Source organism: Lacerta agilis, chromosome 12, assembly GCF_009819535.1.
Source record: "Lacerta agilis isolate rLacAgi1 chromosome 12, rLacAgi1.pri, whole genome shotgun sequence".
Taxonomy (NCBI): Eukaryota; Metazoa; Chordata; class Lepidosauria; order Squamata; family Lacertidae; genus Lacerta; species Lacerta agilis.
Window position 1 is genome coordinate 36,699,563 of NC_046323.1, and position 211,236 is coordinate 36,910,798.

At 44.0% G+C, this 211,236-nt stretch overlaps 2 protein-coding genes and 1 long non-coding RNA gene across 4 annotated transcripts; 2 read left to right on the forward strand and 1 right to left on the reverse strand.

Annotated features, from left to right (window-relative positions):
- Positions 1–21,178: 21,178 nt before the first annotated feature.
- Positions 21,179–32,775, reverse strand: LOC117055809. The gene is made up of 3 exons (XR_004427676.1): positions 32,244–32,775; positions 24,304–24,398; positions 21,179–21,255 (listed from the first exon to the last, which is right to left on the reverse strand). It is a non-coding gene; the product is annotated as an uncharacterized LOC117055809 (long non-coding RNA).
- A 20,856-nt stretch (positions 32,776–53,631) lies between these two features.
- On the forward strand, positions 53,632–157,469 carry MYO3A (myosin IIIA). Its single transcript, XM_033165957.1, is given in 37 exon segments — positions 53,632–53,766; positions 58,373–58,555; positions 60,864–60,998; positions 72,731–72,835; positions 74,220–74,319; positions 86,463–86,539; positions 88,726–88,871; positions 90,334–90,399; positions 92,365–92,520; positions 97,692–97,791; positions 99,576–99,692; positions 100,123–100,227; positions 100,324–100,407; positions 100,783–100,985; positions 101,853–101,951; positions 102,093–102,207; positions 104,888–105,014; positions 106,569–106,779; positions 110,002–110,149; positions 114,779–114,935; positions 115,467–115,500; positions 115,502–115,553; positions 116,387–116,518; positions 123,792–123,866; positions 124,028–124,069; positions 124,703–124,780; positions 127,053–127,258; positions 129,105–129,216; positions 130,719–130,881; positions 132,580–132,666; positions 134,725–134,848; positions 136,021–137,362; positions 138,664–138,802; positions 150,737–150,846; positions 152,347–152,387; positions 155,345–155,488; positions 157,326–157,469. Coding segments are annotated over 36 exon segments (5,415 nt in total). The 5' UTR covers positions 53,632–53,766; positions 58,373–58,387; the 3' UTR covers positions 157,441–157,469.
- Positions 157,470–163,129: 5,660 nt separating this feature from the next.
- GAD2 (glutamate decarboxylase 2) lies at positions 163,130–206,812 on the forward strand. Of its 2 annotated transcripts, XM_033165362.1 has the most exons (16): positions 163,131–163,734; positions 164,682–164,741; positions 165,047–165,199; positions 166,455–166,688; positions 179,145–179,235; positions 182,893–183,005; positions 190,638–190,753; positions 191,463–191,542; positions 192,581–192,635; positions 194,688–194,804; positions 196,231–196,295; positions 198,191–198,269; positions 200,033–200,182; positions 202,914–203,021; positions 204,847–204,936; positions 205,723–206,812. In XM_033165362.1, the coding sequence occupies exons 1-16, from the start codon at positions 163,659–163,661 to the stop codon at positions 205,894–205,896; spliced, it is 1,761 nt and encodes a 586-aa protein (XP_033021253.1). In that variant the 5' UTR covers positions 163,131–163,658; the 3' UTR covers positions 205,897–206,812. The 2 variants fall into 2 exon arrangements, with proteins under 2 accessions (XP_033021254.1, XP_033021253.1); XM_033165363.1 differs by lacking the exon at positions 164,682–164,741 and having other exon boundaries at positions 163,130–163,734.
- The last annotated feature ends 4,424 nt before the right edge of the window (positions 206,813–211,236 follow it).

The window sequence follows — 211,236 nt, forward strand, 5'->3', positions numbered from 1 at the left end:
ATTGCACTGTTAATTGCTAACTTCACTTGGATTCAACCAGTTATTCAGAGGTTGGTTCAAAGGCTGAAATCCAACCTCAGCCCAGTCTCCTGACCTGTCAATGAAGGATGGCGATTCAAAAAGATGGAGCCTGCTTCCAGATAATTTGGGGGAAATGATATTCTTTGTGGGAACAGTCTTTTGTCCAAAGGTCTGCCAAAATTGATACAATTTCTGTGCTTGGAACTGAAGATAGGGAACCACTCTGAAACCACCAACTAACTTTAGATGCCTGAAAGAAGCTCAGCATATTGGCATTTAACCCCTTGAAATGAAATTGGGCAAGCTTTTCAGCGGTTTCAGCTTGGTCTAGCTACACTAAGATCAGTCTCGGCACGCTCATTCACAGTAGCCAAGGCTTAGGCCTTGACATGTGCATTTGTTTTCTGACACCTTGAATGTTCCTTGTGTCACTTTAAACAAAATGTTTCATAGGCTCACTCAAGCCGTGTACTGTACTGTAAGCCTGTTTAGAAACTGAGATTCGTTTGTAAATTGAAGTACTATTTCCCACGCTCATACGGTTATGAACATTTGTGATGCAACTGTTAGTACTTACAGTTTCTTCAGCACCTTAGAAAACAAAGGAAAAACCAAACGTTACTGGACTTATTAATATTGTACAACATTATGAACATGTTAGAAGCATTGCTATATCCTGACAAACCCGAGTTAGCCTAATTGATGTTCCATGTTCCATGCATTCTTCTCCACCAGCATCTATTAGCTCATCCTTATTCTGGAGTTCCATTGATGTCCCTCTGCCAAGAGAAATGCAACTCTAGAGTCACAGTGTTTTTAGTAGATCTGTGTAGAAGGCAGGTCATAATTTGCTTATGCTCACAAACGTTTGCTACGTTGTCTTTCTCAAAATGCATGAGCAGGCTGCATCTCTCCTTTGTTTTGAAGACATGGTTTATAAAAACGTAATAGATTTATACCAAACCATATTAGACCTGTATATTTTATGCAAGAAGTACATGCTTTAAAAAATATTTTTAAAAAGTTATTTACCCATTGTCAGCTTTGGTGGCATTATGGATCTGAAAAAAAAAGATAATGATTTTATATTTGCTGCACTCCTTAGGTTATTGCATGCATATATGATGACTGGTAGGCCTGAGAAAACACTGCCTTTTGATTTTGAACATTTTAGCTACTAACCAGAGTTGTAGAATAAATGAAGCTGTACGTCTGTTCACTTTAGTCTGTGGTTCTTTAAGGGGGGGAAAAAACATTATCTGGCAACCAACAGCATCCACCATGAACTATTTGATAGATTTATGTTGTCATGTATCGCAGCATGTAAATAATATAACTTCTCTGCAATAAAACACATTTATATGAAAAAATGTGATAGCCTTTTGTGTTGCCATTATGAAAGGAGTTGCTTTCTGTATGTGAACAAATGAACTTCTAAAAAAAACATCTCCCACCTCCCAGTGGCAGACCTACATTTTTGGGGCCCTGAAGCTTGAACTGTTATGGGGCTCTTGTCCTAGTTCTTTCTTTCCTGAGGGATTGTGGGCTGCATTTGTTATTTTTTGGTGGTGCATCGGTGTCCTCCCTAGATGAGCTGTTATGGTATGCTATACAATATTACACTACTGCACTTTAGAGATTGTACACACTGAGCTCCTAGATGACCTTTTTATTGAGCATTTGCCCTGTTTTGCATGAACAAAGCCTAAGCACGGGTTTGATTATATCTAGACCTTATTAAGCATTTATGTGAGAGCTGGACCATAAAGAAGGCTGATCACCGAAGAATTGATGCTTTTGAATTATGGTGCTGGAGGAGACTCTTGAGAGTCCCATGGACTGCAAGAAGATCAAACCTATCCATTCTTAAAGAAATCAGCCCTGAGTGCTCACTAGAAGGACAGATCCTGAAGTTGAGGCTCCAGTACTTTGGCCACCTCATGAGAAGGGAAGACTCCCTGGAAAAGACCCTGATGTTGGGAAAGATGGAGGGCACAAGGAGAAGGGGACGACAGAGGATGAGATGGTTGGACAGTGTTCTCGAAGTGACTGGCATGAGTTTGGCCAAACTGCGGGAGGCAGTGGAGGATAGGGGTGCCTGGCGTGCTCTGGTCCATGGGGTCACGAAGAGTCAGACACGACTGAACGACTGAACAACAACAAAGCATTTGTTCTGATTTGTTTGCAGGGAGGTTGTAAAACAACGTTTATCCAGTCTTGCTTGCGAGATGTTTATACATCTTCTCACCAGTTGTTTATTCATTCCATACTTTTCAGTGCACTTTCCCTGTCACTTTCCCAACAGCAAACACTCAATTTCTCTAGAGTGACAGAGAGTGCTTCCAGACTGTTGCTGTTTTCGGGTGGGATTCAGTCACATACTGGCAAATTCAGGTTGCCCAATTATAGTTGATTGAGAAGTCTTGTGCAACAAGGCCTCTTTCCCAAGGGATTGGACTTTTTGTGATACAGAAAGTGAGGGCACAAATGCAGGGGTTAACACTTGCATTGACACAAAGTCATCCGACCTCCTGTGAACAAATCTGAATGAACACTCGTTAAACAGTCAACATCTGATCTCCTTGCAAACAAATCAGAATGAATGCTCAAGAACAGGTAACCTAGAAGCACTCAATACAGTAGTACTTCCATTAAATTTAATTCAGCCAACCTAAATTTCCTGGTATGTTCTTGAATCCCTCCCACAACATACTGACAACAATATTTGCCAATAACAGCAATCTTTCAGACATCACCAAAGAATGGAGAGGTTTTCCCTTGTAAAATTTTCTTTGCTTGTCGAAATTGGACAAGGCACACACACACACAAAAACCTCTGCCTGTTGTAAAACATTTGTTTCCCAAAAAGAACACTGTGATTTCCTTTGTGTGCTTTTGTAGCTCACTGATTACATAATGCCCTTCCCTCATCCAGAATCCTTCAAATACCACGCAAATGTCATTGGGATATCTTTGGGTATTTGGCCCTGCAGGGTTTGTGAATGAAAGTGTTGCGACTGTTTAATTTTAGCATCTTTCATTCCTGCTGGAAATGAAAAGGAGCCGAATGCAAGCCAAACATTGCCAGATCCTGCTCCTCTTTCCCCCCTATTCTGTTATTTTAAAAAAAATGCCTTAAAGGGGGGGGGGAACAGTCACACACCCCAGCTGGGCAAATAGCAATTATATAAGAAACTATCTCCTAATGGTGGAAATCAGTGTTCTGTAATTGGAAAGAAAAGTGTGGTCACTTGTGAGTACAATTCTTTTCCATTTGCTGGAAGCTGGCCTGGTATGTACTGCTCTTCCCCTGTATTCCACTTGCTGCTGAACTGAAGCCCCATCTGGTTCTAATTTCTTATTTATTTACATATTTTTAGGCCATACTTTTCATAAAGAGACAGCAAGGTGCTATACAAAATAGAAAGTTTCAGTAGCTGGGATAAAAATACCAGTGAAAGCATCAGTAAAAACATAAAATCTGGGGGGGGGGGTTGAGGGGGGGAACCTCATGTTTCAAAAGCCCTTCTGAATATCAGAGTTTTCAAAAGATGTCTAAAAGTAGGCAGGGATGACTTCTGCCTAGCTTCCGGTAGAGGGAGTTCCACAGGGGCGGGGCAGGCTAGGCCCTGGGTCTCTAGTTAAGGCCAACCAAACCCCAGGGGCATTTTGAGGCATCAGAAGTGCCCCATCAGAGGATTTCAGTGATCAAAGTGGAGCATAAGGAATCAGGTGGTCCTTAAGGCATTTTGGGTCCAGGTTCTTCAGGGCTTTGTGAATGAACACAAGAAACTTGAACCTGGCATGGTAGCTAACTGGCAACCATTGCAGCTCTCTCAGTGGGTGTAATGTGTTACCAGAAGCCTGTTCCTGTGAGTAGGCTGTGAAGTGTAGGTGGGTTCCCACGAGGAAAGACACAGTGATAATAGCAAGAACCTAACAGAACTGGACAACAGGGGCAAAGCAACTGCTTAAATATATTTCTGAAGGCCTAGGCTACTCCCACTCCCAACATGATTGGCTGTCTAAACTTCCAAGCTGCGAATCGTGACTCAGAGTTTAAGGGCCAATGGCAGAGGCCCAAATCCTGAAATGTTTTGTGATTGGATATCATGTATCGAATCAGAACAGAGGAACTCAGAGTCCTTAGTCCAGGCTCAAACTCAGGCAAACACAGGTCACTGAATACTTAACAGTCTGGCCCCTGCATTCTGCGCTAGCTGCAGCTTCTGGAGCAGGATAAAGCACATCACAATGCATGGAGCACTTGAGGATGCTTTAGGCAACCATATATCTGGATTTGAATTGTGACTGGGTGAGTGAAAATGTGGGTGCTTCCAGGTGTTTGTTTTGCAACCAGTGCTCCTGTGCCTACAAGGTTGGTTTTTTGCAACATACACACAACATAGTTATCATCAAATAGCTCATATATCTTTTCCTCTCCCCAATTTAATCCTGCTTAACATTTTCTTGGGGAAATCCAATAAGGCAAACAACAACAAAAACTGTTGCCAACAAACTGTTTGTGATCTCTCAGTGACCTGTTTACAATCTTAAGCCCCCATCTGGCTGGCGACAGTTTGGAGGTAATGTTTCTGCCTTAATAAACTATGGCTTGTTAGCCAATAACTCTGGTTTATAAAGCTGGGGAATGACTGGCAGACAGACGCACCTCATTTCCTCCAATCACGCGCCATCTGCAGGAAGGAGAAATAATCTCCCCCGCTTTCTCCAGTGAGGTTGTGTTGTGGGCATCTGGTTGGCCATTATGAGATAGAAGAATGGTGGACTAGATTGGTCTTTCGTCTGATTCAACTGGTTCTTAAGCTCTTACATGGTTCTGGATTTCATGAGTGGAACTGGACTCACAGCATCTCTGGAGCCAAACAAGTATGGATGTTGCATTGAATAACTTTGCTCCTACTTGGAAAGCTGCGGTGGGAAATGATATTTGCTTGGGTTGTCATATTTCAAAAAGTAAAGGAAACCCCAAAAGTTGTTGGACAAAGTGTCTCCTTCCTTCTGGAAATTCCCCCAGATGTCAATTCTGCCTTTGACGTACGACAGCCCTAATATTTCCAGTGAAGTATCTCTTCATCGTATCTAATATTATCTAAAATTAAAGCTGCCAGTCCATTTTACTTTGTACCATATGATAGCAAAAAGGTCAAAGTCTGCTTGTCTCCGTTTCCAATTTGATGTTTATAAGTCAAACCCTCTATGCAAGACTGCAGATTCTGCCCCCTCCCCCTGAACAGAGTTAAGGAGGGCGAGAATCCACTGTAAATTCCCCAGAACATGAAAAGACTGGCCATTAATTATGCAGAAGACAGTTAAATTCATTCTCCTGGTGCTAAAAATAAAGCAAAAGTGTAAAAATGGGTTTGTGCGGCTTGCTAGCATGCCAAGCTTTCTGTGGGTCACTGTAAAATAATCAAAATGTAAGGAACTGCCATAGTATTCAGATTCCCAGCGGCTTTATAAGTGACAGCAACCCCACAAAGTATGCTGTGTTTGGTTAATACAATAAGGGTTTTCTCTCTGTTGGTTTGCATCTGTCAGTGTGTCCCGCTGCGTATTTATTTGTCGATGAAATCTGGAAATGTGTTAGCAGACCAATTGAAAGGAATTTGGGGTTCCAGGGAAGAGATATACATGCACACCTCCTCGATCACACATCAAACCCCAAAAATAGCTTCTGCCTGCAAGCTGGTGGATGGTGCGGAGAGAAAGAATTGTCTGGGGCCCCTAGATGTGACATTTTCAGTCCTCTTAAACAACCAGTCCCATAATCCTGAACCAAAACACCTTTCTAAATACGGTTTTGCATGAGAAGAGGGATAGCTCAGTTGGTAGAACATGAGATTCTTTCTCTCAGGGTTGTGGGGTAGAGGCCAGCGTTGGACCAAAGTTTCCTGCATTGCAAGGGTTCTGGACTAGGAAGGGTCAATGGCCAATGGCCCTTGGCCCTCCTAGCCCAGCATCCAGATACCAGTGGGAAGCCCACAAGTGGGTCTTGAGCACAACTGATCTCTCCTCTCCTTGTGACTGCCTTCCAGGGGTTTCCAGTGACTGCTATTCAGAAACATTGTGGCCTCTGGACTGTGGAGGCAGAGTATGGCTAGCGGTCCTTGAAAGCCTTCTCCTCCATGAATTTGTCTTATCCTCTTGCAAAGCCATCTAAGTTAGTGGCCATCACTGCCTCTGGTGGGAGTGAAAATCATAGTTTACTTCTTGTTGTTGTTAGAAATTATATACCACCCTATACCCGGGGGTTGCAGGGCACCTCACAGAATAAAAGCAAGATAAAAACCACAAAATACATTAAAAACAATAATAACAACCCAATGCCCCCCCCCCAAAAAAATACATTTTAAAAGGGCATATTATGTAAATCAGATCAACCAAAGGCCTGGTTAAAGAAGAACATTTTTGCCTGGCGCCTAAAGATGTATAATGAAGGCGTCAGGCGAACTTCCCTGGGGAGAGCATTCTACTTCCACAGGTAGGTTCCCACTTGTGCTCACAGACATGGTATTTGACTCCAAGGCACTGAAGATAAGAAGTGGTGCCTGGGGTGCTATGTTGGTTTAAAAAAAAAAAAAAATCCACACATGGTAGTCTACCGTACATCCATTGACTTTTTGCCTCTTCTGCCTCTGACCCCACCTCTCACTGGCATATTCCCCACCAGGGAAGATGACTCCTGGTCTGAAAAAGGCTCCATGCCCCTTTGTTATAGCATTGTGCTGCTATTCTAAGGCTGGTATGAGAAAACATGGGCCTTCTGGATGTTGCTGAACTACAGCTCCCATCAGCCTCAGCAAGCATAGCCAATCACCAGGGATGATGGGAGTTGAGTCCCTGTGTGGGGAAAAGGTGGAGTATGTATGTATGTATGTATGTATGTATGTATGTATGTATGTATGTATAGAACAGCAGCAGCAGCAGCAGTAAGTAAGTAAGTAAGTTTTATTTACGGCCATTGGCCCAACACATAAAAATACAATTCCAAAACATCCTATAATATTTAAAACCTTCGCCAGAGGCTGAAACCCTCTGCTCGTTACTAAATAAAAGCACAGACTGTCCGACTATCTATTTTTGCATTTTGGCTCCTGGATTAGTGGGGTTCTCCTGACCATATCAGAGCCCTTTTTTCTTCTTTAGAGCTAAGACTCTGTTCAAGTATTTGGCAACAGTGCGTGATCTAGATGGATCTTCGTCGTTCAGTAGAAATCTCAGTTTGGTTTCTTTGGCATCACCTGTGCATCCCACTAAATATGGAGCAAGAAACTTACTCCTGAGCGAGGAATAATGAGGACAGCTAAGGAGTATGTGGTGCAGCGATTCAGGTGATCCACAGTTACAATCACATAAAAGAGATATCTGTCCATTAGAGATTCTATTTTCCATTACATTGGAAGGGAAGACATTGAATCTTGCCTTTATAAAGGCATATCTGTGGGCTGCTACTGAAAGAGAATCCAAGTACTGGGGGAGAGCAGCAGCAGCAAGCAGCAGCTCAGCATCATCTGGAGGGCCAGAGCATCCCCACATCTGTTTTAAAGCTGGCCTTCATTCAGTGACAAACATTGTCTTATACTTTTCGTCTTATGCCTCTCTCTCTCTCTCTCTCTCTCTCTCTCTCTCTCTCTCTCTCTCTCCCTCCCCCCCTCTTTCTCTGTCTCTCCCTCTTTCTCCTTCCTGGCAGCACTAGTTTCAGAGTCCCTGAGCTGTGCTCTCAGCTGTCTCTCTCAATCTGAAATTTCGGGAAATGTCTCCACAACATTTCCGTCTAGCCTCTTTGGCCTCCTGCTCTGTCAGTGGCTCGCAGCTGTGCCCCCTTGGACAGCTCAGACCTGCTCACATTTAGCAGCACAACAAGAAAGGGTGTGTGTCAGAATATTGGCCACAGTCATTTTGAGTCTCTTGTCAATCCTTTCTCCAATTAAAGGTAAAGGTAAAGGGACCCCTGACCATTAGGTCCAGTCGCGGGCGACTCTGGGGTTGTGGCGCTCATCTCGCTTTATTGGCCGGGTCATGTGGCCAGCGTGACTAAGCCGTGTCCCTTTACTCCAATTAAGGAGACCCAAAAAAGCACCAGTGCCAATAGTGTATAAGTAACAACAACAACAACAACAACAACAACAACAACCCATATAAGTCTCTGCCCTCGATGCACTTACAATCAACAGCAGGGTTGGGAAAGGCAACAGAAGAAGGATAAAGAAGGTTAATGGAATATGAATAGAAGCACATGCTATTCCATTATGGAAAACTATTCTGATTATATGGTGTTTTGTGTGTGCCACCCTAGCACAGCGCTACAGGCCCTAGAACAGAGGACAATGTCCAACAGCATGAAAGATGTGGACACCAACTATATTTTATTAAGAATTTAAAACATTTAAAACCTGGGTGGAAGGAAAGGAGATCTATAAATGCAGGGGTGGGGGTTAAGAAGTGGGAGAGAGGGAGAGTGCCACCTAGTGTGTAATTGTAGGCATTGCGAGGTACAGTGCCAAAGCAGAACATACAAGAGTTGATTTGTTCTCTTCCCCACTTCTTGATGCCGTTCGGTTTCTGCAATCGGCACTTGTTAACTTAAAGCTGAGTCAAAGAATCATGGTGGCAATGGCTGCTTTAATTTCCCACAATGCATGTCCAGCGTTGATTGGAGCACCGACAGCCAGAAAGACAAAAAAAGAGAGCATCAAAGGCATCTCAGGGCAGGTGGCGGTGAACCCTCTCAAGGTAAAAAAGGTAAAGGTAAAGGACCCCTGGATGGTTAAGTCCTGTCAAAGGTGACTATGGGGTTGCAGCACTCATTTCACTTCAGGCCGAGGGAGCCGGCGTTTGTCCACAGACAGCTTTCTGGGTCATGTTGCCAGCATGATTTAACCACTTCTGGTGCAACGGGACACCGTGACAGAAACCAGAGCGCACAGAAACACTGTTTACCTTCCTGCTGCAGTGGTACCTATTTATCTACTTGCACTGGCATGCTTTCAAACTGCTAGGTTGGCAGAAGCTGGGACCGAGCAAGGGAGCTCACTCCGTCACGGGGATTCGAACCACCGACCTTCTGATCAGCAAGCCCAAGAGGCTCAGTGGTTTAGACCACAGCGCCACCCGCATCCCAGGCAACTGCCCAAGGATGCCGGAAGTATACCAAAGCCAGGATCCTAACAGATAAAAATGTCTCAGTCAGGAGGATAAAATTGTGCTGACCACACCATTCTTTGTATGAGCAACTGGCCTGATGGTTCTTACCAGAATCCTCACAGGAAGGAATTTAATCCAGTTGTCCTCCTTGGTCTGTGATGGTCTGGGCTGTCTTGGCTCTAGCTGGGGACAAAGAGAAGTCCCTCCCGAAAGCATCTCCCCCCAAATCTGGGAACCAAGATAATGACAACATCTGAGTTTTTCCTGTTTGTTTACAGCATCAATATCCTGCTTTGTAGCCCCCTAAACACTCAGAATGGCTTACAGAAGCCAGTTCTTAGATGGGCTCTGTGCTCCAGCTCAAAAGGCACATGAGGAAAAATGAATGGGAGGGAGGAGAAATGAATGGGAGGGAGGAGGGGAAAGCAAGAGCTCTTCCAGTTGCAGCCGTTGTCAGTCGTGGTTCTGGTTCTCTGGATTTTAATAAAGTGCACCCCCCTCCCCTGAAGTCCTCTTCCTCCCCAGATCAGATCCAGGAGCAGAGCTGGCAACAGTGTCCCTGCTAGGAGGGCAGGGCAGCTCCTGGCACACAAGCTGAATTCTTCTCCCCGCTTACTGGGAAGTGAGCCCCATTGAGCTCAATGGGTCTCGCTTCTGAGCTGACACAAACAGTTTGCACTGCTAGTATTCAAATGCAAAGAAAACGTTAAGAGGTTTTGGCAGGGCAGGAAATTAATGCAAACTGGGCGTGACAAAGATATAAATCCATTTCTAAGATGGGATCAGACAAAAAGGTTGCTGGTATATCTGGAAGAAAATTGGCTTCTACTCTGTATTTTTCGTTGTTGTCCACCACCCCATATTGTATTGTGCTTTTACTATGTTGAGAGCCACCCTGAATGGCTGGGCAACCTAGTCAGATGTGTGGAATAATAATAATAATAATAATAATAATAATAATAATAATAATAATAATAATAATAATAATTTATTTCACGTGGCTTGTTTCAGCAGGTAACCAGAATAGGTGTTTTTGCTGCTTAGAAACAAGACGGTTATAAATAGATATAACTGTTGTCTGCAAGGAAAAGCAAAACACTCCTTGTAATGGAAATACCGGTATATAGAGAGTGGAGAAAATTACATCATTGGTTTCTGACTCTGCTTTGACAAATGTTGGTTCAAATCTGGTACTACTGCGCCCCCCTGTGTTCAAAGGGGGGAACTGTGCACAAGAGGGAGGAAGTGCTTTTTTGTTTTTTACTTGATAGTTAGTGCGGGTGTTTTTTTTAACCTTGAATGAACAAGGAAGTTATGCAAAGTGGCACCTTGAGCTCTACCAGCTGAAATCCAGAAAAGAATGGGGTGGGCAATGGGACAGTTTGTATAGGAACCAAGAAAGCTGTGCCATACCAAGTTAGATAATTGTGCAACATTGGCAGCAGCACGCCCAAACAGAGGGGGGGGGGGTCATATGGGCCACTTGGACCGGGCCTCCGATTCCAAAGGGGGCCTCGGTCAGCATATTCACAATCGCTCACCATTATTTAAATGTAAATACTTAAAATAATCCTTTTCCCTGTGTATTTGTGAAAAGCACTATTGTATATCTATACAATAGTGATCAGAAGACTGATCGCCGAAGAATTGATGCTTTTGAATTATGGTGCTGGAGGAGACTCTTGAGAGTCCCATGGACTGCAAAAAGATCAAACCTATCCATTCTTAAAGAAATCAGCCCTGAGTGCTCACTGGAAGGGCAGATCCTGAAGTTGAGGCTCCAGTACTTTGGCCACCTCATGAGAAGAGAAGACTCCCTGGAACATAGCTGTCAAGTTTCGGATTTGAAAATAAGGGATCGGCAGTCTCACCTATCCTGGGGACAGTCACATGTCAGTGGTGGGCGGAGCCAGAAGCAAAAGTGGGCGGAGCAGCAATGTAAACTCCAAGCGGGCTCGGGCTCGGAGCGAAGCAAAGAGGAGGGCAGCCATGTGCTCCACGCGATGGAGCCCCATCGTCTTCTTGTCTGATCCCATCAAAACAGGACAGGAAGCAGCAGCTGCTCAAAGGCAGCCAGGCTCCGCCCGCCAGCTAACCCTATTGGCCGGCTGAGGGGCTCGGCGGCAACAGATAGGGGCTGATGCAGGGGGAGGAATACAACCCCCTGTAAGCACGGGAAACTGCTCCCACTTGCTTTGAGGGCTGAGGCTTTTCTCTCCAAGTAGGCGAGGTCTTCCCACCCAGTCCCTGGCCAGCAGGGGAGGAGCTGCTTCCATTAAAAATGGGAAATTTAAGGGAAATAAAAAATAAGGGAGAGCAGCAGGAAACTGCTTGAAATAAGGGAGAATCCTGGGGAAAACGGGATACTTGACAGCACTGCCCTGGAAAAGACCCCGATGTTGGGAAAGATGGAGGGCACAAGGAGAAGGGGACGACAGAGGATGAGATGGTTAGACAGTGTTCTCGAAGTGACCAGCATGAGTTTGGCCAAACTGCGGGAGGCAGTGGAGGATAGGGATGCCTGGCGTGTTCTGGTCCATGGGTTCACGAAGAGTCAGACACGACTGAACGACTGAACAACAACAACAACAATATCTATATTTTTCATTTTGTATTTATATGCAGATACGGTTCAAGCCTTGAAATCCCCAGGGTAAAAAAGGGGGGGGCACATTATCTACCTGGCCCTGGCCTCTGCCTGGCTCTGCAAGGGCCTGGGCAGCAGGTGTTCTGGTTTTCAAGTCTTTTACATGCCTCCCTGGAGATGGAAGTGGATAACACAGTCAGGTAAAGAAAGGAAGCCAGATCAAGTGCTGTGAAATCAACTGCTGATGTCCACACATGTGTCAACCAGAGCAACAGGCATTGAGGGGACGCCCATCCAATTTGCAGATGGCACCAAACTGGGAGGGATAGCCAATGCCACAGAAGACAGAATCGGGAGTCAAGATGACCTTAACAAACACAAAACTAACAAAATAAAAGTTCTGCATTTAGACAGGAAGAACCAGCTGCATAAATAGAAGATGGGGGGACACCTGGCTTGCCAGTAGCTCATGTGAAAAGGACCTTGGGGTCTTAGTAGACCACAAGCTTAACACGAGTCAACAGTGTGATGCAGCAACAAAAAAAGCTAATGCTATTCTAGGCTGCATCGACAGAAGTAGAATGTCTTGATCAAGAGAAGTCACGGTCAAACTTATTCTTCCTTGGTCAGAACACACCTGGAGTACTGTGTTCAGTTCAGGGTACCACAGTTTAAGAAGGGTGTTGACAAGCTATAATGTGTGCACAGGAGGGCAACCAAGATGATCAAGTGTCTGGAAACCAAGCCTTATGAGGAATGGTTGAAGGAGTCAGGTAGGTTTAGCCTGGGGGAAAAGGAGACAGAGGAGATACGGGAGCCATCTTTAAATATCTAAAGGGCTGTCACATGGAAGATGGAGCAAGCCTGTTTTCTCCTGCTATTTTTTCTCCAGAGGCTAGGACCCAAACCAATGGACACTTGAATATGCACTGAAGCACACAGGTCCTGCCTGCAGACTTACAATTTGAAACATGCTGTGACTTTTAGTTTAGAAGTTTAAAAGAGTGGCTAGGGCACCTGGTAGAGGCTTATAAAATTGTGTGCAGTGTGGAGATGGATAGGGATTCCTGTCCGACTCATCTCTCCTACTACTCAAACGTAAGATCACCCAGTGAGGTTTAAGGCAGAGAGGGTTTTTTTGTTTGTTTTTTGCACCATGCATTTCCACTGCTGAATTTCCTTACCTCAATATTTCATTCAATAGACCTGAAGCTAGCAGTTATCATGGGTTTCCTTATCAATTCCTTAAGCACTACTATGTTGCCAGCTGTGATCTGCCACATGCCATCCACAAGGTGGCAATCTCTTGTAAGTTTCCTGCTTATCCAGCTGCTCTGTGCCAATGATGGCACCTGCAGAGCGACGGGGAAATGCCCCCCCCTTAATGCTGCTATGCAAAAGCGCTGTCTGGCACTCTACTCCTGAGAGTGAACAAATGTAATGAACAGGGGCAGCCAATGCTGTGTCCTCCAGATGTTGCTGAACTCCAGCATGGCCAGCAACATCTGGAGAACCACAGGTTAGCTATTCCTGGCATAGAAGCTTGTTGAAGGCGGCGGTCCTGTTTTTGTAAGTCTGAGTTTCAGCCACTTTGCGCCATCCAACAGATATTGGCCTGCAAATGCCATCATCATCATCATCATCATCATCATCATCATCATCATCATCTTGAATTGCTTAAGAAAAGGAACTGCTTGAACTTTTGTTGTTGTTACTGCAATCCTCTTCTTCCCAAGTGGGAAAGATTAAAATAGGCACAGACAGCATGGGTGCCATTCCTTGTGCAATGAAAGCATAAAGATGTCTAAAACCATATGTGATTTGTACAGAGGGAGGGACCAGCAAAATCTTTTGCATGGGACAAAGGGAGAATTCAGACAACAGGTATGGTGCTGTGGTGGACATCCTCAGTTGAGGGCCAGCAGCTGCCCAATAGCCTTCAGTCAATGACTATGAGGCCTACCCCTTTTCCCTGTTGTCTAAGAAAACCCACCAGTGTCTACATGCAACTCCTTCCCCTCTAGAGTGTTAGATTTCGCTGGCAGAAATGGTGAATAAAGGACCCCTGTTCTATTTTTGTTTACTGCTCCAAAGACAATTTTACTTGGCTATGAAGAATTGCCAAAGAAGAAGAAGAAGACATCAGTGGAATTTCCTCCCTCTCCAATATCTTAAAATACTGTGCTGTGACTTCTGATAATCCCCATTCATTTGGGATGTGCTGAAAAGCAGCAGAAGTATTGAAGAAGTCTGTATAGCAAGTGCAAAGTAAATATGATTGACATGACTCATAATGCATATTTTACTCATTTTTTGTGTATATATTTCAGTCCCTCTGAGATGCAAATATTAGGCAATTATTGGCATACTTTGAACAAAATCTGAGAGGTAGCAGATGTCTCATTTGAATGTTAAACAGTCTTAATGCATTTCTTGATGAATATTGGGATCTTGGGATAACTTTAAAAATGATTAAATGGCTGCAGTTAATAAAGAAATTCACTCAAAGTGAGAATTTTACACACACACACACCCCTTGTAGACAGGAATAGCTGTTGGCCAGAAAAAATAAATTTTATTAAGATTCTCTTTTATTATAAGAACAGCCATTTGGCTGCTTTATAGCCATTTTATTGTGGAATAAGATTTCTTCTACTAGAACCTACCTTGTCATATGCATAGTATTATCCTCAATCCACAGAGATATGGGTAGACCAATGTAAAAAAAAAGGGGGTGGTGGTTAAGTAGGAAGCCATGAAATGCAAGAGCGATTTTTCCATGCAGAGCCCAAATGTATATAAGCCAAGAGCGTAATGACCAATTCACAACAGCAGTCACTATGACATTACTGTCTTTCGAGCTGTTCATTATCAAACTAATATGCATAGTGAGAAACAAACCTATAGTCCTGGTTAAGTCCAAACTACATAGAATTTATCAGCAATTTTGACTCTAACTCAGACGTTTCAGACTGGAGTCTCCCCATGAAATGTGAAGCAAATGTTGGTGGTGGCATCTTAAGAGGTTCTGAATCAGTGTAGTTTTGAAAGGTTCAGTCTGCCATCTTGATTCAAAATGGTACCCAAATATGGACAAAAACTTTCTCCTCAATCTCAGAAAGGAGAAAGAAGAAGAAAGAAGATGGGAATAGTAGTAGTAGTAGTAGTAGTAGTAATATTTTAATGCAAACTTACCCCTAATAAATACATTCCTGTACACATTGGTTGGGACGCAGGTGGAGCTGTGATCAGAAGGTCGGCGGTTCGAATCCCCGTGATGGGGTGAGCTCCCGTTGTTCGGTCCCAGCTCCTGCCAAACTAGCAGTTTGAAAGCACGTCAAAAGTTCAAGTAGATAAATAGGTACTGCTCTGGCGGGAAGGTAAACGGTGTTTCGGTGTGCTGCTCTGGTTCGCCAGAAGCAGTTTAGTCATGCTGGCCACATGACCCAGAAGCTGTCTGCGGACAAATGTTGACTCCCTCGGCCTATAGAGCAAGGTGAGAGCGCAACCCCAGAATCATCCGTGACTGGACCTAATGGTCAGGGGTACCTTTACCTTTACACATTGGTTGGTGAACGGCATTGCAAAATTCAGGAAAGTGCAAATTGGAAATGATGTGAATTCGATAATTTCTTAATGCAAATGAAATCAATTTTCTGCCCCATCCCTAGAAGAGAGGGTCATTAATTAATTTAGTGTCAAGTCCCCCCACCCCCTATTCCATTTTTTAAATCTTAAAAACAACAACCCGTCTCTCATGTTTATAAAGTTCAAATCTGCTTGAACTTTACAATTTCTACAATTTCTAACTGTTAAATCCATACCCTCTTCTTGTTTATTTATACGCCTTAACCTTAAATGCAGGTTGCCACAGAACGAAAAATAATAACAGCAAACGGGATTAAGTGTTTTATTCCTCCCTTCCAAAACCACAGCCTCCAATTATGGGCCCAGAAGGCACCTGCAAATTACAACAGGGAAAATTTAAGTATAGCTGTGTACCTCTTTTTATTGTCATTGACTTGAGGTCAGGAGGAAATCAATTTTGTTTCGGTGACATGGCGCTTGATTTACCAACTGAATGACTCACATCTAATAGACGATTTGTTGCTATGCTGAATGGTTAATTACAAAGATAAGGCACACACTTTGTTCAAAGATAGCACACGAGGACAAGGCAATGCCAAAATCGTGAGGACAATTAGTGAAGTTTAAATTAGCAAGTCTTGAGTTGAAAGTGGTTGTTAAACATGGCCGACTCTTTACAAGTAATCACCAAGGCCACATCTGCAACATGCAGTTAAAGTACTCTTAGACCACATTAAACAGTCCTGGCTTCCCCCAATGAATCCTGGGAACTGGAGTTTGCTAAGGATGCTGAGTGTTGTTACGTAGGAGATGGTCAAAGAAGGGTGAAATTCATGTTCAAGAGCCACTGCATATTGTGTAAAAATAAACAGAGTTTCATTTAAAAAACAAACAAAAACCACACTCCTTAGATGCATGTCGGGTTTTGTTTCTAAATTGCCATGCTACTTTCTCCATGAGGGCAGATTGCCAAACCTTTTCACTCCAGTTTTTTGTCAAGTCCACATCCAGGGATCTCCATCTTTCGGCAATAGTCCATTTTTGCAGCAGTCAGCAGAAATGAAATACGTTTTTTTCTGATGGACAAACATTATTTTATTCTGCGCTGTGGATTTTACTTCTGCTGTAGTTTAATATTTTGTAAGTCTCTTTGAGACGTTAGGCAAAAAGTGATGTTCAGATATAATGAATAAAATAATGAGATGCAGCTTTCATTGCACCTCTGCTCAGAGTCATCATTCGCCTTTTCCCCCAAAGAGCAAAGGAGATGAAGGGCTTGAGGAAATGCTGTTCTTAACAGCAGATTGATTTATTCATCTTTCCAGAAGATGGCGCTGTGCCTGAATGGAAAGCCAAAAAAACAGAGATGAGCAGCAAAAAAGGAAAACGAAACTTCTATTGGAAAGAAGGGGTTTGTTTTATTCACTGGGTTGAATGGCTGGCTGGAGCTTCAGCTTTTTGATGCATGTTTTGCTAGTGATTGTTCCTTCCTTCAAAATACCAAGCAAAATGCAAGTAATGTCTAATTTTTGAATTATAGAAATCAATAAATTCTTCTGTGAAACCCTTTCACATACCCCTATGGGTACGCTTATCACAGTTTCAGCCCGGACACTGAGGGTCCATCTCCGAGGGCCTTCTGGCGGTTCCCTCACTGCGAGAAGTGAGGTTACAGGGAAGCAGGCAGAGGGCCTTCTCGGTGGTGGCACCTGCCCTATGGAACACCCTCCCATCAGGTGTCAAGGAAATAAACAACTATCTGACTTTTAGAAGAAATCTGAAAGCAGCCCTGTTTAGGGAAGTTTTTAATGTTTGATGTTTTATCGTATTTTTAATATTCTGTTGGGAGCCACCCAGAGTGGCTGGGGAGCCCCAGCCAGATGGGCGGGGTATAAATAAATAAATAAATAAATAAATAAATAAATAAATAATTACTACTACTACTACTACTACTACTACTACTACTTTGGGAACACTGGCATAAACAAAGCAGCAAAATGGGCTGAGGACAAAACCAGAGCCACTCCTGTTAGTTATACAGAGGGAATCAGATCAGATCCATCATTCTAGTTATGTTCAGAGGTTTGGAACCTGATCCATCTGTTTGCAGTCCTGGGCTCCTTTGGGAGGAAAGCGGATTAAATAAAATAAATAAATACCTGTATTTTCACAGAATCATCAAGCTGAGGATCATCCAGCCCAACGTCCTGCCATGTGGGAATATGTAGCTGTCCCATACGGGGATTGAACCTGCAACCTTGGCATTATCAGCACCACACTCTAGCCAACTGAGCTATCCAGGCTGTGCTACCATGCTGAGGCATCTGTACATAGCACCCTACTATCAATGCTAGGATTTTCCTTTCTAGGGACAAGGAATTAAATTGCATACAACAGCCTTTGCCAACCTGGTGCCCTCCAGATGTTGAACTATATGGCTCTCATCAGTAGGCTGTATACCAGCCATCACCAGCCATGTCCAATGACATCTAGAGGGCACCAGGTTGGCAAAGGCTGGTAAAGAAAATATAGTGGCTGGGGGTTGGGGGAGCTGTCATTAGTCTACTGTATGCATTAAGATCATAGTCATGTTCATTGAATAGCTTCTTCTTCAATCCTCCTTTATTTTTCCAAGAAATAATAAAAAAGACTACATATTTAGTGACTCATCACTCAAAGAAGGTTTTCTAAAAGCTCCCCTGCTGTGCCTATACAAGCGTTGTCTCTGCCCCGCTGTTCAGCTTCTTCAAGACTTTCTTTTCTTTTCTTTCTTCCCTCCACCCCTTGCAAATAGATTAGGCCACTGCCTTTTAAGCATGCAGAGATATTACCCAGCATCCTCTAGGGCTGCGTTATCAGCTGCAACCAGATGGAGCCTATCAGAGGCGTGTCAGTCATTCTACACCTGTTGGTTTCGTACGGAAACCGAAGAATTAATTGCACAGCAATTTTTAAAAGAAAAAGTGAGATGCTAAAAAGAAAACCCTTGGGGGGATGATGACGACAAGAGAGGCGATGATGACTCATTGCGCAAAATATTCAAAGAAAATCAATAAAATAAGAGAGGAAAGGCAGCTGCAGGGGGCATCCCCCGCCGCCCCCGGTCTTATTTAGTTTGTAATGGAGCGGATTTTGCCTTCACAATGAGATCGGAAATGCAAAGAAGAGGGGGTTTAGAAGCGAAATAGTGCAGATTTGCTTTTGTTTTGTTTCATTTACAAATACTCATTATGCAGCATACTTTACATGGCAAGCGTTAATCTATGTGTTTGATATGTGAAATATATGCGGGATAGATATGTAAACTAATGTACAATATGGTTATAAAAAAATATAACGTGAATTTCTATACGGATATAAAGATGTGTATAAGTAAACAAAACAATGACTATTCTTCTTTCTAAAAAAAATTAATCTCAACCGATTCTCTATTCATAGTTAAGTTAGCCTTTAAAATGGGAACTGAATTAAAATTTGCCCCTATCCCTCGGCACTCTTTGTATGGGAGAAACCCCACCCGCTAATGAAGTGTTGTCAGTGCACAATCACAGCAGAATGGGGAGGTGGCAAGCCTGGAAATTAGGTCTTTAGCTAGAAAGCAGGTTGTGTGCTTGGCAGCCTGACACAGCAGGTTCCAAGGAATGGTACAACAGTGACATCCAGTGGAGATCAAAGTGCATCCTGTAGTGTGAAAGAAGCATCTCAGCAGATCTCTGCTTCTCCTAACCCCCAACTTCACACAGATTTCCCAATAAATTTGTCTGACTATTCCAGCAACTGGATCCTTCTTGGATCCAGGAATTAGAAGGGCCTTAGGCTTACAACCTCATAGCAATCTCTCTCTCTCTCTTTTTAAAAAATTTTTTTTATTAAATTTTATAGAAACAACAATCAACAAAAACAAACAAATACAAAACAATACAACCATACAAAGAACAAACCTACAATAAAAACAAAAAACCTTATTGCTATCACTAACTTCTATCCTTTACATTGTATATTGACTTCTTCTCACCTCCCCTTCCTGCGTTCCATGTCAATCATCTTTAGTAATTTCTATACATCTTGCAAAATCTTATACCTAATCATTAATCTTATCTAATATCTTAACTCATTCTCTCACGATTCCTAAACACTTAACCAAACACTAAATCTACAGTTTAACTTTTCTTCCAAATTATATCTAATTTTCAATCATACAATGATTTTTTAAATACAATTTAAATTTCTTCCATCTTCTTCCACCGCGTCGTCCCTCTGGTCACGAAGTTTCCCGGTCATCTCAGCGAGCTCCATATAGTCCATCATTTTCATCTGCCATTCTTCAATCGTTGGTATTTCTTCTGTCTTCCAGTTTTTAGCTATTAAAATTCTTGCTGCTGTTGTGGCATACATAAATAAAGTTCTATCACACTTTGGAATTTCTTGGCCTAGGATGCCCAGTAAAAAGGCTTCTGGTTTCTTTTTGAAAGTGTTTTTCAACACCTTTTTCATTTCATCCTCATAGCAATCTCATAGGCAGGAAACTCCAGTGCTCCCCTATAGCCTAATGGCTGAGTCTTGGAAACGTTTTATTTGGCATTGGATTTAAAATTTGATGAGAGAGAGAAACAACAACATCAGCAGCAGCAGCAGCAGCTGTAAGGGAACCGTCTGAATGATTAAGCCACATCTGCCATTCCAGTTTCCAAATTGACATGGTCTGCTTTCCTTACTGAGCGTGCCCAATGTGCACCTGAGTACAAATAAACATACTGCTGCTGCGTCGAACGGGTTTTTAGGATAGAAAACGGGTGTTTCAAAAATGACTCCAAATTCCCCTAATTGTTGCAATTAAACATTTATTTATTTTGAAGACTTGCACTCTACCTTTCAAATGGCCAGCTCTCAGGGCAGATTACAAGAGATAGCAATAGTACTGGCAGGCCGGGAGCGGGGGGGTGGGGTGGGGGGTGGGATACTCAAAACTCATGCTTATATGTACACACACAGGCCAACAGCCCTTAATCACTTGGCAGATAGATGGGGCCAGAGCATTGTGTTTCCTTTTGGTTCTGCAGTCGGAAGGATCTGACTTGGCAGAGAGTGCTTCTTCTGGTGGATGAGGGAGCAAGCTCCCCAGAATTCCTCCTCCTCTGGCCAATGAATGCTGATCATTCCCTCCTCCTTTTGATGATATTCATTATGGGAGGCCATAAATGTGACCTTCTAGTTACTCATGGTGCCCTGGCCTTGGGCAACTGGCAATGGAAGCCAAGCATACTGTTAAACATCAGGAATAACTTTCTGGTGGTAATAACTGTTTGGCAATGGAACAAGACTACTTGGGAAGGTGGTGAACCTTCCTTAAACAGAGGTTGGATGGCCATCTGTCAGGGATTCTTTAGCTGCCAAGGATTGAATCATATAATTGTAGAGTTGGATGGGACCCCAATGGTAATCCAGTGCAACCCCTTGCAATGCAGGGATTGTTTGCCCAACATGGGGCTCAAACCTCTGATCCTGAGATTAAGAGTCTCATGCTCTACTGATGGAGCTATCACTGATTTGGATTGACTATCATTATCATTATCATTATTTGTTTAAATCACCAATATCCCAAAAGGTACCACTGACAATTAGTATATACTGGCTGAGATCACAACGGCTCTGATGTCTCTCATAGTCCTTGAGAAATATAATAATTACCGGGACCCATATTTCAAGGGCGAATGCAATTAGTACGGTGAATTAGACAGCAAGACAAACTGTAACTTCATAGCTCAAAAAACAACAATATCTTCTTAGAAGAATCTTTGGGTCTATTGGTTTTTAAAATTGTCTTGGAACAGGGTTTCTTTCATCATCTGACAGTTGAGGTAATGATTCTGACATTGATTTTTTTTCCCCTGCTGTGGAAAAAAATATGCTGAAGCAGAAGATTGTGATGATAAGAAAGTACAGTAAATGAAAAATAAATGCAGAAGTACATAGATGACACAGCCAACGTCATTTATTTTAGGGAGAGGATTCTATTTATTGTGCTGGGTATATTTTGTGAAGGGAAGACATTTTTGCAACATTTTTGGTTTAAAAGGGAATGTTAACATTGATGGGTACTGGTAAGAGAATACATTAATTATACTTAATCCTCTACAGACACACTTGTGTGGGTTAGCAAACAAAAGAAAAATGGCTGATGCCTATTTTTGAAAACTCAGGGCCTGCACATAAACAGCCCCAGTAACAGAGTTTAAACCCCATCAGGCAGATTTAGTGAAGCATAGGAATAGACTTCTAAGCCTTCTTCTAATACATTCCAGCTGCTTGAGGCAGTTGGCCTCCATTACCCGTCCTTCAGAGAAACAGACTACACAGTGAGGTAAGTTTAAAATACAATTTACTTACAGTCATGCATTGTCCTTAGCAGTAATGATAAAATTCAGGTAGTTGTTAGGTTGATTCATAGCTGGTTGACTGACCAAACCCAAAGAGTGTTCACTAATGATTCCTCATCACTCTGGGATGCTGGGGGGAGACAAATGGGGTGCCACAGGGTTCTGTCCTGGGCCTGCTGCTGTCCAACATATTTATAAACCACTTGGATGAAGGAATTGAGGGAATGCTCATCAGACTTGCAGATGACACCAACCTGGGAGGGGTAGCCCATGCCACTGAAGACAGAATTGGGATTCAAGATTATCTTAGCAGATAGATGTCAGGAGCCGACGTCAAGAGTAGGTCAGCAATAAAAAGCACTGATGTCAGTGAAGTTTAGTCTTTATTTAAAGAAACAAAACAGTGCAGGCCTAGTGACCACAGAAATTCTTCCCAGTAGGTCTTTCCCTGCCTTCCAACTCCCTGCCTTCCAACCACACTCTAAGGCTCCTCCCCCAATTCCTTTACCAGCAGCCTAAGACTCCATTGCCTTATCTCTCGTTGCTCCAACCTCTTCATTTCTCTGAGTGTTCTGGGAGACCACAGGGGAGGAGAGCTGGCTGCAGCAGGAGGGGGAGACTCCCTGGATTATTCAGCAACCTGCCTCATCTCTGTCCCCTGGCCCCCCTCCTCTCCTGCCTCCAAACTGCTCTCTGTCACAGCCTCCTCCCGCTCACTAAACCCTGTTGCCTTTTCAGCTTCCAACATCTCCTTCTCTCAGTCTGCTCCCTCTTCTCCCTCTGACGACTCATCTATGTCTGAACACTAATCCCCTGGCTCTGAGCCAGATTGAGAGCAGACTGAGAGGAGATATGATAGCCATCTTCAAATATCTAAAGGGCTGCCACATGGAAGATGGAGCAAGTTTGTTTTCTCCTGCTCTGGAGGGTAGGACCCGAACCAATGGATTCCAGTTACAAGAAAGGAGATTCTGACTAAACATCAGGAATAACTTTCTGACAGTAAGAGCTGTTTGACAGTGAAATGGACTCCATTGGGAGGTGGTGGACTCTCCTTCCTTGGAGGTTTTTAAGCAGAGGTTGGATGGCCACATTTGTCATGGATGCTTTAGCTGAGATTCCTGCATTGCAGGGGGTTGGACTAGATGATCCCCAGAGTCCATTCCAACTCTACAATTCTATAGGTCTATGAGCATTTATTTCTGATTACATGTTCAAAATGGCTGTAAGCCAAGCCTAATGAAACAGAAGAGTTAGTGGAAAGCAAAACACCCCTAAGGAAATCAGCAGCCAATAGGTCAGCCCTCTCCCTCTTGAAGCACAAACTAGAATAACTCATCTCTCCACACTGGTATCTTCTCTTGTGCTCATAAACTGTAAATGGGGCCTCCCACTGCCGCCGCACCATTTCTTTTCTCATCCTGAAGCAAAGTTCTTAACCCGAGGTACTATTTCTGGGTTAGCGGAGTCTGTAACCTGAAGTGTCTGTAACCCAAGGTACCACTGTAGAAGCAAAGCAAAGTTTGTTATAGAAATGTGGTCTGAACTTGGGACAACCAACTCAGACCTCACAGGCTGAGCTTCTTCAGATAGACTGAGGTAGAACAATAGGCTTGATTACCTTCCACCCAAGGTGAAGGGGAGTGACCTGGCTAAGCCTGGCAGGACAGCTTACTCTATGACATTAACCCCTCTATGCTGGTTACTGCACAGGAAGTCCGTTAGAAATCCTTTGAGTAAGATCAGAACTTATTCTGAATGGGATTTTTATCCTGTGAAGTTACAGCAGAGAGTGACTCTGAACATGTGCAGAGTATTATTTTCTGTCACTGCTGGGTAGAATGAGCAGGCCCACACACATTTGTAATTAGAAGGCTCGGCTTCCATGTGACATTGGTGCTTTCATCCTGGAATTTTCTTTGCTTTATGAAACTGCCATGGCTGCTGACAGGAACAATGGGCCTTTGTGAGCATTGCCGCAGGTTATTCAAGGACTCCGTTTTCAGGCTGATTAGGCAACTGGAGCTGAAGGGAAGGTGGTGTGTTATTAACCTAGAAGCTCATGCAATCCCTACGACTGAACTGGTAGTCAGTCAATGCAAGTGGAAGTCTGAAATGCCCTCCTCCCACGCCCAAAAGACAGGAACAGATTTGTTTAGGATTTGCAAGTGAATGAGGGTTCGATTCTATGCTCATTTACCTTGGTGTAAGCCCCACTGGATTCAATAGGGCTTATTTCTGAGTACAGAACTGCACTGTAAGGTTACAGCCCTCAGGAGTAAACATTTGTAGAATTTTCCTTAAATCAAATCAAAACAAAACAAAACCAGACTGTATATGGCAGGCTGAATTTGTGATTAATTCTTGCAACGACACCGAAAGGAGCGCCCCCCCCCCCACCAATAGTGAGAAACTGTGATATGTTTACAGACATTAGCTGACACAGCCCAGGATGTAACATTGCATGTTATGCAAATACACCATCCTAAAAATGTCTGTCTCTGACTGATGGTCACATTATTTCTGTCAAGCACAGTCAAAGGCATTCTGTTTCTTTCTTACCATTCTTTGATGCTTACAGAGGGATTAAGATGCCTCTGTAAATCGTATGCCCTCTGAATTCAAATAGGCTTGGCTGTGGAATTCTGGACTGTTTCCTAAAATGCAGCACAAGAAAAATACTAATTAGTAATGACATTGTAGTTAAATTTTGCTAGCAATGCTTTGGATGGCAGCTGATGATATTTCTCAGGCTCAAGTTGGATGGCTTTAAAAGAAGATCGGGCAAATCTGTGGAGGATAGATGATGTTGTTGTTGTTGTTCAGTCGTTCAGTCGTGTCCGACTCTTCGTGACCCCATGGACCAGGGCACGCCAGGCACGCCTATCCCTCACTGCCTCTCGCAGTTTGGCCAAACTCATGTTAGTAGCTTCGAGAACACTGTCCAACCATCTCATCCTCTGTCGTCCCCTTCTCCTTGTGCCCTCCATCTTTCCCAACATCAGGGTCTTTTCTAGGGAGTCTTCTCTTCTCATGAGATGGCCAAAGTACTGGAGCCTCAACTTCAGGATCTGTCCTTCTAGAGAGCACTCAGGGCTGATTTCTTTGAGAATGGATAGGTTTGATCTTCTTGCAGTCCATGGGACTCTCAAGAGTCTCCTCCAGCACCATAATTCAAAAGCATCAATTCTACGGCGATCAGCCTTCTTTATGGTCCAGCTCTCACTTCCGTACATTACTACTGGGAAAACCATAGCTTTAACTATGCGGACCTTTGTCGGCAAGGTGATGTCTTTGCTTTTTAAGATGCTGTCTAGGTTTGTCATTGCTTTTCTCCCAAGAAGCAGGCGTCTTCTAATTTCGTGACTGCTGTCACCATCTGCAGTGATCATGGAACCCAAGAAAGTGAAATCTCTCACTGCCTCCAGTTCTTCCCCTTCTATTTGCCAGGAGGTGATGGGACCAGTGGCCATGATCTTAGTTTTTTTGATGTTGAGCTTCAGACCATATTTTGCGCTCTCTTCTTTCACCCTCATTAAAAGGTTCTTTAATTCTTCCTCACTTTCTGCCATCAAGGTAGTATCATCAGCATATCTGAGGTTGTTGATATTTTTTCCGGCAATCTTAATTCCGGCTTGGGATTCATCCAGTCCAGCCTTTCGCATGATGAATTCTGCATATAAGTTAAATAAGCAGGGAGACAATATACAGCCTTGTCGTACTCCTTTCGCAATTTTGAACCAATCAGTTGTTCCATATCCAGTTCTAACTGTAGCTTCTTGTCCCACATAGAGATTTCTCAGGAGACAAATGAGGTGATCCGGCACTCCCATTTCTTTAAGAACTTGCCATAGTTTGCTGTGGTCGACACAGTCAAATGCTTTTGCATAGTCAATGAAGCAGAAGTAGATGTTTTTCTGGAACTCTCTAGCTTTCTCCATAATCCAGCGCATGTTTGCAATTTGGTCTCTGGTTCCTCTGCCCCTTCGAAATCCAGCTTGCACTTCTGGGAGTTCTCGGTCCACATACTGCTTGAGCCTGCCTTGTAGAATTTTAAGCATAACCTTGCTAGCGTGTGAAATGAGTGCAATTGTGCGGTAGTTGGAGCATTCTTTGGCACTGCCCTTCTTTGGGATTGGGATGTAGACTGATCTTCTCCAATCCTCTGGCCACTGCTGAGTTTTCCAAACTTGCTGGCATATTGAGTGTAGCACCTTAACAGCATCCTCTTTTAAAATTTTAAATAGTTCAGCTGGAATATCATCACTTCCACTGGCCTTGTTGTTAGCAAGGTTTTCTAAGGCCCATTTGACTTCACTCTCCAGTATGTCTGGCTCCAGGTCAGCAACCACATTACCTGGGGTGTATGAGACCTCCATATCTTTTTGGTATAATTCCTCTGTGTATTCTTGCCACCTCTTCTTGATGTCTTCTGCTTCTGTTAGGTCCTTTCCACTTTTGTCCTTAATTGTGGTAATCTTTGTACGAAATGTTCCTTTCATATCTCCAATTTTCTTGAACAGATCTCTGGTTTTTCCCATTCTGTTATTTTCCTCTATTTCTTTGCATTGTTCGTTTAGAAAGGCCCTCTTGTCTCTCCTTGCTATTCTTTGGAAATCTGCATTCAATTTCCTGTATCTTTCACTATCTCCCTCGCATTTTGCTTGCCTTCTCTCCACCGCTATTTTTAAGGCCTCATTGGACAGCCACTTTGCTTTCTTGCATTTCTTTTTCATTGGGATGGTTTTCGTTGCTGCCTCCTGTATAATGTTACGGGCCTCCATCCACAGTTCTTCAGGCACTCTATCCACCAAATCTAAGTCCTTAAACCTGTTTTTCACTTCAACTGTGTATTCATAAGGAATTTGATTTAGATTGTATCTTACTGGCCCAGTGGTTTTTCCTACTTTCTTCAGTCTAAGCTGGAATTTTGCTATAAGAAGCTGATGATCAGAGCCACAGTCAGCTCCAGGTCTTGTTTTTGCTGAGTGTATAGAGCTTCTCCATCTTTGGCTGCAGAGAATATAATCAATCTGATTTCGATGTTGCCCATCTGGTGATGTCCATGTGTAGAGTCGTCTCTTGTGTTGTTGGAAAAGAGTGTTTGTGATGACCAGCTTGTACTCCTGACAGAACTCTATTAGCCTTTGCCCTGCTTCATTTTGAACTCCAAGGCCAAACTTGCCAGTTGTTCCTTTTATCTCTTGACTCCCTACTTTAGCATTCCAATCCCCTATAATGAGAAGAACATCCTTCTTTGGTGTCATTTCTATAAGGTGTTGTAAGTCTTCATAGAAATGGTCAATTTCAGTTTCTTCAGCACTGGTAGTTGGTGCATAAACTTGGATTACTGTGATGTTGAAAGGTCTGCCTTGGATTCGTATCGAGATCATTCTATCATTTTTGAAATTGCATCCCAGTACAGCTTTCGCCACTCTTTTGTTGACTATGAGGGCCACTCCATTTCTTTTACGGGATTCCTGCCCACAGTAGTAGATATGATAGTCATCCGAACTGAATTCGCCCATTCCCGTCCATTTTAGTTCACTGATGCCTAGGATGTCAATGTTTATTCTTGCCATCTCATTTTTGACCACATCCAGCTTACCAAGGTTCATGGTTCTTACATTCCAGGTTCCTATGCAATACTTTTCTTTACAGCATTGGACTTTCCTTTCGCTTCCAGGCATATCCACAACTGAGCGTCCTTTCGGCTTTGGCCCAGCCGCTTCATCAGCTCTGAATCTACTTGTACTTGTCCTCCGCTCTTCCCCAGTAGCATGTTGGACGCCTTCCGACCTGAGGGGCTCATCTTCCAGCGTCATATCTTTTATATGCCTGTTGTCTTTGTCCATGGAGTTTTCTTGGCAGGGATACTGGAGTGGGTTGCCAGTTCCTCCTCCAGGTGGATCACGTTTGGTCCAAACTCTCCACTATGACCTGTCCATCTTGGGTGGCCCTGCACGGCATAGCTCATAGCTTCCCTGAGTAATTCAAGCCCCTTTGCCACGACAAGGCAGTGATCCATGAAGGGGGGATAGATGATAGGTAGATGATAGATGATAGATAGATAGATGCCAACTCTTAGGGGCCAAGAGGTCTTCAACCCCCCCCCCCCAAAAAAACCACGTGAGTCCCTTCCCTCCCAAGTTGATGGGCATTGCCATTCAAATTGTCCATTTACCACCTCATATGATCAATTAGGCAGGACAGGGCATACTTGGGCCCCACAATCCAAGTTTGCACCCCTGGGTAGATAGATGGCTTTTCTGTGACAATACTCACCCATACAGAGTACCAACACACACACACACACACACACACACACACACATTGCTAGCGGTGACCAGAGGAGCAATGACTACTGGGAGGAGCGCAGAGAGAAGAAACACCATGGTGCATCTGCAGCATCACAACCAAACACCTTCATCTGCCCCAGCTGCAACAAAACATGTCTCTCCCATGTTGCTCTCTACAGCCACAGCACGTGCTGCAACCTGCCAACAGCTTGACTTCACCCCCAAGGAGCACTCCTCCATTGTCTCCTGAGACAGACGGATGCCAACAAAACAACATGGCAGCCGTTTTGTGCCGGCACCCACAGCACTTTTATCAATAGATTATTTATGAAATAGATTATTGATGAGTACTAGCACCCCATTTTTTACCCCCAAAAGCAGTGTCTGTCTGTCTGTCTGTCTATCTATCTATCTATCTATCTATCTATCTATCTATCTATCATCAGGTGCCAAGGGCCATGTTAGTCAATGGCTTCTTTGAGAAGTCCCATTCAATAGGACACTCTTGTCCCACCCCCCACCCCATGCAAAGCTCTGCAGAAACACAGTGAAGTGGAGCCATTTTGCCAGTCCATTCGCTGCATTCAACTGGGGTGCTCGTTCTCCATTTGACTGGCTGAAACCACATGGTGAGCAGCTTGCACAAAAGCAGCTCTATGGCCACCTACACAACATTTAATGCATGCTGTTAAATTTCCAGAAATTGGAGTCGCTGGCAGGGATTTCTGTGTTCCTCCTCTCTCTCCCAAACTCAGCTAGACATAGCTCTCGTTTTATCTCCACATGCACTGAAAAGGCCAAATGTCATATATTTGGGAGGGACATCGGGAAACCTTTATCAGCAATGGGGTCTTGTTGCTGGTTTTTAGCAGGGCCTGGCGACATATTTATTGCCCATTTGTGGCAATGTTTATGTTTTCCTCGGAAACGTTTGAACTCAGGTCAAGCAGCCTACAGCACTGACGAGATACTTATCTATGGCTCGGCTGTCGCTCTTTTGGCAGGCCGGTGTCATTTTAAAACTTGTTTTACTTGCAAATTAGGCCTTTTTTTTAAACAAAGGGGAGGGAGTAGGTACTTCCCCCCAAGACTTGGCAGCAGTAGCAGTTGCTCTCCCTTAATACAACACTCTCAGGAAGATGAATTAGTCCCAGATCATAGACAACAGGGAATGTGGCTACAATCCAGATGGCAATTGCTGTGAGGGGCTCCTTAAATAACTTCAGTGGCATGCAGTTCCGAGAACCAAAAAGCAAAAGAAAGTGAACACCCTGCTTGCCCCAGTTATTCATCATTAAATAACTGACCCTATAATCATGGCACTCGAGGAACTGGAGAAGCTGGTAGGCAGCTCACTGTTCAGAAGGGTCATAGCTCAGTTGCAGAACACCTGCCTTGCAGGCAGAAGGTCCCAGGTTATAGCATCTCCAGGAAGGCTGGGTGAGACTCTTGACTAAAACTCTAGAGAGTCTCCACCAGTCCCTGTAGTGGTCCATGTGGAGCGCTGCGGCACTTACTTGATGTCCTGTCACTCATGACATTGCACTTACCAGGAAGGAGAGGAGAGAGGTGAGGTCAGCATGGTGTAAGTGCACTGGCAGGCACACTGGATTGACTCTGCCAATGCAACTGCCCCACGCTGGCCTCCCTGCCAACGCTCCCCTCCCCCTCCCTGTAAACGTGGCAATGCCGGTGGCCGAAGGTCAGGTCAGCATTCTCGTCCTACCCCATATTATTAGTAATTAATAGCTATTTTTAATTTCTCCATAATAGAACTTGCTGAAAGTGCAAAACTTCATTTTTTTATGAATTAAGATTCAGATGTGAGCCATATCAGGCAGCTTCCACACTCTTCAGGCCAAAACAGGCTATTTTCCAGAGCAGCAAACTGTGGGGTCCAAGCTGAATGTTGTGGTGAGCAGAAGTGACAGGCAACAACCAGCCAGAACTTTTGCAGAACTATGCACACCATGACAAGATGAAAGCATCTATCTCTCTCTTTCTGAAAGACTGAGGCACACAAAACATGCATGGTATGAGAACTGGATCATTGCAGTATTAAACTCGAGGTCTATGGTGTCAGAGTGGGATTACTGGTAATCAAGAAGTTAAGTGTGCAATAGACTAGGACCCCTTCTGAATGGTTATTAGTAAGGGTGAATCTGTATGGAGAGTACACTTAATCCACTTCTTATCCAGAGTTCACTTCAAATTCCCTTGAAGCAGCGGCCTTTTGCTGGTTGAAGGATTGGTTTAAACTAGAGAACGTGGACGTGTTGGACTTGGAAGGACACGATAATATGTTTAGTTGGCACGCATACCTTTGGTACGATAAGGTTAAAATCCACAGAACTTTTAAGAGCCACATAGTTAGAAAATCCTTGTATCAGGTTTGGATAAGATATAAAGACTTATTGGAGAGAAAGACGCCTAGATGGATCTCACCAGTGGAGGCCAAGGCCTACAAGAGACCGAATATGTCGGCAAGTTGGCTACGATATATGGACATATTGCAGCAGGAAGGGGACTCATTTAAGCTGAAAAGCTATGATCAAGTTAAAAGTCAAGTCCCCGACTGGCTGCAATATCACCAGGTACACGAAACATTTAAATTAGATAAAAAAATTGGTTTTCAAGTGGAAAAATCAAAACTGGAAACAGAACTGATTGAATCGAACTCTAAAAACCTTTCCAAGATGTATAATTTATTGCTAGAGTGGCATACGAAAGATGAATTGGTTAAATCGACAATGATAGATTGGGCGAAAGATGTGGGACATAATATTATGATGGATGACTGGGAGAGATTGTGGCAGAAAGGTATCAATTTTACTGCTTGTAATAGTTTAAGAGAAAACATAATGAAAATGGTATATAGATGGTATCTGACACCAGTTAAGATAGCTAAGATGAATATTAAAATGTCAGATGTGTGTTGGAAATGTAAACATGCGAAAGGTACCTTTTTTCATATGTGGTGGTCGTGTCCAGGGGTAAATGCTTTCTGGGATAAGATATATAATGAGCTTAAAAAGGTAATGAAAATTACCTTTAGTAAGAAACCAGAGGCATTTCTCCTGAGCATGACCAATGAAGAGATACCCAGTCAGGACAGAGTATTTTTTATGTATGCCACAACAGCAGCTAGAATTCTATTGGCAAGAACCTGGAAAGGTGAAGAGATCCCAACAGTGGAAGAATGGCAGTTAAAGCTGATGGATTACATGGAACTCGCAGAACTGACCGCCAGAATCCGAGACCAGAGGGAGGAGAAGGTGTCGCAGGATTGGAAAAAAATTAAAGACTATTTAGTTAAATCTGTAAAATTGAATATTTGAGCAGAATTAAGCAAAGGATCGGCTTTAGTAGGGGAATGTTAGATAAAATTGTTTAGAAGAATTTTTTTTTTTGTGAATGATTCAATTGTTAAAGAATCTTTTAAGATATTGTGTTTAAGCTATGATTTATATTGATTTATATTGGAGTAAGTATACTCAAGAGTACTAAGAAATAATGTAAATGTTAATGGAAAAAGATATAAAGCTACCTATAACGTATATATGATTTTGAAGGCAGTGGAGGGAACAGGGGGAGTCCCCTAGTAGAAAAGTCGAAAACAGGAAAAGTACAAAGATAGGTGTTAGTTAAGGTTTGTAGGGTTTTCTTTATGTTTATTGATATTGTTATTGTTTTTATTGTGTTTATGTATTGTGTTTTTATTGTGTTTATGTTTATGTTTATGTTGTGTTTATTCTTTGTCTTATTGGAAAATAATAAAAAATCTTAAAAAAAAAAACAGAGTTCACTTCAAATTCCCCTACTCTGTCAGAATGGACTGTGTGTCAATTTCCATATTTGCAGATGAACAATGGTGTTTTAATGTTACTGTCAGCTCCGGATTATGAGGTGCAGCAGAAGAAATCAAACAATCCTTCAGGTGATTTGGGCCAAAGTTATTATTCAGAAATGAAATATAGTTGCACCTTTAAAAATCAACAAACTTGGGGGCACTTCCAAGTCTTGAAATCATAAAATGAGACCCAAATAGCTTTGTTGCTATTTTATTGCCACTGTTGACATATTGGAAACCACCCTGAGAGGATTTGAAAGCTGCAAAGATGGCCTATAAATATGTCAAATCAATCAATATAAATAAACCTTAGAAAATACGTGCCAGATCTGAAGATCTGGAAGATCACTAACCTTTTGAGAAGTTGGAGGCTGCCCACGTGCCAGCTTTCAGCTAAAGCTTTTTCAAACACTCAGCAGGGAAAATTAGATTCAGGCAGCCTTGTGTAATCAGCAATTCTCCACAGACGGCAAAAAGGGCAAATGGACTTAAACATCCAAACCAAAGAAAAGGAAAAAATTACAGCCATCTAGGCAGAGAAACCCCCAATAAATACCATCAACAGCCGCGGAGAGCGGAGCTACTGTGTATTATGTGTCAGCAGCAAAACAGAAGACAGCTGTGAAAAATAAATATTGCTTCTGATCTGTTTAAGAGTAAAATATCTCCTAAGCTCATCAGGCTCTGTAATGGAAGAGTATTATTTTTCATAAATGAAAATGGTGTGAGAGAGGAAAGGCCAGATATCTAGGTACAGCGGTTTGAATCGGAATAGTCTCGCTTGATATTCCAGTCACGATGTCTCAGAAGCTTATTCGGGAGTTCATTCAGAGGAGGTAATGACTAGGAAAATGACAAAGAAAACTGTTACTGGCCATTAGTGAGCAATCACTCTGTCATATTACCAAGATAATTTAGATAAATGGTTGAGCTGTCTCCCAGGGAAACAGGGTGCCAGTTCTGATAGGAGCAGCCTTTTAAGGATTTTGACATATATTATTTATTTCGTACAGACACACGTCACTCTACAGATGTTGACTCGTTCCTTCATATGTGTTTGAGGGAAATTGTAAAAATCCGTTTCAGCAACCTGAAAACAACAACACACAAAAAAGGCTGATTTTCATTTTACAAGGCTGCATCAACGTAGACTTGGCTTTGAAGTGCAAGGTTGCTTCAGCTTACAGATGGGGGCATTTCATTCTCCTCCTCCTTGTGACAGACTCTCTCCATGTCACAAGACATGGCCAGGGATTATGGAAGTTGCAGTTTGCAAATCTGGTCAGCACCAAGTGGGCGATTCCTGCTGTAGGCACTCTGCTGAAAAAGGCAGTAAAGGAGGAAGAGAGGATAACAGGTTGAGTTACCTTGATTCTTTAGGAATTTGTCTCCAGCTGTATAGTATGACAGGCATCTGTAGGATTACTACAGAAACACAGAATCATAGAGAATCACCTAAAGTAAAACGAAAAGTGAATTTAGGCTTTCCCTGCTTGGTGAGATATATGAGAAGTTAACTCAGGAAGGCAAAAGGGGTTCAATACAAATAGTAAAATTTCTCCGGTAGGTTGCATCTGTAAAGAAAGATACATTTAACACATATTGAAAAACCTCAAGAACATAAAAAAGCAACCAGAAACTTATGAGATTGGGAAAGTCTTGCATCTTGCATTCTCAAATTGTATAAAAAGGTCTGCACTTCCTTTCAAACAATGTTTTTTTTTATCACAAACACCCTGTTTTACTCATCACACACAGGTTGATTTGCTTAAGATTTGCTATATGCTGCAATTATACACCACTCCCTTAATTTTGTCACTTAAGAGTTCCTTCATTTAAAAAAAACACAACTATCTAGGGCAGCTTTCTCCAGTCTGGTGCCCTCCAGTAACTTTGATTCCATCAGCCCCCATCCTGCCTGGTCAATTGCAAAGGATGGTAGGAGTTGTAGTCTACAGCAACATCAGCTGGGCACTAGGTATGGGGGAGAGTGATTTAGGGGAGCAAGCCAAAGGCACCTTTGTATCCTTATTTATTGCCCATTCTTCTTTTTCTTCTTTAGAGATTCATCTATTGATACCTATTCAAAAATATACAATAGTCCACACCCAGTATCTTTATATATATATATATATATAATACACTAAAACAGCTACTTTGTAGTTGTGTGCGGAAGGGAGGTCAGTTGGTGGTATGGGGTTCCTTTGTTGTGCTGTTGTAGCGTGAGGGGAATAGTGTTTGTATGCGGTACGTTTTCTTTACATTGCAATGTAGTCGAAGCAAAATTCCAAGTATGATTGATACTTGGCCAATAAAATTATTCCTGTTAAAATTATTCCTACTTGATCTAAAAAAGAACAAAGAACAGAAAAAGATCGGCCGAATGATAGAGAAAGCAAAAGGCGAGATAAGAGATTAAATAAAGATAAAGGATAATAAAAAGACTTCTGATTCTCTGCTCTACAGCTATTCAGTCATTAAAATCCAACCAAATCCCAATGTTACAAGTTCGTTTTCTCTTTCATGCAAGAAGTGCATAAGAAGTTTCCAGTCCTGAATAAATGTTGACAATGATTTTTCTCTAATTAAGCATGCTTACTTTGCCATCTCACCCAAGCCCAATACTCATTTATTGGCCATTCTGGATAATATTGTGAATCCTCATCTTCCTGATTCACAATTAGTTGCCTCTTGACAACTGGCCAAAATTATACCGGTAATTCACTGTAAGGAATCCACCCCCCCTCTCTCTCCCTCACACCCATGTATGTATTAGAATTTCACAGTATAGCCTAACCTGGAGTGTGGAAAACAGCAACCAAATGCTGTTAATGTGGCTAAAAGCACTAATCTGTTTTACGAAGCACGAATTCCTTTGTAGTATTTTCCCATGGTTTTTCTTGTCGTTTTTCTTTCATGATCACTTATCATTCGAAAGCAAGGCATTTCTATTTCCCAGCCCATTTTCTCCATTTTTATTACCTGCAGAGGGTCTGTTCCACTAAAACTGTAATGACACAATGATTGCCATGGCAACAGACTGGTGTCCTAAATCATGGCTGCAATTTCTTGGCAGAAATGAGCCAAGTTCTAGCCTTGGAACAGCTCAGAATCAAACATGGAGGTTTCTAAATATTAGGGACAAAGCATTTCTAAAGTAAAGACATTCCTTTGCTTTATGGAACATAACTACAATAAAGAGATAATTCAGATATAATTGTAAGAATTTGGGAGGCAGACTGAATAGTCCCATTTTAGACATCGTTATTTCCTTTACAGTCGTACCTCGGGTTATGTACTTAATTGGTTCTGAGTCGCTGTACGTAACCCGAAAAATGCACTTTGCACATGCATGAAGCGCACAGAACGCTTCTGCGCAGACCGCTTCTGTGCATGCGTGGATCGCGCATAAGGCGGGTTACACTTCCAGGTTACAGGAGTCCGTAACCCGAAAAGTACGCAACCTGAAGCATACGTAACCCAAGGTACGACTGTATTTATTTCAACAATTTATACGGCGGGTGGTGCTGTGGTCTAAACCACAGTGCCTAGGGCTTGCCGACCAGAAGGTCAGCGGTTCGAATCCCCACGATGGGGTGAGCTCCCATTGTTTGGTCCCTGCTCCTGCCAACCTAGCAGTTCAAAAGCCCGTAAAAGTGCAAGTAGATAAATAGGTACCACTCCGGTGGGAAGGTAAATGGCGTTTGCCGTGTGCTGCTCTGGTTCGCCAGAAGCGGCTTAGTCATGCTGGCCACATGACCCAGAAGCTGTCTGTGGACAAACGCCAACTCCCTTGGCCTATAGAGCAAGATGAGCGCCACAACCCCAGAATCGTCTGTGACTGGACCTAACAGTCAAGGGCCCCTTTACCTTTGCATGCCATAGTCTCTGGGCAGCACAGTCCAATCCAGTTTGCAAGGCTGGGATTGCAAGGCTGGGATACGTCTGCAAGGCTAGGATCAAAGGGCGCATGGCTGTTGCATCTTTCTCGTGCCAGCTTCAAGCCACTTTGGGAGGCTGGGAGGATTGAGGGACTGTGCTGACCGGCCAGGTTCTTGCTTGCACAGGTGAGTGGGCAGGTGGCACAGTGTGGCCCCGCTTGCATCTGGTGGTGGTGGGTCACAGCAACAGAATCAGTGGAGAGGGCTGGGCTGGGCTGGTGGGCTCCGTTCACCCTCGGTACCCTGCCCCCACCCCGGGTGCCCACCCACCTTGGGCCATAGCAAACCATGCTACGCCACAGGGATGCAATCCTAAGCACACTTTCTAGGAACTAAACCCCATAAAATGCAGTGGACTGGGGCTTCCTTATGTGTAAACAGGCATAGGACAGGTGGTGTTACTGCTTAATATTCCATTTAATTTTAGAGGCTTGGATCGAAGAGGAGAGATGTCCATTGTAATAAAGCTATAGAGAACAATTATTCCAATTGTAATAAAGTGTAAGTGCAGTACAGATTAAATTGATTCTGCCAATAAACCATATAACACTGGTCCTGAAAGTCCCACATTGGCTCCCAGTACGTTTCCAAGCACAATTAAGTGTTGGTGCTGACCTTTAAAGCCCTCAATGGCCTCGGCCCAGTATACCTGAAGGAGTGTCTCCACCCCCGTCGTTCAGCCCGGACACTGAGATCCATAGCTGAGGGCCTTCTGGCGGTTCCCTCACTGCGAGAAGTGAAGCTACAGGGAACCAGGCAGAGGGCCTTCTCGGTAGTGGTACCTGATCTGTGGAATGCCCTCCCATCAGATGTCAAAGAAACAAACAACTATCTGACTTTTAGAAGACACCTGAAGGCAGCCCTGTTTAGGGAAGTTTTTAATGTTTGATGTTTGATCGTGTTTTTAATATTCTGTTGGGAGCCACCCAGACTGGCTGGGGAAAATTATTTTTTATTATAATTTATATATATATAAATTATTATAAAGTAGCAGAGTTTTGAAAAGATTAGCTGATGAACCTCAGGGAGCCTTCTGGCCTGCAACATGTTAAAATGAACAACCTGTCATATGGAGGGCCTATTATGTTTTTTTAAAAAAATATCCCGCATCACTGAAATATAAGGAAACCCCCCCTTTCCTTCAGATGCTGAATGATGTCAATTGGTTGAAGGGCACTCCACATTCTCCTAGATCATGCACCCTCACTTCCCTTCCAAGGGTACTGCCAGCCACGTCATGCTTAGCTGGTGCAACACAGTGGCATGCAGTTGGCAGAGAAGTAAATCTGGCAAAATGACTTGCATGTAGGAAGCCGTCTGCCAGTCAGTCTGGGAGCAGCCTTTGAAAGGGGAAGCTGTTGCGACTCCATTAAAGAAAACGCGTAGGATTATTGCCATGCTTAGTAACGAGCTACATTAAATTGCACAGAGGCTTGATTGCCGGTAAAATCAACAGGCATGAAAAGTCCAAAACCACAATTAAAACCTACAGTGCTAATTTTGTACAAAACCAATAGGCATGAAATGTTTGGCAGTTACAGTTGCATTAGCCATGCCCGGAGGGGTCGGGCGCGGGCGCACGGGGGTGGGGGGGATGGGGGAGAATGAGGAAAACCAACTGGCCAGTTTCGTTAATTGGGATACTTTCAATGCCATTCAACAAACGTGGGTTGCTTGTAATTTTCAGACTCGTTCATAAAAGGCTACAGGGCAGCAATGCCTTGGCATCAGTCTGGATGGAATTGATTACCATGAAAGGGCAATTGATTCTAATGATTCAGCACTAGAGATGTAATTTGATAGAGCGTGCCTGTTCGTTCAGCTTTCATGCGCTCTTGAGCCCCTCCTAGTTTGCTACAGATTTGGTTTCATAATTTCTTCATGGTCTACCCTCTCCTTGCCCCCCATCCTGCAGTGTGTCTGTGTGTGTGTGTGTGTGTGTGTGTGTGTGTGTGTGTGTAGCTAAATATTTATGTAATTTTCAGGAGATGGTGGTCTAGCGCACTGTAATCCCACAAACGCTCATAAAATCTCATTCAATGTAGGCTTGCTTCAAAGACAGAGCAAAACGGTGCATTATGTGGCATTTAGTTAGTAATCTTGAGAGCTGAGAACTACATGGACATTTCTACTGAACACTTCACCAATGTTTCTAGGTCTCTTGAAGCCACAGGCTATAACAGAGAGAGCACTAAAGTGCACTAGAAAGTGCAAGGGAACACTCTAGCGCTAGAGAGCTAGATTGGAGAAAGTTGTGTATATGACTCACTCCAAGGAGTTCAACAGCCTTGGGTTGAAATGCAGGCTAATGGAGCCTGTGTGTGAGAGAGAGCTCTGTTTGTCAGCTCTAATTATGTTATGCCTTGGAAGGCATCTGTCTTATGGAATTATTTGGATGTATCTTTGATTGTTTTCTACCTGTTTTTCAAGAAGTTCTGGTTAGTAAAGCTTTGATTAATACTTTTGGGTCTGGACAATGTTTTATTCCAAGAGTCCATGCATGCAGTTGATTCAAGCTGCGTTATATTAATATCTGCAATACACTTATCTAGGGATATCCCTGCTGCTTAAAACAGTCCCCACTTCATTTCTGGCACCAGGGCTACTCACACAGTCCACATTTCATGACACCCAAACTCAATTTTTATACTTGCGACATTTATTTTATTTTTTTTATGATATGCCCAGGGTGACATTGATAAAGACTAAATCATTATTGTGGTCTTTCAGATTTATCTTGCACTTTTTGGTCTCTTATCATTGATAAATGATTCACAGAGACTTGTGTTTGACTGTTTTATTTCCCCATTATTTTCATATTATATGTTGCACACAGTCTGGTGTGATAAAGCTTGTCAAAGTCGGGCATCTTCTGGGTTTATTTCATTGACATCAACATATTTTCCCAGCCTTATTTTGGCTTTGCTATTTGTTCATTCTTTGAGGTTCTGTCTTGTTGCTCTATTCCCATGAGCGTGAAGTTGCTTTCTGGTTATAATTATCAGGGTTAAGCGGAAGGGGTGGCGAGTTGCCATAAAGCAGCGTTTCCCAACCTGGTGCCCTTCACATATTATGGAATTGTGGATTATGGAAGCAGTAGGGTGATTAATGGATAGACAACAAAAGTGGATTTTGAGAGCCATTACAGTGGCTCAGGGACTTCTACTTTCAGCCTGGAAGGATAAATATTCCCTGTCTGTTACACACTGGTCTGAGGACCTCACTGACCTGGCTGCATTTGAACATATTTCATATGAGCATCCATTTTGTGTGGATACCAATTTGTATATCTGGGGCAGGGGCTTATATTAAGTTACGTGTTTAAATTAATATTTGTGCACTGATGGTCACTGTATCTGCAATGTGAATTGACGGTAGTCCACTGTTAGTATTATCAGATTGCTGCTGCTGTTGTTATTATTATTCTCTCTTCCTTAATTATTTTCCCCTGTTAACATTGCAAATAAAAATAACAATTTTCTAGAAATGGGATTATGAAAGTTGTAGTCAAAAACACCTGCAGACCAGGTAGAGAAAGTCTCGCCTTAATGAAATGGCACTCGCAACTAGCCAATGAATAGTAGTGAGTGTTGTTATTGTTTTACCTCCCTGAGGACATTTGCAAAGACTTGAGTTGTACTGTATGGTGCATTTATTAGCCAGTGAGTGGCAAGGTAAGGCTCAGCCAAGGGCAGCTTTGCTGTTAAGGCAAACAACCGAGACCACTGACATAGCAACATCCACTTTTGCAGAGAGGAAAGCCAGCTTAGGTCACCAATGCCTATCCATCTGACCACCACTACCAACTTTGGAAGTGCAGCTAGCAAATTAAAGGTAAAGGTAAAGGTAAAGGGACCCCTGACCATCAGGTCCAGTCGTGTCCGACTCTGGGGTTGCGGCGCTCATCTCGCTCTATAGGCCGAGGGAGCCGGCGTTTGTCTGCAGACAGCTTCCGGGTCATGTGGCCAGCATGACTAAGCTGCTTCTGGTGAACCAGAGCAGCGCACGGAAACGCCGTTTACCTTCCCACCGGAGCGGTCCCTATTTATCTACTTGCACTTTGACATGCTTTCGAACTGCTAGGTGGGCAGGAGCTGGGACCGAGCAACGGGAGCTCACCCCGTGGCAGGGATTCGAACCGCCAACCTTCTGATCAGCAAGCCCTAGGCTCTGTGGTTTAACCCACAGCGCCACCTGGTCCCCTAGCTAGCAAATTAGTTTGATCTAACTTGGAATGAGTATTCTGATCTTATAGCCCCAAGACCTACAGGAAGGTGGCCATTCATCCTCCTTTACAGAGGACATTCTTCTGTGCTGTCTGGGCCATTTGACATTTTGAGTCTAACTATTAAAGTTAGACTCCTTCATGCCACACCTAGTCAACGACATCTGGGGTCATAGCGTGACCAAGAAAGAGCAACCTGTTTCTTTTATTTCTGCCCGCTTTGACTTCAGAAATAAAGGCAAAAACAGCGTGTGGCAGGCTAAAAAAATCTCTCTCCACCGCCTTTTTCATTTGGCAAGAACTGTTTCAAAGCCCGTGGCTTAAATGAAAAACCAGTTTTGTATAAAATGTCCTTGTCTGTGTAAGCTATTAGTTTGCTGGTGTTTAACGATAGCCTCAAGGCTGACCCGACCGTGAGTGGGATTGTCCAAATGTGAGTCTGGGAATGACTCTTGGCTGCACTAACAGTTCACGATTCTGCACGTAGCGTCAAGAGGTTATATGACCTATTGCAGTGCAGTGCAGGAAGAAAATAATGTGTGTGTGTGTGTGTGTGTGCGCGCGCACGCACTAGGGAAAAATCTAATACATGTGTCAGGCTGTTAGAGGCAAATGGTACAGTCATTCAGAAATGGATGCAGAAGGTCAAAGATGGCTGCAGAAAAACATTGTGTCAAAGATCTCAGAAGAAGACAGGGAAGTTTGTTGGGGGTGGGAGGTGAGATGGTTTGTTTGGCTTTTAAGCAAACAAAAAATGAATGCAAAAGCTCAAAGATTTCAGCAAAATGCACTGTGTCAAAGCCCTCAGAAGAAGGGAGGGAGGTTTGTGGGAGTTGAGATTATTTCATGGGGCTTTTAAGCAGACAAAAAATTGCCCTACATTCCTGCCTAGTTCAGGAGAGTGTGTGAAGCTGCCTGCCTGTAATAACTGTTATATTCTTCTGTGAAGAAATCAGGAACTTTATTCACTGGAGGGAAATCTGAGATCATTGTAGTTCAGCAACCATGTACGTATTTATAAATACAGTTTTTTATGAGTCACCTTTCAGCCTCCAAACGCCCCCCCCAAGGCAATTTAAAGACTGTTAACTTGAAAACAATATCATAACAAACTGAGCAAGACTAAGAGTGACCAGTGTGTGTATGTGAGTGTTTGTGTGCTTGTTTTTGTTTGTTTGTGTGTGTGTAGCAGAATAAATTACATTTAAACTCCCTCAAAAGTTAGGCAGAACAAACAATATTTTAAAGGCCTGTCTGAAAACAAACAAAGATGAAGCCACTCTAACTTCCCTAACGAGATGGTGCAGCCACTGAAAAGGCCGTGTCCCATGCCCCTTAACCTCTTAGCATCTCTTGGTGGGAGGACATACAGCAGGGTCTTCAAAGTGGTCCTGGAACCATGGGAAGTGTCATTTGGGTTCATTCAACATTGTCAGTATGCTAATTTAAAATAATGGAGGCAAATAATAACAATCTGCCACATCAAACAGTTTGTTTGCCTTGCCTTCTGTCTACTTGCCCAGTAAGACCAGTTCATAGTTTTCACCCTACTGGTTTCATATTGGGCGGGGATATGGGGAAGTCATGACATCCAGGAAGATGTTAGTTAGTTACAAGGTTTTATATAGCGGCATGTGAGATACAGCCTAGCAGGATTTTGCAATACAAAATAACGATCGCATTTCAAGTTACAGTATTACAGTTATCCAGAAGCCCAAAACTTAAATCTTACTAGGTAGAAAAGCAAAATAGGATACAAACGTCTTGAAATAAATCAAAGAACCCTAGCTAGCTAGCTATTAAATGCAAAGAATCACACCATAAATCTTGAAATCCTGTGTTAAATCCTGTGTTTGGCTGGCCAAAAGAATGCAACCATTCTTAGCTAAAGTAGCTTGGCTGCCGTAATAGTATTCACTTTCGAATATTTCTGATCTGCTGTCGAGGAGACGTGTAAGCTTTCCCACAGGCGGTAGGTATAGCTAAACGCTTTTGCTGTTGCTGTTCATGCTGTACGGTGCTCTTTTAATTCCAAATTGAAACATTTTCAATAGAAACAATAGCTTGGCATCTATTCATAGATTTATGAGTGATTTGCAGTAGGTTAGCAAAGCTTCCTGTCTCTCAGTAGATTAATAACAGCAAATAATATTGCAAGGGGGGAAATATCTCTGCCATTCCTAGCTTTGCTCTCAACAGTTTTCTGGCACCCTCTGTGATCTTCACCTTTAAAATACAAGGGTGGCTGCTTTTTGACTAGGTTTCTGTGAAGCCCAGCTGACTAGTTTTAGAGGTTTGTTTTAGAACAGGGGAAGGGAACCTTTACAGATGGAAAGACTGCATCCTGACCTTCCCCAGCCCCCATGGGCTGCTTTGGCAGGTGGGTGGGGCCACACAGCTGTCATGTGACTTCAAAGGAGCTGGCCTGTCAGCTCTGATCAGCTCTGACACAGAGCCTTGCTTTGTCCATTTGCAAGCAGTTTGGACCTCTGAACGTTTTTTCCTCCATAGACCAGCAAACCTTGTCTGAGCAGAAATGTGCTTTAAATCAAAACCACACCTGCAAAGGGCTTGCTATCAGTGCCAATCAGCCAAGGAAAAACCAGGAATGTGCTTCACGCTTCCAATTGTTCCTTTGCGGCCATGTTTTTGCCTGCCCTACACATGATTTCACATGTTGGGTGTGTTTGCTTGTGTGTGTGTGTGTGTGTGTGTGTGAGAGAGAGAGAGAGAGAGAGAGAGAGAGAGAGAGAGAGAGAGAGAGAGAGAGAGAGAGAGAGAAAGAAAGAAAGAGAGAGAGGTGGGGTGGGGAAATGGCCTCAATAATCAGATTTGGACCTCTAATTATGCTGTTTTAGAATCTCTGGTTTTTGGCTGTTCAGACATAGATTTGCACTCATATATGTAGGTTATCTCGGTATATGGTTAATGGGATGCAACAGGTTATTAACTTCTCCTCCTGAGTCTCAATTTTGCATCTGGCACTACTATAGCTACTATAAACCCAATGATCCTTTGGCTCCTGGCTTCAGCTGGGGGACTTTGGGAAACTAGTAGATCTGACAGTCACAAATCTTAAGCCTGCCACTGCTATGGAATTACTTTAGCTCTTTTTGAAGTCTTTTGGTGCAGGCTGCTTGTGATTGCAAACAAAACAAATGATGTCTGCTTGTGCCTAGTTTAGTTACCCCAACTGGTCTGTATCCCCAACTGGTTATTGTTGTTAGCTGCCCCAGGGAGTCCTAAAAAGAAAAATAAATAAATCATTAGGGCTGGCCATCTGAAAGTGCAGAACAATTTGTGCAGTGGATACTTCAGAAGTGGGTCATTTCTTTCCATTGGAGTAAGCTGTTGTTTTTGTTTCCAGATATAACGTTTAGGGACTTTATACTGATTCAGATCACTGGTCCATCTAGCTTAGTAGTGTCTGCACTGACCGGCAGCAGCTCTCCAAGGTTTGAGGCACCTGGGACCAAAACAGGGGCTTTCCCTCTTAGCTACATCCCTTCCCCTGAGTGGCAAAAATGCTTGCGGCAGGAAAAGCTTGGTGAGATTTGCTGAGGTAAGCAAAAGACTTGGATACTCTTACCAGGCAGTTCTTCTTCCATCTTCTTAACTCGCAACTCTGTTCCCACTAGCTATTGTCACTGCTTCTCAGACTTAGCAGAGTCAGTGAGTTGTGAGCTCAAAGAAGTTAAAAAGTGTCCCCGAATTCATTGAAAAAAAAATCTGGTAACCTTAATTTACAACTAAGCCCTTTGGCAGGATTGCCCCCTACTGGGCCAAAATTATTATGGACAGTAAAACCGAACTCCTCTTACATTGAGATGGCGGTGATGATGATTGTTATTATTATTGTATTTGGGATTTTTAAGTTTATTTAAAACTTTCAAAAGTACCTAAGGATTTGCTAAGAACTGTACTTATAGGGACACAGTACAAAAGAAAAATGAACCAGGAGAGAAGAGGAAAGCAAGCACAGGAGCGGCTGCTCTTTCACTAGTCAATGGATGGGCCCAGGTCACCTGGCTGTGATTTTCTCCTTGGAAGGCAGGAGGAATCAGCCTCCCAGTGACACAAAGTCACCTGGCTGGTGGCAAAAGCCAGAATGTGGATCTTCAGCTCTGCGGTCCCAGGTAACTGGCAGTTTCAGCAGAGCGCTGATGATCTTTGGCTTTTGGTACCCTGGCCAGTGGTGCAGGCCAAAGTGTGCTTCCCTTTGGTTCTGAACTCCTGGGGCAACTGGTGGTTGAGGTTAGACACCCAAATTCATAATTCACATGAATCGCATCAGCTCCGGCATGGTCATCTTCATCACTAGATTTCTTTACATTTGATTACTGCACACTTGAAGACTCTGCAGGGAGCTTGCAAGGTTCAGTCTAGCAGGAACCAGCTGCAAATTATAGCATAGAAACTCAGGGCGTGGGGGGTGGAGCTACCCTCCTCCCAATGAACTTCCATCTCCAGGGCCTGCCCCATGACATCACCAGGGACTGCCTCTAGGTATCAGGTTTGGGCTCAACATCTCAGGGTCTGGGAGGTTCCTAACTCGGCAACCCTACTTAATATGTGGGTGTTTTTAAAGAACTGTGCAAGTGCAAATAGCTGGCTTGCTGTGTGGTTCTGCTCTGCTCTACTTCTCTGCAATCTTTTCAGGTGGCAGGTGCTACTTATTGTGATCTTTGCTTCGTGAGAGCAAGATACTACCATCGACTTCTTCCAGCAGTAATAGAGAGATAGTATATTACAGGGACTAACAAAACAGAGATATGGCATTCTTACCGTAAGATGTTTTGGCATCCTCCCTGACCTACTTCTTTGTGAAAAAGGTTTCCGTTACTTACTGTTAGGCTTCTTATTTATTCATTTAACAATGTTGGTTATGGCTGCCAATAAAGGCTTGACACGAGCCATAGACCAGAAAGGAATCCTTGTCACCCAAAGAAGGTTTCTTCAAAGACACAATCCTAACCATGCCTACTCGGAAGTAAGTCCTGTTGAATTCAATGGAGCTTACTCCCTGTTGCTGTTGGATCCCTCCAACTAGGACCCGGAGTTGTGCATAGCTTGATTTGTGTATGCATTATTCTCATCTGTTTAATATCTGAACCATTTTACTTGCAAGATTCATTGTGCCTCCTGTTCTGTGGGTTTGTTTGGGCTAGGAACCTTCCCCTGATCAAGATTTCAGGCTTCCTGTGTGATAATTTTCCCCAACTGCCCTAATCCAAATATAAAGCTTTCCCTCTGCAAAGAATGATGCGAATCATTTAAGCACCAATAACCTGCCGTTTTCCTCTAGCTTTCCAGATTTCCCATTATCGCCCATCATCTGTGTTTTCAATTGTCACTCTGCTGTTTCAGATAACAGTGCACTCTGGCCTTTTGCCTGCTAGCTGTTAAGAGATTAGGGTCTTTCTCTCAGCCTAGCACTGTGATGATCCCCTGCTACTTCTACCATTTGTAAATCAGTGGAGCAAGAAATTAAACAGACATAGCAAGAGCACAAGTGCTGGAATACCAATAACAAGAATGGCATAGACTTTGCTCGCGATTCTGCATGCTGAAAGCACAGACAGTCTGCATTTTTCCAAAAGAGAAAGTGACAATTATAGTTTCAATTAGCAGCACGTTCTGTATAAGCTTCCTGAAATACGAGGATTTGTTTACCTGTTTCCCCTCACTGAATATTCACAAAGGCATTTTACATCACAAAACAACAAAAACTCATTTTTATTATTTCCTGTTCAGGGTAAACAACACACACACACACACACACACACACACACACACACACACACACACAAGACTGCTCTGTATTCTTGTTATAAATGCCCCGAATCTTTACATTTGCAAATCACTAAATTGCTTTGAATTATTAAACTGAATTGTTGCAAGTATTAGTTGAAAAACGTAATAACGACTCCTGCCAGTCAGTCAATAGATAGGAAGGAGACAAGTGTTGATTTTACATCACACACATGGCATGATTTAGTTTTGCCAGTCATGGGCAGGTGCACTGATCATGTGATAAGTTCTTACCCTTGAATGTCTCCGAGATTTATGGAAACGCCCCCCCCCCCAGCCGCCACCTCTTAACAATCATGATCTGCCACACATGCAGAAATCCCTCGGGTATTAATGCAATAATAGCTCTTTAAATGGCTGGTATGCCATGGACCATTCATCAGCGATGTCATTCACCCTCATGTGACAAAGCGCAGTGATTCCATTGGGCCTGAGGGACAAGAACCAATCAGTACCAACCAACATTAGCTTCAGTTAGCTTTGGCTAAGAATGGGGTGGCCTGTGCTAAATTCAGCTTGATTTCTTCCCGTGTGGTACTGTCTCTATACGGGGAGGCACAACCCAAGTGTGCTTAAATGCACAGGCATAGAATCATCTAGCCCAATCTTGCTCAGTTCCCAGGTGCAGCTGTTTTTTGCTGGTGTGTATGTCTGCAAAATGGGCATTTTTAACTATTCCAGATGGGCATCACTCTGAATAGTTCCACACACCCGAAAAGGGCCAATATTTCATGTGTGACTTCACCCCAAAGTCATGTGGATCAGAGGTATAATAATAATAATAATAATAATAATAATAATAATAATAATAATAATATTTATTATTTGTACCCCGCCCATCTGGCTGGATTTCCCCAGCCACTCTGGGCGGCTTCCAACAAAAATCAGATGCAAAAATATTACACATTAAAAACTTCCCTGAAAAGGGCTGCCTTCAGGTATTTTCTGAATGTCAGGTAGTTGTTTATCTCCTTGACCTGTGATGGGAGGTAGCCAATGTGCTGCCTTCCAGTTGTTTTTGCACTGCACACACACACACACACACCGTGTTTTCCCAAAAATAAGACATACCCATAAAATAAGCCGTAGCAGGATTTCTATGCATTTGCGCAATATAAGCCATACCCCCCCAAAATAAGCCATACCCTGAAAATAAGACATAGTGACATGGCTCCTCCCTTAAGATGGCCTGGATAGGCGTGGCTATGCAGCGTACTGACGCGGAGCAGTTAAAATAAGACATCCCCCAAAATAAGCCAATAGTACTGTATTTCTATTTAAATTTTAGTACTTTTCTAAATTTGTATCTATACATATGAACAAATATATGCATTTTTAAATATATATATTTTTGAAAACCTGGACTTTCTTTTATCCTCTCTTGTGGGTTTTTTGTTGTTGTTTTTCTTGGCAATCTGTATTTGCCCACCCTACCTCTCTCTCCTTCAAACTGCTACTCGGTCTTGATCTCTGCCATCACTAACCCAGGGCATGTAAGAAGACCAGAGATGAGATTCTCACTAGATGGTGCACTGAGCTACTCAGGAGGTTGCCTGGATTTGGAAGTCCGGTGAGCTGCATTTGTTTTAGTTACACAGCAGGAATAGAAATGTGACCTTTCCATCTTCATGAATAAGGAATGTTTGGCTTATTTATTACTGTGAAACTGAGAAGTTCCCAAGTGTTAGCCATGGCATACAAAGACTTGCCAGTGTGTTACCTGTTCCTACACTTATTATTAATGATGCTACAATAGGCGCAGGAAGTTCAACATCAAGTTACAAAAGGCTTTTTGAAGTCATTCAGGTCAACGTCTTCCCATAAGTCAGGGGTGAGGAGGAATAAATACAAAGAATATAGAAATAGGAATGCTCTTATTGTGATGGTGTATCATGATATGGGAGACCTTCAACCCCTACAAGAGCACAGATCTGGTGTTCCTAAGGTTGCTTAGAGAAACAGCTACATGTTGCAGTGCAGTGCCAACGCACAAACTGAACCAATGCCTGCATTGGCACCACAAAGACCTCCCCGTTGCCTTGTCCCTCCCTCTCTTTCTAAGCAACAGTGACCCACCAGCTGGCAAGCTAGTCTAGTGGCTCTGTCCCACCCTGTGGTCCTTCCATATTATGTTTTCCCCGTGAAATAAATGTGCATTTATAAGAGAGGACCTTTTTGCCGTGAATAGAAGTTTTGTCCTGTATTCGCATGGATCAAGGCTCAGTGGTGGAGGAACGGGGGTGCAGTAGGGGCGGGCCACCCTGGGTTTCATCACTGAGGGGCAGCACTCACCGTGGGGCCTGCAGCATGCCCGAGTCACACGTCTCTCCTGGGAGAGACGCGGCGGCTTGGGTGCGTGCAGGATCCGCTCTGTCCAAACAGTCCGTCCGCTGCCCCCCCTAGCTGTAGGGCAGCTGAGTGGGAGGAGGCTGGCAGACTCCGGAGGCTCCGTGGAGTGTCCTGCCCTGGCTGGCCCCACCCTGCTTGCTCCGCCGCTGTCAAGGCTGGGCCCATGAAATGCAAAGCACTGTGGTTTCCTATCCACAAGCAATGCACAAGGTGGTACAAGTGTCATATGTCTCACTTCAGATAATTAAGCAGAAGTATTAGTACCGTAATTAAAGCTCATTACTCATGTCTGCAACCGAAGAGTTATTTCTGCTTGACATGATTTTAAGTAAGTGGGGTTTTGTTTGAAATATTAAATGGCTTATGCACAGGGATAGGGGACCTGTGGCCCTCCAGACACTTTTTGGACTACAATCCCCATCATTCTGGATCACTGGTCATGCTGCCTGGGGCTGATGGGAGTTGGAGTCCAACAATATCTGTTAGACCACTTACCTTCACCTCCATTTCATACTCTCCATCTATTGCCTTCCATGTGTTCAGTTTTGGGAGTGGGAAAGGCTTGGGTTTTATTAACGCTCTGTAAAGCTCCATGTTGATCCCTGTTGCTAGTCTGGCAAACAAACAAGCACGCATCACCCTTTAACAGAAAAATGTCAGAGAAATTACTAACACTAATGTATTGGGAAGCTGCTTTCCTTCTTTTCTTTTAAAAGGTTACCCTCTGAAACCAAAAGGGCACCATGATACAGTGTCCACTTTGCCATTACACTAATAAATGTTTTAAGAAACAGGCATGCATTAGTTTACTTCCAGTTTCCCAAGGTGCATTGACACAAACAGAACAAGATTTTGCATCAAGCCCATTGCTGCTAAGGTACTGCATTAAGGAAATCTTGAGGATTCCAATTTTCTAAACCATTATTTTGGTACCAGAGTACAGAAGATTCTTTCCTCTCCATTTAAATATGTTCCATTTAGGGTGAACAGATGCAAAAGAGAATTGGAGTCCTGCACCCTTAAAAGTCGGGTAGGAAATCATGTTTGTTGTTTAATTTATATACTAACTTTACTCCCCTAGGATCCCAGTGTGGTAAACAGATACACAAATTTTAAAAAGCAAAAACTGAAGCAAAAACATTCTAAAGCAGTTAAGGTGCTCTAAAAACAAATGTAATTAAAAGCAGTTAAAGATGTAAACGTTATTGTACCCAATGATATTTGGGTTGCCAGGAACAGCCACCAAATGTCTGCATTAAGAGGAGCCACCACAGAAAAGACCCTGTCAGGTGACCCCCTGTTCACCAATGACATGGGATTTCTGGAAGTTTGATGAGGACATTTGGTCCTTGGATTGAAAAAGATTCCTCATCTCTATCTTAAAGCTGCCCTCTTCGTGCCTGGATCTGGCAACTTTAGGAATGAGCTATGAAAGGACTGGTTAGTAAAACAAGCTGGCAGAGCTGACAAGACTTTTACTCTCTTGTCACAGTTATCCTTTTAGGCCTAGCATCCTCCAGAAAATATAAAGTTGTTTGTGCCACTGTTTGCTGCTCTGCCTAATTGGATAGAAAAGATGACAAATCCAAATCTCCAGATGGCTATCTTTGGAACATCCCCTAGAGATTAGTGAAAGACCTAGGAATATTTGTGGATGAACCTATAGACTGGCAGCTAAAAGCATCGGATTTGTGAGATGGATGGATGGCAACATGGAAACCTTGTTCATTGTGTAGTTAATCATAATTGAGTCCACTATAATTGTTAGAGTGAACAGATCTTATACGTTGCCAGCTTCTCCACTTGCATGCAGGAGCCCCTCTGCTTTTAAACACCTGCCATGACAAAAAGAAATTCAGCTGTCAAAATGGTCTGTCTGTTCTTCCACACAAAATCGCCCTAAGTAATGTTTCCAGACTTTCAGGGAACGTGAGACACCTGCACTGCAAAGTCAGCATAGTTTCCTGTTAGTTTCCAGTTGTAGCTTGTGTGACCCGTTAAGGCTTCTATGGTTTAGAGCCAAGTTTCCATAGGAACTACCTCTTAGTCTGCTGTCAGAGGGAAATCCATTTAGGTGCTCAGGGCAGCCTATTTTGGTATGTGGAGCACATCGAACAGCAATACTCAGGCGTCATACACACTCTCCCTCCTAATTCTGTTCCTCGGTTTGTTGATCTTCGAAGCAAGCTGTAACCCACATCCAGCGCTAAACACAAGAGTTCATGCTTGTTCTGGATTGGCAGCCATTTTTATTTCTCCTCTGGGCTGAATTCCTCTGTTTCTCACTGTCTAGAGTGGCCTGGTGAAAAAGGCAACAGGGGGCGACTGCACCTTTAATAGCTCTAGAGAAGAGGGAAATCCGCAGAAAAATATTTCACGAGATTCTGAAAGGTGCACGTGCTCCTTAAACAAAACAAAACAAAACAAAACAAAACAAAACAAAACAAAACAAAACAAAACAAAACAAAACAAAACAAAACCTGACCACCCCTAGGTGGTCTTACTAGTTGTCTGATCCATTTTAATTCAATGAATTTCTGCCCAGAAAGTAAGCCTGTCTTCTGTTGGGTGCTGAAGAACAGCTCCATTTTGGAAGGAGTTAAACGGCATGCCCTAGATACGAAAGGCTATGTGTCCTATTAACATGCTGCCTTCTAAAAGGGGCTTATACAGACCACACAAGCGTTTCTTCAGTCATCTGTGGTTAAGATTTTGGCAGATCCAGATCCATAAGTTGAATTCTACCCTTGCTTGATGTTTTTTCAAGAGTAGAGACTGCTATAGCCGGCCAAGTGCAAAAGAGGAGGGGGCTCCTGTATTTTTAACAACTTTACAGAAGACAGAATTTATTTATTAATTGCCTTCCATGTACATAATTTATTTGCCACTCAACTAAAACACCTATGACTAATCTGCAGGTAGAGTTAAAAATAGAGGAGGTGGCATCACCCTTTTATTTGCTAAAAATGTATACCATTTAGTACATGGGTGGGAAACCTGCAAACCACATTTGACTCATGATGGAAAACTCACTCACCTGCTGCACGCCTGACACCAGGTGTGAGGCAAGCAAAGATGTGGCTGCCTGGCTGAAAGCAGGATTAAACCTCTTGCACATCAGCTGGTGTGTGTGTGGGGGGGGGGAGGAGTTCAGTCCTGCTCGGTTGCTATCTCCCTACCCTTTTAGCTAATTTTGACGGGTGGGTGGAATAACCCACCTGTCAAAATTAGCTCCCTAGCTTATAATATTAACATTAATAACGATGATAGTTCCTCTCAGCAGTTTACATAAAATTCCCTTCCTTTTAAATATAACACAGGTGCCCCAAATATATTGCGTGTTATGTTCACTGAAAACATTTATTTCAGTAAGCCCACTTATTTAATTGGGTACACTTGCTTTTAATTTTTTGCAGATTTTACCTGTGTTTTTATTGAATACTGTTTTTGTACTACAGCTTAGGGTTTTTTTTTTATGAAGTGGTTTCCAAACATTTCTAAAACAGATAAAAGCAATAACAATGCAACAATATTTCAATAACATTTCCTAAAAACGAAAGTAAACTATGCATCAAATAAAACTGAAAGTGTACAGAACAGAATTTTTTTTAAAAATTAGGAGCCAGAATCTAGCAAAACCTGGGTAAACATGTAAGTTTTTAAGAGATGTCTGGAAATCCGCACTGTTTTCATCTCATGAATTATCTGAGAGAGAGCATTCCAGAGGGTGCACCCACAAATGAAGTGGCCACCCGCTGGTGGTGGAATGACCCCAGCAGAGTCCCATCAGAAGACATTAATCATCAGCTTGGTCTGTACCAGGGAAGATATACAGTGGTACCTCAGGTTAAGAATTTAATTCGTTCTGGAGGTCCGTTCTTAACCTGAAACTGTTCTTAACCTGAGGTACCACTTTAGCTAATGGGGCCTCCCACTGCCGTCACACAGCCGCCACACGATTTCTGTTCTCATCCTGAAGCAAAGTTCTTAACCCGAGGTACTATTTCTGGGTTAGCGGAGTCTGTAACCTGAAGCGTCTGTAACCTGAGGTACCACTGTACCAGCAGATATATCTTCTAGGTGTGCCGCTCCCAATTTGTTTAGGGCTTTAAATGTCAACAACAAAACCTTGAACTCGACTGAGTAGCTAATAGGCAGCGAGTGCAGATTTTTCAGCACTGGTGTAATGTCTGTAAAGTGAGTTAATGGTGACTTACTCTATGATATGGTTTGAGGGACCTATTGGCCTGCCAGAGAGTCCAATTTGGCTAAGAGGCCCTTTCCCCCAAACCACACTGACCTGTCAAACAGCGGACATCACTGGGTGACATCAGCTGATGGGCAGGGTTCAGTTCTCCTGGGTACGGCTTCGCCAGCCCTTTCCTTGTGCGAGTGAAGCAGACACCTTTCCCCACCTCTGTGGGTCAACTTTGACAGGTGGGCAGGATCACCCACCCATAGTGACATCAGGTGAGTGACCCCCCCTCCCACCTCTCAAGTTGGCCCAAGGATGTGGGGTGTGGCCGGGCCGGGCCAAGCCAGGCCAAAAATATTCCTCGCCCCTTCTCTGTTTCCTAGGCCAGTCAGTGTGTAGTGGTTAGAATATCTGACTAAGAAGATCAGAGTTCGAATCCCTGTATTGCCCTGAAGCACAGTGGGTGACCCTGGGGCAGTCGCTGTCTCTCAAACTAACCTTCCTCACAGGGTTGTTGGGAGGACAAACCTTGGCATGCAGGTGTGCGCCGTCTACAGCTTTCCAGAGTGAAGGTAGGATGTGAATAAGTAGTTTGCTTAGGGTTTCAGCCTTCAGAGCCCCTTCTCAGAGTCCTGGCTTTCTGCTCTGGGTTATCAGAATATATGGGCATCCTTCTTTCCTTAGCCTGGCTGCAGCAGCAGCACCTGCCTTTCACGTCCACGAGGAAGAAAAAGGAATATCCACACGGGGAGGGGCTGATCTGCTGCTACTAATACAAAGCTAATTGCTTGTCTCTCCTAACGCCAGGTGGCTGCTATCCAGGCCACCAGGAGGAGGAGGGCAGGCGGCGGATTTTGTTTTACTTTTATTTATTTATTTTTTAAGAAGAAGAAGAACAATCTGTTGCATATCTCATTGGAAAGAGTGCGAGGGGGGGCGCGGTGGTGGGGACTGAGATGGGTGTCTCCCTTATGGATGCCTGGAAAATAGGAGGAGGACAAGGAGGAGGGCGAGAGCCTGCTCGCATGGCCTTCTGTTGACCCCCGGGGTAAAGCATCCGCTGCAGCCGGGCAGGCGAAGGGTCAGGATCCGACGGGCGGAACCCCTGGACAGCTGCCTGCTCCGCCGGAGTAACCTGATCTGGCTACCTTGAGCGAGGAGAGCTGAGCGCCGGTGGCGCCGGCATCTCTGCTTTCCCGCCCTGGTTCCCTGTGGGCGCCGCTGGATGGGCCGAGCTACCCGCGGGCAGAGGGAGCTGGTGGCCGCGCAGGACTCGAACCCGCTCCCGAGCGCTCTCCAGGGGGGCAGGAAGAGTCGCGTGGGGCTCCTGTCTCCGCCCTGCACCACCAGGCAAGGTAAGCCTCCTCGCTCCCCAGGGTGGTGTCGAGAAGATGGGGAAGGTTGGGGCGGAGGAGCAGCTGAGCGCGCGCGATGGGGAGGAAGATCGCCCTTGCAGGGAGCGTGTAGGATTCCGCGCAAGGAGCGCGCGTTTACCAGAACGGCGAGCTGTGTGCCCTGCTGCTCGTTGAAGCAGCAAGGGATCTGCTGCGTGTTATCTCCCCACCATAGGTGCCTGAGTCCTGGGTGCCCGAGCACCCACATAATTCCCCACGAAGGGGCCGGGCATCCACAAATTTTGGCGCCAGAGCCATGCACGCTACATGGCACCCACGGCCCGGGGCACCCACCGTCGCGGGGCCAAGCTGGCACTCCTGCTCCCCACCACCGCCAATCCCTGGTTATCAGACTGAACAAAAACTCATGGCGCGTGCTTGCTGGGGAGGAAGCTGCATAGGATGGGGCTGCGCGCGTAGGCAGCAATCCTAAACCGATTGTCGTGGGAGTAAAGTAAGATAAATGGACTTCAGTTGGGTTTGCGCAACTGGGTCTTGCGGGTGTTTTACTCGGTCCCGTTTGTTCTATGGGGCTGCCTCCCTAGTAAACGAAAGAGTCTGCAGCTATACAGCTGCAAATAAAACGTTTTAATTGTGTTGTAAGATGAAAGTAAGTGAGTTTGTTCACTGGCTGCTAAAATGCCCATGGTCGGAAACTTGGCAGTAGCCTCGGTTTGGTATGGAGTGTGAAGTGCCATGAACCATAGTGACATCATAATAATAGCAAAATACTAATTTTAAAAGCATGAGTAGTTAATGCGTGTGTTGGTTTGTCACATGTACATGTGGACTACACATGACAAGAAGCAGGAGCCAATTGAAGATGCAATTTCTCCCTTGCCCCATGTACAAACACAGACCCCCGAACTCTTACAGGCTGTAATAAGATATGGTCAGCTGCTGCATAGAAGGAAACCTGTTGCATAGGATGTGGCCTTGAGCCCCATCGATTTCAATGAAATGTGCTTCCAAGTCAGTGTGCTGAGTGTCGCAGGTGTGGTGCCTTCAGCTTCTGCACTTTTCACACCTCTGCGCATCGCAACTTTGTCCAGTCTAGAGGTCCACAGGTGGTTTGACCGTGAGAACATGTAGTATACAGTAGGCAACATTTCAAATATATATTGACAACTGCCGTTATCCTAACTTTATATTGTTTACCTTTTTCTAGCTGGCTAAACTCACTGCCCGTATTGGTGTTGTCATAAAGAAGCAAAGCTCTCGTGTTAATCTAGCCTGTTCTAGGGGGTCTATAGATGCCTTGTTCTTAACTGGCTTTGGGGGAACTAATCATGTTATGCACAGGTGTTTTTTTTAATGCCAGGAGCCTTTCCCTTCCTTGACCAGGTTATCTGATACTCTTCCTTAATTTCTAACTTGGATATCAGTACTCAGATAAAGCAAGCAATTCTTGGGTTACGGGTGACCCAGTTCTTTGTTGTTGTCAGCTCTGACAAATGGACTTGAGCAAAGGTATTGATTTTTATGACACTTGTTGTAAATGTTCATTGGCTTCTTGTAATAGGAAAATTAAAAGGCGCTTAGACTTGGGGAATCTGGCTTGCTCTTCAGAAATGTTCATTGGGCATCCACTTGTTGAAAAATCACTTTGGGTTTTCGTTTTGTTTTGCTGTGTTTCTTAAATTGAGTGCTGCTAAGAGGAAAACAAACGTGAGTTTGTTCATGGGCTGCTACTGATGCCTAACCCCTGCTTAGCCATGCACAAAGCATGGGCACCATACAGAATGATAGCAGCTGCATATCCTATATCAGTGCTTCCCAACCTTTGGTCCCCAGCTGTTTTGGGACTACAGTTCCCATCATCCATGACCACTGGGCTTGCTAGGTAGGGATGATGGGAGCTGGAGTCCAAAAAACAGCTGGAGACCCAAGGCAGGGGAACACTGCCCAATACTATTTGACAAATCCTTAGTTCTTAGAGTAGGGAGAGGGGAATCTTTTTTTCTTACCATTGCCCTCATTCCGGGGGGGGGGGGACAGTTGAGAGCCACATGCCACTCAGCCCTGAGCCAAAAAAGGTGGGGCCACTCCCTCCCCTCACCCAATTTATTTATTGAATGTATGCAGGCCGCTCCCCATTTGTGTGGGGGGTTACGTTCTGGGTTATTGCGCATGCCAGCAGTTGTTTGTAAGGCTGTCCCACCCCTGTTCTGCCCCCTTCCAGGGCCAAAAACAAAGCATGCGTCAGCGGTTGTGCATCAATTGTCAGGTGTGTGCAAAATGGCCGCCGCCTGTATCCCAACCTTCCTCCAAAGGAGCCCAAGGCGGCAAACCTGTCACTACTAAAGCAATACAATTAAATCTTAAAAATGGTAACAAGACAAAACCTTTCTCAAAATTTTATTATTTTATTTTTATTTATTAAATTTGTATACTGCCCTTCATCCGAAGATCTCAGGGCAGTTTGCAGCCTAAAAATACAAGATAAGAACACAAAATATATAATAAAAACAAGGACAAAACAAAACTATAACCCCCCCCCCAAAAAAAACCACATCTAAAAGGATATAAGATGTTAAATAGCCAAAGGTCTGATTAAAGAGGAACATTTTTGCCTGGGGGAAAAGGAAGACCCAGGTAATTATAGACTGGCGAGCTTGAGATTGATACCAGGAAAGGTCATGGAACAGATAATTCAACAGTCGGTCTGTGAGCATTTAGAAAAGGATGCTGTGATTTCTAAGACCCAACATGGGTTTCTCTAAAATTATTCATCCCAGACCAATCTGATTTCTTTTTTTATGTGGAATTACAAACTTGGTGGATCGGGGAAATGCTGTGGACACAGTGTATCTTGATTTCAGTAAGGCTTTCGACAAAGGCCCCCATCATATTCTTGCGAGGAAGCTGGTAAAATGTGGGTTGAACGAGGTAACTGTTAGGTGGATTTGACTGACCGAACCCAAAGAGATTAATGGTCCCTTGTCATCCTGGGGGAAAATTGGCAAGTGGGGTGCCGCAAGGTTCTGCCCTGGGCCCGTTGTTGTTCAACATCTTTATAAATGACTTGGATGAAGGAACTGAGAGAATGCTCATCAAATTTGCAGATGACACCAAAATGGGAGAGGTAGCTAATGCTGCAGAAGACAGAATCAGAATTCAAAATGACCTTAACAGATTGGAGAACTGGGCACAAGCTAACAAAATGAATTTCAATAGGGACAAATGTAAGGTTCTGCACTTAGACAGGAAGAACCAAATGCACAAATATAGGATGGGCGACACCTGGCTTACTGGGTAAGTACATTTGAAAAGGATCTAGGGGTCTCGGTGGACCACAATACATGACTCAACAGTGTGATGCAGCAGGGGGGAAAAGCTAATGCTATTCCAGGCTGCATCAACAGAAGTATTGTGTCCAGGTCAAGGGAAGTAACAGTACCACTATATTCTGCCTTAGTCAGACCATAGTTTTGAATATTGTGTCCAGTTCTGGGCACCACAATTCAAGAAGGATGTTGACAAGCTGGAACGTGTGCATAGGAGGGCAACCAAGATGATCAAGGGTTTGGAAAGTAAGCCTTATGAGGAGCACTTGAAAGAGCTGGGTATGTTTAGTCTGAAAAAGAGGAGTCTGAGAGGAGATATGATAACCATTTTCAAATATCTTAAGGGCTGTCACATGAAAGAGCATGCTTGTTTTCTCCAACTAAAATTGCGGAAAAACTTTCTGACAGTAAGAGCTGTTTGGCAGTGGAACAGACTCCCAAGAGAGGTGGTGGACTCTCCTTCCTTGGAGGTTTTAAAGCAGAAGTTGGATGGCCATCTGTCGTGTCTGCTTTAGCTGAGATTCCTGCATTGCCGGGGGTAGGACTAGATGACCCTTGGGTCCCTTCCAACTCTAAGATTCTATGATTGCAGAAAAGGCCCATTCTTGTGTTGCCACCCTCTGTACCTCTCATGGAGGAGGCACATGATGGAGGCTTTAGAAACTCCTGGAATAAATAATCTACTCTCAAAACTAATCATTTCGGGGTTGCCAGGGACAGTTCCTTCAGCCATCACATGTCCGGGCAAACAGATGTTTTTAAATTCCTCTGAAAAGTTAATAGCGAGGGAGGCTGGCACACCTCACCAAGGGAGGGCATTTCAGAAACAGAGAATCTGCCAACCACTTTTGGCTTGTCAGAGGCCTCTATTGAAATCAGAGAAGAGGCGCGATTTGAACTGACTACCTGGCTGACCTCTAAGCCACTATACCAGAAGTGGCCATCGTGGTGCCCTCCAAGTTCCCATCGTTCCCATCCAGAATATGATTGTGAGAGTTGTAGTCCAACAATATCCAGAAGACAACACAATGGCTACCTCTGTACTATGCGGTCCTAGTGTTGTATTGGTACTATCTTGTGAATTTTGCCCCAAATAGCTGAGGTTTTAAAATTGCATCTCTTACTCCTTTTGAAACTTTTTTTTTTAACAAATACTTCTTGGTAAAAATTAATTTTGAAACATAGTGAAATGGATAAACACATTTCTGTTCAGCTTCCTCTGTAATTGGGACGACAGTTCTCATTGATGGTTTCAATGCAGATTATTTTTTTTCCTCCAGGAGTTGCTGTTTGAGATGCTGCCCTTAACTGGCAAAACGATCATATTTGACAGCTTTCCTGATCCTTCGGACACCTGGGAAATAGTTGAGACGATTGGCAAAGGAACATATGGCAAGGTTTTTAAGGTGTTCAACAAGAAAAATGGGAGCAAAGCCGCAGTCAAAATCTTGGATCCAGTTCATGTAAGTTTAGTTTTTTAATTGAGGCACACGCAGAGTCTGTCGTAGCTTTAAGAACTATGTTTTATTCACATATTTACACCTTCAATCTGCATGGAGGGAGTCCAGATCTTACAGCATGGTCATTTCAAGAGGGTATTGTTCCCCACAGCAGTGCAGCACTGGCATCAAAGTCGTCTCCCCCAGCCTAGCCTTCAGCCAGCCTGCCCAAGATGGAGCCCACTGTTGGTTCTCCCCCGTCATCTTCCCTTGCTAAAGATTATTTTCCTGTCACCCCACACCCAGTTACCCTAGCAACCTTCTATCTACCCAGGTCCAAGATTCCTCCTAAAAGGGCCACCAACACCTTTTGTCATGTTAATATGTCTCTGGAAGAAAGCTTAGCCTGTATTTTTCCACTGGCCTCCATTCTTCCCTTCAATACAGCAAATAATCAAAATCCTACCATTTATTAATTTCTAGTGTTTAGGTGGGTCCCCCCCCCGATCTATAAAAATATATTCATTGCCTTTATTGGCTAGCTTATCCTTCCTCTGTTGTTTCATAAATTGCCACAAAGCCCTTGAAATTCTTGAAATGCTGGCTGCTGTTTGAGAAAGGTGGGGGTGTCAGGTGCCAACTGGTCCATAGTTTCTGCTTCATGGACTGTGAATGTAATGCCCTCATTTGTGGAAGTTTGACCGCATAGATTACATCGCTTCCTTAAACTGAAGGAATCCTGAGTGTCTGAAGAGGGAGCCATTGCAATAAACAAGGTGCTTGAAAATTTCCATCTTTCTTTAAGAACACTGCACTGGATTGAACTGAAGAAATGAAATAACTAACTAACCCACCCACCCCCAAGCAACTACTATCAATTTACCTTTTTTTTTACTGACTTAACTCATTTGTAGGTTTGTTTTTTTCTTTTTCTAAATGCTTCTTGATTTTTACAGTGGTTTTAAGATATGTGAAATATAAAGAGAGGACGTTCTTAGCAAAACTAAGAATATGTGAGTCAGAACTCAAGGAGACCCATTTTTGTAGCCTGCAATGTGGAAAAACAGGAATAATGCTTTCAGTATCCAACTACTGATATCCAATTGTTTTATAGGCTGCAAATTCTATTAAAAAAACCTCCATCCTGGCTTCTAAAGGGACTTTGCAGCAAATGCACTAAGCCTTAATTCCTAGGATCAGAAACCTGGTGCCCTCCATATGTCATAGGACAACTCCCAGCCAGGGGCGTAGCAAGAGGGGGGCAGTTCGCCCCGGGTTCCATAATGGAGGGGGTGACAAATGATCAAGGAACATTTTTTTTGGAAAAAAAAATTGAAGATTTTTATTTTTTATTTTTTTAAATGCCTTGTCCTAAGGTCTTATCTTACTATACTAGGGATTATATAGCTATATATGAAATTTCATGCATATCGGTTAATATCTTGACCCTCCTCCGCCAAAATAGCTGTTCACTTGGCTGTTTTCCTCTGTCATGAAGGCTGAAATTTCAGTTCAGAGAACGCTTACTGTTCCCAACCCTAATCCTGTGGAAAGCCATCTAATTAGACTTTAATTTGATTTTGAGATGTTTTTAGGAGGTAATTTAATGATTGTTTGATTTTATACCAATGTTATGTATCTGATGTTAGCCACCCTGAGCCCGACTTTGGCCGGGGAGGGCGGGATATAAATCAAAATTTATTATTATTACTTGTTATTATTCCTTTGTAAGAAAATATGAAATAACGTAAAACCATTTTTGTGGGGGAGGGATCAATGGGGGGGTGACAAGAAATTTTCCGCACCGGGTACCACCTGACCTTCCCATGCCGGGGGGGGGGTGTGACAAATTTTTTTTTGCCCCCGTGTACCAATTTACCTTGCTACGCCCCTGCTCCCAGCATCCCTACCAATGGGTCATGCTGGCCTGAGGCTGATGGGAGTTGGGTACAGTATTCAGAGGGCCACAGGACTCCCATCCCAGCTATATAGACACTTACCAGGAAATAAGTCTCATTTAACTCAGTGGGGCTTACTAGACGTGTATAGGATTGCACTGGGGAAAAGCCTCTAGAAGTGTTCAGTTCAGGTTATACTTTTTCTCAGACTTCAGACACTTATGGCTAGAAACCTTTCCCCCAATTTCTCTTTTAATCTCTCAATATTTTCTCAAAAGACCAATTTGTTTTCAGATTCTATGCAGTGCAAAACCTTTTGACTGTACATCAGTAAGTATACCTAATAAGTATATTATTATATGTTGTCCGTAAAACATCTTCACAAGGTGTTCCATTAACTCACTGTTTCTTTTGCTTTCCATCCATGTTACTAGGACATTGATGAGGAAATTGAAGCAGAGTACAACATTTTGAAAGCTCTTTCTGACCACCCAAATGTAGTCAAATTCTATGGACTGTACTACAAGAAAGATGTGAAGGATGGAGACCAGCTGTGGCTGGTTCTGGAGGTAGGTGTGCTTTGGTTATTGGTTGGTTTCTGTTCTCCTTCTGGTTTTTAAGTGACCACCCCAAACAGGATCTTGAATGAGAAAGCTCAATGCCATTACGAAAGAGTTTTGAGTGTCACAGGATATCATTCTAATTGCACTTACTAGATACAACAAAGGTAGACAGTGTGGCACCTTTAAAATGTCATTTGACTACCACTCCCATCAGTCCTAGACAGTGTAGCCAATAGTCAGGGAGGATGGGAGTTGTAGTCCAAAACATCTGAGATACTACAGTACATCCAACTGACTTTCAGGACCCATCATACCCCAACAGCCTAATAAAGCATACCTTAGGAGTCTCTGTTACCACTCCATGTGATCATTTGTGTTTATGATGGCTTTTAGATGGTTTAATGTGCTGCTTATAGCCAGAGCCAGCTCACAGACGAGGTGGGGTGAAACACCCTACCACTTCTGTTGATGGAGAAACTCTGCTTTGCCACTGGTCTCCCCTGCGCCTCTAAGTGGCAAAGATCTCTAGAATGCCTCCCCTCTCTTGCCAAGTCAGTGAGAGGGGAGGCATTCTGCCACCCTGTTTTGCCACCTGGTGGGACGGGAGATTCAGCCACGGCTTCTCCTTAAGGAGAGGCCCTTGCTAAATCTTGCTTCCTACCACCTTATGGCAAGGCTTTGCAAGGGCTTTTCCTTGAAGGAAAGCCCTTGCAGAGCCTCACCTTTCTTTTTTAATAGCAGCAGAGAAGCCCAGTCCACAGTGAGAAGAACGCACAAGATCAGTGCAGCCTTGCAGCCCTGTAAGCTTAGGGCAAACCCAATGTCTTCTTGAGAAGCACTCTGGGGAGGGCCAACAGACTTGAGGAAAATATTCTGGCCTGTTCCAGGCATCAGCTGATCTCATTTGAGATAAAGATTAAGTGACTGGGCACCTCATATCTTGTGGGGAGAACCTAGAAATGCCAGAGTGTGCCGGCAGCTCTGCTTGTCATCTTCATGCCTCGCTATTGCAGTACAGCCAAGGAAAGACTGTTTCTGCTTTGTTTTGAGCACCTAAGCTGCTATTTAATGTGACAGTAGTAGTGTCTTGATTTGGCCCCGCAAGTCAGCTGTTAATCTGCAGAAGCACCTATAGACATTCCTGCAGAAAACCCCATTTCAAAGTAGCTCCATTGACTTGTGTGGGCGTGGATGGGGGGGCAGCTGCTCCCCCCATCAAGTACCTATAAATAACAAACAATCCTTAACTAACTGACCAATTGTGTCACAGATAACTCGGTTCTGACCCCCCCCCCCCACATAATGACTGCCACCCCTAAAATAAACCCTAGCTATGCCCATGTTGACTTTGGAAAACAATTGCTAGACATTTAGGTAAGTCTCTGAAGGGTGGGCATATTAACTCGCACAATTTTACTTACTGCATTATTGTTGGAGAGCATTATTGTTGTGCTTCAGTTTTAGATGCCGGCCATGCCCTTTACCCAGGTATTCCATTCCATTCTCCCTCCTCCCCCATTTTCTGTCTCACACACACACACACACACACACCTGCAAGAGTCAACCTTCCAGGGCCACTGAGCATGCTCAGTCTCCACTAGGATGTTTTGAGGAGAGTTTATGGGTTTATGGGAGCCAGTGTGGTGTAGTGGTTAAGAGCGGTAGTGTAGATCCATTGACTTGCCTGGGACTCGGACTCGGAACCAGAGGAGTCTCAGTTTGCACCGGATCCTCTGCCTCAGACATCATCTGAACCAAGTCTGGGGACTGATCCTGAAGAGCCGAAGTCTGCACAGGTTCCCCTGCAACAAGCACCAGCTGGGTTGAGTCAGGGGCCTGAGCCTGTCCTGGCTCCAGATGCAGAGAACACCTCGTTGCCGTCAGCAGGGCCATCACTGACAGCTGCTCCACTACTGGCTGGGTCAGGAGAGGCTGAGGTGGCCCCTGAGTCTAGTAACCCACCAACGTCTCCTGAACTGCAGAGACTCAGGTCTGAGAGAAGGAGAGACCTGGGTACTCGCAAGAGGAGTGCTCACCTTCAGGCAAGACAGGGTGGTGAGTCGTCGGGGGATCAGGACCGGCCATTACCTTGTCAGAGATAAAAGGCTGTCAGACCCCACCGCCGGTTGTGAGAGCAACAATGCTGCTTGCCAGATCCTGCCTGCGTTTCTGTACCTGACCTTGCCTGGTTTCCTGCCCCATTCCCTGCCTTGACTCTCTTGAACTGACTCCTCGCTGACTTTGCAAACTCCGGACCAGACCTGGACCTCACTTCTTGGATTACCCTCGGGCCCAGCGCAGGTAGACTCATAATCTGGGGAACCGGGTTCACGTCTCCGCTCCTCCACATGCAGCTGCTGGGTGACCTTGGGCTAGCCACACTTCTCTGAAGTCTCTCAGCCCCACTCACCTCACAGAGTGTTTGTTGTGGGGGAGGAAGGGAAAGGAGAATGTTAGCCGCTTTGAGACTCCTTCGGGTAGTGATAAAGCGGGATATCAAATCCAAACTCCCCCTCTTCTTCTTATTATTCCCCCTGATTTTTTATTCCCCCCCCCCAATGATTTCTACAAATCTTTGGCTTCCTGTAAGCTTTTTTGCTGCTTCCCTCTCGTTCATGGATGGTGCTGTTTTGGCTGCTCCAATACTCATAGCCTGAACCCTGAGAATGGAGAGCATGAAATACGATGACTCATCTTTGTAGTTCATTCAGCTGCAGGCCTGCCCTGATAAGTGTTGCGTTATGAATTCTTCCTTGCAGCAGGCCTTGAAGTTAATTAATAATGCTAACCACACACACTACTAATCCCAAGGAATAATTATCATGGAGGATTATTGTGATCCAGTTGGCAGCAGTGTTTGCTAATTTAAAGCCCTGCCTGAAGTGATACTAAGTTATATTATTCGGCTTTGATCTTTTTTCTTTTAAGAGTTAACGTCAAGCGTTTGCATTTTGTTCCCATTTAATTCCGCAGAAGAGATGTATAAATATTTAAATTTAACTGTAAATTCCTCAGTAGGCCTGTTCTTTATCAGTTGTGAGTTTGGTTTTTATCAAAATAAATGGATCAAATCTTCTGTGAGGAATTAACAATGGGCTACAGGGAGGTTTGAACACCATTTGGTATGCAGAGACATCTAAATATTTGCATAGCTGAAACTGTGCTTCACATCTCGCAAGCCAGTTTATAGAGGTCAGAGTGTTCCTTCCTTGCGATTTTTCAGAATATGTGTGTGTGGGGGGGGGAATGATAGAGATTAAGTGGAGAATCATGCACAACACCTTAAGTTCCTTGGAGAAAAAGATGGGATATAAATGTAAATAATATATAATGGTTCTTATTATGTGGCCAACATCACTGTGTAAACTGGTGTGCTTTATTTGGAGCAGTGAATAATCCCTGGTTATATAAGGGTGTTTTTCTACCAGGTTCTGTGACTCATTTCCTACCCATCCAGCAAGTTTTCTACTCCAGGCTTCCCCAACCTGATTGTGGATGATAGGAGTTGTGGTTCAAAATATCTGGAGCACACTTGGTTGGAGAATGCAGTTATAGTCTTTTCCCCTTTCCCCTTGAACTTGGTAACTACCGTATTTTTCACTCTATAAGACCCACTTTTTTCCTCCTAAAAATTAAGGGGAAATATCTGTGTGTCTTATGGAGCGAATGGTGGTCCCTGGAGCCAAATTGCCCAGGGGCCAAAAGCATATAGTGCTTTTTATTTTACAAAGAGAAAAAAGGGTGTTGAAAGGACCCCACTCAGCAGCTGATCAGCAAGAGATCGGGAGAGAGATAAGAGTCCCCGGCTCCTTTTCAGCCCCGCCCTCCTTTGTTGAATGTGCTGCAGAGGGAGGTTGTTTGTTTCCCCAACCACATGTGACTGGCTGATTAGATTATCTGTATGGAAATTGTAGAAATGGCTCCCTTTCCTTCAGAAGCTGCAGAAATGTGAGTTGAACCCCATTAAAAATGGGGCTTTTTCTCTTTGCTTTTCCCCCTTTGCAAAAGGAGCTTTGCTTTTTTTGCAAAAAAGCTGCAAAACTTTTAGCTGATCCTCAAAAAAACCAGGGCTTTTCCCTTTGCAAAAAAAGCTACAAAACTTTTAGCTGATCCTCAAAAAAACCAGGGCTTTTCCCTTTGCAAGAAAAGCTGCAAAACTTTTAGCTGATCCTCAAAAAAACAGGGCTTTTAGAGGAGGAAAACCAGATTTTTTTTTCTTGTTTCCCCCTCTAAAAACAAGGTGCGCCCTATGGTCAGGTGCGCCCTAGGGAGCAAAAAATACAGTAAAACCTTAGGCTGCCTATAAAACAGAACAGAGATAAGTGGTCCTTCTCAGAATAGAAACCCTCAATTCATAAGCTCCCATAGTTGTCTGTACGTAAAATAAATTGGTTAAGAAGGGATTCTCCGAAGCGTGTCCCAGTCGACTTATTGAATATTAATTGCAGAAGTGGTTTTGCTGCTTTTATAGTATGCATTCTACCTCATTATATGCTGCTTCGATAGCTTCTGGCTGTGAAGCAGTTTATACATCTGCAAAATAAAGAAATGGTGGCACTCACAGCCTGTGGCATGCCAGGCATGGAAGTATAGGAAGCTGCCATTAGCCCATCTAGCTCAGTATTTTCTGACTGGAGCTCTCCAGGATTTCATTCTCTGTTTTCTCCTAGCCCTGCCTGGAGATTGATCCTGAGACCTTCTGCCTGAAAAGCAGGTGCTTTGCCCCTGAGCTATTGCCCTTCCCCAAGAGTATATGTATATGTATATGTATATGAGAGCCATTACATGTTGCTTCTGTTCAATCTCAACCCTGTTTGGGATGGTGTGCAAAACAGTCCAGATCTATGCAGACCAAAGGTAGCAGCAGCCTGCTTCAACAATTATTGTATAAGTTTCCCAATTCATGAGGATTGCCAGGGAGCAGAAGCTGGTATTTGTCATACAGAAAGCAGCCTCAGTGTTTCCCAACTGCTTCATATTATCAAGTCCACCTAATGGAAACAGATGACTTTACTGTAAATAAGTAAGTAAGTAAGTAAGTAAGTAAGTAAGTAAGTAAATATCTGTACTTCTACTTAAAATCAAGAGTTTTGCCCCAGCCCCCTTTTGTATTTCCTATAAATGCTTGCTTGCATTTTGCATTGCATTTCCTTTTGTCCACCTTTATCTACTACATTTCCTTGTACATCTCCTTCCTTGCCTAATCAGTTGTGCTACCACCTGTGTGGAAACAATAGCCCAATAACAATGGGTACAAAAAGTAGGTTACTTGAACACGCTTTATCGATAATGACAAAATGGTTTACTAAGGAACCCTTATGCCTGCTCACTGCAATAGAACTGAAAATAGAGCTGCTTCGCTTTTGGCTGCGTGCTCTAATTATACTACATAATATATTGTCTTTCAAAAGAAGCCGCGTATGGGAAATAAATGTGCAAGAAGCCAATATAAGAAAGCCTTTTCCTACTCTTCAGACCTGGGTATTTTTCCATGCTGCCCTGTATAATTGCTCCTTTCAATCCAGCTCTGCCTTCTTTGATCCATTACGGCTCTAAACTAGCCTTGATTTAGCCATTTCTAATAATCAGCCGCGTAATGCCTCTTTTTTTACTTCCCAATTACAGTAATTTCGCTCTTTTAAAATTATGTCCCCCTTTCTCTGCAAGATCAAAGATTTGTGACTACAAGCAGGCTTTAGAATACTGAGGTCTGGTAAATACTCCTAATTTTCTGGGGGAAATTACATATTACAATCCCTTGTTTGAGCAGACTGAGGGCATAAATTGTTGCCTACCCTGGGGTACAGAATAAAGGCTGGCTTTCCTAACACTTTGTTTTCATCATCGTGTAGAAAAGCAAAAAGCCAGATTAAAGTTTAGATATGAGTTCTCAGGTATCTGCACTACTAGTGTCAAGATTAGATTTATGTCCAGAGTCAGCTCTTTGAGAATCAGTCTTCTTCGTCCCAAAGAACTCTGGGTTCAGCCAGGTTTGATCTTGTGTCTGGATCTGAATCCACTGAGGAAGCTCCATTCTCTCTTCCCCTCATCACTTATTATGGGAAGTCAACATGATAAATGTTATGTCTGGACAAGCATTTAAACTTGCCAGATGGAATGACCCCCCCAAGTGCTGATCTATGGGTTCTCCTGACCCCCTGAGCCAATTTTGGGGAGTTTGTGTGGAGGGGGTAAACCCCTTTGAGCAACATCTGGAGGAGGGCTACAGCTGTCCTACAGGTTACAAGCTGGAGAACTCTGGCAACTATAAAGCTTACCTTGGTTTTCAGATGGGCAGCTCCTGAAGTTTGTTTATAAGCCAAGCATGGGAGAACATCCCCACCACTTCTAGTGTGAGAAATTGTGACCTGGTAAGTGGCTGTCGGTTTTCTGCCATCTGCTTTGCACACAGAGGGTCACAGGTTCAATGTGCAACATCTGTAGAAAGGGCTAGGAGAGGCTTCTGCCTGAAATCCTATAGAGCGGCTCTCAGCATGGACAATATAAGATAGATGGGTGAATAGTCTGATTTGGCATAAGGCAGTTTCTGGTGTTCTTATGTCTGGTCCTCAGTACTTGTTCCTCTTCCCACGTCTCTCCAATATCAAGAAAAATTATTGCTTTATGGGTCTCATCTTCCTTGCCTGTCTAGCATATCTCAGTGATGGGCTAATTGAGAAGCAAGTGAACAAATGATTTTTTATTTTTTTATTTTTGGAAAAACCAAATTTATAATGGAGCATTTGCTTCCAATGCTTCCAAGTGTCATTTTAAATTGCAACCCCATCATCAAAATCATCCAGCTCATCTTGCAGTTTTAACTCATCATTCATCTGTAACACAGGGGGCACATTTCTATTAGCAGAGCACATGCCCTCTTCTCACCCCAGGTAACCAATGACTCAACACAGGCATTAGGAAGCTGCTGTGCCTGTAGATTCAAGGATCATTAGCCCCAGTGCTAAGGCATGCTGATTTTCACATGTGGCAGAGGGTGGAAGAGAAGCAGAACCAGGTACCCATACGTTAGGCAAAGGTGAAAAAGAGCCTAGACCCAGACCCCAGACAAAAACAGGAGACCAGCATCCCCCGTCACACCTAGGGTCCTTCCAGATTTCCTGTTGCCCTGCTGTCCCCCCCCCCCGAAAACCCAATGTTTACCACTGAATAGGAGCAAACATCCATTGGGTTTTCCTGGGGGAAATGGTGGGACAAACAGAAAACCACTTGGACACATACTTTCTAGACACGAGTCAAGAAGAAGTGTGGATGAGCCCATAGACCTTCAGTTAAACACAGGGGCTTGGGTCAGTGGACCCAGACTTGTACACTGTTCCTCCACATATCAAGAGAATATGAATATGGGTTCCCTTGTGCTCCTGCCAATGCGTCCGCCCAGTGCCAACCTCTCCCACTAAGTGGCAGTGGCACTGACCCTGGTACTGGGAGCAGCTAGGTGCGTGACAACACCCCTCTCTGCTGCTGTTACTGGGAATATGTGATTTAAAAATCATTGCAAGTGGTTGTGTTAACATCTGGTTCAGTGAGTGTCAGATTAGCATTGTGACATGTGTTCGGAGTTATATAAAAGTCTGCTGGCTCAGAGCGAGAGTTCCATTGTTCTCTTCCCCACTGCCATCCCCAAATGCAATTCAAAGGTGATTCATAAGCATAGCAGAATATTTTAGGCAAATGGGGGTGAATTCTGTTGTTTTCATTTCCTTGTGCTCCCCAATCATATTTTCACGGATATTGTTGCTAAATTGTTTATGTTCAGCTGCACCAATTTAGACAGTTGACTGTGTTGTGTTGTGTTGTGTTTGTGTGTTTTTAAAGACATAACCTTTGATCTGTGCCTGCAAAGACAGTCATGGCGAATGGTGCCTTGACACAATTAGTAAAAGTAGACATAGGAACAGAAAAATTAAATTGGAGGGGACACTTTGCCCATGAGGTTTTCCCTGGGCTGTAGAGAAAATAGAACAAGGCTTATATTAACCCAGGGAACGTGGAGTGCTGCTTGCCCAGTTCAAAAAAAGGACATGCTTCCAAATATCCCTTCTCCATTATGTATTGAAATTCATATACAAATAAATTGAACTTCACTACAAATAAATGTGCTGGATGCTGTGCAAAAAACCATTTTTGCATACATTTGTTCCTGCGTGGGCCGAAGAGTGCTTTGGCTTCCTCCTTTGAGGATCACAGTGATTTTAACTTCGCCTGACAACTGCTTTGCAACGCCTTCATTTTATGCACCTCCAAAAGTGCCAGTTTATAGGAAGATCAAATAATAATTTAAAAAGTATCAGATACTAAGAAAGGGAGTTATGTGAAAGGCGTGTTTATTTTGTATGGTTAACAAGTTTCTTGGCGTGCCAACCTTTAATTTATGCTCAGCGTTAAAAAGCGTGGGGCACAGCTCAGCGGTAGAGCACTTGCTTGGCATGCAGAAGGTGCCAGCTTCAATCTCCAGGCAGAGCTGGGAGAGACCCTTGCCTGAAATCCTGGAGAGCCACTGCCAGTCAGTGAAGGCAGTACTGAGCTAGATGGACCAAGATTTTGCCTTGGTGTAAGGCTGCTTCCTAGGTTTCTATGTAAACCCAAGATGGCTGGCATCCATCTGTCTTGGGAGACAATAGAGGACTGCACCTTTGAAGGTGGTCAAGCTGTTGGATGTTTGCAGCACCTGCTGTGGCTGTAGAAATCAATGTGGGAGAGACATGTTTTGTTGCAGCTGGGGCAGATGAAGGTGTCCAGTTATGTTCCTGCAGATGCACCATGGCATTTCTTCTCTCTGCGCTCCTCCCAGTGGTCATTTCTCCTCTGATCACAGCTATGGATACACGACTTGACCACCTGTTTCCAGGTACTGCGGTTGTCTGCGAGGGGTTCTCACATGACAGGGTTGATGCTGCCAGCCTTCATGTCATGTTTGCAGATTTTTTGGGTTCGTGATCTCGGGTGGCACACCAAAACACAGTTTCTTCGGGTCCACAATCTTGCGTGGTGCCCCAAAACACACATGCCTGAAAAATAACATTTTTTCCAGTGTTTGAGATCTTGCATGGGTCATGTTCAAATATAGCCATGTTCAAATATATAAAAGGATGTCATATAGAGGAGGGTGAAAGGTTGTTTTCTGCTGCTCCAGAGAAGTGGACACAGAGCAATGGATTCAAACTACAAGAAAGAAGATTCCACCTAAACATTAGGAAGAACTTCCTGACAGTGAGAACTGCTCGGCAGTGGAATTTGCTACCAAGGAGTGTGGTGGAGTCTCCTTCTTTGGAGGTCTTTAAGCAGATGCTTGACAGCCATCTGTCAGGAATGCTTTGATGGTGTTTCCTGCTTGGCAGGGGGTTGGACTGGATGGCCCTTGTGGTCTCTTCCAACTCTATGATTCTATGTGATTCGTGTGAGAATGCAGACCCAGAAGACGGCATCCCAGATTTGGACTGTGTTGTGTTAAGGGTATGTGTTTGAAGTGCTATCAGAAGAGAAAGAGACCCATCAGTGTGGATCAATTGTGTGGATGGGAGATGTGTGCTTGTTTTGGTAATGCTCCACTTCTGATCCCTCACCTGAATTGAGTGTTCATTGTGGCTCATGAAAGGGCCAGGCCTTCTGCAAATATTTAAATTGATGAGAAGCCCTGTCCTTGGATGGCTTACGCCCAACAGAGTCTCACTGAAGAGTACAGAGCTAACCTCAGCATATTATTTTGACAAATGGGCCGTCGATACGCCACAGATTCCCACAGGACTGCAAAACTTCCATTGAGTTTCAGTTTGTTTATTGGATTCACCATCGATTGTATGACAAGATAAACATGGACAATTAATGAAGCATTCAGCTGTCCTTAAAACAGACTGCCACATGAGAATCTAGGTAAATAAGTCTAGTATTTCTGTGGAAAGGGCAAACAGAGCCACTTTTTCTAATGATTGCCTATATCTCTTTGTGCACAAGGCCTCAACTTTCCTGCTAACTGCTACCAAAGGTCAAAACAAACGAGTGAGCTGGCTGAAAAACATAGCTCTTACTTCCTTCTAGATGGGCCATTGCAATAAATAAGCAGGAATACCTTACACAGTGGCCTAAACTACAACCACAATGTCTTAAATCATAAGGGATCTCCTCAGGTTCCCCTCCAAAACAGCATAGGGTATTTTGTTAAAATTACAGTATGTGAAAGCTCCCAGTTTTTGAGGCGTGATATATAGTTCATCTTGGAGAAGGAATGTAGCTCAGTGGTAGAGGACATGCTCTGTGTACAAAAGGTCCCAAGTTCAATTCCTGGCATCTCCATCTAAAGCTGGGGAAAGAATCCCATCTCTGATCCCATTAATCATGGAAAAGAGGTGGGCAGAAGGCTGGCCTTCTTTTTTGTGACAGTACTCTGGTATGGAGTATCAGCTTCTTTTCTTTCACAGCCTGTGGCAGCCATTTTTTACTGGCATCCGCAGCACACACACACACACCCCCAATATATGAGTACTGACACCTCATTTTCTACCCAAAAAGCACTGGAGAAAAATTTATAGGAATTTGTTAAAGGAGTTCTTTGTAATTTGCAGTAGATCAGCAAGAATTTTAGAATCCCGGTCAATTAATAATAGCAATAACGAACTATTCCCCCTCCAGGCTAAGATTGCTGATCTAACAAAATCTTGCTGTAACCAGGAACAATTTTTGTGCTTGTGTAGAACAGGCATGGCCAAAATTTGCCCTCCAGGTGTTTTGGGACTACAATTGCCATCATCCCTAACCACTGGTCCTGTTAGCTAGGGATGATGGGAGTTGTAGTCCCAAAACATCTGGAGGTCCAAGTTTGGCCATGCCTGGTGTATAGTGACTGTGGACTCTTCTACAGTGGTCAGTTAAAACATAAAAAGTGCGTTATAAAAATGTGGCACCAGAGGGCACTGTAGAGCAGTGATCTGTTATCAATGGAAAATTGCGTTGAGAGTTATATTACGTGGTTTTTTAAAAAGTGTTTTTACAGATCAGTGTCAATCCAGACTGCAACCTCTGTTGAGCTCTAGAACCAAAAGCAAAACCCTGTGCTCAGCAGTTGCTCTTAAGCCCTAGGTTCTTTAATGTTCTGAAGAGAGCCATTGTAGTGTAGTGGTTAGAGTGTTGGACTAGGACCTGGGAAACCAGGGTTCAACACCCCCACTCATGTGTGCCATTCACTTGGTTTCCTTGAGCCAGTTGTTGTCTTGCAGCTGAATCTATGTTGCAGAGTTGTTGTGGTGATAAAATGGAGAGAAGGGAGAACCTTGAGCTCATTGGAGGAAAGGTGGGATATAAACGTGGTAGTAATATTATGGCAATGTGTCTTGCACCTTGCTCCAGCTGGTAGATTTTGAGGTTCTAATAAAACACCAAGTAGCTCCTACGAGGCTGAAGTGTACTCACAAGAGCAGAAGTCTGCCTATTGTGTAGAGTAGACAGTGCTTAGGTAAGACAGACCAATTATCTTAGCTGGGAATAAATAAGAAAGCTCCCTATGGTCTTAAGGCGACCTATTTTGAGGGAGAGCTTTTAGTCCTACATTGTTTACTTTTTGATCCATCCCTAATCCATGGGAGAAAGTTAGGCTATAAATATACTTTTAAATGAATGAATAGCAACTGGGTTAACAAGCCTAATAAAAAACAAAACAAAAAAATGTAATCATTACGTTTTTCTTTTCTTTTTTCTTTTCTTTTCTTTTCTTTTCTACCAAATAGCTGTGTAATGGAGGATCTGTGACTGACCTTGTAAAAGGATTTCTGAAACGAGGAGAAAGAATGAGTGAAGTTATTATCGCTTTCATTTTACACGAAGCCCTGATGGTAAGTAAGGAAATGCATTAACAGTTCAAATATTGGTTCTTATTTTTGGTAGAGAATTAATTTTGGTACAGAGTTAAGTACTGGAAGGGAAATGGGACATGGCCCCACCGACCTCAGTCTGCCCTCAGCCAGTCCTCACCTAGTCCTCACCTGCTTTCCTTCGTCCTTACTACCAGTCCAGTGGGTAGCACTGCCTAGCAGGTTCTACCTGGTCTCAGTGTTGCCCCTTGTACTACTTATCAGATGGTGGAATAGAGAAAAAACTAGCATTTAGTGTCCCTGCCTGTCACTGGCTCTCTTTCCACCTACTGTTGGTCCCCCTCTCTATTCCACCCTACTGAGCACCCAGTGGGCACCAGCCAGGGGGGGAGGAAAGGAGATGCAGTAGGTGCGGACCGCCCAGGATGTCACCACTGAGGGGATGACAAAATGCTGGGTGGCACTCACTTTGGTGCCTGTAGTGCACCCGAGCCTCTTCTGAGAGAGACGCGGTGGCTTGGGCATGCACAGACTCTGCACTGCCCAAACAGTATGCCCACTGCCTTCCCCCCCCCCAGCTGTAGGGCAGCTGAGTGGGAGGAGGCAGGCAGACTCCAGAGGCCCCACGGTGTGCCCTGCCCCTTGGCACCCCGCCCCAGGCACCCAAGCGGCTTCCTCCACCTCTGGCACCAGTTATCACTAGAGTTCAGTGTACTGAAATCCTCTGGTCTCTATGGGATTAACCTCTTCCTTCTCCTTCTCCCGAGCAGCCTCTGAAGGAGGACTTCAACAGCATTTACTTTCAGTTTCCACAAAGCCTTGCTTGCTGTTATATATGAAATGAAGATCATGGTTTAATAGAAACTCTACATAGTTAAACAAGCCTGTTTCGTAAACCATGGTTTGAAGTTGACTTGTTTAGAAACTGCTCAGAGTTGTAAGGTTGCAAGTAAGAGCTGCCAAGTCTGTCTCATGGCTGCATGAAAGAAGGGGAAGGGAGTGCATGAGTCCAAGGCTTTTATGTGTAGCACTAAATCATGGTTTAGGGGTCCATACAAACACTGAATTTTGTTACATATTGCTGGGATAGCATTTCCTTCACCCACATCTTCCTAACTACAGACGCAGCAAATCTCAGGATAATAAGAGATTGTAAGATTCATTGGCTTGGGAAATGTATGAGTTTTATTCATTAAGGATTCCCCCAATGCAGATATTTACCATGAAAGATAATTTAAACTGTAATGGTTCACCATGTGAATTATGGTGGATTTGTACTATAGGTATATTCCTGAATTAAAAATACATTAAATGGAATACTTACTAAGTTTACAAATATTTTGACAATTTCGTATTTTCTTTATTGCAGATAAATTCATTTAAAAACCATAAACTCTCTTTTCAGGGGCTTCAGCATTTGCATGAAAACAGAACTATCCACCGTGATATCAAGGGAAATAACATCCTTCTAACCACTGAAGGAGGTGTTAAACTTGTGGATTTTGGTAAGTTGCAATGTCCTTATACCCTTGAGATGTCATGTTGCACTTGTCTGTCAAAAGCAGCCTACTTAGGGTCTGGACAAACATGACCCAGTGTGAGATGGAACAAGCCTTGGGCTTCAGTATACTTATGCCCTGCCTTCTCCTCAGGTAGAAGAAAGTTACACCTGCTCTGACCAAATACTGCACTGATTTTCACCTTGGGATCTGCCTAAAAGTAGTTCATGATACAGTATTCTGGATTTCAAAAAAGAAAGAGCAAAGTATATTTCCAGTTGGTGTACATGCACAACCTTGGCTTTAGCCATGGGTGGCTGGTATCTCCCGTAAAAAGTGGGATTCTATAAGTTATTGCTAAGTCATTTCCACCCATCCATGACACCAGCCATTGCTCCCACCCACCCCCCTCCCATCAGACATTATAGTTGAATTGTGTTTTGGAGATTCCTGTCGTGCAGATTAACACCATGTGGTGAAGTGGCTGGCTTGTCTCCTGTTCTGAGAGTTGATCTTGGCTGTTTATAAAGTTACTTTCTGTGTGCAGGCTGATTTTTATTACTCACCCCTTTGGAATTTTGCTTAACGTTTTAAACTTGGATATAAATATTTGAAATAAATAATGTAGGATCGCGATGTATAATATACACTGACATAAAGGCTAAATGTTTGGGAGTCTTGTGGCTAAGAGACCAGTGGCACAATTCTATACATGTCTATTCAGAAGTTAGCCCCATTGACTTCAGTGGGGCTTACCTCCAGGAAACTGGGCACAGGATTGTGGCCAACATGTCAAATCAGGAAGGCCTCAGTTCAAACCTCACCTCTGACATGAATGTATGTTTTGGCCTTAGGGAAGCCACTCTCAGCTCAAGATCTGTAAAATGGGAGTAATATTACTAACTTATCTTTCGTAGCTATTATAAGGATAACAAGTGTGTGTGTGTGTGTGTGTGTTTCTATCTAATATATGATCACTCTGAACATTCAAAAGTGCTGCGGAAATGCTAAATATGATTATTAAAAGCACTAATCATGGGTGTGCTGGGAAGTCCTGATTGCTGTAAGGTTTGGAAAAATCTTCTCTTGCCTCTCAAGATACTGTGCCTACTCATGCAGCCTTGATGTTAATGAGGTTGGCCATATCGCTCAGTACTAATTAGGTCAAGCCCTGTGTGATAGTGTCCCATTCACAACAGAAAGGGAACACCTCATTCAACTGTAAAATGAATTAAGAACAAAGACTAAAGCTGATTGGTCAGAAGTACCCATGTTGACCATGAATAGGAGGCTGTAAATTTTTGAGATAAATTTCCAGGAGTAAGAAGCTTGAAGTCTTAAAATCTTGCTTTTGGCATGGATATAGGCTTATCGTATATACCCGAATATAAGCCGACCCGAATATAAACCGAGGCACCTAATTTTCCCACACAAACCTGGGAAAGCTTATTGACTCGAGTATAAGCCGGTTCACCTTTGCCGCTGTGGAGGAGGAGGAGGAACGAGCAGCCCAAAAGCAGCCCTTTGGGCTGCTCCTTCCTCTTCCTCCTTTGCATTTATGCGAGCAGTTCAGGAATGGAACAAGCTGCCTGGGGAGAGTAAAGAACCGCTGTTCTTGTATGCTTCTCAAGGAATGGTTGACTGGGGAGAGCGGGTGGCAGCACAAGCGGAGAGAAAGGGCTTCTTTCTTGCCGCCCCCACCACCCGCCTCACTCAAGTATAAGCCGAGGGCAGCTTTTTCAGCACAAAAAATGTGCTGAAAAACTAGGCTTATACTCAAGTATATATGGTATCTTAAATTAAAATAAGATTTGTATTTCATGTAGTGTTTGGAATGAGTTTGGTTCTTTAGAATCTTAGTCAGTAACTGGATCTAGAGCTACTTTTCCATTCACTTCAGTATTCTAGCCAAACCTATGGAAATTTTCAATAAATACTTACGCATAGGCTATTGCAAAACATGGAGAGACACTATCTCACCAGTCCTACCAGTTGGGATGAATATGGATATTTTACAGTTAGGGAATTAATGTTGAATGAGAAGGACTTACCTTAGGACAGGGATAGCCAATGTGGTGCCCTCCAGGTGTTCTCTGGCTCCCAGTCAGCCCTAGCCAACTTGACCACCATTCAGGAGTAATGGGAGTTGGGTATGATGGATATTCCAATAACATTTTAAGGGCACCACGGCGGCTATCCCTGCCTTAGAAAATATCCAAAGTTAATTCTACATGACTTATACTTGCAAACATCTCCCTCAGGAGCCCTGACAGAGCTCAACACCTTTAGTAGCTGTTAAAAGGAGAGAGATATTCTTACCTATACAGATGTTTTAAGAAGAAAATGTGATTTTTCTGACCTTGTTGTCCATGCTAGGATTTATTTATTTTTTTGAAAAAAAACCTACTGTGACATGATTGGTTGTGGTTTTACTTGTTTCACATTACCGTAATTCTTTCATCGTTTGGTGGTTTGAGCTGATATAAGATCATTAGGGAATATATATCAATTAAATAAATACGAGCAAAGTTAAACGTTCGTAAATCTCACTGCATTTCAGTGGACAAGATCTAAGAACAGCCTTAATTCTGTTTAAATCTGTCAAACTCAAAATGTGCTTCCTTTTCGCTGGTTGTGCCTTTAAGAACTAGCCTCCTGGCATATCTGTGGCTAGTTTGGGATTATATCTTGGATCTCCCAGGTCAAAGTTCAGCTGTCTTTCCACTGGACTTTAGCTAGTTCTTTTTCTGTTGTTGCAGTGAGTGGATTTGTACTCTGCCAGCTTGACATCACATATGACAGCTGCTGTCAATAATAGGCAGGTTAATGGACCTTTGATAATGGAACTGGCTTTTTCTTCCCTTTGTGGCTTGTGGACTTCTGAATTGTGGGACATAATATTCTCCTGTTCTGCTAAGCCAATTTTTTTTTTTTTGCACAGCAGTCCTGATGCTAGCCTTTGTGAATGGCCTGCACCTTTCTTTCTTGGCTGTCATGTTATTTCCCCCACCCCACCCCCCAGCAGACATTCCAGATACTGTTGGATTAGTGCAGCCATTACAGACAATGTCTTGGGCACACATTTTCTGTAATGTGCGAGGGACAGAGGGGTACGCATACTCCTAAACATTTTGTGATTCCAACGTGAGAAGAAACTAAAATATATATATTATTTTTAGTTTCTTCTCTAGCACAGTGAATCATCAGTTCCGTTGCTACCTCCGATGGCAGCCTCATTTCCTGTCACGGTGTTTCCTGAGTCTCAGACAGAAGCGAGCGTTTAATGTGTGAAGTAGGAGTAGCACAGTGATTGGTCAGTTTCGTTGTTACCACCTCCAATGATGGCTTCCTTTCCTTGCCCGGTGCTTCCCGAGTCTCATACAGAAGTGAGCGTTTAATGTGTGAAGCAGTGTGGAATGTGGATGAGTGGTGTTTTACTGATGAAAGTTTGGCCTCATTGAGGGTCAGTATTTCAATATGAGTAGGAAAATTACTGTTTTTCATCCTCACAAAGTAATGCATGTTCTTTGTACTTTTGTCCATTTACTGTATTTATTTTCCCCGATTTGAACTGTAAAATGGTGATTTTCTTGAGTCAAAATGAGAGTAACCATAAAAGCTTTCTTTAAAAAAAGAAAAAGCACTGTGCAAGTCCCATATTTTGGAGCCTGCTGTAATCTTTCAGCCATTCTCATGCTTCTCTGTCATGGCCTGGTCAGGATATGCACTCACACTCCACCCTGAAGCATTCCTAGGCACATCCCTGTGGGATAACCCATGATATCACATATGTGTTATGGGGTTTACATGATGTGATGCCCGCTTCCCCACTCACAAACTGAGGCAAGCTTTGCATAATTTGACCTCATGTTGTGTTCATCCATTTAAACCTTGTTGATTAATTTACTATGATGTAGTTTACTTTGGTGTTATTTAAGGCATAGCATGTTGTGGTATGTAAACAGCACTAGTCACAAATAATTAGATTTGAGGTTTTTTTTAATTAGCTGCATTTGACTGGGTTGTTTCATTTAGTTTCATGTTGTGTCATATGTCATGTACTTTAGGTCTGCAATTTGCAGGAAAGAGTTAACGTATGTAGGGAATGCAAATAACTAATTAATTTCAAATAGTGAACTATAAATAGATAGGTAACTGTGGCGACCCTACTTGGAATAAGAAGTTGACAACCACAAAAAAAGAAAAGAATTTGAATGCTTATGCTAATTTTAGGCGATTTGAAATGCAAGAATTGTTTTATAGAGATTGTAACAACTGCTGGAGGTCTTTTCGGAATGAATAGTGAATATTTTTCATTGCAACACATTTTATTGAAATCAAAAGTTACCTCTGCATATTTAGGCACCTGATCTTTGAATGGGACAATAACCTAAAATTCTTTCTGTGTGTTGATATATTTTTCAGCTCATATTTAATCTGTTAGGTCTGTGGCTTGACAAGTTATCAGCAATTACCCACACTGGGGATGCTCAAGATAATGATTCTACAAATGTTATATTCCATATTGTTGCAGAGTGTCCCCCAAACCTCAGGTGTAGATAGCGTGTGAGGAGCTACAGTGGATGGCAGGAGGATCAGTGAAATGCAATGTGCCATTCTGTGTGAGTGAATGTAATTTACTGCAGTACTATATCTTGCAGTAATATCTAGGATGATTAAATCCACTGGAAGGCAAGGCTCCTGAGCCTTCTCTTTGTTGAGTTGAAAAAGAAATTCCAGCAGGTGTAACTTCCTCACCTCTGTATGAGAAGTTGAATCCTTCGTTTGAATAAACCTTATAGGAGTTTCATGAGACAAGCCGTGCTAATAACATCAGGTGCCAGCAATACTTGCTCTGTATCTCATTTAGTGCCAGATTGTAGCTAAAGTAGGTTTGAACCAGTAGCACATGTGGCTTTTGAAGAAACATTGCCTGCTCTTTCTTTAACAACAAGCTTAACTTGACCATTCATATCTTCCTCTTAAAACAACAAAATAAAATCCTGGTTGTATGTAGTTGATTGTATGTAAGTCATTCTGGGAGTCTTTTTGGACTGAAGAGCAGGGTATTTCATTCATTCATTCATTCATTTGTTACATTTATATGCCACTTTATAGTAAAAAAAAACTCTTACAAAACATGAAGCAGTAAAATCAAGGAAAAAATAAAACTTCGCTTTAAAATATACAAAAGTTAAAATACTAATACATGTTTAAATGCAGATGCTCTAAATAAATAATTAAATAAAACACTTGTCCATCCAAGCCAGGTAATGCAGAAGGAAATTTGAACATGCCTGGGAAGAGGAGAATATGAGCTTGAGACACCATCATGGTGGTGGCTAAACCGTGGTTTGCCTGTTATTCAGTTGAGTTGTCACTGAAATGAAAGGATCCAGATAAGACCCAGGTAAACCAAACAGGAAAGAATTACAGTAATCCAATGAGGTAAAGTTAAGGGTATGAATTAAGAATGAACCAAATCCAAAGAACAGAAATGGACAGCTTTGCTTGGAGCATCAAACAGCATGACTAAACCAGAGGCTCAGACTCCACTATGAATCATCTCTGAGAAGCTGAGGGAAGATAATTGGCTTTTTTATTTAGAATGTTTGACATTGGCGTGTTGCAAGTACCAGGGGAATGCTGAACTGAAACAATTTGTTTAAGCTGCTTGTGGAACTTGGAGCCAGTCTAGATGTTATGGCAGCAAAGCTGTGTATAAGAGTCAGGTCCTACCTGGTCCTACTAATGGGCAGAATGAAGCAGCAGCCTCAGGCAGCAGATGTCTAAGCTAGTCTGCTGCTGTCAGGTATGGCGGAAGACGCTGTCCTTGTCACCAGTGCTGAAATAAGATTCAGTTACCAGACCAGTTGACTTCATTACATAGAACAGGCAAGGGAACATCTCAGGTAGCAAAATATCTAGGCCAGCCCTGTGGGTTACTGACAAATTCATATAAAGCTGGAGACAATGGGAGGGTGGGGCTCAACCCGAACATGCCCATCTTCTTTCCTCTCTCTCACCTCTTGGGGGCCCAGATGTAAGGAAGGACAGAGGACAATGGTTGCTAGTCAAAGGACAATGCCTTAAATACACCTAAAATTCCAGGCCCTCCCATTTCTACCTAACATCCCCAGAGTGAGATGGAAAGTATCCCAGCTCTGGGACCAATGGGAGGTGAAATCCAGCCCTCCCTCCAAAAGCAATAGGCTGACAGAAGAAGAAAATAATGGAGAAAATATCCTCTCCACCAACATGAGTCCAGCAGAGCTTTGGATTGGGTGGTTCCTTCAGCTTGGAATCTCTCTCCCCTGCCTCCTGGTGGGATTCCTCTGCTCAAAGGCATGGGAAAACATTCAGGTAGACTGGTGTCCTCTCTGGAAGCATGGCTCAGGAAAGGAGTTGCTTTTACACTTTCTTCCCTATTTGAACCATCACCTCCTAAGGCTTACTGTGACTATTCTTTCAACTCCAGATGATTAGTGAGCATGTGGTTTGTTCATCTTCTCATATGCCATAAGTCACTTGCTTCACCTATCCAGATTTGTTTTATTGCCCCAATGCCTCACTCTGTCCTCTGCGTATATCTGGGGCATTGCTGGCACAACTCCATGGAAAACTATCATGCAGATAATGCAGATATATTCAAATGTTGTGCTGGTGCAGACCTGCAGATTGGTTTTTTAAGTCAGACGCTTACCTGGGTATAATTCTGGCATCTGCAGCATGCTGCAGGCCAGTGTATGTCAGATGCATGCCAATGTGCACCCTGCCCAGCAAATGGGCCAGAGTCACTTGTATGATTACTGTGTTGGTCATCTCAGAAGTGGTCTTGCTGCTAGGTCTTTCCCACATTGCTGTATTGGATTTGTGGTTTTTTGACAGGGGTGTGGATGTGCGTAAGGTGGCAGTGGGGGGAACTTAAATAAATTGAGATGCCCTTCTGTCAGGAGCCCAGGTTCCTGGCTTGATAACACAGTAAGTGTAGGTAATTAAAAAGGAGGGTTTATTGCAAAAAACAGATAGCTCCGGATGGCTCTAGCCAAGTCGCCAGCATTATCACTCAAGATGACCCTTCTGAAGACTCCTTCCAGTGTCGACAGAAGATATTGAACTTCCAACCCTTTCATCTCTGTTTTGCTTCCTGTCTAGCAGCCCCTCTGTTTGCCACCGCCTCAAAATTATTGTGTCAGCTACAGCCTCTTCCTGTTCTGTAAAACTGTCTCTGTGGCTGTTCACGGCCTTTTTGAGCTTCCTGAGAGTTTTGGGCTGTGTTCCAGCCTACTCTTAGTTGTTCCTTTGGCAACCGGCCATCCAAGATCAGGAGGAGTTGACGCTGGCAGCCGTGTGCTCTGCCCAGCTGGCGTCGACTCCAAACTTTTTCTGTTTCCTGACTGTATTCAGCAGCTGGATGCAAAAGTTCACTTGGAGCTGGCTCATTCCTGACACCTTCTATACCACATTATGGTTTTGGGAAATCCTTTCGATTTCTTCTTCCTTTAATATTAGATGTGCACATTCCATGCCTCTAATGTCTTGCAAACCTAATCCCCCCCAAACGAGTCTGACTGCCCAGCAAAGGAGAGTTTAGCAGAGCCAGTATAGACTGGGCTGTCTGCATGACCAGAGTGAGGTATGCCAGCCAAGTCCTACCATGAAACCCCCATCAGGCCTACTTCTTTAAACAACTGCTTCAATCATGTATTGGCGGAGAGGGGTTCCAATGCAAATGTGATCTCCATGACAGGGGCCAGGGAACCTTTATTTGAGTCAAGGGTCACGTTTCCCATTATGGGGCACCTTCTGGCAGCCGTGTGGCAGTCACTGGTGGGCCCAGTGGCAAAAGAGGGCAAACGCAGTGGATATGACTCTTCCTTTGTGCAGTAGGCTACAGTGCAGCCATGCACAAATGAGGACACATCACACATCTCCACCCTGCTCCAGGCAAGCAGAGGCATTATCAGAGTCTAAGGAACACACTCCAGCCAAGCAAAAACACACAAGGGTGTGGAACAGGACCACCAAGAGGCATGGTCTGTGGAGAGGGACAGGCTAGGGAGACTCCCCAGGGCACCCCCTGCTCTATAATTCTGATTTCCTGTAATCTCTGCTGTGAATCTTCCATCCAGTGTCATGTTATTCTTGCCTATAGTGACATTCAGAAAGCTTTCCAAAGGCTTGACAGAGCCTCTGTTGTCTTGAAGCAATATGTAGCATCCTTTTGTACTCAGGACGCTGTTGGCTTTCACTATCTGTAAACTTCGTGTGAATCATTCTGCAAAGCGTAACCATTAGTTAAAGCAATTTCACTTGAAATGTTCCAAAGGAAAAAAGATGTTTCTCTGTGCCCCCTAGCTGATGTTTAGGCGGTGAGTCATAGAAGGGCTTCGTGATTACTTTTAGTCATGGTCTCATGTATCGGTAAATAAAACTGCCTGCCTCGCTGATTCCAATCAGGGATCATTGTGTAGTTGTTGCACCACACCAGATAATTTGTCCATTGCGTGTGGCATGCCAGCAATTCTGGACAAGTTGTTTTGGAATAATAAAAAGACTAGACTTTTTAAAAGACTGGGCTTTTAGTAAATAGTAAAGATGGGTAGCAATGCCTAACATAACCCACCTGAAGGGAGACACCTCGGTCTGTCATATAGGTCTGACAATAAGGGGAAAACAAGGTTAACTTCCCTCCATCACAAAGAAGGCCTTGTTGCACATGCAATTAAAACTGCTAGCACCTTTGCAAAGCTAAGCAGGCTCCAGTTATGGTTTCAAATTGGATGGGGTGACCACGTTGTTGAGATTCCTGCATTGCAGAGGGTTGGACTGGATGACCCTTGGGTTCCCTTCCAACTCTACAATCCTATGATTCTAGAAAATCTCATTGTAATGAAAGCTGCCCTGTATCTTCAGGAGCGTCCAAGGATGCTGCAATACTGCATGGTAATACCAGGCATCAGTGTTACCCATTTTCCCAAACAACATTACAGCTGCAGGAGTGATGGCTCTGTTCTCAGTCATGCTCACAACCCACAGCACCTCCTTGGTCTTATCTGGATTAAGTTTCTTGTTGCTCAGTCTGGCATAACTGTCTAGCTCTGGGAAACTTTTCATCTGCAGAAGATTTGCACTGTGGTTTTGATCCATATGCTTCTCTGCTGTATTTTAGATTTCTTCAAAAATAATTCCGACCTCTATTCCCGCCTTCCCTTCAGAAAAGCTGCAACTTGCAAGCCTGGCTTTATTCTTGACTGGCTGAAGAGGGCTGAAGAGAGCACAGACAAGTGTGGCATAATAACATCACGATCCTTTTGCAAGAGGCAAGCGCTTAAGGAAATCTTGCTCAGCAGATGACACAAACTGAAATGCCAGCTTGCTGCCAAGAGCAAAAGGTTAAGAATAATGCTAATAAACTTAAAAGTCATTCTTACAGAAAGCCACATTTCATGATTAAGATTTAAAACATGCATCGTGTTGCGCACAATATATATATATATTTAAGATCCTCGTGCGCTTTCAATATTTTGGGGGCACTTCAGATAATTGAATGGGCCATATTTCAAGCTGAGCATCTCTGCAAATTAATGTTAGATTTATGTTTGCCTTTTCTCTGCAAGGCACTTTAGGTAATCAATTTGACAACAGAAGCATATAAAAAAAACTCAGTTTCTTCTTTGGCATGATTGTCCATGTCTTTGCCTTGCCCAAGCCTAAGTGAATGAAATTAATTCAGGAGCACGATCTATAGCGGCGAGGAAAAGATGGCGTCTCCTCCCTTTCCCAATTATGTTTTATTATCGCTAATCATTTACATCCCACCTTTCGAGGCAGAATTCTGGCAAAGCGGCTTATAAGCTACACCGAAATACATTTTAAGAATCGCAACAAATGGTTGCAATATAAAAAATATTATCAAGATTGCCCTGGCAGGGCCAGTTGGTAGTTGAAGGTTCAATGGGGAGAGGGAAGAAACTCCAGATCTGCCTTCCTTGTGTCCTTTGCACTAGGAGTGCCATTGTATGGGCATGGAAGTGGTCACTGAATACCCTTGCAAACTGTGAATGACTGTAGCTGTGGACACACCATACTTTTGCAGCGCATTATTTCCCCCAAAGGATCCTCACATAGCTTCAATTCCAGCACCTCAACAAACTACAGTTCCCAGGATTCTTTTTAAATGTATGGTGTGTTTGCAGCCTGGTATTAGTTCAGATGGAGCACAGTTTCCAACTTCCCAAGATTGTGTGAGAGGGACTTTTAGTAGTGACACCCTATATGTGGCACTCCCTGTTCCATGACACTGTGCATCTTTCATTATGTATTTATCTGAATACTGTACATTTAAAGGGTGAGGGGAATCCCATGCTTTAGCTGAAAAGGCTCCCAGAGCAGCTTTTGAAGTTCAGCACTATGATAATCCCTGTCCTCAGGCATGTACAATCTAAAGGAAACGACCAAGAAAGTATGGGGGGAGGGGAGAAGTTGTGGCCCCAGTTTCTTAAAATGACAGTTCTTATAACAAACAGCTGGGAGGGGATCAGTTCAGGTAGCTGGTGGGATGATGGCTGCACAGTGATGCCTGGATAGCTCAGTTGGTTACAGTGTGGTGCTCACTAATGCCAAGGTTGCAGGTCCAATCCCTGTATGGCACAGCTGCATATTCCTGCATTTCAAGGGGTTTAACGTAGATGATCCTCAGGATCCCTTCCAACTCTGTGGTTCTATGACTGGGGAACATCTTCTCTCCCTCTGCTTTGCAGCCTGATGTTAGGTGACATTTGAGAAGATAGCAAAGCAGCAGCTGGTCTCCTAGCAGAGGGGTTGGAATAACTCTTGCCTGCCTTCCTTTGCCACTGCTCCAACATTGTTAGAAAACTTTTCTCTGAAGCTTAAGAATGGTAAAAAAAGAAGGGGAAAAGGCGTGTGTAGGCATGGCAGTAGCCATGCTGGTTCCTTTACTGTCCCTCGTGACCCTTTCTGGGAGGCGGCTGCAGCAAGAATAGGTTTAACGGCCATGAGTAAGTTAATTGTAGCAAACCTTTGTAGAAAGGAGGTATTTTTAGCCTTGCAGGCTACTATTTTTATTTCTCTTGTTTACGCATTAGCCTCTCTCCTGTTTGGTTTTAAGCCAATTAAACTAGGTATATTTGTGTATTGCTTGAGAAATCAATGTAGCACAAATCCACGAAAGTCAAAAGTTTCAAAAACCATTGATGCTGGCTGGAGTATAGGTTTTAACAACAGTTTGTGTTCCATGTGAGCGGATTTTCAATGATGTACACATTTAGATGTGTTTCAACCTATCGTTGCATCCTAGCAGAAATGTATTAGGCGTCATTGAGCAGCCTTGCTCAGTGCAGTTTTCATGCATTTTTTTAAACGACTAATTGTGCTTTTAACAGAAGGATGCATGCAATTCAGACGTTTCCTGAGGATGAAATGAAATGAATGAACAAACTATTAATGTAGCTGAGGTTTGCTTTTTCTTTCACTCCTAGTGCTGGTACTATACCTTTAAAAAAGTAAAGCCAGTACTTTTTTCTGGGGGGACGCAAACACGTACCCCTAAACATTTTGTGAATCTACGTTTGGCCTCATTAAGGGGCAATATTTCATATGAGTAGGAAAATGAGAGTACCCCTAAACATTTTCTTCTTCTTCTTCTTCTTCTCTTTCTTCTTCTTCTTCTTCTTCTTCTTCTTCTTCTTCTTCTTTTCTGAGTATTGCTAATGTCTTTCTTTTTCTTTTTTTAAAAAAGTATGCCTTAAATGAAAGAGTGAGTTTCACTCGCTCAAATGCCCGTTGCGGTTTCCTCCCACTAAGAATAGGAGACAGAAATACTGTAATCATCGGTCCAAAAAAATGTGAGGTCAGATTGCTTGTAAAAACCCTAATTTAGAACTAAACTCAAACCCCTTTCAAGCCGTTGGCAGTGAATGAAACTCAGGGTGGCGAAAGCAGGGCATGCAATATTTACCAGCTTTCTTGCTTGCTTGTTGGCAGAGAGCTGAAAAAATGCTGCTAGAGCTTTTGAATGAGAAACGCCATGTTGGAACAAAATTATGAGAACGATAGATGTGATACTCTCTGCATAGAATTCATTAAGCATAGATGTGTCACTGCATCAATCTGCTTGTTCCCTTTAGGTGTATCAGCCCAGCTGACAAGCAGTCGGCTCCGTCGGAATACATCTGTGGGAACTCCTTTTTGGATGGCTCCTGAGGTTAGATGAAATTTTATTACCTCCTACTATGGGGTTGTGTTTGTATGTGCTTCTCTCTCTCTCTCTCTCTTTAATCTATCACTTTCTAATTCCTTTGCTATACCCACTCCAAGTTTCTAGCTCTCTCTGTTCTGACACTATTCCATCTTTTGGGGGCTGGGGGAACCCTTTGCATTTGATCTGTGTTAAGACTATTAAAACAGACTGCAGCCAAGTTCATGTTTTGGCATTATTCATTTGGGTCCAGTAAAATAAATCCCTGACAGTGAAGTTAACTTCGTTCATGTTTAAAATTGGTGTTGATAGGTTTATCGCAGAAATCTATATAATCCTGTCAGGTTTCATGCATAATAAGTATTGAGACTGGATACACACCACATATTTAAAACACATGAATTCCCCACCCCAAGAATCCTAGAAGTTTTGGTTGACCTCTCACAGAGCTACAGATCCAAGCACCCTTAACCAACTACAGTTCCCATGTTTCTTTGGGGGAAAGTAATGAACATTAAATGTATGGTGTGTGCCTGCAGCCTTATTAATTTGTTCATTTGCCTCTTCAGCTCACTCGATGCCTGACATCCTCTCTGTATAAATTTCCTCAAGGAAAAATTAAATAAGACCTGGAAAACCAGATGTATTCTTTCACTCTCCCAATATTCAGCCACCAAACCAAATGTTTAACGGAGTATCCCAAGGGATTTTAGAGAAGGACAATGTGTGATGAAATGTATAGTCAGAAGAGACAACAAACCAACACTCTATTCATTTCTCTAGCTCGTTCTTCGTTGGGGCTGAGACTCGGGTGGGGGGGAATGCAGAGGTTTGTTACGTTTCTGCTATCCAACTGGTACTTGGGTCACTGAGGGGTTGAAATAATAATAATGCTTTTTCATGAAATTGGACTCCTTTATGGATCACAATGGAATGTTAACAAAAGGACTGCCCATCTGGGACGTCTACACAACATGACCTACCAACAAAGACTGTAAGAGCAGGCCCAAGCCCTATCTAGTCCTCCATCTTGTTCTCACAGGGGCTAAGCAGATGCCTATGGGAAATTTGCAAGGAGAACCTGAACTCAACACCACTCTCCCCAGTTGTGATTCCCAGCAACTGACATTCAGAGGTATACTTCCTCTGGCAGTGGAGGGAGAACAGACTCTGGGATAGTAGCTATTGGCAGCCAGAGGTACCGGGTTGCCCCCAAGATTGAGGGGCCCCAGCACACGTCGCATGCACATGTGACATCACACGTACGCATGGCGTGTTGTGTACATGTGATGTCACATGCATTGCCTCAAGATTGGGGGGGGGCTTGCCCCCATAAAACAATATTGAGGGAGCCAAGGTGCCTTTGACACCCCCCTAGAGTTGGTGTGCCTGTTGATATCTTCCATAAATCTGCACAATCCTCTTTTAAAGCTAAACCAATCCGCCCCCAGCCATGTCCCATGGTCTGCCACGAGTTTGACCACCACAACTCCCTCTGCAGTACCAGGCAGGTAAATACAGAACTTCTTTGAAACTTTGGTGTATTTCATTTAGAGAATCTGAAGTTGTTTAGGCCTAGTGTAGAACAAGGACCCAGAAACCTGCCCAGGCAGAGGTAACTTTTCTGAAATAAGCCCGTTGCGCCTCATCCTTCAAACATGATGAAGAAGCCATTTTGCCACTTCTGAGCTTATGAGGTCAGTGCCTTGCTAAGACCTCCTCAGTTATTTGCTACAGCTGTAGTTCAAGGCGGTAGTTGTTTTGGGACCCAGTATCAAGGACTTCACCTGGACCTGGATTCTACTAATCCATCCTAGAAGGAAGTAATATTCAATTCCCTTTTTAAAGGAGAGGCTAAGCTAGTTGCTGAGGCAGACATTTTGTTGCCACAGCGACAGCTGAGGAAACATGGATGAGCACTTCCCTCCACCCTCCGAATATTATTGCCATACAAGAGGTGCCTCGGCCTCACAACTGTCATTCTCTGGCAGGTAGTGTGGAAGACCAAAAAGCAGCTTAAATACTTGCCTTTTCAGAATACGTCCACTTCATAGGGGGGAAAAGCCTGTAATTATGGCCTGTTCTGATAGCTCCGCTGAAAAGGCTTAGGAACGTGTTTCAGATGCAAGCAAGATGATTGTGAGATTCCTGACTGGCTGCACCTCCAGTTATTTAATTTTATATCTTAACAGGTGATTGCATGTGAGCAGCAGCTGGATAGTTCCTATGATGCCAGATGCGATGCCTGGTCACTTGGGATCACCGCTATAGAGTTAGGCGATGGAGATCCACCACTGGCTGATTTGCATCCTATGAGAGCTCTGTTCAAAATACCAAGGTGCCGTCTCAGTGATTTATTGCACATATCTTTCATTGGCCAGGCTACTTGACCACAATGGGGCAGGAGGGAGGAATAACAGTTCTGTAGAACGTATTCAGTGATTTCATCCACACAATGGCAGCCTCTTATGGTAGCGTTGTCTACTTCTTCCCTCAAATTTAATCGGGGAAAGAAAACCGAGCCCAGAGAGTCCTGCATGACAGCAGGACAATTGGAACTTTCTAGCCAAGAGATGTTGAACTCTAGGACTTAACCTATTTTGGGAAGGCATGAATAAATATTTATTTTGGCAGCAAGGAGATATATGCGTAAATATAGTGCTGGGTACCAATTTTAACTAGCAGCAACCAATGTGGTAGCCTCCAGAGGACCAACATGGCTACTAGTCAGGGATGATGGGAGTTGAAGTCCATGTACATCTGGCCCAGCAGAGGCAGGCCCATGTGGTGATGCCAGACATGTACCTGCTTCTTAGATGTTAAAGAATTCTTCATGGGTCATGCAATAGACCAATAGGTGGATTATGATCCTAATGGAATTAGAAGTAATCCTGACAAAAAAAATTATGCGTACCCCCATTAATGAGAGGTTTCACAGAGTCTCTGTATGTACCCTGAGTTGGTTTCCTAGGAATGAACGTCACTGGAGTCTTACGACATTTTGTGATTTTATTCACAGCATCAACTCTCCAACAGATCCCACTTCCCCATTAAGCTTCTCTGTGCCCGCCCCACCCCACCCTGTACTATAACACTGGATTCCCACAGAGAGCAGATCAGCCTCTGTGTCTCTTTCAGACCCAGTTCCATGACTGCCAGTCTGTTGTTCTCTCTCAAACACATAGACACTATGATAGCATCACTCCAGCCAGAGGAGGATGATAGAAAACACATGGACTCTTTTGTTCACCTTCCAGAATTGTCTCCGGCTATTTAGTTTCTGTGTCAACACTCTGGCCCCTACATAACAAAGAAGATGCTTAACATTTCCTTTACAATATTAACTTGTTCAACCATTTCAGCTTCTTGTCATTGGCTGGAGTGAACTCCAAGAGGATATTTAGTCCAACTGAATTTCATGACAGTGTTAGCAAACCAAGAATTGTAAAGCCTACTGTTTTTAGGACTGCAGGGGACTTGCCATTACACATAAATAATGATGAATAGGTCATTAGTTGTATCATTTTGTTTGAATGCTAGAAAATTACTGCAGTTCTTGATTTATTTGATAGAGATTTTAAATCCCCCCTTTTCCAAAGACTTATAACATTAAGACAATCAGTGGTGCATTATACTTTTCTAAACAATGCTCCTTTTAAGCTAGAGGAAATCTGTGTATTTTTAATGACTCTTCCAGAAATCCATTACTCAGCTTGACTTCTCTCACTCTATTTGGTTAAAAATTTATTCGAGCTTATTGTAATTCTACATGTAAAGCTATTTAATGTCATCTTCCACAGAAATCCGCCTCCTACATTGCGGCAGCCAGAGATATGGTCATCTGAATTCAATGACTTTATCAGCAAGTGAGTGACAATGGAACCATTTAAAAATAAATCAATGCATAAGGGTGCACCATGCAGTTAAAAATAATGTAGCCACATTTATTCAGATAGCATCCAAAATATTCAGATAGCCATAGAGTTGGAAGGATCCATGAGGGTCATCTAGTTCAACCCCCTGCAATACAGTCCCCCATCCAATTTGAAACCAGGTAGGACCCTGCTTAGCTTTGCAAATGGACTAGCAATTTTATTGCTGCTGCACCATTAATGCTTAGGTAAACCATAGTACCATAATTTTTACACAGGATCTACTATTGAAAAATGCAGAGCAATTTCCAGTATCTAGAAACTATGAATTTTAAAGCAATGTCTTTGTAGCATAGGGTTTCATTCTTTATTATTTTTATTTAGGATGTTTATATCCCACCTTTCTTCCATCGTGGAACTGAAGACATCACGGAGGTTCCATAATGGGCTTCATAGGTGGTCTCCTACCCAGGCAGATTTACATTAGCAAGGTGGCTCCATCTTGGGGCCCCAGACCATGCTCTTGTTTTTACTATATCTGGGAGTACATAATGCTCTTTAGAGCCATAATAGTGGCCTCCACCATGGGCAGAGGCAAAGATCTGAGGAGAGGCTGTAGCTCAGTGGTGTAGAACACATGCTTTGCATCCCAAAGTTCCCAAGCTCTATCCCATCTCTAGGGAGGGCTGGGGAAATCCCTGGTTTCAAATGCTGGAGAGCTGCTGCAAATCATTGTGGATGATACTGAGCTGGATGGGCCACTGGCATACTTGGCATAATGCAGCTTCCTATGCTCTGTGTATGTTGGTCTGTTGGCTAGAGACTAATCCCCAGGGAATTGGTGGGTTACACCACCTTTTTTTGGGTCACGTCCACCTTAAAGCACTCCTAACCATCATGGTGAATCATATAGTTTGTTAAGAGAGCTGGCAATTGTAGCTCTGTGAGGTCAGCACCCTTAGCAAACTACTGTTGTGGATGTGACAGAGAGAATACAAAGCCCACACCTAGAAACTGCCGAAAAAGGGCATGAGGAGAGAGGTACTAGGTAAATCATGTTATTCCAGTAACATATTCCTCCTTTAAAAAAAATAAAGTATGTTTGCCCATTGAACTTATAAATATTGCTCTCTGAGCATTGTACAAAAAGAGAGCAATATTGTTGTGCACACTCCAATTTCTGCCTGCGCTTGCCCCAAATTTGGTTTCCTTTGAATGCAGGTTAGCGGAGACTACAATCTTACCTTGGTTCTCGAACGCCTTGCTACTGGGACGTTTTGGCTCCCGAAAACCCGGAAGTAAGTGTTCCGGTTTTCGAAAGCCGAATGTCCGACGCACCTTCCAATTGAGTACAGGAAACTCCTGCAGCCAATTGGAAGCCACACCTTGGTTTACAAACAGTTTTGGGAGTCAAACGGACTCCCGGAACAGGTTAAGTTTGAGAACCAAGATATGACTGTATTGTGTCTTTAGGGTGGTTTTATTTAAATATATGCGCAACCTGATCATAGGATGGAGGTGGCTCTCACCTCAACAAATCTTGCTGGTTTCCTCATATTCATTTTACCTTCCCCTACACTGGATCACAAGTTCGCAAGGGACACCCATGAGTTTCATGCAGACTGACCACCCCACAAACCTATAGCAAGATTAAAACAAACAAGAAACACAAAAAACCAGCAACATTATAAAAGCACCAATTAAAAGGGGAGCTGAAGACATAAAAAAAGTTGCCTGGAGTCAACATCACTAAGCCACTGCTCCTCTGCCCCTCACCCTGCCATGTTCCTATGCTGGTGAACATGGTGCTGCCAGGAGGGGAGTTCACTATGCCCACAGGCCTCTTCCATACCCCAGTGCTTGAAATCAGGCTTCCTCCCCAGTTCTCTGCTACCGTCTGTCTTTTTATTACATACATAACTGCATTTCCTAAAAGCTGTGCTTTTCCCAATGGTGCAGGTGTTTGACCAAAGATTATGAGAAACGCCCAACAGTGTCTGACCTGCTGCAGCATGACTTTGTGAAGCAAGTGGAGGGCAAAGAGACTGTCTTGCAGATGCAGCTGATGGAATTCATTGATGTTCACCAGCAAATGGGAATCACGGAAAAAGCGAGGTACTTTTTTTTGGGGGGTGTCTGTCTGCATGTAACAAAATGTGGTCTTGAAGACCATTTATTTAACTTATTCTTCAGATTTTTTTATTTTAGGTATCTTGCTCATTTTTAGGAATGTAACCCTCTTACCTAGCGAGCATCTCTGTAAACCAGTGAGGAAGCTGGAATTTGAGCTAAGACTTGAACAGATTGTGTAATATTAGATAAGCATAAGATGTGACTTAACCAAACTGAATACAACCCACTGCTCTTGTGTGGCTGTTTGCCAGGTGTTGGCAGTCAGGCAATCCCTAGTGCTCCACCATACATATCTGCTCAGCTGTGGAATACACTCTTTGCGGTGTCTATTAAGTATTCTTACAGGTTTGAGGCCACTGAAGCTATTCCACATGAATAACTGTGGCCAAAATACCCCCCTCTATGAAGTTGCATTATTTCTGGCAAAGCATTTCCTTCACGTGCAAAAAGGAAAGGAAATGTGTTGCCAGAAATAATGCAACTTTTAGACGGGGATATTTTCATCCTTGTTCCAACAGTATTTAGCAAAGTAATTATGCATTATGAAGCATTCATAATCTTTGAGCCTTGTATGAAATTGCCCAAAGTGTTTTGCCTCGGTTTCTGAAATTCAGAAAGAAGTTCATCAAAGTAATGTTCTGAATGTGAGACTTAGTCATTGGTGAATGTTGATATATTTCTACTCTGCTTCAAGGTAACAGATAATAGTTTTTTCTTTTTGAGGGGGATCAAATAGCACATAGAACATAAAAGGCGGTACTATTTTAACATTCTCAATTGTTAATGTCTCCTTTTTTCCACATCAAGTGAGCTGTATAGAGAAATCTGATTAAATCAGCTGTATTTCTTCTTATTGATATTTATGGTGGCTTATTGTTTTTTGGTTTGTGTTTTGTTTTGTTTTTGCAATCTTCCAGTGAGATCTGAGGATTTGTTTTGTTCTTTTTATAGTCTGCAATTTATCTTATAAGGATGCATTGCCCCCCCGCCCCCCCTGCAAATGAATATAATTACCCTTTCTAGCATTTTGCAAAACTCTTTTAACCAAGAAGTGACAAGCTCTTGCAGGAATAAGGTCCCGATGACCAAGAACAAATCCAGTGCATGGTACTAAGGAGAGAGCCTGAACTTCAAAGCCAAGAAATCAAATTAGATGGATGATACAAGCTGCAAACCTAAATACTGAAATTGTGAACACTGTGTAGAACACAGTTGCTTAAGTGTTGCTATTTAATGTTGTCAGTGACAAAACTGGGAATAATCAAAATAATCTTCCCTCCTCTTCTCAGTTTGATCATGCGAGGCTGATTGGTCCATCTAGCTCAGTATTATCCATCTTCTATCTAGCTCTTGATGTGAAGGTTTTAACTGGGGTTTCTTTCTAGTCCCACATGGAGAATATCAAGGACTGAACCAGGGATCTTTTGCCTGCAAATCATGCACTTGCAAGGTCCCTCCTCCAAGCCTCCTACAACAGGGCTAAAACCAGCTACCTTCTGCCCCCGGTTTCTGACTGACAAGCCAGCCTAGCCAATAACTTCATGGCAGCCTTTCCTTCATTTTCTCCTCCCGCAGCATTCCAGTTCAGATAAAGTGGTGACTTGCCCTTCTAAAAACTTACAGGAAGTAAACATCTGAATGCGTATTTCGAGTGCAAACTGCACTGAATGAAATAGAAAGCCATCGGTGCCCAAAATGAGAGCCCAAATTGAGAGCCATTGTGGTGTAGTAGTAGTTACAGTGCTCGACCAGGACCTGGGAGACCAGGGTTTCAGAACTCAGTCATGAAGCTCGCTAGGTGACCTTGGGCCAGTCACTGCCTCGTGGCCTTAGCATACCTCACAGGGTTGCTGTAGGGATTAACGGACTCCTAGAACTTACCAGATGTTGTACATTTTGAAGGACTACATCAGAGCCATAAGGGCTAAAACCTGCCACCTCCCCCAGTATTCCGAAGACATTGGGCTCTCTGCTACTTGATATCCAATGCTACACTCTGGTATGAAGCTGCAGCACAGGCCAACCAACCCTGGAGAGATGATTCCTGTGACCTTTGATTCCTGAGTGTCAAGCTCATATCTACCTCTAAGGTAGGGTTGCCATATTTCAAAAAGTGGGAAAACCAGGACACCCTGAACGTTTCTGAGCTTTTTTTTTTTTTAAAGACAAATCCCAAAGTTGTTGAGCCAAAAAATCGCCAGAAAACCCATGATTTTTCAGAAATCCCCCCGGACATCAGTTCCACCTTTGAAATCCCGGTAACGTCTGGGGAAATGGCAGCCCTACTCTAAGATGCTTTGTGTGGTCCACTCACTTTTAAAGTGCACTTACTGTGGTTCAAGACTGGTCCGCACATGGAATCAGATTTAATTTTGATTTCACCCCCTCTCCTGTATTTGATTTGAGATCATAATAATCCATGGGATATTCCTTGATCAGATTCACATGAGTGTTCACAACCAGCGATCTTCTGACACTTTCAACGTGTTTGCAAAAGGCTACCCTGAGCTTTTACAACACCTCTTTTTTCCACTCCTCCTCCACAGTTCACCCATATAAAGCAGTCTTGCTCATCCTAACATGCTCCAGTGCATAGCAATTAGATGACTAAAGTGACACTCAAACAAGGAGGCTATTCCATCAAGCATTATCTGGCAAGATCAGCTGTCTTCTGTTGTCTCATTTACCCATTTTGTGTTTGCCAGTCCAGGAAGGATTGTAGTGATGCTTCTACTTTGATGTTTTTTGTTGTTGTTTTTGTAGCTGATCCAATTAGGTTTCACTACAAAAGATTTTTCACACACACATAAACCAGCCTGCCTGCCTACAAGCTTTTGGACAGGATTTACAGGGAGACTTTTAGAGAAAAGATCTAGAAAGCATGTTGCTTGTTGATGTGTTAAAGGAACTGGGTGTGACCGATAGATGTTGGGAAATGGATTCTGCATCATCCCACAGTGTGTCCATTTGAAAGAGATGTAGGTAGTTCTGATGGTGGGGGTTGTATCCACACCTGCCCAATGATGTGGGTGGGCTTATACCAAGATTTCAGTCGACACTGGAGTAGGAGGAGGAAGAAGACTTTGAGATTGCTATGCCTCTTGTAGGATCCCAGGGCAGTGTGCAAATGACCAAAGCAAAGCAGTATGATGCTTAACCGTAGATGTTGGTAACCTACGTCAGTTAAACTATGCCTTAGATTGCTCTGATTGTCATCATTTCACTTGTTATCCATGGTGAACACCACCCACAGTAAAGCATCATACCGTTGTTTAGTTTTTGTCGTTTGCACACTGCCCTGGGACCCGATGGGATAAATGTCAGCCTAATTACTTTACAAATGGCAACAAATTGCCAAGGATTTTGGCATTTTCCGCGCTATTTTTTGGAGCCGTCAAAGATCACTTTTATTCATTTTGACAATTGAAACTGAAAGAGCTCCAGTGGCCTCGTTTTGCTTTGATTGAAAGGCAGGGATGAAGTGGGGGTGGCGGCAGGGAGGAGAGAAACTGAGCAGAAACAATAACTGTCTTGAGTCATTCTGTTGTCGATACAGGCTTGATGAATCAGCCTGTCAGGTCTTTGGAAGTGCCTATAGAAACTGCACGTCTGTGGCAAACACAAAGAATAAAATTCCACAGATTAAGATGGGGAAACGAAAGATATTTTGTTTACAGTGCCCGTGAGCAGGATGGGGGGTGGGGGGAGAGAGAGAGGTTGGAAATCCATCCACCAACGTCAGATGGGAGAATTATTTTTATCAACTCTTTGGGGGCAAATGAAGAGAAGCAGCATCATTCACACCCCTCGAGGGATCCATGCCCTTTCACATTAGAGAAGGCAAAACACTGTGTTCTCGTATCTGTCTCTTCTGCATACGTTGCATGATGAAGCTGGTTTCTAAAGCTAGTCATAAAAGAATCGGTAAGTAAGAACTCCCTCTGAAACTATGCTACAAAGCTGAATATATGAGAAGCATCGGTTGAACGTGAAGCGGGTGGAATGAAATTGGCATTCTTAGAGGAAAGCCCAGGTAGAAGGAAAATGCAAGAGGAGGAACAGAAGATTACCCTTGCGTCTTGGCTTATTTCTACTTTCTCCCAGCTACAGCCCTTACTAAACCCTGTGGGCTGAATGTGATATATACCACATTGGCAATTATTCCAGCAACGCTTCTATGTATTGCCAGCATGGTTCCAATTTTTTTAATAATAAGAAAATCACAGTATGTAATGGTTGACACTAGGAATGGGAAATGACAAGTTGACTCAAGGTCTACATCCTTTCCTGGGGGGGGGGGGATAGAATGGGAAAGATAAGCTGTCACTTCCTGCATCTATCGTTTGTGGGCAGCTGCTTGATCAAAGTCACCCTGCTGACAAGACAGGCGTTGGAAAGGAGATGACCTTCATGTACAGCGTTGCTGAGCAAATGGATTCAGAAATTACAGATCTGTGTGAAAGCCAAACATCACTTGCCCATATTGAAATGCCTGCAGCCTCATCAGAATACTTTCCCCCTGCAAGCAGTTCCTTAGGATGTACATATAACGTACCATGACCTTTCATTTGAACAGCAGGGCGTTATCAAAAGAAGTTTTTCTTCATGCGGCTCATGTCACCTTTGAGTTTTTCTCGTGTTCTTTGTGAGAATGTGCATAAGATCTTGTTCTGGGGATCCGAGGTCAGGGCAGGGGGAAGATGTGTGTGCACATGCTGGGAATTGTGGCTCTGTGAAGGGTAAACTATAATTCCTAGGAGTCTTTCAGGGGCAGAGATGCTTTGGCTGTGCTTTAAATGTATGGTGTGCATATGCATAAGCTCCGCCCACTGTCACCATTACTGTCACCCTCCCCAAGTTATAGGGGAAGCATCTGAAGTAGAGAGTTTCCTATGGCGGAAGATCAGGGATCTGAATGGAAAAAGTCTCGACAAATACAGGAGGGCCCCTGTTTCACACCCTTCAACCTGTAAAGAGAGATGGCAATGGGGACACAGCTTAGCAACATTACCCCTGCTCCCCTCAACTCATTGGGTTGGTTCTAAACATGAGTAGAAGGTGTGAACAGGGTTATTGCTAATGTCACAACTGTTCTTCCTGCATTTTTCTTTGCATGTAGAAGCATCCTTCCATGTTTTTGTTTTCTTGAACAGATTTGAGCGTATTCATACTAAGAAAGGGAATTACAGTAGGTCTCCAGTTACCAACCAGGAAGATGTAGATGATCTCGCAACCTTGGAAGTACTAGATGAGGTAAGACATTTTTTTTAATAAGATGCATGCTGAGAACAGGCACCCACCCTGTGATAGGACAATCTGTGGTTTAAATTTCTGGATGGGGTTGTATTTCCCTCATGGGGGTCAGTGGACTACAGCAGTGTTCCTCAAACTTGGGTCCCCAGATGTTTTTGGCCTACAACTCCCATCATCCATGGCCACTGGTCCTGCTAGCTATGGATGATGGGAGTTGTAGGCCAAAAACATCTGGGGACCCAAGGTTGAGGAACACTGGACTATAGGACCAGGTGTTGTTGGGCTATAGTTCCCAATGTTCCTGACTGTTGGTCATGCTGGTTGGGGTTAATAGGATCTGGAGTAAAACAACATTTGGAGAGCCTTAAAGAATCAATCCTGCCACCTGGAAATGTTGTTAGACTCTGATTTTGATACTCACCAAGCCAGTGGTTCGTCATTATTAGTAGATTTCTAGAGTGTTTCATACTTTTGAAACAGCTTTGCCAACATTAGCCAATTAATGGCACAGGAGCTGAACTAATGGATGCAATTAATCTAAGGTGTTAGGTTCTCATCTAAACATTTATTTGCACTATGATGAGCCATATGCTAAGAAGTTGTTGTTGTTTTTTGCCAAAAGGCAAAAGTCATTAAATGTGATGGTGTGTGTAGCTAATGAGAAAAAGAAGTAGCAAAATTCTCCTCTCCTCTCTGGTCTTGTATGAATTTTGCAAGGCAGGTATAAAAACATGGATGGTGGATGATGAGAGTGAAGATAAAATCATGGGCAGCACAAGGCCAACACAAGTGCTGTATATCCACGAACTGTGGCCTGATATGTTAGGGTCTCCTACATAATGTTACCTGAAGTGGCTAAATTAGATTAGAGTCAATCTGTTACTTCTTACTTGGGGCAAATGACAAAATAAGGCAACTAAGGAAATTATGGAGATCCCCAAGTATGTTATTCTATGTGAGAGTGAGTAGACTCAGTGGAAGGAGCCATAGCTCAGTGGTAGAGTGCACGCCTTGCACACCAAAGGTTCTAGGTTCAATCCTTGGTGTCACCATTTAAATCAGGCATGTCCAAAGTCCGTTTCGGGGGCCTAATTCGGCCCGCTGGTCAGCTTAATCCAGCCCCTTTGGGGTAAAATCAACTTCAATCCTAAAAAAAGTTAACAACTTTGGTCGGCCCTTTGGTTGGCCCTCACAGCCCTTCACTTTATCAAATCTGGCCCTCTTTGAAAAAAGTTTGGACACCACTGATTTAAATAGATCTCTGGCAGCAGATTAGGAGAATCTTGGAAAGTTAATGCCGGTGAGAGTTGACGTTAGATAGAGCAATAGTCAGACACAGTTCGGATGGACCATAACTCAGTGATGGAGCACATACTTTGCATGCTTTAAAGGCCCCAGTTTCAACCCATAGCATCTCTAGGTATGGCTGAGTGAGAAGGTCACTTATCAGAAACCCTGGAGAAATGCTGACAGTCATTGCAGGCAATACTGAACTGGATGGACTCACTGTGTGACATAGTAGGAGGTCTCCTGTGGCTCTAATACATTTTTGTGCTACTAATCACTAATGCAGATGCACAGAACTGAAGATAAATGAGCACATAGTAAGGGAACACACAATTGTGCATGTTGGCAATATGGCTCAAGACACCAAAATGTTTCTGATGTCTGTGTAGTATCAAGATGCCCGAAAGTCCTGGTTCTTAATTCCTTTGAATGATTTTTTTAAAAACCAGACATCAATAGACATGTCCTTCTCTGCCCCCCCCCCCCCCAACCAACAGAATACAGTAACAGAGCAACTGCAAAAGAGCTACGCCAAGAATCAGATCTACACCTACGTGGGGGACATTCTCATTGCAGTCAATCCTTTTCGGAACTTAGACCTTTATGCTACACAGGTAGGAAAATAAAATCTTTTGATTTTGAGTGATTGCACACAAACACACACAAACACACAAACACACACACACACACACACACACGCACACCTTGGTAATGTCATTGGGCTTGACCACATGTCCCTGGAGCTTTCAAAGTCCTCCCTGGAGCTGTTTGCTTAGATCTGTCGGAGAAGTGATTGATGTCCGACACTTGAACTAAAGACAGGTCACAAGGGAATAAGGTGTGCAAAGTCTCATTTCTCACTCTGAGTTGGAAGAGAACGTTGATAGGAATATTGCCTCTGGGCATTCTGAGCTAGGCAAATGAGTATTCCAAACCAGGTTTGGCAACATCGCTACTCATAACTGGTCAGTCTCATGAGGCCAGTGACACAAGATGATAGTCTAAAACAGAGGAGTACATAGCATTTCTCTTTTAACTTTTCAGCATTCCAAACTGTACATTGGGGCCAAACGGACTGCCAACCCTCCTCACATCTTTGCTGTGGCTGATATCGCATACCAGTCCATGGTCACATTCAGCTCTGATCAGGTAGTGGTAATGGTGGGCCAGGTTTGATATACTGTACCCCTCTGGGTTGTGAAGATAGCTGGTTATAGCATGTGCTCTTTCCACTCTTGCCTTCAGTGTATTGTCATATCTGGAGAAAGTGGAGCAGGGAAGACACAAAGTGCCCATCTTCTGGTTCAGCAGTTGACCGTCCTTGGAAGGGTAAGACATATCCTAGACCTGTTTATTTATGTCTTTGCCTTCAGCCATCCTGTACCATGCCAGCTCGGCCACCAACTTGGAAATAAAGCCTTGCCACATCTTTCTTTTGCACCCTTAGGCATGATCAAATCCCCAACAGGATGAAGAGTGGTTCAAATATATATGTTCCCCTAGTTAAGGAACTAATAGGTGAACTAGCCCTTACTTTCTGCTAGTTATTGATGGTTGACATCCCCAGATAAGGAGGATTCCAACAACCCCACATAGGAAAGGAGCACTATTCTGTCACTATTCTGGAAAATTACGTTTGTGTTTTAAGGTTCTGTGCATTTTCCTTATTGTTGTTGTTGTTGTTGTTTTGGAATGTGTATCTAGGCTAATAACAGGACACTTCAAGAAAAAATTCTCCAAGTCAACAATCTGCTGGAGGCTTTTGGAAATGCAGGCACTATTATTAATGATAATTCCAGCAGATTTGGGAAATACCTAGAAATGAAATTCACTTCCAGTGGAACTGTTGTAAGTGCTCTGATTTCAGAATACCTCCTAGAAAAATCAAGAGTCATACATCAAGCTGTGTAAGTAAAAGGAAAACATAGGAGGTGCTTTTCTGGCTGTGGGAAAGTGAGAGGGGAGGCTTGGTTCAAACAAATTCTAAGGGTGGTACACAACCTACATGTCACCGGGGTGGGACTCCATCTGTCTAGCCCAGGCACCCCCAAGCTCGGACTACAATTCCCACCATCCCTGACCACTGGTCCTGTTAGCTAGGGATGATGGGAGTTGTAGTCCCAAAAATCTGGAGGCCCGAGTTTGGGGGTGCCTGGACTAGCCCAACCAGACACCTTGGATGTACCCTCTGAAATTGCATGGTGCATAACCTGAACTGTGCATTTTTTTTTAATTTTTTTTTTACATTTTATGTAGGCTAATGCCCATGTAGCTTGGGCCTGTACATCTAAGCCAGGCTTCCTCAAACTCGGCCCTCCAGATGTTTTTGGCCTACAACTCCCATGATCCCTAGCTAGCAGGACCAGTGGTCAGGGATGATGGGAATTGTAGTCTCAAAACACCTGGAGGGCCGAGTTTGAGGAAGCCTGATCTAAGCTCTGTGTTAAATGTTATGATGACCAACACATTGATTTATGTGGGTTAAGCGTTAACAGTGGACTGAGAATCATGATGTCGTATTCCCCTGAGTTAGGCTAAGCTACTTCTATGATTACTATTACCATTTATTGCATTTGTTAGCTGTTGCAATTCTACTGTAAGCTGTCTTGGGGGGGGGGGCTCGTTGCCCTGAAAGGCAGTGGGAAAATATTTCAAATAAAATAAATTGTATAATAGTAGAAGACAATTAGAAATTAGACGTTACTGATTCAATGTTGATTGTGTTTCAATAATTGCCATATTGGGGTGTGTGGTGTGTGTTTTTCCCATTTCAGAGGAGAGAAGAATTTTCATATTTTCTATTACATCTATGCTGGTTTGGCTGAGAAGAAAAAACTAGCTCATTACAAATTGCCAGAAAATAAACCTCCCAGGTATAACATTCCATTTGTACTGCATTCTTTAGGATAAATGCATAAGTGGGCTGCCTTTGCTAGAGTGAGCCTTTTGAAACGTAGAGTGAAGTTGATTCACAATTTCTCATACTCTTTTCCCTGTCCCCATCATCCCTCTAGGTATCTACAAAATGAACATCTCAGAACTGTACAAGATTTCATGAACAATAGCTTCTACAAAGCCCAGTTTGAATTAATTGAGCAGTGCTTCAAGGTGATTGGGTTTACGATGGAGGTGAGTGTCAGTGATATTTTAACTTGTGCACCTTAGAGAGCGAAGTAGGCTTTGATTGACAGTAGCACGTATGAAGGTTGCCAATAATTTCTAGAGTAGTGGGTGTCTCACTCCCAGTTCAGAGGCCTGATCCAACCCCCCCCCCACGCTAATTCCCCCCCCCCCAAGATGCCACTAATTTTGGAGGCAGTGGCAAAAAGAAGGGGAATACATTTGACACAGTGCTAGAGTGGCTGAAACCCATCGCCCTGATGGGAATGCAAATCACCTCCTCTCCAGTCATCAGATCAGCTGTTTGGTGAGCAGAGAGATAGCAATAACACCAGACCCCCCAAGTGTCCCTATTTTCCCAGGATGTCCCTAATTTAGAGAAGCCATCCCGGTTTCTGATTTGATCCTGGAATGTCCTGCTTTTCCTTAGGATGTCCCTATTTTCATTTGAGAAATGTGGGAGGGTATGTATAGGGAAGTTTTTTTAAAAAAATGTTTAATGTTTTATTACATTTTTATATATGTTGGAAGCCACCCACAGTAGCTGGGGCAACCCAGCAAGATGTGTGGGATACAAATAGTAAAATTATCAGTAGGGAACGGGACGCCTCTATTTTCATTGGACAAATGTTGGAGGGTATGTAACACCCCCTTCTCGGATGATCTGCATGGATTAGCTGAGGTGGAGGGTGTGTATGTCTAAGATTCTAGCCCTCAGATTCTAGCCAAAGAGTGGGCTGTTGGTCCATAAAAGGTTGGCCAGCCCATTCTAGAATACTTCCCCAAAGGTGGAAGCTGGTGGTGGCTTCAAGTTGTGAGTCTGCACTCCAACAAACCATAATCAGTTGACTATGGAGCATGGTTGCTTGGTAGCGAAACAAACTACAATTATTAGCTCATATTACTATGAGTTGGGGGGGGGGAATGCAGATAGGCTGTATGTCAGAGCTTCCCTTCTAATTCCTGGATCCAACATGGATTCAATTGCTGGAATACCCAAGCCAGCCTGGTAATGCCCACTAAGCATGGTTTGTTAAGGGAACAAAGAGAGTGAGTCTGTGCCAGAGGCCTCCCACCCTCAGCTGCCTGTTATTTGGAAAGACAAAACAGAGAGTTGAGTGGTGTGAGCTAGAAACTGAATGCAATAGAAGTCTGGAAAGGCAGAGAGTGCGCCAGGCCTGATTTCTGCTAGAATCCAAGGCTGTGGCTATGGGAGAAGCAAGACCCTCTTTGGGTGTTGATGCTGTGAGCCCCTCCATCGAAGGCTCAGGTTGTATATATGTGTAAATAAACCTTATATCATAAAGACACCACAGTCTCTGCTGTGCCTCATTCCCAAAAGGAAACACAAACCCTTCGTAAGCATCTGGAACTACCAGAATCTTGCACTGCTCAGAGATTGGGGTGGTGTTCAACAATATGTGCAGCTAATCCAGGGATTTGTGGTTTCTTTTGTCCCAGTGTGAGTAGGAGGAGCAACTCCTGTCCAATTTCCTTGTGCATAGTTAATGCCTTACTGTGATTTGTGAACACTGCCATGAAATTGCGTTCATTGTCAGCTTTGGTTTTTTTTTGGACCAGCTAGTACAAAAGACTGTAATTTCAACAAGCTTTTCATCAGGCAAAATTAGCCCTTGAAACACACACAAGTGGGATGAGCTGTAACGTCTTCTTTCTGGGTTTCAGTGTGCCCTGTTTCCAAACAGAAGAGGCTGGCTTGTCTAATTTGTGCTCCCTTAAGAGGGAATTTGATCTATAGCCACATACAGCAGGTTTTGCCTCTCCATTGACAGCACTCTGCTTTTCTGGGTGCACAAGATGGGGGGAAATTGCATGGGAGTGCGTGAAAAAGTGAAGCCCCCAGAAATGTCTTCTTTAGACTTCTGTTTCCTCTGGATTCTGCTATGTTTAGAAAGGCTCTGGGGCAGAACTTGATTGCAGTATGGTCAAAATAACCCCCAAAGCATTTCAGAAAACCTCTCCCTTTTTAACAGAGTGGCAGGTCCCTGTGCTGTAAACACAGAGCCTATATATTCCTTTGTTCTTTTAAAAATCAAACTGAAGGTTACATGGCAACACACACACACACACACACGATACAGGAAAAGGGCTGTTGGGAATAAAAGTAATCACGCCTTACAAGAGATCAGGAAAGGGTACAAAAGGTGTCAGCTGCAATACATGTAACATGGTGTAATGACAGAAGTCGGTGTAATCAGAAGTCAATATAATCATTTCATTCCATTTATCAGAATAATTTACAAATAGACATAGTGAGTGATTATTTCTTCAAAAGAAAAAGAATCAAAACACAAGCCCATGGGTAGTAGGTGGTTGGTTGGTTGGTTGGTTGGTTTCCTTAACCCTAAGATTTGCAGAATCAGAAAAATGTTTAGAAGAAAACCCCTAAGGGGGGAAGATCCAGAAAAACATACCCACTGAGTACTGAATAGAACTATTCTTACTCTATTAGCTATATAACCTCCATGCTATATCTTTAAAAAACAACAACATTCAAGCTGCACTGTAAAGTTAAAGCAAATTGAAGAGGGTGCAGCCACTGGTAAAACGCTGTGTTCTCTAAATGCAAGTTGGATATTAAAATGAAGAAATGGAATGCTGTGGTTGTTGCCTGGGGTGTCAATTATGAGGCTATGAATTGGAATGTTTTTGTGCATCTGTCTTTCAGGAACTAGGGAGCGTATACAGCATCCTTGCTGCCATTTTAAACGTGGGCAACATCGAATTCTCTTCCGTAGTAACCGAGTACATGATTGACAAGAGCATCATTTCCAATCCAACGCCTCTGGAGAACTGTGAGTGTTCTTTCCTTTTTATAATAATTAAATGCCGTTTGTGAACTGTCTCCATAATTATGAGCTCCAGACTTATCTGCATATTGCAGAAATCTTACCTCATTGCTTGAAAAGCTCCACACAGCCTGGGCCTAGCCTCTTAACAAACTTCACATGTTTTAAAAGCAGCTAATGGGGCTGGGATCGCCTGTTCTTTCATAGAATCATAAAATTGTAGAGTTGGAAGGGACCGTGAGGGTCATCTAGTCCAACCCCCTGCGATACATAAATGTTTTGCCCAACGTGGGGCTTGAACCCATGAGTCTGAGATTAAGAGTCTCATGCTCTACCAACTGAGCTAAGATCAGTGTCTCCCACAACAGGCCACATGAATTTTTTGAAAGCCTAGACCAGTGTTTCCCAAACTTGGGTCTCCAGCTGTTTTTGGCCTACAACTCCCATCATCCCTAGCTAAGCAGGACCAGTGGTCAGGGATTATAGGAACTGAAGTCCAAAAACAGCTGGAGACCCAAGTTTGGGAAACACTGGTCTAGAGTTTGAGTAGGGACTTTCCTCCTGTGACCCTCAACCTTGAGATTACCGGTATTTCCTGAGATGCATAGCTGTAGCACTGGGGGACTGGAGAAGATCTTTCCTGGGGCTGAGTACCTGAGCATCTGGGTGATTAGTTTTTTGCTTTGGGGGCAGCTGAGGTCCCTGGTAAGTGTGATAAGGAATGGGACCCCCCTGCCTGGTCCATAGTCCAGAGAGAAGCTACACTCAATCTTGCAGCCTCTTGCATCAGCTCCTTGCTGGGTCAGGGAGCATAGAAGCCCTGCAACCCTTTGCTGGCAGAGTCTTTAGTAGCACTGTTCCCAGTTCTGTCATGTGCTTTCTGGGGTGATTAGTTGTGGTTGATTTGTTGGTGTGCTGCTATTGTTTGCATAATGTGTTTGGGAAGCATTTGGGGAAGGAGGGACATGGGTTAGGCCACCCAAGTTTCAGTGATCATGGATAAAGGGAGATATAGCCATTGGGAAGTGATATCATGAGGACAAGGCTATAAAACTGGCAGGGACCCTCTAGCCTTTATCAGCCCAGATCGCATGAAGCCAAAAGAACTCAATAGCCCTTACAGAAAAATGCAAAGAATGAAATGCACAGGTGAAATCCAAGCCCTGCCTTGCAGCTATTTAAAGCCTCATGCAGCCAAATGCAGTTGCATCGTGAAAATTACAAATACGCAGTTGCAAAACGCATAGACTCTTTATGTATATTTATAAGGAACACACGGCTACCTCTTTGCTGGTGTATTTCCCCCTCTGTTTTGATCTTCTTGCAGAGTAAGGAGCTGCAATATTCATACTTTGCACAACATCAAAGTCCATTTCCTTCTCAGCTACTTCCCACTGTACAGTTGATGGGCAGAAGGCGACCCAGTGTGCTTAATGAAATGCATGTGGTATCCAGTCTGTGGTCCAGGGGTCCCCCTCACCTGTTGTAGGGAGCTTTTACATATAAAATTAAGAAATGTTTGATACATTATGGATGTGACACCATTCCTCCGTTTTCCAGCCGCATCTTTGCTGTGTATACAGGCAGATGAATTGCAAGAAGCTCTAACCTCTCATTGTGTGGTGGCCCGAGGGGAAACTATTATACGGCCCAACACGATGGAAAAAGCTTTCGATGTAAGAGACGCCACAGCCAAAGCCTTGTACGGGCGTCTCTTTAGTTGGATAGTCAACCGCATCAATGCGCTGCTCAAGCCAGGTACATTTTTAAGGTAAGGGGTTTCTTCTCTCTCTCTCGTAAGAAACAGAACCTTGTTTCAATGTGAAAAGCATATTATCTGGAATGTCCCAAGACCACAGTCATCCAGACCAGAAATTTCAAATGGAATACAATACCAATTTCACTAGCTATTCCCAAACTCAACTTTAAGATATTCTATTCTAAGCCCTTGCAAACGAAGCAAGAACAAGACAAGAGTGAACAGTTTGTTTGTAGTTGTGCTTCTCAGGAGCACAAACATGTCTCTTTTAGCCACATCCCTTGCCTCATGTCTCCCTTAAGTTTAAATTCACAGTTTGGGCTCACTCCACCACTCCATGCATATAGAAGCCTAACCTCTTCCTTTCTGCATTCCAGTATGCAAACATAAGGTCTGATTTACGCATTGCAAGGAGCCTGTGATATGCACTGGCATGGCTTCTGTGTGTTGTAGCTTATGCCTGCAGCAGGGAGAAAAGAAGAGCTCATCATGTGGATTGGCTGTCAGCTGGTGTTTCTGGCAGCTGCTGCCAAAGGTGTAAAAACTGACACCACATGAAAGCAGTTTCAAGCTGCCTTTGTGTTCCATTCATGACAAACCGGCCGTGAGAATTCACTACAGGTTGCTGTCTTAGGTTCAGGCATTTGCCTGGGTAGCGATAATGTTCATGAACTGCAGAAGCAGGTGTGCTCCTTCCTCTCCACCTTGCAGAAAATGGACCAAACCGCTGTAATGTAACAGCAGACCCTGGATTAGTTTTCACCCTCCAAACCATAGTTACACCCATGGTTTTATCATGAGTTAAATTCTGGTTTGAAGGGCAAGCACAAACAATAGTTCACTGTTGTGTGTGTAATGGTAAACTGTGGTTTGCAGAAACAGGCAGGAACTAATGGAATCTGAGAACATGAGGAAAAAGAAGGAGAAGGAAGAGGGAATGTGTGTGCTGATGTTCCTCCAAACCATGTTGTGCAGCGTAAAAAGCATTACGTCTGAACCAACCCAATATTGCATGTTACGTGGGTGCTCCATTGCAGATATGCAATCATGTAAACACCAGATTGTGTGATACTTCCCCCTTAAAAGAAAATAGGTGATACCTTATGAATTTGACAGCTGCATGATGCGCTGATGTCATAGGTGACATCTGGTGGATGGGGAAGGGTATGTAGCTATTATCTACTGAACAAGGACAGTTGCTTTCCAACTGTGTGAAAGTTGGCATCTTTACCAAGTACACTAATTTAGTATTTCTTCCCCACCTCCTATACTTTCATATAATCAATGTGGCCTTAAACTATAGGCTGGCAAAGAAAAAGGATAGTTTTTAAAGTATTCCAATATAGAATAGCCATGCTGGTTCAATTCAGAAAATTGTGTGAACTGTAGCTTCCTCTTGTTTGCAAGAGCGTCCGAGAACATTTTTACAAAATAAAATAAAATAAAAATTCCCTGCCCTCAATGGACTTGAACGTGTTGAGTCACTTTGACAAGTAGCCTGGTGTACAAATTGCTGTGTCCTAGTTTACACTAATTCTATAAGTTTGTCAGGTTATGTTCTGTTGTGACCTGGTCGCATTTTGTGTGATTCACAAGGCCTGTATAATCCATTTGTATCCACTCAAAAGTAAACTCATATTGATTTGACCATGTTAAAAAATTGTAGTGTGACTCAGCTGTGGCTCTAAATTTAGAAGTACAGTAGTAGCTGCTGGCTCAGGTTTTACCACTTTATGGAGCATCTTACTACTCTTAGCCAGGGCCGTCTTAGAGGGATCGGACCGCCGTGGTGCACCGATCCCTCGGCGCCCCTGGCCTGCTGCCTCTCCGCCCGCCCTCCCTCCCGCGCTGGCCGCCCCTTGGGAGGGAGGGTGGGTGAGCAGGGAATGAGGGCTTGGCCATTGGAGCGGGCGCTCGCGCGCCGGCGGGCAAGGGATGAGGGGCGGGCGGGCGGGCACTCGCGCACGGCGGGCGGGCGGGCTGCAAGCTGGCCGCCCTTGCCTCCCGGAGCCCCAGCTGGAGTGCTGGAAGGGCGCGCAAAGCCCCGCGCCGCTCCAGCTGGGGCTCCGGGAGGCGAGGGCGGCCGGCTTGCAGCCCGCCTGCCCGCCCATGGGGGTGGGGGCGGGTTGGGGAGGGGGAGCATGGTATGCCGGCGGGCTTGTGGGGGTGCCCCTGGGGGGCCCGGTGCCCTGGTACACCACGCCACCAGCCCTATGGATGAGACGCCCTGCTCTCACAGTAATGTTTGGAATATAAAGTTCATACCTTTTACCATTTTTATTTCTTGAATGTGACATGCAACCCATTGCCTTCATTTCTGTTTAGAACTTTTTGACATAAGAGTGTTAAACTAACTTGGGTTTCGTACTAACCTTTGCATGCTAGGAAAGGCTGGTAGCTCAGCAGCATATGTAAAAACGTACCCTCTTTTTCTTTACACTTCCAACATTTTTAGAGCCTGTTTTATACATTTTGCCATTGTTACAGGTGTAATATACCATCTATACATCATCTTCCTATAATTATCAATTAACAATATGCAATCAGTAAATTTTAAATTAGATTTCCATAATTTTCCCCAATCTTCCATTTGTATATTGTGTCCCAGGTCTTGTTGCCACTTTATCATCACACTTTTGACTTCCTCGTCTTTAGTTTCCCACTCTAATAGTAACTTACATGCTTTCCTTGGGAGTTTTGTATTATCTTCAATGATTTCACTTTGGAATCTAGATAAAGTATAGCTGAATCCTTTCTTTTTATCTTCTTTAAATACCTCGTTTAATTGTCAGTGTTGCAGCCAATCTCTTACATATATTTTAAGCAAGGGGCTTTTGTCCTGATTCAGCCGGGATACATTGCTATAGAGCAAGATGCCTTTGGAAATTCAGATTTGCAATGCAAATTTACCCACGGGATATGCAAATACTTGTGCCTTCTATGAAAACTCTTTGCCCAGGAGCAAGGACTGGCTGATCTTGTGGCCACTCTTACATTCAGAAATAAAGGGCTTCTGGTTAGACATTCGGTCTCCGACTGACTCTCCTTGGGACACAGCACATTAGACTCTGTCAGCATCTCAAACTGGAGGAGACCCTGCCCGGTTGCTGACTCCCAACCATGTTAAACCAGACATGGAATAGTTATGTTTTTGAAGTAGCTGCAAGGTTGAAGCTGATTTAAAATAACCAAATGCCACTGGAGAATCTAATGTACAAATTCTGTAAATTTCAGCGGAAATGACGAAGGGCTGAACATTGGGATTCTTGACATCTTTGGTTTTGAAAACTTCAAAAAGAATTCATTTGAACAGCTCTGCATCAACATTGCCAATGAGCAGATCCAGTTCTACTTCAACCAACATGTCTTTGCATGGGAGCAGGTGGGTGCTATAATTTGTGTGTCTGTGTTGTGTTTGTTTATTTTAAGTGTTTTATGCTGCTTTAAAAAAAAACCCAGCTCAAAGTATCGTACAAAACCAAAAGAGTGGCTCAGTTTTTAAAATCGCATAAAGACCACACTGAAATGAAAATGACAGCATCAAATTGCCTATTGAATTATTGGGCCACTCAAAAAACCAAGAGAAAAAAGATGCATCCGCTAAAGGCAAACACACAGGTAGGACTCCCAGTCAGCTTATGTTTTAGTCAGAGTTCACCCATCGAAATCAGTGGACATGACTACGTTAGGTCTATTAACTTCACTAGGTCTAACTTCGAGTAAAACTAGTTGAATGTCACCTCAAGTGTTCGAATCAACACCTTTTGCACACTGACAGGGAGAGCGCCTCTCAGCTAATGCACCCCTCAGCCCCATGCTTAACGAGCATACTAATCTATTTGCATAGGACCCCTTCTCACACATTCTGAATGTATGGCAAGCCCAAGGAATATGGTGGAGGCTAGGCATGCCAACTCCTAGAGGCGGAGGTGTCTTCGGCCCCCTTCATATTGGCTGGCAGAGGGGCCGGGCCCCCTCAATGTTGAAGTGGCGGAGGAGGCTGAGTGCAGAGCCAGGCGAGGCACAATTCAGTGGCTGGCTCCTCCTGAGCGCAAGAGAGGAAGCCGCACTGCACTCGGCCTCCTCCCGACAATGCAACAGCACGCGTGCAACACATGCCAGGCCCCCCAATCTTAGGTGCAAGACGGCGCCTCTGGTGGAAGCAGGGCTGACAAGTGTGACCAAGCAGTCCTTTTCAGTCTCTTTACCTCCCTTGCTTAGGAGGTGTTCAAGGACATAACAAGAACCAAAGGCATCTCTTTTACCCAGCATCCTCTTCTCGCTGTGGCCAACCAGATGCTCATGGGAAGCCCCTGAGCAGAAACCAAGGGCAGCCCCACTCTCTCCACCTGTGATTCCCAACAGCTGGTATTCACAGTCATGCGACCTCCAGCAATAGAAGCATGAGGAAGCCATTGTGGCTCGTAACTATGGATAGATTTACCATAACCAAATTTGTCTAATCCCCTTTAAAAGCCACCCAAGTTAGTGCCCACCGCTACTTCTGAGAGTGAATTTCATAATTTAACTATTTGGTGCATGTACTTTCTGTTGTCTATCCCGCTAATTTTTAAGGATAAGTTCATTCTATATGTAAAAAAAGAAGAAGAAAGCATTTAACACAAAGGCTAAAAGGTTGTGGGTGGGCGTGCTGAAAGTGAGCTTGGTAATTTTGAACCCATGCCCAATTTTATCTGGGAAAAGTTACCTACAACTTCTGTTGCAGAGGCAACGAACAACCGAAGACTGTAAAATGCTTTGTTTATAATACATTCTATGCAGAACTGTATGATTGCTTTCTGCAATTTAAATGTCCGTCTAAAACTACATTAGGCTTCCCATTTACAGTATCCAGGCAACAGAACACAGTGATAATAGGTTTGATGCAAATGCTATGTTGTTTTCATGAGGAATAAGGTGTACTGTGTAATTTATGGTTCAGCAGCAGATTTTTTTTTTAAAGTGAATATCATACAGAGCAGCTCTTTAATAACCTGGAACTTTTATAATCATTTGCCAACAAGCATATTAACCATGAATATTCTGTGGGGGAGGGAATTGACGATTTGCTTTTATTTCAGTTTTGAAATTTACTACAATTCAAAAGGTGGGGTGTTAGTCTGACTGTGCAGTTTAATCTGATTTTTTTAAGATGGATGCCAAATGAGAGAGTGCAATTACCAAAATGCTAATGAACTTGAAGGGTCAGTGAACAGACTTCAGGAGCTTATTAAAAGGGTGAAAAATGAATATTTAACAGTTTAAAATGGCAGTGGGGTATTTGTTTAGGAAAAGATTCCCCAGTCAAGGAAAAGAGCAAATGTTACAGAAACTGCTGACTATAAGCCTCGATCCAGTAAACTCCTTTTTTTTATTACCGGTATGCTGCCCCCAGACTGTCAGTAATTTGTGGGAGGGATTCAAGAGCATACTGGGGCAAGCTGGGGTTTTGCCATTTAAGTGGATTAAAGCACTCTGTTGCCACAGCACAACAAATCTGCTTTTGCAAAGAAATTGACTTTTTGTGGTTTGGAAAATGGCGGTTGAATGCACTGGAACCTGTAGGGTGAACAAATGAGAACATCATCAAGCAAATCAGGATGGATGCTTGTCATGGAACAGTTGCTATATGGCAAGCATCTCAGTTGTTGAGCTCTGGTCCTGCTTACATTCTTCCCACAAGCTTCGTGCAAGCAAACCAGGATGAATGCTGTAAAAGGGTCATCTGGAAGAACCTCAAGTATAAAAGGGACCCCTGACCATTAGGTCCAGTTGTGTCCAACTCTGGGGTTGCGGTGCTCATCTCGCGTTACTGGCCAAGGGAGCCGGCGTACAGCTTCTGGGTCATGTGGCCAGTATGACTAAGCTGCTTCTGGTGAACCAGAGCAGCGCACAGAAATGCCGTTTACCTTCCCGCCAGAGCGGTACCTATTTATCTACTTGCACTTTGACGTGCTTTCGAACTGCTAGGTGGGCAGGAGCTGGGACCAAGCAATGGGAGCTCACCCCGTCGCGGGGATTCAAACCACTGACCTTCTGATCAGCAATCCCTAGGCTCTGTGGTTTAACCCACAGCGCCACCCGCGTCCCATCCCCAAGTATAGATAGCTCCAAACTCTTAATAGGAGCTCTTAGGAGCCTGAATCGGGAGACTTGGAGAGCATGGGGGGTTTGTGGAGGAAGAAGATGAAGGAAAGGACCTCTTTACTGCCTGCCTGAAAATTTCCTCCACTGTGCTGTAGATTCAGAGCTTGCTCTCTGCTCTGAACCAAAGTGCAGCTTAATTGCCATATAGAGAGTACCTTTTCTACTCCCCAGAAGTCTCCCTTTAAACTGGAAGAAGGAGAGATGTTCTTCCTCTCCATCTCCCTCTCCTTCTCCCCTCCCCCACTTCATAGCCTGCATCCTGCCATTTCAAGGGTGGCTTGGTAAAAACAAGCCTGGTGTCTCTTCCCAGTTTCATACCACAAGAATAAGTGAGGAAAAAACAGTTCTCACCCAGAAGAGTGGGCTTTTACAGTGCCAAGTAAGGTAATAAATAGGCTTGTCCCTTCGGAATATGCTATAATCTAAAATAACTCCTCTAACTGCACTTTGAATAAGTGGTTTCCAGATGGCTACTTTGCTGCTTAATGTGTCCTTTGCTTTAGAGGCAGAATATACCTGTATATAAATTTGTAAAATGCACTTAACCCATGTAACACATATCATCATAACCAATAGAAGGGGACTATTAACCTGAATGGCCCGGATACAAGCTATTTGCTGTAGCTGCTTTTGCACTGGTCAATTAATGTAACAGCTCCTATGTGTATAATGCTAACTGGACAAATCATAGTGGCTATGACAACCTATCACATATTTGCATTTATATATATATAAAGAGGTGGACATACCACCCATAGCTCAGTTGGAATAGCAGGAGACTCTTAATCTGAGTCATAGGTTCAAGCCCCACGCTGGGCAAAAGATTCCTGCATTGCAGAGGGTTGGACTAGATGACCCTAGCAGTCCCTTTCAACTCTGTTGTTGTTGTTCAGTCGTTCAGTTGTGTCCGACTCTTCGTGACCCATGGACCAGAGCACGCCAGGCACCCCTATCCTCCACTGCCTCCCGCAGTTTGGCCAACTCTACAGTTTCATTATATTTTAACTCTACAACTTTCAACTCTACAGTTCTATAATTCTAATTAACCGCCCACCCTTCAGCAAAGTTTCCAAAGAGGTTTCCCAAAAAAAAAGCCAACAAGATAGAATATATTGCTAAAATATAATGAAAATTGGCATTTGTCCTGCTAATTGGAGCAAAAACGCCAATTTCAGCTCATTGAGAAAACACTGGGGAAGCACCATCCACCACAAATCACATAAACCAGCTCCCACTCAATGTACTCCTCTACAGCTTTACTTTAAGAGGCAGGTATTAACCGTACCCACACCTTTAGCGCTCACTGATGTTGCTTTTGGTAATCTTGATGGAGAAGCCAGAGACTTAATGAAGATGGGAGGTCATTGCGTGGTGGCTATTTCCTGTCAGTATGTCACATCAGTGGGGAGACTGTGCTTTCGTCATACAAAAGCTGAATAAATAGTGGTTTAATCTCCCCCACACAACACACCTGCATTTTCAACCCTGTCAACCCTGCTACTTTTCACAAGAATTCACTATTTTAGGGGGGGGGGAATTATCAGCACAACACAGAAGTGTTTATTCTGATGCATGTGAGGATGTTTTAGCCACCTTATACTCAGAATCATGTCTGTAGGTTTAAAAATACTTAGTGTGAAGGTTTGGGGTCATAAAAAATGCCTTTGACAGGAAACAGAGGCTTTAGTTTTCTCCAAACCGGAGCAGGGGATGAAAGATTTGCTGCAGAACAGATTTATTTCGGGGGGGGGGGGCGGGGGTGTTGACAGCTAGCCTAAAAGCACCGACTCCCTTCTATGTTCTTCATTTACATGAAGCACTTTACAGTGTCGCTCAGCAAAGCACATTTTGTCCTCTGTTGCAGAATGAATACCTGTACGAAGGCGTTGATGCACGAGTTATTGAGTATGAAGACAACAGGCCCCTGTTAGATATGTTCCTGCAAAAACCAATGGGATTATTGTCCTTGCTTGATGAGGAAAGCCGGTTTCCTCGCGCCACTGATCGACACTTGTGGGTAAGCTGTTTGCAGCTTGTACTTAAAGGTGCACTGGTATTAACAGTCCAAGTTAAAGAGCATTGCCTTGTGTTTTCATATTCCGTTATCAAAGGGTTCCAGGTTCAATCCCGTGTATCTCCAACTAGGGGCGGGGAAAACTTCAGTCTCAACCTCTGGACAACCACTGCCAATCAGAGTAGACCAAAGGGTGCCAGTGGCATTTCTGTGTCTTGTGCCTTTGGGAAGAGCGAGCATAGGAAGCTGCCTTTTACTGAAAGACACCTTCAGACTAACTAGTTCAGTGTTGTCTACAACAGGGGTGAGTTACATGCAGTGGTGCAGACAGGTAATTTAGACCCTGCAGTTAATGGTCTTATGCCCGCCACCACTAGTGGGCCATTTGTATTACACCAATTGAGAAGAAACCACCAAAACGGTATTAGACGTTTTTATGGAAGCATCTGCACATGCTTACTCATTTGCAGATAACAACTATGGGCATAAGTGCATTTATGTTATTCCTTAGAAGAAAACCTGTGTGTTTCCCTTACAGAAAAATTTGAAGACAACCTGAAATCAAAATATTTCTGAGACCAAAAGAATAGACTTGACGTTTGGGATTTACCATTATGCAGGGAAGGTATATTATTTGTTTGGTTTAAAAAATAATTTTAGGCTACCTTTCTCAAGACAGAATTCTCCAAAGCAGATTATAGAACACTATCAAATTGCATAATTCAATAATATCGTGATACCTGTTTTACTTTGTGGCACATGAGGACATGAGACTTCAGATAATTAAAAATAATTGGTTCAGAATCAGCATTTATATTCTTCCCACTAAATGGCAAAATTTTGCTGGGAGAGAAATCCTCCAGTATCACAGCCCAAAAACAAACAGTCATGGCATCCTTTTTGCTGTTTAAGGCATGCATAAGCAAGGCAATTGTAAAAACAAAGGAATGGAATACAAATTTGGAAACTACCTGAAGCAGTGCCTCACTCACTAACAGACCCATTGTAGGCATGTTAGGTTTTTTTTGGATCAGAAGTATGCTGATGATCACTTGGGTGGGTGATGTTGCAAATGAATCAGCTTCTGATTACCGCCTGAGGCCCAGTCATATGTCACCAGTAGCCCAAGCATGGGGTGAGGCAGGCCGGTGCGAATGTCAGGGGCACATGAGCACATTGGCAGGAGGTGTTGGGTGGGTGGTAGAGGTCCAGTTTGGACCTTGCCGCCACCCCTGCTCACAGCCCCATAGCAGGTAAGCAGCAAGGATGTGTGTCAGGAGAACAGCTCAGCATCTCCACACTGTCACCACTGCTGTAGATTGTTACCACTTTGTAGCTTTTTAATGAATGGTTTGATATTGGAACCAGTAGGCCTAATGCACGGAAGTATTGGTCAACGTAAGGAAATTTGCTGCATAACTTTTGCCGTCCTGGTTTTTATTTTTTTTATTTTTAAAGGTTCTATATAACGCAAGTGGATTCTTGAACAAAAACCGGGACACCTTACCAGCTGACATTGTACTGCTCTTGCGATCCTCGGAAACTATTTGGACTCGGCAGCTGGTAATCCCACCCTCTTACAAAAAACAGGTAATGTGTCTTACAGTACTAATGCTACCATTTGACCAGGTCCAGGTTAGGTGCTGCCTGCTTTTGAGCTCACAACTGGGCTAGCATCTTCCACCTTACTATGGAGGGAAGCAGGCATTTGCCACATACTGAGCACCACAGGAAAGGAGCAGCAGAATGAAGACTACGCAGCGGATGTGTTGCCCTCATCCAGGAAACGTTCCCTACAAGCCGTCCTTCCTCATGTCCTACCTTCTGGGAACTCTTTCCACATAGTTCAGTCTGTTGCAGAACCCTGTGCCTCAGCTGTTGCACTTCTGTGGGTTTCAAAGACTAGGAACCAAGAAAGCTACCTTACACTGAGTCAGATCATTGGTCCATATAGCTTGCTATTGTCTACACTGACTGGCAGCCACTCTCCAGGGTTTATAGCAAGTGTCTCTGGCTACCTACTTGGAGGTGTCAAGAGTTCAACCTTTGACTTCTTGTGTGCAAAGCAGCTGAGCTGAAAAGTCATGGGGGAACAATTTATTTGCTTGTTGTTGTTGTTCAGTCGTGTCCGACTCTTCGTGACCCCATGGACCAGACCACGCCAGGCACGCCTATCCTTCACTGCCTCCCGCAGTTTGGCCAGACTCATGTTAGTAGCTTCGAGAATACTGTCCCAACCATCTCATCCTCTCATCCTTTGTCGTCCCCTTCTCCTTGTGCCCTCCATCTTTCCCAACATCAGGGTCTTTTCCAGGGAGTCTTCTCTTCTCATGAGGTGGCCAAAGTACTGGAGCCTCAACTTCAGGATCTGTCCTTCTAGTGAGCACTCAGGGCCGATTTCCTTGAGAATGGATAGGTTTGATCTTCTTGCAGTCCATGGACTCTCAAGAGTCTCCTCCAGCACCATAAGTTCAAAAGCATCAATTCTTCGGCGATCAGCCTTCTTGATGGTCCAGCTCTCACTTCCGTACATTACTACTGGGAAAACCATAGCTTTAACTATACGGACCTTTGTTGGCAAAGGTGATGTCTTTGCTTTTTAAGATGCTGTCTAGGTTTGTCATTGCTTTTCTCCAAGAAGCAGGCGTCTTCTAATTTCGTGACTGCTGTCACACATCTGCAGTGATCATGGAACCCAAGAAAGTGAAATCTCTCACTGCCTCCATTTCTTCCCCTTCTATTTGCCAGGAGGTGATGGGACCAGTGGCCATGATCTTAGTTTTTGATGTTGAGCTTCAGACCATATTTTGCGCTTTCCTCTTTCACCCTCATTAAAAGGTTCTTCAATTCCTCCTCACTTTCTGCCATCAAGGTTGTATCATCAGCATATCTGAGGTTGTTGATATTTTTTCCGGCAATCTTAATTCCGGTTTGGGATTCATCCAGCCCAGCCTTTCGCATGATGAATTCTGCATATAAGTTAAATAAGCAGGGAGACAATATACAGCCTTGTCGTACTCCTTTCCCCATTTTGAACCAATCAGTTATTCCATATCCAGTTCTAACTGTAGCTTCTTGTCCCCACATACAGATTTCTCAGGAGACGGATGAGGTGATCAGGGCACTCCCATTTCTTTAAGAACTTTCCATAGTTTGCTGTGGTCGACACAGTCAAATGCTTTTGCGTAGTCAATGAAGCAGAAGTAGATGTTTTTCTGGAACTCTCTAGCTTTCTCCATAATCCAGCGCATGTTTGCAATTTGGTCTCTGGTTCCTCTGCCCCTCGAAATCCAGCTTGCACTTCTGGGAGTTCTCGGTCCACATAGTGCTTAAGCCTGCCTTGTAGAATTTTAAGCATAACCTTGCTAGCGTGTGAAATGAGTGCAATTGTGCGGTAGTTAGAGCATTCTTTGGCACTGCCCTTCTTTAGGATTGGGATGTAAACTGATCTTCTCCAATCCTCTGGCCACTGCTGAGTTTTCCAAACTTGTTGGCATATTGAGTGTAGCACCTTAACAGCATCATCTTTTAGGATTTTAAATAGTTCAGCTGGAATATCATCACTTCCACTGGCCTTATTGTTAGCAAGGCTTTCTAAGGCCCATTTGACTTCACTCTCCAGGATGTCTGGCTCAAGGTCAGCAACCACACTACCTGGGGTGTATGAGACCTCTATATCTTTCTGGTATAGTTCCTCTGTGTATTCTTGCCACCTCTTCTTGATGTCTTCTGCTTCTGTTAGGTCCTTTCCACTTTTGTCCTTAATTGTGGTAATCTTTGTACGAAATGTTCCTTTCATATCTCCAATTTTCTTGAACAGATCTCTTTATTTGCTTAACTTCCAGTAAAAAAAATGTAAGGTGCAACTCTGTGTCCCTACTCTTGCGTAGCAGTATGTTGCAGGGGAAATTGCTTGTAGTATAATGAAGGAAGGACTCGAAAGAAAAGATATGAACTCTTCATTTGACATTCTTTATTTTGTTAATATATTTTTTTCCATTTTACAATATTCAACAATGAATATAAATCTTGAATATAAATGAATATAAATCTTGTCCATGGAGTTTTCTTGGCAGGGATACTGGAGTGGCTTGCCAGTTCTTTCTCCAGGTGGATCACATTTAGTCTAAACTCTCTGCTATGACCTGTCCATCTTGGGTGGCCCTGCATGGCATAGCTCATAGCTTCCCTGAGTTATTCAAGCCCCTTCGCCACGACAAGGCAGTGATCCATGAAGGAGAATATACCGTGTTTCTCCTAAAATAAGACATGGCCATAAAATAAGCCATAGCAGGATTTCTATGCATTGCGAAATATAAGCCGTTCCCCGAAAATAAGCCATAGTGATGCGGCACCTCCCATTAAAACAGCCTGGAGAGGCGTGGCTATGCAGCATACTGATGCGATGCGGTTAAAATAAGACATCCCCTGAAAATAGCCATACTGTGTTTTGTTGAGGGGAAAAAAATATAAGACGGTGTCTTATTTTAGGAGAAACACGGTAAATCTACACAAATCACATAATATTTTCTGTGACTTCTCTCCCTTCCCTTCTGCAGTTTATTTTTCTGTCATTTTCTTACTGCGTATCCAAATTTATCCTTTTTACAAATTTATCCTTTATAATTCCTATAAATTTCTTGCTGCTCTTGTTATATCAATCCTGCTAACGTTTTTAATTGTTTCCAATTTGTTTTCATGTATTCAACCCCCCCCCATTCTGTTGCAAAAGTCTATTGTCTTGATCTCTTAATCTTCCAGTAAGTTTCGCCATCTCTGCGAATTCCATCAGTTTTAATTGCCAATGGTCTCTTTTGGGGGCCAAATCCTCTTTCTAGTTTTGGGCATATATCATTTGCGCAGCCGTGGTTGCATACATAAATAGTTTATTCTGGTCTTCTGGTCTTTCGGCACATCTTCTCCAGTATACCTAGAGAAAAAGCTTGTAGCTTTTTTAACAAAGGTTATTTTTCAAAATTATTTTCAATTCATTATGGATCATTTCCCAGAAGACTTTTGCAATCTTACAGGACCATATGTGGTACCACATATGAAAAAAGATACCTTCTTTCTCTTTACATTTGACATTCTCTCAGGCTTCAGTGGCACCCTCTGCCCCCCAAGGATGCATAGTGCTTGGTTCATGATTATTATCCACCACCACATATATAAGTGTCAGGGACGTGTATTAAGTAGTAGCCTAGGGTGAGAACTTCAATACATAACAACGTGGGTGGCGCTGTGGGTTAAAACACAGAGCCTAGGGCTTGCTGATCAGAAGGTCGGCGGTTCGAATCCCCGCGCAGGGTGAGCTCCTGTTGTTCGGTCCCAGCTCCTGCCCACCTAGCAGTTTGAAAGCACGTCAAAGTGCAAGTAGATAAATAGGTACCGCTCTGGCAGGAAGGTAAACGGCATTTCCATGCGCTGCTCTGGTTCCGCCAGAAGTGGCTTAGTCATGCTGGCCACATGACCCAGAAGCTGTACGCTGGCTCCCTCAAGCCAATAAGTGAGATGAGCGCCGCAACCACAGAGTCGTCCGCGACTGGACCTAATTGTCAGGGGTCCCTGTACCTTTCTCCATATATAAGTAAACCAGCAGTGACCACTCACCAGTCATGACGTGGGCGGCTTTTGTGACCCAGCGCTGGCTTCCCTGACCCAGGGGGTCACGCCGTGCCATGCTCTGACCCCTGGCTGTCCCTGTAGGCTGTGCATCATCCAGGTGACCTGCACCACCAGCCAATTGGCTGCGGCTCCGGAGCCAGAGCTGAGACCAGAAAAGGAGGTTGCTGGCAATGCTGGTCAGCCATTCTGGTCATATTTGTCACTGCTCACATCAAATATGGCATGAGAATATGAAAAATGCAAATTATGCTTATGCACTATTCATCAATTATTTCAGCAGCCGCACATAATTAGTTTTCCCACAAGTGTATATATATTTTTCCCCAAGTACGCAACTGCAACATTAAGTTAGTAGTTAAATTCGGGCATAATTGGAAGCCACTTCTGGAATTGTATGAGGAAGTCACTTTATGGAGGGCTTTGGGATTAGAATTTTTTATAGTCAGGGGTTTGTAAAAAATCTTGGTGCAATGCTGTAAACTGGAGTGCATCAAGTCCCCGCAAATCACAATAGTAAGCCTACTAGGCCCTGCTAGTCCGCATTGCCCTTCTGAATTGCAGGATACCGTAGTCACGCAAAGAAGAAATTTAGGCAAAAGCCTCTTCAGCTGTTCGTCAGGAGTGCAGGCATGGCACCGCTGGGGCTTGGCTCTGGACCAGTGGGGGCCTGTCAATAGAGTTGCAGGTGATGGAGGCGCCGTGTGTAGTAGTTTGTTATGTATTGAAGTTCTCACCCTAGGCCACTAGGGTGTTGTGTATATAGTTTCACTCTGCCCACCGTGACTGCAGTTCTCACTCAGGTCCACATGCAAATGAAGGAGTGAGAGTGCCGTTCACGGATTGGGTAGCTAGAAAGAGTTGTTACTGTTGCATGTTACTGAGTACTATATAAGCAGGCTGGCTCAGCCCTTCAGTTCAGTTCTGTTCCAGCCTGAGAATAAAGAGAGCTGCTTGGAGAATCACTGTGTCGTCTGCTATGTCCACCACTACTTAATAGATTTGAATGTCAACCAGGAGATAGGTTTTCAAATCCCCACTCAGCCATGAAGCTCACTGCGTGATCTTGGGCCAACTGCTGTCTCTCAGCCTTACCTACCTCACAGGGTTGTTGTGGGGATTAACCAAGGAGGGGGAGAGACCATGTATGCCACCTCAAGCTCATTGGAGAAAAAAAGTTGGATATAAATGCAAAACATAAAAATAAAGACACTTTATAAGGGCATTTAAAATGCTTCCTGCCCAGTGTGGGTATGCCCCCCAAGATATATTACACTTGGTAAACCATCATAAAATTGTACGGTTTGCTTCAAAATGATGCAGAACACACCAGTACTTCTCTAAGGCAGTGCAGTTCCACAAAAGGTGAGGGTGATAAGGGGGGCTCTGGTGTCTATAATCACATCAATAAGATTTGGAGAATAAATGTAAATGCCAAGTATTCATTTTCTTCTCTCTTCACAAGCGAAAGGGAAAACGAGGAATGTGCTTGTGGCTCATTGAAAGCTACATGTATTATTTTTTAAAATAAATTTTATTTCTCTATTTCTATTTTATATAAACAGTGAAATAAAAAAATAACAATATACATATAGTCCCCTTTGACTTCCCTCCCCCCATTGTGGATCTTAATATAATGATTTTCACCTCGGCATCTCTTTCATAACTATTCTTATAAATCCTTTATCATTCCATAGTTCAAATTTTTGCTACAAGTTTTCTGTCAATCCTACCAATGTCTGTGATTGTTTACAATAGTTTTTCAAATAATTATAAATTTTCCCCATTCTTTATTAAAGACCTCCTCTTCCTGGTTTCTTATTCTTCCTGGAAGTTTTGCCATCTCAACATAGTTCCCATTTCTGGACTAACAGAATCCGCACAGGCCGTACTTGCATACATAAAAAGTTTCATCTGCTCTTAAATTTGTTTATAATAATCATACATGGAGGGCAGACTTCAATCTTACGGAATCTACTGTGTTGTCGTCAGTGCTGTTTTCTGGGGGGACACAGACACATACCCCTAAACATTTTGTGAATCTAAGTTTGGCCTCATTGAGGGGCAGTATTTCAATAGGAGTAGGGAAAAATGGAAGTAGCTGGTAAGGGATTGCTCCCCCTTTAGATGTTGCTCATGAGAAACGACAGGCTCTCCGTAAGCTAAAACTATTTATTGTCAAATGTAGTTACAGAGTCTCTGGAATACGTCTAGTCATTTACTTTCAGTTCTCGGAGTGGCGGGCTCTGTCTTGCCCGCCAACACAGCTACGGCTGGGCACTTTGAAATGACGTCTGCGTCGCCTCCCCCCCCCCCCCATCGTCTCCTCCTCCTGTCTGAGACTGACTGCTCTTGGTCTTTGCCCTGCCCTCCTATAGCCTGGCACCTTCCCCTCTTCCGGTGACAATTCCTGACGGGGGGCTTGAGCTGGGAGATGAATCAGTGGATATTATCGGTGGCTGCTCTCTGTAACCCAGCGACCCCCCTTCTATGGAGGAAACACTATCTTGCTCCTCTCTCTCTCCCTGTTCCTCCCGAGTAGCCCCTCTTTCCCTGACAGTACCCCTAAACATTTTTTTTAAAGAAAAAATCCACTGGTTGTTGTTGTTTTTTACTAGAGCCCTGAGATCCACGCAGAGGCAAAATACATTCACTTGGAACTAAAGAATATCGTGCTGCTTAAGCAGCTGCTGAGCGCAGGGGTTTCTTCTGAGTACCAGAACTGAGCTGAACGTACCCTCATTCCACACAGAGTTTGGGTTGCTCCAAACTCAGAAGCAGCTTGCCCAGTTGGGTGGAACCACAATGCTAACTTCCTAGGAGCAGTGTCACTGCTGTTTATCAGAGGGAGAGGGGCAAGGAGGTTTGCACAGTGCAGGTGCACCAGTGAAAACAATTTGTCACTCCTGCCAGTGAACCCCGCACGCTCCTGATCTCCCTGCTCCCTCAGCCCTCTCCCTCCGGTAAACAGCAAGCAACACCACGGCTGGGAAGCGAATGTTGAGGCTCTGACCGCCTGGGTTTGCGACCTCTGCCCCAGTTTTCTCCACTTCATCAGTGATAGGGAGAGGTAGTCGTTCTGCCACTGCTATTGTCAAACAGTTGGGAGTAAGAAAATCTTTCGGATCAATTGCAAGTCTCCCAGAGTTATCCCAGTAGATCAACCTTCTGCTCATCCCTGGACTAATATACAGAGGGGTGGGCACATTTAGTAAGGTGCCTTCTTTCTTCTCTTAGGTAACTTGGCACATACGAAAACCAGAGTGCAATAAACTACCAGACATGGACGCCACAGAAATCCATCAGCCAAACTAAGGTAAGGAAACCGCATGGGCAGCTGTCTGGACCCATATATTGAAGTCGAGAGGGGCAATGTTGTTGTTGCTACTAAAACAAACAAACAAAAGTAAGCAAGTAACCCCCTTCCTTGGTTTCTCTCCCTCTCTCTTTCTCTCTCCTGTTTTCTTTTCTGTTTAGCTGGATTTCTTTGTGTTGTGCAATTCGTATTCCTTCCGTGAGGTAAAAAAAACACCTACATTTCCCTTCTTTCTGACTATAGTTTTATAACTACTTCAGGGAAAGCTAAATTAATTCTCTGCTGTCACTGTCCTTAGCACTCATCCCTCAGCCTGCTTCCTTGCAAGTATGTTCCCTGGACTACGCTGAAGTCTTAATTCCAAGTAAATGTGTTCCAGATTGGTATGTTTATTTAAAAAGAGAACATGCCAAGGTTCTGGCTGTGGGGTTAATCGGGCTCTGTTGAAAACAACCATTGTGACAAGGGCGCAGAATTATTATTTGCAGGATGTTAACAGTCCTGATCTTAAAAAAAAAGAAAGAGAGAAATCTAGACAAACCATTTTTCCTTCAAATGCCATTTGCGACAGATACCTATCTGTATGTTCAGTTATCAAACTGTGTTCAGTATATGTGTGTGTTTCTGCATGTGTGTACGGTGTGATAAAGTATTGTAATGTTTTTAGTGTAATAACCTCTGACTTTCCTAGTGATTACTCAGTAGCATCTGCAGCTTAGGATGACTATTTTTTATTATTAATAGTGTTCTTTAAGAGGACACTTTGTTGAACTGGTGCAATAAGCTTCAGACACTGTACAGATAAGAGGTGCTATTTTCTTTCTTGATACATATAGAGTGAGCCAGAGGATTCCACGCATCATCCGAGGGAAACAACCAATATGAAAACGCAGACAGTTGCTTCATATTTCAGAGTAAGCTTTAGCTGTTATTCTTCCTCTTAATATATATGATTTATGCAGCAACCAGCCTGCTGATTTCTGAGCCCATCTCTATAGATGCAACAGTTCTATTTCTCCTTAAGTGTAAGATAACTCACTTGGAACTTGAAAGCTTTTAGACTGACGTTAGAATATCCAAAGCAGGGATGAGAAACCTGTGCCTTTCCAGATGTTGTTGGACTCTAACTCCCATCAGGCCTAGCCAGCATGACCAGTACGTACTGGGGGGATGAATCTGGAGGGCCACAGGTTCTCCTTTGAGGAAAAACACTTCAGGGCACCCTGGTTCACTCAAACTGATACCCTGCCATTTTCCAGATGTTTACATTTCAGGATATCTCTTACAGCTCCTTGATTTTTTTTCCCCATCTCCCATGTGACCTTGAGGGGGAGGCTAGGTGCTGGCCAAATGTTTCTCTGGTGCACCCACAAGTTAGCTTAGCAGGGGATGTGATAACAGGGCCATCTCACCTGGCTCTTGTTTTCTCAGTATTATTATTATTATTTTTAGTAGAATTGTACACGTATTAGCCACAGTTGATCCTCCAAGTCTCTTGGTCCCTGGCATTTTCATGCCCATACCATTTGCTGATTCCAGGCATTTGACCATAAGGAGCTGCCCTGTAAATCAGACTATCAGTCCATCTAACCCAGCATTGTCTCCACTGATGGGCTGGGCAGCACTTGATTCCCCAATGTTTCAGGCACAGATCTTTCCTGGCCTTGGTCCCTGAGCCTACTATGGATTTCAATCCCAATCAAACTGACAACTTTCCTTTCCTCACATAGAAATGACAAAAACCGTTTAGATTCCCAGGAAAGCTGAACCTGTTATGCTTCTATGGCAGCTTAGCCAATTGGGAGACAGAAGCTTCACTGCCCTAAGCAAAATACAATATAGTTGATATTATTGGTTGAACAGGCCCTATTTTATATGAGAGGCTGAAATCTATAGGGACAGAATGACAGTCAGAAAAAGGTCTGGCTGTAGTTTGTTAGCATGTTTAATGTTCATAACAGCACTTAAATGTGTCACTGCCAAACATTATAACAGTCACCTTGTCCAAGTTGGTTGGGCTTCATTATTATGTCACTGATAATATTATAATTCTATGGTACACATCCAAATTGGTACTCTACAGCACACAACCAAAGGAGAACGTAATGCACTTTTTGAATATACATTTGAATAATGCCCTGTTCCATTATTGCTGTTATTTTCCTTTGAGTCAACCTGATGCACAATTAGTTCCTTGGCTTTGCATAAGAATCTGCATTGGAGACACTCTGCAGAACACCTCTCAGAACATCATTTTGTGCCATAACTGCCATTAACAATTTCTTGCCAACAGGCAATTACATCGCCCATCTGCTCATAAAGGCTGCAGAATAGGCAGGGGTCCACAGGCCCCTTTTTCAATGTTTTGTTTTAAGCCACGAGCCACAACAAAATAGTATTAATAATTCTGAGCACTAAAGGTCATACTGAGATTTCTTACATGACTTTGAGCATAGAAGTATGCAACCAAGAAGTAGTGCTTAAAAGTGACAGTGTGCATATCAGCCAGAAGATGACACAAGCATCCCTGGGAACTGTAAATTATAAGCTGCAGGTACTGCTTTTCAAGCCTTTATTAAGTATCTACATAGCAATTCACAACACTAACTTTTACAAATTTCGTTGTTTTAGAAACCAGTTCAGTACAGTACGTAAAGCAACTCCACGATTTACTTACCTGTTTGAAAAGTCAAGACAATGAATGTTCTCAGTTTCTTTGGAACAATCAAAAGCTCATATGCAACCTATTTGAAAAAGTATTATTTATTTAATAAATTTAATAAATTTATATCCCACACCTTCAACCACTAGGGCAGCAAACCTTGCTTTTGGAGTCTAGAATTTGCCATGAAAGTACAGTTTAAGGCAGCAATCAATTGTGAAATTATGTGCCTGCGATAGGATATAGGTGTTTTCAGCATGGGAACAGTGCAACTGTACTAGTTCCTGCTATAGGTGAACCCTCTGCACACGTGTTATATCAGATGCATTACACGGGTACCGCAAATACAGTGTACTGTATAATTACCTACAGAAACTGGGCAGATCCATAATCTTCTTAATTTGGTGCAAGGAAAATTCAAAAAGATTTCAAAGAATACAACTTTTGCAAAGCTCTTGAGCACTCACAAGAAAGATACTGTATGGAAGGGGTTCCAAAGGCTTCTCCCCATATTTCCTTTTCAGTACTCGCTCATGGATTTGTTATCTAAAATGGTGGTTGGCCAACCTCACTTTGTGCGCTGCATTAAGCCGAACAACGATCGACAGGCAAACAAATATGACAGAGAAAAGGTATTGGTACAGCTGCGCTACACGGGGATTCTGGAAACGGCACGGATCCGGAGACAGGGTTATTCTCACCGTATTCTGTTTGCTAACTTCATAGAGCGGTAAGTCCTTTACAAATGTTGTTTTGGTAAACTGTATCCAGAAGGGACATTTTAGTACCAAACCAGATTCTGGTTCACTCAGGCTTTTCTACCCTGGATTGATGCACATTGGCCAACTGCCAGCTAAAGGTGGGAACTGTGTCCACTGAAAAGTCTTGTCCTTTCAGTGATGCAAGGTAATACAGAAGTTTTGTCTGCAGTATTATATCTGCAGCTATCTGTTCACACATCCAAACCATCGCTTGCCATTAAAGTCAACCAGCATTGACAAGCATGTGTGAATCACCCCTTGATGCTGGGAAAGCTTCTGGAAAAGTGGGGATGAAATGTGCTTGGAGGCATTGCATATTGATTTAGTAATACTGCACAGATTAAACATCCTGTGCTGTAGTTCTGTCTACAAAGAAGAAGCTTTCCGGATACAATAAAATTCTGCTTAAACAATTCCTTCACAATAAATTAGGAACAGTGAAAACAATAAATACAACCGACCAACAATACACTGAAGAACAGTTATGCTATTCCAGGGGTAGGCAACCTAAGGCCCAGGGGCCGGATGCGGCTCAATCACCTTCTCAACCCAGCCCGTGGATGGTCTGGGAATCAGCGTGTTTTTACATGAGTACAATGTGTGCTTTTATTTAAAATGCATCTCTGGGTTATTTGTGGGGCATAGGAATTCGTTCATTTTTTCCTCTTCAAAATATAGTCCGGCCTACCACATGGTCTGAGGGATGGTGGCACTAAACCAAACCAAACCACCACAAACTGGCTAATAAATGTAAAAGGGAATTTACTAGAATAATAACTGAATGAAGATTGACTAATAACCATTCAAACAAGCAAAAACATATTACAATGCCATGTGCAGATCAATACTGGTTTTGCCAAAAACATGGAATGAATTATATGCATGAGAACTATGAGAAATGAGAAACTATTCACAGGCACATTTTCTCATTTTGTGCCTACTGTTTTGTCTGATTAGCCTCGAACTGATGAAGCTTTGTAGCGAAACCTGTTGCAAATCCGGAGGACAGGTCTTCTTTCATTTGCCCACCTGTGTTTATTCCGTCACGGTGGTGGCTATATAAGACCTACTGAAGAACATTTCATCCAATTTCTTCCTTCATCCACCCATGTTCATTTCATCAGGGTGGTGTCAACTTTAGACCTACTGAAGAACTCTCCATTCAGTTCATCTTCAACAAACTGCCTTGAACCTTCTGTTGGCATCTAGATACTGTTCAATGCTTAGCCGCTTGTTGAATGGTTCAGTTATTCAGACATTGAAACGTTCACCATGCATTTAATTCATTCCATGTTTTGTGTGTGCAAGTGGTTAAGGTTAGCTCTAAAGAGTCATTTGACTCAGAAGCAAGTTGGGAGCATTGTAAGTTGGAGTGAAGCGCCAATCTATATATTAAGAAAAACGCTTGATCTCAGCCTGCACTGCATCAGAAGGCAGCTGGGGAAACATGACTGAATGCTCTCCCATACAGAAAGCCTGCTTCTGGTGCAAAACTTGTGTTTGTCAGGAAGAAGACTTGTTGTTTAGCCTTCTCTCTGGTATATTTGATATCTGGTATATACACTTCTTTCGTTTTTATGTTGCAGACCATTCAAACTTGCCATTCGCCACTGACATGTTAACGTGGCACCATACTGGGGGCTGTACCACGTGGTTTTTCTGAATGTGCTGATCAGTTCAAATGTGAACTATTATGCATGCATGCAAGTTCACAGTTTGTGTGAATGAAATAAAAGTTGACTGACTGGTGCTGAATGTCATTTGCAAATGCAATACTAAAGGATTTGGGTTTCTCTTTCTCTCTCTCTCTCTTAGATACTATCTCCTTTGTTACAAATCAAGTGACAAACCCCCTGTAAGCCCTGAAACTTGTGCTGCCATCTTGGAAAAAGCCCAGCTTGATAACTGGATACTTGGGAAAACTAAGGTAGTATATTTGCTCATTAGATGCAGCCCCCGTTGAAATAAATGGAATAAATGACTATATTGATGGATTTGAAAAGAGTTGCCTCTGCTAATACAAGTTGGAATGAGGCTACATCTTGCTGTGGCCAGGGATCTAAGGGCAACATGGTCCCAAAAGCTCCTTTTCCATCTCACAGATCCATCCATGCTCTACCCACAAAACTACCCAATGTACCACCTACTGTACATTGGGTACAGTAGGTCTTCCCCTACTGTAATCTTATGGGCGGCAGAGAAGACAGGAAAGATGAAGACAGGTCCCTCGTAATTCCACTTTGGGTTTTTTTTAAAAAAAACAACAACAAGCAGTATATACATTTTATGAAATAAATAAATTCCACTGTTAAGGTGTGGCATCCAGTCTCTTGTTGAGGATTACAGATTCACCAACACTAGATATATTGCTCTTATCAATCATGTGTGCATTGCACTTCATAAACATCACCTTATATTCTCATTCTTTTCTTTGGGCGGGTGGGTGAGTAAAAGGTAGATAAACTAAAAGTTGTCCAATCCAAAGTCACACATCATATTGGAGCTGAAGCAGTAACTGAGCCCAGTTTCTTTGATCTCAGCTCCACCTGTATAACTGGGTGCAGCTAAATGTCTTCCTAAAGGAGACCGTCCCAAATTCTCTGCCTGCTCTGCCATTACACTCAGATCTAAGGAGAGGGAAAGTGTGTTGAATAATAATAATAATAATAATAATAATAATAATAATAATAATAATAATAATATGTATTATTGATACCTTGCCCATCTGGCTGAGTTTCCCCAGCCACTCTGAACGGCTCCCAATCGATTGTTAAAAACAATGCAGCATTAAATATTAAAAACTTCCCTAAACATTATGTTTTGTTATGATGCGGTATGCAAGTTCACATGCATTTCAGCCAGCTTGGAATTGAAAGTTATTGTGTTTGTCAGTAGTTTCCCTGGTCTGATGAGTCCAGGATTGGCAGAGAGATAGAGAAATATATTCCTCAAGAACAAACAGCCATTATTAAGGCAGATCTACAACTGCGGGATGCGGGTGGCGCTGTGGGTTAAACCACAGAGCCTAGGGTTCGAATCCCCGCGATGGGGTGAGCTCCCGTTGCTTGTTCCCTGCTTCCTGCCAACCTAGCAGTTTGAAAGCATGTCAAAGTGCAAGTGCAAGTAGATAAATAGGTACCGCTCTGGCGGGAAGGCAAACGGTGTTTCCGTGCGCAGCTCTGGTTCGCCAGAAGTGGCTTAGTCATGCTGGCCACATGACCCGGAAGCTGTACGCTGGCTCCCTTGGCCAGTTAAGCGAGATGAGCACTGCAACCCCAGAGTCGTCTGCGACTGGGCCTAATGGTCAGGGGTCCCTTTACAATTGCTTATTTTAAACTCTGGAGAGTCCAACACTGGGGGTGCCATTTATGGATGGAAGGAGTCATCAGCCTTCCATGTAGTTCTTTCTTCTCTTTTTACCTCCTACAGGTATTTCTCAAATACTATCATGTAGAGCAGCTGAACTTAATGCGAAAGGAGACCATTAACAGGATTGTTTTGATTCAAGCGTATGTCAGAGGGTGGCTTGGTTCAAAGAGATACAAAAAGATAAAGGAGAAAAGGGAAGAAAGTGCAATTAAAATACAAGCAGGTAATAGTTCAATGTAACAAACATAATTATGTGCAAGTATTTGTTCATATTTCTGTGCATATAGATGTGAAATAAAAAATTTGGTGTAAAACAGCAGGTGCTCTTTTTGTTGCGGTTGATGTGGATAATATTTTATCTTGTTTTGTTACCTTCTTGCTGTTGTTAGTCATGTTGAGTGGCAAATTTTATATTTTAACATAAATAAATTTATATATATATATATATTGCATGGTGATGTCAAGAGTCAAGCCCACAGCACCTTCAACTGGGGGCCTGGGGGATATCTGGTGAAGGTTCAGTTGTAGCTGGGGTGGGGTTAATGGGCACACACACACACACACACACACACACACAACCCTAGAGTTGTGTTCCCACTCCGCATGGACTGTTTTTCAGAAAATCGTATTTTTAATTTAATGGCATATAATCACAGGCCCCGTTTAAAGAATGACATGTTATTTTAAGAACAGGAGCAAGCTAAGAGTAAGACCACCTGAAAATTTCATTGAATAAGACAAGGCAAGTACATAGCGTACCTGGACTTAGAAAAAGCTTTTGACAAAGTACTTCACCAAAGACTTCTGAGTAAGCTTTGCAGTCCAGGAATAAGAGGCAATGTCCTGTAGTGGATCAGGAATTGGTTAAGTTGCAGGAAGCACAGAGTAGGAATAAATGGACAGTTCTCCAAATGAAGTGAAATAGAAAGTGGAGTTCTTCAAGGATCAGTATTGGGACCTGTTTTCTGCAGGCACCTGGCCTGCCACTGTGAGAACAGGCTGCGGGACTAGATGGGCCTTTGGTCTGATCCAGTAGGTTCTTATGATTTTATTGTGTTAGCCACAAGCAGAACTTTTATCACAACGTATTCGTCTTCGTTCAGTCGTGTCCGACTCTTCGTGACCCCATGCACCAGAGCACACCAGGCACCCCTATCCTCCACTGCCTCCTGCAGTTTGGCCAAACTCATGCTAGTTGCTTCGAGAACACTGTCCAACCATCTCGTCCTCCGTCATCCCCTTCTCCTTGTGCCCTCCATCTTTCCCAACATCAGGGTCTTTTCCAGGGAGTCTTCTCTTCCCATGAGGTGGCCAAAGTACTGGAGCCTCAATTTCAGGATCTGTCCTTCCAGTGAGCACTCAGGGCTGATTTCTTTAAGGATGGATAAGTTTGATCTTTTTGTATTACGTTGTGATAAAAGTTCTGCTTGTGGTTAACACAATAAAATCATAAGAACCAACGTATGGAGAATCTTCCCTTTTGATGGTTAATGCTTTCACACTTTTAATGTGATGGGTGGAACTTTGATCCAGAATTGTTCCCTATTAAAACTGAATGGGCTTTTGTGTCAAGAGAATAATACTAATAGTTTGGTCCTGAACTTGGAGCACCCATCCCCAACCTGGTGCTCTCCATCAGCCCCAGCTAGTATGTACAGTGGCCAGGGTTGGTGAGAGTTGTTGTCCAACAATTTCTAGAGGGTACCAATTTGGGGGAAAGGCTGGTTTTGAACATAGAAAACTGTGTTTATATTGATCCAAATGTGCTTTCTTATCATGAGCTTGGAATCTGCGTAACATCTCATCTATATACCTGGTTCCGAATGTATTTCCTCTGTGTTTCTACTCTGAGCATGCATCAGTAGTTCAGTGGAAAAAAATTGTGTCTGCTTAAAAAAAAACTTTCACTATTTCTTTTTAGCTTACCGGGGATATGTTACTCGCAAGCAGTATTCAAATGCAAAGGCAGCATACAAAATCGAAATGTGCATTACCAAGCTACAGGCTGGCAAGTATTTTTTTTTTAATAATTTGTAAATAATTCTTGTTGATTTCAGAAAAATAAAAATGAAAGCAGCTTAGAGTAAATGTACATGACAGTATCTACCGTATCTACTGCAGAATACCTAATACAAAGTCAGACTAGATCACAGCAAATGATTAAATTATCCAAAAAGAGTCGTTACCGGTGTTGTGTGTTTATTATGCATTAATATATTCCCTCCAAAGCAAGGAAGACGTGGGTATTTGAAGGGTCTAAGAATTTTGAGTCATTATTAATAAGGGGGAGGGGGGGTAAAAGCCATGTCTCTTCAAACTGACTTGACTTCACCATTTATCTGTGCTGTGTGAGACATTCAGATGGGTCCCCCCCCCAAGATGTTACTGAACTATGCCCCTTTAGCTAGGTAGGTAGACTGGAAAAGAATTTGCCTTGTATTTTGTTGAAGCTCTTCTCAAAGGTTGAGGGTAACACCATCAGTATGCTTGGCTATGTATCTGGATTAGATGGGAGATCTGCAGCTTCCGGATTTGCTTTCTTTTGTGTCTGCCAAGAGCTGAGCCATGGTGGCGGGCGGGGAGCCTGATAATGGGAGCTAGGAGCAAAGCTGGAGGTCAGAGCCAGGAACCAGAACCAGGGAACAAGAATCAGAGTCACGATAGACTGGTCTTCACCAGGGAAAATCTCTGCCTGAGCAGGAAGCTTTCTTAGCCCTGCTGAGAAGAGGCAATGACTAAACCTGCGGCAGTCTAATTTTATATCATTCCAGTGTCACTGGTGCTCGACCATCAGTCATTTCTATCCTGTTTCATGCAGGTTTGTTGGTGGGGGTTTAAAAATAAAATAAAATGTGTGGTCAAATACACATCTTTACATAAAACACACATTTTAAAGTGCTTTTCCACCCCCACCCCCCAATAAAACAGCACATATTGTATGCATTAATGCTTAAAATACATATTTTGTGCACCCTTTTTGTGCAAAGGAGCTCCATTACAAAATCTGGATAAGAGCATAATCTGACTGAGATACCCAGAAGCAATTTCAGGAGTGTTGGATGATCAGATGGCTCTGCTGGGGGGGGGAGGAATTCTTCTCCAACCCTCCCTGCCTATTTGGATGTAGCCACTCCAATGCTCAGAAACCCTATAATGTAGGAGTGAGAAACTCCAGGTATTACTGAACTCTCAATTCCCATTAGGCAGCATGACCAACCCATCAGGAATGACTGTTTCCCTATGGGAAAGAAACCTCCCTGCAACTGCAATGCTGTCACATCTAGAATTGGCCTGGGAGAGAACCTCCCCACCCCCTCCCATCGCACTATCATTTTATTTGCATAGGAGAGCATGCAAAAATGGTTATCAGTCCCTTCCCCCCCCCCCACACACACACACCTGATGTAGTATAGTCCAATGTACCATTCTAGGGTTCCACCATCACATTCTGCCAGGCCAAGTGTGTGGGACAAACCAGTCCAGTTTTGTGATAGGGGAGTGAACATGTTTCATATAAATATGGAGCTAAATAAGAAGACATTCTGATGAAAAAGGAGTCCTCCGCTTCTGGGGACAGAATACAGATAATTGAAATAAACAGGCATAGTTCTTTGTTAGTGTCAACTCGGTCAAAATCCATAATATGCTGTTTAACGCTGCTGGAGTTGGTGATGTTGTTCCCTGTCCAAACTGCCACAGGAGGAACCATCATGCTGTGAAGTGAGAGAGAAGAGGCAGAAAGTTTCCTCAAAACATGAGAGAGAGAGAGAGAGAGAGAGTCTGCTCTGCATATATTTTGATGCTGGTTGTTGTTTTTTTTGTTTACACAAACCACTTTATGAAGTCAGCCTGAAAAGCAGCCTATCCTTCCTCCACCTGGTGCTTTCTATGTGTTTTAGACTACAACTCCCATCATCCCTGGCCTTTGGCCATGCTAGCTTGGGCTGATGGGAGTTGTAGTCCAACAACACCTGGAGAGCAGCAGGTTGGGGAAGGCTGCAGTGTATGAATAGCTCAAATGAATAAACAAATTATTGAGTTGTGTTCCTCTTGTAATTTGCATCAGCTGCAAGAGGATATTTAATCAGGAGGAAAATTAAGGAAGAAAAGGGAGCAAATTCTAAAGCAGCAACGACGATTCAGAGTCATTACAGGGGATACAGAGAGCGAAGGAGCTTCAAAAGGAAAAGGTACAGTTTGCTTTCTCGTTTGTTAAATTGTTCTGTTAAATGCCATCTCCTTCTGCAATAAAATATAGTCAGAAAGCAACAATATATCCTAGACCATGACGAACTGCAGTCTTCCGTGCAGACAAGGTGAGATATATCTCATTAATATTGCGTTTTGCTTTCAGTAGACGTGTCAAAGAAGGGCGTGTGATTTCCATTAAAAACACTGGATGCAAATAAATGAAATTTGACTGCTAACATTTTATCCACATCTGATTTGTAAATGGCCTGGTAGCGCTAAGTCTGCATATTGGATTCCTGGCTCCATTTGCTATAGAACCAAATGCATTAAAACAAGAAAAGTCCTTTCAGCCAGATACTGAGAGCTCAACACAGTGGGGGGAGAGAGCATGAACAAGAAAATACTGTTAAATAATCTCCTTACCTAACACTTGAACTAGGGTAAAATTAACTGCAACAAATGCATCTATTCTTTAAAACAGATTCAGGAGCAAAGCAGATTCAGGAGCAGATTCCCTGTTCTCAGGGAGGTCAGTTGCATACATAACATATGCATTAATTTAAAACAACTGACAAAACACAGTAGAACAAAATAAAAAAAATAAAAAATGAAAAGCAGTAAGCGGCAATAATTTATTTACCCCCCAAATCCCAGAAGAATAAAAAAAAAGAGTTTTTGCTTGGTGGTGGAAATGCCTTCTGTATCTCCAGGGGAAAGGAGTAACCACAGTTTGTGGCAGGGAGGAAGGGGAAATTGTTTCAGTTCACATCAAAAAGGGAACTTACTTGAATCATGTTTTTTGAACTGATAGGTGGACCAGCCTTTGAAATTTGTACTTCTCCAAATTTTGAGGTTCAGTTCTCCAGCCAAGTAATGTATACGGAAATGTTTGTACTAGGGCAGGGTTGGGGAACCTCTTTGTGAATGATGCCAACTATCTTTTAAACAATCTGAAATGGCTGTTTTTTGAGTTAATATACTTTGAGTAGGGGTATTCTTCGTTGTTTTCCCCCCTAACCCTCTTTCTTGTTGCAAGCAACAACAAAAAGGACCCCCCAACATTTTCTATTGCTCTCATTTTTAAAATTGCAAATATCACATTGACCTTTTAATGCATAGATGTTGTATCACGATTACAATATCTCCTAAATATAATATATATTTCTGTCAGGGAGTCATTTCTTAGGAAGGAGCAGGCTGAAACGGCAGCTACCCCAAGTGAAAAGGAAGAAGAAGATGTACAAATTACAGAGATTGAGAGTAACACAACTGTTGGACACAACAAGTCTCCTCCCCGAAGTGAAGAGGAGGCCGCTGTCATCCTTCAGAGCAACTACCGTGGTTACAGAGAAAGGAAGAAGGTGAAGGAGCAGGGCTTCAAGAATGTGGCAGGGCAAGAACCATCTCAAGAGGAGAACCTCAAACCAGCACCAGAAGCTGAAGCTGGTATGGACCATTGCAAGAAAATGGGAGACGCAGATGAAGTGCAAAGCTCTCCTGTAGAGGTTGAGGTCAATGCAACTGTTGAGCCCAAGTCACCACCTCACACTGAAGAGGAGGCGGCGGTTATCCTCCAGAGTAACTACAGGGGTTACAGAGAACGGAAGAAGTTTAAGGATGAGCAGTGTAAGAAACTGGGAAGTACAGATAAGGTGCAGGCCTCACCCCCAGAGGTCCACGTCAGTGCAGCTGCTGTGCCCAAGTCGCCACCTCAAACTGAAGAGGAGGCCGCTGTCATCCTTCAGAGTAATTACCGCGGTTACAGAGAACGGAAGAAGGTCAAGGAACAGGGTGGCAAGAATGTGGCAGGGCCAGAACTGCCTTCAGAGCAGAACCTCAAACCAGCGCAAGAAGCAAAAGCTGGTGTGGACCAAAAAGGTGCAGCTTCTGTTGCTACTCAGAGCATCTCTGACTCAGATCTGAAGGCACCAGAGGAGAAGGAAGAAGTACTTCCCAGGAAACGACCGTCTTCTGTGAAACAAAAGCTCCCGGAAGAAGATGGGAAACAGGCTGTTTCCGACTGCTTGCCTAAGAAAGCATCTATCAGAAAGGCAAGTGAATCGAGCCAGCATGGAAGAAGGGGCTCGGAGGAGCAAAGGCCGGCTCCCATTGTTCCCCATGGCAGTCACCTGGAAAGAGGTTCTTTGAAACACGGCCAGCCGCCTCCCTGTGAAAATAAAGCAAGTGTGAGGAAAAGCTCTGTGAGAGGCTCTCAGAAACATATTGAAGCCAGCAAGCAAACCTCGGGAGACAAAGAGAAGGCAGCGTTAGTCATTCAGAGTAATTATCGAGGATACCGAAGGCGAGGACAGCTCAGGAAAGAAGGGAAATTGCCGGGTGGGAACCAAGAAAGAAAACACCGTGAGGGGAATGGTGGAGGGAGCAGCCAAAATCCTGGTCCAAAGGCAACAATGGAGAGGCAGAGATCCAGCGCTGAGGCTGAGGGATCAAATGATGTTGTGGAAGATGACCCAGAGAAGGACAAGTCTGATCTGGCAGCATTTTCCAGGCAGGTGAGGAGATTAGAGCCAGGAAACTTTTCCCAATCTGGGGGTCATATTCCATTCTGGGCAGCCTTCTGAGGGCCACATGCCAGCAGCAGGTAGGGCCAGAGCAGGGCCGTCTTAAGCACATCTCGCACCGTGGCGCAAAAATCCCTCTGGCACCCCCCCCCCTCAGTATTTAGAACTTGGGGCCATCTTGTAGCCCCAGAAGCCTCCGTCCATAGAAGCCGCCGCCAATGTGGTGGCCGCGGTGCGGCTGGCCAGACCGCCGGAACCCCATGCTCACTTGCAAGGCTCCGGCATGCCTCCACCTCCTCCGCTGCCTGACAGTCCGCTGCTGGTTCCCGCACAGGCGCTCAAGGCGGAATTTTCGTCCAAAAGGAGCAGCATAAGTTGGAGCAGTACTATAAGAGCGAACGGATGTTGTGGCGGCGAGTAACACCGAGAGGGAAATTAAGAGAAAGGAAGGCTTGCAATTCCTTATTGCCTCCCCCACCCCCACCTTCTCCGAGGCTGACAGCCAGGGGGTTGGCGTTGGCCCACTGAGAAGAGAAGTTAAGATTTTTGGCTGCCCCCTAGATCCGAGCCAATGTTGCTGACGGGAAAGGCACGGGAGTGATGGGGCTGAGGAGAAGGCAAAGTGGCGTGCCGCCTCTCTGCCCACCTCCCTCCTGCACTGGCCGCCCCTCGGGAGGGGGGTGGGCGAGCGGGGGATGAGGGGCGTGGGGCTGGAGCGGTGCAGGGCTTTGTGCGCCCTTCCCAGCGCTCCAGCTGGGGCTCCGGAGGGCGGGCGGCTTACACCCCGCCCGCGGGCACACGAGCGCCCGCCCACCCACCCGCCCGTGGGGGCAGGGGCAGGGGCGCCCAGTATGCCGGCGGGCTCGCGGGGTTGCCCCTGGGGCACCCGGCGCCCTGGCGCGCCGCGCCACCCAACCCCTATGACGAGACGGCCCTGGGCCAGAGGAAAAAGTGGGTAGAGCAATGGATGCAATTTTTACCTTTATAATGTAGATTATTTTCTATATCCTCTCACATCCAGAGGTGTACTTAAGGGTTGGTGAAACCAGCTACCGCTCTGAATTAAAAAATATGCTTGATAATAACAATAGTAATGCCTTTGAAAGTAGTATGAGTTCAGCAGTAAGGGTTTTTGAGGTTGTCAAGATATGTATCTACAAAAGCAAAATTCTCTCTCTCTCTCTCTCTCTCTCTCTCTCTCTCTCTCTCTCTCTCTCTCTCTCTCTCCTTGCTTCTCCTGCTCCCACTGCCCAGCATTGATTTGCATTAAAGCTTGGTGTTTTATTTCCTAGATATCAAAATTATCGGAAGACTATTTGGTGCTGCAGCAGAAGCTGAACGAAATGATTCTGTCCCATCAATTGAGGCCTGTGATGCTCTCCAAAGACAAGCAAACAAATGGCCACCTTCCTCCTCGTGTGTGCCAGCCTGGTAAAAATAAATTAAAAAATCACCCTCAGCATTGAAAGGCAATATTAATCTGACTAAATGGAATATACTCTGCAACTACAGGGATGGGGAACCTGTGGCCCTCCAACTCTCTTCACTCCTGATGCGTCTCCAATAAGTTCTGGAGGGCCACGGGTTCCCTATGACTGGCTTTAGACTACATGTATGGCTCTTCAAGGTGTCAGATTTGTGCGATTCACCCGCCCTCTCCTTCCGCACAGCCAGGAGCAGTTTAGTCTGCCAAGTTCAGTTCCATTTTCAGACTTTCTTAGCTTAGCATTACATATAACCCAGCTTCATAATTCATGGTTTGAAGTTGATTAGCGGCAGACCAAAGTTTGCATTAAACCTTGGATCCCTGGTTCATACATGAGAGTAAGTTCAAATGGTCTGAAAGTGCAGCTAAACTTGACAGAAGTCTTCCTCCTGGCCTCAGTGTGCAGGAGGACATGGAAAGGAAGTGGGGAGGGTGAGAGTCTCTCCGTTTACTCAGGCCCACGGAGGCTCCTCCATTTCTGGTTATCCTATGGTCCGCATTACATGTGGACCAAGCTATTGTGAGGAACAAAGGTAAAAGGTAAAGGGACCCCTGACCATTAGGTCCAGTCACAGACAACTCTGGGGTTGCAGTGCTCATCTCGCTTTACTGGCCAAGGGAGCCGGCGTACAGCTTCTGGGTCATGTGGCCAGCATGACTAAGCCACTTCTGGCAAACCAGGGCAGCGCACAGAAACGCCGTTTACCTTCCCGCCGAAGCAGTACCTATTTATCTACTTGCACTTTTGACGTGCTTTCGAACTGCTAGGTTGGCAGGAGCTGGGACCGAACAACAGGAGCTCACCACATTGCGGGGATTCAAACCGCCAACCTTCTGATGAGCAAGCCCTAGGATCTGTGGTTTAACCCGCAGTGCCACCCACATCCCCATTGTGAGGAACAAATATGTGTACAATTTTGCTGCCACTTAGCAATGCCTTTGCATAATGATCCAGTGCCGATGGAAATTGAAGTTTGCATTTTGGTTATCTTAATTACTGTTAGTTTCTGAAACCCATGAGAGAGAAAAGTGAATCGAAAGCTTCTCTTCATTATTTTGGCAGGACCTTTCACCTTCATCATACTCTATTTGCCGAAGACTTTAAGCTTTAAGCCGAATTCTAGAATTAAATTTAAAGTGAGGCCCTGACAGCATGAGTAATCATTCCCAGCTAATATGGATTAAATGTTCAAAATAATATTTTGGGAAAGTAGCAAATGCCACTTTCACAGAACACACATGAGAGGGATAAGAGAATGCATAGCTGAAACTACATTTCCTCTCCTTTCCATTCACACATGGCAGAAAAGGGAAGAAGGGACTCAAGGTGTTTAATACCTTGAAAACTTGGTGGTGGGAGTTGTGGTCCAAAACCAGTCTGGGAAAGTCTGAATTAGACAGCAAGTCCTACTGAACTCAATGAGAATTGCATGCATGGGATTGAACCATTGAGCAGGTACTAAACCAGATTAAGTTGCCTGTCTGCTTTCCAGCCTTAGATTACAGCTACTTAAAAGTGAATATTTTGGTCCAAGTAGCCATTGGATAGCAATCTTGGACACCCTGTTCATAATGCATTTTCAAGAAATCTAAATCTGTTACAATACAAAAATATATATTCTTCATAATATGCATTGAATGTATTGTTTGCCCATTCCTTACCTCATACTTTTTTTTTTCTTATCCACAATATGGCAAATGAAAATTGTTCTCCTTATCCTTTTAAAACTGCATATAAATAATAATGGGACAAATGTTTCTGAACTCAGCAGCAATTTGATCGGACTCAGGGACAATATGTCCTTCACTGAATAAATGCTCTTGTGAGCAATTTGCTTTTTAAAAAAGGTCTAGATGCCCATTTAGAAATATTGTTTTAAATGAGGCTTTTTTGCATTTTAAACGTTCTAAAATGTTACTTTTTCATTTTCTTTATGTACCTGCGGGGAAGTTAGTCATCTTTTCAGCAATAATTTGATTGAGAAGCCTGATATCAAAAGCAAGGGGGTGTCTCTCTCTCTCTCTCTCTCTATATATATATATATATATGGTTTTCTTTCATTGCTTTTCTTTGCCCAGCAAAGGCATGGTTTAATTGCTTTTTGGAGTGGAATCGGGAGCAATAATAGCACCTTTCAAGCATTCAATTATTGGCAAAAACAGTATGGGAGCCCCAGAGGCACATAATCATAGGCATTATGTCTCACGTTCTGTTGCCCTTTGGAAAGGCATTGATGTTCTGAAAGAAGTTTAATTGGCCCATTTTTGGTGTGGTGGGTTAAAACAAATGCAGGCCTTTGTGGGAGAAGGGTAATGAAGTCTTCTGTGTGCACTTCATAGGAGCATCCAAAACTGCCTTATACTGGTAGCCAGACCAAAGGACCACCTAGTCTCCCCTGACTTTCAGCAATTCTCAAGGATTTCAGGCAGGGGGAATTCCCAGTCTTTACCTGGAGATGCCAGGGATTGACACTGGGACCTTCTGCATGCGAAGCAGGTGCTCCAACACTGAGCTATTGCCCTGAGGACACACTTGTCATTATGTTGGGATGGGATTCAATCACACCTTGACACATCCAGGTTGCTCATTTGATTTGGAGCTCTTGTGCAACCAACCTGCGTCCTTAAAAGGTCAGGCATTGGGCGATAAGGACAAGAGCAGCAAAAAGATGCATTGTAAAGTGTGAGATAACGCTTGCTTTGATAACAGCAGCACCCAGAGGTGCTGGAACTCACCATGAACACTTCACACCTCCTTTCTTTTCTTATACAGTGGTGCCTCAGGTTAAAAACACTTCAGGTTACAGACTCCGCTAACCCGGAAGTAGTACCTCGGGTTAAGAACTTTACCTCAGGATGTGAACACAAAAGGTGCGGCACCATCAGTGGGAGGCCCCATTAGCTAAAGTGGTACCTCAGGTTAAGAATGGTTTCAGGTTAAGAATGGACCTCTGGAATGAATTAAGTTCATAACCAGAGGTACCACTGTAATGGCAATGGAACCCACCTGAGAGGTGCTGGGACTGAGATAATAATAATACAAGGTGTGACCGGAAAGTTTGATGAATGGTCACAGAAATCGGACAGTGAGAAATATTCGAACATACATACCTTACAGGCCTTCAAAGTAGGCCCCCTCTGATATAATACACCATTGACAACATTTGTGGAACTGTTGGAAACTTCTTGAGAAGTCCTCTTTTCGTACTGCTTTCAGTTCCCTTGTCACAGCAGCTTGGATATGTGAAATGTTGGAAAATCAGTGCCCTTTCTTTTTTTTTCAATTTACTTTATTACATCTATACAAAAGAAAAAAGAACATTGAATAAAAGAACAAACAAACAATGACCAAAGAATAACAATGTTAAAAAATTACATGTTGAATTCTTCCTAAAAAAAACCACAAAATGCATTCAATTGATGTCTTCCTATATTCCCAAAAATTCAGTTGTAAATAATACAAAGCAAAACATAACATCCAATTCTATATTTCATATAAATCAATTCTATTAACCTTTAGTAATACTTCTTTCTTCCTTACTTCTGTCCATACTTGTCTATTTCTACTATCTGTTACTTCCCCTTCCCTGACGACTTCCACTTGTCTTCATCCTAGGTTATCAGTCTGTCTCTTCTAGTTTACTACTTTAGTACTCTTGTGTAATTCTTCTATTTTATTTTCTTGTATTTTCCTTGCTAACTTTAGCTCCCAATACAGAGTACTTAGAAATGGAGCCAGCATTTCACAGTGGGGCATTGCTTTTTCAGGTAGTCTCCAAATTTCCCCCAATCTTGTTGGAATTTTTGGTCACTACTTCCTCTAATTTTATCAGTTAATTTAGCCAGGTCTATATAATTAAACAATTTTTCTTGCCAATCCTTAATTGCCGGTACTTCTTTCTTTTTCCAATATTGGGCGATCAACATTCTCGCCGCTGCCGTGGCATAATGAAAAAGTTTCTCATCCTGTTTATTTATTTCTCCATCCAGAATTCCCAGCAAAAATAATTCCGGCTTTTTCTTTGTTATATTTCATCATTTTTTTTAATTTCTTCTAAAACCTGGCTCCAGAAATTTTGAATCACCCCGCAATGCCACCACATGTGTAAGAAGGTCCCCTCTTCCTTTTGACATTTCCAGCAAGAATTACTTTTTGTTTTGTACATCTTGTGTATTTTACTTGGAGTCATATACCACCTGTAGAACATCTTAATCATGTTTTCCTTAATCCCCTCCGCTGCTGTAAACTTCCATGCTTCTTTCCAGAGTCTTTCCCATTTTTCCAAATCAATTGTCTTGCCCAATTCTCTCGCCCACTTAATCATAGTTTCTTTCACCATCTCATCTTTAACCTCCCATTCCAGTAATATATTATACATATTTGATATTAATTTATTTCTGCTTTACCTGGCAGGGGAGATACCATGATCACAAAATCAGTGCCCTTTCAGTGCAGATTTCAGTTTTGGAAAAAGAAATCTGGTGGGGCCAGAACGGGAGAATATGGAGGGTGGGACAACTCAGTAACCTCAGTAACAATTTCACAAGGAATATACAATTCTTCCACCATCATTTGGACAGACGAACGGTGATCCCACATCAATAACTCACTAATTTGTTGACATTTGCTGCTGTTCTGCTTGTCAATGGTCTGCCAGACCGAGGGTCATCTTCAGTGGTTTTCCGCCCTTCACAGAAACACTTAAACCACTCATACACTGTCTTTCGAATTACAGCTTCATCTCCGTGCACAATTGTGAGCATTTCGTGGGTTTCCGATGCCGATTGTATGTTCGAATATTTCTCACTTTCCGATTTCTGTGACCATTCACCGAACTTTCCAGTCACACCTTGTAATAAATTTTATTGTTTATACCCCAACCATCTGGCTAGGTTTCCCCAGCCACTCTGGGTGGCTTCCAGCAGAATATAACAACATAATAAAACGTCAGATGTTAAAAACATCCCAATACAGGGCTGCCTTCAGGTGTCTTCTAAAAGTTGTGTAGTTCTTAATCTCCTTGACATCTGATGGGAGCGCGCTCCACAGGGCGGGCACCACTGCCGAGAAGTTCCAATGAATTATGGCTGGAAAAAAAGCCCTGGCGGCCTCTAACCTTCCCATATATCCAACTCAGAATGAACTGCAATTGACTAGTCAGCGTTGTCTAATTGCCCTGCAAGCAAATCAGGATGAATGCTCAATAAACAGCTCACCTGGAAGCAACTCGAGCCCATCCTTCAAGGCCTGACAACTGGGGGCAGCCAGAGTTCCATTCTGCCTCCCAGGTAACAGCAGAGACTTGTTGAGGAACTGGAAAAACAAGACCTAACTATCTTAGCTACCCAACTACCTGCTTCAGAATTCCTGAATCAAAAAAAACAAAGCAACACGAGACCACAGGCAAATATTTTGACGAGAAAACTCGTACGTAACTTTTATAATGTAATAAATGAATATAAGCGATTTATAAAGTTGAGATAACTCATACGTAACTGCATGCAATTCATAGCGAATCTTATGCTTATGAGTGTAGAAGAGCTTAGAAAAATTAACAAGGGAAGGGGCAGTGGCAGAATCCAAAACAGAAAAATCATCTAAAGTATCTGCAATATCCTTATCAGTGAAGGCAAAAGTCTGAGCCACTACAGTTTCGTGGGAATATTACACTTTATGGTTTAGCAGAGGCATTCCAGACGCATTGTCATGAACTTATATTTTATATACTGCCTACATTCATTTACTATATTATAGCAGTTACGTATGAGTTATCTCAACTATAAATCGCTTATATTCATTTACTTCATTATAAAAGTTACCTACAAGTTTTCTCAACAAAATATTTGCCTGTGGTCTCGTGTTGCTTTGTTTTTTGATTCAGCGTTCAAGTTGCAACACAGGGGTTTTTGGTTTATCAGAATTCCTGAAGACACTGTCAGGGCACCTTCCCATAATTGTCATTTAAATGCACAAATAGGAAATGTTCTTGCAGCTTTGGATGGGGGTAAGGTTGGGAAGAAGGGGGAAGCTGGGGTAGGGGAGGGAGACTAACAAAATGCATTGTTATATTATAATGATGTGAAAGCACTCATAAACTTTTTTTTTTTAAATGAAAGCACCTTTATCTTAGATTGCTCCCTTCATCAGCCCTGAAAATCTGGCTGTGGAGGTGGCAGAATGCATGCTGGGCTCACAGTTGCTCCCTTTGGTTGTTTGAATTAGTGGAGAGATTGAAGTGGACTGTAGGCATCCACTGCGTGTCATGAGTTCATCAGTCCCTGCCTCCACCACCACCCCACAAATAAATGCTACACAGCTGTGTTCTTACGCAGCACTGAGTGCCATTAGTTTGGGGTTAGTCCTATACTCAACCCAAAAGTAAGCAACTGTTCTGGAGTGTTTTTCACATGTCCCTGAACACAACCAGTAAACATGCAGGTAGTGTGGGATGCAGGTGGTGCTGTGGTCTAAACCACCGAGCCTCTTGGGCTTCCCGATCGGAAGGTCGGCAGTTCGAATCCCCGTGACAGAGTGAGATCCCATTGCTCTGTCCCAGCTCCTGCCAACCTAGCAGTTCGAAACCATGCCAGTGCAAGTAGATAAATAGGTACCACTGCAGCAGGACGGTAAACATCATTTCCGTGCGCTCTGGTTTCCGTCACGGTGTTCCGTTTCACCAGAAGCGGTTTAGTCATGCTGGCCACATGACACGGAAAGCTGTCTGTGAACAAACGCCGGCTCCCTTAGCCTGAAGCGAGATGAGCGCCATACCCCATAGTCGCCTTTGACTGGACTTAACTGTCCAGGTGTCCTTTACCTTTGCCTTTACCTTTTACAATAGTTCCAGCATGAGCTGTGTATCCCAACTGATCATCATCTAGGATGGGGGTCAACTGTACAAGTGGAGAAACGATACCAGTCTCCTTTTTTTGTTCTTTCTAAACAATATAGTGTGCATTATAACAGTTCCAAAAAAGTCACAAATTTGAGCTCTTATTTCATTGCACAGTTGTATTTCCATGTGCCTTCTTTTGAAAAAGTTTATAATATATGTATGTACAGAAGTGAGGTGACCTCCTAATGGAAGCATGCCTGATGCTGGCATTGTTGTCTTCTCAATGCAAGGTTAAAATGAAACCTTTTTTATTTGCCCACACATATTAGTTTAAGAAAGTTTGAGCATGCTAAATGGATTTATTCCTCTTAACCATATTGTATTTCTGTAGTTTTAAATTTCTTGGTATACTGCCCTGCAATCAGTGATGGGCAGTATATATATATATATATATAATAATAGCAATACATTCTTTTCCCATTATTAGTGTCTTGTAATATAGAGATTATGATCTATTGTGGATTTTTAAAAATATACTGTAATGACAGGAGGATGAAGTAATATGTTAGGTGGTAACTAGAAGCATTGATTATACAATAAACAAAATGGGTATCCTGACCTTTTCTTCATTAATGAACAAAATAAAAATACCCCCCCCCCCGCAGCAATGATGCTGCTTCTTCAGCTGGTCCATCTATCTAGTTTCTGCAAGAAAATTTCCTGCTGAATAGCATCCTTGTGGAACCCATTTCTGATAAAGGCATTAATCAGCAAGCAGCAACAACTGCTAATCTTTTGTTTTCCTTTACATCAGTTGGCATTTCAATTTCCATAATTACTGTAATAGTTCAAGTGATAATTGTACATGTTTCCTTCACTTGTTCTGTATGTCATCTTACAGCTGTGATATGTGAATCCAAAAATAGTACTTTGTATGCCAAACAGGAATGCTTGTCTGCCTCTAGCTATGAATAGGAGCACATTACTCATCTTTGACAACCCACGATGGCTATTGTGTTAACTTTTGATTTTAGCTATATTTCCTGTAGATTATTTTTGTTGGCCACCCAAGGTGAAAGGGTAGCAGGGAAACAAGCTGATGTGTTATGGCTGAGAATTTAATGTTTTTAAATAGCCACTTTAAGGAAGAGGAGGTCTCGGAGCATTGATGTCCTATGCTTGGCTGCACAGGGACACATTTATCAGCACATGGAATTGGTATGACGAATATTAACATAATATTAACTCTCATAATTTTCCTGGGTCACCATAATCAGTTTAGACCCCACTGTCTGAAACTTCCATTCATGGTTTGGAACATAACACAGTTTCCTGTTTCACATGGATGCAGGGAACTGTGGCTTAAACAAACGTAGTTAACAAGCCAGGATCTCAAACCATTATTTGATATTCCAGTTTGTTAACTGCCTGTGGTTTCCCATATTATATGAAATGGGAAATGGTGGTTTGATTCCAAATGTTAAGAGAACCTTCACATTTTCACCTCCCGGATGCAAAGGAGATGGAAAGGAAAATTTGAGAATGGGGGCCCTGGGGCTCACTACAGCATGTTCTCATTGCTACAAGCCACAATTTGTTGTGATATCTGAATGTGGCCTTAGCCATTACACTGCAACAATGCGAGTGTGTGTATGTGTATGTCCCAATGAAAGAGTTTTAAGTGAGATTCTAATCTAGCTCTATCTACTTTAAATTAAAGACTCTGGTTCATATTTGCTTTCAGTGTAGTAAAATTAATTAATTGCATTGAAATTTCATTGTCTAAGGTAAATTGACTACACCTTGGTTTAGAAAAGCGCCATTGTTCTTCAAAAGGCAAAATGTTAAGAGATAATTGTCCATTCATTAAATTAGGCACCGTCTGCATTCCAGATAAGAAGCTAGAACAATAAATGTAATCATTACTCAACTACGTTGTAAATTAACATTATTCCTTCTGGTCCTCCAATATATCAGTGACCTTTCCAAGGCTGCATTTATCATACATAACAAAGAAAAAGTTATACAGCTAATTTTGCTGGTGCTTACACTGATGTATTGCTGATCATTTTGATTATAAATGCTTGTGCCACTTTCTTAATTAAAATGGTATTATGGTGGTGGGTGAATAGCATTTTCCTTACCACCAGGGATGAAAAGCTTCTGTGAAGCATAAGAGAGCAAATACTTCCTTTTCCTTATAGGTCAAACCAAGGTGAACGCAGTAAAGAGCATGGGTGCCATTCATATGAACATGTTGCATTAAGATGGTGTAACTTCAGTTGGGCAAATGGGGCGATTGTCCCAGCCACAATCCAGACTGAAGATTGGTCCAACACTAGTTATGCTCACAGCAGAGCCATTGAAATTAATGGGCATGACTACCTTAGATACATGACAAAAAAAAAAATTCTTCCAGTAACACCTTAAAGGTAAAGGGACCCCTGACCATTAGGTCCAGTCGTGTCCGACTCTGGGGTTGTGGCGCTCATCTCGCTTTACTGGGCAAGGGAGCCAGCATACAGCTTCCAGGTCATATGGCCAGCATGACTAAGCCGCTTCTGGTGAACCAGAGCAGTGCACGGAAACGCCGTTTACCTTCCCACGGGAGCGGTACCTATTTATCTACTTGCACTTTGACGTGCTTTCAAACTGCTAGGTGGGCAGGAGCTGGGACCGAGCAACAGGAGCTCACCCCATCGCGGAGATTCAAACCGCTGACCTTCTGATCTGCAAGCCCTAGGCTCTATGGTTTAACCCACAGCGCCACCCGCATCCCCAGTAGCACCTTAGCTTAGAGACCAACTAAGTTTGTTCTTGGTATGAGCTTTTGTGGTATCTGAAGAAGTGTGCATGCACATGAAAGCTCATACCAAGAACAAACTTAGTTGGTCTCTAAGGTGCTACTGAAAGGAATTTTTTTAAAAATTTTTTACTATGGCAGACCAACATGGCTACCTACCTGTAATTAGGTCCATGGATTTCAGTTGGTCTACTTTGAGTAGAACATAGTTAACTACAACCCAATAAAAAATAATTAAAAAATCCTTCCAGTAGCACCTTAGAGACCAACTAAGTTTGTTCTTGGTATGAGCTTTTGTGTGCATGCACACTTCTTCAGATACCACGAAAGCTCATACCAAGAACAAACTTAGTTGGTCTCTAAGGTGCTACTGGAAGGTTGTTTTTTTTAATTTTTAATTTTGTTTTGACTACGGCAGACCAACATGGCCACCTACCTCTAACTACAACCCAATATTGCAACATTAAAGTAGCAGGGGACCTTTAGGTCTCAAATTTCAGCGGCGCCCTTTACAATGCTAAAATTTGGCACCATCACAACCACCTCTTGCCTTCCATTCTACATCATAGTTGTGGCACCCCCAAGACTCCACGCCCAGTGTGGTCGAACCTGTTGCGCTCCCCTAAATGTGTCTCTGCTTGAAGGTCTTGTAACTGTGTCCTAGTCATTGGAGGTTTCTTTCCCTCTCTTATGATGCTAAAACTCAGGGCCATGCCATGAAGCTGAATGATCGAAGACAAATCAAAAGTATTTATTTACACAGTGCACAGTTAAACATTTGCTCCCACGTGATATAGCGATGGCATACCCCACAGGTGTCCCTGGAAAACCAGGACATCCTGTTTATTATTGCGAGAGAACAGCAGCCATTATGATTGCTGTAATCTTGAGCGATTTCCTCCCCGAGGGGGGGAGCACAATTCCAGTGTCCCAAAATGCACAGATGAGAAACACAAGATGGACAAACAGAGAGACACTCACGTCCTGCTTTCATACTTCCCATAGAGATCTGCTTGGGCACTGTAAGAGCAGGACATGATTAGTTGGGCCTTTGCCCTTATCCAGCATGCCTCTTATGTTCCTAGGTGATACCAGTTCAGTCTGCAGATGTAGGGTGGGGGGTTATCACATGAATGTGTGGTCCTCTGTAGAAGAAGAAAATCCCCTCTGCATAGAACAAAGAGCAATGTGTGAGCTGAGCCTCCCTTGTCCCTGACATGCTGCTTTCCTATGTGTATAGATGTCTTGGAGATTGTTCCGGGGTGGATTCTAACACCTGAAGTGACACGTCCCAGACACAGGCTTACCACCTCTAGAAGAATTAGGCTTATGTTTGCAGTTATAAATAAATGCTAAACTCTGTAATATTTCCTTTTCAGATCTGAATGTATATTACCAGGTGTAAATGAAAAGCTAAATATCAGTCTTTGAGAGGCTTAGCTTGGGCAAGACCAGGTAGAATAGCAGTCTGGGAGGTTACCAGATATTGAAAAGTGCTTGAAGTATATGAGTAGAAAATTGGAGTGTATGGTTGTAGCTGATTAGAAAGGAACAGTGCCCAGGTTTTACTCCTTTGCACTGAGATATTATAATGTCAAGAGCTATAAATGCAAATGCACACCACTTTATTGAAAGTTGCTGGAAGGAGGGGTGTTCAATTGCTGAAACTGAAAATCCCCTTTAAAATGTAGATTCTGTTTTCATTAACATACCGGTAAGTAAGGTCACATTAAAATGCAGACCAATTTCTTCCCCTTTCCTAACCTTGAGGTGTCTGGCTAGCTGCTTCCAGTTTACAAAAGCTTCTGTCCCTGTTTGTCTTGAGGGCATAACTCAACTGACTGGTTATTTGCGGCTTCGCTGAACATGTAGAACCCCTAAACATAAGCTGAGATAGTTGTTGCAGCGTGTGCACATGACTGAGTTTGCTCCAGAAACAATATAAGAACATACGAATTTTTCCACCTGTGCCATCTTTTTAATTCTTTTAATGTCGTAATAGCAGCCATGGGAAACAATGATGTGAGACAGCCATCTTCTATAGGTTTTGATGGTGTTAGCAGATCTTGAAAATATGCACTCCTGTTCTTTAAAGGGCTTGCTGTATCTCAAAGTATTTCATAGAATCATAGAACTGTAGAGTTGGAAGGGACCCTGAGGGTCATCTAGTCCAACCCCCTGCAATGCAGGAATCCTGCCCACATTTCTCTTGCGTAAAATAAAGATATTCTCTCTTGCAGTTGCTTCCAAATCAGAGGATGCTCACTCTGTGCAGAGGAGCCCAAGGAGGCCCCAGAAACCCAAGACACTAAACAACCCCGAAGACTCGACATATTACACTCTCATACATGTAAGCATTACTGTCAAATGATATGGCTAAAAGCTGCCCCTTTAGCTTGTCGTTCTTACTTTACAATGAGCAGCTCTAATTCAAGACTAATCTTGGTGAGTTGAATGTTGGTATGATGTATGTTCTTCCAAGGTCAGTCCGCAAAACTCTTGCCTTCAATGGCTTAGATATGTACCCCGAAACCAGAATGTTCATTGCAATTCCACGTTTTGGGATCCCATTATTTCTGAGCATCTGCACCAAGGCAGCGTTTTAGTGCTGTAACTCGTTTTCTCCAAAGTTATCACAAAAGGGAAGGATTGAGGGTTACAAGGTCAACTATCTGCCACAGCTTTCCAAATCTGACCCTACTGCTGCTAAAAAAGGGGAGAAAGGGGAAAGGGGAGGGGGGCCGGTGATCAGATATGTCAGAAGGAAATTGAAGAAGCTGTTTTGTAGGCTCCTCTTAAGAGCAATTAAGCCCACTTGCTAGAGGCACATGCATACTATTGACCTACTTAGCAGCAGGTGACAGAATACATTTGCTTAGTCAGGCTGCCGCTATTGCTGGCACTCAAAAGTACAGCAGAGGAATTGGAAGAAGAGGAGAGAAAAACAAGGGTGGAACTAGATGTTCTGGAGCAGCCACTGTTTCACGTATCTTTGCTCCCTCTTTCTCACACACCTGTGATGATAAATGCATGCTGCTGCGGCATCCTTGCCCTGTTTGTTTCTCCTCCACACCACTGGGAGACAATGATGTAAGCCAAGGGCATGAGATGAAAGGCACAGTGATGTCACATCTTACCCTGTGACATAACAGGCACAGAGAGAGAGAGAGAGAGAGAGAGAGGTGGACATGCTCCATGTCTGTTACAATGGCATGGTTTGTGTGTCACATTAAGCCCAAACCATGGCTTAGCATGCTGCTCCTGGACAAGACATCAACAGCTGCTTCACTCCTCCCAAATCATTTTGCCTCTGCACCGCACTGAGCTAAGCCATGGTTTGGCTTAGTGTGGCATCCAAAGCCAGACTCTTCAGCATCCAGTGGTTAAGAAATACATTGCATAAAAGTAATAATGATGGTGGTTTAAAAGCTTTTGAGGATAAGAGGACATTACAATTGTCCAATAATTGATGTTTCACCAGGCACATCTTCTCAAATGCCACTGCATTTGCATGCTTCAGTGTTTCACCAGTGGTTAATGTGGCTTACAAAAAAAAAAATAGTGACATCTCTGAAATATAGACAGTGGGGTTGGGCTGGAGGGTTAGGTCAAGCCAACTGTGAATCTTAAATCGGTTTTTTTTAAAAAAAATGAAATCACAGAGAACTCCCTCAAGTTTCAGAAGTGGCATGGAAGAGTCTGTAACATGAAGGAGGAAAAGGAGTGGGTGGCAGAGGGGAGGGGATGAGACCATGATGCACATCTTTGGGTCACAGAAGAGGACCATAAATTAACATTTGTACAGTCTGTATGATCGTAGTTATAACCACTCCAAAATTTGTGTTTTCAGAAATCAGTCCAGGATGAAAAGCGAAAACCAAGAAAAAACAGGTAGCTTTTCTTGTTACTTCAGAAAGACACAATTGTATGTTGGTGTGACAACAAGGGGGAATTGTTAATTGATATTTAAGGAAAGGAATGTTGTTACATGATCATTGCTGAAGATAAATATTTGCGGGGTCGAATTCTTCCCTTTTGATTAGGACAAAATTTGTTATTGAATTCTGAACATTGGTTTATTTATGTACCCTATCTACTTGTCCCAGGGAGACTGTGAAAGACGTGAACAGGAAACCTTTTTTTGTGGTGGAGAAGGGTGGACAAGCATAATCTAGTCATGACCGAGGTGCAGGCCTTTGGGAAAGCCTTAACGACTCATTTGTTCTCTGTTGCATTTGCTTAGTTTTTATTGGGTTGCTGAATTGAATTGGTTTTAGCTGTAATATTTAATGGAGTTTAGTATTTTACTGAGGTGAATGTTTCTCAGTATCATGGCTGATTCCATTAGTGGTTATCACAGTTTTGGGGTGGGGGGGGTTCTTTTGATGTTGCCTCCCTGCCCCACTGCCATCAGCCATACTCCTCATGGCTGCCTTTGAAGAAGCATGTTACATTAGGGATTACTGTCATGAAACTCCAGTGTTTAGCAGTGTTGGAGGTGGTATGCCTCTGAATACCTGTTGCTGAGAATCACAAGCAAGGAGGCTATAGTTGCAGTCATGTCCTGCTTACAAGCTTCCCAATAGACATCTGGCCGGCCACTATGAGAACAAGATACTTGAGTAGACAGACCTTTGGCTTCATCCAAGAGGGCTTTTTAATATTCTTAAGCAGACCCTCCAAGTGTCCCTATTTTCCAGGGACAGACTCAGTTTTACAGAAGCTGTCCTGGTTTCTGATTTCATCCCAGAACATCCCACTTTTCCTTAGGGCATCCCTATTTTCACTGGAGAAATGTTGGAGGGTATGTAACATGTAGTGTGGTCTCTTCGCCGTCAGACTGACTGAAGCCCTCATCACCCTCTTGCAGCCCCATGAGACAGCCAGTCGAAGGGCTCATCTAACTGTGCAAACACCAGCACAACTTTCACTTTGCTGTGGTCTCCAGTACCGTCCGCCAATATCTACCAATAGTTTGCGGGGGGGGGGGGATAAAAATCAGTGGCATGGATTGTAGCAGGAGGTGCTGTACATAAATCGAATTCTTTTATTTTATAAGCACTCTCCGGCCCTGTGCTGAAACAGTTAAACGTATAGATGGTGATTATCTCTGTGCTCCTTATTGATCAGCCTAAGGCATTCATTCATTACTGAGCCTGACGTGCCTCTGATAATGTCACATTTTCACTGATACCGCAAAATGCTGAATTTCAATGCCTTGTGCAGCTTCGGCTTAGCAGAAGCCTTGCTTACGAAATTGCAAAGTGGAGTGCATTTTGGTGTTAAATGCATAAATCCTTAGAAATAGGGGCTTATAAAGGGAGTTCTAATACAGCCCTAATTATATCAGTAAGAGTAGCATTGCGGAAAATTGCCCAATAATTGTAGAGCCTTTCAGTCTTGGTACAGCACTGAAGTACGCCCAGTGCAGATTTCCTGTACACCTTCCAAAAGACTGCATCTCTGGGCACAGCAGTGGATGTTTTCAATGACCAGTGTTTTGCTTTTCTATCCTGCAGTAAGACTTGGGGGAGCAATTTTTATTCAGAATTCTGAGGATTCCCACTGCATCTGTCTGGAAGTCAAGGACTACATTTTTTAGGCACGATATAATTTATGGAGTGCTTTCTAAAAACTGTCCTTAAACCTAGCAATGCACAAAGACAGAATAACGACCTCAGGTCCATTTCCCACAGATACTCATAGCTGTCAACTTTTCCCTTTTTTTAAGGGAAATTCCCTTATTCCGAATAAGATTCCTCGCAAGAAAAGGGAAAAGTTGACAGCTGTGCAGATACTAATTTCTATGCATGTATGTATGTCCCAGAAAAGTGTTACATACAGAATGAGTAAAATAATGTGATATGCTTTTATTGGATCAGACCTTCTGCAGGATGTAGAAGTTTGTGCAGCCTTTCAACGTTGTTAGAAGGTGGTCATTAAAGGATATCTGGTAGAAAAACATATTTCCATCATAAGGATGTTTGACTGTTCAACGCAGAGATGACAGACAAATCGCTCTAAGTCTTGTTCCTGCCCATTTTTGCTTTGGACACAAAGAGATCCATTTCCTCATTAATAGTAGATTCCGCTGCCCCCTCCCAAATTAAAATCTGTATGGATATAATTAAAAGTAGATGCTCACAAACAGGCTTTCAAAGCCTTTTAAAAACATGATGCCCCCAGCATCAATAAACATGTATTTATCCCACTGCAGATTTTTGAATGAATACTTTGTAGACCGTATAAGGTATATGATGTGGCTCTTTAAGTAGCTGATAAAAAATAATGACTGCAGCTTTACATACTTTTATATTGAAAAGCATTTTTCTAGCTGTCTTTTGTTCTACTCCGCTGTTGCTTTGCGGATATATTCCAACCAAGGTATGACATTTCCATTGTATTCTTATAATAGTAATTTCTTCTCTTTTCCATATAGAAAGTTACATTTGTTGCTCAACAATTATATTATATTCCAATTTCACAAAACTAGTGACTTCCTGCTCACACGACATCGATGTTTATAACCCAAATTACATACAATTGCGTCTTAAGGTTCCGTCTTGTCTAATTTCATCCTCTCTAACACGTTTCTTAATATATTCTGCTATTTTCTTACACTTCAAACCCCTCTGTGGTCTTTACATATGGGAAATAACTTTTTATATAGCCTAGAAAGGGTTTCCAGCCTTCTTTAAAGATTCTAAATGTGTATCTTTTATCAGTGCCATCAATTTTACCATCTCTGCATATTCCAAGTTATGACATCTCCATATCATGTCTTTTGACTGTATAAGATGACACAGAATAGGAATTTACCATATTGTTTGTTTGTTTGTTTGTTTTAGTCTGGGCAAAATACTAGATGTAGAAGATCCCTATTACCAAGAATTTTCATCCACTGATTTAATCTCAAATGATAGTAATACCTGCACACAAGAAAAGACACTGCCAACAGAGCCCAGAAATGAAACATTAAGCGTTAGGGAAGGGTAAGTTATACCAAACAATTGTCAAATGCTTTAAAATTCCGCCAAAATAAATGAGATAGTGTTGCATCTATCCTCAAGTCTTCCGGTGAAATCAGTAGTTTAGCTGCTTAGCTGTAACTGGATCATGCAGATTATCAAGAAGAAGGAACTACGGAGAGCTTAATTTACAAACGTGTATATTGTATTTAATCTAAAATATTTCCATCCTGTTTTTCTGAGGTACACACAAGTTAGCTCATCACAATGTTATTCAAAGACACTTACAGATATGGATTGCATACTGAGTTCCTATTAGCATCAGCAGGCTTCAGGCCAAGACTAAACTGTTCCCTTTATTTCAGTGAGGTCTAAGCTCCACTTAACTGGTCTCGAACCATACTTTATACACAAAAATCAATATAAAAAGGTAAACCCAAGCTGCAGTCCTTTGCACATTCGGGTTTTGCATCCATGTAAACAGACTGCATGATTGAAAGCAGGGATGTAAGAAAGCATTGTTTTCCGTTCTGTCCTAAATTCATAGCATGCAGCGCTGTTTCTCTTCCATTGCAGTTCATTTTACGCCAAAAGCTAAATTATTCAACTTGCTCTCTGCTGCGGCAGAATATATAACTTTTGTAATTAATTACATTATTCCACCCCAATCATTTCCATGCAAAGGAATCACAATGCAAAGGGGGAGATAAAAGCAATAAATTATGTATCATTTGTGAACTGAAAGCAACAGCGAATACCAGTTGCAGTCACTGGATTGATTTCCATTCTGGCCATGGAACGAATAAGCAAACATTGGCCTTTTCCATTCCTGTTTTCATCAGAGTTCTCTGACATCCCTAATCAAAAGTCACAGTGGCACAACCCACGAGCCATGTTCACAGCAGGAGTCAGGCCTTTCTAGCGCTCTCTTTCAGCCTATCCAAAGGCCTTCGTGAACCAAGAAGCCTTAGGCTCTTGAACTGGAGCTCAGAGGTGAAGAAAAATAAATGCATGTCCATAGGACAGTCACTTGAAAAGGCCCCATTCAGAGAGGGGGGGGGACCTGGAGTATGGTGCTCAGAGATCAGCTCAGTCATCATTGTGTGTGGATACAAAGCAAGCCAAAAGTGAGATGTTAGGGTGATGTCAGCAGTATCCAGGGTCCTCCTTCTATGTGAGGTTTGGTGGATGAATTGTGAGTTTGGGCCCTGGGTGAGAGCCAGAGTGGAGTGCCAGAAGGCCGAGAAGGGAAGTGTATCAGAAAGAGAATGAATTGATAGTGGTCTACATTTATTAGAAATGTGTGTGAATGTAACTGTGTTTTTTGTAGCATTTCTTGTTGCTTAAGTTGTCTTTTGTTGGTTTAGATTTCTGCATGCTGCTTAGAGATATTTTTTAGATATTAAGCAGTACAGAAATGGTCTAAATAAAATAAATAAAAAGAAATATATGCTGAGAGGTGCTCTCTAATATCTTGGTTTCCTCCAAGAGCACCTGGATCTGGTCCATAAAGTCTTACATTTCTTATGGTTTAGCATAGTTGGGGCTAAGAAGACAGATAACACAGCTGCTGAATCGTACCGAGAGGATCATTCCCTGCCAATTCAACACCCTGCTTTAGTTCCCATCTTTTATGTGACGTCCCCCTCACTGCATACATTGTGCAGTTTCCACCTGCTGCAAAAGGGGGCTGGGAGGGAGAGGGAGAGGGGAAACAGCTGCAGGGAGGAGAGGGGTGAGGGTTTGGTTTGGTTTGGTTTATTGCCATAGGTCAAGGTTAAGTAGTTGATTAACAAAGTTTTCCAAAGGTAAATGTGTTGATTTCTTACTGCAGAAGCACTTCTGTTTCCCTTCTTCCTAGGCCAAGGGTCACGGAGACTCCAGTGGAAGAGAACAAAAGCAAGGATAATCCTTATGACTATCAAAAATTGTTACGGAAGACCTCTCAGCGCCGGCGCCTTATCCAGCAGTATTAGCTGCTGCTGCTGCTGCTGTTTGGTTTCCATCAGCACAAGCTTCTCCTCCTCCTCCTTTTTTTTTTTTGGTATGGTTTTATACTGTGTCCTTTTCTTTTTAATCTCCCCCCCCCCGCCCCGCAATTCTCTCTGGCATTTTAAATCAACTGTGTGCTTACGTTTGTGGACACACAATATTGTAGCGCCTTACAGGGAAAGATGTCAGGGTTTACAGAGTAATTTGTTAGGTGGGTTTTTTTTTTTAAAAAAAAAGAAAATGTAAATGTGTGAAAAATTATTTTATTAGTATGCTGTAACTTATTAAAAGTCTAGATAACTGAAAAAGCAAATCATTGTTCTCTTCTCTTTTTTCCTCCCCTATCATTTTTCTACAGTGAAAACTCAAATGTGGGTCTTCCTTTAGACTAGGCTTGTTTTCTTGTCTGCTGACCTTTGAAACTCTCAGGCACATTATTTATTGTGAGGATGGAGCTATTTCAATTCACGCAAATACATAAACAAAAAGCAAACCATGAACATCTGGTACAATTTAACAAGGAACCAACCTGGACCAGCTTTTGGCATACTGAGTGCCAGTTCGTACCCAAAAAAACAGGAAATGTAAAGTGTGTTTGATAGCAAAATTCTGCCAGAAGGATTCCGTGGGAAGAAGGCGAAACACCATTCAGTTTGTTAAGGGTTGTAGGTAGACAAGTGTTCCTGCTTTTCCTCGCTTCTAATCCGTTTGGTATAGATCCAGAGTCTCCTGAAAACCATTAGTCTTTGTTGGGATTCACAATGGTTAGGGAAATATGAATTGGTTTATTTCCTGCTGGTTACTTTGGGCAGAAGAGAGAGAAACAGATTCTTCAATAATTTTACCTATTTTGAAACAAATGGAAATATTGAATGCTGCTAGCATTCCAGTTTCTGCACCAGTGATTCATAATTGACTGGTAGGTTCTCTGCACAGAGGGGAAGAGACAGTGACGCCCATTTTCAAACCAGGTGTTTTCTCAGCAGCTACTTGAGGTGTGTGCTGCCAGCAAGCCCTTCTGCCACTCTTTAGGCATACACACAACCATTTTAAAAGCAGCTCTTCACTTTCCATTCCATTGGTATGTGTTTGAGTGGGTGCTTTTTCTTTCTTTTAGAGTGTACATTTGAAAGTTGCTAGAAGGAGGGGTGTTCAATTGCTGAAACTGAAAACCCCCTTTAAAATGTAGATTCTGTTTTCATTAACATACTTCTACAAAAAAGGGGGAGAGAAGCAAGACCAAGGGGGGCAACTGAGCCAAAGTCAACCAGTGACAAACTCAGGAGATGACTTTTAGGAAGCTATGATCTCCCTTTGCTCCTGTTCCCCATCTGTCAACTGGGGAATATTCATGACCTAGATCAGCCTTTGCCAATCTTGCCCCCTCCAGATGTTTTGGACTTTAACTCCTATCAACCCCTGCCAGCATGTGCTGGAGGATGCCAGGTTGGCAAAGGCTGGCCTACATTGCAGGACTGCTGTGGCAATGAGTGAAATGAGGATTTTAAAGCACCTTGCATGCTAGAAGTGGGAATATGTTTTAGTTGCGGTTTTTTATGTTTGTATTGATGTCTTTTATTCCTGTATGACTAGTTCAGTCATGCCCATTAGTAATTTTTTTAAATTGCTAAATAAACACAAATATAAAAATGGCCAATAAATGACCGTTTAAGTGGGAACCTCAGTCCAAGCAGCGTTTGGTTTACTTCCAGTGAAAGATAAATCTATTAGGGAGGAGAATGTACAAGATTCTCTTGCACTGAAGCCCATGTTCCTCTTTTACTTTTATGTGCTTGTCAACTGGAAGTTTGAAACAAACTCAAGCCAGACCTGCCCTTTCATAAACACGAGTCTTGTTTCCCCGTCCAGGCAGTTTTAAAAGGAAAGCAAGAGACTGCCTGCTTCATTGAACACAAGACTTAAACTAGTTTCAGGATACAGGAAGGTGGCATGTGTGCTGTTGATGCCCTGCAAATCCACCATCGCCTGAGCTCTGCAAGTGCAGCTTTCTCCCGATTGAAGCGCAGAGTGTTTGAGGACCGAGACATTTGCAGGGAAACCAAAATGCTTGTTTACAAAGCTATTGTACTACCAACCTTACTGTATGCTAGTGAACTTACAAACACCCTTTCCAGCTCCTCAAAAGATTCCATCCATGGTGTCTCCAAAAAATCTTACACATCACTTGGGAAGACAGGCAAACTAATATCAGTGTACTGGATGAAGCAAAGATCACCAGTGTTGAAGCAATGATTCTTCAACATCAACTTCGTTGGACTGGTCATGTTCTGCAGATGCCTGATGATATCATCTTCCAAAGCAACTACTCTATTCTGAACTTAAAAATGGAAAGCGTAATGCTGGTGGTCAACAAAAGAGGTTTAAAGACTGTCTCAAGGCAAATCTTTAAAAATGTAGTATAAACACAGACAACTGGGAAACACTGGCCTGCGAGCGCTTCAGTTTGAGAACAGTCTTTACCAAAGATGTCATGGGCTTTGAAGACACTCAAACTCAGAACACAAGGAAGAAATGTGCTAAGAGGAAGGCACGCTTGGCAAATCCACACCATGATCAAATCCCACCTGGGAACCATTGTCCCCATTGTGGAAGGACTTGTGGGTCCAGAATTGGCCTCCACAGTCACTTACGGACTCATTGTTAAAACCATGTTTATGGAAGACAATCTTACTTGGCTACGAGTGAAGGAAGAGGAAGAATAAGAATAAGAAGAATAAGAATAAGAATAAGAATAAGAATTCAGAGAACAATCTGCCTTCCCCAAGAGGTGTCTCCATTGGGGGGGGGGGGTTGTCCCCTAACTTCAGATATTCAGATAACTCAACCAACAGCATGTTAGCATCAACACTGTCTGGAGCCTGCACCCTTGTTTTGTATGCATTCTTAACTTTTTGCAGCTCCTGAAATCATCTACTGTATTCCACAGCCAATCTACATGAACCTGGCATGGTTCATAAATGAAAGGACCCTCTGCTTTGAGGCTGTTGATTAGTCTTACTGTTAAAGTGGAGAACTGACCGATACACTGTAGCTTCAAGAGGCCCTTGATTTTGAGGGAATGTGCTCATGCTTTCGATATTCACAAGTTTTACAGAACATTACAGGGCATTGTTAAACAGATCCCCCCAATTCCACAGTGAATCCTATTTCCAGCTCAAAACAAGAGCCCAAAATAAATGTATAAGTTTTGGAAACGATACCCTGAAACAGGGACCTGGTGTGTTTGCCATGAGTACCTCGCTGGCTTGCAGTCACCCCAGAGATGGTCCTTAATGCCTCCAGCATAGCTTGCTGGAGAGACTAATACATTTGTCTCTGCAGTTCATTAACTCACAAATGTGTTCTTCAGTCAGCCAGCTGAGGTCCCTCTTTGTACCACCTGTTTAGTGACATGCTGAGCCAAAAGCTACTTTGGGAGAATAAGGGCAGGCAGGAGGCAAGAAAGAAAGGTTTCCATTTCTCTCTCTCTCTCTCTCTCTCTCACACACACACACACACACACAAACACACACACACACACACACACACACACACACACACAGAGAGAGAGAGAGAGAGAGAGAGAGAGAGAGAGAGAGAGACCTAAGCAGTACTAGATTATATGGAGAGCACACTTGACTATATCTGTGTTATGATCCTGCTGTTGATTTCACAGTGCCCATACACAGTCCTGACCCCACACTGTCTGGGACCTTGTGCCATAAGGCTTCCAACTTCCATAGCCAGCCAAGTTCATCAGCTCTCTATGAATTCTGTGATCCAACAACCCACTAGTGGGGCATCTTTGAGTGAATCTGCTTGGGGATGCTCCAGAAACAAAGCCTAGTGGAACTAAGATGTATTGTGCATTTCGTTTCTCTTCTCACATACTTCCACATTTTTCTAGAGCAGGGGCAGCCTAACAGATGTTACAGCTCCCATCGTCCATGACCATTGGCCATGGTGGCAGGGGCTGATGGACTCTGTATTCCAGCAACATCTGCAGGGCCACAGGTTAGCCATTCCTGCTCTGGAATGTTCATAGTACCACATTTTCCTCCCATTATTTGAGGTGTATTCAGTTCCAGCTCATCTGTAAAGGTTATTGGGTTGGGGCATGAACCAGAACCTGACATGGAATTCAAGAAAATGAATAAAATTAATGGGAAGCCTTAGTAGTTATGGGAGCCAGTGTGGTGTAGTGGTTAAGAGTGGTAGACTCGTAATCTGGGGAACTGGGTTCGCATCTCTGCTCCTCCACATGCAGCTGCTGGGTGACCTTGAGCTAGTCACACTTCTTTGAAGTCTCTCAGCCCCACTCACCTCCCAGAGTGTTTGTTGTGGGGGAGGAAGGGAAAGGAGAATGTTAGCCGCTTTGAGACTCCTTCGGGTAGTGATAAAGCGGGCTATCAAATCCAAACTCTTCTTCTTCTTCTTTTTCTTCTTCTGTTCAGTGCACTTTTGCCCATCTCCCAGACAAGATGTTGGGGCTGAAGGAGCTCAGCATCAGTCGCCATGGTAAGAGGGGACAGAGGGAGAAAGGGAAGGTGAACCAGGGGTCTAGCCATGGTTTAGGAGATGGGGACCTAAGAGCTAGTCTTACATGGTACAACCAGCCATATGGGTGTTGTTTTGAACCAGGGTTGGGGAAACTTTTTCAGCCTGTGGGCACATTCCCTGAACCTCCAACTTCCTGGGGACCCAGCAGCAAAGAGTAGCAGTGGATAGAGGCAGAAGTGGAGGACATAAAAGATGCGACTCTCATATCTATACAGTAGGCTGCATTCCAGCCATGCAAAAGTCAGAGGTTGATGCACACCCAGGCATTATCACAGATCAAGGATGTGTTCCAGCCAGGCTTGAACAATCCAACTTTTTGCTTCCACTGCAATCTGACTTTGTACTCTTCTCAGTTTCTCTCTAGCTGGGCCCAGAAATGCTCAGAGAATTGCTTTACTCATTGTTCCCAAAGGTCTGTGGTAAGAGAGTCACAGCCCAAAGGCTGCTCAAGTATGGCTGCTACTTACACCTCCCCTAGCTTCTTCCTAGCTGTCGCTGCTTTGTGGATTGTTCTGGTGTGTTGCTGAGTATTTGCAGGCAGAGACTAGTGGTGACGCTCTGAAGGTTATGGTTCACCACGGAATCTTTAATAACTGGGGCATATGTGATGTGTGAGTGAGTTTGTTTATTTCCTGGCACCTCCTTTTGTTGGGAGACGGCTCTGCCACAGTCCCCATCCCCTTCACGATGACGCAGAAGACTTGAAGAATCCATTTCCAGAGGAGCAGCAGGTTGCAGCAAAAACAACAGAGTCTTGTGCACACCTTAAAGACTGACAAATCCATTACGGCACCAGCTTTGGCGACTCAAGCCCACTTCATCAGATGCCAGTCCGTTGTGGCATCCGCACTGTTGCGGCAGGCAGGGTGGAATCCAATGTGTTTTCCCCAATAGGCAAGGTGACTTCCAGACTCAGCCGCCGGAAATCCGAACGCGATCAGAGGATCCCTCTCACTTTTCCAGGCTGATCCTGAAGCAGCATCCCAGCACGGATCTCGAATGCCTTCCCTTCCGAGTGTCTGAATTCCCTGTCTGAGCGCAGGAGCCGGAGTCCTCGGCCACCACGTCTCCTACACCTCTGCGCTGTCCCTGCAAGGCATTCCGCGAGGGGTCAGCGCGTTTGTCGCCAGAGCCCGAGTCGGCCAGCGCTGCCCTTTCCGCCGCCTGGAAGGGAGTCGTGATCAGACGCACAGGCAGCGCGTCCCTTCGCCATCCGCGCCACAAGTCCCGGGGCTAAAGAGGCGATCATCTGGCGGAGCGCAAATAAATACACCCCGCCGCCTGCCCGCCTCCTCTGTCCGCTTGGCTGTGAAAGCGAAGGGCGAGCGGATCAGCACCATGGAGAGCGCCTAGCACAGCCGCTCGCTCGTCTCCCGCCCACCCAGCCAGCCAGCCAGCGACGGTGTCTGTCTGGAGCGCACAGCCAGAGCGCCACGCTCAGCTGCTTCTCCCGGCGCCGTCGTCGCCGCCATCGCCACCCGCCTTGCCCGGCCCTCTCGCCCAGCCACAACCCCGCCACACGCTCATTCACACACACACACACGCTCCCTCCCTCCCCCGCCCTCCCCGTGTCTCTCTGTCTTTCGCACACACAGCCCAGGCGCGCTCGCTGCACTTCACCGGCTCCTCGCAAGCTCCGCAGATGGCAACTCCCGGCGCGGGTTTTTGGTCCTTCGGGTCTGAAGATGGATCCGGAGACCCTGAGAACCCCGGTCCAGGTAGGAACCCCCACTCACTCACTCACTCACTTACTCACACCCCCCCCCCCCGGAAGACCACGACGCACCTTTCAGCGCAAAGTTGCCAGCCCAGATCCTGGAAGGGTTGGCTTGACCCTGACCTGACTTTTTTTTTTCCATCTCCCACCGCTGCCACCTCGTCTGGTTTCATAATCGTTCGTGACTTTGGGCGCCTTGAGAAGATCGAGGGGGCCGCCCGTCCCTGCCTCGAGAAGGCGCCCCCTCTAAGTAGGGATTCGTTTGGAGGGGCCAAAATACCAGCATGGCAGGATCTAAAGAAGACGCAGCGGGCCGCCTCACCTGCGCGCAGCGAGGGACCCGGAGCGCCCCTGGCCGGCTCGGAGAAAAGCAGCTCCTTGGCAATTCCTTGATCGCGGAATATCTCTCAGGATGCTGCTACCCGGCTGGGACTCACCAAAACACAACTGGCCCTAAATAAAGGGAAGGAGCAGGGTGGGCACAAGGGTGGACACAGGTTGCGTCGCTGAGAGGGAACGGGAGCGCTTTTCGCTTAGAAAGTGTCCTGGATTGCTGAAGGATCCATATGCTTGCATCTCCAAGACTGCTTACGCGCATTTGTCCGCTTGCTTCATTCTAATGCGCCTCTTCCCATAAGGAGGGCTTGGGGGCAGCTAGCAATACGTGCGCAGCTCAATCCTAAGCATCTTCTTACTCAGAAGTAAGGACCCTCTGATTTCATTGGGGCTTTCTCCCGTCTAAGTATGCGCAGGATTGCAGCCCATGCATTACCCATAACATAACCCATATACCATGCGCTAAATCCTAAGCAAACCCCGGAGAGGGGGAAGCATCATGTCTGGTCTGCAGTGACCCTGTTATGTGTGCTTGCGTGGGGGGCCATCTTCCTCATCGAACCCACGCGAAACGACCCGTCTGATCCTATATTCTTGTTTCTCCCCCCTCAGCAAAAGCTTGGTGTCAAGCTGCCCAGAAGTTTACAGGAGGCATTTCAACCAAACTCTGTGGTAAGCGATGAGAAGGAAATGGGGGAACCAAATCGCAGGAAGAAGCTTTAATAAAATAGGGTGGGGGAGGAGACGTTTTACATAGGAAACAAAACAAAACAAAACAAATACATTCCCTCCCCCCCCCGCGCACCCTCCCTTTTCCAAATAAGCGTTTAAGGATCCGAGGAGGACTTCCCAGAGTAAGTTGAAGACTCGGTGATGGGTCTATGGAGCTGCCTTGAACGAACCGTGCTGGGTCCCCCACTCCGTGCTTTTGAGTCTCCGCTGTGCCATTTAGGCTTCGCCCTTTGTGTCTTTGTTAGCTTTGCTGTACGGAGATGGGGAGAAGCCCATGGAAACGGGGGCTGCTAAGGAGGACCCGAGCTCCGCCGCCAGGAAGGCCCCTTGTACCTGCAATAAAAAGCCCTGCGGTTGCCAGAAAGAGGATGTCAATTATGCGTTTTTACACGCATCAGGTAACCCATCTCCTAACTGGGGTGGGGGGGGTGTCATAATGGGGTCAGCCGGACTGAATGCTTTGGAAGCCACTCATCAGCTGGTATGTGTTCCAAAGGAGGAAGCCTTTTGGTGGAAAGCATTATAATCCTAGTTCATTAAAACCAATGGGAACTTTGCCATTGACAGAGGCTTGGTAAACATCTCTGTGCGACCACCCTGGCTTCCTCTTGCCAAGAGGATTTCGATTAGGCAGAGGCTGAGCAATGCATAAATATGTGTGTGTGTGTGTGTGTGTGTGTGTGTGTGTGTGTGTACCAGGACACACTTGATTGTTAGCATTCTAGGTTCTAAAGGCAATAAATGTCGTTATCCCACTTTAAAACGTGTGTTTGGTGGTGATGTGTGAATGGGTGTGCGGGGAGAGGGAAATCCAGCAGTTGGAATCGGGTTGTTAATTCTGGTAAGTCTTGCCAAAAAGCTTTTTGACAGGATATGAATCTTTCTGCTTCATCAAATCCCTCCGAAATCTTCTACGCCGAGTGGCAATGTATAAAACCGATAAATGGCCTTCCTAGGAATCACAGGCGCTGGTTCGACATTCTCAATTAGTCAGCGTCTGAAAATATTGGAGACTGATACCGTAGATTCTTTTCCTAACTACCTTATGGTGGTTTCAGCACCACATGGAGGGACAGCGACTAAGAACAATTTAAGCCTTAACTGCGGGATGAGGCATATTGGTAACTGACGACATAAATGTCAGAATTAAGGGGAAATTAGTGGTGGGAACTCATTACAAAACATGGCATGCACGAAGTACAAAGATGTTTACTATTTTGACAGTGATTTCAATCAAGGTGAAAGTGCACCTTGATTTCTGAATTTTTCTTTTTCATTTAATCTGCTTTTTGGTAGATGATGGTAGATGACTTATTTTAATTTTATTTTTTTGTTTTAAAAAAGCTCAAATATCCAGTATAAGTAGAAACATTAGCAGGAGCAATGAGATCATTAATGGACCCATTTTCAAGTAATAAATCAACTTCTAAGTACGAGGTTTTGTTTACTAACAGACATAAAAGTACAGTATTTATATTACCAGGAAATGAACATTTGTAAAATAAAGCTTCAGTGGCTTTTGTAGTCGTCTGTACCTCTTAATAATATTTAACACAAAAGAGGCCAATTTCGATGGTCCACCGTAAGTAGAAAAAGTGTCCAAAACCTAACTATGAAATCAATGTCGTATTTCACCGGTTTCCATCCTTTCAGATCTTCTGCCAGCCTCGGACGGAGAATTAGCTACTTTGTCTTTCCTACAAGATGTTATGGACATTTTGCTCCAGTACCTGGTGACAAATTTCGACAGATCAACCAAAGTTATTGATTTCCATTACCCAAACGAGCTACTTCAGGAATATAATTGGGATTTGGCAGATCAGCCCCAGACTTTGGAAGAAATTCTGTCGAACTGCAGGACCGCGCTAAAATATGCCATTAAAACAGGTAACAGCTACCTTCGGGTGTTAAAATGTAAAATGATTCTAGGTTAAAGTCACAGGCGCGCGCCCACCCTCCCTCCGTCTCTTTGTGCTTTTGGAATCGGGAGAAAAACCTGGCTGGTTTTCAGTATTTATTGTCTTGCGCTGAGGAGCAATGTCTGACATTTGAAACAAACAAGCAGTAATTCCTGCGCTGAAAGAGGGTAAAAAGGGGAGCTCTGTCTATTCGGTGCAGATCACTCATAGCTTCTTGGTTGAAAAGATACTACTAGATGGTTTTGTTTTATGAGATCGTGTAGTGATGGCTTGTGGTGGTGATAACAGGTTCTTGAATTAAAGATACACATTTTTGGCGTAGTGTAAATTACAGATTTCCTAATGACTGAGAGTAAAAGCCGTCTCAGAATTGTACAGTCGCTTCTTTTAGACGTCCTCTCCCATTTTTTTTAATGAAAATTCAGCCAGCAAGGGAAAAATAAGTTTCTTCTTTTTTGTTATTATACCATCACTAAACATACCCAGGTCCATAAACGAGGTCCCCATTCTTCTTTCTTTCACGTTTAAAATCCTAGCAGGGACTTCCAGAGCGCAAATCTGGAGGCAAAACGGATTTACTCTATTACTGCACTACTTGCTTACGTTGGAGTAAGCTACATTGAAAACAGAGAGGCTTACTTCTGAGAATACACCTATAGAGTTGCGGTGTTATGCCACTTAACGGAAGGAGCTCCTCCTCTTAAGGAAGGGTTGCAGCGGGTGGGTCAGTCTTCCTGAAGAAAGGAATTCACCCAGAAGCGCATGGGGAGCAATCTGGGCTGTTTGGGCAGAACCAACAGGGCAAGAAACAGCGGGTAAATTGAGCTCTGGCGCCTGGAGCAAAGTCCTGACCCCTGATGGCAAATCTGGGCATCCTGAGCTGATTCATTCTCCTAAATGGACGGCGGCCCAATAAGCAAGGTGAATTAGATGCCAAATGGCCTTTTAAGCTCCACTTTGTCACCCGGTTCAAAAAGAGGTTGGAACCTGATTGCTGGAAATATGAGCTAATAATCCATGGTGTGTCGGAGAGATTTCTCTCTCACACACACATACACACACGTAAGAGGGTGGACAGCCATGGAGATACAAGCTTTGGGCTGCAATTCTACCCACGCTTACCTGGCTGGGACTAAGCCCATCTTGGAACCTGGTAGGACATTACTGAATAAACAGATGATTCTCTCGCCGTTAATTCCCCCACCCCACCCTCCGCCTATATATATATACTCAGAAGTAAATCCTATGGTATTCAACGGGCCTTACTTCCAAGTTAGTGTCCATAGGGTTGCAGCCTTTGACTACCCTACAGAATCAACAAACACAGAGTGTGAGGTTTGTATTGGTTTTGCTTCGAGTTTCGTTTCTTTTCTTTTGTATTATGGCATATTTCTGATGAGCTGGTTTCATGTGTGATTTTCATTGTGAGTGGTGGTTTTTGCCTTATATTCTTTTCCTCCCTCCCTCCCTGTACCTTTTAGGGTTTGATCGTGTTTAATAATAATAATAATAATAATAATAATAATAATAATAATAATAATAATAATAATACTCCCTGTCAAGAAAACTCAGACCCAGACGTCACGATTGGTTGCATTAGCGTTTGACGTGCTGATTTACGACCTTGCCATCTATCAGCCGAGATGAGATTATTTCATGCCTTAAAGTGCCTCGTTTTGGATGCAATCCATAACACCAGTTAAAGGCGGCGCCTTAAAACGTGCCATTGGTTTCAGGGTGGTGTGGGCTGGACTTTGACAGTCAGATCCCAAACATAGTCTCTTGGATGTAAGGCCCGTTTGTTTCAGAGGTATTCATCCTCAAGCGTGTATCTGACCGAAGCCTCAACTTAATAACAAATCAAGAAACGTGACTGAGGAGGGGACGGCCAAGACCGCAATCTTATACCTGGGAATAAGCCCTGCTGAACTCTATGCTTGCTTCCGAATAGACATATCTAGAACCTTGGAGGTAAGCCTCTTTGAAACCAGTGGGGCTTATTTCTGAGAGGACACGAGTTGAGCGTTATGTCTGCATGCGTGTATTTATAGGCGTCGCTGTAAACACATTGGAAATTAAAGGGTTAGGCGATACAGACGTGGGGAGTTCTAGTGTTGGCCACACACGCGCACACATACACACATTTACGTATAAGGCGTGGGTATAGAGAGGGAGAAAGCGTAAATAGTGCGCGCGCCGCGTGTAGTCAAAACGCCGCGCAATCCAAGAGGCACGATGCGACAGGGCGCGGCTTTTACGGAGTCGGGCTTTCGCGATCCCCCCCAAAGGAAAGTGACATTAAAGGCGACGGGACGTTGGCGAAAGCATTGAAAGCAGCGAAGCCGGCAGAGTCTCGTCTGGCCATTCTGACGGACGTTCCCAAAGAAACGCGAGCAGATAATCTGTCGGAGCACGTCCAGAACGTCATTTAACTGCTAGGTGGATGTACTCGGAGCTGAGCTCTCCCCCCGCCCGCCGGGTGTGGAGGATGTAACGGGAGAAGCGCTTCACAACGTCTTTTAGATGACAACCTTCCAATCAAAATGATTTGTTAGCCATTATCGATCATTTCCATCGCGCGTTCCTTAATATATTATTTCGATTCCTTCAACGGGTGTAAATTCTTCCAAACGACGTTCCTACCAGAGCGTCCGCCCTTTCTTGGGATACCTAGAGAGAAGCGTGGCCGATTAAAAATCAGCAATTAGGAGTGTTATGTTGTCAAGTGACTGAAAAACCGAGCCGCGTATAAATTAAATGTATGATGCACACACTACATATATAGGTGTTATTTACTGACTCCAATTTAATAATTTTTAATACAGTGTCTATTCCATCTCCCTCTTATAGATATAGATATAGATATAGATATAGATATAGATATAGATATAGATATAGATATAGATATAGATATATTATATTCCTTAGGAGCAGTTTTGGAAAAAATGATTTAAATATTTTAAACTTGATTTTAGTAGTCCTTCTTGCTTGTAAAATGGGTGTCCCCTTCCTAATTGTTTTGCTGAAAAGAAAGTGCACCTGTGAGTTTGTGTTTATTTCGAGCGTCTGTGTTCTTAGGAAGGAACCATCTATCGGTTCATTCAGTGCCCAAAGACGTCAACTTTACGGCCCTGAGGCTGAGCTATGTTTGTTTCGACCCGATTCGTTTATTGACTTCGGCTGAAATCCTAAACACGGTCCCTAAGGAGTCCTTTCCAGGAGCACTTAGTTCTGCGTAAACATGCGTAAGATCCGGCTATCAAAAATACAGGGGGAAATGTTAACAAGATTCACAGATTTGATTGATTTGCGGCAATAAAATAGCAAATGCTGTTTTGCGTATGACATTTGTATTTCTGTCCACAAATCGGCCAAACCACCAGTAAACAACCCTGAATATCTAAGCCTCTTCTTTGAAAGAAAGGAGAGTCACTTCGGAATAAGTAAAGGATCCGACGGCTATAGAGCCGAGTTTCTTGGAAGGAAGCGCCGTTGAAATCAGTTTGAAATGTCTTCCCAGCAACTCGGAAAGATTCTGTGTTTTGCGCAAGCAGGAAGAGGTCAAGTGTATCTACAAAAGCGCAGCTCTCATTTGTAGTCAGTCGCTCTGGGATAGTACGGGCGATTGAGAATTGCGTCGATTGAGAGGGTGGGGCTGGGGTTGGTGGTCTTTTGTTCTCTCCCCATCTGGGTCTCTCTAATATCCCACGGCTGCCAACCTGGCTACTCCGGTTTAAGCGTTTTGTGGATCGCAATCACGGTTGCGCATATTAACACCCGAGTTTAAAGAAAGATGTATTAATTAGGAGGGGGGGACTTTTGCCACTGGGTATTGAATCTGATACGCACAACTGGATCTGTCGGATGTCTCTCGTGTACTTTAAGGCTGCGTTGTAAAGCGAGTAGGTTCTGAAGGGTCACGATCCGCGATTGGCGCCTCTCCAAACGCTCCGAAATGAGAGCAGTTACCCGAGCGGCGATCGTCACAACCCATTTGCGCGTTTCCTTTCTCAACGCGTTTCCTAACGATCGCCTGTCGCGGAGGGGATCTTATTCATTAGAGCGCCTTGAGCAAGATGGAGGTGGGCAGGCAGCCACTATCTGCCTTCTTGCGCCTCCAGGGAGCCTTTTCCGAAGGAACCTGTTATGCTGAGGATCGCGGTGCGCGGATATGGCAGGCGGGGCCCCCCCGCGCGTGTTTTGGGGGAGGAAGGAGCTGGCGAGGAAGGAAGAGAAATGAGCCAAGTAGGACACGCGCAACCAGGGCTGGAAAAGGCAGCGAGACACTTTCTTGCAGGACTCTTTGCATTTCTTGCTGCGAGCCAAGCAGCTTGTGGTGAAGTGTGCATGCACACGAATGCTCATACCAAGAACAAACTTAGTTGGTCCCTAAGGTTCTACTGGAAGGATTTTTTGATTTTTTGATTTTATATTTTGTTTTGACTATGGCAGACCAACAGGGCTACCTACTTGTAGCTTGTGGTGAGTCACCGAGCGACACTGCACGTGGGAATGAAGCAGCCGAGGACTCCATCCTAGGAGGAGGATGGGCAGGTGTGTTAGCAGAGATACAAGGAGTCGGTTATATCGAGGAAGGACTGTGATCATATGTGTAAATGTACACACAACTTGATGCACCGACGTGGCTGGCTCAGAGAGAGCGAAAAGACCCCTAAATGAGCGCAACAGGGAGGGGGTTGCACCAAGGCTATCTCTCCGATGTGGGATGCCACGATGCCACGTAGAAGGTTTGTTCGATTCTGTAGCAGAGAACGAGAGAAACACTCGAAAATACACACGATACTAAAGTGGTTCAGTCGGTAGGGTAGGAGACTCTTAATCTCAAAGTCGTGGGTTGGAGCCCTCACGTGGGGCAAAAAAAATCCTGCATTGCAGGGGGTTGGACTAAAGGAAGAAGAAGAAGAAGAAGAAGAGTTTGGATTTGATATCCCGCCTTATCACTGCCCAAAGGAGTCTCAAAGCGGCTAACATTCTCCTTTCCCTTCCTCCCCCACAACAAACACTCTGTGAGGTGAGTGTGGCTGAGAGACTTCAAAGAAGTGTGACTAGCCCAAGGTCACCCAGCAGCTGCATGTGGAGGAGCAGAGACACGAACCCGGTTCACCAGATTACCAGTCTACCGCTATTAACCACTACACCACACTGGCTCTCCAATTCTACAATACGATTCTATGATTCGACCCCACCCTCTTCTAAAAGGATCATTAAAGACCAAAAGCCTGGTTATGAGAGGAAAGTTTTTGCCTGGTGCCTAAAGGCTTGGGAGGAAACTCCATAGAATTCAATGAGATTTTATGCGCAGGATTACATTGCCAAAACGCTCCAATCCGCTCCATCAGATGCATGAAGAGCATGAAAATTCAGTATCAGAGGGATTGACTTTCCAGCAGTCAGGCTCCTGGCAGCTCATTTACTCCGAAGTAAGGCCCTCTGAGTTTTCAGAAGGTCTTGTCCCACCGCTGGTCTCAACTGGATTTACCGTAAATCGATCAAGATGTATTTCAGAGATTTACGCTGTTGTCCCACAAGCCCCATAAACTTAACCTAGTTCTTGCCCATCGGTTGCGCTCTTCTTTGTTTAATCGGAAGTAAGGTCAGCTGAGTTAGTTCGATGGGGTTTTCTCCCTGGTAAGGGATTCCAGTTTTGTATTGCGCTTTGTTTGCAACCCTGAATTCGAAACTTGGGGAGGAAATACAAAAGAGACAACATGACTCAAGTGTGTAGGATCGTTTGTAAATCTCGTCTGCCATTTGCGGTAAATTATGCCAATCAAAATGCTACACTGGATTAGGAAAGGAATTGGCTGCTTGGCTGTAATTGGCCGGTGAAATCACGTGGACTGTCATTTCAGTTTCGCTATGGGACAAAACCGGATTTGCGCGCGATGCCCTTCACCAGATGAATTTTAGAGCAGTGTATGCGCGGCTGGACTCCAACTCCCATCAGCCCTAGCCAGCGTGACCAATAGGCAGGGACGACGGAAAGTGTAGTTTGCAACCTACAAATTCGAAACTGAAATTTATAATTTATAAAAGTCCTGAGCGGTTGTGTGACGTAGAGTGGCTTCTTCATCCGGGTCTGTCTCTGGTTTGGCGGGGGATGTCTGTGAGCAGAGTTCGTACTAAATCCATTCTAAAGAGCAATCAATCCGAGTTAAACCATGTATTGCTGGGTTTTGCTGTTAAAGGGAAGGAGGGTGGGGGAGAAAAGCTGCAACATAAGCGGCAGATGCAGTGGGGGACGAGCAAGAACCAGAACAAAGACCTAGCACAGGCACAGCGTGTGAACGGCCCGCTGCACGTCCTTGGCAAATTGGACTCGCTTCAAAGCTCGCGTAGAATTGCTCCGTGGAATCAGTGTATGTCAAAGGCAGGAGATAAACATCACGCCGCCAGGAGGCGCTGCTGTGAGTTTGGCTTTCTGAAATCGTTCTTTCGAGCTGCAAATTCCAAACCAGATTGGAATTAAACATTCCGCTCGAGAAGGCCTGGTGTTGTCAGTCTACAAGCAATGAGATTACCCACCCCAAGCGGTGAGGATGGTGGCTGCGTTTGATGTTGAAAAGTAATAGCCAAACATGATAGCCCTACTACACGATGAAGGTGTCTTGCTTCTGGTTCTGCAGAGCACGTTGGCTGAACTATGTTGTCCTTTGGCCTGTTTCAGGAAGGCAGTTTTAGTGGAGGAGGAATAGCCAGTTCTGGTGAATTTTATCCTCCCCCCCCCCACATCAAGGATGGGGAACTTGTCCTCCAGACAATGCTGGACTGCAGCTCCCATGACCACTGGCTATTGGCCATGCTGACTGGGGTTGATGGGAGTTGGAGTCCCAACAGCATCTGGAGGACCACTGGTTCTCAGCCATGGTAAGATCACAGTCCCTCCTGGAGTTCAATTGAGTTGGAAACTGGTGAGCTGCTCCCATATAATCCTATTTTTTTCTTTCTCCTGCTTTCTGGCTTCTGTTGCAGTACTTCCACATTTTGCCTTTCTGTTGTATTCTTCTTCTTCCTGTATGTTTGAACTTTTCTAAAGATTTCCCTCCTATGAAAATCAACAAATAAATAGATAGATAGAGGTAATGGTCCTCAAACTTGGACCAGGGAGACCCACTGGGTCTCTTTCACTCTAACATTCCTCACAGGGTCATTGGGATGCCAAACTATCTAGGCCACCTTGAACTTAAGGGTCAGTATGGCATAGGGTTTTGTTGTTGTTGTTGTTTAGTCGTTTAGTCGTGTCCGACTCTTCGTGACCCCATGGACCAAAGCACGCCAGACACTCCTGTCTTTCACTGCCTCCCGCAGTTTGGTCAGACTCATGTTGGTAGCTTCAAGAACACTGTCCAACCATCTCGTCCTCTGTCATCCCCTTCTCCTTGTGCCCTCCATCTTTCCCAACATCAGGGTCTTTTCTAGGGAGTCTTCTCTTCTCATGAGGTGGCCAAAGTACTGGAGCCTCAACTTCAGGATCTGTCCTTCCAGTGAGCACTCAGGGCTGATTTCCTTCAGAATGGATAGGTTTGATCTTCTTGCAGTCCACGGGACTCTCAAGAGTCTCCTCCAGCACCATAATTCAAAAGCATCAATTCTTCGGCTATCAGTCTTCTTTATGGTCCAGCTCTCACTTCCATACATCACTACTGGGAAAGCCAGTAATGTTTAGTGTGTCAAAATAGGACCTGGAAGACGAGAGTTCAAATCTCTCACTTGATCATGAAGCGCATGGGTGACCTTGAGCCAGTCACTGCCTCTCAGCCTTACCTGCCTCACGGGGTTGCTACAAGGATAAAATGGGGAGGGAAGGACACTGCACATCACCTCAAGCTCCTAGGAAAAAAGGTGGGACATAACTGTAATAATATAAAGCAAAATTCCTTGGTAGCCGACATGGTGCCTTCCGCCTGGCATAGCATGGCCAAGGGCTAGGAAGAATGGGAGGGTGTCACATTGCCTACCCCTGCCTTGGTGGAAGGAGACATATTGCTATTACTATGCTTAAAAAACATAACCAAGAAAAAGGCCAAGTAGCAGAATCAGAGCTCTTCGGCGGCTTCTAGGCGCTTCTATCCAGTCAACATTATTTAAGCAAAAGTAGCTGCCTCAGAAGGGTGAGGCTGGGACCCCATTTATAAGAGAATAATGAGTTTTGCTGCTGCTTCCCCCACCGCCAATTTCCCTTCTTTTGCTTCACCCACACAACCTGATTTCTGAGCCTTTGTGTGCCTGTACCATGGATGACGGACAGTGCTGAATTCTTTGTGTGGTGTGTGTGTCTGACTGATACAAGACTGCTGGAGACTGATAATTTCCCTCTTAGTTTTCGTATGCCTTCCCTTAATAGCTTCACTGTATCTCCCACCTCACAGGCAGGCAGGCAGCTATGTTCTTTTTGCCTGGGTTGGAACAGGTGTTCCTGGCCTGCTTTCGTAATCATCAAATGCTACTGAAGCGCCTCTTAATCTTTTTCTCTCTTTGTTTGTTTATTGAAACCTAGATAGGGCTTTATTTCGGATGTAGCCAGGCAAGGGTGTTCCGTGGCCCTACTGAGCTTATGTTTCAGAACCTCTCCGAAAGGGCGGCAAAATATTTGCAAATCGAAACAACAAGAAGCCCTGTAAATGGACTTATCAGGCCACTGACTATTTTCTCATGCATCATTCGGAAACAGCAATGATGTTGGCTTGTATCACATTTATTTGTTGTTGTTTGTTTGTTTTGGTTTTTAAAAAATCACAATTACCAGGAGATTCAGGGCTTCATCAAATCCAAACTCCTCCTCCTCCTCCTCCTCCTTCTTCTTCATCATCATCATAACTGTGTGTTCTGACAAGGGAGAAATTATCTGTATTTTCTGGTTTCTGGGCAATCTGCATGTCATCCTCAGCCCCTTCACTCACGGCGCAAAGCGGTTGGCAGAGAGTTCCATTTGCTCATTTTGCCCTGTCTCTTGTAATCATTAGAGATTATTACAAGCCGCGGCAAGCTCCTCAGCTGGTAGGCCTGCTTCTGCCTCTGAAATATAGCATTCATTGACAACATGTGGCATGTGAGCAAAGGTCTTCCAAAGGGCTGTTGCCACAAGGCACCGTGAAGTTGACTTTAAAGAGGAGAAGGAAATGCAAACCTTGGTTTATCATTTTGAGCTTTTCTTGAGCTGTGATTAGATAGAAAACTGGTTCCAGAAATCTATTTTTCTGCTCAGGTCCAGATTAAACGTTTTGATAAGTATTTCGTAGAGCAGGATCATAGCCCAGTTGCGCTCCCTGTTTTGTTCCTGGCAATATGCACATTTTTTTTTTACAAGGTGTGCTGGGAGTATCTAGAGACATCTGCAAACCATTCACCTTGGCTTATGTCAGATCTCTACAGTAGTCAATGGAGGCTGGTGCACTGGGGCTAGTGGGGCACTGTGCAACCAACCTCAGCCAGCTCCCACCTGCCCATCGTCCTACTTATATACAGTCCAGAGGCTGGCCCTGCCTGTCAACTTCCTGCTCCTCCATTTCAGTGTTTCCCCTTGAAGAATTTAGCAGGGAAGTGGATGGGGACAAAAGTGGAAAGAGTTGGCTCCGCCCATCACTGGCTCTGGCTCCACCTACAGTTTGGGTTCCCTTCCTACCAGTCCCAAGGATCACCACCCCTGAGAATAGCTTTGCAAATATGCACCCTTTCCTGAGCCATGGGACATGAAGATCAGCCTAGTTGAGGAGAAAGCACTACAATTCTTGGTTGGCATCTGTCTTGGGAGACAATGGAGGAGTGCGCCTTTGCGGGTGAGGTCAAGCTGTTGGAAGGTTGCAGCGCCTGCTGTGGCTGTGGAGACTGATATGGGAGAGACAAGTTTTGTTGCAGCTGGGGCAGATGAAGGCGTCCAGTTGGGCTGCTGCAGATGCACCATGACGTTTTTTCTCTTAGGCAGAGAAGATTAGTCTAGCTTAAGTCCCATAGATATTAGTAGGATGTCATTGGCTATACAGTAGGCATGCATGGGATTGCCACTAGGTCACTAGCTTCCTCTGGATCAGGGCATAAGGTCTTTGTGGCAACCTGACTATTGATAACAGCACAGGCATTACAGTTTCATTGTAATGCCTGTTTACTTCTCCCCCACCTGCCACTTACCTACGAAGACCTGGATTGCTCATTTTCAGTTCTCTTTTCACACTCTCTCTCTGTGCCTGAGCAAACCAGTTTTAGCCTCCTGTGTTTGCATGTGTCTTAAATAGCATTCCAAGGTGACTTTGACAAAAGACCAGCCTAATTGTCCAATTAATGTTCCCCGTTAATGTTGAGGCCCAAGGGAGACCCACTTTGTGCAACAGAACAGCATGGTGCGGGAAATAATACAGTTGTACTCCACAGAAGGTCAGGGGATATTTGTCAAGCACAAGTTCTGTACTAGCATATCGTTCTTTCAGCACTACCTGGTCAGCCATTTTCTGGCTGCCTCCTTACATATGATTTTTTCAAATAGTGACAGGGAAATAGGATGGAGCAGGGCCTTCCAATGCTGTGTGTGTATGCATGCCTGCACATGCATGAACATACCCCCTGCATTTGGGGAGGAACACTTGCATGCTGGGGAATACAAGGAAAGTAGGCTACTACATATCCTGTTTTACAGAGGACAGTCCTCTGTTTGAAGGCATCTTTTACCAGAAGGGAGAGAAGGGGCTCTCAAGGGTGTCACATGAGCTCGTAGTGCCCGGCGTGGGCACATGCAAGTGCTGGGGCCCAGGCACACTGGGGGGGGGCACGGAGGGTGAAGGAACCCACAAGCCCAGAAACAAGCTCCCTTGGGCACAATGCCTCACAGGATCAGGGCCAATGGAGCTCGTTTCTCCACGTGCTGGCAAGCAAGGAGGCAATACAGGTACAATGGACAGCTCCCAGGTAGCAGTCAAGTTGCACTGACAATAGGCAATCACAGACTATAGGCAATCACATAACAAATTCAGGTCACACAGTTACAGTTGGTTAGGAGGTCTTGCACAACAGGCCCACTGGAAAGTGTGGGATACCACTTGTCTTGATATAATGTTGTTTAACTTCCCTGCAAAAAAAAAATCAGAATTAATGCTCATTAAGTAGCCAACATCATCTAATCTCCCTAAAAATAAATCCAGCGAAATACTCAATGAACAGGTTGTCTGGAAGCGCCCGGTGTCTTGCTTGCTGTTTGTGCCAAGTTCTGCCTCCTCTCCGAGGACTGTGAATTTTAAAGGGCGGGAAGCATCCTAACTGGGATGCTCCACATTGAGTAAGACAGGTCATTCTGATGGTTCCTTAGGTGTGTCTTTAGTAAGGGTTGTTGGGGTGTGGCACTTCTCAGAGGGTTCATGCTTGGCAGTTTAGATGATCAGCGTGTCACTGAGTTCTTGGTGTTTTTTTTTTTGTTTGTTTTTTTTTAAATGGTTCATATATAGCAGATTTTAAAAGCTTGGAAGCTGGAGCTGATCAGTCCCACCACCACCCATTCTGTCTCATTCACACAAACTAGCATTACTTAAAAGAGTAAAGACACAAAGAGCTGTTCGACAGTGGAATTTGCTGCCAAGGAGTGTGGTGGAGTCTCCTTCTTTGGAGGTCTTTAAGCAGAGGCTTGACAGCCATCTGTCAGGAATGCTTTGATGGTGTTTCCTGCTTGGCAGGGGGTTGGACTGGATGGCCCTTGTGGTCTCTTCCAACTCTATGATTCTATGATTCCTATTGCCAAACACTTTTTATTATTACAAAGATGTCTACAGATACTAAGCCTTCATGGTAGATGTGAGTTTCTCAGGGCTGCATTCTACAGGGGAGAGAGAGAGAGAGAGAGAGAGAGAGAGAGAGAGAGAGAACACAAGGAAGAGGAAGGGATGGAGCTTGGGAGATTGAGAGGAAGCCACAAAGTGTGTTTTCCCCTATCTGTTAGTCTCAACCCTGCCCTCTGCTGGCTGGAGGCCAGCAGGGTTGCTTACAGCCAACAGGAGTCTCATCTGCTTAGTCCTGGTCCAGGAACAGTTAGGGTCTCTTCATATCAGGTCTGGTACTCAGGTTTTCTTTGGATAGAGTTATATGACTACAGGGGTTGAGTCACTGCTTAAGTCTAAGAATTTGACATCAGGCAAAACCAGTCGGTTCTCTCAATTCCGTTTGCCCTTTAAACGTCTCCTTTCTGCTTGTGGCACATTGAAGGCTGGATGGATTACATGGGTCAATGCGCTGGCAGGTATATCGTGCAAATGTAGGTAGACAAGAAGTTCAGCAATGTGGCATTCGTGTCTCATGCTTTGATCGCTTTCCCAGCGCAGCGAAATATACAGTTAACATTTCAATAAAGCAATTAAGAAAACATGATTTGCTGGAAACAAACAAACAAACAAAGAAAAATGCCATCCGCTTTTTCAATGCTATGCAGGACATCCCAGATATTTCAATCAGCTTTCAACTGGACTGGATATGGTCGGATTGGCTGCAGATTGGCTAACTTCTACAGCTAACACTAATATGTAAGTATGTGAATTTGCTGGTGCTTTTAATTATGGGGGTCTGTCTAAGCTTAGTATTGAGTCCAGATATCCTTTGAAAAAAATTAGTCTGACCATTCCTTCACTGCAGTCATGTTGTTTCCCATTCAAAAAAATTACAGTTGCAAAGCTTAACAGCTTTCAAGAAATGCAGCACAGAATCATTTTGTGTTTTATGTGAATAAAATGTATTCTTATTCTGCTTCTCCATCAATGAACTTAGAGTGGTGCGTACAGTCTGTTTCTCTTCCCTGTCCCTTTAAACCTTACAACATCCTTGTAAGGCAAGTTAGACTAAGAGATAGCGTCTGTCTCAAGGTCGCTTCATGAGCTTCATTGCTGAGTGAGGGTTAGAACGTGGTTTCCCCTGGGCCAAGTCAAAACCTTTATTTCCTACATCACTAAGCCTCACTAGATAGAGGTAAATCTTTTTATTTCCTCTGGGATTACTTGTGTGAACTACTAACTTGTAGGTTTCAGTTCCTTAAACTGCCCTCACACTTGTAAAGAAGGTCTGTGATTATTATTATTATTAGTAGTAGTAGTAGTAGTAATAAGAATTCATTTTATTTATACCATGCCCATCTGGCTGGGTTTCCCCAGCCACTCTGGGCAGCTCCCAATCGAATATTAAAAACACAAGACAGCATTAAACATTAAAAACCTTCCCTAAACAAAAGCTTCATTCTTTGTTTAAACGGTTTGACAAAGTATACAAAGTTTCCACTTCCCAAAGGAAGCATTTATTTTTATTTCATAAAAATTTATACACCACTTGATTGTAAAAAAACAAAAAAACAAAGTGGTTTACAAAAGATAAAACAGAAAACTGGCTTATAAACAAAAAACTGTGCACAATAAAAAAACACCTTTTCCAACTAATTAATACAAAATAATATAGTCGCACAAAAAGCGGCAGATGATAATTGATAAAAGAGCTACTAAGCAAATGTTACTCCAAATTTTGAACTGCTTTACTCTCACAACAATCCTCTATGGTACGTTAGGCCGAGAGACAGTGACTGGCTCAAGGCTTTGTGTCTGAAGGGGGATTTGAACCCTGGTCTCCCAGGTCTGACAGTCTTAGTGCAAACAATGGGTGCATGTTTTTAGGAGATAAAGGAACACCAAAGTGAGCCTTCCAACATAAGAAGTTCTGGAATCAAATGAAATTAATAAGGTTTAATTACTGACTTTGAAATCTGTTGTACATGAGCAGAAGACTGTTTTCCCCCAGGGGTCAGATCTAGTTAGAGGGGCCATCTTCAAAATATGCACTGGCAACAATTAAATGCCTGCATCTGAGACATTCTGAGGCATTCAAATTTGCCATATAATCCTCTGTGGGAAGGGAATCTCCAACAACTCATATATTTAGAGCTCTGGCCTATCTACTGTAAGGGGAACGTACAAGGCTTTGTCGGATCTCTGGTCCATCTAGACCAGGGGTGTGCAACATTTTGTAGACCAAGGACTGCCTTTCCACCTGGGCAATCTTCCAGTGGACACATGGTGGTGGTGGGCATAGCCAAAGGCAAAAAAGTATACCTGAAGGAGCGTCTCCACCCCCATCGTTCATCCTGGACACTGAAGTCCAGTGCCGAGGGCCTTCTGGCGGTTCCCTCGCTGTGAGAAGCGAAGTTACAGGGAACCAGGCAGAGGGCCTTCTCGGTAGTGGCACCCGCCCTGTGGCACACCCTCCCATCAGATGTCAAGAAAATAAACAACTATCTGACTTTTAGAAGACATCTGAAGGCAGCCCTGTTTAGGGAAGTTTTTAATGTTTGATGTTATATCGCTATTATTATTATTATTATTATTATTATTATTATTATTATTACAGGTATTATTATTATTATTATTATTATTCTGTTGGGAGCTGTCCAGAGTGGCTGGGGAAACTCAGCCAGATGGGCAGGGTATTAATTATAATAATATCATGCAACAAATGCATATTTTACCTTTGCATAGTAGGCTAGTTTCTACACACCTTTGTCCCCTATCCCGGCAATGAAGAGGCAGGATCAGAGTTCAAGGTCGTTTTCAAGGCAGGCATAAACACTCCAGGAGGGAATGAAGAAGGGTGGGAGAGGTCTCTGTGACTGAGGAAGTGGTGTGGCCTGGGAAGCGTCTGAAGCACCAGAAAAAGTACCTTGCAGGCTGCTTTTAGCCCCCACAGGCCTTCAAGTATTCCACCCATAGTCTAGACCAGAGGTGGCCAACTCCCGAGAGACTGCGATCTACTCAAAGAGTTAACAACTGGCAGTAATCTACCCCCTTTTGGAGGGTTTCAGGTCAAAGTTGTTCAGCTTTTTTTAGGGAGGAGGAAAGCCCCGTTTTCTTGCGGTTCAGGTCGAAGTTGGTGAGCTTTTGGGGGGGAGGAAAGCCCATTTTTTAGGGGTTCAGGTCAAAGTTGTTGAGCTTCAATCAATTTATTTATTGCATTAGCCATATGGCCATAGCACATAGTAAAAGACCAGGCAAAGTGGCCTGGCGCGATTATACAAAGAATACTACAGAAACAGTTAAAACATTGGATATAAAATCGTGCTGGATAATACAGCAAGGCATGACGACAGTGTCCATGTCAGGAAGATACATAGGACTAAGGCTAAGGCAAGTTAGCCGAAAAGGTGGTCCTGAGTTTCAGGGCCTGTAATGTATAGATGGCCACTCCACGTGAAATCAAGGGATTGGCATCCGCCAGTAAGTATTTCATGTGGTCAACATCCCAAAGCTGTTGAGCTTTTTTTTTTTAGGGGAGCCAAACTTGTTGAGCTTCCTTGGGGGGAGCCAGTGATCTACTGCAGACGTCCAGCGATCTACCGGTAGATCATGATCTACCTGTTGGGTGTGCCTGGTCTAGACCACTTCTGTTATTGGTTATTCAAGGACTTGGGCAGAGCCCTTTCCCAGCCTTGTTCCTCTCAATCTGGGACCCATTGAGGTAGGGGTCCTCTCCAAAAGGAAGCCTTTCTCGGAAGTCTTAAGTCTCCACACAATACTGATCGACAGTAAAATTATATCTTTTGGGGGGGCCCAGCCGATTTTGTTTCAAATCTTGCTAGCTTCCAGATTAATTCAGCAATCACTGGTGTCCAGTACATTTTGTTTTGTATCAGTCTTATAATGCCTGTTCTTGTTAATTAAACTTATTCGTCACTTCTTTTCTTTTTAAGCGACTTGCAACAAATAAATCAATAGCACATGCATTAAAACCAGCACAAAGCAAAGCAGAGAAAAATCTAAAACACATTCATGTTTTTAAAAGGCAGGACTAAAACATCCCACTCCATTAAAGGAGGCTATGTTATACAGTGGTACCTCCGTTTACGAACTTAATTCGTTCCGGAAGTCCGTTCTTACACCAAAAACGTTCTTAAACCCAGGCGCGCTTTCCCCAATGAGGCTTCCCGCCGCTGGTGCCCTTCCACCCACCGGTCAGCTTCCGTTCGTCTTCCAGGACAAAGTTTGCTAGCCGGAACACCTACTTCCGGTTTTGCGGAATGCGTTGCCCAAATCGTTCGTTAACAGGACTGTTCTTAGACCGAGGTACAACTGTAGTTAAATCATGGGGGGGGGGGCATTGTGTCCATATTTTAACCAGGTCAATAAAATATGGGCATTGCTGTGTTTCAGGTTCACCTATGAAATTGCTCCAGTATTTGTACTTTTGGAATATGTCACCTTAAGGAAAATGAGAGAAATCATTGGTTGGCCAGGAGGTGCTGGTGATGGGATATTTTCACCTGGTGAGTGATCTTTTTTTTTTTTTTTAAACCTATTTATGTCTGTAATGTATTATGTACTTTGCAGTCTGCAAGATTCAGAAGGGTGCTCGTTGACTCATAATCCTGAGTATCCTTTCTTGGGTACATTAAAAATGCATATTTATGGCAGTCCAGAGACATGATTATTAAAGACATTAATATCTGTCCCTGCTGAATACTTCCTTCTGTTTTGTAAATAGCCAAAGTGGCAGTCTGGGGGGAAATTAATCAGAAGAGACATTTGCCTGGTTCTTCTGTTACATTAAATATTTTTGAAGTGTTCTGAAATGAAAGAAAGGAATTGCAATTATTTTATTTAATATTTACTAATGAAGTAGTGGTGCTCTCTCGAGCCTTTTAGTAAATAGGAATAGAAACACAAATATCAAGGAAAATGCACTCTCTCCTGTCCTTAAATCCAAATTGCCCTGTAAATTTGTGTTTGGTTGTTAAAACGTTTACTGCTTCTCAGGCAAAAGCAGCCTCTCAAAATAGTTTGGGGCAGCCTTCTCCAACTAGTCTGTTGGGGGAAATCCTACACTCGGTGAATGCTGCAGGTTGGGACAGCCAGTGTGCATATAGATATTGTTGGACTCCAACTCCCATAAGCGCCAACCAGCGTGGCTGATGATCAGGGATGATGGGACTTTTACTCCAACAACATCTCAAAGGAATCATGTTGGTTATCTGCCATGTGGGACTTGACATTTGACCAGAAGAAAGGGGTGTCCAGACATGGAAGGAATATCTAGTCCCTCACCAGAGAAAGTCAGTTTCCCGATGGGACAGTTTCCCCCCATTCATTCCAATGGAAGAAGTACAGCTAACTAGGCTAGAATCAAGCCCAGTGTATGCAGAGTAATTGGGCAAGCAAATATCAAGGAAAATGCACTCTCTCCTGTCCTTAAATTCAAAACAAATATCCAGCCACAGGCACTTGGAAGTATCTAAAACAAGGGTGGGGAATCTTTCTCTGTCTGAGGGCCAAGTTTCCTTGTGGGCAACCTTCTAAGGGTTGTGTCAGGATACGCTTGATTGATGCTCATGAGAAAGAACGCTCCGGAGGCAGGCAGCTTCAAAAGAACTAAGCTAATTTATTGAGCAGGCTATTTACAAGAGCGAAGCTAAAACACGTCTGTTCATTTCAAATCAGATGCCCGCACTGGGCTCCTCCTATTCCCCTTCCAGCAAAGCATCCTGGGAAATTTCCAGCCCCTTCTTCCCCCTCCCCTTCTCTTGTCAGCTAACGAAAGATTTTGACCTCTGTCCCAGTTCTCAGCTCTAAGCTGCCGCTGTGAAACTGTGCTCTCAGCTTCCCCCCCTTTTTCGTCCCCCTCGCTGGAATTCGGGGAATCCGAGCCAGTATCACTGCTGCTGAGAAGAGGAGCCACTTCTCTATATTTCCCAAAGCTTTCCTGTCGTTCCGGGGGGGGAACCTCCCTGACATCCATCCCCCCCTCAAAGCCCCCCTCCTCCCCCGAGGCCGGGCTCTTCTCTTCGCCTTCTGCGCCTCCTCCCATCTCTCCCAACTCCCTCTCCTCCCGATTGGAGGGGGATGCGGGAAAACCCCAGAAGTCCTCCTCCTCTTCCTCATCTGTGGGAGCGAAGATGTCCTCAAACCCCGCTGATACCCCACCTGTTACCTCCTCCTCCTCACTGTCTGACCTACCACCCGATCTGAAACCCCAGAACTCTTCCTCGCTGTCGTCAGTGGGGGCAAATATCTCCTCCAAAGCACTCCGCATCAGTTTGGGCTTGTGCGGAAACAATGCATGAAACTCGTGTATCAGATACTCCTCCTCGATGGTATCAGCTGGGACCCACGCATTCTCCGACTCCGGCTGCCCCTCCCAAGCCACCAAATATTCCAGATTACCTCCCTTCCACCTGGAGTCCAGGATCTCGGTGACCTCGTTGCATGCTTCCTCCTCTCCCAACCTCAGGATCGGCACCTCCCCCTGGGCCCCCCCGTGGAAGCGACTCCCCTCCTTGTACTTGGATAGGAGTGCCCTATGAAACACCGGATGAATCCGCATGACCTCCGGCAACCGCAGTCGGAAGGTGACGGGATTGATTTGCTGGATAACCTCAAACGGACCCAGCCTACGGTGCGCTAACTTCCTGCAACCCTCCCTGATGGGCAGACCTCTCGAAGACAGCCACACTCGATCACCTACCTGGATGCTTTCCCCTTCCCGTCTATGTCTGTCCGCACCCCTCTTGTAGTCCTCCTTGGCCTTCTCCAATGTTTCCACCAGCTGCTGGTGCACTCTCGCCATTTCTCCCGCCAGCTCCTGTGCCGCTGGCACCTCTAATACTTCCTCTTCCCTCCCCGGAAAGGCCCTTGGATGCCTCCCATAATTGGCCATGAAAGGGCTCATCCCCGTGGTGACGTGCTCTGCGTTGTTATATGCAAATTCGGCTAGTGGCAACTTGTCCACCCAGTCCGTTTGCCTCTGATTCACATAGCAACGCAGATATTGCTGCAACACCCCATTTGCCCTTTCTGCCTGTCCATTGGTCTGAGGGTGTCTGGCCGTGGATAGCGCCACCTCTACTTGCAGCAAGTCCATGAGCTTGCGCCAAAACCGAGAGGTGAACTGCCGCCCACGGTCCGAAATCACCCGCGAGGGCAAACCATGCAAGCGAAATACATGCTTGAGAAACAACTTGGCCGTTTCCTCCGCCGAGACGGCCCTCGGGCAAGCCACGAAATGGCACATCTTGGTGAACAAGTCCACCACCACCAATACTGCCGTCTGTCCCTGGGAACGGGGCAAATCAGTGATAAAATCCACCGAAATTACCTCCCAAGGCCCATTGGGCGTGGGTAATGGCTCCAGAAGCCCCGCTGGTGCCGTCCTCTCCCCCTTGGCCCTTTGACACATGTCACAACCCTGCACATACTCCTTCACGTCTTCCCCCACTCCCGGCCACCAAAAGTCCCTCGTGACCAGGTCCATGGTCTTGCGTTGACCAAAATGTCCTGCCGTGGGCGTGTCATGGACCTGCTTAAGTACCTTGGCCCTCAACTCCCCCTCAGGTACATATAACACACCCCTGCGATAGAGTAACCCCTCCTTCTCAACGAAATCCCCTTTCGAGTTACCCCCCTTGATGTCTTGAAGTTGCTTGTTGGCAAAGCTGTCATTTTTGATCAGTCTGGTAATCTCTCCCCGGAGATCCAGAATCCCCCCGCAGGCCCACTGCTGCTGGTTGAAAATGTGCCTTGGCTCCGGAGGACCCTCATCCTCCAGATACTCGGGCTTCCGCGACAGGGCGTCCGCTCTGACGTTCTGCTCCCCCGGAACGTACTGGATCTTGAAGTAGAAGTCAGCAAAAAACTCCGCCCAACGAATTTGCCGTTGGTTCAACACTCTCGCCGTGCGCCAATATTCCAAGTTCTTGTGGTCGGTGCAGACCTGTATCTGATGCTTGGCCCCCACCAAAAAGTGCCTCCATTGTTTGAAAGCGGCATAAATGGCCAACAGCTCCTTGTCCCACACCGTGTAATTACGCTCTGACTTGTTCAGCTTCCTAGAGAAAAAGGCACACGGCCTCCAATCACCTGCATTGTCCTGCTGCAAAAGCACTGCACCAATTGCTCGATCAGAAGCATCTGTCTCCACCCTGAGCGGAGCTCGTGCGTTCACATGCATCAGCTGTTCTTCCGATGCAAACACCTGCTTCAGACGCTCGAAAGCCTTTTGGGCCTCCTCTGACCACATGAACTTCTTCTTGCCACTTAAGCAGTCAGTTATGGGCCCCGCTACCTTGGCAAAGTTAGGGATGAACTTGCGGTAGAAGTTGCTGAAACCAAGGAACCTTTGCACATCTTTTTTGTTCCTGGGGCTTTTCCACTCCAACACCGCCTTCACCTTCTCCCCGTCCATGGCCAGACCTCTGTCGGTCAAGCGATAGCCCAGAAAGTCCACTTCCTTGGCGTGAAACTGACACTTCTCCAGCTTAGCATACAATCGATGCTCCTGCAGTCTCCTCAGCACCTCCTTAACGTGCCGCACATGCTCCTCCTCATTGCTTGAGTAGATGAGCACGTCGTCCAAATAGCAGACACAACTCTTGTACAAGAGGGGACCCAGCACGTGGTGCATGAAGGCCTGGAAACAGGCGCTTCCCGCTTGTAATCCGAAGGGCATCACTAAATATTCATAACTGCCCAGGGGGGTAAACATGGTTGTCTTCCATTCGTCCCCCTCTCTCACTCGGATCAAGTTGTAGGCCCCCCGTAAGTCCAACTTGGTGAAAATCTTGCCCTCGCGCACCCTCGTCAGCAGATCGTCAATCCGCGGCATGGGAAATGTCACCGGCTGCGTCAGGGAGTTGATTCTTCTGAAGTCCACGACCAACCTGGGCTGGGAGGAGTCCCGCTTACCCACGAAGAAAACGGGACTACCTCCCACTGCTCGCGATTCTCGTATGAAACCACGCTCCAGATTCTTGTCGATAAACTCCTTGAGGTCTTCCATCTCCTTGTCCGACATAGCGTACAGCTTCCCCGTCGGCAACCTCGCCCCTGGCACCAAGTTGATTTGACAGTCGTAGGACCTGTGGGGGGGCAAACGGTCAGCCTCCCTTTCACTGAACACCTCGGCAAATTCCGCGTAAATCTCTGGCAACTGGCCCCTCTTTTCGACTTGGACTGCCGCCGCCACCACCTTCCGGCTCTCGCTGCTCCTCTCACCCAGACAGTGTTCCACGCAGTGAGCGGAGCCAAACGTCAAGGACCTCTGATGCCAGGCCACCACAGGGTCATGTCGGTTTAGCCAGCTCATTCCCAACACGATGGGCGGCCCTGCCAAGGTTGTGACGTTAAACGCTATGACCTCCGCATGCCCCCCAATCTTCATGCGCATCGGCGGGGTTTGATGGGTGATTTCACCCCCCAACAGCTTTCTCCCATCAATCGTCGACACCTGGAGGGGAAAGTCCAACGGGAGCAAATGCAGCTGGTGCTCCAGCGCGAAATCCCTACTGAAAAAATCCGCACTTGCCCCCGAGTCTAACAAGGCCTGGACCTCCAATGGATGGCCATTAGGGAGCTCGAGAGTCACTCTGACCACGATGCTAGGCTTGGGCGCTTCTGGTCGGGGCACTTTCACTGCTGTTCCGCCTGACTGCTGGCCCCTCCTCTCTCCAGCCAGGCTGCCTCGTTTCCCTGCGGATCCGCCTTGACCTGTTCAGGCTGAACTGTCCCCGCCATGCCCTGCCATCCCCTCCTCTGGGGACACGCCCGAGCAAAATGTCCTGTCTGGGAACACACATAGCACCTGAGTCCCGTCTTAGGAGCCTTGCTTTCCCCCTTTCGCCCGCTCCCTGGCGCCTGCAGCAGCTTGGCCGGTGCTCCTCCAATCTCCATGGGCTCTGGCTGAGACTGTATCCTTTGTACATTCCCACCACCGCCTGGAACGCGGTTGCTGAAGTAACGCTCCGCCCTCTGCGCCCCCTTCAGCCGAGCGCGCTCCTCCAACCTGACCCCAATGGAGAGGCAGACCCGCGCCAGTTCATTCATGTCCTGAGGGCGCGGGCAACGGGCCAGCTCATCCTTCACCTCTTCATTGAGGCCCCCCATGAACATAGCTTGAGTCTGTTCTCCCATCAAGTCCCATCCCACGCTATGGATCAGCATCGAGAATCGGGCCCAATAATCGCGCACCGTCATGGCTCCCTGCTTAAGCGTCAGCAGCTCCTGCTGAGCCACGTCCTTCTGAACCGAAGACACATACATCGCATCCATAGCTTGAAAAAATTGCGTGACACTTTCCAGACATTTATTCTTCGAGGCTATTAAAGGCCGAACCCACGCCTTGGCCCCCGCCTCCAGATGAGTAATTACGTACGCAATCCTCTCCCTGTCGTGGGTGAAATCCCCCTCCTGCAGTTTCAAGGCATACTGCATCTCAGTCTTAAAATCCAAATAATCACTGGGGTTGCCCCCAAATCTGCTCACCAATCCACTCAGCTTCCTTCCCACGGCCCCTGGCTGCCCATGCTGCTCCAATTGCCGTCGCTCCTCCAACCGGGCATTGAGCAGTTTCACATGGCCCTCCAGCTCACCGTTCCGTGCCTGGACCGCTGCCAATTGCTGCCGGGTTCCTTTCAGCTCCTCGTCTCTTTGCCCAATTAATGTCTCCAAAGCCTCCACACGTCTCTGAAGAGCGTTCAGCTGCTCCCCAGCAGCAAGCAATCTCGCCTCCTCCGAGCTCATTTTGCCTCTTCACAGCCGATCCAAAAGATAACTCTCACGAGCAACAGGCAATGAGTGCGGGCATGCTGTCAGGATACGCTTGATTGATGCTCATGAGAAAGAACGCTCCGGAGGCAGGCAGCTTCAAAAGAACTAAGCTAATTTATTGAGCAGGCTATTTACAAGAGCGAAGCTAAAACACGTCTGTTCATTTCAAATCAGATGCCCGCACTGGGCTCCTCCTATTCCCCTTCCAGCAAAGCATCCTGGGAAATTTCCAGCCCCTTCTTCCCCCTCCCCTTCTCTTGTCAGCTAACGAAAGATTTTGACCTCTGTCCCAGTTCTCAGCTCTAAGCTGCCGCTGTGAAACTGTGCTCTCAGCTTCCCCCCCTTTTTCGTCCCCCTCGCTGGAATTCGGGGAATCCGAGCCAGTATCACTGCTGCTGAGAAGAGGAGCCACTTCTCTATATTTCCCAAAGCTTTCCTGTCGTTCCGGGGGGGGGAACCTCCCTGACAGGTTGCATGGCAGTGGTAGGCAAGGAAGAGAAGCCACAGATGCAACTCTTACCTTAGTATGGTAGGTTACATTCCAGCCATGCCATAATGAAAGATTTCCATGCACACACCGCATCTCTCCATTCTCTGTCTAAGGAAGCAATAGGCATAATAAACACGGGTGGTGCTGTGGTCTAAACCACTGAGCCTCTTGGGCTTGCCAATCAGAAGGTTGGCGGTTAAAATCCCCGCAACAGGGTGAGCTCCCATTGCTCTGTCCCAGCTCCTGCCAACCTAGCAGTTCAAAAGCACGCCAGTGCAGGTAGATAAATAGATACCGTTGCAGCTGGAAGGTAAACGGCGTTTCCATGCGCTCTGGTTTCCATCACAGTGTTCCGTTGCACCAGATGCGGTTTAGTCATGCTGGCCACATGACCTGGAAAGCTGCCTGTGGACAAAACGCTGGCTCCATCGGCCAGAAAGTGAGATGAGCGCTGCAACCCCATAGTCGCCTTTGACTGGACTTAACCATCCAGGGGTCGTTTACCTTTACCTTTTTACCTATAATCTCAGTTCAGGAACACATGGCCTATGGAGAATCTCACGGGCCAGGCAGAGTGGTCTGGAGGGCTACTTTTCACTCCTGGGCCTGAGGTTCCCCAGTCCAGTTCTAGAGTGCAGCCCAAGGTCCAATCTACTGTAGGTGGACTCAAGGACATGCTCTGTGGGTTTTCTCCATGGCGGGTGGGAAACGGAGCAACGGGTTCCCTTACCTAAGATCAAGCCAGGCCCTCTAAATGAGAAATGTATCTTGTCTTGAAAATGTTGCATGACCAGTATACTGGTAGTTTGTGCTTAAATCTTTTGTGCCGTTATGAATAGAGGAAGTAACGATGTATTACTGTGGACTCCAGGTGGTGCCATATCTAACATGTATGCTATGTTGATTGCACGTTTCAAGATGTTCCCGGAAGTTAAAGAGAAAGGAATGGCAGCTATTCCAAGACTGGTTGCCTTCACATCGGAGCATGTAGGTGTTTTCTCTTTTGCTAGCCTCACTTCTTTGCTGATTAAACCAGGCTCCTTCAAACGCCCTTTGGGGAAAGACATAATCGTTTTCCTACTGTAACATGAGAGTCCTTTGTTTATTTTTTGTGTACAAATGAGTTATGAGCTATGACTCCCCTCCTTCTGAAATGTGCTGTGTCGGTTATGTTGGGAAAGTGTGTTTATATGAAGCTGTTGGATCTCGGGGTGACCTTTCGTAGGTTCCATTTATGTCCATCTCATGCAGCCTTCCCCAACATGGCGCTCTCCATGCTGACCACACTGGCTGGGACAGTTGCTGTAGTCCAAAACATCTGAAAGACACCAAGCTGGGGAAGACTAATCTAATGTAACTCCTGTGGTGTCCAAGAAAAAGACAGCCACCTGGGAGCATTTAGCAACATCAGCACTTCAGAGTTCAAAGCTCTTCCACATACGTTCTGTCAGCCCTTATTAAATTGCATTCGGTGGTTGACTAAACACCTAATCACCGAACAGTCATGCTATAGATGTTTAAGGTCTCCACACAGAACTTCCCATTCATTTCACCAGGGCTTGCAAACAGAGTCTCATTTGCGCAGGAATAAGGGCTTGCTGGATTGTTCCCATAAGTGCTGCTTCGTGATTCTTTTTACAGCTGAAGAAGCGAGGCTGCTGTAAACATTGCAAAAATAACCCATGTGCTTTTTCAGAGTCATTTTTCTGTGAAGAAAGGAGCAGCAGCCTTAGGAATTGGTACTGACAGTGTGGTTTTGATCAGGTGTGATGAAAGGTAAGCACGGCCGTATGAATGACCGCAGGAATAGCCATTCTTTGAATGCAGCAGAAAGAACAATTTTTAAAATAATAATAATAATATGGCCTGTTCATATAATATAGCCTTGCGTCATGTTGGGCTAAGGAAGCTCTGCCACATAGATGCTGGGCATTTTTCAGAGAGTTCAAAAAGTGGTTTATAGCAAGTTTGTTGAGCCAAACTCGTGGCCCCAGGGCTGTACCAGCAGAGTTATATATTTATTGACCTGCACAATACCTTTTTGGGTTGCAAAAGATCTGTCAAGCACCATGTGGACATTAGTTAGTGAACTGTGAGTTCAGGAGCAAGGGCCCTTGAGTACATCAAATGTACTAAAAAACCATAACTCTGTATTCAGTCATTTGACATAGTCCACCCACTTCACTATGGATAAGTTGAGATTCACATAAACACTCAGATTTGCAAGAAAATAATAATAATAATAATAATAATAATAATAATAATAATAATAATAATAATAATAATAATAATGTAAAGTATACATTATTATTAATAGTACTGTACTAAGATACTGCCAACCTAGCAGTTCGAAAGCACGTCAAATTGCAAGTAGATAAATAGGTACCGCTCCAGCCGGAAGGTAAACGGCGTTTCCGTGTGCTGCTCTGGTTCACCAGAAGCGGCTTAGTCATGCTGGCCACATGACCCGGAAGCTGTAAGCCGGCTCCCTGAGCCAGTAATGCAAGATGAGCGCCCCAACCCCAGAGTCATCCACGACTAGACCTAACGGTCAGAGGTCCTTTTACCTTTACCTTTACTAAGATACAGGACCTGTTTGCAAACCTCTTCAACTGACTCAAATTCAGTTAAGGTGGCAGATGATGGAGGGTGGAATGAATCACTTTCCAAGTGGCTAGTTAGGTTTATAAATGGTGGGTAGAACTTTTCATAAATCACTATCTTATCTAAGTTAACTAACCTGAGTAGTGGATGGAAAGAGCTAATAGCAAAGCCATGGTATTTTGATTCCCCCCCCCCCTTTTTCTATTGCAGAGGCAAAATGATCCCATCTGATCTTGAAAGGAGAATTGTTGAGGCAAAGCAAAAGGCAAGTAGATTTCCACCTACAGTCAGTAATTTGTATAGGAAAACATACCGTTTTGGGAAGTGAGGCAAGGCCTATGCAATTTCAATCATTGTTTTAAAATTTGAGTTGCCTTATAAATCCACACACAAATATTCCCCCCCCCTTGAAATGAGAGTTAATGAGGAGTTGGACCAATGCACTGAAAGAAACCTGTCCAAAAAATAGACTATTCCGAAATAACTTAGGCATCACAAAGTGATTCACTGAGTGTGCATGTGCAAGAATGTTGGGTCACCCCAACTCTTTTGACCTCTCTCCATGCTCTAGACTCTGTGATTGTAGGAGGCGCAGGCCCATTGGCGGAGAGCATGCATTTTTGCATGTAGAAAGTCCCACATTCGTTCTCAACAATTTTTAAAAATTGGAACTGTCTGGTTTTCAACAAACTGTTTCTTACACTGCCCAGCTGAGGCCAGAAGAGTGTAAGTTACTCATTCAACAGAGTTCAAAATTGCAAAGTAAACCTAGCCTTTCCAGATGCTCATTTTTACTCCCTGCTAGGAAAAGCCTTGTGCAAAAGCCAAACAGCTGGACACATTTTGTCGCCTTAGCAGTTTGCTGCCACCTGCGGGCAGAAGCATCAATGACATGAGCAAATTAAAAGGATGAAGAGAGAATGTCGATGGGTCGCAACATTGGGCTTATCCGCACTTAGCTTTTGCTCCACTCTCTCCAGGCATAGATCTGGGCTTAAAAGCTGCATGTCTGAGCGTTTTGGGGGGTGGGGGTTTGGTAGAGCTTTTTGTCCCAGAGTTTTCCCTACAAAAACCCACTCTTTAGTGCTCAGTTGGGTTTTAAGCAGGTTGCCCTTTGCACTGATTGAGATTTAAAGAGCAAGTTTTCACAGGGAATGCTCTGGAGCAAAAGAAGAAGAAGAAGAAGAATGTGCACTCAGACACATAGCTTTAAAGCACGGACCGTTCCTTGAAAGAGCGGAGGAAAGGTCAGTGTGGATAAGCCCATTTGCTAAGGGTATTATAGGGCAGTGTGCAAATAAAATAAAATAAATAAAAGGTGTCCGTTTCAGTCCCTCCCAACATCTCTAGATAGGACTGGGGAAATAGTCCTGCCTGAAACTCTAGAGAGCTATTGCCAGTCCATGTAGAAAGACGAAGCCAAGATGTGCAAGTGGCAGTCTCTTATAACATCTAAGCTTTGCTTGACAGCATAAATCAGGCATGTTTCTTAGATGTTGAGTCTGTGATTACTGGTATGCCGCGCCCTAATGATATTGTTTCACGTCGCCCCAATCTCTGCTTAGTGGTGCATGTGATTCCAGGGATCTCGGGTGCTTAGCTAGGGTTTGTGTTTCCTTTTGGGAATTAGGCACAGCGGAGACTGTGGTGTCTTTAGGATATATGGTTTATTTACACACATATATACCACCTGAGCCTATGATGGAGGTGTGGATAGCATTATGCCCCAAGAGGGTCTCTTGCTTCTCCCATAGGTGCAGCAGTCTTGGGTCTCAAAGACAGAAAATCAGTCATGCTCTCTGTCTCTTTGTTACAGCCTATCACAGCCAGCCCATATGATGTTCCTGCCCCCCCTTTCTTTTTCCTTCTCACAGCTAACAGACTCAAACAATTTCCCTGGATTATCTCCTCCAAACCAAAATCCTACACCCTTTAAAGCCTTTGGTCTCTGCCCACTAACACACACTAGAGGAGAGGCCCTACCCCCCATCTGGTCTGGCATAGTCTTCACCCCCTTAAAGGCTTTCCTGGTGAGTTAATGACTCGGCCATTATCAGCTTTGTTCCTCCACTGACCCACACTCTCAGCCATGCTTGGCCTGTTAGCAAGAAATGCATCCAGCAGGAGGATCTGGCACCCAGGAGTTTCGGGGATCCTTGCCTCCCCCATAACTTACAACAGTATTAAGCCTCTTCCCAACAGGGCTGTTGTGACTGAAAGATGCTCAGTTTCAGAAAATAGTCTCTATGTCTAAAGGAAATTTTATCCACTGGAACATTTTCCTGTTGTTGTTTTTGTTGTTGTTTTCTTCCTGCAGGGATTTGTTCCTTTCCTAGTGAGCGCCACAGCAGGAACTACAGTCTATGGGGCATTTGATCCACTTATAGCTATTGCAGATATCTGTAAAAAGTACAAGATCTGGATGCATGTTGATGTGAGTACAGAATTGCAGTCTAAAAGGACTGAGCTACAAAACAGTAAGCTGGCAGAGCCAAAACCATGCTGTTTAAAGTGGAAATGCATTTTCTAGCAGAGTCTCTGAAGGATGTTGAGAACCCCAGATTCTGGAAGCTGACAAGGAGAGCAGGAAGGTGTGGGCCATCTCATTTTATTTTCCCCTAGTTTTTGATATTCAAAGCTGTATCACCTCGAGCTCTTTTGGTTAGTAGCAAGTAGTAGCCCCATCCTATAGGAATGTGACTACGTATTTATTTATTTAAGAACATTAGAAAAGGCTATTTATTTATTTAAGAACATTAGAAAAGGCTACTAGATCTGGCCAAAGGCCCATCTAGGCCAGCATCCTGCTGTCATGGTGGCCAAACCCGCAAGCCAAATTTGTGTACAACAACACTCTCCCTACCCAAAAACTGGTATTTGAAGCATACAGTACTGCCTTCAACAGTTAGAGCTGGTTCATTCTAGGCGGCTGTGTAACTTCTGCTAGGTTGCTAGGTCATGTGACCAAATTAGAAAGGGTTTGGAAACAGGTGTGAGTGCACCCCTGCCCCATTGTGCCCCCATCACTCCCTTGTTGGGGGACTTGTCTTGGCCAGGGGTATAAAATGGGGGGGTTCCATTTTTGGGGGGGGGGCACTGGCAGGGCAGTGTGAAGAGGATGCAACAGGCATGCATGCCCCGGACACAGTGAAAACATGCTCCGTCGCTGATCCTGGCCTCAGCTAAGCCAGCTACAGCAGAGCTCGGCTGAAGGACTTACACTGCTGTACCTCTGACTGAGTTGGAATGAGGGACTTGAACTGGGTTAGCCCCAGCTAACCCCAGACTCAGACAGAGATTCGACTATTTCAAACTCCACTCACTCATCCCAGAAGATCTAGAGTTTTGGATTGCTCCTTTGCTTTTTTAATTTTTTTTATAAAACTGGGAAAACAGCTTATGATTTATCGGTACCTCCTCCTCTTCCCCCCCCCCCCACTGCACAAACACCCATGCTCCTCCCTGACCGTTGGTCCTGTTGACTAGAGCTGGCAAAGTCTAGCAGCATCTGGAGGGCCACAGATTCCCCTCTCCTGTTACAGCACGACGTTTGTCTGCATGGAATTGACAAAATGCAAGGGGACAGTCACTTGAATTGAAGGGCTTAAGGTATTTCTTTTCTACAGCCACTTAAACCAAGGCCAGCATTGCATCATGTGGTTGTAAATTTCAAATGTGCACTTAGGGAACACGTTTCATACACTTTCCCTGTTTTGAAATTTCCTCAACAATATATATATATTTGGCTGCTTCCCTGATCACACAAGGAGAACATTCAGAAGTGACTTGCGGGTTTAGATATTAGAGCCTTGAAATCCATACTACTGAATACAATTAATGCTCTTTCTTTTCTTTTCCAGGGAGCGTGGGGTGGTGGGCTGCTGATGTCAAGGAAACATAAATGGAAATTAAATGGTGTTGAAAGGTAGGGATTATGGACATGTCATTAAATATCACTTATGTGCTGCAGTGACTGATGGAAATATTATTAGACACTGCTCATATGCTGTCTTAAATTCCTGCAAATTTAAAACCAGTCAATATCCTCTTGTCAAATGTAGCAGCAGAAACTATTTTTCAAGTTCAAATCATTATTGAAATATTTGACCAAATCTTTGCAAAGCATAAGAACCTGCTGCTGTTCCTTTTACGTTGCTGCTGCTGCTGTTATTGTTGTTGTTGTTTATTAAATTTGTATACCGCCCTTCATCCAGAGATCACATAAAAAATACAAAATGAGAATACAAATACATAATAAATACAAAATAACAAATCAATAACCCCCCTCCCACAAACACATTTAAAATATTTAGCCAAAGGCCTACCGGTAGTTAAAAAGAAACGTTTTCACCTTGTGCCTAAAGATATGTAATGAAGGCACCAGGCGAGCATCCCTGAGGAGAACATTTCACAAATGGGGAGCCACAACAGAAAATGCCCATTCTCATGTTGCCACCCTCCAGACCTTTTGAGGAGGAGGCTCACAAAGAAGGGCCTCAGATGATGATTGCAGGATCTAGGTCTGTCCATATGGGGAGAGGCGATCCTTAAGGTATTGTGGTCCTGAGCCATTTAAGGCTTTATAGGTCAAAACCAGCACTTTAAATTGGGCCTGGAAACTAATTGGCAGCTAGTGGACTTGGGCCAAGATTGGTGTAATATGCTCAAACTGTGTCGCCCCGGTGAGCAACCTGGCCGCTGAATTCTGCTGATGTTTCCCAACCGTCTTCAGAGGCAGCCCTACGTATAATGTGTTGCAGTAATTTAACCTAAAGGTTACCAGAGCATAGACGACAGAAGTTAAGCTATTCCTGCCCAGACAAGGGTGCAGCTGGGCCACCAGTCAACTCCCCATGACATCCAGACACAGGGAACTGTGGTTTGTTTGGTTAGTGAAAACAAGGTTAGTGAAGTAATAGTACCACTGTATTCCGCTCTGGTCAGACCTCACCTGGAATACTGTGTCCAGTTCTGGGCACCACAGTTCAAGAAGGATACTGACAAGCTGGAACGTGTCCAGAGGAGGGCAACCAAAATGGTCAAAGGCCTGGAAACGTTGCCTTATGAGGAACAGCTTAGGGAGCTGGGTATGTTTAGCCTGGAGAAGAGAAGGTTAAGGGGTGATATGATAGCCATGTTCAAATATATAAAAGGATGTCTTATAGAGGAGGAAAAAATGTTTTTTTTTGCTGCTCCAGAGAAGCAGACATGGGGCAATGAATTCAAACTACAAGAAGATTCCACCTAAACATTAGGAAGAACTTCCTGACAGTAAGAGCTGTTCGACAGTGGAATTTGCTGCCAAGGAGTGTGGTGGATTCTCTTTCTTTGGAGGTCTTTAAGCGCAGGCTTGAGAGCCATCTGTCAGGAATGCTTTGATGGTGTTTCCTGCTTGGCAGGGGGTTGGACTGGATGGCCCTTGTGGTCTCTTCCAACTCTATGATTCTATGATTCTAAGCCAGGATACCTATTCAAGGTACCACTCTCTCATTAACCATAGCTTAAACAACTATGGACCTGTAGAAAGACATCCACTGGGAAAGCTCCAAGCTGAAAAACCTCTGTCATTTCTAAAGAACATTATCTGTGCCAATACATTTAAATGAACTGTTCTTGGGTGTTCGTAAAAAGCCTGATTATGGCATGAAATAATAACTCCACGTTGCTTTCTTTTTTAGCTGCTTGGCTAATTTTCAGCCTTACTGTTCTGGCCATACAAGAGCCGCCTTTTTGTTTTGGTTTTGCTGTTTGCATTTTATGCCTCTGTGACTGCAATCCACTGTTACCGCACCTCATGTTAAAGTTTGGTTGCTGTTCTAGGGCCAATTCTGTGACATGGAATCCACACAAAATGATGGGGGTCCCGCTGCAGTGCTCTGCTCTGCTCGTTCGAGAAGAGGTATGTTTGCATCCATATTGACATCTTTCACCTGAAAAAGATTAATAATAAATCTGTAGTCAGCCTGAAATCACCAAAAAAAAAATGGATGCAGTGGTTGTTGGATAGAAATGGGGATATCAGGAGGTGGAGTCAGGCATAGGTCAGCAATAAAACAAAAAAGCACCCAATGGCAGTGAAGTTAACTCTTTATTCAGAGAAACAAAACAGCTCAGTCACAGCAACCCTTCTCAATAGTTTTTGACCCAATGAGACAGTTGTGAGGACTGATGGTCTCCACCTTCTCCTGCTCTCCAAGGCTCCTTCTCCAGTTCCTTCCCCAGCAGCCTAAGACTCCTTCACCCTGTCTTTCTTTTCCCAACTTGTATGGAATATCATGGGGGATTCCGTGATGGGGGCACTATGCTACTTTAGCAGACGAGTGAATATGAGAAGCAAATGGGGTTTCCAAAAGGTTCCTAGCTTCCCTTACTATGGATTTAAGAGCTCAGCAACGCATGGTTGGTTACTAGGCGCTCCCATCTTCACAGCAGCCAGGGCAGGAATAGCCAACATTGTGTCCTCCAGATGTTGTGGACTACAGTTCCCATTATGCCTGACCGCTGGCTGTGCTGGCATGGGATGATAGGAGCTGGAACACAACAGTTTCTGGAGGGTGCCCCATTGGCTACCTCCGGCCTGGGGGCTGCATGGTAGGAGGTGAAGCAGAAAATAGCACATATTCAGCTGAATTGTTTATAGAGCTGGGGACGAGGGTAATAGCTACAGTGGCAAGAATATATTTATGTGATGATGTTGCAAGCGAGTCTGCGCAGAGTGTATGGAGCCTGGGCTGCCCTCTCGGCCTTGCTGATGTGGTCAAAAGGAAAGCAGACCATTGCATTTGGCACCATCTCAGCTGCAGGAATTTCCAGAAGGAGGTGTACGAGACGTCATCCAAACCTCTTAGGGACTCCACTCCAGATTTGTGTAGGGTTCGCTCCTTAGCCTTTTTTTTCTCCGAAAGGTGTCCCACAAGCATGGACGAAAATAATGCTCTTGACTTCATAATATAGTCCTTGTACCTAAGGGACCGCCTCTCCTGGTATGTCCCGTGTAGGACCTTAAGGTCCTCAAATAATAATCTTTTGTAGGTCCCGAGCAACAAAGATGCTAGGTTGGCCTCAACTAGGGCCAGGGCCTTCTCAGTATTGGCCCCGACTTGGTGGAACAGTCTATCACAAGAGACCAGGGCCCTGCGGGATTTGGCATCTTTCCGCAGGGCCCGCAAGACGGAGCTGTTCCAACTGGCCTTTGGGTTGGTTGCTGTTTGATATTTATGCTTCATTCTTTTATTGGTGGGTTATTTGAAAATGAGACTGCAGTTTTAATATTGAATTTTTAAATTTGTATTTTAATCTGTTATTTTAAATTGATTGTGTTTATGTTTTTGCTGTGAATTTTAATTGGTGTTAGCCGCCCTGAGCCCGGTTTTTGGCTGGGAAGGGCGGGGTATAAATAAAAATTTATTATTATTATTATTATTATTATTATTATTATTATTATTATTATTAAAGATACAACTGATGCCCACTTCTGCCAGCACTGGAGCCTGTATCCTTTCCTTAGGAAACCTGTCAAAGTCACGAGGCCTTCACAAACACACATCAGCTGTTCCTCGCAGCACAGCCAGGGATGGGGAATTGTTTGCAAGCGCTTTCTTGAATCAGTAAAGCTTCCATGTTATTCCACTTGCCCTTCAGAGTGTGTCTGCTTCTTTAAAGGGCCTGATGCAAAGCTGTAACCAAATGCACGCTTCCTACCTCTTTCAACAAGATAAGCACTACGACCTGTCATATGACACTGGGGACAAAGCCTTGCAATGCGGGCGCCATGTTGATGTCTTCAAGCTATGGCTGATGTGGAGGGCAAAGGTGAGTATTTAGAATGGAAGAGGGAGCGAGGGAGTCAGAAAAAGAGAGGGGAAAGTACCGGTAGGTGTCTTATTTCCCTCAGGGAGGTACAATTCCCAGACTTCCCTGGAAAAAGTGACTCATCATCATAATACTATCATCATCATCATCATCATTTATTATTATTATTATTAGTAGTAGTATTATTATTAAACTTATTGGCTTCTTTTCTGTCTCTCTAAGTGAGTCACAGTCTATTGCTAAACCATTATAGTAATTGTAGCTCTGTAAGGGTAATAGGGGCCTCCTAACAACTCTCAGCATGCTTCGCAAACTACAATTCCCAGGATTCTTTGGGGGAAGCCGTGACTGTTTAAAGTGGCCCGGTGCACTTTAAATGCATGGTATGAATGGGGCCTTTGTCATATAAAGTGACTGGTTGGGATTTTGTACTGCGGTATATATGGATGGGTGTGTAATTGTGAGCATTATTGGTTGAATAACACCATGTTATCTTAATAGGGGTTTTTAAAAATTTATTTCATTATAAATACATTGTATTGCGTTTGAGTTCTGTTTTGTACACCGCTTTGTGATTCTTTTGAATGCAAAGCAATTAAGAATTTTGCTAAAATAAGTAAATGTTGGTTGCTAGGCAACTGCGGCTGAGCGTTCATACAAGAGCTGTCTCTGGGAAAGCCACTGCCCTCCCTAACACGAGCTTTCTGTGCGTGAAATAAATAAAAAGCACAAACCTGGGAGTGAACAAATGAATAATAATTGCCAATTCACCTTTCAGCCATGAGGAATTGAGTGCCTCTTTCAAGCTTCGATCCTATGGCATCATGGAGCAGTTGCTGCACCCCTACTCCAGCCAATTTGGCAGCCTAACAATTCTGTTTTAGCGTAATCAGGCTAAAAGCTTTCGAGAACGACAAGAGGATTTTGTTGTATGAATTCTTAAAACTAGACATGGCAAAACTGTGACTAGAACACCTGCTTCCATTTTATGCAGCAATTAGGAGCGGGCGTAATATTGACGCGGGGAAACCAATTATAAATCTGTTGTTTTCTAGGGGCATATTTGTAAAGACTCTCCGAGGACCAGCTTATTTCGCAGTTTGGAAATATTGCCAAATATAATGCTTCCTGCTGAGTGGTTTCAGATTCCTCCCCCAAGATTTCCTTTAAGATGAACAAATTCATTTACTACAATGGCCTGCAGGAAAATACACATTTCATGCAGCTGTAGCTGTTTTTGCCACCCATTGTTGGCATCATCTTATAGCTAACCTTAACCAGGTTGCCGTTGCTTTAAGTTAGGTGTGTGTGCATCATTTTTTATCCAACAAGGAAATGTACACCATGTCCCAGTTATAGAGGCCTTACAGCTGCTCCACGAAGCTCCTGGTTTCTCTGTATGTCGATGCAAAAAGAGGAAATGAAAGGAATTATCCAGGACCTAACAGCACCACAACACATAGCTGGTGGGTCACAAGTTTTGTAGGCCCAACAGACTGAGTGAAATCAAGGTGATTTAACTCACTGATTTTATCCACTCAGGAAAAGGAGAGGGTGATTTAAATCAAGTTTCACACTGACTAAATTCATATGTTTCTTGAAATGTGAAATTAACAGTTCATGTCCGGTGATCTCCGTCCGTAAGTAAGAACACAAAAGGCTGCATTCTAACTATGCCTACTCAGAAGGAAGCCCTACTGGATTCAATAGGAAAACTTTGCCCAGAACTTTCCAGGAGCTTGAGCAATAATAAATACAATATGCAGCCTGCTCCTTTTGCTCCTTTTTAAGGAGGACCTTGAGCAAGGCCTCCTGTGAGTGAGCAGAGAGGGTTTTAAGGTGGGATGTGGTGCAGATACCCCATTTGTGATCTTCAATTGGGTAGCCTATTTCTGATTCCCATACAATTCAGAGACCTTCAGCATGCTAATAGATTGCTGTATATTAGAGAAGCAGCACCCTTCAGGTCATATGCTGATCTGTTGCATAAGGATTCAAACAAGGCAAGTGTTAGTTTCTTCTTAAAACAGTGCCTGCTGTGATGCTTTTTTTTCCTTTTCTTTTCCACTGCATCCTCCAAAATCAGAAAAATATATTGTAAGGTTCCTGTGATGGCGCTTCACGAGTAACAGAGCAGGAACCCAAACAGTCTTTTGGCAGTTTTATTGTGCAAACTATTTACAGTGCAGAGCTACAAAAAGCATGTCTGTCTTAGTCACTGGCAGAATCCGGGAGTGGCCCCTTCCGGCTCCTTCCCCAGCATAAGGGCTTCGGCACCCCAAATCTCCTCCTACCCTCCTTGTGTTTCATCCCTCTGCACAATTGGGGTGCCGGAAGTGGCGTGCTTCCCTCCTGACCAGCCGAGCGAGGTGAGCGCAGGGTCTCTGCAACATCCCCAAGCCATCTCCCCGCCGGATTCCCGGTTTGCCACTCCCGAGTGACTGAGGTGCTGGGGTTCTTTGCAGCATCCCAAGCCCTCTCCTCTCCCGGCTGGCCCTTTCCCCTTCCTCCCCACTGGAGGTGTGGCTGCTTTTCACACTGGAATCAGGGCTCTCTGTATGCTAACAGATCCTCCTCCGTTCCCTTCAGTGGGCCAGGTGGCAGTTCCCTGACATATATATTTTGTTCTCTTCTGATTGTAAATTGCTTCAGGGGTTCTTGTAGCCAAGCGATATATGCATTTAACAAACCTAACCCTCCTTTCCTCTCTCTTTCTTCCTTTGTTCCAAAGGGCACTGTAGGATTTGAAGCACACATTGACAAATGCTTGGAACTTGCAGAATACCTGTACAACAAAATAAAGAACAGAGAAGGCTTTGAGCTGGTGATTGAGGGAAAGGTGTGTGTGTGTTTATTTTAACATAGCTTTGAAAAGCAAATCCCTCCACACTTATCTAAGAGTAAGCATCACCAAACACAGAAAGGCACACTTCCAAGTAAAAGTGCATTGGGGCTGCACTGTTTGAGAACATCTATTACTACACCGTTTTATAGATTGGGGATTTTATTAATTAAAAAGTTGGCCCTGTACTTGCTAATCATAGAGATCAGACTGTTACCAAGGGGCTGTTTGTCAAGTAGTCTTCCCACCCAGTGTGCTGCAAGGAATCGACGTAAGCACTAGCAGAATGATTACCATGCTGATTTATGAATCAGTTGCAAGATCAGTGTAAGGAGCCCAGAGAGCACCTGAATTGGCCGGAACGTCAATCAGCCTTCCTGCCTAGCAGGAAGACAAGAGTGCAGGCCTCCCACAGGCATCTGGTTGGCACTGTGCCATTGGCCTAATCCAGCTGCTTCGTATTATGTTCTTAGGTTGCAAATCTAACCCAGTGAATACATATGTGTATTCCCTATTACATAAAAAGATAAAGGACCCCTGGACGATTAAGTCCAGTCAAAGGTGACTATGGGGTTGCTGCGCTCATCTCGCTTTCAGGCCGTGGGAGCTGGCATTTGTCCAAAGACAGATTTCCGGGTCATGTGGCCAGCATGACTAAACCGCTTCTGGCACAACGGAACACCGTGACAGAAACCAGACCACACGAAAACACCATTTACCTTCCCGCCACAGTGTTACCTATTTATCTACTTACACTGGTGTGCTTTTGAAGTGCTAGGTTGGCAGGAGCTGGGACAGAGCAACGGGAGCTCACCCCGTTGCGCAGATTCGAATCACTGAGTATGGGCACCACAAGTAATACAGTCAAACCTCAGAACTTGAACCAAACCATTGCCAAATGTTTCAGTTCCTGGATGCCGAAAACCCGGAAGTAGGTATTCTGGTTTTCGAACGTTCCTCAGAACTTGAACATTTGATGTGGCTTCCACTGTGCAAAAACCTAGCTGTCAGCCAATCAGAAGCTGCAGCTTGGATCTTAAACATTTCAGAAGTCAAATGGTCTTCTGGAATGTTTTTCCCCACCTGCATTGATGTCAAACTAAGGACACCTAGTGAATTAAAGGAATCCATAGGAAAAATCAAGTCTGCTCTTGAAACCCTAATATATCTCAGTCTCCTCTAACTGGCAGTGGCCCTCCAGGGCTCCAAGCAGAGATCTTTCCTACCCTTGCTGCCAGATCTTTTTAAGTGAAGGCACCAGGAACTGAAGCTCATACATTGTGTGTTCAAAGCATATGCTCTCATCACCTTCTCCTGTATCTATCATTCCTGCCACATTCCTTGGAACACATTAGGTTGGATCCAACATAACTTGAGTTGCACTTAGGTACCATTGAAATCTACAAGTTTCATAACCAGGAACATTTCAAAATTAAAAAGTTAGTCATGGCTATGTGAATACCCATGCATTTCAATGGGAAACAAGTTTAACTAGCATATTCTAAATCCAACCTGTTGCTACTGCTGAGTGCAGAAGGTAAGTAAACAGCACAACCCCGTGCATGTTTACTGAGAAGCACCCTGGGTTTAATGGGGGTTATTCCCTAGGAATTTATACTGGAGACTGCAGCCTAAGTTTATCAGTGGAGGAGCTGAGGTTCAAAAAGGTTGAGGAACAGCACCCTACTCAAGCTTGGGGTTGTTGCATTTTTGCATTTGATCTAGTGTCATAGGAAGAGCTATGTGTGGGAAAGGGGAATGCGTGGATCTTGTGGCAATTGAGCTGCTCATGCAATCTAAGATGTTATTTTCTTTCCATTAGCCTCAGCACACAAACGTTTGCTTCTGGTATGTGCCTCCCAGTTTACGAAATATGGAGGATAATGAAGAAAGAATGAACCGTCTTTCAAAGGTAAAAAAAAGAAGAAGACAATGTGCCCATTTCTATTACAGAATGCACTTTCCCCCTTTTCAAATGAGACCAGACTAGTCCACACCTGCACATATATGCATTTGCATATGAGCAGCAGTTTTGGTCTTTCCCATTCATACCTGTCAGCATTCCCTTCTGTGTTTGCCCCTGCTTTCTGATTTGTTGACTCAGGATCTCTGTATCAGGGAAACTCAGTTTACAGGCAAAAAGCATTAAGATTGCTGTTGTTTTGGGGGTAATATCACGTGGACTGCACAAATTAAATGGGAACGTAAACAGCTGCAAACACACAGTAAATTCCAATGTGGACAATCGCTAAACAGCATTGGAGGCCAGATGTGCAGCATTAACTCAGATCCCTTGCAACTGAAGAGGGTCCCTGACACAGTTATTGTACAAGGCTGCACAGTTTATGGGAGCTTGGGTTGGTTGCTGAGGCCAAGTAGGACAAATGCTACACTGGTGTAAACCCAAGAAGTGGTAGCCAATGAAGGGAGAGACATAGAATGTAGCCATACAGTATATCAGAACACAGGTCAGCCAATAATGTTGAGCGGGAGGGGAGATCAACGGAATGCTGTGACACCAGAACACAGGTCAACCAATGATGTGGTACGGGAAGGGGGAGCAACAGAATGTTGTGATACAGGTGAGTTCCACTGGATGCTATAGGAAGAGGACTGCATGTCTAGCTTGTCCCTAAGAATATGCTAAGAAAAGAGGCAGTAGAATATTAATTTTATTTTTCATACTGTGTCTGTGAAGGTGGCTCCAGTTATTAAAGCCCGAATGATGGAATATGGGACCACAATGGTCAGCTATCAGCCCCTGGGAGACAAGGTCAACTTTTTCCGTATGGTTATCTCCAACCCAGCAGCAGCTCACCAAGACATTGATTTTCTGATTGAGGAAATAGAGCGCCTTGGGCAAGATTTATAATCGTGTGGTCTTCCAGACCCTTCTGAAATGTCTCTCTAGGTAGACAATTAATTTGTCACAAACTGTGGTGAATGTATTTGTAGTTTGTTCCAAAGTGAATCTATTTCTATATTGTGCCGTCAGAGTAGAGTACAATTTAACACTTAAGAACATTGTTCCTCTTTAAAAGTATTTTCCCCCTCCCCCGTTGAGTTTGTGAATATTTCCCAATTAGGTAATATAAAAAGGCTGCATTCAAACAAATCCAGAATAATGAAATGCTCATGATTCCACCCTCCAAATTTTAGTAGTTAGTAAAAGTGATAGTTTACGTTAAAGGTAGCCGAATTTGCCCCCAGACAGTCACAGAACACAGTGAGGGGCATTGTAAAGCCTAAAACACAAAAATGCTTTCAAATAAAGAAATGTTGCCTTTTTTTCTTGGTATATTAGATTAGAACAGAATTTCTAATTTACATACATTTCAGATGTATTTAACTACATATAATTTTACAAAAGAAATATATATATATATTATATATATTAAAAAGATCCTATTTTGTAAAATATAGATTTTTATTTTCTATGGGTTATGAAGACTGCAGGGGCAAAAATAATAACAATAGTAGATATTAAGATCCTTTATTTTCCTTCAGAGAAATTGCATTGAATGCTTATTTTGAGACAGAAGCCCACATAAATTATCCAATAGAAATGTCTCTGTTCTGCTTGTCGCTCTACATCTCCAGAGTTTAGTACTGCAAAAACCTCAAGAGATTATTGCAGCTCTTCAACAACAAAACAAGATCAATGACAGTGAAATTATAAAATCTTTACAATGTTTTCTCAAGTGGCCTATCTAAGCAGACGCACAATCATCATAGAAAGTGCTACCCACGACTAAACACGGCGTTGTATTTGGAGTCTCCTCAATAATCATAATAAAAAGGTCCAAGTTCAGATCAGTTGCTTGTGCCATTGGCATTTTAATGAGCTGCAGGTAAAGGAAGCCTAAAACTTCTTAACATAAGTAGAACAAACCATAAGGCTTACCAGTGAGGGAGCCAAATTTCTGGGTTGACAGCTATGGGGTGGGGTAAATCTTGGAATCACATGGCCAAAATTCACCAAAGCAGAATTCCTTTGTGCAATCCAACCTCTATACATAGATTCAATGCGAGGGGACATAGCTGCAGAAGCGCCTATAATTTTTGCCCTACCATTAGGCAGAGTGAGGCAGCCAGTTTCCGGTGCCATAAAAAGGGCAGCAATTCGGTTTGTTATTTAATTTATTATGGTTGCATTCCCCCCCCCCACCAGGGAGGCAAGAGAGAATTTGGTGGGGGGGGGTTTCTGCCTCAGGTACCAAAATAACTTGAACAGTCATGGGTCCTATGCACCTTGACGCTAACATGGGGTTGGAGAGGCATCTGCCTCTTTGCCTCGGGCAACGAAGGATCTTGGACTGGGCTGTTGGTTGTCCTGCAAGCCACTCCCTGAACTTATGCAGAGATGGAGGATTGCAAGATATGAAGGAAACAGCTTAGAATACACATAAAGCACTTTAGCTTTACCTCTTTGCAGTTTCAGGCACTGTTCCTGCCTTCCCTAGGAAAACCCTCTTCTGATAATGAGGGCCATTTTTATGGCACATTGAAGGCCCACCAAGACTTTACACTTGCAAGTTAGGCCATGTTGCATGCAGGCAGGGTGGGAGGGAAATCCCATCTACAGTACCTGGATTTCACGTCTTGGAGTTGTCTCTACTTATAACACTGGCCAAGTTTTGGGTTTTAGCTTTAACGAGGATCAACACGGCCACGTGGGTTTGTAAAGCAATATTGTTTTACGCTCTCTCAAAATACTTGAAGTAAACCAGTGTGGTGTCGTCAGAATTGATTGAAAACGCTTAAATCTTTTGGTACTGGCTCATCGTAGCATTGCAAAATATAAGCGCAAGGAGATGAATCTGTGTCTGTAATTTGTGTTGCCTTTTAAATTATATTGATAGCAAGGTTTTATTTTTTGTCACCTCGGACTGAGGCTGTGCACTTTAGACTTAAAACTGTACAGTGTTGCCAATCAAACATGTATCGCTGTATAAGCTTGTACAATATATTAACTGAGCTGTCCTTAATTGTGTGGTAGCGGTATTGAACCTTGATATTGTAAGAACTGCATCCGTTCTAGTTTCTCTATTGCTCTCCTGCTTCGGATCACAATCTCTTCCACCCTAAGCTGATTCCTGTGAAACGATGTTTTAACTCTAGACATCAACGCTTAAGCGTTGGAAAGTGGGCAGCTCTGCCAATGAAATCCCTACTCAGATAACAGCAGAGACTATAGAGGCTTCTGTGCATAACGGCTTCTTCCTTCCATTCACTTCATTGAAGGAGGGCAGCCGCAGGATTAAGGAGGGCAGCCAGAGGATCTCCATGAATCAGGGCATTTGAGGACCACCCAGCAAACTCTGCTGCTGTGTAATCTCCATTTAGGTGGTGGTACTGCGACTTCCACTGAATGAAATGGACAGTTGCATGCATGGCAGTCAAACCTGGGATGATAGCTAGTTTGCAACACACCAGCCACATGTTCCTGTTGCCCCAGCAGGGGCAGGGAAGGTATAGGGAGCAATGGCAAAGAGGATTTATAGGCCTGGGTTACATCTTGCATGTGATTTTTTTTAAAAAAATTATTTGTTTGCTTTGCTTAATAAAGCTAACTATGGTCCGTGTAGATATTACTTGTGTGTGCCGACCTGAGATCTTCAACTGGTGTTTTCGTGTGGATGATCACCAGCAGGATTTCCTTTTCCATGTTAACTCTGTTTGTTGCATCTGGAGGGGGGCGGGGAGGGGGGGGGAGAGAACTACATGGCAACCTGTTCTTCTTGTATTCGATTAAAGTATTTTATCTGTGGTGTCACTCAGAACCCAAATAAAAAGTGTAAAAATGTGGCTGACATGTCTCTGCGGGGTTTCCACACACGCCTCCCTCCCTTTTCATTACTGACCTGGGAGATCGTAAGAAGCAAGAACATCTTTTGTGCCATCTTTCACCAAAGGTCATGAGGACTAGGGAGCTTTATTCCAGCTGTCACCCGTTGTCATGTTGTTACTTCAGCACATTTCCTATTAAAATGTGATAAGCACAGAAATAATGGGACACTGTCACAGGCTCTTGATTCCCCTCTTATCTATATATACATAAAGTGGTTTACCTGTTTCATTATCTTATAAGGGGTGTGGGAATCACAAATAAAAGAAAATGCATTTTTTGTAAAGGAGAGGAAAACCCGTATCTCATTTGGCAACTTACGTTTCTCTTAACAAGGAATCTCTTTCTCTCCTTCCTTCCTTCCTTCCTCTTATTGCCTTTCTTTCTTCCACTATAGAACTTCAGGGCAGCTTACATGTAATTCTAGCCGGTCTCCCATTTGGTCCACAGCAATCTCAGCAAGGTTCCATATGCCTTCAGCTCATACATTGTAATGGACCCATAGAAAACATTTCCCCCCATTTTAATGCTTGTCTGCAAGGTTGCCACTGTGTCTGGGACTGGCTGGACGAAGAGGAGTGGTGGGAGGTACCAGCCAGGGGGGATACCCAAGGGAAACACCAGAGGAGGAAGGCTCAGAGCCTGGGGATTGGTGGTGGGACACTGAGGAGAGGTCAGAGGAAAAAAGATTGGGAGGAGGTGCCTGGTGCTGAAGGGGCAACAGGGTTTAGTGAGCAGGGAGAACCGATGACAGGGAGCAGTTCAGACTCTGAGGCTGAAACAGAGGAGGGGAATCAAGAAGCTGCTGAAGAATCCAGGCAGTCCCCCTCTCCTCCTGCGACAAGCTTCCCCCCCCCCCCCCGTTTTCCAAGAATGCACAGGATAGTGAGGAGAGTGGAACAGAGGTCAGAGAAGCTTGAGACTGCTTGGGAGATATCCTGGAGAGGAGGAGCCTTAGAATGGGTGGAAGGCAGGGGCCTTCAGTCCTGGAAACTGCTCTATACTAGGGGCAAGACCGACTGGGACGTGTGGCTGAGTTGTATGCTGTTTCCTTGAACTTCACTGACAACTGACTCTGCTTCTACATGCTGACCTGCATCTGACTCCAGCCCTGACACACTGCCAGCATCCCTATTCAGTGTTCACCGTGAGGGTTAGGAACGTAGGAAGCTGCCTTATGGTAAGGCCATTGGCCCATCTATCTCAGTACTGTCTACACTGCTTGGCAATGACTCTCCAGGGTTTCAGGCAGGGGTATCGCTCAGTCCTATCTGGAGATGCTGGGGATTGAACCTGGGATCTTCTGCATGCATAGCATATGCCCTACCACTTAGCCTTGTTGTGGTCAGGTTTTTGTGGTCAGGTGCAGGAAATCTGTGGTTCTAAAACCATATGGAAATGTGAGCTGCATGAATGTGTCTCCCATCTCCTAGCTGTAAATATCCAAATATTAAAAATGGTTGGTAAAGCAGCTGGGGCAGCTAGCTTTCAGATATCTGAGTCGGGTTTTTGTGTTTTTGTTTTAAAGCAGATGCAAAGGCTTGGATTCTGTGCCCAAATTAAGCCAATTCCAATGCTATTATCCAAAGTGTGTGCACAGCCTTAATTAGCACCCTTCGGGATAAATGGGTAGGAATCGTTACAGCTGGTTTGAAATGGCTGGGAAGAAAGAAGGAGGGGGGGGTCGAGGAGTATATAAATGGAAACATTAGCTGAGCACTGACTCACAGCATTCAATCTTCAAAGCTCACCATCTGTTTGCTCTCCCTTCTCCCAAATTATCCAGCTGCCAAGTACAATAAAGAGGAAGGAAAACAAAGCAATGTTGACCACCAAGAGCAAGCAGAGGGGTACTGCAGCATGTGGGACAACCTGTAGGATCTCCTTTTATCTCGGTCTGCATCATCAGATCATCTTTTTAAAAATGGGTAACCAGGTATCATCAGCTCAGCCTTGCCCAATCTAGATAGGTGTGCATGCAGTATGCCTCTTAACCAGTGCTTTTTTTCAGCTGGAGAGTGCCAGAGTGCAGTTCCGGCACCTCTCAGGTGGGCACCATTGCAGGTAGGCCCTCCCCCTGCCCACTTTTTGCCTTTACGTACTTCTGAGAAGCCCAAAATGAACAATTTAAGTCAAAACGTCACCTAGCTCCTAGCTGTTCCTAGCCGCGATTGGTTAAGCTATGGGCAGAGTCAACTCACATTTCCTTTTCTTCCATCCATCTCCTGTGAAGCAGGCTTTAAGCCTTCCAGCCAGGCCTCAACCATTGTGTGTGTGTGTGTGTGTGTTTGCACAAGGGGGCCCTTCTGAGCTGCCCTAGCTGTCTGCCTGAATCTAAGAGAATGAGGGAGGCAGGGGTGCATT

Bases quoted from the DNA above. Each gene is read 5' to 3' on its own strand.
- GAD2 (XM_033165362.1), top strand. From the start codon at position 163,659: ATGGCAACTCCCGGCGCGGGTTTTTGGTCCTTCGGGTCTGAAGATGGA. The intron at 166,689-179,144 runs GTAACAGCTACC...AATGCTATGCAG, and splicing joins AAAATATGCCATTAAAACAG to GACATCCCAGATATTTCAAT. The intron at 183,006-190,637 runs GTGAGTGATCTT...TGTGGACTCCAG, and splicing joins TGATGGGATATTTTCACCTG to GTGGTGCCATATCTAACATG.